This window comes from Hippocampus guttulatus, chromosome 12 (genome assembly GCF_054856545.1).
Source record: "Hippocampus guttulatus isolate MCC_2025c chromosome 12, RoL_Hgut_1.0, whole genome shotgun sequence".
NCBI lineage: Eukaryota > Metazoa > Chordata > Actinopteri > Syngnathiformes > Syngnathidae > Hippocampus > Hippocampus guttulatus.
The window spans coordinates 10,006,370-10,275,565 of record NC_141272.1 but is presented as its reverse complement, the minus strand read 5'-3'; the positions used below and the strand labels follow the sequence as shown (position 1 = coordinate 10,275,565).

At 42.0% G+C, this 269,196-nt stretch overlaps 5 protein-coding genes across 8 annotated transcripts; 3 read left to right on the top strand and 2 right to left on the bottom strand.

The window, feature by feature from the left end:
* Positions 1–100,374: 100,374 nt before the first annotated feature.
* On the bottom strand, positions 100,375–109,427 carry shox2 (shox homeobox 2). Its single transcript, XM_086126419.1, has 5 exons — positions 108,590–109,427; positions 107,284–107,495; positions 104,953–105,010; positions 103,111–103,199; positions 100,375–101,604 (listed from the first exon to the last, which is right to left on the bottom strand). The coding sequence occupies exons 1-5, from the start codon at positions 108,849–108,851 to the stop codon at positions 101,311–101,313; spliced, it is 915 nt and encodes a 304-aa protein (XP_085982545.1). The 5' UTR covers positions 108,852–109,427; the 3' UTR covers positions 100,375–101,310.
* Positions 109,428–111,914: 2,487 nt separating this feature from the next.
* On the top strand, positions 111,915–230,612 carry rsrc1 (arginine/serine-rich coiled-coil 1). The gene is made up of 10 exons (XM_086125226.1): positions 111,915–111,958; positions 112,344–112,538; positions 115,860–115,976; positions 133,317–133,502; positions 155,977–156,016; positions 170,077–170,128; positions 206,612–206,683; positions 225,847–225,953; positions 227,871–227,975; positions 229,301–230,612. Exons 2-10 carry the CDS (start codon positions 112,363–112,365, stop codon positions 229,391–229,393), a joined length of 948 nt encoding a protein of 315 aa, XP_085981352.1. The 5' UTR covers positions 111,915–111,958; positions 112,344–112,362; the 3' UTR covers positions 229,394–230,612.
* A 603-nt stretch (positions 230,613–231,215) lies between these two features.
* mlf1 (myeloid leukemia factor 1) lies at positions 231,216–242,931 on the top strand. Of its 4 annotated transcripts, XM_086125227.1 has the most exons (9): positions 231,216–231,364; positions 232,321–232,471; positions 235,641–235,736; positions 237,933–237,968; positions 240,103–240,186; positions 240,270–240,398; positions 240,609–240,768; positions 240,863–241,001; positions 242,070–242,931. In XM_086125227.1, the coding sequence occupies exons 1-9, from the start codon at positions 231,315–231,317 to the stop codon at positions 242,128–242,130; spliced, it is 906 nt and encodes a 301-aa protein (XP_085981353.1). In that variant the 5' UTR covers positions 231,216–231,314; the 3' UTR covers positions 242,131–242,931. The 4 variants fall into 4 exon arrangements, with proteins under 4 accessions (XP_085981353.1, XP_085981355.1, XP_085981354.1 ...); XM_086125229.1 differs by lacking the exon at positions 235,641–235,736; XM_086125228.1 differs by lacking the exon at positions 237,933–237,968.
* Positions 242,932–243,925: 994 nt separating this feature from the next.
* On the bottom strand, positions 243,926–245,389 carry med29 (mediator complex subunit 29). Its single transcript, XM_086125480.1, has 4 exons — positions 245,214–245,389; positions 245,056–245,114; positions 244,793–244,877; positions 243,926–244,717 (listed from the first exon to the last, which is right to left on the bottom strand). The coding sequence occupies exons 1-4, from the start codon at positions 245,373–245,375 to the stop codon at positions 244,490–244,492; spliced, it is 534 nt and encodes a 177-aa protein (XP_085981606.1). The 5' UTR covers positions 245,376–245,389; the 3' UTR covers positions 243,926–244,489.
* Positions 245,390–246,680: 1,291 nt separating this feature from the next.
* Positions 246,681–259,156, top strand: ppp2r1bb (protein phosphatase 2, regulatory subunit A, beta b). Its single transcript, XM_086125617.1, has 15 exons — positions 246,681–246,834; positions 248,510–248,600; positions 248,752–248,852; positions 249,881–250,113; positions 250,185–250,332; positions 251,103–251,258; positions 252,236–252,350; positions 253,053–253,123; positions 253,572–253,706; positions 254,656–254,829; positions 254,974–255,034; positions 256,514–256,668; positions 257,590–257,732; positions 257,816–257,907; positions 258,003–259,156. The coding sequence occupies exons 1-15, from the start codon at positions 246,757–246,759 to the stop codon at positions 258,020–258,022; spliced, it is 1,773 nt and encodes a 590-aa protein (XP_085981743.1). The 5' UTR covers positions 246,681–246,756; the 3' UTR covers positions 258,023–259,156.
* The last annotated feature ends 10,040 nt before the right edge of the window (positions 259,157–269,196 follow it).

Sequence of the window (269,196 nt, the reverse complement as noted above, 5' to 3'; positions counted from 1 at the left end):
ATTGGCTAAGAGATAAATAGATAGATATGCGTCTATGCAGCATCCTCGTCATTCGCCCCTTGGACCATGAGGCGATAGTTTTGTAAATGTAAATGTGAATCACCCAGAAAAAGTGGTCACCAATCCGGCGATCATTCACTATGCTGATGTTTTCCTTGGACATTTTCGAAGGATTGTTAAAAGCCGCCACAAGCGAAGTCCTTGGATCACTTCTTTCCAAAACCCCAGGCAAAAACCACTTCTGAGAGAGAATATGAACTAAAGAGGGCAAATAAACGAGGATGCAGTTAAACAACTCCCATTTACTGTGCAATAATCTAATTTTCACATGTATTTGTAACATATTTTGATGCATATTTATGCTTCATAAAACATTTATGTCTGAATTTTGATGGGCTTGGAACGGATTAGGGCATTTACATGGAATACGCGTCTCTACTTGCAAAATTTTCTAGTTAAGAAATTTCTTCCAGAACCAATTAATTTCGTAAGTGGAGCTACCACTGTACTTTAGCTTTGTCTTACCTTCAGGCGAGTTAATCCATTGAGTCCCTTTAGGGCAGGCATGTCCAGCTCCGGTCCTGGAGGGCCACTATCCTGCCTGTTTTCCATCTCTCCCGGCTGCAACACACCTGATTGAAATGATCAGCTCATCAGCCAGCTTTGAGACCGCATTAGAACAATTTGATTATTTAAATCAGGTGTGTTGCTCCTGGGAGGGCTGGAAAACCGGCAGGACAGCGGCTCTTGAGGACCGACTTTGGACACCCCTGCATTAGGATTTCGCGGAAAAGAAACCATTACACCTCAGGTCACCGAAAAGCAATTTCTACATAAGTATAATTTGGCGATGTGCATGCGTTATTTTCTGCAGACCTGTTATCAAGCGAAAGCGCTATATAAATCAGGATGTATTGTATTGTATTGTAAGCAACACGTGGCATATAGATGCACATACTGTCATGCTGTTCGTTCCTCACTGAGGTATCCATGGTGATCTTCTTAGGTCATAATTAGTCAAAATAGATGTGTGTCGAGTTGCCATTCGGCACCCCACCCACCACCCACGTGATACTCTCATTATTATAGTGCTTTACAAATCTATAGATAAACAGCAGAACACGAGTCCATTCAACCACATGGAGACAAAAGCAAACGGACTTAAAAACCATCACCGCCACAAAGCATTAATAGATGTTCTGTGAATGTGCATAAAATCAAAGTCGACCTCTGAATCAAAGAGCGGGGAATTTAATTTAGTGCAACAAAGAAATCAAAGAGACGCACCGTCGTCACTTTCCTGGCTTAAACTACATGCTTGCCAGCGGCCGCCTCCATCACCGGCCAAGCCGAGTTTGTCATCCATTTTGCAGAGCAATAATTTGCAGTTGGCTAAAAGTGTTGCCATCCATGTTTTTATATTGAGGTAGCTACAGAGCTGCTGTGGTTCCTACTTCACCATCCCGGAAGGTAAATGTAAAGTGTATCGCTGTTAGGATCAGACCACTTTTCCCCAATAGGAGTGCAATACAGACGTACAATAGCACCCCTATTTTTTTCACTTTATAATAGTTAAAGATAGTTAAAAACATTAAGAATTAAGTCTTAATGCAAGAGGACGTCTTTTGCAACTATATACAGTCGAACCTCTTTTCAACGTACCCCGTTTTTCAACGTTTCCACTCCATAACATTCACATTTCAAAGTCTCCATTTCACGTCATTGATTTTCCATTTGCCGATTTTGCTGACAACGAGCAGCTTTATAAGATAAACGTCATTGTAAGGACCAGACCTTTCCCACAAAATAGTGAAAAGGCCTTCATTTGACAACAAACTGTGGGAAGCGAACTGCTGCCGCGACCCTGCTTCTTAACAAAATGTACAGGGCGTGATTCCCCTCCGTTGCTCCATTGTACTTCCGAAAGCATGATCTTGAGCACATGGTCTGAAAACAAATCTCGATATCCGTGAAGGCCGAAATTGTCTCTCATTTTCCAAAGGCAGTCTCCCAGACGAAGCTCAGTCCAGACTACGAATTGGCAAAAGCGATGATTTCGACAATCATCTGTAATGTCAACAAACAGACTGAAAAATGATCGTAAACGGCTTCGGGGATCGGCATATACTGAACAGTAGAAGGCACATTTCATTTCAATTTTTTCAGAGATTGAAGTAGGAAGGCTAAAGCTGTTTGTTTCATGTCTTATAAAATCATATTTTCTTCATACTGTATACACATATTGGTAAATGGTGACAAGGAACTACAGCTGTAACGTACAGATTTTTTTCTGTCCCTCGAGGTACGATGTAACGAGGTTGGACTATTGCTTATTTGACAGTTAGGAGCTCCAAAATGCTACTTATTGTTATTCTTATTATGTTACCTGGTGCCTGTAGAACAGGGGTGTCAAACTCATTTTTGTCGCGGTCCACATTGTAGTTACGGTTTCCCCTGGAGGGCCGTTATGAATTTTGGGAAACAATATAAATGTTTAATCACCTCCGCATATTACATACACAGCGCACAACAAATTGATGGATAACTAGTTTTAAAATCAGAAGTAAAAAATAATGACTGTTATTGTGGATTACATATGACAATTTGAAATTTTGGTTTGGACTTCAGCAAGCGTCATGGAACTTCACATGCTTGATTTGCTTTCGCGGGCCACATAAAACGATGTGGCGGGCCAGATCCGGCCCCCGGGCCTCGACTTTAACACCTGTGCCGTACAGTGTATCAAGGTTTGGTAATGGCAACAGTTTGGCAACCTTGATTATTTTATCTGAGAAAAATGTATTCTAATTACAAATCAATCCCAGGCCACTATTCTCGATTTTGTTGGATTTGAAATGGGAAGATTTACTGTATTTACATAGCTGACAAAGTTATCATCATCCCGCCTACACACCCCGTGATGAAAACGCAAGCCAGAATCAGGTTTACTGTTCCAAACTGCGCTCTTCTTAGGTGAAATGAGCTGTACTGCATGGTGGGGAATACGGCTTTATAGTTTCCCAATACCAGACTCCCCCTTGGCCAGTTACTGTGGTGGGATATCAAATTTTGTTCATGTCCACTACGCGCTTGCTTTAATAAAACAGCATTCTGTAATCGGCCAGACAAGCGGTACACTTTGCAGCCGAGTGGTCCTCTGTGCGAGGAGGGACAGGATATGGTTCAGCCAATAATGATTAGTCTAAAGCGTGACTTCGAATCAAGGAATGAGGAAACGACTGAGGCTGCGGCGAACAATCATTTCGCTGACAGTTAAGAGGCGAAATGAAAACACTTGTTGGTTATGTTCCAATTTATCGAGCTATCAATGCACATTCACGTGCTTTTAAATGCACGCAAGAGACTTGAAACAGGAGTACTGGCGGTGACCAGGGTTGCAAATGCACAATGCCTGTATATCAAAATGAAAAGATGACATAATCGGGGCATACGGGGCGGAGTGCTGCCATCAATTTGTGGAGCTAATGTCTCCCAGCTGTGCTCTCCCTTCTGTCCCATGAAGACTACATGTGCGCCTGCGTTGTAATCACGCATGCGGTCCAGCTATTTACAAAAGAGATAAATCTGGGCCGTTTTGCTGGCTTCAAAAGAGAACCTATGTGGGCCTGATAAAACTCCTGGAGGCTGCCTCGTAAGCAGTTAGTTAGGCTATAGTTAGGTTCCCTGAAGAGCTGGCAGCGGACTAATGTGCTCCTTGATGTGGCGCAGAGCCCCGATGAGTTTCGGTGGGGGGAAAACATTTGATGGTTTCCATGGTGACCGACACAGGAAGAATGCTGTCACTTAAGGGCGCAAGGTCGCAGAGAAAGATGGGGTACACAAAGGTAAGCCTTTTAATGATGGTGCTCTCGTAATGTGTACACACAGGTGCAGAAATACAGACAAGCAATGTCTGATTTTAAAAAAATATTTCAAAGAGAACAGATGTGCAGAAAAATGTAAATAAGAGAGAAGAGTGATCAGCAACTACTTTATAGCGCATGCAGCACTACCTCAGAACGTAAAATTCGAAAAACGGATCCCATTTGTTGAGAAGAATAGGCTCTAAAGTGGCAAAAAAAGTATAGCTGCAGCTATCGAGTATTTTTAGAAGTGATTCGACCGATATCAATTGATTTTGCATTCTTAACTCATTCACTCCCAAAGACGTTTTTAAACGTCTTGTCAGACTTGGTCCAAAATTGGCTGGTACTGAATGTGAATAAAGTGGGAATTTCTCCATTATGAGACAAATAAAGGTGTTCTTAAAATACACTCATTTGCATGTGAGGCGCAGGTTTCATTTTTGTCCACTTGGGGTTGCCATACGAACGTTCTACTGTGGTATCTGGCATTGAGTGTGTATTGTTGGGCTTTGGAATGCGGGACACGGCATGGCGGTTGAAAGTGCATCCATTGTTGTGTTCATCTTTGACCACATGCGGGGGTATCGCAAGACGTTCTAACTAGCCATGGTAGACCAAATCAAATTAGCTTGATATGTTAACGTGTTTGGTGATCATAGACGTGCTGTTGGGGGTACACATTGCATGTCATCTTCCTTCTTTGCTTTGGACCTGGTTCGCTATCATTGCCGCAACTTACAAATCTTGCTTTTCGCGTAAATCCAATTATTTTAGTTATTCGATTTATGTATTTACCGCACTAAATTAGCATTGTACGAGATGTCACGGGAGACTGCAGTTGCTCACAAGACGTAGTTCACATTCCTGTTCAGGGTAATTGAGATGAGCTGTTCTCAGTAAAACCTCAGTGTGCACTACTGCACACCACCCGAGCACAAACAGGAAGGCTTCGTGTGTGCTGAACTGTTGCACGGGGCTACTTTCGAAATCATTCAAATGAAATCAATGAAATCATGGATCCATTGTTGTTTCATCCTATTATGTTTTAACGACCAAGATGTTTTATTTGTCCACGTGGTATGTAGCATGTCACAAATGATTAATGTACTGAGACTGCGTTTCACAATGTGAACAAAAATAAAATAAATAAATAAAAATAGGTCACGACACATTGGAAAATACAATGAGGTACACTGCGAAATGACTGTTTCCCTATATTCTCAAGGAAACTTTGCGTTTCCCTGTCACTGCTGGATTAAATATCCATTTGTGAACAGGATCATAGATCAAATCTCCCCGGCTTTATTAAATCATGTGCCGATGGAGAATTTGGAAGGGATCCAAGGAACACACCATCATTTTTAGATACCCCTCCCAAGCAGAGATCTGCACTCTACCGATTTGCCTTTTAGATTTCTTCCCACCTCACTGTCAATCACAAATCAAAAAAAGGCATATTCTTTGACTTTTTGATGTAATCGGGTGCTTGTCTGTCCACGATTCTGGCTTCTGAAGTTGAGGAGGCAACAGGAAGACGTAGGCTATCAATGCCATCTAGTGCTGTGAGCGAAACACAGCAGGCTGAGCAAGCGTACTCAACTCTCACCCATCTGCTGTTACTTGAAAGCACAATCTGCAGGAGGCGCTGAGAACCAGAGATACTATCTGCTTGGCTGGCTGCCTGTTGGTTTAGAAAAGGAAGCTATTCAAATGTCTTTAACCAAGACGTCAAATCCGGAGGAAGACTTGATGTTGGGCAAGAAGGGAGCAAGAGAGGGAGATGGTGAGGAACAACTGCTGGGAATGGGTATGTGAGGAAGTAGGGGGTGTATTGTTGTTAAATTGTCACCTCACAACGAGCACCAAACTGTCAGATATTGAACAATTCTCGGGGGAAAAAAAGGCTTCAAGCTATCTAATGTCACTCATACTTAAAGTTCACTGCCAAAGTCAACAAAACAAAGAGGATTGCCGGTTGTGTATTTTAAAACAACTACACTTTTCTTACGGAAAAGCCCCTTACCGGTAGCTTAATGCTAACACTAGCATCAGTGTCATGGAGACGGGGAATATGACGCTCCTCAATCCTGTTTTCTTTATCCTCGACATAAAATGACTTCAAACCACGGTAAACCGTTAAACCGGAAATTGGCCCATGCCGAGTACAAAATTATGAATGCTACTTTCCTTTTTTTAAAAAACACGTCAAAGGAGGCTGGAACAAATGAATGATGTTTCCAGACATTTCGACAGGGAAAGACGATGCAAGATAAAAGTGTTAATACAACATTCCGATTAATAGCGTTTTGTGGAATACGAGTAAAGCAGTTAAATCCACCCGCTTTTGTCCATCTCAGGGGGGGCGGCCATTTTGCCACTTCCTGTCGACTGAAAATGACATCACAGTTCCTCAGGGCTCAGGTGACAACCAATCATAACTCAGTTTCAGAAAACAGGTGATCTCATGTTCCAGAAAGATAATATTAATCAGAACGCCGTGTTTAGACGACCGGTAGTAGGGCTGCATAGAACATATTGTCAAGAAATATTTGGGGTTGACTTCCCCTTTAAGTCCTGTGTAAGCGTCTCGAGAAGAAAGCCATAAAATTCGGCACACAAGTGATTTTATTGAGCAAACATACATGCATGCATGCAGCGGCAGTAGCACCAGAGAGACACAGAACTACTGTCACATATAGTTGCAGCCTCATTAATTCACTCTCCCACATGGCATCGCTCCCTGCTGCTCCAGCCTTGCCCGGACCTTAGTTGTACTGTTCAAACATCTGAAAACAATGCATTGAATATTCGCAATGAAAGCCACCATTTTACAAGTAGGTGAGGCAGCTACATTTTCAGAGAGGGTTGTCTGGTATCACAGGTACACTGAATTTAAAAAACAAAACAAAAAAGAAACAAAGGCCATTTAAATGAGAAACAGGTTAATGCTCATACTCCGGGGATTGTAACAACAACAACAGCAGCAGGCAACAGAGCCGCTCTCTTACACTGGCTTTCATGAGACATTAATTAAAAGCAGGGAAAGCAATGAAAGCTTCACTTCACCTCGCTGTGCTGATATTAATCTGCTCATCAAAGCCTAAGATTGCAATCTAATAACATGAGACCACGATTCCTCTCCGAGTGCTGCCATCTGCCCACTGCGATCAAACTTGAGCCAGTTACACAGTTCTTGTTTCCGGACTGGGTAAAGGGATGGGGGGGCGGGGGGAGCATGCAACCACGATGAAACTTGACTGTATTTGAGCCAAATCCAACTCCGAAAAGCCACAATCCTTCCTCCAGTTCCACCACATGTCGAGGCCGCTGTCACTCGGAAATTATCCCCAATGATTACTGCTTCCTGTAACTCTGTCAGCTTGGAAAGTGCCCTCACCCTGAACCTTCTATATTAATCGCAAATCAAGTCAGAGACATATTACACTCCTAAACTCCGCCAGAAATATTCACACCAACCCTATGGATGCAATGAATGTGCCAAAAAATGAAAAAAGGGCTGGTACAAATAGTACAAACTGCTAAAGCAGATGCCAAGTACAAATTGAGTTGGTTTTCCTCCCTGGCTCTCGCTAAAATTTCATCGTGTAATTTCACCCACCAAATATTTGTCAGTGTAATTCTCAGCAGGATTATGTGAGAACATCTGAGCAACTGCCCATGAATAGGCCAAGAATGGAGCCATTACGCATATGGTGTGGGAAGTTGTTCAAGAAAATGGCTTGGAAGAGTAGTAGTAGTAGTCGTAGTAGAAGCATCATGAAAAGAAAAATACATGGAAAATCATACTGAAAAATGTTGTATCTGATCAGTTGTATTTTTAATTCTTGTGCTATTAAATGTTTTTTTTTTGTAACACAAACATGTTTTTTCTTTAGTGTATAATTCTTTATTAACAATAAACAGAGATGATGTGGATCAAACTGTGACACCAAAGTCCTTGCTCGCCAAACATGCTACTTTTTTTTTTGTTGCAGCTTTTGGACACCAGCCGTGTTGTTGACCTCTCGGTCCCGCAAAGCGCAATTGTCACACATTATAACAATGGAAAGGTGCGTCCAGAAATACTGAGGTCGCGTACTATCAGACTACCCTATTGGGCTTATAGGACCCCATTTCTCATGATTCTTAGACACGGAAAAAGGAAGCAGTTCTAATTCCGCTACAATAAAAACGGACGCCTATTCGCAATTAGATACGTAAATGTAATAGGAAGGAATTTGAATTAAAGACGACAAACTGTCAAGCCAAAATCCATACATTAGGTGAACTGGATTATAAGGTGCACTGATAATATGAGAGAAAATAAAAGGATTCTGCGGTTCAGTGATCCAGTGGTTAGCGTGTTGACCTCACAGTGCAGAGGTCGTGAGTTCGATCCCGGCCCCGGCCTTCCTGTGGTGAGTTTGCATGTTCTCCCCGGGCCTGCGTGGGTTTTCTCCGGGTACTCCGGTTATCTCCCACATTCCAAAAACATGCGTGGCAGGCTGATGGAACACTCGAAATTGTCCCTCGGTGTGAGTGTGAGCGCGGATGGTTGTTCGTCTCTGTGTGCCCTGCGATTGGCTGGCAACCGGATCGAGGAAGCAATAGTGAAAGCCCTCAATTGCAACGAGTTCATCGGTCATTCTGTGTATGACACCTACACAAACCCGACATGGGACCTCTGGCTAAATTTAAAACCAACAACAGACGCCCACTGAGCCCTGCTCTCTACCCTCGAGCAACCACGATAGAGCAAAGACGCCACTGCTGACGACTTTTCCACCTGTGTTTTCATTCATATAATCCTGCCCTATTCTTTCATCTCCCAAATTTTCCTCCCCCATTTCCTGGATTTTCAACGTCCCTCCCTGTCTAGTTTCCTTTGCAGTTCTACTTCAAGTATCAAGTATCAAGTACAACTTTATTGTCAAATGTGCTGTATGTGTATACAGCACAGATGAAATTTCTTCCCTCTTAAACAGACAACAAGAGGAGCTGCTACGGGTGCCCGCGCCGCCTTCCAGCTCACTTTTACATCGTAAGATAAAAGTACAGTTAAACTACATAAGATAAATCAGCACAGACACACAAAGCTAAAAAATTAATCCCATTTTTCTAAATTCAGCATACATTTTATGACTTGCTGCGACTCAGCATTTTGTAGCAAGGTTGCCTTTAAATTGCAGGACAGCGGGCCTTTTTTCGTGTCAGACGGAGACAATTCCAATAATCTATTTTCACTTGAGCATTTCGACAGAGCCTGAGCATTCTTTGTGACCAGCAATATTCCAGAAAAATTGATATGCATGGCAGCGAGCAGAGATAAGCATAATGGATATGTGTTATGTATTCTACAGCAAACCTTTATCTTTATGCATTCATATATTGCATTTGTGGGGAAAGTGCAATTAAGACGATAGCTTCTGATGCCACTCACTAGGCCACGCCCCTTTAAAGGCACACCTCCAACATTACAGTAAAAAAAAAAACAGTTTGTTTTATTATGTTTTTAATAACTACATGGGTAAATGGTAAATTTCACTTTTACAGTAATCCCTCGTATATCGCGGGGGGTTGCGTTCCAAAAAGAACCCGTGATAAGTAAAATCCATAAAGTAGTCATTGTTATTTTTTGGATTACGTATACAATACAATGCTGTATTGAATGGAAGCAAAGATGAAACCTTTTTTTTTTTCAGGCCCGAGAATTTAAGAATAATTTTTTTTAGAGAGAGAGAGAGAGAGAAACTTTTTCTTACAACCAAGTGACAATTTTTAGAAAAACTGTAGAGAACGTTTCGTCGACATTGTGGGTTTTGTTGTGGAGAGAATCTGGCAAGCTGAGCGATGATGCGCGGAGACTGTTAACGTTAGTCTACAATCCCTTAGCCAATCAGGATGCAGAACACAATGCACTGTAAAAAAAAATATATATATATATTAAACTGCAGTCGTGAAAGATGTACCGTGTTTTATGACAAACACCCTGCATTTGAACAAGGGTGTATATAAACATGTAGGTGCAGTGGAAAAGGGACATCCTAAGCCACTATACTGACAGAAAGCCGCACTCATGTCCGACTCAGATTTGCAGCCTAAAGGTTTGCAGCAAAGCATCCCAAAGCATGCATGAATGTGTGTGTGGATCCTCAAGAGCGATGGCAATGATGCAAAAGAAGGCGCTGAGGGGGCCGACAGTAATGGCGGTAGCATATTCAGGCCTCCTACTCTGGAATGCCGAGTGAGGCAAAGACACAACACTTCAATTCACACACAAGAGAGTCAGTTAACTATTCTTAGTGCAGTTATGTGGAGTGGACCCGACACCCCCCCCCCCCCTTCTTCACCCCGAGGCCCGTGAAGAGCGGCGATAGCCGAGCGAACGGTGGCATCCTTTCAGGTTGAGGCTGAGTGCGAGGCTTCCGAGACAATGAGGCAAAAAGTTAAGGTCGAGTCTGAACGGCGCCATTGGTGACTGACAGGAAACTCCACTGTGACCTCATTTTCTTCTCAATCTGTCAGCAGATGAAAATCGGTGAAGAAAAGGTTTAATATTTGTGATCGCATTCAGCCACGTTGTGCTTACAGGCACTGTGCAGCATCGTGTAGCAGTCAAAACAGTGGCCTGATTCATCAACAGACAGCACAAGCTTTCTTTTTGTTTCCTCTTGCTCTTGTCTTTGCTTTCATTTCTCTGTCCTTTCTCTTTCTCTTTCGCTGTGTGTCTGAATGAGTCATTGAGAAGAAGACACACCAAGTCCTGGCCGTGCACGGTCCCACTGTGATCAAGCTAGCGCGGTCCAGTCTGCAGTTCAGTCAAAACAAACGTCAAAGAACTATTCATCTTGTTTAATCCCGTTCTTAACTCTCTTGTCTACAAACGGGGGTGATGCAACAAGGCGTTCATGTGACAAAAATTAAAACCGGAGTACGAGACGATCCAGGCTGAAACCAGAGGTTGAGTTGAAAGAAAATATTACGAGAATAACATTTTCAGTGCAAAAAGTTGGGATGTAAAGGGAATTGTCATTGACTGCTGCCAACAAATCTTGTACGACGTTTTATTCTTTATTGCATTGTACCAACAATAACAACACAACAACTTTCTTTCATCCTGTCTGTAAAAATATTTTTTGATTTAAAAAAATCTTACAAAAATACAAGAAGAAAGGAGCAGAAATACTTTATTAAGAATTCACCCTTATACTTTAAAAAAAATTCTTTAAATTATGATTTTCCAAGTAATATTGCATTGCTCTCTCATCGCAAAATTTTACATGATTATTGAAACCCCCCTTCAATATTAGGTATTGTTTTATTTCCATTGCTTTATTAACCAGATACATTGACCTTTTTTTGAGTGGTCATCAAATTATTCTAGTTTTTCGATTGATCCTTGCAGCCCCAAGTCACTATTGTCTGAAAATTTGCTCGTGTTGTGTAGTTGATCTCAAGATATTGTGCATGTGTACCTAATGAAGTGACTGTTGCTGTGCCGTTCATTTAGCTAATTGGACAATAGCGATGGCGCACGCTCCCAAGAGACAATAAATCACACTGTTTGTACCCGTAAGAGTATGCACTTGAGCCGACAAAGTGGACGGCAGCTGCCAAGCGATGCTTCAATGTGACTCATGTCACATTGGCGTTTACAACACTGCGCCAATATGTGCACGACAAGTGTAGACCACCTAACACAATGTGATCTCAATATGTCCAGATGCATTGCAAACCCTCAGGATGCCCGTTTTTGCTAGCAGGCCTGTACTTCTGCAAGAATATGCAAGAGTAAAAAATGTCTTGTCTTGATTGTCCTCCCTTATTATATACTTACAGTGAAACCTTAATGATTGAAACACAAACCACTCAGATGCTGATAAAATTTTTAAAAAAGCAAAACATTTTTATGGGATTGGATTGGATTGGATTTGGATTGGATTGAGCATCCAGGACAGTTAGACCTGAACGACAAACTTCTATTTCCAGTTCTATGATCATCCATTTATCCATTTTCTATACAGTGAAACTCCTCTACAACGAAACCTACATAACACCTAGTGTAAAAAAATCTTCATGCATCAACACTATTCCCAGTTTCCTGCCCCTCATACAACGAAAAAAAACCCTGTTGCGTTGTACGAAATATTTTTCTCTGCTCTTGCCTCGCGATGAGATTCACTACAACGAAGTCTAATCCAACAGCGACCTCTACTGCTTCGTTCGAAATCGGCAACAGCAACCACCACATTGGTTTACACATGCGCAGTAGTCCAGGAAGTATTTGTTGTTGTTCGTTTCAGACGCAGCAAGAACGTTGCATTACTAAAATGGCCACAAAATGGACCTTTGGATGTCAAGCAGCTAAGACAAGAAGAGCTCTGACGCTGGAAGAGGGCAAAAGTGATCAAAATGAAAGATGGAGGAAGCAAAATAAAAGACATTATCCAAGAAATTGATGTAAGTGAAAGTGAATTCTGATCGTAAATTTCGCAATGTCTTTCCCTTTTTTTCTTTCTACACTGACGATATGAAGTGTATGATCATACTTATGCACTATTGGAATAAAAATAAAGAGTACAATTACGTTTGTGTGTGCGTGTACACATTCGTTTGTGTGTGTGTGTGTGTGTGTGTTTACATCTGAGATCAAATTTGCTACAGTGAAACCCCCCCTGTTGTGAAAAATGTCTTGCTGCAAACATGACTTTGTTGTAGAGGAGTTTGACTGTATTGCTTGTCCCCGTAAGGTGCACAGGAGCCTATCCCGCGGGTGAGAAGCATAATAAACCTGCACTCGTCACAAGTCCATTGCAGGGTAAATGGACCTCAGCACACGTTTCATCTTTGCCAACACTGGTACCCTTCTGAGGTGGCATCACAAAAGTGCAAAACAGAAAGCAAAAACACTTGAGTGAGATTGGCTGTCATTTTACGTATGCAACATAAAGATGCTTCGTCCTCATTTCTTTTTTTTCCCCAAAAGTCTTTGGCAAATTTCCATTTCTTACATCTTTTAAGTATTTGCACAAAGGCTAACAGAGATGCTAAAACGATGTGATGACTACACCCAGACAGTCTCTTATTTGTGAAACCAATTGAGTTGTTCCGTAACTTTGAAACAATCTGAATTCATTCTTCTTGTTGACTTGACTGGTTCAGTACAAGCACGAAACAAACTATGTTTTTATGAAAAGGATGCAATAAAATAACATGAAAATATGAACATAAAAGATGCAGTTATACAAAACGACAGCAAAACCAATGGAGTCGCAACGACTGACACGGGAGTACAGCGCACATACTGCACCAGACAAAGGAGAAGAGATATGCAAAGAGTGATAGGAGTGCTTCCTGTTAGAATTCCATCTTAATTGACCTTCCTCTGTTGCCGTGGTAACAGCGGCCCCGGCTACGCAAAAGGGTAGCTCGTTGTTAATATAAGCAGTTCCTCTCCTCAGGGGCAATTGATTTTCAGCAGTCATCAGTTTGTCGATTTCATAGGAATCGGTCTTATTCTGTGTTTTGGTGGTGGGAGTGCATATGTGCGCTGCTTTGTATAACTTGGCAGGTCGCAAGTCAAGCAAGATGCACCCCAGACAAATCGACATGTCATCAAGAGAGAATAGAGGCAAGTTGACAGCAAAGACCCCAGACGTCTATCCAAAATGCCCCCCCCCCCATCCCGCCCCCTCCGCATTGCTCACACCCTGTCTGACACACATTATAGCTCCAGACAGACAGAGACGCTCGGTAGTGTTGTTTCACTCCAAGAACAGTCCTATGATTACAGGGAGAGGCTATTACAAGAGGAAAAACACCCCAAGCAAGGAAGCCCCAACCTCCCCCCCCCCCAAAAAACACAACAACAACAACAACAACCCAAGGAGGAATGCCAAAGGAGTCCATTTGGGGGATCAGAGAACAGATGCTTGATAAATGGCATGTCTTTCTTTCTGGCAGGGAGTACAACAAGGGATTGGGCAAATCTTAAGAAAGAGTGTAGGGGGGGGGGGGGGGGTTAACGCACATGTTGTGCAGATGTGACCTTTCTCTTAGTCACACGCTTCAGGTCATTGATAAAAATCTGAAAATATGGGTTAGGAAAAGGTCACGAGCTTTAAGGGTGACGTTCACATTTTCACACCAAAACTCATCAGACGAACAGATTTGTCGGGTTTACCATGATTGACAGAGAATATTTGCAGTGGTCATTGACTCCATGAATGTTTGGGTGACTTGAGCTCCAGTCAAACCGCTGAGTGGTTGCTTAATCATCTCGGTGACTGTGGCCAGTAAGATAAAACAATAAGTGATAATATAAACATAAACATTGAAACCAAAGCCTTCATATTATCATGCTTTTGTGTGTAAAAAGATTGAAACATATTTTTGTTCATATTCTTCTGGAAGCTTTTTTGTTTTGTTGTTTTGCAGCCCAGATTTGGGCTGCAATAGTTTGTGTGAACTACTTCTAGCGTCCAATCTTTTCTGGACTGAGACAGCAGAAACTCAACACAACCTATTGGCAGTTTGAAGGTCCCCCCCCCCCCACCCCCCACACACACATTGAAAAGATAGGATGCATTCCTACTTGCTTCTAAGATTGGTCTCTTCAGAGGCACTCATTCACTGCCAACCGTTTTCTGAGCAGAGTTCAAAATATTGCCAGCCCATTTTAGCACATTTTGTGCTTATTTTTCAAGGTCTGCGGAATATTCTGTTCTGTGACAATCTAAGCACTGACCCATCCAAAAGAAAGAGTAGATTATCTTCTTTCACTACAAAAAAAAAAAAAATCTGTCTTGAGGTTTTTCATTTCTTTCGTAATCTGCAGCGGATATTGGTTTCTTATGGTCACACTAAAAACACAAAATCAAACTCTCAAATACCAGATTTGCATGCATACATAAAGCCAACTCTAATTTCCTCATGAACGCAACACACAATTCCCACTACCTACCGCAACACATTATTTTTATAACGTACATGTACAAATTATTTTCAAGTGTGGGGTGCTTAAAGCTGTCCGACTTGCAACATGTTGGCATTTCTCTTCCTCATAACCGATGTGACAAGTTGAGATTCACTGCCTAATCTTTATCTTCTACTCAAAATCTGTGTTTATCTCAAATCCAAAGTGATGCACAACGCCATCATGATATGTGTGCTGAACTGTTGCACGGGGCTACTTTCGAAATCATTCAAATGAAATCAATGAAATCATGGATCCATTGTTGTTTCATCTTATTATGTTTTAACGACCAAGATGTTTTATTTGTCCACGTGGTATGTAGCATGTCACAAATGATTAATGTACTGAGACTGCGTTTCACAATGTGAACAAAAATAAAATAAATAAATAAAAATAGGTCACGACACATTGGAAAATACAATGAGGTACACTGCGAAATGACTGTTTCCCTATATTCTCATCATGATATTGATTCCATTAATGAGGCATGGCTCATCTTGAACACCTCCCTTTGCCGTCTACGTTCAGTTTTTTTTTCCTAATGTCAACTTATTTGTCGAAACTTTCATCATTCCACAGAAAAGTCAACATTTGCCGTTTTAGTCATACTGTACTGACGTTTTTGATGATGCACGACTGCTACGTTACTATAAATTCCATTTCTTGTTCGATATTCTCTTTGCCATTAATGGTAGCCCACAAAGCAGCCAAAAGAGAAAGCGACCTATTTCAATTATGGTGAAGTTAATTTACAAGGCAGTTACAATATCATTCAAACAGTCCACTTGTGTTCAAATGTAAAGCTAGTTCGGACCATGAGGAGAGCAACAAACCTGTGGAGTGAGAGAAACCATGGCCATTTTGCTGCATCCATCCTATAACAGTGTCTCAATCGTGGCAACCCAAATGGATACAGGCTTATAGGATGGCCTGCAAGGGCGGGCATATGGTTCATGTGGTTAGTGTGGCTGGCATTCAACAAAACAACATGTCATGTGGTTGCTCCGAGCAGGCCGCACTGGCCACGAGGATGAAACGTGGGGATATACGCTGCGTTTTACTGGTGAGAGTCACAATAAACAAAGGCCGCAGAGGTTGACAAAAACGGGTGAGATTTATTGGCTAAATTCACGTGCTCCAGTGTTCATTTTTGAAGGGGCACTTGCATCGGATCTCATTAGACTATGCGGTTGGTTGGCTCGTGTCAATTGGGAGATTTGTACGGTAGATCAGACTGTAGCCAGAGAAAACCACAAAAGACCACCACGATGACTTGAAATATTACAAGGTGGGTGGTCCGCCAAGAAAGAGGAGTTACAAAGCATTCACTAACTTTGCAGATTTCCTCTTTTAGCGTTACTACAGTGAAAATACCGAAGGGCCAGAAAAGGGTCCGAAAATTAGCGAATGAGCAGAAATGAAAGCGAGAGAAGGGCTGGTCAATGAGAGTGAGAATGAGAGGCTCATGCTTCATTGAATGTTGCGCCAAAGGGCCTGATTCTGCTGACCTGGTTTCTTTCACCACCAAAAAAAAAAAAAAAAAAAAAGGCCATGCATTACCACACTGACAAAAACACCCATGCAAGCCCACACACAAGGTCCGTTGACATTTTACACGCCCGGTTAATCGGAGCTTTTGCTCAGCGGCAGTGTCGCACCAGCCCATTCAGACACATGTTTAACCCAGATTCCGTGAGCTACAGCTCTGAATACTCCTGACTACATGACTTCAAGTTCCATTTGGAAAACTGTCAAGATAACACTGGACCTGATTAAACCACCATATCATGTACTGAGAGGTTACAAAATTCATTGTAAAAAAAAATGTCAATATTTATAAACACTACCGGCATGTCACATTTTGATATACCCTAGGAATGTACTGTATGAAAGTTTTCCACTGTCACATCGGCCCAACTATACCCGGATTGTGATCCAAGTGTATTATATGTGGCTAAATTCCTCTTCAGCGTCGTCCGGCTGCTTACTTCAACATGCGGAAGCAGAGCCCAGAGTGTGGAAGAAAAGCATTTCGGCTTCTGGACGTTTACACACACACACACACACACAACACAAACGCTGCCTGCCTTGCCACGCGATTAGAAAATTCAATGTGCAGTCAAGTGCCGCTGATCAAAAGCAAACACACGTCTGTACTTTGACAAAAATCAACGCAGCTCTGCATATACTGTACATTGCTGGAGTCACTCCTGCTAATTACTGACACTGCTTCAAAGTGGTTCTATTGCCCTGGAACTTTGGTCAGGATACTGTAGCTGATCACGTCGCTGGCAGAGAAACTCTGTAAAGTGGTGGTGGTAATTATGCAAATCATCCCCACTGTTGCATAACAGTGGGGCACTAGTGCCAAACACATTGTTCACAGGCACATTTTCAGGAACATGCTGATAAAATCATTTGCTTGCTTGTTTAATTCCACATGTAATGGATAGACAGACATTATGGATACCCAACAATTTGTACACAAATATTTAAAAGTCAATTTTATATCATATTTCCCATTTAAGGCTTGAAGAACCAAGCAACCACAAAGCTCCTTTTTGATGCACTGCAGTACAAGCTTGTAATTTCGTATTGCAAATGACCCAACATGTGAATCCTTCACGTATACATCCAATACATAGAATTGAATACTATTCAGTGTCATGATCTAGATAAAATACATTCTTTTCTGATTTTTGAATGAGGAATACTTGTTTTTAGATATTATCTCCTGGGCGGCACCCTAACCTTAAAATATTCTGCAATTTCCACGCTGGAAAAAAACTGAATGTGCACTCTTGTATGGCAATCAATTGTGCACTCCGCTGAGCTGTGTCCTACTGACACACTGACACGACAGTGAGGAGAATGAAGAGTGGAGCAGCGTGGAGTGGAGTGACCTTTCTTTATGGAAATCTCAAGAACAGACACACTCATACCGAGAAAGCGAGGGGAAAATGAATTTGCCCTCCACGCAAATTGAAACACGACTTTGTATATTATATCGTGTTTCTTTTTTTTTTTTTATCAGATGAGATTACCCCTCCTCCCATCTATATGTCATGACAGGCTCCTTGCTATGAACCGTGACACACCCACTGGAGCCTACCTTCCTCATAAAATAGTCACATAATGGGGGAAAAAAGGTTGTAAATATAGCCTACTGGTTGCTCCGTGCTTTCCCTGCCTTGTCCCTTCCTCCATTTTCCAGATGTTACCCACTAACCTAAAACCAAGCCACAATTTACTTCATTCATCCTGAAGCACATCCTTGCCTCCATACTACGTGTTCGGTCACAAAACAATCAATCGCACAGGTTAATGTAGAAATAAAAGAAAGCAAGTGAAACATATTCATCATCAAAAGACAGTGGATAGCCCCCGCACTCCCCACCCGCACCCCCTGTGGAATCAATAAAGACGAAGCATTGCTGCACTGATGCCTGCACCGCATAGAAAGATGCCAGATGAATGTCAATGGCAGCTCCCGCACAGCTGGATGGAGGGCAGCGCTCTGCAGAGGATTTGAACTCATGACGTCCCCTCGAAATCACCTCCATTAAAAAGCTCCGGCCATTAGAATGGGTCCACAAGCGCTAATGTGATTTTATCTTTTTTTAATTTTATTTTACTAGCGTGTGACAATTCACACCGGCTCTGATTACTCACCGCCACTGCAGAGTGTCTGACAGCGTTGCATGCTGTCTGTCGTATCTCCGCCGCGCTCCCGGGCTTCAGCAGGTTCTTGGTGAATCTCCGGGTCGATTCGGACGCCATATCGTCATCCGAGCGGCCACGGCGTCCGTACAGTACGGTGAAACGTGCCACAATCCGACGTGCTCCCCCTCGCTGCCAACATGAGCAGATAGAGCCTTCTGTTTACGCACACACCGTAGTATGCACGCTGGGAAAATAGTTAGAACCCATGGAAAGAAGCACTTCTATATATTCTATATTTTAGTTTCAAAATAAAACAGGGCCCCGACAGTACGGTTACATTTCCATGCGAGGATTAATTTAACTCTTATTTTGTAGGTCCTACAGGATACGTAACTCATCCTTATTTTGAAACTTGGCGTAAAACGGAAAGGTAATTTTCACTATCACTTCTTCAAACAAATTGCATTTACCGCCGAAGTAAACGTTGATGAATCATTCTCACTGCGCACGCATTAAAGGCTTTTAAGACAGACCGATAAAATTTCATTTGAGAGTTCACTGGAGTCCATATTATCATAAATAGAAAATGTCAATCAGAAATCAAGTCACGATCAGATAATCGCGATTACAACACGAGTCCACAGCGACACGCGGTGGCAGCGAATGCTTAAATAACTTGCACTACGTAATTAAAAACAAGCAAATTAAACAGACCGGAGAGCATGTAGAGCACTATTAGTGACTATATTTTTTATATTCACGTTTGTCGTTAAGTGTGTGTTATCTCGTGTCTGAAAACAACAGAAGTGTTGTGCTTCCCCCTGGTGTACAATAGCTGCGCTGCAGTAGCACGATAGGTAATGCTCCCTTCAGTTCATTCATACGGCTCTACTTGACCTTTCAAATGTCACAATAAGGACTTAATTTGTCGCATTCGGTACGCCACCCTGCCTGATGAACAAACGTAACTGTAAAACAGTCAGCTCGTTAGCGGGCTCATGCTAATTTGAAGCAATATACATATACAGTATTGTAGAATATGATACAACATAGAAATGGCAAATTTGTGACGGATAAAATCTCACTGAGGCGAGGCAGTAGATATAAAATGTCCCATTAAAGATGGATTTAGATTGTTTGAATGCAAGTGCTTTCAATGTAAACCATCGAGAGTTAACTTTTGCGAAATCTGATGATGAGAACGTGAAAATTATTCGCCGGCATGGAAAATTTAACTTACTTTGAGTGGACATATAGCTCGCCAATGTTGTCATGAATATGACTTTAACATTATTGTAAAAGATGAACATTATGTAGGCCAATGTGATGTTGCAAAAGCAACTAGTCACTGTGAAAGTCCTGCTTATTAATCCGTTTGATGAGGCATGCTTCATTTAAATTAGCATTATTATCTTTTTTAACAGAGGATGCAATGGATGAAACCAAAGGCCCAATAGACATATCCAGCCGGCCCTCCATGTCATTGAATGTGGCTCTTGAAGGCTAGCCACAAATTTTCCTTGAAGTCTGTTTAAAACTTATAGAGGGCCCCAGGTGGCATAGTTTAAAAAGTGTATAATAATAATCAAATAAATAAAATCTGCCTTCTCTCGAAAAACATCCTGCAAAATGTTTGTGTGTGTTAATGTAGAAATCCCAATCCCGAAAAAGTTGCAGGCATCAAATTCTACATGATAGAATAATTGTAAAAAAATAAAAATAAAAATAACAACAACAAATAATGTTCATCATTTATCATCGTTTCAACATTAAATATCTTGTCTGTAGTATATTCACTTGAATATATTTTGAAAAAGATTTGGAAATCATTCTATTCTGTTTTTATTGACATTTTACACTACACCTCAACTTCTTTGGAATTGAGGTTTGGAATTATGGGTGAACTTTTCGGTTGACAAAATCCAAGCAAATATTGTAGAAAATAAAAGTTATGAAGTGTAAACTGGCAATTAATGTGAGAACTCGGGTGAATGTGTTTCAAGCGTTGCTGCAAATGGGAACGCAATATGTCTGACACAAGGATTTGCTTTTGCCACTGTTGGTCCTATCGAAGTGAGTTGAATCGACAACATTTCTGCATGTCATGAGGTAAGGGGCAAGAATTGCAATGTTCTCACGCTCAAACCAAATGCCTAGTCCTAGTCCTTACAAAAACAGAGCGACTCAACTTCTGGATAGCAGAAATCATGGCTTGCTATATGTGTGGGAGGAAAAAAAACCCAGTGGTCTTTTAAACGGCTTCTTTTCTGGAATCCATCCAAGTTACTGCCGTTCGGTGCAATTCATGTTTGCTCTTATAGTCCCTCAAGTCAACCAATCGTTTGGTTTTTGTATCATTATTATGATTTTTGCTGTTGTTATACCATATTTGATCTTTGGGTGGCAATATCTCACTGTGCAATGTTTGTAATGTTGGACTCCCGCCACAAACTCGATCACCGATCTGCTGCTAATGTTAATACTGTACTAGAGACATTTCAAGGGACTTGCACTCACTCTTTCATTGGTAACTTTACCCACGATGGGAAGTGTAACTTTTAAAATGCAAAATTTAGAATAATCTGCTGATTATAGGGCGGCCCGGTAGTCCAGTGGTTAGCATAGGGATAGGCTCCAGCACCCCCCGCGACCCTAGTGAGGATCAAGCGGTTCGGAAAATGAATGAATGAATGCTGATTATAGGCAATAAAATGTCTAATTTTCATGGTTTCAGTTTTGAAAAACAACCCTCCCAAAAAAAAAGAAAAATAGCAAGAAAACGTGCTAAAATAGGCACAATAACCGAACCGCAATGTGGCAAGAGAACACCATCATTGTTAGTTGCACCCATAGACCACTGAAATAAGTAAACTTTTCTTATTTTTCTTCATCCAGTTGCCTTCAATTGTGACCTTGATGACAAAAAAAGTATACACAGCCAGTTCTTATTAAACAAAGAATCATAATTTGTATTAAGGAATCGTTTGTTTTCTGCTCTCTGGCTACATTTACAGTTGTGACATATAACTGCTTTTAATCCACTTTGGCTAAGTAATTGACGACTAAATATGCAAAAAATAAGACTCGTATCTAATGTGATTTCTTCTCGGTGAACATAAAAACGATTAGTGTTTTTTTTTTTCCTCTATCTTTCTGTTCTGTAGCTTTTATTGTGTTAGAATTAGCTGACATTAACTCATTCAGTACCAGCCAATTCTGGACCAAGTCTGAAAAGACGTTTAAAAACGTCTTTGGGAGTGAATGAGTTAAGTATCCTACACATTTTTCCACCATTCAAACATCTGCCGGCTAATTATTCCCTTACTATAAAAAATGGCAAGCAAAATTCAGATTGATTTATTTTCTTTTTTTTGCGAACACTGAATAATTTTGGCAGCTATTCAGCAGGCTCATCTCAGCGAGACAGACTGAGGTAGCCAGATTAGTGGGCATACACAACACTGCACTGAAGAGCATACAAGAAGTCATCAAGTAGGCATGTAACTTGGTGTTGAACAATGATTTAAGAAGAAGGGAGATATGCGCTCACAGTATATCAAAAGTCGATGGTTGATAGGCACTGAGGACGTAAGTCCATAAAACATATGGAGAGCAGCAGCTTGGAACATACTGTATGTGCCACCAACTGTGTAGGACAAGTGAAAGTTGTGGGAATGTTCCGGCATTTGTTCTGAAGCACCTCGCCAAGAAAACAACACTTAGATTGAACAACACTGATTGTCATCAGGAAGCAGCTAAATAATTGACACACACAGTAAATAGTCCAAGAACAATGTTTTCCATTTGGATTTTTTTGGTATTTCCCCAAAATTCTTCCAACTCTTTTTCATACACTATTTGCATGAAACCTTTAAAGTTGCACACAATCCACAATCCGTCGTTGCCTTCTAAGTTGTTTCATTTCAAAACATTTGAATGAGTTTGGTTTCAGAGTGAAACTGTTGACATTGTAAAACCTTCATTGACTGTACAGGCAATGTATTGAATAGCATATTAACATTCCTGAATGATGGACAAGCATAAAGAGAAGTAACCTCCTCTTGCAGAAAAAAAACAAACAAACCCTAAAACTATTGTAACCCTTACGCACACACACACACACACACACACACACACACACACGCACGCACGCACGCACACACACACACTCTCACACACACACACACACACACACATAGATAACTGCATAGTGGATCGCACCACGTATAACTGTTGTCTTGGCCCGTGGGAAACGTACTGAACGGTACCCATCCCAAATCTCACGTGAAGTCAGGAACGATGTTGGTTTGACATCCAAGTTTTGTTTGGGGTTCGAGACATATCATTCCAGGACGTTTTGGATGAACTCCAAATTTGTCACTTTGGGGTCTTCAACTTTGGAGGTTGTGATGTATTGAAGTCTTCTTCCATGCCCTCCGCATGCCCTGCGGAGGGCATGGAATTGTAAAATGCCCTCCGTTGCATTTTACAATGGACGTCTTGATGTGCTTTTCTCAGTATCTGATAGAGGGCAGTGCTATTCAAAGTCATACAATTGTTTTGGAGCCTCCGGGTATACTTTGCTTGTCATCTGCTTTACACAGGAGCTTTCCAAAGTCACTTTCAATCCCCGCAATGGAAGAATGACTGTTTGTTCTCTACTTTTATTTGCAACACTCTTTGTGTTCTTTAGCAAATGAATCGTTGGTACGTCCTCTCACGCCCGTTTCTCATTTGCGCGCCGCGTGCCCGCGTGCGTATTAGAGACTAGTGTCTGGTGCCTGGGGTGAAATCAGTCAGATAAAAGGCGGCGATGAGGTGTGGATCGCCGGCATCCTGACAGCTGTAGATTAAATTAAAAAACTTCTGACAATTCAAACAGATTTCTCTCTGGTGCGCTCCCTCGGCCTCTCTCCATCTCCATCTGTCTCTCTCTCTCTCCTCACCCCGTGAGCCCTCATCAGGCAGGCGGGGTGCGCAACTTGAAACAAAATAGATTTCATCTTAAGTGCTTGGGCAGGCTTTGAAACCTCAACAGCTGCTGGGCCCGCGTGTCTCCGGCCTTTATTTCACATACTTCAACAAACTTGGGCCATATTGTGACAGATGAAGGTGGAACATCAGCACTTCAAACACTGACAGTAATTGAGAGATGAAACAGGCACATTTGCCAGGTTCTGAGCGACCCGCGCCGATCACAAAACATCAAAACCAGCCCGTTGAGGGAATAGTGCGGAGAGGTGCTCTGCGTCCGATGCAGATGCACTAAGTTAGTGATTTTTTTTTTGATGCACCATTGGCAGTTGAACCCGCTCTAATGTGAAAACCAAGTCAAATCTGCACGTTACGTAGAATCACACACACACACACACACACACACACACACACACACACACACACACACACACACACACACACACACACACAACATACGCACTCAGTGAGCCAATCAAAGGTCAACTTCCTTCATGATTCTTCCCCCTGTCCATCTCATGTGCATGCCAGTCCAATGCTACACAGGCTGATAAACGGAAATTCCAACTCAAACTGCCTCACAAGGGGAGTCACTGGCTGATTTTTTTTTCTTTAGTCTACATTTTGCACGAACTTCATTCTCATGTGAATTATACTTCGACTAATTGCTGAAGGTATCACATATTGAACAAAAATGAAGATGTACAACATCAGCTTAAAATGATTCCGTATAACAGGGGTGTCAAACTCAATTTGTCGCGGGCCACATTTTAGTTACCGTTTCCCTTGGAGGGCCGTTATGACTGAAACCATATAATAACGATTTATTCAACTATTCGAGGTTGAGTGAACGCTGGCGCGTCTGGCTGCCGCTGCTCAACCTGTCCTGTGTTTTATTGTTTTTGTTCCTGATTGTAAAGTGTCCTTGGGTGTCTTGAAAGGCGCTTATAAATAAAATGTATTATTATTATTATTATATTATTATTGTTTAAGTTTCTGTAACGAGGGGTTTGATCACAAGAAAATGGTTACAATATGTCTCTAATGTATTAAATATGAGAATTTTAAATTTTGGTAGAGATTTTAGCAAGCATCATGGAAGTGGACATGTTTGATTTGCTTTCGCGGGCCACATAAAATGATGTGGCGGGCCAGATCCGGCCCCCAGGCCTTGGGTTTGACACCTGCCGTGTAAGTTGAGGGGTTCGTTGTTTGTGAATGAATGGCTATATGTTACAAAACGGCAAAAGGAGAGACGGATTCTGTTTGAACGCAGATTCATTTAAAATGACACCTGCACTGCAGCATTACCGAGGACACACCCCTTTCCGCCACTGAAACACTTCCTGCTTTCCTTTTCTTCAGCCAATCAGACGCTATCAACATAAAAACATGTTTAAGCAATTATTAAACAGAATATAATTTAGGCAACCTTAACATGAAAGAATATGATGATGTATATGAACATAAAATGATAATAATTAATAATATAACATAAGCTTGCATGTATATGCTTTGAATCAAACCCTCCTCCAATGTTCAATGAATAAATAGATCGGCATTGAGCACTCAAGTAAGAAAAAACACGTTTTCAAAGATTTTTTTCACACTTGAACAGCTTCACTCCTATCATACAAAGATATTCATTTTTTAAAAAATCGTGACAGCTTACCAATTATGCAAAGAGAAAAATACCTCAGAATGATGATAGACTCGTTACTTTCGAGCCACAGTAGACGTCATCAAATTACAAAGTTCCCGCAGCTGACCTGCATGCAACCCCGCAGACTCACGATCAACAACAATGCGACAAAAGAATATTGCGTGCAACTTGTGTGAAAAGAAAAGTCTCGATCTGTTTTACGGATCGTTCATTCTCGACACGTAGCTCACTCGTTGGAGAACGGTTTTTTTTTTTTTTTTAATTGTAATTTACGGTGAACTCGTTGAACTTCCGATTCAATTGACCAAAGTTGTTCCAGTGGATGGAAAGATTAGTCAATCGCCAGAGGTACCTCAAGGACACTGAAAGAAACAATGTATAACGTAATTTTTATTTCGACCGGCGTATATTGTCACATAATGGGACAGCGTGGGACTCGTTGAAACGGTATTACGTTGCACTGACATTCTGACAGTTTATTGGTGACTGTTTTTGTGACTGGTGCATTTTAAGGGTACAAAGGGCTCTTAATGGCATCGATGTGTTGGCATTTCATGAACAACAAGTGGTCACGACGGCTATTTTTCACCGCTCAAAATACGTTCACACACAAAAAACAGGACGCATCTCAGTCAAGTGGTTTATTCTTATTCTTTTTTTTTCATCCCTGCAGGATATATCCGATATTGTAAGCAGTGACATCTCTTGATTGATTATGAAGTGGGAAAAATGTTGTCTTTCGAAGTGGATCAGCGTTTGATCGTCTGGCCGGACCATGCGTTCTAAGAACCACCCCGTTTGGTGAAAATCTCACGAGGACGACAAAAGAACTCAACACTCATGGGTAAGTTTCTGTTATCAAAACAAGTTAATTCCCCAAAATAATGCATTTCTTTATTATTTCAAATACGTAAAATGACCTTGAAAAAAGAGGGTTGGGAGGAACTCACAATTTGATTATGTTCCTAAATCATTCTGCCCGAGTGGATCGTAGGTTTACTTTTCTGCCATATTCTTGTGCTTTGCCGCAACATATTGAGGTCCAAACTCAATCAAGACAAAGAAATATGCAACAGAACAGCTTGAGACTTCCCGTCACTAGAGCGCAGTAGTGGGCAGCGGGTTGAATGGGAGATTCGTGAAAGGGGCGGCTTCAGCAGATGGTTCAACAGACTGAGCAGGGTTTGGGAGTCTGTATGATTGTATGCGTTCGTATCTGTGTATGTGTGGGAGAGAGAGCGAGAAGAGTGGTTTCAGAACACTGAGGCCTTCTCACCCGACTCCTCAAAACAACAGAATTAATAGGCTCATTTGCCAAGGAAAGCAACTCTAATCAGTGGGTTTCCTTTCATTAAAAGTTAATTAGTTTGACACGAGTTTCCTGGTGAAGAAAGTATTGGCCACTTACAACTCATTAGAGGCAAAGCAAAATATCACACGAAGAAAGGCTGCTGCTGCATGCAAGCAGACGACAGGGAGGGGAAAAAAAGGCTCCGTAGCAAAATGCGCTGTGCACGCTTGCATCAAGCATTATCCCAAAGTGCAAGAGACCCACTCGTGTTCATAACTTTGTATTGTCACCACGCACAAAATATACATTACACAAACAAGACACCAGTCTATTGCAGTTATGATTAAAAAAAAAAGTTTACACACCCAAGTATCAAATGCCAAGTTTTTGTGATATTAAAAAAATGAGTCGAGGAAAAAAAAAAGATTTTCCACCATTAAGCAGCTCAGCTTTATTTGGGTTAATCTGAAGCCCTTTAAATGGTGTGATGTATGTGCTGACTCACTAAGTACTTGATTTCTGAAATCAACCACATCCCCAATTATACATGTGTGTTCTCATTTGTGCAACTACATTATCTCAGTTCTTTATTTTTGCTTTCCGTCTCGAAAATCTTTTGAGTTGTACAGGTTATATGTCACATTAATGGTGGAAAAAGTTTTGAAAAGATTTATCTTGGTCTCTTTTTATCCCTCCCCCCATCCACCCCAAAAAATGTGTTTCAAATAATGTGTGTAGACTATACAAGTATATCCACTGAATTTACATATTCATTGTACTAAAACAAGCCATCAGTTCTGGCGCCACACTTTTAACAATTGAAATTAGAAACACACACACACACACACACACTAGCTCTTCCCACACACTTCTTCATTTCCTCCTTGGCTTCATCTCTCCTCGGCTCTCTTGCCTTGCTGATCTGTCTGCTCACATTTCCTCTTCTTAATGAATCATGAAGTTTGACTTTTAGGCCTAATAAGCAGCGTTTTGCGCAGTAAGCGTCTGGAATGCGCAGCGTTTGTTTTCGTTTAATTAGCTCGGCAGGTTCCCCGGGCGTGGGGCCGCCCCGAATGAGCGATCCTGAGCCCGCAGAGCGGCATCAGACGAGGAAATGCTGAGAGGCAGCCAGTGTTGCCAGGTGGCAATAAGACGAATGGAGCCTGGCACGGACTGAGACGGGGGCAGGAAACATGAAGGCATGGCGCTGTGAACTGAAGAACAATGATGGGAAACGTCCTGAAGAAAACAGACTGACCGATGCTCAGAGAAGGATGGAAAGAAGAAAGAAGAGAAGTGTGAGGGAAGACAAACGATGCAGAGTTGTATGAGAAGGAAAAGGATAGTTGATTTTTGAGCCCTGGTCCACAGCAAACGAGCGTAGTGATCGCTTGAAGAGGTGGTCTCGGCTTCTGGTCATTTCAGCTCAAGTATGAAGACGACCCGGACCAAAGACACAGACCAGTGTTAAAATGCAGCAAATCACAACTTCTCCTCAGCTGCCGGTTAACCTGGCCGATCTTCGACCTACTTTTCTCCAGATTGTCGCTACGTTTCTCCATTTTCTGTTATCTCTTCTATTATTTTCTTCTCTTTTCCTTCTTACTGCTATTTTTTATTTTTTTTTCTTCGTGCTACCGCTATCTTTATTTTTATTCTTCGGGGCAGGGGTTCCCTTTGGCCTGCGGAGTCAAGTTTTCAAGCATTCGCTTCATTGATATCTGGTGCCATCGAGCGTTGTGAATGGGTATAATGTCTAGACCCCGAATATAAGACGACCCCCACCTTTTCAGTCTTATTTCAATGCAAAAAACACCGTCTTATATTCGGGCCAATACGGTATTTTTCAGTAAAGAAAAGCATTGGCTTTTTATATTGCATGTGGAGCCTCAAAATCCAATGCAGGGTCGCGATTTTAGATTTGTGGAACACAACGGTCTGGTACGCTGCCAAGAGTCGCCAACGGTTCATTTTTTGGGGGGGCAGGGGGGCAAATGGGTACTTCAGTAGTGTTTCGTCACATCGCTCGTACACCGGGTCTTAAAATACAAACTGGAAAATATAGCTGTGTCTTTGCATCTATTTGTTTTTACAGTAGTTATTTTGGAAATTTAATTCCTACATGGAAGCCAAATCCACCAGTACACTCTTGGTGGATTTTGGCAGATGATCATTCACCGTGACAGCACAGTTAGATGGAGCGGCAGCTGCCCTTTGATCAATATTCATTGCCGGATGCTGTTTGAAGCATCGCAAAGGACAACAAGCGATTACGACGACAAACTACAATGGAACCCTATTCAACAGATGGAATCTATTCAATCTGTTGAAATGACGCAACAATCCAAGTCATGATGCCGTGACAGTGGTATTAATTGCAAATAAAGACATGGCAAGTTGAAACATGAAATACAGCCTGTAATTTAAATTGTTACAGCAAAGCGAAAATAATCGTTGCCTATTTCGACCACGGAGGTAATTTCTTCCTCTCAACTATTGCAAACAAGCAAAAGCCTGTAGGCGGCATTTTGATGGTGTAGCTGTTTACACACCCACAGAGTTGTGGGATCATCACAGGTGTTCGACTCTCATCAGTGAATTTCTGTAAAGTCAATACCAGAGGCTTCACCTCAGCGCTTTGACCTTTTTAGCCCTCTCTAAAATGCCTCCACACATCCACCTCGGTGCAAACCATCCACATGCACTCCAGCCCCACCCCCCTCCATCAATCTTCTGCAGGTCACCGCGACAGCAAAGCACAAAGCCAATCACATCAGCACGGCCACGGTGCTACACTCACCCACTGACAAAATGTCACCAGAGAAGGCCGGGCCAAGCGCCCCCTGGCCTGCTAAATACCTGCTGACTCTGTGTATGTGTGTTTGTGTAATGATATACCACTTGTTTGAGGACGTATAGTAATTGTTAGATTTTAGATCAAATTGGGGGGGGGGGGGGTGGCGGGGGGTGTTTAGGTTGGATCATTAACAGTTGACAACATGCAAAATTTTTATGCACATTTGTTTGTTAAGCCTCATCCATAAACACTCCCCTTGCCAAAAGATGGCATTTGGCATGTGATAAATTGCATAACATCGCTATTGAATGGAGTTCCAGCATATCCAAAACCTCTATTTTTCAAGGTAAAAAAAACAACAAAAAAACACCATCTTGCTCGAGCCGCAAAACACTACGTTGTTAAAGTTGGTATTATCCCTTGTATTGCTTCATATTCTGTTTTGCACCGACATCAACCCAACGCCTTTCTCTAATCATGTTCATAACTCAGCGTAAAATTTCTGTATTATATTTTATCTTCAGAAAAATTAACAGTAAATAAATGCAGAGTTCACACGGGCATGAAATGGTTGACGGCTGAGCAACTTTCCAATCTGTTGGAAACCAAAACAACAGCACCAACTGAGGCTCAAAAATAGTTCTTCAGTTGGACGATTAATAAATTCATCTTGTGCTCTATTGTGGAAATGGCGTCCTCCAGGAACTTCTGACGTCCCTCCGCACTTTTGTGTTTGACCACGTTCATAATATGGTGACAAGGCAGCTTATTAGTTCCGCCCATTCAGCATCATTTAAATTTTGTCATCAACTACACTTTGGTTTTCCATGAATTCTAATAAAATGGTGAAATTGTTTAAAATGATTGGGAAAATGCATTGTAAAACTAGAGGCCTCTGCCCTAGAAAAACACCCCACCCTGAATTGTCAAGTGTTGTTTGTTTCCCCTGAAGCAACAATGCTGAACACGCAGCAATGCTGAACACGCACTAATAAAACAATCAGGGTTGAGGCATTTTGGTTATAAGTTCAAAATAAAATCCCCAAAACAACTGTGGCAAATGCACACGCACGATGGAGCCTGGCCAACGCCGTGTACTGTACATTACTGGCTAACCCGGTGTTACAGTGTTGATATGTGAAGCGCAATGCCAAGATGGAGCTTCAGAGCCCATCTGAGCCTCCCACCCATCAGACAGCCAGCAGCAGTCTGCGTTCTCCTGCCAAGCTCACCTGGACTGCTTCACCTGCGCTCGTGACCCAGTGGTGCGGTGCAGCTTTGCGTGTAGCGCTGCTCTCCCAAATCAAAGAAAAGTCGAGCTGAACACTGCTTTTTGTAAGGAAGGGGTTAGTAAGGTGCAGGACATACACTACAGTCACAGTATGGGAGGTACGCAAGCATGCCAAAAGCGCTTTTGGTGTGAGATTGAGCGCCTGCTTGTGTATTGACAGGCGGTATAACATAACCGTAGCTACAATCCATATTGCTGTAACTGATCTAATTGAGGCTTTGCTGTTGGCATCTCAAGAAATCAATGACACAATGACATGATAGACGGGGATTGAATTATCCAATCAAACGCTGGATAGGAAGAAATAAGTTAAACGAGAACTCAGTGAGCGCAGGCCTCTGAAAAATTTGTCAGGTGGTGGGAAATTTGGTTTCATTCATTTTCGGGGTGGCGGGGGGGGTTCTTGAACTCGAGGGGCAAAATTGAAGACGAGCCCCAGTTTCAACCCTAATCAGATTTGCTTCATATTATAGACAAAGGTGTATCTTGAATTTGAAGTGCTGCCAGTCCAAAATAAGAAATAAAATAATTATGCTTTTCATTTTGTGCCCCCCGCAACCCCCCCCCCCCAACATTAACGTATGGGATTTTGATACAGTAAAACTCACAAACGATTAACTAGTGTGATTAACTAGCGTGATTAACTACCGCGATCAACAGTGAAAAAAGATGAAGACATAACCTCCAGCGTACGGATATAAAATTGAAAACCACCATATACGTGTGACTCGTGAGTAATGTATATATTTTTTTGTTAGATTAAAATGAAGAAAAGTGCATGTATGAATTCACCCATCCTCCATAAATCTCTAATAAAGCTAAGCAACAAAACATTTGTCTCGACAAACAAAGGAGCTCCCCACTATTGGTTCGGCTGAGAAGAGCTTGTGGGGTTTAGGGATCAATTCTTGCTGGCGGCTTCTGTGCTTTATAGACACTGAAAACATTTGCATTGTTTGATTGTGGGAAGTTCCTTCATGAGAAGATTAGCCCTGAGGATTATCGCCTGCTTTGTTTTTTGGAGCAGGCTATAGAGTTCGTTGTTTTGGGTTATATTTGGAAGAAATCGATCCAGCCATTTTACAGATTGAATTCTATTAAGCAAAATGCAAGGTGGAAGGGCTTCGCCAGGCATTAAGGGGCTAAGGGAGCGTCAGCGGTTGAACAACATCAACATAACCTCTGCTTTAACCCCACATTTGAGTACTATTGATTCATTCCCTTTGAAGAGGTCCTTGAAATTGTTTCAATGAGGAACTATCTGTTGGGGCATCCAAGGCATTGGTCCAAATGAGAATGTCTCCGAGCTGAAGACAGATAGGCGTACCAAGTCTCGGGGGCTGTGAGAAAAAGACGGGGCAAAAAAAAAAAAAAAAAGTCAAAGAAGAGTAAGTAAATGAAAAATAAAACAGAAGACTCCGAAACAATGACTTCCTCGCCGATGGGAAGCGATTTCTGAGCTGTTTCAATAGCATGTCTCTGACAGAACTCAGGGCGTATCAGGCTTATTGCATTACCAATGTGAGGGTTGGAGGGGGGGGGGGTAGAAATAATCAAAAATGCATCCGAAATAATGCACTTTTCAGACTCTATCCATCATTGTTTCGGCACCCTCGATCCTTTACGAGAAGTGAGCGAGTGGCGGCAGGAGGGCGAGGCGCTCTCTCCCGCTCCCACATTCAGGGAGGAGAATGGGTAATTAAATTGGGTGGCGCTCTCTCTAAGAACTAAAATGAATGAAATAGATGAATGCTACTGCGTGATGCCACAATCGTGACCCGCAGAAAACGAATGGCGGAATAATAGTTTGAGGTAGCCGTTCTATTCCCCTGACGCAGACAAGCACTTGAGTGAGTAATATGCAAGTGCATTTGAAGTCAAACGGTTTGTCCTCCACCTTGACTCTGTCATGTTTCGTCTGTTGTGTCTACAGCATGTTTCAACCTGTTGGCTGCTTTGTGTGCACCCTTTCAAGCTAACACACCTTCCTTTATATCTCCATACCTTCGACCATCCCAACGTGGCTGAAGCAGTGTGATTTTTTTCGGTTCTTTAGCACCTTTTTCGCCATTTTTCTGCGCTTCTCCACACCACTGCCCGAAGACGTCGGCCTTCCTTTGAAGTGTGTTGACTGCAAAAAGATCGGGAAATTGTCTTGAAATACGGAGCAAAAAGAGCTGTAAATAAAAGATCAAACCCCAACTGTGAGAAGAACCAGCGGCCCGGTAGTCAGTGCAATAACTCACGATGCGTCACCACTTATTAGCTTGACGAGTGCGGTGGGTTTAGCACGAGTTAGCCATGAGCTTTTTACAGCTCGTACAGTAACTGAAGAGAAAAGAACGTTCTTTTCTTTAATGACGCTATCATGAGATTCGAAATTCGCTGATGGTGTCGTGGTACACTCGCCTGACTTGTGTGCGGGCAATGTGGGATTGTTTCCCACCCAGTGACGGTGTGAGTGAGTTCGGATAGGCTCCAGCATTTCATATTTTGCTGGGTTGCATTGATACCGTGCCCAATAGCATACATCTGTACAGTGGATCCTCGATTTAATGGACTGATCTGGTGAAAGGGTTGTCTGTTAAAGTCGATTGTCCGTTACATCAAAATAATTTTTGGTAACCTAAAAAAAATGAGTTAATGTCCATCCATCCATCCATTTTCTGATCTGCATATCCTCACAAGGGTCGCGGGCGTGCCGGACCTTATCATCGCTGTCTGTGGGCGGGAGGCGGGGTACACCTGAACTGGTTGCCAGCCAATCACAGGGCGCACATAGACTAACAACAATCCGTGCTCACACTCACACCGAGGGATCCAGTAACCTGCCATGCATGTTTTCGGAATGTGGGAGGAAACCGGAGCACCCGGAGAAAACCCACGCAGGCACAGGGAGAACAAGCAAACTCCACACAGGAAGGCTGGAGCCAGAATAAACCACTGCACCTCTACACTGTGAGGCCAACGCACTAACCAGTCGACCACCGGGCCGCCCTAAGTCAATATAAAAATAAATAAATAAAAATAAAATGCTTGAAATTTAAAGTTTCAGGGGGTGGGGGAGGAATAAATTGCATGCATCTGAACATGTTCTTAAGCCACAATGTTAGCGCCTCTTTTTTTCACCTCTGAAGAAAAGTTTGTTTGGGTGATGTTGAACAATATTTGATTCATCTAAAATATTTTCAGCACAATAGAAAGTATTGGCGCTTAGTATAGTTGAGTACTGGAATGAAAGTACTTGTACTGATATTTGCTTTTGTGTTTTTGCTTCTGCGATGCTGATGCTCTGCTTTTATGCATCTTGGCTTTTTTTTCACACCAGTGCCCAGTCATGCTGCGACAGCAAATGACCCTCCCCATTGTTCTCAAGAAGTATAAAATCGTCTAAACTTTATGATTACAAAACATTCAGTCCAACATAAGAGACCTTGCCAAACCGCTGATTGATTATTGTAATCACAATGCAGGTTCTGTCAATACACTTTACCCTTTCTGTGTTCCAGCCGGCCAGAAGATGGCAGCACTCAGCTACACATTGGCTTTCACTCAGGCTCTCGACTGGTCTTTTCATTGATTTAATGCTTGGTCCAGTGGTGTATTGAGATGTTTCCTGGCTGCTACACAGTGTAGGTCACTACTTGGATGATTGAAGGCCAGGTCCTCACTGCTCCTTCCTACTTAAAAAATATTTTTTTAAAAATACACTATATACATATACACACACACACACACATATATATACACATATATATATATATATATATATATATATATATATATATATATGTGTGTGTGTGTGTATTCATATACACACACACACACACACACACACACTCAACCAGTTCAAATACTATATTCCCATATCAGTTCCACGATTCCACAGCTGATCAACCAAATCACTCATGACACATCCTGACCGAGATGCTAAATATAAGTCTACAAATAGCTGTCTGGGGAAATAAGTGTCTCAGAGTGCCTAAGCAGGGAGACACACACACACACACACATACATACATGCCTTTTAGCATGACTGCTCAGAGTTTGCAATAGCCTTGAAGTAAAAGTTCCTTTCCTATTGTTAGACATAGACTGCAGTGGTTTATTTCTGTTTGTATATGCTGGAGGGGATGGTAGCGCTGCTCCTGTCGGCCCTGTTATTTGATTTCCTCTCTTACAAAGGCCACAGTCAGAGCTCATGTCAAAGGAATGCCTGCAATAACAAAACAAGCTTGACTGATAAATACCCAGTTTTCACTGTGCGTGCGTCTGTTTGTGTGTTTTGAGCGTGTGCATGTGTCGCTTCAGGGCTACGCTGTGAGTGATCTTCCCGGAGCGAGTCTGACAGAAACAGCCTTCCATGCAAAACCCAAGTATCTTGAGATTCTATCCAACCCTCTCATGATGTCTAATGATACCTATCACTGATGGAATACACACACACACACACACACACTCCCTTAGACCCCTTTAGGCGGAACAGCACCTTGCCGACTGTCGAATTACAGACCAGCGATAATCAGGTCAGCCCGCAGGTCCTCAGGGATTGGAGGTGTTCATAAACATTCCTGCTGCTCTTTTGTGTTACTTCCTGCGGTAAAACAACAAGGCGCTCCCGTCGAGCTGACACAGGCTAGCTGGTGCGTCGGCTCGCCCGTGGGTCCACCCGGGTACCATCATCATCATCATCATCTCCGCGTGGAGCCCCGCGCGCACATAGACAGACACACACATCTTCTCTGGGATATTAAAACACACTTTGGCTTCATGTAGACATATCATCAGAATATTAATCGTCATATTAGCATAAAGAGCCCTCCTAGTCATCTGCATCCGATTTGACATTTGGCATTGAAATCAGTACCGCGTCTTAAAATAATAATCTAACGGCATTATATATTGCTTTTGAAGACAGAACAAAATGAGTGTGTGCGCGCGTGCGTGCATGCACGTGCACGTGTGTGTGTGTATGTGTAGGCTACTTGAGGTTGGTGCACTGTGCCAACTACCTCCTCCATGTATGAACCTTCTACAAACAAAGACCTAAAGAATACAAAGGCGTGGGTTCAGTGCAGGTCTTTTTTTTCCCAAAGATGTCAGTCTCTGCTTTTCAAAGATTTGACTCTTGCTCAGCAGTCAAACAAAACAAAACACACACACACAAAACAGCAACCCTTTGCTAAATTGATTAGGATCCCCAAACTTTTCAGGTTTTTGATGTAACTCCATGTGAATAGTGGAACACCGACTGGGGAAGTTCAAAAAGCTGAAGGTTCTTTGTTTCCCGTTCCTACCGTTAGTGACCCGCGGCCTTGTGAGCCCACTAGCGTAGGGCTGCTGTTGATGTATCCCACTGGGATAAGATGGATATTCTTGTGTGACAGCTCCATCAGTGTTCTTTATCCGAAATCAAACTTTCGGGAGTGTGTTGTTAAATCTCGCTCCAACTCTCTCCAATTTTTATGTCACAATCATAGATTCTTCGTTTTAACGCAGTCGGTCTTCCTTTGGCTACTTTTGCACTATGTTCCCAATGGTCGCAGCAACCTGAAATGTGGTGTGCCGTCAGATTTTAGCCGTTTTCTTTTTTTCATGCTAAGTTTTCTCACAGTCTATCGCAGGGTTGACGGGCGGTGGTGGGCATGAGGCAGCTGAGCCCCGGAGGCTCAAAAAGCACACTACATTCCGCCGTGTGGTTTCCCACTAATGCCAGTATGTTCCTGCTAGCCTGGAATGATGTTAACCCTTTTATGCACGACTTGTAACAACCTACATCGAGATTTTGGGGGGATTTGAGGAGGTGGGGGCGGGGGGGGGGGTTAATTCATGTAGCGCAGAGTAACTGTCCACTGTGGTGATCACCATCCCGGAAATGGGGGAATGGGGGTTCCTGATGTTTGTCACATTCTGTCAAGGCTGTGTATTGATGAAACATTAATGTCGGGTAACTTTGAAGCATGTGTGTGCCCCTGGGGGGCACTGGCGGAGTGGGAGGGGGAATGAACCGGTATGCCACAGCTGCCATTGTCGATAAATTAAACACACGGCTACGCTATCGAAGCGTTATCGGTGGTGAGTGTGAGATGCCGGTTCATACGTATGCTTCTCATCCCATTACGGACCGCCTCAAAGTTCCGTTGCACCCTATTCGGTACGGCCATGTTTAGTTTAATTCGTGCTAAGGCCGAATGGGTTTCTGAATTGTACCACGGCCACAGGAAACACACAGATTTAACAGAGCCGTACGTCCTGCACCTTCCAGTACCCGTGAATCCGTAAAACTGGTTATATGGGGTGGGTATGAACATTTCTGATGGCTGCATTGTTTATTTGTTTTCTGTATTATTATAAAGGAATAAAAGAAACTCACTGAATGGTTTGAACTCCTGTTTTGATGCCTTCGTTGTTGTGATCAGACAAACTGTGGTCAGAGTGGAGGTTGTTGTGTCCGCAGCTCAATTTCACATGGCTGATGTCATGGTTGGACCTCAACACTACCCTTGCTGACTTCAGTGAACTCCATTTTGCTTCAATTCCACCCTAACCGTGTAATCTATTAATTTTATCTGAGATATATAGAGCGCCAAATAGCCAGAGTAACAGCAAATCTCACTCCAAAATGAACTACAACACTCGCCGCTTACTCCCCTCTTTGTTTCAGCTCAGTCTAATTTTCTCTTTCCTTTATGCCCATCACACACACACACACACACACACACACACACACACACACACACACACACACACACACACACACACACACACACACACATACTCATTTCATTTCATTCCTGGTGTTGACTTGTCATTCCCAACAACGGGCAATAAGATCTAAATACTGTCCAGACCTTGAGAGCGGCTCCGCCATTCATCTCAGCCCTCCTCAATGTCAACATGTCTCCAGCGGTGTTCTGTAAACAGTTCAGCCACAGCACAGCGCAGAGTGCCTGATTGCCCCACAACAGTCCCCAATCAAATGGAAATATGAACTAAATGACAAGTGACAAGCTCAGCTTTGAGGCTTTGCTGTTGTGGCCAAAACCCGGAGCCTAGGTTAAATGCAACCAAATAAACAAAGCACTGTAGCTTCCTTGAAGTACAAGTAGAGCAGTGATTCTCAACAAATGTTCAGTGAGACATTATTAGGAGTGCTTTGACAAACTGTCCAATTTCACTTAATTTGTCAGAAAATCTTTATTTATTAGACGTAAATAATTCTGTGTTCATCTATCTATGCCAGTGATATAGAATGACAGGGAAAACAATTCAATGTTCTTTCATTAGTTCATTTGCGAGTAAATTCCTCGATCATCGACCCGTATTTGGTACCGGGCCGCAGAGATATATATACAAAAATATAATGAGCATATTCGTCACGCATGACCGGGAATGTCCGTCATCAACCACCCAACCCTTTCTTGATGATTCGTTTGCGATTGGGAAGATTTAACGTGACAGGTAATTCAGACTCACATTCAACGAACTACGGGTAACATAAACACACTCAAACGACAACGATTAACGAATGACCTTATAACGGAACAAGTTCAGCATTGCATGCCACAATGCATCCCGGAAACCGAAGCGCAGCTGGAAAGTGCAAAAGTAAACATCCAACATTTATTATTATTTTTACTGTCTTGAAACACATTCCGTACAATGGTGCGCTCTTTTCAAAGGTATTCATATAGCACTAACACTTGTTTGTGCCATGACAGTAAATGTAAACAAAAACATACAGACATGGTGGCTTTGCCAGTTTGGACAATTTATATTCCTTTAATAACCATAAACAGTCCTTATGTGTGCAAAGTACCCAAGGGTTCAATTGTGAACCCCTGGTACATGACTACAGGGTTTCAAGGTTTCCTTGGGTGTTTTTAGTTTTGGATTTTTCTTTTTTCCTTGCCCTCCTGCGGGGGTCCAAATCAGGGGATTATGTTGATATTTGTCAACTTGAGGCTTGTGAAGCACTTTGACACTCTTTTGTTACTAATTGCTTTATTCATTGAGTTGCGAACAAAGCTGGATCCCTACGTACCCTTTTTTTTTTAGTACAGACAAGCCAAGTTAACTCCAGAAATATCGCTATAACACCACTATGCGTCCGTATCGCTCTGCTGACACCCCCTCATTCCCTCTCTATTCTGTGTGTCATGTCAGTGGTGAGTAATGATACTTCATCGTAGTTGCTTTTAGTGCTTTACTTCATTTTCTAAATGTCTAATAGCAAGTAATGGTAAAACGCCACTTAGGCTGCTGCTTGAATTTTAGTCATGGTGACAGTTGAACAAATCACTTGAGCAACTGAAGCTCAACCAGCATCAAGGAACCCGATTGTGTTCCCCTTCAGAAGTTCTACTGTATTGAAATGTAGACAAAACATTATTGGCATATCAAGTTGAAAGCGGGAACATTCCAGGGACCCGTCAAGTAAATGTAATTCACTGAAATATTTTGGAGGACAGAAATATTTCCTGCTGTGCGTGACATTTACATTTAGTCAACGTCAAATCAACAGGATTAGGGCCCAAAGCTGATGTCGCCGACTGTGCGTGTGGGACTCGGGTAGCGGTTGTGGTGTGAACATGGCACTTTAAGTGTGATGGCTGTCTAATAGCATGTCATTAAACTGTTATGGTTACGCAGCTGAGTGGAACAGAACGGTGGGCGCTTAATTAACTTTGGATGAGGCTAAGCTCTTCGAGCATCAGACCAGTAACTATTCAAGGGGTGGAGGGACACGTTTAGATGTGTGTGTGTGTGTGTGTGTGTGTGTCTCATTACAACGCCCCATGTGATTTGTGTATTCAACCTTACAGTTCAAACAAGCACAGATGGCATGTGCCACTTTTCAAGCATTTGATCCAAATGCAATCTATCTTAGTTGAGTTAAGCGTGGCTCGGGTCCACCGCTTCAAGAAAATACACAGACAAATCATATTTCAGTGTCAACTCTTTACACGAAACACGAAAGCGTAAGGGAATTGGCACAAAGATCCCCCCCCCCCCTCCCACCCCTATTTTCCACAGCATTTTGAATTTTTTCGGGAGGTGTTTCCCTGCTGTAGTTGAATGTTAACCGCCGTGACTCCAACACCAACTCATCAAATGTCTTGATTTTATGGCGTGTTTGTAAAAGATGATCTGACAGGCCCCGTTCTCATCTTCATTTCAATGCGATTTCACCTCTCCCCTCAGTGCCAGCATCTTTTTAGCCTCACCACCAAACCCGTACAAAGAACGTCTAAATTGGTTTGACATGGAACAATATCTGCTCTGGCCAATATTGTTCAAGCCTTAAACTGCCCGTAAACACTAATGAAGGCAAGCAGAAATGCGACCTACTGCATGTGTGGGTTTATGCAGACCAGTAAAGGTTCGTTGGCTAGCAAGCTAACTGTGCTGTTGTCAGCCTGAACATCGGCTCTCTGATCTCTGCCTTTCCCTGACTCTCTTTCCTCTGCTAACAAGCCCTTTCATTTCACTGTTTGGGAAATCTGTTCTTCGTAATATCACCCACACACAATTGTAGTGGGAAAGTCGCCAAGGGAGTACATTTTAGAAACGTTTCCAGGACTCGTTTTGTATTTTTATTCTGTCTCGTTGTGTTTGTGTGTGGGGGGGTTTCAGCGATGATGACTGGTTGTTGTGTAGCGGTCAAAGGAGCAATTGAAGGTCCGCTAGCCGGCTGGTGATTTAGTGATGTTGAACAACAGGTAGAGACAAACCATAAAATGGACACCAACACAATTACAGCCTGAAACGCCGACACAAACTCACCAGCACCATGTTTGATGTTGTAAAACCACTTGGCTAGTTGTTTCTCCGTGTAGAGAAGTCTTCATTTGTTTTAATGTCACATGGGAGGAAGAGGATGAATGATCTTGATTTTGTTCAGATGCCGATCGGACTCCCGTAAAACAATGAGATCTTCTGTTGGGACAAATGCTGAATCGATTGACTGGCTTAATCCCACATCATACAGTTCAGTCAGATGCTGTAAGTGCTGATTAATGGGTTGATTTTCCCTGATTTCCATCATTTCACCTCACCAGATGCTTTAGGTCACAGGTGTCAAACTCAAGGCCCGGTGGCCAAATCTGGCCCGCCAGGTGACTTTACATGACCCGCGAAAGCAAATCATGTGTGTCAACTTGCTAGAATCTGTATATGCCGAAATGTCAAAAGGGGTGTTCACACGGCAAGATTTGGTCCGGTGCTATGCCGGGGCTGCCCCAGTAGAGCGTTCACCCGTGCAAATTAGCTCCGGCGTAGCCCCGGAAAACAGCTTACACCGGACCAAATTTGATCCACCTCAGGGAGGTGGTTTAAAAATTTGCTCCAGAGCAAATGCTCGTTAGCGAAGCAGCACCGGTGTAAATTTGCACGTGTGAACGCAACTGGGTTAAATTAGCTCCAGAGCAAATGCTTGTGAAGAGTTTACGTACGGCGAGAATGCGTTGCTTTCGTGCTCTGTCGGACTTCCGTCATGTGTTTGTTTAATAACGACACAAGACTTGGCTGGTAACATCTTTCCTTTTGTAGGAGACTGGACTGTCTCGGAGTTGTTTGTGTAGTTTGTTCCTTTGTTGTGTGTTCACAACCCCCCGCCCCCCATATAATTTATTTTGTGATTTCCTCTCTTGATTTTCTGTTTGGCGCATTACGTGTTTGCTTTTCTGAGTGTCATTGAAGTCATCGTTGATTTACGTTTTCGGGGGCGGTCACTCTCGAGCAGAAGGCACGGAGACCGAGAAGGAGAAGGACGTGCCTGTCCAGTAGTCACTTGAGTTGTGTATACGTTTTAAAAACAACCAACGCGACAGCTCATTTGTTTTCTGTCGTTTTGCTCCGCTGCAGAAACTGCCGTGTGAACGCAAGTGGGGCTGCACCGACGCTGTGCCAGTGCAGACACGCTCAGCGGCTTTGTACGTGTGAACGCTCCACACAATTTGCTGCGGTGCAAAATATATCGCAACAAAATACATCGGTGCAGTGCCGGAGCAAATGTGTGCCGTGTGAACACCCCTAAATTGTCATGTGTAATAAATCACATTGAGATTGTCGCAATAATTTAGTTGTCCTGCTGACACTCACTTGAACAATAATTGAACAAACTATTAGAATTGACTTAACTGTTTTCAAAACTAGTAATCTATTCATTTGTTGTCTACAAGTAATAATTTTGTGGTTTCACTGTCATAACGGCCATCCGAGGGAAGATGTAACTCCAAATTGGCTCGCGACAAAAATGAGTTTGACACCCCTGCTTTAGGCCCTCGTGTTTTGATGACTCATCAGCGTGAGTCTTTTTTCAGGGTATATAATTGCATTTAGATGTAGGTTAATACAACCATCACTGCGGCCCTTAAACATTGGGACACAAGGCTAGTGCTGTCATTTTACTGCTGAGGGCCAAGTCTGTTCTTCTTGTTCACAGTATGTGGTTGGCTGTCACTAATCTCTTCTCGTAAACCATGTGTTGGCTGCAGTCAAAGCCAAAAACACACAAAGAACAGATCAGCTTGGGGAAGAAGACTAGATTAATGATAAAAAATGAATGGCGTGCTGGGCGATGGCAAGAGGCAGCAGTAAGTCAACGCGGGGACCGGCATTCAGTTTGACCCTCACTGATCTCTGCTGTCTCTTGCACTCAGAGCCCAAGAAAGCGGATTCGCTTTCAAAAAAGGCATCACTTGTCAAAAGGAGCTGTCAGACGCTAAGGTAGGAAGGCACTTCAATTATCGCAAAGAAAGTCAGCGCTTATCCTGGATGTGACGCTTCTGTTGATCTGGCATTTTTACTGAGAAGAGGAGAGACATGGGATGTAGACCACTGAAAGGAAAAGAGTCGACCGGTAAGACAAAACAAGCAGAATGGCAACCGATAATGTATTTTTTTTTTTTATGACTTATGTCTTAGTCTTACCGACTTACGCAGACCATGGCACTACTCCTATTATTGAACCATAAAGTAACCGACCAAAACCAACAATAAGACACAAGCTCTTTGGGGCAACCAGTTATCTTTGCATGCTGCTGAGGACAACATAAAGCAAATCCATGTTACCCGTAATTCATTTTTCGCCTACGTTAGTCAAAATTCTGTAGAGCTCAGCATAAAACAAATCATTAAAATATATATGCTAAATAGATGCATGTTTAAATTTGGACTGCAGTCCCAGGATTTTTTTTATAAGGCTCCAACGATGACTTTTACATACTTACACATGAGCAGTGGTTCTCTAGCTTTTAGTACCAAGTACTACTTGAAAGAAAATACACTCCGAGTGCCACCGTCATTAAAATACTGCACTAAAGCAGGAGTAGTAAGCCACTGTAACGTAATGCACTGTATAAAATGAACACCGTGCTTAAATATAGGAAAGTATGATTTTATTAAATCGTACCCCAACTCAAAGCTGAACAGCTGTTGAACCCAAATAAAATTGGAATTAAAAACAAACAGTTCTACTACTTCAAAGTTAAAGAGAACAGAATTGTACTTGGACCGTGATTGATTTGCGTGCCACCGATATTCACTCTCTGAGAGCGTCTCTTGTATCCCATAACGGGTTAAGATTACGAGTCATATTTATATACCAGAAATGAAACCTAATATTTGTTTTCTTTTACATCATAAGCTATTATTCCTTGCCATTCTTGTCTTCCTTTGCAATTCCCCACGGAATAAACCTGTAAATGTAAGAAGTGTGTGTTAGATCGAAACCAACAAAGCTGTAATCATAAGGGCGGGGGGTATTTTTTGGGAAAATCAGTAATGAACATGGGATTAGTAGCAATTTGCAAATCCACTTCAATTCCCCCGCTGTTCATTAGTCAATTATGCGCAAGCATCATCCAAAAGGAGAGGGGGGGAACCAAGCAGAGGCTCTTCATCTCATCCCTTCGGTTTTTTTTCCCATCTTCTTTCATCTTCCCCATTTATATTTTCTTACTTCTTCCTGCCTTCATCCCTCTTCCTATCAGACGTTCTTCTCCCCTCACCCCTGTTCTCTCCTCTCCTCCCAGGAGTTCCACGTTGAAAGCACAACAGCAGAATTTGTTTTGCTGCCTCTCATCCGATTAGTGTTGATTTTTCTGCTGCCAAGCTGCAGTTCAGTGGAGTGGATGAACTTCTTTAGCTGTTTATCACAGGCTGCTCCGCTCAGTGGCCCCGCGGTTTGTTACCTGCCATTTACTATGAAATTAAAATCAATGGACGCCCAAATGCGATTATGGCTCACCATCATTGAAACCAGTGCGGGCTTCCTGCTTAGGCGGATATGGAAGGTCGGTCCCAGTGGTGCACCGTTTCAACAATACAAGTACACAGCAGTCTTCACAGCAGTCTTAAACGTTTATTTCTTTTTTTCAGCTGTCATTGTAGTGTTCTCGTTTGACCTTTCTCAATCCTTTTGAAGCCGGAATTCGAGCTGGATTAGCAGCAAATTCACATCCAGTCATTTTATCTGCAAGGGCTACCCGGCTGCCACTCAATAAACAGCAGAAGTTAAGACGAAGTCTCACCACTTGGCTTGAGTTGTGCACCAATGATGACACGCTGTCTTGTCAGAGCGGTAATGGCTGTGATTTGCGCTCTATTATTAGAGCTGGGGCCCCTATGAGCTGCCCTCAGAGACCCCTCATTCTCTCCTGCTGGTTCTGGATGAGCCAGCTAATGTAGTGAATCACCAGGCGCTGGATAACATGCTGATAAGCGGTGAAATGATTGTCTGTGCGTGTGTGTGTGTATGTGTGTGTTCATTCTCTCTGTCTTTACCAAGTATAACGTCAGATTACAAAATAGAGGTTTTAATCATTTCCGCATTATACTCTCTCCAAACAGATTCAGAATGACGGGGCACAAATAGCGGCAGGGCAGGTCACCCCGTCTTTTGATTTACCCCGTAAGATACTTGAACACACCTTCAAGAGCAGAACAAAAGTTAGGAGGTGTGGAGGAATCGGATTTATTCGTAAGCATGAAGTCCTCACTTTATTGACTCCATTTAACATATGACAGGCCGGAGCCTATCATAACATTAGTATTATTAATATTATTATGATTATTGTTATGATTTTTTTTTCAGTTGCTTTACTTCTCCTCCCCATTTTTTTCCAATTGCATGATAAAGGTTATAGGCCACATTAATGCTGGAAACAACTGAATTTTTTTCTCTTGGTTTCATTTTATTCCATCACAAAACAGAGGTGTGTGTCGACTTTTAATTTCTGTGTGTGATCACATTAGGAGCCCATTTCTGTTACAGCATCCATTACATTAGAATGACCGCAGAGTTCGACCAACTGATTTTTAAAAGAAAATTGGTCAGCCTTAAGACATTGAGTGATCTGTGAAATCCATGCGGGGGAGGGGGCTGCTGCAAAAGAGGGCCCAAAGTGAGTCAAAGAGGAAGACAGACGGAAGCGCCGAGCATGAGGAAAAAGTGTCCACTATCTCAGCAAGCGGGTTCAGAGCTCTCTGGCAATGTCACCATGTCATCGCCATGGGAACGCAGAGCCTGCAGACTCTTTTTGGACTAATAGGCAGTTGTCAAGGCAATGATAAGATAAATGTTGCGTTTGATGGAAACATGGAGCGATGGGCACCACACGAAGCCCAAACAATCAGTGAAGAGCTCGGAGGGGAGAACAAGAAGAGGTGTCGTAGGGAGGGGGGTGCGAGGCAGAGGGCGAAGAGAGACGTCGATGGAGTTCGGAGAAGGAATAAAGCGGCGCAACAGAGGATGGGCTCCCCAAGGACGTTAAACCTCTTTCCTGCCCTCTCTTTCCATCTTTGTGGCCTTTTGCCACCCACCCCCCTCCTTTTTTCTTGATTTTTGCTTTGTGACACTCGACTGTTGCAACCTCGCTTTGATGCGTGTGCTCGTGCGTCCGTATGTGTGTGTGTGTGTGTGTGTGTGTGTGTGATATGCTCCGAGTCACTTCCATGCATGTAGAGGGGAGGGCTGTGTGCTTATCCAATGTCGAGGATTGAATTCAGTTAGCCCCAGTGGGATTGGGTTAGGGTATGTCAGAAAGATAGATGGGCATCATGCTGCGACACCGCAGCACCCCAACACTGCTCCAATTGTTTTGCATGCAAGCTTGCGTGCGCGCATGCTGCGGAAGTACAAAATGTTTAAGACAGTGAAACCTTGTTTTACAAATGAGCCGGTCAAGTTAGTTTCCGAATGTTTTAATAAAACGATGGCCTGGCTTCACACACTGTTTTCGGTTCACGACTCGTTTTGATATGTCTGTGGACATATTTTTCTTGTACTGCATATAGTTTTGGCTTTGTGCATTACACACTGCAGGCATCTGTTTTATCGCTCAAAGTTATCCCGCGGTGTGGTTCCAAAGAAAGTGAAAACTGCTCGTGATGGTGTTATAAGAAGTTAAAAAATACTACTGGTGGGGTAAAAAAATTAAAGAAATAAGTTGTGAAACATAAGAATGGTTTTCGTGTTTGTGATTTTGCTCTGCTGTTTTTTGTTTGTTTAAACAAAAAATCTATTGTAGTTGTAGTAAGAACAATAAAAATAAATCATTCACATTTTTAACTGAGATTTTTCTCAACACCCAAAGATGTTTTACATCGATACGTACAAACATACCAGACAAGGAAATTAGTAAATAAATAAAAATCTTAAGTCTCAAAGAAAGTATGCAGTGGAGTGTGCAGCCATCTTAGCTCTGCGGAATGCAGTGCTTGTTACTTGGCTTTATACGATCAGGATTATGGATCTGATCACAGATCGGCGAGTTTAACAACAAACAACAAAAAATGCAATCAGAAATGTTTTTACTGTCGCGTCGACCCCCGCTATTTGCAGGGGGTTGTCACTACCCCGCCCCACCAATAGCCCAAATGTGCAGATAATTGATGCCCATTGAAATGCATTGGTCAGCACAGTGGTATGCTGGTTAGCACGTCCGCCTCACAGTGCAGGGTTGCGGGAATGCTGGAGCCAATCCCAACTGTCTTCACAAAGCTCATTAAGACTGCACGAACATACAAAAATGGACGCATGTCATTTAACTTCCATGCCTCCATTGTGTTGAAATGAACACATTGCAATTAGTCTGCCATAGGGTGCGACTCTTAACATACCGCACAAGCAAGGTGATTGTTTTGTCATCCTTGTACTGTAAGTGTTTTATTTTATTATTTATTTTTTATTTTTTTCATGAGTTTTCTATTTTTAACCATCCCTTATACAAGGACATTGTGTTGTTGTTGTTGTTTTTTTTTTTTCTATTCCCATTCTTGTCTTCCATGATTGATGCATCCTGGGACTCTCTTTGCTGTCGTGCCTGTCTCAGAGGTCCTGGACAAAAGTGACCATGCGCCCCCAAGGATATTCCCTTTTGATGAAAACATCCATCTGAAATCTAATGTTTGATCAAATTGTGACTCGATTCGGTAACAAAGCGAGACAACCCTGCGTTGCGGCATAAACGAGCAATACCTCGTGCCTTGGGCCTCCGACTGGGACGCCCTGTCAGTCTTGTGGTCATGTATTGATTTGTAGCCCGTTGTACAACAAAACAGATCCGCTCTTTCTTGCTTTTCCATCTTGTGTTTCATATGTTTACATACGAAACATACAGCAGGCAGAGACATTTAAACCCACAGCCAAACCTCAGACACCTAAAATCTTGCGTCCTTTACCTCGTGGACGTTGACTGCGTCTTTCTTTGTTGCAGAAATGCCCAAGCAGACAGACGGACAGATACACACACACTACCTATATGTGTCTGTATGGTCCGTATGATCTTTTCTCAAGAGAGTCTGATCGACTCGAATGCCCTGCAGTAATAGCGAACCATACCTGGCCATTGCTGCCTTCTCATGGCCTCAGGCAACTACTTAGCGATTCCGCTCTGAATACAATAGGCTACACACACACGCACACACACACACACACACGTGTGCGCACGCACACACACGCATGCGATAGTCCTTTTTCAAAGCTCCTGACCAGTAATGAATTTTCAGACCTTGGACGGCTCCTTGTGATACACTTCAAACAGCTACTAACGAAAGATGGTCTATCCTTTCACCTTTTGTCTGTCACTGTCTGCTTGACGATTGCCCCGATGAAAGCAAGCCCCCCCCCCAAAAGAAATCGTGTGTGTGTGTGTATACTGTGTATATATATATATATTTAAAATATATATATATATTTAATCTGGAGCAAATATATATATTTAATATATATATATTTAATAATCGTTGATTATTGCTATAATCAACGATTTAAATCCATTCCTAGTTTTATTTTGAATCTGCTTCTTCACTATCTATCCCTTTTGGATGCACATACAGTATATGTCCTGATATTTGTCATTTCACATGAAAGAGTTTCAGGATCAACCGAGTGCCGCATATGAGGATGTGCCAATCACAGAGAGGAGTGAGGACAAGGCGTTTTTACGACGTTTGAAAAGAGAATACATTTCTGTCACACTCACTTCCCGTCTGCAGCGTTGGCCTTTTTCTTTTTTTTTTTTTTTCTTTTTTAGGGAGTCTGACATTTGGTCTGGCGCTTACGAGGTGCCTCATGAAGATGTCGGGGGCCCTACTTCACCTGTCGTAAAGTGACACAACATTACATTACCAGACAAGACACATATGCAGGGTGGGATATGGGGAACCAGGGCGGCCAGTTCTTTGGAAGGGAGGACAGGGTGCGTGTAAATGTAAAACCCTGACTTCCTGCCGGGTCTTCCATTATGGCAGCTACTGAAACTTAATCTGGCTGAGCGGTGTAGGAGATCTGCCAATATATATATTTTTTTTGCCGCATTTCTTAGAAGTTTATTTGAAGAATGTCTGATTTCACGTATTCCGCTCCACATCTCTAATCCAATAAGCAAATTTAAACTTAGTCACACTGGAGCAAAAGAAAAAAAACCCCACATACAAATCTGAATCTCTTGAACCTTGAAGTATTAATAATATAGATGTGACGCCATTATTCACAAAAGGTGAGCACAATATCAAATATATACACTTTACTATAACCTCATACATGAATTGACATTGACAGAAGCACAGGACATGTTAAGACATCAGCGCAGTGGGTGTCAGCCATATTTATTGGGTGTGGTGAACATCTATGCGCTGATCCGAGCATTTATTTATTTTATTTTTTTACCTTGACCTTGCTCGTGGAGGGTATTTTCCAGTCAGCAGAACGCTTTATCTCTGAGAGCGACAATCAATAAGGATAATTAATGATGCCCGCCGCAATGATAGCCTCAGCAGTCATTACCAAGCATTAATCCGTGCAGTCAGAGGAGGGTCAAGGCCGGCCGCATAGCTCACCTAGAGGCGGGGCACAAATTAAAATAATCTACACGCTGCCTGCTCTGTCAGGCCTTTTCTGATGCATTCTCCTCCGTCGGGCCATAATTAAAGATGGCCCATTGCAAGGTGGAGGGGCGCCTGGGTGACAATCCATAGCGATGTCTCTTTAATATACAACACTTAGCCCGCATGATGACACTAACAGCAATCTGCAAGAACTCATCTCACCTGCAAGCGTGGGAGGGTGGATGTTTCCTTTTTTCGTGTCTAGATACGCCGGGACATAAATCAAGCGCACAACATGCAATTTTCTAATAACGCGGCACCGCGAGGAATGTGATTTAGCAGTAAATATAATTTGGTCTGGGTGGGAGACACATCAAGTGGATGTATTATCTTTGCCGTAATGCTCCGCTTAGAGGATGAAATATCACCGGTTTTAACAGTTGATCTTGGGATAACTCTGAACACTCTTATCATGTCTTAATATGAGATTTAACATCGGATACTGTGATCAATGGGGGCCCAACGGGGAATGTTCTTGTAAGAGATTCAACAATTTGGTGTGAAATTACAAAGTGTCTCTGACAATAAGTTAAAGTGAAGCGTTCTCATCAGCGCACGAAAAATATCAATCGGATGAAGCAACATTGCAGATAATGGTTACTGCAGATGACCTGTTTGGCTGCCATTTGTCAAGCCCGCTGAAAAACCCCAGAATGGCATTCTCCACTCGTCTCGTTTATCTCTTTTTGATTGGCTGTAGCGCCTCATCAGGGAGAAGGAGCAGCAAAACCTCCCGAGTGCCCCACCTTGCTGTCAAGGACGTTTACAGTTTCAAGTTCGCCAGAGAAATTCCGCTTGATTCCATAAGTCACGGGTGACATTTTCATTGTGCCGAAACTTAAGGCTAAAAATTGGAAATGTGAGATTAAATTTCATGTCATGTTTAAATTACTTTTTGCTTGGCCGGCGTCCAAAACGCGGGGAAGTGCCACAGGGCAAAGGGGAGATGTTTAAGCAGAGGTTGCGCTCTCTGCCAGCGTCGAGGTGGAGAGGATCTATAATAATGAAAAATGCATTTATCCCTCAGCTGCTGTTCCTTCTTTTTCCAAGCCTGGTTGAAAAAAAAAAGGTTGCAGTGAAAACGTGTGTGTGTGTGCGCGTGCGTGCGTGTAAGCGAGAATGGAATCAAGCCTATGTCTCATTCAACAAGCACAAGTCAAGTGAAAAATAACGACTGTACATCAACATCCTGTAACCTCAAGTGTGTCAAGTTGGACTGCTACTTCTCCTGAGCGATTAGGAAGAGTCAAGCGGCACGCATCAGCGAGGTTGCTTGATGATGATGGACACGCAGCGGTTATGTCGGACTCCCACGCACCATTACGCTGCATTCAGCCGTCCTCCAGTATCAAGTAGCTCCCCTCACCTTCAGCTCTGTTTGGGTAAAGTGAGGAGGCGTGCAGGCACGATGCGAGGTGGTTCTAATTGTTTTGCATATTTCCGAGCCAGTGGACTTCTATTTATTGTTGCCTTAAAACGGCATCCCATTTAATATATTAGTGGTCAGGAAATTAATGAGTTTGGACGTCGAAATCTTGACGCTGCAAACAAGCAAGTTCTTCTACGCGTGCCCAGCACGCTTTCCATGTTTTTATTGCAGTTTGATTGTTAATTGGCAGGATTACGCAAGGATAACAATCTATCGGAAGAATAAACCTTTGAGGGCTGGAGACACGAAAAACTGATGTTCTACATCCAGTACATATTGATGCAGATCTGGTCAAGGGTATGCAGAGTGACACAGTTAGGGCTGGGCAATATGGTTTAAAATTCATAGCAATGCTGAAAATGTATAATAAACGATTGTATTTCTTCAAAATTAAATAAAAACGTTTTAGTGAAGTTGATGTCACTGGCAGTTCTAGACAAATGGTGCGTCCAATTTGGACACTCAAAAAACCTCAAAATGGGGCGACTGAAAAAAATTCTAGGTTGCAGACGTACAAACAGCCGAAGTCTCCTCGACTCTAAAAAAGATATTTAAAAATATTTTATCTTGCGGACCTGCTCGATTCTATCATCGGGATTTGTTCATTTTAGATTTAAAAAGCGAAAGCTTGACTGCTGTTAAAAGTGTACGGTCCCACCTAAGCACATACTGTGATGTTAGCTTAGCGGTTAGCATGGCTTTTCTATTTCTCCTGTTTTACTTTTACTCCGTTTGTAGTTTGATGAGCTCCTCATCTTCCTCTAGTGAAAAATGAAACATTCAGACATGTATCTTATTCGCCGCCATGGAGGCAGGGATTAGTGACTAAGAGGAGCGGCTTCGTACCGTAGAAGGGCAGTGTTTAGCCACTCTCGCTATCCAGCCGCAGCTAGAAATAGGTGAGGCTCTATCAGCTTAGCTACAGTACCTTAGCATTCCCTCAGTAGTTACGGAGAGGTTGAGAAAGCAGGGAGATTGGGTGACTTTTTGACGCTGGTGTACTGTTTTTCACTGTTTTGTTTTTTTGGAGCCTTTGTGGTCTGATGTGCCGAAGCCACGGGAATTTCTATTGCCTACAGTATATGTAGCGCACCCCTAAACACAGGAAAATATGGTTTTTATATAACTATGAGAAATCCCCCATGCCGTGTGTTAATGGTGTTAGTACAGAACATGGAATTTTGTATTTTCGGGCCTGATGACAAAAGTCAGCCGTGGACAGTTGTACAATTTTATGCTTGTCTACATTATGATTACTTTGCCTTGTTGGAGTTATTTACTCAGCTGAGGCCCATTCTTATTGCCGAATCGAAAATGATTCCCCACAAATCTTGGGGAAATGGCAGTCAGGATGAATATTTACCAACGAGCAGTCTTTCATATTAATTTGTTACCTTGCACATGACATCACTAGGAATTCGGTCTAGCAAATTAAACACAAAAGATGTAAATCTCCCGCTTGCACGCTTGTGCTGAATTGAATCCGTTTTGCTTGTTTGATTGGTATAATTTTCACCCGCGCGCTCATGCCACAAATGAGTTGACCTGAGATGGGGAATCACGAAACACAGTATCGAGTTTTAATTTCTAATTGCTCATTATTGAACTTCACATTGTGAAAAATGAGTCCCAGTCGATTGTTCAGCCAATAGCCATTTTCCTCCTTGCGTTTTCAGTCCGGTAAAGTCATGGAGAATTACAGAGATTAGTGGTATGCATGTGAAGGACTGTCAATCATTTAAAATTAATTCTGTTACGCCTCTGATGACGTGATTGCGAGATGGCTGATCCTCAGACTATTAGCCGCCGTCAGACAGCACAATTGTATTGAGAAAATTGCTTTCTCTCTTGGCTGAAATTTCGGAATACAATGCTCTCTGCAGTCTGTTTATTTCCTCATCCATTTCCCGTCCAATTTGAAAATTGAACCGTAACGAGGTATGTCAGCACATGCGAATAGTTGGTACAAAATCTGTGAACTCCACTGAGGTGGGGGTTTTTTTTGTTTGTTTTTCGTTAGCTTGTTTTTTTTCCATAGGTAAATTACCGCATATAGTTTTATGAAAAAAATCAACCTACATTTTTGGGGGTTATTTTCATGTTTTGATACATGGTTTACGCAACTGATTTTGGTGAGGATTGTTTAATACATTTTGAATAAATTATTTTTAATAAATTCTTTCTCTCGACTGGAGGGAAATCTAACAATCTACTGTCCCGATAAAGATTAGAGTTTGGTTATAGCTCAACTTCCCCTAGCAGATGACATATTCTTTTTCGTTGAATTCAAAAGGCAGAACAACCTACAGTTTACAGTCATTCATGAGGAATCAATTATTACTCCTATCCCTGATTGATCACAGTGGTCCCTAGATTTTTATAAAACCAATGCTGTTCACTGTAATCCATTTTGAACTAAACATGTAGGGTGAGAATTGGATCTCGTTGTGACATTTGGCTGATATTTAACACTGAAAATACATTTTAGGTTGGTTAGGTTGTACTAGTTGGTTCTTTTTGTATTCCCTTAATTTACTCGACTCCAGACAGCTTATCATATGTGAAAATTCATTTCTATTACTGCACCCTCCCCCACGAAATAATGATGTGTTTGAATAATAGCAGTAGTCGGTGTAAGCACAAAATCTCAGGAAAACCTCCCAGAATACAACACAATTATTTTTGGTTCATCGGAGCACTTTAAATGGTGGCAGGTGTAAGCTGACATCCATTTAACATTAATTTCAGTGTGATTAATTTATTCTGAAGATAGTGACATCCCAGTTTGAAGAGGGTGTGCACATTTTCATAACCATTTTGCTCAGTTGTCTAACTTCCCCTCTCAAAGTTGTTGTTGTTGTTGTTTTTTAATTGAATTGGGTTGTGCAGGTTTTAGGTCAAATTAATGGGAAAAGTCACATCACGAAAACATGGCACTCATCTTGGCGATGTGTAGACTTTTGCAGTCATCCTATATTGACGTGCAGAATAACGCGGAATCTTTCTGGGTGTGAATGAGCTCACACATTGTCATAATGATTTTGCAGGAGGGTAATATTTAAGGACGGGTCAGTAAAACTGTTCCTTTGTATGTCTGACCTCTCATGATGTCATTTGAGTGTTTTCATGTGAACCCAGGCCTTGTGGCGAGGTTTGCCTTCAAGATTCCAGATTTCGTTAAAAGCGGCCAGCCGGTTAATGAGAGCTGGCATCCAGCCGCCCTGGCTTCATTTGACTATCTTCCGCCGAGCCACTTAGTCCGTAATTTCCTGCCTAAATTACGGGGGCTTTACTATCTCTCACCCAGGCAGAGTGGAAGTTTTCCTTTATTTCCTTCACGGAGCCCCCACCGCTGCGCCAATGCATGATGATTATAAGCTGAGGTTGTAAAGTGGAGGCACGGATAAGCTTCAAACCAAATAAGCATTGGCTAAAAGTTTGTCATCGTGTTTTAAAGGCAAGTTTATCTCATATAATGTGTGTGTGTGTTGGGAATGTTTTCAGACACGCTGTTGTCCAAAGTGTCACGCGGCCTTTTTACTTTTATAGTTTTCCCTCCATTAATTGGGAACATGACGGGGTGCTCTCAGGGCCTGATGGATGGAGCGGGAGAATTGAGAAAGCCATTAGCGTGACTGGAATCACAGCCTGTCAGGCAGTCAATACACACACAGCGCTTTATGTGTCTGCTAGCAAAGATGGCACAATTATCCCTTTTATGAGGCTCACATACACACTCTGCACGTAATGGCCTAGATAGCAATCATCTAAAATCAGCCATTCATTACTGTCAAGTACACCTGATTCCGAGTTATTAAAAACAGACATAATAGGAAGATTGAAAAACGTAATTAGTAAACAATTAGATCAGTAATCTCTCTAATTGACATGGTCTGCCTTGGACTTTCTGCCCAATGTATAGGATTTAGAGCTGTGGGACAAAATATAACTGGTGTCTACCGTACAGTTTTGATCCCTCAAATCTCAATATTATGGTCCACACAGATGAAACTGAGCTTGGTGTTTTTTCTGCATCCATCAAAAAAACAAACAAACAATGAAAACATGTTTTACTGCATCGTCATCGTACTGCAGTTATCTGTTGCTGTACTTGACTGCTTTCACTTAAAAGTAAAACATACCGTGATGAACGAAAGTATTTTTATTTGCATACCTGGTACTTTGTAAAAAAAGAAAATGAGGCCTAGGCCTGTCTTGCTGGAACCCCCCCATAAAAGCAGGGTACAAGTTTTCATGTTCAGTTGCTAGTAAAATTTTGTCTTAATGGTGGGAATTAACTTCACAACAAGCGGCACGTATTGAACAATTCTTCAAAAAAGTAGCGAGGCTCTTGCTTATTGCCTCTCCCAGTTAAAGTTAAATAAGTTAAATGATAAAACAAAGAGAATTTACATTTTGTATTGAAACAAACCACATACCGTAACTTACAAGTCTGCTAGCTTGATGCTAACACACAAAACCACGCGAAACCGTAAAGATGAGCTAGCAAAAGAAGCATTGAGGTTTTAGTGTTGTAACGCTTCAAGCAATTTGTATTGAAACAAACTACATGACTTACTAGTTTGCTAGCTTGATGCTAACACACGATGCAAAACCGTAAAGACGAGCTAGCAAAAGAACCATTGATGTTTCGGTGTTGTAAGATTTCAAGCAACAAATACTTGAAGACGAACGATGCAAAAACGCATGTACTCAGACAATATAGCGATACACACACATATGTTCTTTATGTGTTCCTGCGCGAGAAATGACTAACAGACTGGAACTGCAGCTTTAATAAATCAAATTGTGAAACTCTTCATTCACACCGCTGCCTAATAGGTTTTAATTTAAACACTTCTTAATAGTACATGTGTCAATCAAATAGATGCCTTAAATGTTACAATGAGTTTAAATGGTTATGGAAAAATACGTGTCAGAGCTGCGAATAGCACGCCCGGCCGGCTTCTAACTTGATCGCCGGGGCTCCAAACCTCATGTGGGGGGCATACCCAGCGGTGCTGTGCATGCAGAGGTCAGAGGTTCACGCCACCCGTGGTGACTTTAGTAATAGCAGCACACTGTGGGGTGTTTTTTGAAAGCACGGAGAGGGCCCGCAATCAATACAACAGATACAGGGGCCACGATGTAACAAGCAAAGAGAGTGAAGTTCTCTTGTCCAAATGTACGCAGTATAGAAAATACAGAGTCACATGAAAAGAAAAAGACAGCTTCAAGTGCAGACATCATATAATATGCGAACCATAATGCAGGCTTTGGTATAAAACAACATGGACTTGGACATATAGGCAGGAGCAACTTTGAGGGTGAAATCAACAGAAAAGAAGTGTGTGTGTGTGGGGGGGGGGCGGGGGGGTTCACTCTGCCATCGCTACTGTATATAAGCACTTTACATAAGATTTATTACATCCAAGCAGAAATAATATCTTCTGTCTGTGCCATTCATCATCTGGGCTGTGATGTGGGACGCTGTGAATGATGCCACCAAATTATGTAGATCAGCCATGTCTGAGGGGACGATTCAATTTGGTAACCTTGGTAACCCCAGGTACTCTTCAACGCCCCGGCTTCCCGACTTGTTGCTCTCTACTAGCTTGAAAACAAAACATTACAAGCAACTTTATATGTACAAAATGGATACAAACACAACAATGAACAACGACACTCGTATGACTTGAAAAAATTGAAATTAGGGTCACTCGTATCTCAAGGCACCACTGCATACGGTACTTCCTCTGTCTGGTATTCCTTCCTGTAGTCTTCGGATGCCTTTCCGGGTTGCATGCGGGTGCGCCTCTCAGCTCATCTGTGTCCACCCTCCCTTCTTCTTGATGTTGGCCAACCCCAGCTGAGTCTGCTCGAACGGCCCCATTGATGCGCTCCGTCTGCCGTCACTAAAGCACCATATAAAGGCCGGTTAGGCAGGCGACTGACCGTGTCTGAGTGTGATAGAGACCTTAGGAACTCATCAGGTATTGTAAACTTCAGTCATGCATGAAGAACCACCAGAATTTTGCATTTTAAAGCCAAAGATGAAATGTAAAATAAGACTCTGTGGCAGAAAAATATTATCAATCCAATTAAGTGTTGAATGAATGTCAATCATTCATAAGATCATGTTTTTTAATTGCATCTATTCGAAACACCTTTTAGATGCCCACAGAATATGTCTTTAAAAAAAAAAAAGTCATGACTCAATTTGAAGAAAATGGAATCTCAGGTTTGTGTTGGTTCTTCTTCCCTCTGTCCACCAACTACAGTCAATTGGAAAATGATAAAGTCGTTTTTGAGTAATCCACCTTAAACCAAGAAACGTGTCAAACAAATGCTAACCGGTATATGTAAACCGTTACGTTAATTCTTTGAGTCATTTTCAGTAATGGTTACTTTATTCTAATGTATGGACCTCGTCCAGTGCCATTACACCTCAGTAGTTTGCAATCATAGTTTGTTTCCCGGTTAAACCTATTCTAGTTTGAAAGAAACAACCTTTATTTATTTTATTTTATTTATTTATTCATGCATTCATACATTTTGGGACACAATTTCATGTGCGGTTTCAAATGTGGATAATGCACAATGTGACTATCAACCCCCCCCCCCCCACCCCATGTTTGAAATTATGTTGAGCCAACTTTCTCATTATTTTGTAACGTATATTTATTCATTCCAGTGTTAGTATGAAGCAATTAAGCAAAGTGAAACACAAAATTGATGAAATGATTCTAGTAATCATTTTCGTCCAGCCTTTTGTTTTCTGTAATGAGTGTATGCCACCAGTCATATCTTTCTGTCTTTGTCTCTCGACCTTTTTTGTTCTCACGGCCCGCATCCCCGTGTCAGTGCACAGGCCATTAATTGTGCCCGAACAGTGCCACATGCCTCAATGGAAATAAATTGCTTTTAATTTAGGCTTCCCTTTTTTTGCCACGGCCGGCATCACTTAATTTCATTAGCTGTGAACCTGCGGAGTTTTTTTTTCATTTTTTTTTCAAAAGGCATCATCTCATGGACGCACTTGAAAATGAAACCCAGTCTCTCTCTCTTTCTCTCCCCCCACACCTCCCCACCACGCTCCTCAATTAACAGAATCGTTTCCTTTCAACTAAAATGAATGTTATTGAAACCAATTAGCATGGACTGGAAAATCTTTCGTTAATGAGGGGAGTGTGGGTGAGTAAACAGGAATGAAAAGATAGAATTAGAGAAGAGGCTCTTCTTGTTGGCCTGGAATAATGACATGCTTAGTCGCCTAATTGTGTAGTGAAAGGCGCGGCTGCGATAGTAACAGATTGCGGTGTTCATTAGGCAGCAATGGGCCACCTGCTGCTGGGGCGGCGAGCCCGCGGTCCCCCGTACACGTGTTTATCCCAGGGGGCACGTTTTTTTTTTTTTTTGGGAGCCGACACTCGCCTATGAAAAGCAAATGAGCTTGCCAATATGCTGCAATGCTGTGTCCTTATTGCCAAGGCACAGAAGCATGATATGTCAAATCAAATGAAATAAATGAAACCAAATGCTGTGGAGCTTTTCTCTTTCCCTCCGCAAAAAAAGTTCAGTTTGCAAATGACCCACATGATCACAAGGGTTAGCCAAACTCTGCCATTTCATTTATAAATCCTAAAGATAAGTATGCTATTCATCATCTGTGTTATCATTGCTCATCACAGGGCTCTTTATTGCTGCTTTGGAGGCCCCGTTTGTTGGGAGCACGAGGCCCCGAGAAGGATAATGGGCCTCTAATTGCGGCGTGGATCAGGTTTGTGTGTGTGTGTGTGTGTGTGTGTGTGTGTGTGTGTGTGTGTGTGTGTGCGTGTGCGTGTGTGCGCGTGTGTGTGTGCGTGCGTGTGTGGCGCATGAAATATTTAATGGCTCGCCGGGAGAAACAAACTCTACACACATTCTCTAATTCATGACCTGCAGACAATCTTATACATTCGAACCTACATCGCTTCTTTGTCTCCCTCGCTCCGCATTTTCCCTCACTGCCCACTTCTTGCATGTTTAAAAGTAGCAGCTCCTTAGTGTCATGTTAATTAATTCATAATTAATTCCCACATTAGGACTAAGACATAGGCGCATATTCTTCAACTCAGTGGGTTCCGTTGGCGCTTTGAGGCAGAGCGACGAGTGTGGCTTATAGAGAGGCGCAACCCCGCCATGCTAAAAAAAAATAATTTAAATCACTCAACCCTCTTGTATGGGTCCGCTCTTTTGTGTACAAGTGATTCCAGCGCGTATTGATTGTGTACATATTTATGCGCATGCTGCACAGCCATTGCCCGGCATCAGAATGCTAATAAGTCTCATTGTTGTACTGGTCTACAGCTGTTGGCCATAATTAACTTGCAGATAACTTAAAGGGTGTCAATTAAAATGATTTTTTTTTTTTTTGGTCACCACTGTTCTCATCTTGTGTCCCCCGCCATGCCGCGAGTTAAGGTGAAAGGTCAGAGTGGAGGACGGAAGTGAGAGAGGGTTGGATTGTTCCAGGATGTTTCTGTAAAGCTCAATTGTTGTGAGTAATTTATTTTTGAAGTTACATTTCCACCCCCATGTTGATTCAACACAGGAGTGGGGGGATCCTTTTTCACATTATACAGAACAAGATACAGAGCCACCTTTCCATGGCTGAGTAATGATGGGGCTTCAGTACAATACAAACACTTCCTGCGGCTCATTGTTTTGTTGCATTTGCACAGCGGCCACAGAGTCCATGACACAGCAGAATTGCACAACATCTGCAATGTAGGTGGCGGGTGAAAAATAAAAGCCCAAACTACCCAAAAACAGTGACAGAAGGAAACTTACTTTCACGGCTCCTGCTGATTCTTAAAAAAAAGCCTTAAAAGGCATTGAATCCATGAATCGAAAAAGAAGGCCCAATGCCTGTCACTCACTGAGCAGCGAATGCTTTTGCATTGCTCTCAAACGTAGCATATGTTGGCTATTCATCATTGCTCAAACAAGATGTTCGCAAACCGTTTTTGACTTGCGGCAAGCAGTTTTTCTTGTGACAATGAATTTTTCTTTGAGCCAAGAGAAGCTTGAGAAATTTGCGACTGTCGCGACATTTTAGGAACCCAAATGAAAACTCAACATTCATTCATTCATTCATTTTCTGATCCGCTTTATCCTCACAAGGGTCGCGGGGGTGGTGCTGGAGCCTATCCCAGCTGTCTTCGGGTAGTAGGCGGGGGACACCCTGAACCGGTTGCCAGCCAATAGCAGGGCACACAGAGACCAACAACCACTTGCGATCACATTCACAGCTAGGGACAATTTAGAGCGTTCAATCAGCCTGCCACACATGTTTTTGGAATGTGGAAGGAAACCGGAGCACCCGGAGAAAACCCACACAGGCCCGGGGAGAACATGCAAACTCCACACAGGGAAGCCAGGGTGCTCCGGGATCGAACTCACGACCTCTGCACTGTGAGGTCGACATGCTAACCACTGGATCACCGGGCCGCCGAAAACCAAACATTTGCGAGCATTTGCAAGAATTCGCCACTCAGTGCCCCCCACCCGCCAAGCCTCCTTTCCTCGGTGTGCACAATAACCTCAAAGGCTGGATGTGTGTCTATTTATATTCATTTTCAAATATGAGTCATTTCATTGATTGAACAACAAAAACAGCCTATATGCACACGTTCCGTTGATCTGATTGACTCATCGAATTAGTGTTTCTCAACCTGAACTGCGATAAGGTGTCGGAAAAATCACATGGCACACCACCAAACAAAAATCTCACCAAGAGAAGACATTTTCAGTTCCTCACCTGTGCCCAACTCAATCCTAAAAATAGTCTTTATTTATTGAAGATGATGTCTGCGACCATCCGCTGATTAAACCTGATGATGCTCCGTGTTGGAATAAATGTTCATACGTTTTCTAACACTCCGCTTATCTCCAACTGCATCATCTTCAAAAGTATAAATCTGAGATATTTATGTGCGGCCACCATGACAACCAGACTCATTTGGGCTTTGTAATGGAAACCCGGATTACATTTTGAGTTATATTGTGTATTTTCAAGGTCCGCGGGGATTTGTGGGGAGGAAACAACACCCCCATACCTCCCCCGAGAGACTCCCCCTGCGTTTAATTGATTTACTTTGTGTGCAATGACGCGCCCATTCACACGTGAATCTGATGGTGTCGGGGGCACGCGCTGGGATCACTTCCTCTCAAATACGCGTTTAAACAGATGGTCATCAGCTGGGACATGACAGCATCAGTATGGAGGATTCACAAGTCACGATTACACTCGGGCCACCGGAGAGCAGGGACCTTCATCACCGGGCTTGACTCAGAATATCGAACATGTACAGTATGCTTCTATATGATTTGAATATAATAATAATAATAATACATTTTATTTATAAGCGCCTTCCAAGACACCCAAGGACACTTTACAATAACAAAAAACACAAAACAATACGGGTTGAGCAGCGGCAGCCAAAACGCACCAGCGTTCACTCAACCCGAAAGTCAGAAAGAAACCACAAGGGAAGGAGAGGGGGAGAAAAAACCCCATGCTCGAACTACCCTCATTTGAGGATAATTTGAGTGAGGCAAAAAAACTCCTGCACAAGCATATGACAGTTACAACAGGTCACAAGACATAAACAATGAAGACGGTGAAACAAGGGAATGTATGAGGGAGGGGGTGATAGTGGGGGACAAGCTTCCGTGCGTACTTTCATCAGGGGAAGGTCGAGATAGCAGATGTTGTTTTGGTAGCAGGCTGCCCAAGAATTTAAGACAGCCTTGAGTCCGTGGCTTATGTCTCTTGAGTGGCGTCGATCAGCCAAATCCGTGATTTCAGTCAATATTTGAGCACAGATTCCAGTTTCTCCAAGTTCTTGACCATCTTGCAGAGACGCTCCAAAACCACAACAGTTTGTGGTTGAGCACAGTCTGAGTCTGAGTGTTGGACATCCGCGTTATGCCATCCTTAGACCGGCAGCCTCTTCACTTCCAATAGAGCCACTCCCATCGGTTGAATTTTGCGATAGATCAGGAAACTGCTAACACCAAACAGCAGCATACCTGTTATCGGAAGGCCGGAAATGTAGATGTCATCCACATCCTCAACGGACAGTGTTGACAGGCACACCATTCTCCGCTTCCTCCAAGGATCTAGGGTGTACCCAGCAGCAAAAGTCCCCGAGGGGCAAGTAGGCTCCCCACTGCCTGCTCTTCTCATCGAGAAAATGTTGTCAACGGCATCGAGAGATTGATGTTTGTTTTCAGGATGAAAGTACGACAGGGGGCTAGGAAAAGTCAGACAAAGACAGCACATGGACTGAGTGGCGAGCAGGGAAGGGTGGGGGTGGGGGTGGGGGACAGGAGCAGAAAGCAAAAGCGTCCGCCTTCGTCGAGAGCCAAGCAAGAAGAATACGATTATTAAAGATATAACTGCTTCTTGACTTGTCATAAGTGTTTCCCGATATGTGATAAATAAACACATAATAGGAGATTAAATTAAGGCTTGTTTTGGATTTTTCAAATACCCACAGTATTTTGAAATGAAAAACGGTAGATGCCTCGTTCCTGTTCATTGGAGAAAGCAAAACTACCTCTGAGCAGACGGAGGAGGGACGGGCCTTTACACGTGAACGTTTGAAACGTGACTATCTTGAAAACTGCGTAACGTTTGTCTTAAAAATAAATGTGAAAAAAATGGTTAAAAAAAAAAGTTCCAAAAAAATATTGTAATGCATTTCAATGGTCATGAATTGTATGCAGATTTTCACTTTTGGTGGGCCAGCTCAGTCCTGGTCCCCCACAAACTGTCTCATGAACAATGTAGGGTTAAGAGTCCCAACGTCAGTGAGAAAGGCGCATGTATATGTGCGTTCCAAAGGTTTGCATACGCCAAAAGAGTTGCAAGTATTGATGAATGAATGAATAAGGAGCTATTGAGGCGGGCATTGATTGTATGTCAATTCAGGATTAATGCGTACCAATAGGTTGCCTCGGTTCTAGAATAGTGGATTAGGCTCAATAGATATCAATGTCTCAATGGTGAACTGAAGTCGACTCCGGGGGCTACAACAGGCAGTGCCATGTCTAACCGTTGCAGGCACAACTCCGTTGTTTTTTTATTGTTTGATGGACAACTGATATTTTCGACTCTATCATAGTGTTGAAACTTTCTCTTCCTCTGCGGGCTGATAATCGAACGCTTGCTTCCAAGTTTTATCATCTAACATTTCCTGTTTGGCTGTGTATTTCCTCCTACTCAAGCACGCAGAGAAAATAGTGGACTGTTGTACTGGACTTGATTAGAAGGAAGTGTGTCTTTATACACTCTCTGTTTGACCTCAGGGAGACATTTATTGTCTCGCTCCGGCCGCTGTTCTTGTTAAATGTAGTATTTGCTGCTGCACAGTTGGCATTACCGATCCTGTGTTGAGTGGATTGCCCATATTCATGCTCACTACCGTGCCAAACTGAAGCTTCTTATACACGGCTAGCACAAAGATGACAGTTAAGTCGATTTAGTGGTGCCTTGACTGAGAAGTTGACCGTAATTTACCAGGTATAATATATAACCCCCCCCCCCCCCCACACAAATAAAACACACCCTTAAAAAGCAGTTTTCCCTCTGCACTTGTAATTTGGGGTTTCCTCCCTCTTCCCCCCAATTTGCTTGTGTACATTATTATCATCTGATCGCATTTGCGCAAGTGCATTTTTTAGTGTTCTCACACAGTCTAATTATCCACCAAAAAGCAAGTTGGCTAAAGTTGACCTCTTTCAGACTGTTTTAGTCAATCTCCTCCACTTGCATGCTCTCCCGCTTTGAAGAGAGCGTTGCACATGATTATACTGTTTTAAACTAAAATATGTCATTTGATTATTTTCAAGAAAAAGAAGGGAAAATGACATAGTTTACCTTCTATCCATCTTTTATTTGAGCCGCTTATCCTCATGAGGTGTGTGGGCGTGCTGGAGCCTATCCCAGCAGAATTTGGGCTGTCGGCTGAGTTTACCACATTTTAATCATTTGCAACCCAAAATGAAGCATGGTACTTTTTTTTTTTTTTTTAATTGGCAGGCGCACAAAACGTTTTGTTGTATCAAGTTTTGTGTCAGTACGGTCGATGTATCTGTACAATAAAAATGTATTTGTAACATTAGACATTAAATGTCATGTTGGAATTAAAGCACTTTTTAAAAAAAAATTACAACCCATAGGTACTGGAAAATATCTACACATTGCGAAAAAAAATCTGAGAATCTTGTGCAATATTCCCCCTTGATTTTGGAAATATATTTTTTTTGGGGGGGGTCACACTTTATTCTCAGAAAATTACGGTAATTCATTCCGCGACCATGCCTGCTACTCAAAACAAGTGTATCTTAAATCATCTTTCCTCAGTGAAATTAATGGCATTTTCAGTGAAATGAATGGAAATGTCATTCATCCTTTCCACCATCCCAAAAAACAGCCACAAAAATGTATTTATGTCATTCCCTTTGTTCTATTTCTATCAATTCAATCACGATTGACAGTGGCAAGAAACAGCTTCAAGAATATTCATTTTTTTTTTTTCACTGTTGGCCACTCTCAACAGGTGTCCGAATACGTATTATTCCACTTTCCACTGTGTTTGCAGCCACAACAAGTCATTGATGTTTATCTGAGAACATTCAGCAGCCGAGCCATTTTCCTCTCTAAATACAGTCCATCTCCGCGAATTAAGTACAAGTAGGTGGAGAAACAACATTGTGATTAATGCATGCAAACTACATAATTGAACTTGTAATTAACAGGAACTTCCTGCCCCTCATTTGCTCAAGCGCCGGCGTTCATTAAATCCCACCAAAAGACAAAATATGTGATATAAGACGGGTATTAGCTTGCATTACTTTTTCATGTTAGTAATACAGCTTAAAGAGAAACATTTATTATTTATTGTCTCTTGTTTTCATGGGGACTGAGGCAATGAGCACAGCAGTAATCATTAAATGTATCTTTGAATCGAGCCTTCTGTGCAGCGGGAACGAAAAACTTCCTGACTCATGCGGAAATATACAATTTATTATACGCCGAAAGATGAGATCTTTCGCTTATTCCATCGAGGGAAGCCTCAGAGAGGATCACTTTGATACTGCAGATTTACTGAAAATGTGTAATTTTTTTTCAGCAAGCTTCACTAGAAAGAAATATTTCATCACAAGCTGCACAAAATCTTTAGATTTTAACCAACAGATGCATGACACCACACAAAACTTCAGCACAAGATTTTTGTACAGTGAGCACCAAAAGATGAACGATGGCATTCTGTCTTTGGCGTTTGTGGCTTTTTTGTTGCGACACTCATTCCTGAAAAGGGAGCCGCTTCAACACGACGTATTAAGCACTCAAGAGAAATTCTGAGAACAAAAAAAGTGTTAAAACCCCTGGAAAGTGAATTATAGTTTGGAAATACATAATACATGGTTCCAAAACTGATAACTACACAACATGGTATTGTTTGTGGGCATATAGCGTTAAACGTTTTTTCGGCGATTCACTTTTTGCGATTTGGGGGGGTCGGAAACAATACCGAATAACACACCCTTGCCCCACTATATAAGAATTTACGGTGCATTTGTGAATTCCTTAGTTCTTATTACTTATTATTAGCCTCATTTCTACCATCACAGCGTGCAGCAATCTAGCTACTGCTTGTTAGTTAGCTAGCTAGCTGCTAGCCCCACAGCATTCAAATTTGGTGAACAGCACTCAGATTATTTTTTCTAAATCATTCAGCCTGAGTGCTTATACCATTTTATACATTATACACATCAATTTTATTCATTCAAATATGGTGTTCCATGGATAGCATGTCGACCTCACAATGGAGAGGTACTGGGTTCGATTCCAGCTCCAGCCTTCCTGTGTGGAGTTTGCATGTTCGCCCCATGCCTTTGTGGGTTTTCTCCGGGTACTCCGGTTTCCTCCCACATACATGCATGGCAGGCTGATTGAATACTCTAAATTGTCCCTAAGTGTGAGTGTGAGCGTGGATGGTTGTTCGTCTCTGTGTGCCCTGCGATTGGCTGGCAACCGGTTCGGGGTGTCCCCCGTCTACTGCCCGAAGACAGCTGGGATAGGCTCCAGCACCACCCCCGCGACCCTTGTGAGGATAAAGCGGGTCAGAAAATGGATGGATGGAAATACGAGCACAGTGTTAGTTTGGACGGACTTTTGCTCATATTGAACACAGAAGGCTTGCCATATATTGTGTCACAAGCAGATGTGTGTAGGATCGTGGTGGCAGATTGACCGCGCACTAACTCACCAGTTGGACAAACGAGATGAAGAAACATCTGAACATATGGGACAGAAGGACAATGTTCTGGTTGGCAACTAACCTGTCTTACTCTGTCTGCCCACACTTACTCCAAATCACAATACCGGTACACTTTTCGTTGACATTAATTTGTATTTTCTCCTAGGCCGCCACAGATTGTCAATGTTATAAGTCTCTCTGTGTCACGTAATGCAAATGCATTACATTTGCTATGAAGCACAGAAATGCTGCAGTGAAATGTCTGAAGAATTTCACCACTAATTAGCAAGCCCTAACTTTTATTTTTTTTTTTGTTTGATAACACAGACTTCTTCCTGAACGGCACAAGCTCATAACACAAAAGCAGGCTCACTTCCTGCTGTCTTTTGTCACCTGCCGCAGCAAGACTAAATAGGACCCTGATTTGATGGCGAAAAAGGGAAATGGGTTATCGTCAGGCTAACATGGCACCGCAGTCCACTAATCACTAAAGGAAGCCGTGTGTATGCGGCGCTGAGAGAAAACATGCATGTGTGTGCATCGAACGTGAGGTGGAGGCGGCCCACTGCAGACTGGGGGCTAAGGGCCTTTCCGTGCGTGCCGTCGTCCCCGAGTGTGAGTCAGCTGTCTGTTAGAGGAGGGTAAATATTTTGGTCACGTCAAGGAAACAAGTATTTCCCCTCTCTCGCTGCAGAACAATAATTACCTCCTTCTCCTGCTCTCTGGGTCTACCTCTCAGAATAGCAAAAATTATCACACTTCCCTGCATTCATTTGAGCGTCTCATTGTCCTGAGCAGCCTGCTGGCAAAAGACAAGGACGACCCTTAAATAAGATTGCGAGTGTTAAGATGTTAGGAGTGTATCTCAAATAATCCGCCAAAGACGTACAACTGACATGGAATTTGAGTTCGGCTTTGCAAAGTGCAAAAATTATGTTTGATTTCTCCAACGAGCCATCGTGCAGCTTTATAAAGTAGAAAAACAAAAAAAGTCCATCTTTTTTCTGTCTTCCTGGCAGTGACTCTCCTCGAAGTTTATATATGCTTATATGCAGCGGCGGATGCTGGTCTGTCGAGGAGGGGAAGCTCAATTTCGGCCTACATCATAAAATGTGTCCGTTTTTTTATACGTGAATTCTACTCTCCATTCCTTTTCAAGAAAATGATCTGTGATGTGTGAACTACAATAAAACCCACCAGAAATAAAATAATAATAATTTGTCGCTCGTCGTTTTCAACAAAGAGAGTGTCGCTAAAATAATGAGAAGTCTCCAACTCTTGAAACACGTGGATCCCCTCAGATAAGTTTGAAATGCCGCTTTCTGAAACGAGCTCTGACTGGCTTTGTACGCTTTCTGTCGAGAGCCCCGTTGTTGTTGTCTTGAAGTGACGTCACACTTCCGGGATTGTCGCTCGTCGGCATCTCACTTCGGGAAAACGATGACTTTGTCAAATTAACGAAATAGAAATTCGTTTTTCATGCTTTATTTAATGTATTGATGAATGTATGAATTTTCTCAAATTAATTCACACTTGACATTTAAACTATTGAATTTTGAAATGTTTGTGAAAAAATATAAGTCAAAAGATCTCCGTCAGAGTCAAATAATCCATATTTGCATTTATACAGTAACTCACTTTTCGGAATGGAGCATCTGTGTTAATACTCCACACTCAAATATCCACAGACTATTGGGGAAAATGAAGTGGCAGCGATCCGTTGATGTTTTTTTCAATTCAAAAGGCACTTTGTAGAAGCCGAAACGCAATAGGCGCTTGTGATGAATACAAAATCGATAACAGCGCCAGCTTGTGAAGACTGAGAAAGTGTTCTGATTTGAATAAATAGCCCTCCCCTTCATAACAATCAGCACATTGATTAGAAAGCCAATACCATTCAGCTGGCAGACTAACTGGAAAAAAATGCGAACGCGGCCAATAATTGATGTGAATTGTAGACGCCTTGACGTCGCTGGACGGTCATCCGTTGTAAGACGGGACAGAGCGTAAGATGGTGACAGGGTCAGATCAAGTGCAAATTATACGCGCACGCGTGTGTTTGTGTGTGTGTGTGAGGGGCTGTCACTCAAAGCTGCACACACAATTATGAGTGTCTCAGAGATGCCTGATTCTGACATGCTGATGAATCACCATTTGAAAGCCATTCTGTTGCCTTGTTTCCACACACACACACACACACACACACACACACTCGGCAGGAAAATCTCATCTTATTTACAATAACCTGACTCTTCACTGCGGTGAGAAGGCTATGAGATTCTTGATGACAAATAAAGTGAGTGAGGACGAGAGGCAGAGAGTGACGGCAATGTCGGGAGGCGGCTTTATTTGGGGAGCTTCATTCCTAAGTATGCATGTTGATCCTGTTTGGCTGAAATGCAATAACAGACGCGTAGGTTCACTGCACAGGAGCAAAGACCCTCCCAAGTCTCTCCGACTACTATCTATTTATCATCCGCACATGGACTGTCGCTGGAAAGGAGATATTGCTTTAAAAAGTCGCCGCCGTAATAGCATTGATCCAATTTCCATACATTTTCATCGCAAATTTGATATTTTCTTCATCGGCGAACAACATAAACTATTTAAAGGAGATGGCCAACTTTTCTTCCCATCCCTAAATTTGCTTTGGGATATTTGGTGTTGATGGATCCTGCGGAAATAAAGCATAAGAGAGATTCACATATTGGGCAGCTTAAGCAGTGTAGACTCGGGCACACGCATGCACGCACACACACACACACACACACACACACACACACACACACACACACACACACACACACACACAGACAGACAGACAGACATACCTACATATAAAATGTAGGCCCTTGTATGTTTTGGGTGGAAAATTTACAAGAAAGTCGAGAACCTGAATGCGAGTGAGGAATCTTTGGCTCATGTGCCATACCCGAAAACGATAACAGAAGCACTTTCTAATAGTTTTTGTTTTTATATGTGCAGTGTATGTGGAGTGCACGATTAAAAAAAAAACAACTAAATATTGTGTAATAAAGTGATGTAAACTGCAATTCCCAAATGACTGTTCAACCCTGTTTTTTTCTGTTCTGTACAGCCGGATGAGAATACATCAACATAAATACTTTTAAAAATAAACAACGAAAGCTGGTGTATGAAATTTAAACCGACTAAAACAAAGGACATTGTTGCTTTAATGATGAGGATAAGAATAAGAAAACCTTTATTCGTCTCACAATGGAGAAATTCTCAATTTATAGCAGCATATTTATGAAGGGAAGAAAGTACCGGTAGTTTTAATTAGTTTTATAAACATAACATGCAGTTTCAGTTTTTTTAAAGCACTCTTGTTCATATTATTTCTTGTTATTTCTTTAGCTTTCAATAACTACAATAATCTTGGTTTCCGCCACATTTTGAATCAATTTATCTTTTGAAATGTAATCTGGCACTTCATGTCACCTAATTTTGCAACTGACACGACAAACATTCAATCTACGGAAGCAGGGAAGAAGGCAAGAATCATCTTTCGATTGTTTTACATTTTTTCTCCTTCACTCTGCTTTGGTCAAATGGGTTTTGTTTGCTCGTGGTGCAGTTGGAGCTCGTGCAACCTCGTACCACCCAGAAGTGTGATGTCATGTTGAGAAGGTTGTTCATAAACATTTGATGGATTTTATTGATGTGTATATTGGCCCCTAAAAGAGAAAAAAAAAGTTCAACATCATTCTTGTATGATCACTGTTCACATGTGCATCATACTGTATGTCTTATATTACACATTTGGGGGGGGGGGGGGGGGTCACATCCCCAAAGGAAAAGGATTTTATTTCTTTATTTAAGTCGAGTTTCATAAGAATCTGTTCATTTAACTCATCCAGTACCAGCCAATTCTAGACCAAGTCTGAAAAGACGTTTAAAAACGTCTTTGGGAGTGAATGAGTTTCAAAGAATGTCACATACTTGAGCAAATGAGATTTTCCGTCACTGGAATGACTTTCACCTGGCTTTTGCACCCATCTCGAAATTAGAGAGACTTTAAGTTCACACTTCGAGAGAAGTAGCAAGCTAGGCCTTCGGAGGTGATAGAAAGTTACATGACAGACAGGTCGGTGTGTGATGGATCAGACTGCGGGGGACACAGTTTGCGACCCAGCTGGGGGTCTTGTGGGGCGATGTGAAGGAAGGACATTAGGAGGGAATAAAGGTGAGGTTGGTCTGGGTGGGAGGGGTGGGATCCGGCCCTGGGTAAGTGAGCAACGCCGACGGGTAGGGGCGATTCATCTGTCCTGGGTTCAGACAGGGCCTCATTAGTGAGCAGTGAATTACACTCCAGACACGTCTTTATGTAGACTAATCATATTACAGCTAGCGTGCTCAGCTTCACCCCGGGGGAGACAGTGAGAAGGCAGGAAGGGGGAGGGCCGAGAGTGGAGCAGGTTGCAGAACTTTACAATCTGATTTGTTGGGGCCAACTCAATGTAATCTAGCACCTCTGACTGACAGCGTTTTATCTATCTGTCCATCGAGCTGGCGGTGTGAGTCACGTGACCCACTCCCCATCCCGCCGAGTCTTCTCCCATGCGCCCACCCCCCCCCCCCTCCTCCCACACTACACTGTCACTTCTGACAAGCTGCTTTAATGGGCGCTGTGGCGCGTGCCTCTGACCACTGAGCACAGTCATTAACCTTCACTGGCATAATTGAATTCAAGGTTGATTGCTTGTGACCCCCCCCCCCCCCTCCCCCCTACCGAGGTCTCTCTCAATGTACATATGCATTACAGGGCCCCGGCTCTAAATGGATTGCACAGGGAAAGCTGTAGCAATCACCCTGGCCGCTCGGCGGGGGCAGCGGCATGCCGCTCTGGGGGCCGCAAGGGGACCGGTGACGGCGCGCGGCGTGGAGGTGGGGGGGATAAAAAGGGGAGGGGGTACTAATTGCATGCTAGAGGAAGAGGATCAGATTATGAAAAGAGTGAGAGAATGAAGATGGATCTCTGTGACACTGTCAAATTAAGGGCAAGGCTTGTAACGTGGCGAGACACCCAAATGTACAGTGGAAACGGGGGAAGATGGCGGTGGTGGTGGAGGGCAGGAAGAAAGGCAGTGAGAAATGAATGATAGGGAGGGGGAGCGAAATGGGAGGGGGGGGTGATCGAGGCTAAGAGAGAATTGAATGTAGAAGAATGAAGTCATAGAGACACACACATACACAGAGGCTGCTTGGAGTGTGAGGGGAAGCATATATCATACCCCCCCCCCCCCCCCACACACACACATACAGACTCGCACAGCCAGCAGGTCCCTAACCCTACGCCCTCTAATAGCTGTCAGATTACTATCAGCTAAACAAGACATCCAGCCCCCCCCCCCACCCGCAGATGTCCTCCCTCCATCTTTCCCCTCCTCTCGCTTCCTCCCACCAGGCTGTCATCTTCCGCATGACTCTCCGTTCCTCCCCACACTCTCGCCCAGCATCCCTCTCGACGTCGCTCCAAATGTGTGGATCAAGGATATAAATAAACGGATAAACACATTGATCCAGTTGAACTAATTTCCATCGGCTGAGCCCCCGCATCAGTTTGTCGTGAAATGAGATGGGATGTTGTTTGATCCTCTAATTTGCGCCTCATCGTGGATTAGCTATGTCATGGCTCCATCTTCATGCCCGGCGTGCAGTGAGTGATATTGATCTCATCTAAAGGCATTTTCAAACCTGCACTTCATCATCTTGGAGCGGGGGGGGGGGGGGGGGGGGGGGTGTATGTTGACTCTAAAACTCTCCTGAAAAGAGGGAGAACTGCTCACCATTGTCTTCCATACAGGCTCTCTGTACTTGGGATGTTGAAAAGTAGGCTCCGGCCAATATCACTTTTTTGTCTTTTTTTTTTTTGTTTGTTTGTTTTTTGTTTAGTTTAGTTTTTTAGGCAGATGCTGACTTTAATTTTTAGCAAAAAAAAAAAAAAGATGATAAATGAGTAGCGGGATGATTATACCAAAAAGAATTATATATATATATATATATATATATATATATATATATATATATATATATATATACACACACACACAAACACACAAAACTTGTTTTTTGGTCCCCGAACGCTTACAACAATAAAGAAACGAATTACAGGCAGAACATTTTACTGTTTTACAATACCCTAACCTTTTAGGATTTGTTTAACTTTACAACTGAGAGAAAAATATGCAAAAATCCATTGACGTAATGAGTGGGAGCTTAGACCAAACATAGCTAATGTCATTCTGACAGTAATGATCTCCTAACTTAGCCATTTTCCAGAAGTGATTTTTCTCATGTGGATGATTTAAATGCTGTGTTATTTGTGAATGATTCATAAAGCCATTAGTTGTAACTCAACCTTGAGAAGGGATGCATTATTGAACCGCCATCTAATTTTTCGCCATCACCAACTTCCTCATTTGTCCTTTTCGTTGGCCACATGTTCAGCTACTGTCGTCTGGCCGGAAATCTCTCCGCCCTTACACATCAGCCACCAGCCCAGAGAGACTCATCCGACTGTCAGTGCTTCCACACTGTTCCCCTCTTGTGTATTTTTGCCAAGTGTGTGTGTGTGTGTGTGTGTGTGTGTGAGTCCTGCCTCTGTGGGTCCGTGCACTCGTCTTTTATTTCCCCTCATCATCACTAACAGGGTTTCCCAGGCTCCGGCCAGCAGAGTGTGGGTCACAGGGCAGGAATCAAACAGCAGGACAATGGAGAGGTTCCTCGACTTAACCTCCTAATGGGCTCTCAATGGCTCCCCTGGCTCCCCTGGCTCCCTCAAAAGTACCAGCCACTGGATTCACTTACCTCACCACACAAGCTATGGGTGTTTGTGCGGATGAATGAGCGAGTGGAAGCGCAAGTCTGAAAGCCAGACAACCGACTGAGAGACAGGATCACCAACTGTTTTTTTTTTTGTTGGTTTTTTTGATGACGGTGTGTTTTCATGGAATGGCATGCAGGTGACTCATTACGAGCTGTGTGAACCCAGTTGGCCCTGTTTTCAGGCGTCCGTTTGTTGACCTATAGAGAGTAGTACCTCAAAGTGATTTCGTCGATATTTAATTTAATTACCAAATTCCCACTAACATTTAGAATCATTGGCTCTGTTGTCACCAGCCTAAGAACTGTATAATCTGTACAGGCAGTTTTTAGAATTAATATTTCACTGGAATATTAGTGAACTATTCCGTAAGCATGTGACACTACGGTCGGTGATGAACTAGCTAGCGCCCGAAGCTAATGCAGCAATCGAAACGAAATGCTTTAGCTATTATTTCCTTCTTTTTCTCAACAGTTCTAAGATTCAGTTAATAATAAATAGTTTAAAAAAAGATGAAATATAGCAAATTAAAAAAAAAAATCTAAAGTAAGATTATTCCATGTACAGCACGTTGTGTGCCGCAATGGTTGTTTTAAAGTGCTAAATAAAGTTGAGCTGAGACTGTCCCCAACAGTCAATAGTGAGGGTTCACTGCACTTGTCAAAAGATGTTATGAGCATATGACTTGGTGTGGTGGCACTTGACTTTGCAAGTTGCACTTTAACAATAATTACTTGCACCGCATTCGCTGTCCCCCGAGCACCTTGCAGCCCTCAAACTCGTGCAGACAAGTGGCCTCATTTATTTCCACGGAGGGAAATAATTTAACAGTGTCAGCCGCTAACGAGCTCAAGCGCGGGGATTCCTAATTAGATTCACTTTGTTTGTGTCATTTTAATTACGTTGCGCTTTTCCCAACAGTCGTGCCGCCGAGTGATCCACGAGTCTCTCAGCACTGCTGCCATGCGTGGGTCCCAGCAGGGCCTCGCAAAATCCGACAAACTGACCCCTCCTAACTGTGGACCAAAGCTGCGGCAGGCCTGGTTTTATGTAAATTTGTCGATGCCGAGTATGTTTGGACGCCGCGCCTCTTTAATCTCGGCAAAAGCGCCGCAAAGGTCACCATCTTCTGATGCAAACAAATACACCCTCTAAACTTTTTTGGTGATGAATCATTATTTATTGTCATAAATGAAAGGCATGGGGGACAGCTTTGTGCTGCCTGTGTAGTCCTAAGCGGCGTGTTTATGTTCGCCATTTGAAGGAAGCGAACCACTTTGAGGTTCCTTTTGAAGGCTCCCCCGAGACGCAGTTTGCTAATTATTTGCTGTTTCATGATGAATTCTGCTGCACTTCATTAGACGCTTTTTAACTGATGTTGCCGTCTTAGATCCTGTTTCCTCAACTCGCACCGGCGCACCATTTAGGTAATTGAGTGATTAATTGATAGCTAATGATCAACACAGACCTTATGTTCTACTTTCATTTACTACTTGACTATGCTTTTATTGAGTTGTTACCTGCAATGTTTTCGCAAGTGCGGAAAGTTTTCATTTTTACCTCCAGAAACCACAAAGGAGAGACTGTTTGCCTTTCAGGAAAGTGGATAGAATAAACCCCAAACCCTTGAAGTGTTGGTGTATCCCCTCACTAGTGTCGTTAGTGAGGGTTTCATCATCATCAGTCTTCAGGGACCCACCACCACTGATGAGGTCAACCTCAGCTGTCAATCACACAACTGTTGGCCAGGGCCCATTTTGCAAGGATCACCTCAAGCAAAGGATATCAAACCCCTGACATCTTAGTTAATTTTTTTAGACGATGAAGATGATTTTGGCTGCACTGCATTATCTATCACAGAATTATACTCATAGCTGAGTTCCTGGAATCTGTAATCAGTACAGTTTCCCCCCCACAATATCGTGGGTTCATTCGTTGAGCACCTGGTCTATCATGGATTTTTGAAGCGATGGCTTTTTTTGAATGTGTTTGTGCAGTACAAAGTGGTGCCTTGAGATATGAATGGCTCCAGTTTTTCGAGATACGAACCAATCGTTCGGCCGATTTTTTAAATGTTATTTTGCTTTGGCTTGGCTTTAAGCAATGGAGAGCTAAAAACAAACAGTGCAGCAACACATTTAAACAGCAATAGAACAGTACTCCCAGGCATATATATATTTATGAGAATATATATAATATATAATATATATAAGAATTGGTTGAGAACCGAGACGTTCGAAAACCGAGGATTGACTGTGTATATATATATATATATATATATATATATATGGATGGATTAATTATGCTTTTACTATATGTTGTTTTAAAGTAAACACTGTAGAATGATATTTTCCTCATTTAAAAAAAACACTTAACCATTTATTGGTTGTCTTTTTGGGGGTTGCTGGAATGGATTAATGCTATGTCCATTCATTTCAGTAGCTCTGATTTCATTTCAATCTTGAATCTCAATACACCAGCGTACCGAGTGCAATGCCCTTACAAGTAGAAAAGGAGAGCTACCATCGTCGCTACACTTTTTAGCCATTTGTTGAATGCCAGGAGGACAGTAAAACACAAACACCAAGGGCACACTCACGAGGGATCTGCTGTCAGCCTCAACTCACACCCAGTCACTCACGCAGACTCAGCGAAGTCACACGCCATCCCAGGCTTTGCCTCTTAAACATAGATAGCACACAGACACTCAAATACCTATATACAGTATTTACAACACAATATTTCCAATATGGTGTCTTGAGAACCCAAATTTTCACCCACAACATTTTTCAAAACGATGTGTGGATGTGAACACTGTGCAAAACTAACAGAGATGATGTGCTGTATAAACATAGTGCTGATCCCAGATATCCTTTTTGTCGTTGAACAATATTGGACGCTTCAGGACAATGTCTGCGCAGCTGTGTGTACACTGTTTCCGCTGGGTCATTGCACATAGTTTACAGTAGTTCCCAAATTCTCTACAACAGGAAAACTCAAGCTTCACGGGAAATAGTAATGTTCCTACTGTTTGGGGGGAAGGGGGAGGGGGTTGAAACTATTTGGGCACACTTGCAGTTTTCTGTACACTTTCGATACGATTGCCTTGTTTCTGCTTTAATGGAGTGCTTGGTGTGAGAGGTATTGCTATGTTGTGTCTGTGAAGCTATCCCATTGCGAGGTCTAATTTTCCTGTGTATCGAACCCTTGATACCAGCCCCAGCTCACACTTATTCCCGCAAGTATGGAATGAAGCACTGTGTTCGATTAGTCTCTTATGCAAATTAGTCACACCACTGTAACATCAAACATAAAAATACACAAACAACAGTGTTTTTGTTTTCCACAAGAACCGTTGACAGTTCGTTTGAAATGCATCAGGAGTTGCTAAATTTGAGTCCTCCAAAAGCAGGGATACTATCAGTGCTTGTCTTAACAAATGCATATGGTGGCTTAATTGGACAACTGGCCGCTGTGGCGGATGCCGTTTTTATTTATTTATTTGGGGGGGGGGAGTGAGTTGATATTTTTTGAAAACGTGAACAAAATAAATGGAATATAAAAAAATGAAACCGTTCTTGCCACTTTTTTTTTTTTGCTTCAATTCAATGGGCGTTGGGCTGCTCCTTCTGGTGTGTGTTCGTTGGCCACCTAGGGGCAGTGTAGTACAGACAAACAGATACCGAACATACGGTACAATATGGTGTCAGCTCTTCAATACACGTTAGAATTTCAGTCATTCTTTGCAGAAGATAAACAATACTGTATACCACTGTGCGCATTGTTATATTATCAGTCTACTTGTGATATTCCACTGTTTGTGTACAGATATTGTTGCCTGAAGAGTTATAACGCCAACATTTTTGCTTGTAAATCGAAGCAAAAAATTTTCAGAAAAACTCAAAAAGCGGGTCAGTTGTACATCAATGTTCTACTGTATTAAATGTAGTGACTAAATGTACTGTATATGTGTAAAGAATTTGCCTCCTGAGTAGCAGATCTCAACCTGCAAAAGAAAGATCACATGAATGTAGATACACATACCTGTACGTTCTTGAGTAATTCACCTGCATGATCCAAATACATTTCTGTGAAAGTGGCATAGCCCAAAGTTTGAGGACACTGCTGATGATTTATAAGAGCTTGTCAAGGGCAGCTTGAAGATTTAATGTTCCTTTTAAATACAGTCCATCAATTTGAAAAATTATTGAATAAAATGTTTTATTGTTCTACTGAGTACATCAGGGCAATGTTATAAATCAGACACACTTGAAAATAAAACAAAGCTTTCAAAATGATTTTTATAGACAATCATCAGCGCTGTGTGTGTGTGTGTGTGTGCGCGCGCGCGCGCCTCAGTTTTAATCAAAACTTCACTAAGGCGAACCAGCAGTGGAAGAAAATCTGAAAAATCTGTCAGTGTTCTGACAACTGTGATATTTGTATAATTAAAAAGGAGAGGGCATCGTCTGCCACATATACAATATCAATCCTGCATTGATGAAATTATCTATCTTGAAATAAATTAATATGTTTATCAGGTACGGCGGACAATTTAATAACTCAGCTGTCAAAAGTAGCTGATTATGTCGGGGGAAAGTGGCAGCTGATAATTACCCGCAATGCACGGCGCGGCTTTGAGCCTTTGCAAAGACACAATTGATGAAACACAATCTAAATTAGGTACAGGAATCCATTCCCATGTTATGACGGGAAAAGGCCCACAAATGCAATCATTCACTTGGTTCCAGTTGCACTCCTCTGCCATGATGGAAGCATGTCTCATGTTCACAGCAACCTGGACGCAGACAAGCGGGTCACATGCTAAGTGCAGTCTCATGGTCTGAGCTTCCTCGTGCCGCCCCGCTATCAGTTTCACGCTGCCATGTCCCGCTCGAGCTCACTTAATGTGTTCTGTGGTCGTTTAGTAAGAAATTTATCGCAGTCGGGGCACTCTCCAACTGGCTCATATTTTCAAACAAGAGCATATGTGTGCCAGCCATGCAGTGATTAATGTGCTATGAAAAGTTAGTTAGGCACTGCATATACATTATATGAACAAAAAGTGTTGGGCACACCTCTTAATTGATTAATAGTCACTCAGGGGTTGGCCTAGACTACATAGTCCTCCGCTTGAATCTTCATTCCTCATTTTTCCAAGACATTTTGAACAAGTTTGGGAAGTCCCTTTTCTGTGCCACAAGCAAATTCCATAAATAGCATGATATATGATGTTCCAGATATATTAATAATAACTTTGTACATGGATTAGTCTTGCATGGCCAACTCACTTGCCCGATTCATTCTTTTTACTTCCTGATGATTAAGGCCTGACGGAATAATCGGCCGGCTTGTATCATCAACCGACATAACCTCTTTAAAAATTGGCAAAAATTGACCTTTCACATTGTGGGCCACATACGGCCTCGGTAGGTGTCAAGTGGGCCGGACCATTAAAATTAAACCATACTCTGCGATGAGTAACCAAAATAATATGTCTTTCCTTTGTTTTGGTCTAAAGAAGCACGAGAACATGAGGAAAATGTTGAAATTTTATGAACATATCTTTTACAAAACATTTCATGAAGCACCTTAGATTTCCTTAGACAAATGTGCAATTTACTTTTATCATTCACATATATGCATTGCAAGTGATCCCATGGATTGTACAAAGGCACAACATTTTAACAAGTAATTGGTATTGAAAAATATAGTAATGTATTTTAAGATTAAATGAGATTTATAAAGAAAGGAATTTTTAAACCATTTACACACGTGCATATAAAATTTAACTGCAATCCCTGCCTACACCTTACAAACTAAGGAGAGTGCTATTAAATGTGTCAAGAATAAAGTATTCACGTCCTTGATAGCGTCTGCTGTGTTGGATCTGTCTCAGTGACGGACTGAGACTGCTGTTGTCTTCTTCTCTGATCAAAACAATGTTGTCTTCTACTCTGATCAAAACAGTGTGTCCCCTAGCGGATACTCCACAAATTGCACCTTATTAAAAATATTCATTCCGTGTCTATTATGCATTTTCTCACTTTTAAATGATCCTGCGGGCCTGATCAAACCTCCTTAGGGGGCCGGTTCCGGCCAGCGGGCCGTATGTTTGACACCACTTATATAGAGGATAGCGGGAGGACTTTGAAGGACTTAGGAACGCATCTGTGTGCATCTCCTCTGCGTCATTAACCTCGCGCCCTGACAGCCTGCTCCCCAAGACTTTGACCTGCTTCACCTAATGAGCGACCAATTACAACAAATTAGGCAAGCGAGACGGAGAGGCCGCCGCTATCATCCGCTCGGATCTGGATGTTAAGCGCGATGCTCAGGTAGAATAAATAATGACGCGTGTGCTTAATGTACTTGGTGTTTGTGTGAGTGGGGATACTGTGTCTCAGTGCTTAGCCTGGCACCTTTTGTGAGTTTCAAAGATCATTTGGATTGCCACCTGCTCCCGCTGTGTGCGCGTGCATGTGTGTGTGTGTGTGTGTACGCCTACATAGTTGGTCTTTAACCCTGCCCACCTGGCAACTCTGCGAGACCAGCTTCTCTCTGGCCCGTCTCGATGTTTATTCATTTATTTATGGCAAGCCTGGAAATCATCGCCCTCGTCTCGGGTCTCTTGTGGCGCTGAGAGAGAAGGCAGCCCAAATTTATGCATGGCAGCAGAAAGTAATTAGGCATCAATTAACTCATGCTAATGTGTACGCATCCGATTTTTTTTCTTTTTAATAAGAGCCCGCCTGTTCGCTAATTTGTAAAAAGTGTTTCACACAAACGTCAGCGGTTGGGAACAGACAGTGCCTTGTATAGGCTAGAGGAATTTGAAATCAGAGTAGGATGCCTTGAGATGTTAATAAACAAAGCTGCATGGAGGAAGAGGGGAATTGTGGCTGGAATAGGTCACTTGTTAAGACTGGCCCCCAAGTTGCACCGATTCAAAGGAAGAAAATTGTCATACTCTTCTCCATAAATGCCACTGACACTCATTGGCGGGGGTCAGTGTAATACAAACAGACAATTTGGAATTTATCCACCTTTCTTCTCCACAGTAAAGCGGGACGGTAGAAAAATGTCTTTGCACTTATTAAATATATTCGAGATTGTGGCAAATTGGCGAACAGCCAAATGCCAACTTCCATATTGCCGTTTAAAGATGTGAATCTACACACTACACCAACAGTGACGATCAGAAGACTGCATAGAGTATTCTCAGTTGAACTGTTTAACGCATGCCAGAGTGATCGACATGCGTCTATGGAGCCTTTTTTTGCCAGATACGGAAGAAGGTCTGTCCTCTCCAAAATGACCCCTATTCTTGTACCGCCTGAGCCGCACCCACGTAGGGGCACAGCATAACCTAAACCATTGGTTATTAACATGGGTTCGATCGAACCCCAGGGGTTCAGTGAAACGGTGTCAGGGGTTCGACAGAGCCTCTGCCATGGAGGTTAAGACACACTCAACAGGTCAATTAGTTACGGCACGCCCGCTTGTCCATCGCTGGCTGCGGATGATCACATGACATCGCTTGTCCAATCAGTGCTGCGGGAAATTTAGTTCGCTCGGTGGTCAACGTGTGACTGTCGTGGTAGTACGTCGTAAATTTTAAAAAACTTATACTTATTTCTCGAAATTTTATTTACTTTTTTCTGTTTTTAATAAATGCGTTCTTTTATGTCTTGAATTTGTAAAAAGTCATATTTTTGTTTTTCACGAATGACGGGTTCGCTGAATGTGCATATGAAGTGGTTGGGTTCGGTACCTCTAACAAGGTGAACAACCACTGACCTAAACAATGGTATCTTCCCATGTGTTAAGACTCCACCGTCTTAACTGGTTCCATCTGCTAAGTGTGCCACGTTGCAGATAGATAGGAAGGCCAAGTAGAAGCAAGGAGAAAGGTCACAGTGACACTCGCCCCTACCTTAAATCACTTATCGTGTATGTGCCAAAGAGGCCCGAATCGAACAGGTAAAAGTAACCCAATCTGCTCAAACTCCTCAGATACCCAACGAGTGGGTTGTGAAAACAAGCTTGCATTTTGTATTGTGTACACAGTGGTGGCACTATCCCACTTAGCTGGGTTCTGCTGGCGAGGCAACAAACCCAAATGGTGCAGTGATGGTGTGTGTGTGTGTGTGTGTGTTTTCTGCCCACTCCTTGGCTTTGCTCGTTGGTCAGGTGTGCCATTCATGCACAAAGCAGCTGGCATGCAATGTTTATGGCGAAAGCTCCAAAAATCATGCATTTGTACACACTGTTCTGAATTTTTTGCAGTCATAATTTGGTTATCATCCTCAGAATAATACAGTGCAGTTCTACGCCAGTAGAATCATAAACATTGTTAAATGAATGTCTCTGATGCTATCTTGTATCTCATTAGAGTGTGCAGTTGCGAGTAAATTATTTTTGCATTTTAGTGTATATAGGCCACACTAAGTGTAGATGTAGAGGAAATGCAAATATATTCAGAATAAATCGTTCACACTGGACTATTTTCTAGCAACATTTTCTGTTGGCCTCATCTCACCTCTAACTGTTGCGCAAAATCAAATCTAGTACAGTGTCAGGAACATGCTTCGTGTCGTGTGACGTGCGATCTTATCTTGCTGTCTGGCTTTCTTCTGTTGAGCTTCTTGGCCCGTTTTCATTGAGGACTGCATAGTGGCCGAGGGGTGGCTTGATCAATAATAGGTCAGCATGCTGACAGCACTCCTTAGGGGGCCGGCGGAAAGGCCGAGGTTGAGCAAGTTCGTGGTTAGGGGTGATTGTGTTTCCAGCCCATGCCCCCACCACCCTACAAATATGCGCCAACAGATGAGGTGATGTTGCTTTGGTAAAAACAAGTATGCAAACCCAGCCTTAATAAATTAATGTAACAAAATAAAATTGACTATATATGTGGTTTGGCCGCTCGGAAGCAGATGCCCGGGGTTAAAAGTTTCCAACATGTTGATAAATGACTGCTTTTGGGTCGCGATTGCTCCTTTCTTAACAGACCCAAATCGATGCAAAAATGTTTTTGGCATGCTTCTGTCGGGCATTAGTTCCTTTTTATGGAAAGAGTGGTCAGAAAAGTTGCTCATTATAGCTACCAAATCGCAAACCTTGCGAGAGTGACTGCTTTTGTGAACTAGGTCCTTTCTGTTAGCAGCCATTCTATTGTTTAAGCGGTAAGCGAGTCAGGTCCGATGCACTTTGAGCTACAGATGCCTCTAAAATTTTAAAATAAAAAAAATTTAAAAGTCCTGAAAAAATTGATTAATCGGTAACATCTACAATCAATTAAATGCTCCTTAAAATATTTCCTTGACCGTTTATGATTCATGAACCTAATATTACAGTCGGGCCTTGACTCATGTTCCAAGAGACAATGACATGGAAACATGCAGCCTGCACTTCTTGTGCACTGAATTTATCTCAACATTATCATTAAATGCAGTACATTTATACCACCAAGTGAAATGAAGCAGCGATACCCCCCCCCCCCCCCACACACCTCAATTGCAGCCTTTGTGGTTTGAAATTTGCATTCTGCTACATTTCAATCTCGATTTATATTTGTTCAGCCCTACTCCTCACTGTCAAATAGCAGATGCCATCTGAACCCATTTCCATTTTTGGGATGGCTAAGCCTTAGCAGCAGGGCTACGCAACCCCGGCCTGTCTTTTCCTCTGCTCTCCTTATAGCCGTGATCTTGAGAAGGAGCTATAAATTGGAAATTATTACACATTAAACCCTCAGCGCGCAGGCCTCGATCGAAGTGGATCAATAACTTGCCCAGCACAATAAATCAGTCGCTTTCTCTCTCCTTCTCCCTTTCCTCCCCCCCGACATCATATCTCTTTCTCAGGTGGCCATAGGCCACTGTTGAACTGGAAGATATTTAAATTTTCTTGTAACAAATTAATTCCAACATTTTCTCTTGATTGAATTAGGGCAAAGCGCCGGTGCTGTCACAAGTGTTTGGGCTATTCCCGAGGAGAGACAAATTGCCAGGCCTGGACACGGGTAACAAGCGGCGGTGTTGAGTCGCTGATAATCTCCCCACTAATTCTCCATTACAGCAAAATGAGGCCATAAATCTTCCTGACAGCTGATCGATGTAAACATTGTTTCCCCCATGATTGCCAGCTCTCCCAGCGGAGCTACTGTCCGCTCACAATCCGCTGAAATTACTCCCGAGCCAGCCCCCCCCCCCTCCCTTCCTGCCCACCCTGGACCGTGTGTGTGTGTGTGTGTGTGTGTGTGTGTGAGTGTGTTGCACTGGTGGCCTGGCTGAGAAACCAAAGTCACTGCTGTCCTGCCGAGGGAAGAGGTGGCCATCTAATTTTAGCTCAAAGCTTGGTAAATAAATGGAAAATATTAATCAAAATGTCCCCGGCTTTCACCGCTGGCGCAAACCTTTTTCACCAGCATGTGATCGCACATTGCATGCATTGTTAAATCAACAGAAACATAGAAGAAATAAGGGAGGGAAAAGAGCATCAGTATTAAAAAAAAAAAAAGAAAGAAAGAAAAAAATCTAAATCTAACTGTTGCCCCTTGTCCCCCCCCACCACTCCCTCATCCCCCCCTCCCCCACACCCTCCCACGTGTGTGTGCAATAGCATTCGCGGACAAATGAAAGATTGACTTGTCAAACAGTGGAAGTGGCCTGGTGATCACTGTGTTTGCCGCCTGATGATATTCGACACTTTTATTAAAACCCAATATGCATGCCATTACAGCAACAGAGGTGCTGTTCAAACTTGACGGCAGGCTTTAATCACAAATGGTGCTGAGAAACAACTTGATGCAGAGCATATGGCGAGAATGCAAACTCTTATTCTCACGAGCCACAACGTGGGTACACGAATTACATTAGGCAGGTTCAGAATGAGAACAATTAATAAACCATGAAGAATTCTCTTGCCCGTGTGGCATTTTTTGTTATTATGTACTTCAGCAAATGTGACAAAAATAGCTTCACTCATTTACAGCTGTGTCCGGAGGTTGAGCTACAACCATGCAAAGCTCCCACCATGGCAATTTTTTAAATAGAAATCAATTAATCTCTGAGTGATTTTCCTCAAAGTAGATCTAGGAAACCTTGTCAAAAGTCCCTCCCTTCCGGGGACATTCATATTGGTATGTATTTTTCATTTTTCTTCCATTTTTGTGCTTTGGCTTAGATTTTTGGTCATTCAAAACACACTTGTTATTGCATCTTAATTATTTTGTGAAAAAACTATGGTATCGCGGCCCGGTGGTCGAAGTGCTAACCACTGGGTTAGCACTTCGACCACCGGGTTAGCACTTCGACTTCATAGTGCAGAGGTTTTAATTCCAGCTCCGGCCTCCCTGTGCGGAGTTTGCATGTTCCCTCCGGGCCTGTGTGGGTTTTCTCTGGGTACTCCGGTTTCCTCACACATTCCAAGAACATGCATGACAGGCTGATTGAGCACTCAAAATTGTCCTTAGGTGTGAGTGTGAGTGCAGATGGTTGCTTGTACAGGTATATGTGTGACCTGCGATTGGCTGGCAACCGGTTCAGGGTGTCCCCCGCCTACTGCCTGAAGACAGCTGGGATAGGCTCCAACACCCCCGCGACCCTTGTGAGGATAAAATGTGGAAAATGGATGAATGAATGAACTGATATGGTACTTGTACATCGAGTATACGAGAATCAAAAACAGTTCATGTACCTTCATGCAGTATATATCATTACTGTCAGGGTGAAACCTTGTCCAATATGTGATCAATATATGAACGATTTTGTGTGTGGGTGTGTGTGCGTGTGTGTGTGTGTTTGTGTGAGTGTGTGTGTGTTTTCACAAATCAATCCAAACAGTAAATTATTCACAAATCTGTGTTGAAAGTGTTGAAAATAGCTTAAGAGCAAATCTATTCATTCTTGGTGCCGTCAACTGTCTGAGAAGTGCTGGAATCGATGACATCGAGGCCCCATTTTAGATACGAGATCGGCACCGTTTGTGAGTCCTCTGGGTGATTAGACTGCATTTTGTCAAACGTACCTTTGTTCTACTCCTATTTATAAAAGAACGGCAAAAGGCAGAATCTAACTTTTTTTTCATGGTGAAAGGAAACTTTAAACACTTTAATTTGGTGGATTCGTTGTATGTATAATCATTGAACAACATATGGTGTGGACCTTGAAAAACACACTCAGAAATGGCTGGCGGTGAAGGTAGTAAAGGACAAATATCTTTCAAGTCCCAACTGGAGGAACTGGAGCCTATGAACAGGTCATTATGAAGAGTTCCAAATACCAAGTCTACGCACAAAAGTGGACAAGAACACCTGAACTTTTTTTCGGGTTATTTAGAGGTAATTTTACCTGTCGCAGGTGTTTGCTGACTCCCATTTATTATGAGTTTTAATGTGATGGTGATTGATAGGCGCATCCTTAGTTATACGGGGGGTGTACACTTTTGCAACCACATTGTTTCAGACTTATTTGTGGTTCACCTTTCAAAAAGATGTCGTTGTGCAGGTTATAGGTCACATTAAGGGTGTGAAAAGTTTTTAAAATGTTTTGAATATGATTCACAAAGAGTCTTGGTCTTATTTGTTTGGTTTTGTTTTGTTTTGGGTTTTTTTTTTTGGGGTGGGGGGTCATTTGAACATGGTTTTGTCGACTTTTTATATCTACTGGCCTCATTTGACCACAGGTGACTCTGGAGGCAAGTCATGGAACATGGAAATCGAAAGCAGGGGTGGACACTTTTCTGCATGTTTTAGATATTTTTCCCCTCCTGAGTCAGGTGCGTATGAGGAGGGAAACATCTAAAAGAAGCGAGTTGTCCACCCTTGCTCTCACAGCAGCACTCTATTGCACTGTGGTCCCTGTCTGACTGTGTCACTCGCATTATGACTTCATCATCAGCACCACCACCCGCCCCCCACAAAGCCGAAGAAAAACAGTTTGCACTCATCCGTCAATGTCCGTCTCAAATTGCAGCTCGACCAATCACCCACCGCGAGGATCAATAGGGGAAGGTCTGAAGTGGCGGCGGAGGCACGTGGAGAAGAATGGAGGCTCTGAAGATTCCCTGTGAAAGAGAGAGGAATAACTGATCAATATGGACGGTATGACGGGCGCTTAAAAAGGCCAATGTCACACGGCTGGTATCGGGAACTTTTCGGAGCCGATGACACCTGCGGCGAGCTGATTATATTTTCACTGGCCATCAATTTGCATAGCTGCAAAGGGCATCCTCAAACGACGGTCTGTCTTCATGTGCTTTTAATTGCAAAGCCACTTTGAACGATGCCTCCATTGAATGTACGCCACCAATGTGCGCTCGCCAGTGATTACCTCAATAAGGAAATCTCCTTTATCGAGAAGCCGGTTGGTCTTAATGGTTGTTTGATTGCGAGCCGCTGCTTATATTGACAAGTGAGAGGGCGCTGATGAATGAGAGCTTAAGCTAGTGGCGTTAACAGTCCTTCAGAGCGCTTATTTAACACTAAAATAGTGACTGATGTTCCGCCGCCGTTATGTCCTCTAAATCACGGCACACGCGAAGACCCGCCTATGCCGTCATGGGGCCGTTGATGCGCATCCCTGCAGGAGCATTTCAATCCATTTTAATACAAGCGCTCAAATGTACTCCTCACACTTGAAGCTAATTATGAGCACGTAATGAGATCCATGAAAAACTTGGCTATTCAATCTTAAGGTCAGAGTGGGGCTTAATTCAAATGGCTTACATAATAAGGGATATCTTTTTTTTTTTTTTCTCCCCCAAAGGCAACTGTGAGATTTCACACCAAACGAAATACGCTTTGAACGGGAAGTAATTACTTTCTCGCTGGTAATTAATAACCTTTCTGCTAACCCTGGGTCAAACATGTTTTTAATTTCATAAATTAGATTTAAAGCGTGGCTAGTAGCACAAATGCGAAGACGAGGGGCCCTACTGCATGACTTATGTATACTCGCTTATGCTAATCGTGTGACCTAAGCTGCGGAGTTGTGAAGTAGGGCCTGAGCGGTGGTTTTAGTCCAAAATAAAGTGCGCATGAATACGAAGCAGCAGTACTGTCTCCGTCACGAGGGTCAAAGGTGGCTTGTTCGGGGCTGGGATGAGGCTCTGATTTCAGTGGTGTGGATCAGAATAGCATAAATTGACACCGGGACCCATCTGCCCAGTGAATTAATCCTCCACTGTCTTCTATTTGGCTGTTTTGTCTTTCTTTATCAGGCCCATCCACTTCTTTATTCATTCACTTGACTTTTGAAAGGGGAGAGGTGACATGTCCCGGGGCGCGGCGCGTGTGTGTGTGTGTTTTATACAAATATTTTTGTTTGTTTTTTAAAACAGTGATTTCAAGTCAAAGATGCTCAGACTGAGGGGTCACCGGCAGTTGTGTTTTTCCCGGCTCACTCTTGCATCCCAGTGAAATCGATGGTTTCTTGGTAAGGAGCTCAAAACAGTCCGGTAAGAGAGATTCGTCGCTGCGTTGGCAACACCAGAGGAGTAGAAATGCTGGCGGGGGGAAAAGCAAAAAATGCTGGCGAAAGGGGAGAGAAGCTCTCCGCTTGTGCTCGCAGCCTGAGGTCCAAAGCGACGTGCAAGCCTAAATTCAGATCTAAACTAATGTAACAGGGTCAGTAAAAAAAAAAAAAAAAAACTTATACTTACTGTACTGCATTATAATTACACAAAATCTGTGAAATGATGTTTTTTTTTTTACTATATATTTTCATGTGTACATTTTAAACAGTGCATATTATTCTGCCCCTTAATGGCCAAGGTTTATATTTGCAGTCATGTTTTCCTTGAATTTGCCTTTGTACTTAAGAGGTGAAACAATTACTGGTAATCGATGAATCGTCAACTTTTCAATTATCAAATGAACAAATAATTATTCTTGAGAATCGGTTCTTTATTGGGAACCCTTTTTTAATTTAAAATTGTCCAAATCAATTGAATTTCAGCTTCTCAACAGTAAATATGCTCAGATTTATGTAGTCCATACACTGAAGAAAGAGGACTTGATTTTCGGTTGCACGCGATTAATTTGTATCAAACTAGCATTTATTATTGTGGGGGGGGGGGGGGTCAGGAAAACATGCGAAAATGACATCAGTTTACCACATTTGAATCATGTGCAATCGATGTACAAGTTTGAAGTAAGTAAATCCAAAGGAACTTTTTTTTTCATGGTATGAAAGCAGACGGATTATCTTAGTGGTGAACCAAAACAAAACATTTACAAGCATCTGCTTTTACTTTGGAAAACAATAATGACCATTTTTGCATTAATCTTATGGACTAATACAGTTGATGAAACACTTCTTGGTTAGGCACTTTCCGCAGTGTTGATTTGAAATACTGTTCAAATAATTTCCTGTCTTTGAATAAAAAGATGGAAATAAAAACATGACTTGAAATCCGATTCATCGATAAATCGTCAGATTCATCAATTATTGAAAAAAAAAAAGGTTTAGGTATTTGTTGTGGGGACGAAAGGGGGGTTATATGCTGTTGTGTTTCGTGATTTGCTGTTGTGTTTTGCACTTCAGGGCCACCGTGCCTTGGTGAGGAGAAGGGTCGCGAATTGAAGAAGATGACAGGTTGACATGCACGGCATCAACACATTTGTTTCGGCGAGAGCGGCTCGAGCGCAGAGCCGTCGTCCTCTCGCTCCTTCGAAGGCGCTGTGAGTGGCGAGCCGGCCCCACGGGGGTCAGCGGTGTAAGGAACATAAAAGGCCAATTTAATTTAGCGCGTCCGGCGCTGCAAAGTATTTTAATTTCGACAGCTGTGACTGAGGAGTTAATATTTGACTTGTCAGAAGTGGGGCCGGGGCCAGTGAATCATTGTAATTCTCATTAAGAGGCTCTCCCCCAGCAGCCACCTAATGCAGAATAATGAAAGTCAAGACGGAGTGAGTGTCTAATGCCAGTGGAGGCCTATCTTTTAATATTCCCCTCTTGATGGATTAGGGAAGCGAGAAATTCATCTTGGATCATAGGGCCTAATTTAATAAAGGATCATTCCAGGAGTATTGCATTTTATAATAATGTCATTTAAAGTGTCGTCTTCCATTTTTGCCGTCCCGTATGTATGCTTATATAATATAATATAATGGTGCCACGGGGATGTGTTTTTACACCGCTCCCATCTCCTCTCCGTGTCCACGGAGCACCCCAAACCGCACGACACGGCCGCTCTGCAGCCAGCAAGCCGGCTTCTCGTTTCATTTTTCTGTCCTGGAGGCAATTGAATGAGCCTTTATGAGAAGTTCTGGTTCTCCAGCATGTTGCTGTTATCTTCCCTTATACACACACGCACACACACAATTATTTCCAATTGTACTGAGTGAAAATCACTGTGGATGTAAGTGTCGGGATTGTAAATATCACCCAAAGGAAATCTTATAAAGATGTATTACATTTGCATCACCGCTTTCGTAGCACTCGGAGACCAGGGCGCGCAGTATTTATCCAGCCCACTTGAGAAAGAGAGATGGCTTTTGGGCAATAAAGTAAACAAACGTGATTAATATGAAAAAGTGTTGACGTTAGCAGCGGTGCGCGCCTTCAATTACACTCCGTAAAGTCGCATTTGAGTGCTAAAGGAGCTGTGAACGGAGTTGCGTTCTACTGTTCTTGCAGCACTCATAGCGGAGGTGGGTAGGAGGCAGAGGGTATTACGTTACCAATCACAATAGCCTCTCTGTATTGTCTTAAATTGGATTAAGTATTTTTAAGATAATTTTTCCAACAGTTTGGTAATACAGCTGAACCTCAATTTCAGGGATTGATTGGCCGAAGGGCTCGTCCGTTCGAGACTATTTTCCATTGAATTGAAATACTATTTTCATGGCCTACAGTTACCCAATAAAGCACTAAATTGTTGTAAAACATACACACAACTGTGTTGTGTCCCAAAAAGAACATGTTCTAGAGACGTGTACATGACTAGAACCTCAGTAAATGGCCATATGAATAGGTAAACACGATAGACTCCTTTGAGCTGCATGCTACTAGCGATACTAAGCTAGTGTTCATGTTTTCCATTTCCTTTTGTGGGATAGTCACCCATACGAACGTGGCCACAATATTGAGGCCTGTTTTCGCCTGCTCTAGTCTAATGTAGGTCTGTTTATCTTTGAGAAGAGCAGGGCAAACCAGAACCATGTAACCAGTCTTTAATGATGGCATCACAGCGCATTTTACTGGCCCTGTGGCGAAATGCGCCTAATTGTGGCACTTGCAGACTTAAATCGCTACTTTACTTTTTACACTCTTTTGGGGGGGCTGAACTGGACACTATTTTTGCAATCATCCATTCAATCTGTAGTTTGTTGGTTCTGGGTTCTTTAAATCTTTAAATATGTGGTTTATTGGATAATTTAACCGATAGAGATGTGCAGTTTTTTTAAGTTAGATTTTATTTGTCATTAAATTGGTTCTTGTTTACTCACAAAATAAGCACATTAATACTTTTCATTTTGTTCCCTTACTGTACAGAATCGAACAGTGACCTTAAAGCCACATTATGTTCTGAACGTTGATTTTTGAAGCATAGTTACAATTTACCACTTGCAGTGTGCATTTTCATTCTTTTATTATTTGCATTGATTTAGTGTATCTTTCGACCATATTGAATTGAGTGGCCAGGATAGACTACTTTGGACATCCCACTAATGGACTTCAATATTCCTGTATGTTTTTGTTTACTTTGCAATTCAGGTTCCTCTGTTGCACAACTAGTTCATATTGTTTTATCTGCACCTCAGTGTCCTGAAGAATGAAGAGACATTGAAGGTGTTTAACAAGAGGATTGATGACCTTGACTTTATGGCTAATATGTCACCAGCCCATCTTCCTCCAGGTAAATGTCAGATGCAGCCTTGTGCACTCACTCTCATCTTTCACCTGGTGTCAATCCAGGTCAATGCGAATGCTATGAACTTGTATTAGTGTCACGCGGGTCCGTCATTGTGCCATGAGCTCATTAAAATTAAACTAGCCGGTTATTTACAGTATCTTGTACCTTATTTAGATGTTCCGTACATTGCCCTCCCTCAAACTTATAGTACTTTATATACCTCAGGCTATCATGCACTGCATACAGCGGGATTCATGTGACCCTTTCAAAGGGTATGTCTGTCATCATTAAGATAAGAGTCTCTTCAACATGCTTTAGCACAACAAAGTGCTGGCTCTTTGACACACTCATCTCAGACAACTTGTCCAACATACCACACTCTCAGCTCATATCATCACTGGACTTCCAGGCTCCACTTTATCCTTGCCCCGCCGCCATTGAAGTCCAAAGTCAAGCTTATTGGGGCCCAGGCTTGAGCTTGATAGTATATTTTGGGATTCTTTCATTTGGGAGGTTTGTGAAGGTACATGCACACTGTACAAAAACAAAAACTTAGTCAGAGCTGTTTAGTATTTAGTGTGTCTGCCTCACAGTTCGAAATATGGGGTTCAAAACTTGGCTTGAGTCTTCCTGTGTGAGGTTGTATGTTCTCTCCGTGCTCAGAGTATTCCTTCCACCCTCCAAAAACGTTCATGTGAGGCCTATCGCTTAACTGGTGATTAGACCAAGCATGACTGAAATGGACAATTACAAACACATTTTGTTGATGTCTCACACTCGCACACCTGGCAATTGCCTCTGGCACACATTCCAACTCACTGGAAAACAATGTTTCGAGGCGCCACATATACTCACTGTATTAAACGTTTTGAGGCGCCACATATACTGACTGTATTATTTCTTATTGAGGTACAAACAACATGGCGTGATTATCAAGAAATGGATCACCCTTGTCCCTGTAGCGCGATTATAATGATACAAAGAGAGAAAAATTGTGAAAAATAAAGGACACATTGTGGATATTTCAGAGGCTGTTGGCAACGATTGCCCCACTTGTTTATTGTACTCATGCTTTTCGGCGAAAGAGACTCTCCACACTTTGCTTTGTAGCCCATAACATAAATCAAAACAAAATCGGTGAAATGGATGAATCTGCTTGTGCCGGAACTGCGAGAACGCGTGGGTCCACAGTATGACAGCATGTTTACTGTGCCATGTACATCATCTGGTGCAGTTCACAATCAATATTTATCTAAAAACATGACAAAAACAGAAAACAATAATTAAAATAAATCACGCTCACCAAAGATGTTGATTATTAAAATGGATTAATGTGTGCAGATCATCCATTCTCTAATCCGCATGTCCTCACGAGGGTCGCGGAAGTGCTGGAGCCTATCCCAGCTGTCTTCGGCAGTTGGCGGGGGACACCCTGAACCGGTTGCCAGACAGTCGCAGGGCATACATCGATGAATAACCATCCACGCTCACAATCACACCTTAGGACAATTTAGAGCGTTCCATTAACCTGCCATCCATGTTTTTGGAATGTGGGAGGAAACCGGAGTACCCGGAGAAAACCCACGCAGGCAAGGGAAAACATGCAAACTCCACACAGGAAGACCGGATCCGGAATCAAATCCTTCACCTCTGTACTGTGAGGCGGACGTGTTAACCAGCCGAGAATCGTGCTGCCCGTGTGGACATCATTACAATCTTAATCGACGTTTCCTGTAAAAAGTTTTGCTTTAACTAACCAGTCAGACATAAACTGCAGTAGCGGCGAGATTCCAAAGGAAAGGGCGGCTGATGTGATCTTGGCTAACATGTGAGATCCATTTTTACATCGCATTTTACAATGAAATACTGTCCTTCACACACACCCTCCCCTGCACTGTTGGAAGCTAATACAGGCCTATTTAATTAGATACTGGCAAATACCTGGGGCAACTGTGTAATCCAAGAGTAGGTGGCACCACTAAAGAGTATCCTGCCTCCTCCGCTGCCTCCTTGGCCCTGTAATGCAGCCCAGTCAGCTGTTCACAAATTCAACTGCCCTGCTCTCATCGCTCGTGACATCAATTTGCATCAGCCTGTAATTGGAAGGATGCATTCCTCCCCATCAATGACTCACCCAAACACATGCGAGCCCACCCCAGGTTCACCTCAGCATGTCCATCCCTCCCAACGTCTTACATTACCGCTTGATGGCTGCTCTTTATTAGCGTGGCCGCACAAGTGTGGTCGTATATATGTTTTGTTTCCTGACTGGGGACAATGCTGGCCCGAGGAATGAATTAGCGCAGCTACACCGCTGTCAATACTGCTGTATCAGCGAGGGGACACAAAAGGCAGGATCAATTAAATCCAAATTAGATACTCGGAAAACATGAGCACTTTCCGGCTTTAAAATTCTATTACATGGAAAGCTCTTGAACTCTTTACCATCTATTCCACCAGCTCACAGAACTATTGATATGCACTAGGAAAGCTTCTTAGATTATTTATTAGACACTGCATCCATCTGTTGATGGTACATCATCCATGCTTGTATGAGAAGATAATGACTACTAAAAATGTTCATAAAACGATGCTCATATGGAAAGATTATTAGGAGCAATTAGAATTAAGATCGCAGCTGTTCACAATGTCGGGAAGGGCTTGGCTTTGGTATGAGAGGGTGGCAGGTTCAAGAGTAGTTTAAATAAATAAATTCACACTCATGTAGGCAAGAAAGTACAAAATAGTTGAGAAACTACTCGAAATATCGAAATATTGCAAAAATGAAGTACCGTATTTTCCGTGTTATAAGCCGCACCCAAAAGCATTAAATTTCCTCAAAAGCCGACAGTTCACTTTATAATCCGATGTGCCTTATATATGGATCCATAATCCGATGTCTTGGACGTATATTAAATGATCTGTAAAGCACTTTGTTACAGCTGCAGCGGTTGTGAAAGTTTAGCGTAGCTCCATCTAGTGCAGTGGTCCCCAACCTTTTTTGCCTCATGGACCGGTTTAAGACAATATTTTCAGGGACCGGCCTTTAAGGTGTGACGGATAAGAATAAAACATCTGTCAGAGTCTGAAATAAATAAAATGTTTGACAAGTCAAGTCAAAATCTTGCAAGAATGAAGTTGTAAATGTTTTCAGAGTACAGCTACAAGAGTACAAGAGTAATATAACTGCCACAATAATCAAGTGGTAATGTTACAAAAGTAACCCAAATTGGATAAAATATCTCGCTAACCCAGCGCTGGGTCTGAAATGGACACAGCCAATGCTGGGCTATTTATACGCAGCGCATTGCGTTGAGAATTTGGCCCAGCACCTTGGGACAAGATTTTGATTCAAGAAGTTGTAAAAACTACCCATCCTGATGACTTAAAGCTACCAAGACATGGGTCACTAGGTTAACAGTCCAGCTATATTAATACAGTACTCATGTCATTACCAACATTTTCTTCGAAGAAGTAACATATCCTAGTCAGTGGTCGCCAAAGTGAGTCACTCACGTGATATGTTTGGCACAGAGACACAACCCATCCAGTTCTATCCAGGATTGGGACCAACAGTGGCTGGGAATCAACATATGACGTCAAGGATTTTGCTGAGGCACCCACCTGGATGTTACTGTGGGCCCTGACCAATCTCCGTATCCAAAGTCAGCGGTGTTACACACTGAACAATCTAACCGTCACCATTTTTTCTCCGAATGTGACATTAAATTTACTTCAACTTCAAAATTTACGACCATCTTCAGTTCCTCAAATCCAGTCTTCAACCCAATCTGCTGGGTCGAAATAATTAACCTTACCTTGGCTAAAAGTAATCCGCTTAAAATCCCCATCTACTCACAGAATGAATTAAGAAAGCAACACAGCATTTTTTTAGGGGGCGGGGGGCTGAAATTAAAATGGATCTTAAAATCTTGTCCCCAGTAGTAAGCATTGTTGGGGGGAGTATGTCTGTTCTTATTGAGGAGCAGATTGGTCAGACAGACTTTGGCAGCCAGGAAACAAGAAAAAAAAAATCAATAACAAATTCCAGCATGATCCGCATGTAACTGGACCCCATATAAACTCAAGTGGACACCGCAGAGCAGTTCACATGAAATGTGCCCACATATTTAGCTCAGCCCTTGAGGCTTCATTGCATACATTTATTTTACTTCATCATCATAATAAACTGGTGACACATGCCAATAGTTGTGGGTCCTTTCATTACTAAGTAGAGCCAATGTTTGGTCAACGTGCGTATTTAACGCTCATAAAATTCTGGCACTTGTCTGCAGTTAGAGAGCAAAAGACGGGAAAAAGTCGATTGCAACCATATATCAAGCGCAGTTATATGTTTTCGAACCGAAATAAGATGTATTGATTTTTCAATGGCACAAACATAAATTTACGGCGATGGGAAGACAAGAGGCGTTAGAGAAAAACATTTACAGTTCACAGGTGATTGATGGTCTTACTGAAAACGTAGACTTTATTTTCCATTACGACAAAACCCCAATGGTCCAGACCACATGTTCAGATACTCAAAACAATCATGTCTCAAATCATCTTTCCCCAGTGATATGAAGTCAAATGCCTTTCATCCATTACAGCCACGCATAAAACAACAACACAACTTTTTTTGTAAGAAATAGATCACAATGCACACATAAAAACACAGTGATAACATAATTAAATGGAATGTAAATAAATAAACAGCATGTGCATCATGAGTTCACACATTCATTGTGTGGCTCCTTCTGCTGTGTGCGTCTACTGTGTCTACACGAAGTACAGGGTCACGACTGCTCAGCAAGCTGTGGCAATATTTGTATATTTTCATAAGAAAAGAATATAAGCCTCTGAGTATTGTTCCATTCTCTGTCTACACGTGTTACTGCACTGTTTGTATTTAGATGTCTGTTGATTAAAGGGTTAAAACACCAGGACATCAATGAATTTTGCTCACCTATCAAAAACATTTTGTATTTTGTGTTAGCATTCACAAAGCAGACTTTTATTCGGTTTAGTTAAATGCAAAATGTGTAATTCTCTTTGTTTTATGTTTAGTTTGACAATTTTTAACTGGGAGTGGCAATAAACATTTTGAAGAAAGTATGTTACTTTTTTAGTTGGTCACATTAAGACTGGAAAGAACAAATTGAGATTCTAACCCTCAAAAATGTGAGGCAGATGTGTTAACCACTATTCCACAGTGCCGCCTGCATCTCTCCATAATAATCGTTTTCTCCCCCCCCCCCCTTTTTTTAAAGAAATACTTGTTTAAAAAGTGTTTCACTGTGCACAAAATGGTGCGCTACCTCCCTGCTTTCCCCGCCACATTAAAAAGATACCGGTACTTGATGGCTGTGATGCAAATATTTTCTGCTGTTTTGTTGTGATTTCAAAATAATGTGTTGCTGTAAACTTCACACGGCCTAAATTCGCACGCTGTGGTGCGTGTTCCAAATGGCTTTTTGTAACATAAGAGCCTGTGTACAAACGCAGTTCCGCTGTGGCACAGCGTATTGCTTCTTACCAGCTCGTGGGCCAAATGTTTCCTGTGCGCCCCTCATCGCTCTCTTTGTCTCATTTGGATCGCACTTTAAACCTCCACCGCATCCCCAGTAGAGAAGGCCAAATGGAAACAATACAACCCCCTCCAATCTGGAATGGGCGTGTGTTTCAACACATTCTCACTTTTTAATGTCTTCTCCTGAGGGCACGGAGTTAGTTATCAGGCTACAATATGTTATCTCAAGCCAGTCGCAACTGGAAGTGAAACGGTAGTAACAAAAATTGTGGCCAACGCATACAAATGTATAGATTTCCTCTTGGGCACCTTAAACAGGAAACAGTAAAACAATTAGACTTGTTGTTCAGTTCTGACCTCTGTTTTGTGCGACTGAGCGCAGGGAGCCAGAGATAACGACTGTTGTATTTTTCGCGTGTAATCAGCGCTGGAAAGCCTCTCGAGTCACAGTATATGTCAAAACTACGCAAACACCCACTTTTCATCCCACAGTAAAATCAAATACAGCATGGAACCGGCTCGTCATAGTCATCCGTCGACTGCTAACCCACACCGAGCGCTGCGGTCAGCCACCCGGGCCCGCCTGCATGTGATAACAGGCGGAGATGCGGCATCCTAATTGCTCGCCTGAGTGCAACAGGAGGCAGTTTCAGCACTTGAGATCTTTGAAGTCGATTTCTGTTGGCTGTCATCTCTGGTGCAGTACTGGACGTGCACTCGCTGGACACCTCTCTAAGTACACTTGTTTGGTCTAATGAGATAAATGGCACGTGTTATGGTCTAGCAAATGAAAAAAATTACTACAACATGCTCGAATTGATATGGAGCAGTATCAGGTTCTGATGGTTTTGTAACCGAGAGCACATGTATCAAACTCAAGGCCCGGGGGCCAGGTCCGGCCCGCCACATCATTTTATGTGGCGTGCGAAAGAAAAGCATGTGTGTCCACTTGTATCATCCTTGCTAAAATCTGTACCGAAATGTCAGATGCGTATTAAATCACGTTAAGATATCGCAATAAAGTTGTTACCCTGTTTACACTCACTTGAACAATAATTGAACAAACTATTACCGGTATAGTCGACGTCACTGATTTCAAAACTACTACCTAGTAATTCATTCATTTGTTGTGTACAAGTAATAATGCGATGAGACGATTCAACACTTTTGTGGTTTTACTGTCAAAACGGCCCTCCGAAGGGAAGACATAACTCCAAAATGGCCCGCGACAGAATTTGTTTGACACCCCTGACCAAGAGCAAAAAGTACAGTTTAAAAACGTATTACTTCCAAATTTCGTTTTAAAAAAAAATCTACATTTTCCCGTTCAACAAAATCTACTTTATTTTGACATGTAAAATATTTGGTACTATTGTACAGATTTCCCCAACCGTCAGTCTGCCGCATATTGTTAAAAAACAAAGTCACAATTTAGTTTTACTTTGTGTAATCTTTGTATATGTCACCGGTGTATCGAATGAAGTGGCTGTTGAGTGTGCATCCCCCTGCAAATTAATGCAACGCAGATAAATGCAGGATTTACAATCTGGTCCCTGCATTGGCTGTCAGTGCAAGCGGCTGCCTGAGAGTGTTTTGCATGCTTTAATTTGATTTTTTTTTTTTAAGCGCCCAGTGCAGGGAAACGAGAGCACATAGCGCATTTGTCTCAGGGGCCGTGTTGAGGTAAATATAGCAACAAGACGGCACCAGTTGATATGAAGGATTCCGCGGTGTGGAGAGCTGTTTGCGACTCACCATTAGTGTGTGTGCAATGGGTGTATGTACAATGTTGGATTTGATTTATTTTAAGAAGCAATTATTAGAGCAGTTGACTACTCATGTCTTCTCTGTGTACAAGGGAAGGCGATGAAGCGTGTATGTTGAAGAATGAAGGCGAAGGTGGTGATGTGGGGTGATAGTAAAGACAGCGAGAAGCCCGTGAGAGCCTGGCTGGCTCCCGTCTGACGGTGTGTGTGTGTGTGTGTGTGTGTGTGTGTGTGTGTGTGTGTGTGTGTGTGTGTGTGTGTGTGTGTGTGTGTGCGTGCGTGCGCTTGTATCTTAAGAGTGTGTTGAGAGGAGAGTGGGGTCGTCTGTGTGTTTAATCAGCAGGGTACTTGTGTGTCCCCGTCTCATTGTCTCCCCTCCATTCCTGCAGAACATCTTTGGACCGCCTGATAACGTCCCCACCGCGCTTCTCGGCAGAAGCCTTCCCACGGGTCAGGGCAGGTAAAGTCGAAACGATGTTCCAAACACTTTTTTGAATCATAGTCACTGCTGATCTGTACATCCATTTTGTACATTCATGGGAAGTCAGGAGCTCAGTCATTCAGGCACGATTTGGCAATCTATCGCCTGTGGGTCATATTTGGCCCAGGAAAATATTTGACACATTTCTAAAAAAAAAAAAAAAGTGTTAAAACCTCCAAGCATTCATCCCATAAAAATTATACAATGGTGCCCTGGGATACGTGTTTATCTTGTCAGATTTTTTGGAATGGATTATTCACAAAAACGGAGGTTCCGCTGTATATCACTTGGAGTACTAAGATAGACCCGGACTGGAAAAAGGTTCCCCAAACCTGCAAACTATAAGACCAAGGAAAGGTCTGTTTTCAAAATCTTACTTGACTAGAACCTGGTCTGCGTCCCAACCACCTTGTCTATGCCCTTGAGCAAGGCTATGTTTATTGTATTGGCCTTTGGTTGCTTTGGTCAGTTTTTGGCCTCTTGAAAGTGGAGTTTTGGCAAAATGGTTTCATCTGCGAGTGTGGGCTATTCCACTCATCCCATACGGGGCATGCAGATGGCTCTTTAAAGAAAAAAAAAAGCAAACAGGAAGCAATCTTTCTGTATTTTGAGAAAACTGTGGGAGGTAAATCTTTTATGAATCCAAATGTTGCAATGTTACTTTAAACCGATGATGAATACATTTTGCTTATTTCAAAAATCAGCAACACATCCCCCGCCCCGTACTGACGGTCTCTTCTTGATAATTGGAGTCTATTTCTCAAATTCGCTAACTGATGATAATCTCAGATTAATACGAAATATCTGTTTAGTGAGGCTTTGTGGAAAATACCTCTTACATTTGAACAAAAAGTCAGGAGTGTTGCATTGCATTGCATACTTGTGCCATCATGGTATCCTTACATTGCTTACCGACTCTCTGTACTGAAGTGGTACATCCTAAATGTTACTTTTGTTAATTCGTAGTTGCTTGTTGCTATTATACTATTGTGGCTCACAGTACCAGAGACAAATTCCTTGTGCGTTTTTCCACATACTTAGGCAATGAAGAGGATTCTGATCCTGTCAAACTGGTTGACATGTCACTGTCCAGACTTCCTTCCCTGAACTGATTGCAACCCAGTTGGTCTCACCATTGGGGACAGCTGCACGGTTTAATCTGGTCCAATACAAGAGACATGCCAAAAATGTTCATCTTTATAAAGATAATAGTTGGTATATATTGACACTGTTGTTGTGGTTTTAGTTGCGTTCACTGGGTGATACGCAGTATGGTTACAATACACTATTGTTCGATACACCACAATCATAAATGCTCCTTCTGTTTTGGATCTCATGAAACAGTATGTGTGCAGATGTGCCTAATGTTGTGGCCCACGAGTGGATCTTCCTGTGTGGGACAGTGCACGCTCCCACGATCAGTTCAGTTACCCAGTTCCGTCTCCTCCATTACTGGCCAGCCTAGCGATCGATAATTCAATAGATTTGGCGTCTGGATCCTGTCGCTGAATGCCAACACACACACGCGCACACAGACTCGGTGTGAGTCGGCTATTAATTAATAGCCCAGGACACTATTGTTATGTGCGGAAATTTGGGGATTGTAAAGCGATCTGCCTGCGTATGATCGTGTCATGTGTTTGTTCAATAAAACGCGATTAAGATGTCAGGAAATTAATTTGTGAGGGGCAGGCCTTAATGAAGCTTTCACACCCCCCCCCCCTCCATTTTGATTTGCAAGCTTTATCGTAAGGAAAATCACCCACGGGCCTTTTTGACCACCAGTGTTTCAACTATGGCCAATGTCAATTAACTATTAATCACTACTCTCAGCGGGTGTCTGGCAGCATAAACAAAACAAATTAAGTTTTGTAAAAAATAAAATAAAATAAAAAATCTAAATTATATATATATATATAAACATTCAAATGAACAAAGAATTGAGCGAAAAGGGGTGCCCAACTTGACTGCTCTTTATCTGTTATCTCCCTGTTGTGTTCTCTTGTATCATGAAAATGATCAGTCTGCCTCTCCAAATGTTCCATAACCAAAAAGCATGCATAATGCATGAATTTGGCAGGGGAACAAGTCATGTTCCTCACTTAACGGACCTGTCATTCGTGACGTTATCAAAAGACTTACGCCACCATCATGAATTATTTAAAAACGATTCTTTACCAATAATAATTTTCAAACAAAGGGCCCTACTGCTCCAATAAAAGTGTCAACTCGTTAGAGAACCTTTAGTTAATTTATTATCAGAACAAAACAAAAAAAACATTTTGGTTAGATGGATTCACGTTTCACATGTGATGGAAAAGGATTCATGAGTGCTATTTTTTCCTCCTTTTTTTTTTTGAAGAAACCCATGCCTCGGGTGCGTTCACTTTCACTGTCATGTATGTATATATATATATATATATATATATATATATATAGTTACATACAGGAAGCACATAGCTTACACCCAAATGAAGTCATATACCCCCGCAAAAGTGAGCCAAAAATAATACATGTTTCTCGTGTATAAACATATTTTACATGTGCCCGTACCGCTTTACAGTCCTTTTTTGTTATACATAAGCACCCCCTTTAAAAGGAGATGAAACACCACTGAGGAAAACGGAAGGAAAAAAAACATATATTATGCTCTCACATTTGTGGTGTCTGGCGTAAAAAAAAAAAAAAAAAAAAAACTAAAAAAGTTATATAGGTCAGCGTGTTGGCTCATGCAAACATTTTGGATAGGATCCCCTCCCTTCTCTTTTGGGCAAGGGGGTGTTGAACTATAACGAGGCCAGCCTCTGTAAGTCCCGATAATAACAATAATATTAATAATAATAATGAGATGTTAAAACAGACTGCAGAATGGTTCGCCTTGTTTGACAAAGTATCGACCGCCAGCTGCATCGTCCTCCTCCTCCTCCTCTTCCTGCCACAAGGGCCGTCCATGGTTGGTTGTTTTCTGGTGTTGTTGTCGTTTCTGGGAAGGTGGTAGAAAAATCCCCTCCCATCGGCTATTGAGCAGTCACTTTTCATAATCTTATAAATAGCCTTCATTCTTATCATTGTCCTGCATGGGGAAAAACATAAATAGTGTCCTCGTGTTTGCGGTGGCGTCTCCCCATGTGTGCACGTTCCCGAGCGACGTCGTCGTCGCGGTGGTCGTCACAGGCCTAGCGCGGCCGCGTGTTTCTTGGCCTTAAGTCTCAGGTCGGCGATGCTTGAGTTCTTGCTGGTGTTCTTGGCGGCGGCGGCAGCGGCCACCACGGATGCAGCTGACGCCGATTCGGCGGCCAGCGTGGCCAGCGGTAGGCCGAAGGGCGGCGCCGGAAACATCATGTAGGGCGCGTGCGCGGCCAGGTGCGAGTGCAGGTGGTGCTGCGCATGCGCCACGGCGCTGTCCAGCTGCAGCTGCGCCTGCACCTGAAAGGAGAAGGGCGGCACGTTGCAATGACTATCCTACAGGACGCACGCAGGAGGGGGTGAGAGAAGGGGGAAGGGAGGGGGAGAACATGTGTTAAGTGCGCAGTGGCTCATGGGACATTCACTTAAACTTCTCTTTTTTTTTTTGCTGTTTTTTATTGCAGGTTGGGGATCATCTAAAATTTCTAAAGTGGGCAACTATTGAGAGTATTTGATCCAAGTATACTAAACACATAAAACCTCAGCGGAAAACTTTATTTTAAAAAACAAAATAAATAAACATTTAACCCCCAATGCTCTTAATCAGTTAAAAACGAGGCAGAGGTTTTATTTGTATTTATTATTCTATTATATATACTTATATATATACACTATACTATACTTATATTCACTTATTTTCAGGGCGACCCCGCCTACTGCCCGAAGACAGCTGGGATAGGCTCCGACACTCACCGCCACCCTTGTGAGGATAAGCGGATCAGAAAATCGATGGATCGGTGAGTGGATGATTCTTGAAAATCGAACCTCATTATTGTATTTTGATTTTTAAAACAATTTTCTTGATACCTTACATATTCAGTAAAACCAAAACTATTCGTGGGTAAATTGACACACTTCTGTGGTTTAGATATCTCAAGAAATCTGTGGTGAGAGAGGATATAGATTCACGGGTGAGCTAAAGAACTATCACCTTTCCAAAGAACCAACAATGAACTACTTAAGATCCCAGTTTGTGTACAATGGTGCTATGGAACTTCTGAAGCACCTTCCTTCAACTAAACAGTCTTAAAATCTCAGGACGCACCACCAAACACAAATATAGTAAAAAGTAGATAAGAGGTTCAATATACCTTCTACCATCTAATAGAAAAGCATGTATTTTTTTTTCTGCCTGTCACTGCATTGTTGGCATGGATAGAAGAACAAAGATACATTATTTGTCGTAAGTAAATCATTTCCAGGCTAATTAAATGAAACTGGATCATCCTGCAACAATAACATCTTCAATAAGATTATCATAAATTAGACCCTTGCTGCACTGTATATAAACGGATCAACAGAAATTGCATTTGGCGATGAGGTTCCCCAGAAATCGGACACTGTCATGTAAATATCATGTTTTGATATACCTGTCAACACAAGTGGAAATTCTGTTGACACAAATATAAAACCTATTGATGCAAATTTTGGCTCACCTTGCACCACAACCTGTAATTTGGGGTTTTCTTTATAGAAGTCAAGAATGGAATACAGGTAGGTATATATATATCACCCCAATTCGACCTTTTTGGACTTGAGATCTTGAAAATGAAAATTCTATACCCTTAACACACTCTCCTCTGATTGTTCGCAATCACAACAATAGCCATACTGAACATGTCTTAAGTATTCCTGAAAGAGTAAAAGAAAAAAAATCTATCTCAATTCGAGGCCTTGCTGTGTTAGCACAGTGCTCTGCAATTAGGCTTTAAGTTGAATATTGCATTAGGCCTGAGCCAGTGCCAAGACAGCATTCCAGGACCCCTTCAACAAGACACTTGCCTGTTGGAATGGCATCCGTAAAGCCCCCACGTTGACATATGGCGCTACGCGACAAGCCTCAAACTGATTCGCTGCTCCGATCAGGACTCCTGGTAGAAAAGAATGCTGAGATGAGAGCCTTTTAGGAGACACACTCCACAAACAGTTGACGACCAAGTGGCAAATTGCATCCAAAATAAGCCCAAGAATAGAATACGGTCACATATTTGGCGCATATTTATGTTCGCCACCAAGCAAAAATGTCACAAAGAAAATGCAGATACATGTATCTTATGCCATCAGAGCAAAGATACATTCTTCCAATGTTTGAAAAGATGTGCCTTTGCATCTGTCAGATGTAATCAATGTAATTATCCCTTCACATCATTTTTGGTTTGCTTCAGTGCTAGGAAAAGAAAGCAAACCGTGTTCCTTCGCACTCTCTGGTGTTGTCTTATCACTTTGCTGTGGGAGGAAGCACAATGTATGTGCTTGGGGGTTGGGGGGGGGCGCCACTTGCATGAGACAGGTGATAACTGCTGGTTCTTGTGTACACAGCAGGGGTCAAGACCCCAAGGAACACATGAATAGCCAACGGCCCTGTTTACGTTGTGATTTTCTCGGAATGTTGTCAAAGTGATCATTTGAAAATGTGAACAATGCAAGAGATTTGTTGAAATAAAGTGCTGGTATTGGCATATGTTCCCTAATTATCGGGGGAAATAATCAACATGATCAGTACCTTCACATAAATCACTCTCGTTAATCAATAATAATAACTAGGGCTGTGACGAACAAATCTTTTTTTTTTTCGAATTGACTATTAATTCTCCTCCATTTCAAGGCAGAAATTTTTATTTCGACCAATTTTTGTGGTCGACTTCATGACTGATACCCTCCCCCTATCTTTAAAAATAACATAAACTAGGGTTAACATATTTTGAGTCAATTTGTTATTTCAGGAGTGTGTATCAAACTGGTAGGCCATCTTACATTCAGTCACAAAAAAGTAGCTTTCAGGTTCAAAAAGCTTGGTGACCCCTGATATCAAATTGAATCTTCCCAGGGAGAGATAACTGTAGATGCATTCTAGGAGATGCCATCAGGTTGTGTTTGAACTGTCTCCTTCCATGAAGGTTTTCATTCAGTTGTTGCTTGTGTTGCCACTGGGTACTAATCATGACTTAGCATTTTCCCCTTGTCATTAGTGTAAAGAAATAATTATTTTCCACCCAATTATGTGAATTTGGCCAGCATGATCTCTCATGGCACACTGGTATGGGCAAACCTATGGTGTCTCAAATGTAGGTTGTAACCCCAAATTAGGCCACAGCTACATTTCGGGGGGTTGGAGTAAAGTGGAGCAAGCCAGTAATTTGCCAAATGCAGTAGTATAAGAACAAATCGCTGTCTGAGTACAGTTCAGTTGTTTTAAACTGGAAGCTCAATACATTGTTAACATTTTTTGGGGGTGTCATTAACACTTTTTGGGGGTGTCATTATTCAGGTGCTTTTTCTCAGAGCTATATGTGCAATACATTGTGATTTAATCATCATTTATGTTGAATTTTTGTTCCCTTAATGAAGCAGAGTGTTGCATATAATTTCACAATGGCTTATGAGATGAAAGTTTTAGGAATATAATGATTTTTAGGAATATTTGTGGGTGATGGTACTTTGACAATTATTTTATTTTAAGGTTTGACAACTAAGCTATTTGTTTAAATGGTCACTGGTTAGATTTGACTCATTTGTGTAATGAATGCACATCTGTTGAGTTCGTTATCATTAATGAATTCAGAATATGTCGATGATAACATTCATTAAACTTCACATTTTTGATTGGTCTTAGTGTGCATATACCTTTATGTAACTGGTTCTCCTGCTTTCTGCATTTGGCTCTTCTGTTCTGGAACCAAACCTGCAGCAACACACATGAGTTTATGTTAATTTTGTCTGCATAGGCGTGAAGGCAGTGACAATAATAACCACAAAAAATATAATTATTTTTTTTAATCCTCAGAAGAGTAAAACATTCAAAGGCATTTAAATCATTAGCATGGGAGATCTTGCAGACAGATGTGGGAATGTGCACGAAAATGTGTATATATATATATATATATATATATATATATATATATATACACACTGTACTGTATATATCGATCGATTCCTTTATTCAGGCAAATTGTGGCGATGTTACAGGACGATTGGATTGTAATAAATAACCTTGTCAGCGCTGGTGTCATCTTTCTGTTCATGAGTGTCCCAGCAGACTTTGAATGGACTGTGTGCTATCGAGTAGCAGCCATGATGATGATGATGATGATGATGATGATGATGCTTTCCCTTCCTCTGTCATTGGACTGCTTTCCTCTCATTAACTGACCGCTACCATTAATTATTACGTGCCAGGCGCTTTGGAGGGGGGGGGGGTGATAAAAAAAACTAACAAAAAAAAAAAGACTTCAACACAAACTACACGGCGGAACAGCACATTTACTTAAATTAGCACAAATCCTCCGTGGCATGTATTGTGACAGAAAATATTATCGATTTGGCTGTCGTCGGGTTTCATTTATTGAGCATTTTGAGCGCGCTCCACTTCGGATTTATAGCGGTGATAAAAGCAAAATCATCGATTGAGGCAGGAAGAAATAGAAAATAAAGCTGTGAAAGTCCTCATATGTTTCATATATTTATTATATAGAGACAGTGCTGTAGAGAGTCTGCTGATAATAAACAGATTTAATGCATGAAAATCCCTCAACACAATTGGGGGGGGGGGGTATTCTGAAGTGGGGGGACAACCCCCAACCACCCCCAAAAAGTTTAACTTTTTCTGTTGGCCATTTACAATTATTTTTATTACATTTTTACAATTAGATAAATCTGTTCCAACACATGTTTGAACCCCCCCCCCCACCCCACCCCGCCTTCCATCTTTCCTTGGATGGCATACTGGGTTTCTGTCCAGATGGTCGTTTTGCTCGTGGGCCCTCACGACCAACATCATGTTCCATGCACGCACGCACGCACGCACACACACACACACGCACACACACACACACACACACACACACACGCACACTGCAATAGGATTCACTCTTGCTCGATGGAGACGGTGAAAAGCATGCATGTGCACTCTTGTGACGTCACCACAGGCACATGCAGCCCCCAAGTAAGATCGGTAACGGATTATTAGGCATTGCTGCTAGTCGAAGAATAGATCAAAAAGAAGGAAGAAATCAAGATATTTTTATTCGAACGGACAAATGTGGCTTTGTGTGGTAATTTATTTGGAATTGATTTGAACCACGTTTTTTCATGTTTTCGTTGAATGTGTGGTTAAGAAAGTGGGAAACAACATGAATTACTGATGCTTGTTAAGATGAATCTCTTTTTTCAGTGTACTTTTAGTCATTTAAACATTTGGGTGCCATCATTTCTTTTTTTTATTAACCACGGAAATTATTTTTAAAGCTAATTTTAACCAAACTATATTTGGATGTATCTTATATGTTTTTCTTTTTTTTTTTAATTGTTCGTAGTCAGCTGCAGTGCATTTATTCATTTGGATGCCTTATCCACAAAACAGAGTCAAATATTATTAATTGAAATATCTAACTCATGACTGATCCTGTTTTTAAAGATTGTTTTTCGTGTTATCACCATTCGTTTTTCGTTTCCCATCATTTATTTTACAAGCAATATATATATATATATATATATATATATATATATATATATATATATATATATATATATATTCTTACAAAGCATACATGTGCTTTTAGTTTGAAATTTCGTGGTTTAAATTTTTGTTGTTTAATTATCTGCTGTCCATTTATCTCACTTTGTTGCGTGATTACTATTATCATTATATTGCATTTGCATACAAAGAAATGCGACGACTTGTGTAGGATATGTTGATCGTTTAGAATATTTTTTTCATACCTTTAAAGATATTAAGACACTATTTTGAATATTTAATGCTTTCATATCTTTATTATTAGGAATTCTGCATGCCTGCTTTGCCTTATGTTGCTGCATGTGTTTTTATTTTTTTTATTGCGGAGACAACTGAAACGGTGGATGGATAATCAATGTATCTTTCTATTTGTCGATGTATTGTTTCAATTCTTTCCCGCCCTCCTTTTTCTTCCCATGTGAGCAAAGCCGGTGGATGCTGACCTGCACCCTGGCCTCGGACAGTCCCAGCCGCTGGCTCAGCTCCTCCCGCATGAAGGCGTCCGGGTAGTGCGTCTCGTCGAAGAGCCTCTCCAGCTCGTTGAGCTGCTCCAGCGTGAAGTTAGTCCGACTTCTCCTCTGCTTGATTTTGGTCTGCGCCTCGTCCTCCATGGACTTACTGGACTCCTCTTTCCTCTCCTTCACATCCGTGGTACCTTGAAAAAAACGGGGACAGGGAGCGGAGGCACATGACTTGCACGGTTTTTTTTTCACACGTTCTTCCACGAACGTCGCACGGCCTCAGTGGAGGCGAGAAATGAAAGCGATGGAAAGTGAAGCAGATACTTCCCATCCCCAACCCTCAAAAAGAGGATCACAGCTCGAATGTTTTGTCGAGCTACATAAAGGTCTTTAATTATTAAGTGCTTATAAATATGCAAGGCAACTGGGTGTGCGCCTCTACAGGGGCTTTGCTGTGCACGTGAGTGTGTGTGATCCACGCCGCGAAACACGCAGCCGGTAACGGCCACGAACAAGGCACGCCGTTTTTAAAAAGCATGTGTTGACACATTTGATCTGTTAAATAAGACACATTTTGATCTGCTTAAAAAAAAAAAATCATGACTGGCGTTAGATTTTTTTAAACATAAATGAAATGCAAATGCTAAATTATACTCACGGTGATTTATTACAAATGCAAATAATTACAATGAAAGAATTTTAAATATATATATATATATATATATATATATATATATTGTTATTATTGTAACGAGACTGTGTGAACACCCATTGCATCACATTTTTAATGTCAATTTAAACTCCGTTTTTTAAAATCGTGTTGCCACCCAGTTAACAAATAACTGTGTGCTACATAATGCGCGTATTAATAAATCACACAGAACTCACAAGCCAGCTTTATAGAAGATAGGGTCAGATCATCCATTTGTGCACCGAAAGCACAAGTGCATGCTGCAAAATCTGTATTTGATATTTAATGGAAAGCACTTTAAATTTGCATTATTTAAAAAAAAGCTAAAACCCATTCTTAATGCATTGTAAATGTTAACTATTAATTTTGCTATTCAGAGTGTTTCGGTTCAAACATTTCCACCAAACTGTGATCATTGATGATTAACTTTTAAAGTGTCTACAAGCAGATTTTAAACAATAGTTGCAACAACATTACGATTGATTTTCTCTCCTAAAATGTGACAACCATCCAAATAAAATAGTTGCAACTCAACTGAGCGCTTTTATGTAGCCTCTGTGGACTGACTATTCGTCCATATAAGTCTCACACTCTTACCGTCAATGAGTTTGGGGCTGCCGGCGTCCCTCGTCCTCTCCGGGCCGAGGATGTCCGTCTCCCTGCCCGGTGAGAGCGCCACGTTCCGGGCTACGACCGCCGCCTCCTCCCGACTCCCGGGTTCCGGGGCTAAGGACTCCCCGCCGCGGCCGGCCGCCCTTGCCGCGCCAGTCTCCAGCACCTCCCGATATGTGATCACCTCCTTCTTCTCCTTGACTTTGTGATCGAAAGACTTCGACACGAAGGCGGTGAGCTCTTCCATCACACACTCGTCTTTTTTTCCCTTTCAAAGAAGGAAAAAAAATCAGAAAGGCAGACTCGCCGTAGCCCCTCTCTCCCTTTGCTCCACGGCAGTTTAAGACATCAATGGTGCGGCCCCCTGAAAACGAGACGAGGTGATGCTGCCAACTCTCTGGGAAGGCGCCCGAATATGGGACATAAAGATGCGTCTTCCTCGGCCAATTTCTCCCTCCTTTGGTATAGCGGAGTTGGGGAACCTGCTGGTGATCCTCGATTGAAGTCACACTATTTATACTTTGCGGCGCCGTGCCCCCTTGATCCGTGCAAATTACCTCCCCTCAGGATGCCGGGATGAGACCCCCCCTCTTCCTCCTTTCCCTCTCTCTCTCTCTCTCGCTCTCTCTCTCTCTCTCTCCTTTCCCTTCCTTCATCCACCCTCACTAGTAAAAAAAAAAAAAGCAAAGAAAAAAAAACATTAAGCACCACCACCACAGCAGCTATTGGCCATTAATCCAAGCTTGACAAGAAGGACTAATTAATTTAATTAAGCGCTCATTTGCTGTTATTGTCCGGAGTTACTTTTTAAACACCCGAGAGAATGCGCTGAATCTCTCTCTCTCTCTCTCTCTCTCTCTCTCTGCCGGGGAGTGGCTTGCAAATATGTGAAAATGACGAGAGAGAGAGAGCATCTTCATCTCTTATCAATGCAGATAAAACAATAAAAGACTTACTCGGTGATTTTTTTTTACTTCCATTTTTTGCACGTATTGCCAATTGTGGAGTGGGGGGTAGTTTTATTTCGCACGTGTTCGGAAAAAAAGGTGAAGCAATTGCGAATAAATGAATTTATAATGAGTGTAATTCAAGACTTAGGGCCCAAAAAATGCGTTGCTATTTATCAGGAAAGTTAAAAAAAAAGAGTAATCATGTGGTGCTTGTCATAAATCTACGTCGTGAATTTCAAACAAAAATGCATGTTTTACAGTACTAAGTTTAGGTTTGTAAATGTGTGTGCGTACACACACACACACACACACACACACATATATATATATATATATATACACTGTATATATATAGGCTATCTGTTTATATAAATCCCACGTGTCTTACATTTATCATTTATACATCTTCTAATACATTAAGTTTCTGCAACATAATGTTTGCTTCAAATCAAGTGCGCAGTGAATGATTTTCCGCTATGGCTTCATAGGAATCCTCAGCGGGCCTTTTAAAGACATGCTTCTGGTGTTAAATAACAGCTAAACGTTCAATTAATGCGCCCCTCTCTCTGCTTGTATTATTGCCAATGGGCGCGTTAATTACCGCTGGAATTATTATGCCTATATCTGTAAATAAACAATGAGAGCAATTAAGAGGAAAAAAGCAAAGGATTTTTTTTAACGTGGTGCTAAATGAGGCGTATTTATTGATAATCTATATGTATCTCAATTTCCACGCCGCGATGATAATAATTCCCCTCAGATTAAATATTAACGACGTTTCAGTGTGAACCTTTCGGTATTAATTCCTGTTATTCCTGCCCAGAGCAGCATTGCATGCCTAATTGAGGTGATGCGCATCCTGTTTATCTTTTCAACCCCCCACCAATCCTCGAATTAATTTGTTGTTGGCAAATCGTGTTCTGGATTCATCTGTACTTGGTAGAGAAAACACTCTCACCCAATGATGACCTCGTGCATGCGCACGAGCTCAAGGCTGCAAACGCGCAGGTGCAGGGAAATTTGAGCACACACTACTGAACTCCTGCGTAAACAACAAACACATTTGACTTAACTGCGGATTTATGAGAAGGGCAGTACTGCTTCATGTTTTTAAGCAGGAAACATTGGGTTCATTAAAAAGCTCATTCTTAATGCAAATAACGAATAAAACATGTCCAACACGCACGGTATAACCACATTGTAAAGTGAAGCCTTTTAAATTCGTGATATTTGTATTTAATCTTTAAGAACTGTTGTTCAAAAACCAGAACATTTATTTTATATATAAAGTTTTTATTTAACTTTGATGTAAAATACATTCAAATTGAATAATATAGATTTTTTTTATGAAGGAAACATTGGATTAATGACAAAATCATTGACAGTGCAAAGAGTAACTAAAATGTTATTTATATATGCTGTTTGTGTTAACTGCAGTAAAATTCAGTGAATCTCAAGGTAGTGGTGTGCAGGTTTCAGGCTCCTTGAGAGGGGGATGTAAAAGAATCACTGGTTAATTACAGTTCTGGTGAATCAAGCGAGAAGCCAGAGATTTTGCAGTGAGTGGCCAGGGAGACACAACATCTCACTTTGTGGTGGTCATTCGCGTTTGTACGCATGCATGCGAGCGCACACTGAGATTGGCATGCTCGTGACCTCCTCTGTAAGTGAAAAGTCATTGTTTATCATACCATCCACAGTCAGGGTTTCATGAAATAAAGTACACACATATCTGGAACCATGATCAACGCACTCATAGCAATTAAGAATAAATCTATGTATAAAATAAAATTTTGATGAGCTTAATTTACCAGATAATACATTTTCTTCCCTCTTTCTTTGCTTTTGTGTACTGTGTGTACTAGCCGATTTTTAATGACTATTTTCTGACCAAGCTTGTGCTACATTGGACAGGCTAAACTCAATCCAATTATCAACAACTATTTTGGGACAAAATTTGGACCTCATTGGACGGGTAAAACACAACCCAGTTTTCAAGGACTATTTTTGGACACAATTTGAATGACCCAAACAAAGCATGATTTTCATTGACTATTTCTGGACTAAATCAAGTCTAAAACAGACCGACCAGATGTTGCCTGAAATCCAACATCCAAAAGATGTCTGGTGCTGGGTGGGATCATAGTCTACTTCTGTATCATACATCGATATACTAGGTAACAACGAGTCAGAGTGATCAGTTGTCACCGACGGCCAACCCTATTTTGGATACTATGATTGATGGCCTATTCAGTTAAATCATATTTTAAAATTAAAACGACACAAAAATCTCTTAATTTTGTCTTTCTGCTTTATTGTGCCTGCCTGGGATCGATCGACGCGCTCTGCCTTGACTTTTTTGGTCTGGCACTGCCTTGCATGTGTGTTTTGGAGCTCGGCAACGGTGAGAAGCGGGATTTACGATAAAGATAATGTCAACTGGACTTCGTTCCACTCGAGTTAAATTTTGCGTGACTTATACGTCACCCAAGACATTCGTACAGCCATTCGGGTACCAATCGAGTAAAGAATTTGAACATAACGTTGCAGCGTTAGCCTGGTTAGCTAGCTAGCTAGTCATAACCGGTACGTACTCTGCCGACCACTCGCGTGATAGACAACACGTTTTCAGCTCAAGTCCTTATTTAAGATGCGTTAGCTGTCTACGCGGTGTGCGTGTGAATTGGTGTTGAACATGACTTGTTGACCAAAGTGTTCGTTCGTCGTTGCTAATATGTCACGAGTAAACATTACCCTCTGAGCAACCATGTGTGTTTGCTTTATGACAGTGACAATAGTGAACCAGTTATGGGTCGACACTCATCGAGCAGTGAAGGTGAAAGCCGGAGCAGAAAGAAGAAAAAACAGCGTCGCCGTTCGTCTTCATCTTCCTCTTCGTCATCCTCGTCCTCCGGGAGCAGGGTGACAAGCAGTCGGAGCCACAGATCAAGCCGCCGGAGCCGCTCACGTTCACGGGACAGGAGGTGAGACTGCTATGTGCAACAACATTCCATGCATAACAACGCGACAGAAACAATTTTCCTTTTATCAGATGTAATTTGTGTCAATCATTATTATTAACCCGAGACACTGCTGTTTAAATATGACAGGCAAAATAATTCAATACTCTTCCATTAGATAGCACGTAAAATAAACCTTTGTATCCACCTGTTGCCATTCATACAACAGAATAGACCATGACTTCCAGGTTTGTGTTCATTGCCGACTCTAAACTCGTCATACAGTAGGTATGAATGTGAGTGTGATTGATTTGTTTATATCTCCCGTGATTTGGCTGTCCAGTAGCGACCAGTCTCCCCATGCAACATTTGCATGTTTTCATTCATGCTTGCATGATGATGAAAAAAAAAATCGTTTTAGTTGCCATCTTTGTTTTTGTCAAAACTATTGATTGAGACTACTGCACTTATTCAGAAGACACACCAGAAGTACTCGCCAGTAAACATTCGAAAATTGCTGGGAATAGAGACGTAGACCTCCTGTAAAAAGCGTAAAACACAAATAATTGATACCTCCTTGAAAAATGCTGACAAATGTCTAAATTAACAGCTTAAACTACAAATATATCATAAACTGTGACCCCAAAGCACTCTAAAATCATCCATACTCTTCTTAGAATATTATGCTTAAAAGGTAATGGCTTTGAGATGATTTGGTTTTGAACAAATGCACCAAAACACAAGCATGTGCAGTATTCTCTCTGCTCTGCGGGAACAACTATTAAAATGGTAAAATGTGGTATTGCTGCCCAGGATCTTGCTGCACAACATTGCGGCTTCTATCGTTCATACTGTAAAAATCAATAGAAGACGGTCACTTCTAAATCGGAACTGTGACAAAGGAGGGGTTTACTACATTGTCAAAGGTTTTAAAGGGTACCAAAATCACTGATCTGTCCGATCCCAGTTTTTTGGGCACCCTTCTTTTGGCTTGCTACCTAATGTGTACAGATATCATCAGTTAGAGGTCAACCAACTGCAACTGGTTTGACTTTTCCAAACTGTATCTCGGCAAAATGAACATTAGTCCATCTTCTGTGTTATTGATTTTAAAGCAGCTATGTACCTAAAAATATTCTGATGTAAAATTCACAATTTATCCTAAATATGCAAAGCCTACGACACATTCTTGGATATCTTAATGAATGACCCCAAGGTCAGTTGATGTTTAGATTAAATAAATATATAAATATTAGTGATTCAATGTCCACTTGCCTATTTATGGTATTTTGGACCACTTGGAGAACATTCATTCCACTAACAACATTCAGAATTGGAACAATTCAATCATAAACATGATACCTTGTTTTAGCAGCTGTTAATTAATCGTGGATGGAGGCAGGATTTTGCCATAATCGCATATCCTTACTCGCAGATGGAGCCGAGTCCCTCTGTCAAGCCTCCATCCATCCACAGCTTCCACTTGGCTGTGTAGGGGTTGCTCAGGCAAGGTAGATTGATGGTAATTATTTATGAGGCCTGGTCAAGGTCCATTACTGCTGATGGGAAGACATTGCCTCTCTACACAGGGCGGGGCGATAAAACCCCGGGAGCCCTCGTCCCTCATCTGCTCGCCAATACATTTTGATCAATTAACATACACATGTGGCAGCGTACGTCGTGAACACCCACAAGAATAAAACAAGCTTTTGGCTCTTGAAAGACTGATAACATCATTAAATAATACAGTGGAAGCTCTAGAATTGAAGAGATCACAACTGTACATGACTGATTTTCTTAGAAAACATTTCACCTCTCATCGGAAGAAGGTTTATTCGGTTTACGTTGCAAAGCGATTGCAGTCCTAAACGAGCATGAGAAACAAAACTTCCCTTGAGTTGGAACTGAATCCACTCTACCTGTGCCAGAGTCTAACGGATGTACCACTACACACCGTCTTTATATAAAGATGTATTGTATCACTGACCTCTGCTGGCTCCCGTTTACCAATTAGGTTGTTTGTGAGCAGCCACATCCCCAGTTATTAGAGGTTGTTCATTTTTTCTGAACCAGTCTAAAATATAGATTCCCCTTAACTGAGTTGTACAGGTTTTATGTCATATTAACGGTGAAAATAATTTTGAAATGATTTATGTCGGTCTTATTTTTATATCACAAAAAACAACTTGCATCTAAAATAGATTTGTGTCCACTGTAATGGATTGAGGGAGGATTCTGCACATGCTTGTTAGTCTTCAGTTTCCATTTCATTTTTTCTTTTCTGACTGATGTTGACATATTTCTTGCCTGAGGATGTACTCACACTTTGTACTTAGTGAATCAGAAGTTAAAAAAAAATACTCTGGTACATGTTCAAGTACTGATTCAACTCCTTCACGAGGTAAACGAGTGTAGATAAATACACAAGTAAAATTCAGATACTGAGAAATCAATTTAAGGAAACGGTATCAAAACATTTGTACTTTGTTACTTCCCTATACTGACCTTGTCTTCGAGTTGAAATAAAACATGCGCGAGAACAAGAAAAAGTGGTGTTCGTGTGGAAGGTGTATCGGCACATCTGCTTTTTTCATTTTTGGATGAGCTGACACACCACCTCCAGGAAAAGTGTGGAGTGTTGGCTTGTGAGTTAGTTCACAAGTCCTCACTCACGGGATCCGACCTTTTGGAATACTAAATCATCCTTCCTGCACCGCTTGAAGTACTACTACTTACTATTTGTCCTGCTTTCTCTTTTACTTGCCTCTCATCCATCTTTTTGAATCTCTCATAGGGCACATAAGTACCGGTTTGTGTTTTGTTTGAACTGAAATGGGGTATTTTTGGACTTTAGTGAAACAAAAGAAGAGAAAAAAAAAGTATGTTGCTCAGTCGGTTAGCACTGTTCATCCAGCCCCATAAATGAAGATAAAAGGTAGAAGATATCAATTGGAGTGCTGTGTTACATTTTGTTGGCAAACTGGATGCAACACCGTTGCTTTAAAGAACAGCAGCGCACCAAAAGGCCCCTGTGGAGGAACCGTAGGGCAACCCGAATGGCTGTGCTGCCCTGTGGCTATGTACACTGATGCAAAGTAGCTGACAGAACATCTGATTGAGAGCTTTTACACCAGGAGACTTTTAGGCGGCTTCCCTGAGCTGTAACATAATATACACGGCAAAATGAGTTTCAAAAATTATAACAGGAGTCTTGATGAACTGTAAATCAGCGGGTCAGATTAAAGAGCCATGCTTGATTTAATGTGTGGGTGTTTGTTTCGATCCTAATGACTGAGGTAAATGCCGTTTACATGTTTAAAGGGTCTGTTTGTTTCTCATTTTTAGACGAAAGAAGCGTTCGAGCAGCAGCTCATCCCGAAGTTCATCTCGCAAAAGGAGAAGTCGTAGTGGTGACAAGGGAAGGAGCCACCGCTCACACAGGACACGTAGCCGGGACAGAAGGTAAAATCAATAGCTTTAGTGGCCACGACTAGAGATTGACGATTATGGATAAACGAATAATCATCATTATTCTGATTGAGATTAAAATCACGATGATGAAAACAACTTCTCATTGACTGTTTTTCTACATTCGGCACTTTGACAAAAAATTTTGGACACCCCTGTTGTAAACACATCCCTCCGTTCTGCACATGAATCGCTTTTCTTTGATTATAACATTTTAAAGATCGAGAGAAGCCAAAATCGAAATCACAATTTCAATTTTGATTAATCATCCAGCCCTACTCTAAGATTTTATTTTGAAATGTAGAATGCAAATTTAAAAAGATCTGTTACTGAAAAAAATCTGGGTTACCCGACTGATATTGAATAGCGGATACATTCTCGACTCGTTTTTGTCTGGCCTTGCATTTTGCTCGCGTATGTTTATTCCTTTCAGTTTGCTGTAAATGTGACCCAAAAGTAGGCATCCTTGCATGTGCATCCTAAATCTCAACACTGTATTCACTCATTACTGTGATTAAAACATCATCATCCATATATTGATTTTGCTGAATTATTTGCTGACTATTACCGTGCTGTCCAATGGCGCTTATTTGCTTTTGTCTTTCAAAGGATTCACTTATTTATGCGTACACACACACACACACGTATTATCTTACGGTACGTATCCAGCAACATAAAGGTAAAATCCCCGTGTGTGGTGTTCCATGTCATTAGCAAAGCTAATCTGTTGCTAATGAACCAGTAAACTGTGCGGCCCCTCCACCCCCTTGCTTTAAAATCCCTCACACATACACACACAGACGTGCACAGAAGCACTCCCGAGGAAAATGTTTTCAAAATGTATGCAGCAAGTGGGGCATTTTGTTTATTTGCATATGGCTGAATGGTGAGCAGAGATCACCTTAATCACAAATAGGCGGGAAAACGTGTTTTAATATTCCCAGGTGTCGGCATGAAGGCCTGACTTGTGGTGAGACCTTTGACATGTTGGATGATGCTGCACCGTTTTTTTTTGTGGGGGAATAGTAGCAGCCATGCTTTTTGAGGATGGCTTCGACTTTAGTAGACAGTCAATCACTACAGCGGCACCGAGAACATCTGTCTGAAAATGGAGTCAGCGGAGTGGTGTGAGATGAAAGGTGCGGGGGATTTGGGAGATTTAGAACTACAGCCGATGACATTAGCGCATACAAACGCAGCGCTATGATTAGCAGAGTTGTGTAATCTTCTTAGTGAGGAGCAGGTGGGATGGGTCGCCGGAGGTGCCAGAGTGATTGAGCGCGACGGCAATTTTGCCAGAAATGCACAATGGCATTTTCATATGACAAACATTGGAGGGGTAACCACTACTTACAAAATAGAATGAGCTGTTTTCAGGCCTCCGATAGGGAACTTTTATGGCAGCTAAGTGGTCAGTAGCAGCACCTGACAAAATGGAAAATCAAACATGTCAACTTAGCACAGAGAGCACATTTGACAATAAAGTTGACTTGAACTTGATCTGTGTTTACATTTGCCCCGTCAGGCAGTGAGACACAGCAGAAGAAGAGCAGTGGTGTATGAGTCACTTAAATGTGATTCATAAAGAATATATACTTGTATGCACAATTTTATCGACATGGAAAAAGAAATGCGTTTGCTCGGTTACTTGTCACGAGGTAGATTTCCCGATGCCAGCCAAGCTCGAAAAATGTTGTGGCATTTTGGTATGAGCAAGCCATTCAAGACTATTTTCACTGACCCGTCAAGGTCCTCAGAATATTGTTTACTGGTTTACAGGTGTTCAGTTTTAATGATAAAAACCTGGCATTTGACCAAGATTGTGTAGACCTATTTATTTATTTGAAATCTACTATAGATGTTATATGAAGTGTTGTATCACCACAGTGGACTGACAGCAAGGCTGACTCAGACCATACAGGTGCTTCCAGTGCCATTAATCAGTCACATGGCGTGTGTATCTGAGGATGCTGGCTGATGGATCAGTTCAGGATTGAGTGGACAGGACCTCATGATGGATACGCAGATAGGATATAAACTGCCGCATGTAACCCGCCCCAACCCGGCCACGTCACCGTGACATCCCCGGCGGAATATGGACGAGAGGTGGGAGTGCAGCGACCCAAGAGAGGCAGCAGATGCAGGGGACGGGAAGTTTGGAGGGAGTGGGAAAAGTTGAGTACTTGAGTTGAATGCAGGAGAGTGGGCGGGAAATGAATACTAAAGACAAAATCGAGAACAGATCGAGTGGTGAGCGAAGAAATGGGAATAACAATGGGCGCAATGGAAGGCAAGATTAGACTATAGCGAGCCGGTTAAAGTGGAGAACACGATTACCTTCTTTCCAATGGCTCCTACATGAATAAGAATACAGAAATACATGAAATAAGAATAATAGTCGATCATTTGGTTACCATTAATCGTGGCTCCCTCCCTCTCTCTTCTCTTTCCTTTTTTTCTCCCTGCCCTCAATCAGGAGAACCTGGTCCCCCAGAGGCAGTCAATCTTGCCCTGAAATGTAAAACAGACAAGAGGAGCAGATTACCTATTTGCCATTAATGTTTATTCTCTTTGATCTGAACAGGCATACCGGGCCTCTCTCTCTGCGGCTCTGTGTGTGCGTGTGTGTGTGTGTGTGTGCGTGTGTGTGTGTGCGCGTGTGCGCGCACGCATGGGTCCTGCCAGCAAACGCAGTAGCAGCCGACAGAGCATGCACATGCAGATTTGCGCATCCACCGCACAGTGTAATAATTAGAGAGTGTGTGTGTGTGTGTATACAGCTCGGGTCCGACGACAGTGATGCAGCCTCTCATCACAGCCTAATCACAGGCTGCGCTCTGTCTACAGGCGCGACACCATGCTGTCACGTCCGACGGCCACCACGGTTAAACGTGTGGCTCAGTCAGTCATTCAGTCAGGTTGCCATCACACCTGATGGTGGCTACACAGGCATCGGTATTAAGTAATCTCCTGCAAAAAAAATTTCCTTTCCGAGGATAATAATGCTCCGTTGTGATGAGAAATGCCTGTCAGCGTTCTTATTGTTTAAAAAAAAACCCCCTCCACGTTCACAGTGTCTTCGTGATTTTTTATTTTTTTTTAAATTTGGGATTACTCAAAAATTATTCGTAAAACCAAAACCATTCTTGCCTCTCGTTTGTCCACTTCCATTTTGTGTCTTGTGTTTCCCGGTTGTTGCTCTGCTTCATCCTCCCTTGTTTTTGTTTGATCACGCTAGATTTCCGACTCGGAGGACTAGATTCTCATTGCGTAGTGGAACAGAATCTTTGTGTGCACTGCGCTGTGTTGACATTATTGGAGCACTTCATCCTAATCCATCTTCACAAAAAGCTCAGAAGAGCTCTTTAATCGTTTGAGAATCACCCTGGTTTAGACCTATAACATGTCCACTATATTCGACCGGCCAAACACAGAAACACTCCACTTTTGTAAGTGTGTGCATGTGTGTAAAGCTGAGTCGTGGCCTGGTAAGTATTTCACTCAGCAATTTCCCTCCCCTGTATGAGATGAAGTGTCGTACATCTGCTAGATAGGTTTTCCCGTCTTGCTTTGACACCGAGTGTGCAAGGTCAAGCCGAGGGAGGGTTGAAGACAAGAGGTGGGCTGGGCAAAATTTTTAACCAGACCACTTGGATCAGTAATTCCCCAAGTGTCAGATCTTGATGCACACTGTACTGTGCGTGCGTGCATGTGTAGGTGATGCTGCAGGTGGTTTTGGGTGTCACTTCCTTTTTTTTAAAGGGGAAATTTGAGTGAGTATGTTTGAGGACATGACAAGTGAAATTGACGCTTGAAATGAGTAGTATATAGTAAAATAAAACATATTTTAAAGATTTTGGTTATGTATTCTTAAGAATTAAACATAGATGCTGGATAAATAAATAAATGTATCCATAAATAAATCTAGGCGACAAAATTGAGCAGAGGTAAAAAAAAAAAAATGCAGCCTTTATATTTGGAAAATTACATTCTCCCAAGTGTGATGTCGATTTGAATTTGAGTATTTGCTCAGCCCAAGCGATCCCAGAGTAATTTCCTAATTCGTGTTCTGTTGATGTCGTCTTCTCTCACGGCATCACTTCTTCTTCCTTCTCCTCCTATTAGCGGATGGGCAAGGTGTTGATTTAAGCTGAAAGATGACCCGGTTTACTGCACAAACCTCAACATGCTCACCATTGCGAGATCTGACCGCAGTTTTTGATGCGGTGCTGCTTTTCATTCTTCACTCTTTCTCTGTGTTGTCTTTTTTATTTATCTGCTGTAAAGGCCAGTCAAACGCCGCTCGCCTTTGTTGTCAGAAACCTTTATTTACCAAAGGGAGGAATAAGTGACTGACATAGACAGCCGCTTTCATCCGCTCTTCGCCGCAAGCGCCGTTCCCCCCTCCGCACCTTCACCACCAGCCATCCTCCAATACCTGCCTCCACCACTCCAGCACACCTCTCCATCCTACAGCCTCAGAACACACCAGCTTACTCCCCGGGGTGGCAGGCTTGTCTGCACTGCATAACATGTACACTCCCCAGAAAACAACCCCCCCCCCCCAAAAAAAATCACCTCAAAACCAGCCATCATACCGTCTCATATTGGCAATCCTGTGAGGTCAGAAAGATGGTCCCAAATGAACACTGAGGGATTTCCTCCTTTTCATTCCATCAGTCATCCATGTGGCTATTATTTCAATCGTGCCATTTCACAGTGAGGCGCTTTTCGTGTGCTTTTGTTTTCGGACCACGCTCTTCTGGCGGCTAGTCAACTTTACGTAGGGTCTCTCCATTGTATGCATCCCAAACTCTCCAAAGTGGGGATGTTGCGGTTTGTATCCACCAGGTCACTGGTATTACTTACGAGAATTGTTTGTATTTCTAGGCCTCAAGAAAAATGATTCGACATGTTGTCTTGTGCCCAAGGAATTTTTGTCTCCGTCGAGCCTGAAAATAACAATTTTCACTTATCTTCAGCTACTTCAACATTTGTTACACACTTCACAAGGTTATCAAGGCGATTAGAATGAGTTGTTTTCATTGCATCAAAGCTGAGCCAATGCAAAAACCAAAACAGATCTGACATGTAACACCATTTTTTTTCAGTATGAACACTATGCAATTTCATAAAAAGAGATTTGCTGAGTTATAAAAATGGCTATTCTACTGTATAAATATGACGATAAAAAGAACATTAAATTTTGTACTAATATAATAATAATAATAATAATAATAATAATACATCACATTTGCAAGCGCCTTTCATAACTCTCAAGGACACTGTACAACCAAGAGCAATAGTAAAACACAGATAAAATAATAAACAAAGAAAGAAAGATTTAAGGCGGGTAGGCAAGTCTGAATAGGTGGGTTTTGAGCTGGGTTTTGAATATGGAAAGAGAGTCAATATTACGAATGTTGGGAGGAAGTGAGTTCCAGAGTTTGGGGGCAGAGCGACTGAAGGCTCTGCACCCCATTGTACTGAGACGGGCAGAGGGTAGAAATAGGTGGAGGGAGGATGAGGACCTGAGTGAGCGAGAGGGAATGGAGATTTGAAGAAGATCTGACAGATAGGGGGGCGCAAGGTTATGGATGGCTTTGAATGTATATACATTTTGGTTTGTTTTTTTGAAAAATAAACTTCAGTACAAGAGTTAAATCGCTACCTATCTATCTATCTATCTATACATACACACATACAGTACATACATACATACATACTGTACATATCCACTATCATTACTTCTTCCGAAGTACAGAGTACTCTAGCCACCTTTTTGTCATTTTGAGGTCGCAAGATGACCAGACAAATAATGAAAGTCGTAGGATACATGGTCAGACCTGCATCATGTCAAATCAAATGTTAAGCCTTCATTGTGTGGACTTGATGACAGTAAAAAGGCTCGTCCTTCTGGCCACACCAACAGAGAGGAGGAGTCAGACATGCTTTCAGCTCTGGCATTAGAAAATGAGCACCAACTGTATCGCTGTCTCTCTCGCTCGCCTTTGCTCCTTCTCTCAGTCTCATTCTCTCTCCCTCATTTAAGCTTCTTGAAGTTCTTCCAAATTGGGTTTTAAATGCCAATTAGGAGGTTGAATGTAGTAAAATAAAAGCAAATGCAGGCAGGATGGCCTCACCTTCTGGCTGCTTAGGCTTCACAGAGAGCCAAGCCGGACCTTTGGCTCCCAGCGAGGCTTTGAGAGAAATATCCTGCCTAATGAACACATTAATTAGAACCATAACTATTTATAAGATGATAATTAGAAACGAAGGGAGGTAAACTGGGCTTTTCCTGCAATTATTGGAGGATTAATTACGGGAGCTAATGAAGTGGATTTTTGAAACGCGTGGAGGTGAAGTACAGAGATGTGCAGCTCGCTTTGTGATCACTGGCATAATTATTTTCTGCAGCACCAAAGCGTTTGAGGCCGCGCTCCTCGCTGGCTCGGGCCGCTTAATAAGCATCATTGCATCGTTATATATTTACTTAAATAGACTTGCCACTGAAATGGCTGTCTAATTATTTCTAATTGGCAGGACTGGTGTGTTGTCATTGAGCTTTTTGGAGCTGCTTGGCGGCCTGCGGTCTTATAACACCCTGGGCTGTAAAGCAAAGAGTGAGAGAGCATGATGGACAGAGAGAGAGCAAAAGAGGTTCTACCAGTTGCTCGCAACCAGATCTGAATTAAACAAAGCTCACTGTTTATAGGGCAGTGGGTATGTGGATGGCGGTTGGTGCATGGTGGTCAGGTTGCTTTGCTATAGAGGCCGAATGGCAACGTTTGAATATGACAATCTGCTCCAAACTCTGGTAAAAAAAAAAAAAAAATCTGACAAAAAAAGAAATGTGCCATCTGTCCTTTTTTGACTTTTATTGGAAGCAGTCGTCACTGAGTTGGCTAACAAAGCAGCCTGTAAATTACCGTTCTGAAATCTGATTCCCTCAAGTCAACCATTCATTCCGTTCACTTGTGGGATTATAGACTCCTCTCTCCAACCAAACTCACTAATTGTTGTTGGTTGGTAGGGAAGTCTTCCCGTCTGAGGTTACAAAATCTTACAAACCTTGGTGGTAAACTGTGATGTGGTCCAATTAAAAGAAATGTTGCTTATCACCTATTAAAAACAACAACATACCTATTGTGAAGCGTAGTGGTGACAGCAACATGCTTTAAGGCTGAATTTCTTTAGGTGGAACTGGGGCCTGAGTCAAGGTGGCAGGAATTGTACAGAGTTCAAAATGGCAGTCAGTGTTTGCAACAAATAAAAATTAGGCCTCTTCTTGAAAAAAAGGCAGAAAACCCCAACTAAGAGAGCTGAAATTTCTTTGAGGATAATTATCGGCACTTTAAATTGTGTTCGGTGTGTGCTCACTCCCATTCTACACAAGTTTGAATGTGATTAGTTAATTCTAAACACAGCCATATACCAGTAAAAAGAGGGTGTGCACACTTGTGCAACCACCTCTCTCTTCTTTCCGTTTTTGGGTCAAGGCACACCCAATTATGTATTTCTATTAGCATTGTTTTTAGCACTAGTCCCTTGAGAGTATGAATGGTTGAGATGTAGCCTCTTTCTTCCCATTTAGTTGCGACAGTCAACCTCAGTCGCTAGTTTTGACTGTCTGTCAGAGACGACTTAAAAACAACTCCTCTGAAACTGCACTCTCCATCTTAAATTTGTGTACATGACAACAAATTGGGACTTAATTAATCATCTCCTAGCCATGCTTCCCACATACTAAGGGAAGGGCACGTACGTGTGTGTGTGCGTGTGTCAGGTGGCCAGGTTTTGAGCGGGCCCTTGGAGATGTGAGCTGAGAGATGCATGGACAAACCTCAGTCAGGCGTGTTTACCTTGAACTCTGGTTACGATCCGGCTCAAACCATATGGACATTTTCCTGCAAGTATGTCTTTATAATGTGCTGGCACAACGCTGACTTTTAGCTGACGTTCATCAACGCAGCCTGAAAGTAAGCGTGAGAACGTTTACTATGTAACAATATTTGAATGTGTTATCTTTTGATCTCTTGATTTGGTTGTGTAATCTTCACAAAGAGAGCGGTTGAATGATAGCCCGGAATTATTGATGTGTCAGTATGCACCTTAACTCATCATAAAGTGGAGACACGTGCGTTGTCTTGCCGTGCCAAAAAACAAAACAAAAAAATGAGTCCTCCGTCATAGCTCATCTCCTCCCCAAGTGGACAACTTGAGAGCAAATTACATGTAATGGACGAGCTGCCCGCACTTGTCAGTGGGATGTGGATGACGAGTACACAAACATCCACACACGTGGTTTCAATCACACAGCCACTCATGTAGTTGTGGCACACAAATGAAACAAGGATCATGTGTGGCCTGACTAAAACCTTGACAGTCTTTTTGAACGTAATGAAACACTTTCTCAATATTTTCTATTCGCTGTCCCCTCCGTCTGTTTGGGCTGACGATACGAGCAGGAAGTTAAAATAGACGGGTTGGCCAAAGGATACATGACTAACCTTTGTGTGATTGGGCACCACAAAATGCAGATCCCTTGTGTGACTCTTGAGTTTGGCTTAAAATCAAAATCGGGGGAACATTCAGTTACTTAAATGCAGTCAAGCAATTGAAGGTGACTAATGCCAAATGCCTCCTTCAACTCACAGCATGGGATATTAAAATAACAGAGTGATTTGTGGCATCGTTTAAATCTGGGCTTTGACATACTAATAAAAAATGCAAAAGAATATTAGTGCACTGGAAAAGGAATAAAAATGTGCAATTATGAAGAAAAAGAGTACTGATATCATGAAAAATATTTCTAGAATAAAGTATTTGATCAGAAATAGTCTGTAATAGTAAGCCTAAAGTTATAATTACAATGAGAGAATGGGCATGTTGTAAAAATGTCATAGTAGTGCTCCAAGAATAAGGTTGGAATATTGTACGGACAAAGTCGTAATTCTAAGAATAAAATAAAGCTTTGCGAATTTCAGAATGGCAAAGTTGTAGCATGTCGTAATGTATAAGAACAAAGTCAGATTATTAAAATATGAACTGAAAAGCACAGAACAAGAAATGTCACTATGAAAAGGAACAAAATCAGACTAAAGTCAAAATATGACTAAAAAAAGCACAATGTAATTTAATATAGTAGAGAATAAAATTGGAATGTTCCCAAAAAAAGTTCCTTGATGAAAATTGTACTATTACAATAATAGTTATGATATGAAGCAAAATAAAATAAAACAGTATGAGAAAAAGTCACATTGCACAAGAGCAAGTTTGCATGATAAGAATGATGTCCAACTATTACTAGACTGAAGTTCAAAAATTGTTTGGGGGAAAAGGAACTTTATAGTCAAATTCCAATGATGGTAGTTTTCTTTAAAGGCATCAGACTGAAAGATATTTGATCATTTTGCTCCTCCATTATGATACAAAGTATAATAATCACACACATTTCTTAAATCAATAGTATGTTTTTTTTAATATGACATACCTGCATCTCCAAGTGATGGAATCGTATTTGATTTGTAAAGATAACACGTGTAGACTGATCAATAGGATGGATTTGTGAAAACATGTGAAATGTATCAAAAAGTGACATGGGAGGTTTTGGCCCAATGCCAGCGATTAAATAAGAATACTGTACCTGAAGTTCGAGCGACCAAGAGTTTGTCTGACTACATTTAGCAATTTGAGGTCTCCTTCAATATTGTCCGAGTATAGTTTAGTTTCTGTAAAACCATAATAAAACAACAGGATCCTCCTTTTTTGGGTGTCTTCCAGTGAGGATTAGTTCTAGAAATAAAATATGTTTTATGTGGTCATATGTAAGAAAGTGTTTTCTTTTCACTTTCTGTTAATTTCCTGATGGTCCGCTTGCTGTTGGCTCTTGTTCATCGTGACATGAGTTTATGAACAAAAAAAGGTCTGTCAAAAGGCAACTTTGTTGGAAACTGATAGTGCTGTATTTTTTTTTTAACAGTCCTTTCCCAAGTTGTTTCTTGGGTGTTTAATTAAGTGTAGTTTCCCTTTAGTAGTGGAATGCACGTCTGCTTTTTGTCGGCCCTTTCCTTGGTGCCTGTTACAGTCCGCCCACATGGTTTTCCTCAGCCTTTATGATTTTTCTTATACCGCACTTGTGAGCGTGTTCCTAAATCACTTAAGCACACGGGGCCCAACCGTCCACATTTAAGCAATAAAAGGCTGTTATGCTAAGGGCCCTTAGATCTCGTGCCACTTCATAAATACGCAATGTGTACAAGAGGCAGAAATCTACATCTTCTCCGAGTGGAGAAGGAGCACATCTGCTAATTACAGCCAGCTTTCTTTCTATTTCCCTTTCCCTATATTTCATTCATCATGAACTTGACTGTGTTTAAAACCAATTTTTTTTTCCTCGTAACAAAATTCTGACTTCCATACTCTACCTGCATAAAGTACCTCAGTACTGACAGTCATTTAGTCATTCCAAAATCTTAAAATTGCCAATTCTAACTTCACTTATCAGTGGAGCATGTCACGGCTATGCCATCGCTGTAATACAAAATCTGGACACCAGGTTTAAACATGACACCAACAGTTCAGTTCCCACAGAGTGTAGTTTGTGTCTATTTGGCTGATAGAAAAGAAATAGGCTTTGATGTATCGTGAAGCTAATGGGTTTGTTATCATTCACTCCCAAAGAAGTTTTTAAACGTCTTTTCAGACTTGGTCCAGAATTGGCTGGTACTGAATGAGTTAACCGCAACTAAAATGTTAAGCAAACTTTTTGTTGTTTTTTTTCCTCATGATACCGGCATTTAGGGACCTATTTATTTATAGACATTTGACCATTGGAAGTAGTTGAAATCTAATTTGAGATCAACCATTTGGACTGTTGTTTACGTTTGGTCACTGACATTTGAGGATGTGTAATGTTGTGACATGTACATGAAAGTAAACCAAAACCAGTGTGCTTGAGTTAACAAAATGTTATTCAAAAGTTTCAGCCTTTGAGGTTAGGAACGGTGCGCAAAGATCTAGTTTGCTGTCTCAATCACAGTCCAATGCACCATCTTGTTCAGCCTCTTTTCGACGGACACTTTGGCAACCGATTACATCTGTCTCCTAGCCAGCCATAACTAATTGCTTGAGGGCTGTGATTGATTGGCAGGAGCAAGATGGGCAAGGCGAGCGTGGAACAAGCTGGCCTCAGTCTGCATGAGTGACTGTGAGCGAGTTGGCAAGTTAGCACCTATTCTAAGCGTGACCTTCACTTGACCTCGTAGCTGAGGCCTCCACATCTCCAGCTGCTAATGGGTGTCATGTCATGCTGTGGCTGTGTGCGGGCCAAAGGTGCCAGGCGCTCACCAGACGACCGAGTTTAGGATTGCGGCGGCCCGGCTGATTGACGCTCGGCACATGCGCCGATGAAGACGCCGGCGAATCAACGCACACACTCAAGGCGTCTTTTTGCACATATTCGTCTTTGCCCTCATCGTTGCTTGCCCGGCGTAGGTTCATATAGATCTAAGGGCTCTTTGAACTCTGCTGAATGACTTGACCTTGTGGCTTGTGCCTGTAACTGTGTGTGTGTATGGGTGGGTGGTCCACACGCCCGCCGTCTCATTTCTGCTTCACAGCAAGGCGAGGCATTGCAGACGTTTGTGTTGACGCCTGCTTAAATTGAAAGCAAACAGCAGATTATGACAAATCTAAACATTGCATTTATGGCGTGGTGGGAGGACTGAGAGTGGGGGAAAAAAAACAAAAAAACCTCATCTCTGTGGATCTTTCATGCTCTGCCTTTGCTGTCTTAATTGTCTTCACAATCACCTACTTTGCAGCGATTCCTTGTGCGTTTAGTGTGTGTACGTGCTTGTGTGCGTGCGCTGTGAACTGAGGGAACAGATAATGTGACTGTTTGGAAGGAGGAAGCAGCTTGGGAAATGATTTCAACAGCTCCCATAATTAGAGGAATATCATAAATTAAACTTGTGTCTGCCGTGGCGTTTGAAGAGCACTCAAAAGTAATAAATTCTAGATGGTTAACATATTTGCATTCCGTTCAGCTGGCAGCGTCAGGCGGGAACAGCTGTTTTCCACGTCTTTTGGCAGTAGCAAATACACACTGCTCACTCAAGGTGCTTTTTAGACACACTGAAATGCCAGAAAAAAGAGAAAAGTGACTTTTAAGTGGGGCTACTTAGCTGCTGCTGTGTGCACCGTGAGTGGAAATAACTCGACAGGGAACAGCACATTAATGAAGTTCTTCAAATGTGTTCCGTTTCTTTTTCAGCCTGTCTTGGTAATATTGCTGCCAAGCAAGCGTTTTCAGAAGCTATAGTTCCATAGATTGTGTGTGGGTGGAGGGGTGCTTTGTTTACATAAATCTAAGAGGAGATTGTGGTTGATCAAGGTGCATTGGACATGTCGGAGATAAGCATACCAAAACTTTGGATCTCAAGATGTCCAATCAGAAGTTCAGTTTGTCTCTGTAAAGTGCAAATAACCCCGCCTAAATTATACGATTAAAAAAAAAAGGCCCATTATATAAAATGACGCTTTGAAAACCATGAAAAATCAAGCTATTCTCTCCACTTTCAAACCCTGTGAGCTCAGTTCAAACTTTTGTACTCTCCCAAAATGACACAGTTCTTCATGTGAAATTAGTCCTGATGATGCTATGATATCATTAGTGCCCCTCCTTCCCTTGTCACGGGCTTTCTGCTGGTGAAAGATTCATCCCGGTCAGACACGGGTCGCTATCGCTGGCATCTCCTGAAATATGATAGCATTAGGGTCACAAGACTGTTGATCTTCGCTCGTAGGGGCTTAATGGACAGAGACTCTCTCTCCAAGGCGGTTGTAAGAACACCACTGGATTTGTTGTTCCTCCAATTATGTCAGCATATCTGGACAAAACTTAGAGTTTGTTTTGTACTCCTAGCATTCGATGGGGGATGGACAAAGGACGGGAAAAAAATCAATTCTGCAAAAATGGCTTGAAGATAAGGTTTCATCTGTGCCTATGTTGATGCTCAGCACCCGTCCTCACATGCTGCGGTATAAATAATGACTCAGCCGGGGTCAGATGCCAGCGGAGGCGTTCACCTGAACGGTATCTGACACGCATTGTATCGCGTCGCTGCTATTAATGTCCAATTTTCAATAAAATGCAGAAATAGAATACTGACTGATAAGGGTAACACACCATCCAGCTTCATACCCAGCCACATAATTACCCCAATGGGCTGTGGTGAGGGATCATATCCTCGCGCACACCAGGGGGTCAGCGGTGATAAGCGTTAGCCCAGCTCCCAACATGCCGTATAATTACTCTATTGATAATTCACCAGGAAAATGGTCCCAGCCAATTGCAAAGCTGGGATTTTAATGGACTGGATGGCGAAACGAGCGAGGGATGGCGAAACAAGCCAGTGATTGGGGACAGCGTGTGTATCGGGGGCTCATATGTGGGGCAAACAGCAAGGGCCTTTTATTAGAAATGAAAATATGTTTCGGCCGTAGGGACATCTATTTTCCCTGGAGATAATAAGGCCGATGAAATGTAAAGCAGAGGGAAGACTTGGCCTGGGGTCCAGCCACAACTGTTTATCTGTGTGTGTCCTGCATTAGCCCATTTATCCCCAGCCTCAAATGAGCTAATCCTTCTCCAAGGGGAAGGACTTGGTCAGGAAATTGACATTTAGCAGCGCAGGCTCACTCTATTAGCTACAGTAAATTTAATTTGCATCACACCCCAGAAGTGGGCTGTTTCTTCACAGGGGAAAGAGAAAGGAGGGAGACAAAAACACAGACCGAGATTTGTGTCGAATGCATCTGCGGCTTCTGGTCGCAGTCTGCTTGGCGGGAAATGTAAGACGAATGCTTGGAACACTGCAATTCTGTCCTATTTTTCCCTCATGTACTGTTGATTACAAACATGCGCAGGCATTGTCAGCACACAGAGTCATTCATTCCAAAGTCTCTTTGTGCGATTGATGAATTATCTCGCCTAGAGACTCCGAACCTCCAAAATGCCAATGTTTTTCTTTCCCTTTTCCCATTAGCTCTGATTCTCTGTGCAGCTTAATGGCTGCTCTGGTACACACTGATAAACACCCAAAATCAAATTTACTGTGTTTAATGAATACTTTTACCTCTGGATCAGATGTTTGATTAAAATTGATGCTCACGCTTGGGGTTCTGCTCAGCTGCATCTTAGCAGTGCAGTAGACAAAAGGTTCAGGGAAAGTAATTGTGCGGAAAGTAGGATACATTAAATGACAGGAGCAATTCAAAGTTCAAGAAATTAATTACTCCCTAAAAAGCTCATCGAAATCACCCGTTCTTGCCGTTTTCCGTTTGGAGGTTCCTCCCAAGCTTTCCAGTTTATTGGAAAGCTTTCCAGTTTATAACTCAGGTTTGAAAAAGTAAAAGCTAATATGACTTGTGTTTTTAGTCATCAATAACTTTCAGTGGATGTAAAAAGTCTACACATCCCTGCTCAAATGCCATGTTTTTGTTGTTCAAAAAATGTCAAAACTTTTCCCCACATTCATTTGTCCTTTGCCTCGTCAATAAATCTATTTTGGGGGTGGGGGCGGGCGGGGGGGGGGTCTGGAAAAGCCTGTTTGAACATCTGAACTTCATTGGGGGTTTATCAGAGGCACTTTAAACGACGCTCATTTAACATGAATTTGATATACCAACGGAAAACTGCCAAAAAGTAGTCACATGTGTCCATAATGTAACTTAACCTTTGACGATTGCTTGTCAAATGGACATTTATTCATGCAAGGACAAAAAACTAGTCAAGCCAATGTTTGCAACGTTTTATCACCCCAAAAAAATAAAGCCCAACTGCAACCCCCATCTCCAACGGAGGCGACTTGAAATAGAGCCGCTCCTCTCCAGCCATTGCGATGGTCTCCCCTGCTCCTAATTGATTGCAACAGTTGTCAGACTGTTGTCTGTTTGTACGGTGACAGGTGTCTGAAGAAAATGATTAGTTTCCAGTCGGCAGAGAGACAGCTGTGGATGTCCCAAACTGCAAACTAATAAAGGAGGGGGTGAAAGCAATAAAGCTTGTGGACAGCAGGTTTGACTTTTTTTTTTTTTAATAGACAAATCAATAAAATGATAGATGTTGGAAAATAACGTTATCTCAGCAGCTGATTTCTTCTGGGGTTTCCAATCATTGGTGGTCGCTTTTCCACAAATCCAGTAGTATGTACACCCTGACAAAATCACACACGTGTTATTACTACCAAACGTTTCTATATGGCTTCAGTTGGTTAATGCTTGTCATATCTGTTGCTCCCTCCATGCATACGTGTGTGTGTGTGTGTGTGAGTGAATACAATTATACAGTCACGCTTGTGTGTGTTAACTAAGAGAGTAAATCTTCCCACTGTAAATCTTTTGGAGACCAGGGGGTCAGCAGTGGGATCAATACCGATGACTGGTCCTCCTCTGAGCCAACCTCTAATTGGCTATATCTCCGCAGCGTGTGTGTGTGTGTGTGTGTGTGTGTGTGTGTGTGTGTGTGTGTGTGTGTGTGTGTGTGTGTGTGTGTGTGTGTGTGTGTGTGTGTGTGTGTGTGTGTGTGCGTGTGTGTGTATGTGTGTGTGTGCGTGTGTGTTTGATTTAATGTAACCGGCATTACACCCACACAGGGAAAGATGAACGCAGAGCACTTTAAAGGAAGCCTTTTGGTGACAGTCACAAGAATTACATTGCCTCTATCTCTTCTAACGACTCCATGAAGAGAGGTGGCCTGTCATCTGCAGTCGATTTAATCTACTTTTCCAGCGTTTTGAAGTCATGTAATCTATTATTTTATTATATTGTCTATATGTTATTGTCAAAACTATAGACAGAAACCACAGAGACTGTAAGAGAGAACTCGGAGCACCCTGTATAGATTTATGAGCGATGTGCATTGAAAATCTACACTGTCTCTAGCTCACTTTATAAGTTCGACTACAATCCATTCAGTGTCTATTTCGATCTGATTGTCTCAAACAAAAAAACAAAACAAAACAAAAATCAGGGATCAATTATCCATCCGTCCCGCAGTACAATGGACTAGTGGTTAGCACATCTGCCTCACAGACCATCAGTCCCAAGTTGAAGCTGGTGTCTGGTCTTCCTGTATAGAGTTTGCATGTTTTTGCTCAGTTTGCATGTTTTTGGCTTTTCCGGGTTCTCATTCTGCCTCCAAAAACATGCATGCTTGATTAATTGTAGACCAAAGTGTACATATGTGTCAATGACAGTGGAAGATTGTTTATCTATATGTCTATAGGTAATAATATCCATCAGTTTTTCAATACTGCTTATCGTCATTTGGGTGGTAACTGGAGCCTATCCTTGCTGACTACAGATGAGAGGCGGAGTACACGTAGCTGGACTGGTTGCCAGCCAAACACGTGGCACATGCAGACAGACAAACATTCAAACTCATATTCACACCTATGGATAATTTAGAGTCTTAACCAACAGGCCCCTTTTTATATGAACATTTGAACAGTATTTATTGTCACACGTTCAAGCAAAAGTGAAGCATTCAACCAACTATAAACACTCCTAATTGCTGTCGCTGATGTACCTCGCATAGCTCAACACGGTTTATCATTTGCCGCTATCGTGACAGCGAAACATTTAACGGCAGACTAGAGCGCTCGGTCACCGCCAATCTGATGGACATTTTGCCTTCTCTTACCACTTTCAACTATTCAAAAAACAGCGGCACACAAATTCCAGGAAAAAGCAAGTTACAGCGGATATAAATAGACAACACACCCCTGTTCAAATGCTAGGATTTGTGATTACAAAACAAAAAATGAGACCCAGGTAAATGGCACGTCCATCGCTCATGATAAACATCACAGTAAATGGCAAAAAGGAAAAAGGAAAACAAGGCCAAACCAGACGAGATACAGCAGTACACAAATATAATACAGCTAACATAACAACACCACAAACATAACCAAGAGGTGGTTGTGGCATTCTATTTAAATAGACAATATCATCAAACCTTACAAGGACAGTTTGGCCAGACAATATACACAGTAAATATAGTACAGCACAAATCATTGGCAACATCAGCAGCATCACTGCTTTCGACAGATTCATAATATACGTTTCCATATATACAGGTATCTTGACACGAGGTGTGAGACGATTTTAGGAACGGTACATTTTAAAACGTAACATGTTGATTCGCTTCGGTTGAATGACCAAAACCGGTCAAAATCAAAAATTTTCATTTCAAATCGATTTTCGTTCCACCCCAAGTCCACACTTTTGTTCATTTCCCGTCGTCTAAACATCCCCTCCATCTCCTAGGTCTCATTCTCGCCACCGACGATCTCGCAGCAGGAGCGGCAGCCGCAGTCGCCGAGGAAGCCACGGGCGCCGAAGGAGTCGCAGCAGAGACCGGGCCCGGGGCAGACATAAAGGCCGAGATAAAGACAAGGGACGGGATCGGGACAGGGACAGAGAGAAGACCAAGGACAAGGTGGAGAAAAAGGGGTAAGTGATGAATAACCCCTCACATTCAACTGTATGTGCACCAGTAGATTCACATGCTGAGCGGCTCTCATATCAGTCCTAAATTCCACTCCACAGAGGACACACAGAGTATAATAGAGGCCAAATATGAAGCTTTGCCTTCATCATCCTTCCATCCGTCTGTCACTCAATCCTTTTACCCATCGCTCTTTTCTCCTTCAATTTCCTTCTGCAATCAAGCATCTCCCTGCACCCTTCTGATAATCTGATCCAGTTCCCTCTTGTAAGAGACGATGCCATGGTGATAGAGCAGTCGAAGGTTATTCCATTTTTAGCGACTTTGTTGAAGTTTGATACCTTTAACTCAACTTTTGCCACTCGTGGTCCATCTGCAATAAGCCTTGCTGCATAACAAGATTCGATGCATCTCCAATGCCTTTAGTGCTTCTGTCATGGGATCCAAGCTAGTCAATTTCAACCTTTCACCGAGGTCTGGAACTGTCGCGAATTGCATTGGTGACTTAACATGTTGTCTTTTAAAGGTGGAGGGAGGTTTTGCTTCAGGGCAAATTACCTTACAGGTCTCCACCAGAATAACATCCTAAGTCCTTCTTCAATGTCACATGCCTCTATTTTTTTATTTTATTTTATTTTTGTATCAAGTCATAAAATGATATGTTACTCTTTGAATGAAATTGTTGAAAAGAAAAGCAGTTAGGGACTCAATTGGAGTTGTTAATTATTTAGGGAAGATGCATTTTTATAGTAACCACATACAATGGGACCTTGACTTACTTCTTATTATTTTTATTAGTAGTAATATTTGTTTTGCTTATGGCACATTAAGTCAAATATTCAAACGAGGCCGCAAGCTGTTAATTGTAACTCCCAGTTGAAGTTTATGGTCAAATGTGTGTTGAAAAAAAGCCATCAGCACAATGCAAAATGCCTTCGATGGGCAAACAAAGAGCATTAGTGGCACAATGTTATAAGCCTAGAAGCAACTGATATTTGAACAACAACAATCACATTTAGACAGACAATAAATAAGATAAGAAAACCTTTATTTGTCTCACAATGGAGAAATACTCACATGCCAATACACTCGTGGAGAAAAACTGTTGTTACCCCTCTGTTACTGAGAGGAAAACCCACTGTGGTCACCGAAATAATTTAAAAGTAATATTAAATTCTTAAAAATTATGAAAATTAACCAATGAAAATCAGACATCGCTTTTGAATTGTGGTTCAGCAGAAAAAAAAACAGGCAAACTCATGAAACAGGCTGATGATACACCTAGAAAATATTGAAAATAACTTGACCATAGGGACATGCTCAACCAAGGTGTGTCCTCTAATTAGCATTATATTTTTGCGAAGTGGTTGTGGGGCTATTGATCATTTTCCAACTACTTGGGTAGTCATAGAGCCTTCGTAATGCTCATATTGCTGAACTATAGCCTTGTTAAAAAAAAAATACACTCTGCCCCCCCCCCCCCCCCCCCCCCACAGAATGAGTTTCGCCATTTCACGTCAGATTGAATGTTGATTTTGTGTGTGTGTGTGTGTGCGCGCGCGCGCGCGTGTCTGCATGCGTGCGTGTGTAAAAGTATACTTAAGTGGATTTCATCAAGTGATGCACACCATCTGCTCAGCCTCACATCAGTGTGGGAGGACTGAACTCACAAGTTAAAATCAATCCGAAGTGGGTGGTCTATGGAAATTTTGACTGTCTCGCCAATCTCAGTTTATTAGCAAACCTCAATAAAATGTATCTCATTTGATGGATGGATAGATGGATGGGTGCAATACAGTTACAAATGCACAGTAACTGAGCTTTTCCAACCAGACTTACTGTTACAGTCACTATGTTGGCATCGATTTTGTGTGATTAACTGAACATGACATTTTTCATGACATATATCAAGGTGCGGAAAGGGTGGAAAAATGGTTTTTTATCTTCTTTTTTCCCCTCCACACTTTGTATTGCGAGCAAAAATTTTAGTTATAGTCCCAGCGAGCTTTGAGTGAAGTGGGAAAAAAATGGAGCAATTGAGATACTGGAATGCCCTTGCGTGTGGGCATGGAGAGCCATGCATTTTTGCATGATTGACAAAATTGTTCATATTTATGGTTTAAATATGACACCTTTCCTATAAGCTACTCGCAATTCCGCTCCCAGGAGAAAAAATTCAACATGTTGTCATGGGACCTATTTCTGCATTCAGTTTGTGTTGACAAAGGCAATTTTCTGACCGCTTGGAGGAGTCGCTCAAGTGTCCACAGAAGCCAGCGCGTTTTTGGAGTGGACGTGGCTCCTTCTGGCATTTAGGATTGGGTGAATGTATTGAATGTAGGTGGAACTTCATCTCGCAAAACCGTGTGTGGACCGCTATTTTGACATGATTACACTGATATTAACCATTTATTGCGTAAAGAGATGCTTTAATTCAAGAAATACAATAGTGTTTAGTATTTTCCTCATGAAGATCAAGTGCTTTTTAGACTTTTTATTTTGTCATTTCTGAGTGGACGATTGAGAATGTGGAGGCGGAAGTTCTGCCCAAATATGCAATAGTTTTGCGCCTTCCACTGTTGAGGCATACAACTATAACTTTGAGTTTACAGCAAAATATTCTGCACATTGTTAGTGATGGTAATGCAAATGCAGCACAATAAGAAGCACAGCATAGATGCATTCGCTAGTCCATGCCAAGATTGTTTGTATGAGTACACACATAGGGGTCATTTTTCTATGAAAAGTTTTTGTGTAACTCGAATTGATCGTAAACAGTGACATTTGGAACTGGAGGTTCCACTGTACTGGAAAAAGGTGTGTGTGTCCTGTAGAAGACTCATCTGCGGTGAGTGTTCATCATGGGCTGGCTTGTCTAGTGGAATAATTAATAGTCAAATGTTAACACTGACCAGCTCAGCCTGAGATACCTTTTGACACAGAAGAAATCCCACAGTCTTTCAAATATGAAGCACGGTGCCAACTCCTTGTGCTGCGTGTTTAATGAGCACTGTCGGGGCTCAGGAGAGCCACTACTTTGTCTTGCCCCCTTCCATGATGTGTCCATTTAACAGACTGAATTAATATCGGCAAAATGTGAGACGACTCTTTGTGTTCTTTTTGGACAGCAGTGGTTTTTGCCTGGGAACTCAACCATGGATGCCATTTTTGGCCTTATGCTAGTAGTGAACGCTGACCTGACCTGAGGCCAGCGAGGTCTTGTTGCCTAAATCTGCAATTGATGCCCGTTTATATTTTAACCATTTAAAGTTCAAATGGATCACTAATTGTATTTTTGCTGGAAAACATATCTTCAATAATGCAAAACATTTTGGGATTAATGCCCGGGACAATCACTAAAAAAAAATCAAAGAGAAAACGATTCAGATTTTTTCCACACTCTCAATGTAATTTAGAGTGTGTATTCTTTTCTCGAAACACCCCGGTAAACTGCTCCTTCTTTTGAAATGAGAGGCACAAAAAACAAATGGAAAAGCAAAAATGTGCACGTTTAGTCTTGTGAGGATTGTTGAGGGGTGGTCTTAAGCGGTTTTCAAGATTCAAAATTCATTTTGCGAACGAATGCAATTTCTTATAAACGAATACCGGTCCATATATTTGCTGCCATTAAATATTGTTTTTCTTGGATCGCTATCAGGAAAACAAATAAAGGTATCTAAGAAAATGTTAAGCCTGACTACCATATATATTTTCTTATTAAGGCTTCAATATCCTTCAGCAGTGATAGCAATCTCCTTTTTTATCTCTGACCCCGCTTTAGCCTGTCTTCATTTGAACGCACATATGAACTTCCATTCGTGTTTGTGTGCGTGTGCCTGTGTGTGTTGTGTTTGCATCTGTGTGTGTGCGCGTGTGTGCATGTGTCTGTGTGTGTCCCCACATGCATCCACCTGTAGTAGGCTTTGATAGGGTTCAAACTGCCTTTCCTGCCAGGTGATCTGACACCATTGACTTCGACTGGTGAAACTATGACAGTGAAATGATTGCTGGTAACAATTTACATATTGGACTGGTTTCCTTCCAGACCAATACACTCACCACTTTCATGATAGATTCCGGACTGTATTATACAGAGCCATGGGTGTATGCCGTTGCACATTATTGTAACTTGTAGAGGCAGCTTATCACTGTTTTTGTAGCACCTAAACCAAACACAAGTCGGCCCCCTTCACCCCACCTCAACAACTTCACAGAGGAATCAAGTATGTGTCCCTATCCCGAAGCTAACATTGCTCGCAAACGTTAATTTTTGTATGCACCAAAACGTAGTTTTATTCTTCTTGCTTTTTGGCTTTGACATGATCGGAAGGAGCGATACACTCGGGCAATGTGAGCATTATAATGCCAATGCAGTGCACCGCTTGAAAGTGGCTCTGAATCTTTGCCCAACCTAGGTTAATTTGCCTTTATTTTAGCCTAACCTATAAGACCAAAACGGATGTTGTTTATTGTAATACGGATTAATTTGTTGCTTATGTTCGTTGAAAACGAATACATAGGAAGAGGACCTTGAAAAAGTCATTGTATATTGGGGGAGGGGTCGATTGCAGTTAGATGATTTCTCAAAATAGTTTAGCTTCAGTAGATACATACATTCAAATGACTCCGAATCTTGCTAGCAGTTTTTAAACGTCAAACTCCTCTCTCAAAAACTGGATTGTAAACTTTTTGGAGTCCCTTCCAAGTGAAGCTGTTCGATCTTTGGGCCTTGTCATGTCGTTATCGGCAACCTAAACCAGGACGACGTGGCTGTTCCTCACATGCTTCCACAGGAGATGAGGAGGATGACAAATGCTCCTTTAGCCGAAGAAAGACAGCTGACAGATGTGAAATGTTTGAGGAATATTTTAAGCCAAGCATTGCAACTGTGCATCCTGTCGGCGTCTGCCATCTTGTCTTCTCCCTCATTTCCTCTCGTCTTCGTCTAATGGTGATGTTGGGAGGCGGGGGGGGGGGGGGGGTCTTCTTTTAAACCGCCACGATCTTTATCACTTACTCACAAACACACGCACACACTGTAGTACTCCAAGCTCATTTACATCCAGGTTTCCTTGCTGGGTGGGAGGAAAGGAGTGCGGCAGTGCCATGTTGATGGCAGGGGGATCAGGAGCTTTTTAGTGAGTCTGTCAGGATGAAAGAGGGCGGGGGCCTCAGAGCGGCACCCTGACAACCCACACTGTTGTGCACGCGCTGTTGTCGTCATTAAACATTTAGCACTCCTCTAGTATGACAGCAGGCAACTTGGTGCTCCGGCGGCATGTTTTCATGCAAAATTCATTGAAAACGACGAGCTCTTGTTAAGAGATCTTGTTGCTTTTCACCAGTGGCAAAGGGTTAAGTGGGTGATTGTAGGTGTGCTTGCACGTGTGAGCGAGAGTGTGTGTGTATTTAGCAGATGATTGTGCAGGGTCAGGACGCCGGCTGTGTTTTTTGTTGTTGTATTTGTTGATGCTGTAGAAATTGCTTGTTTCCACATGACTTTCATTGATGGATTTTTGACAAAAATCATGCCCGAACTGTTTCTTAATTGAGTCGGCCAAGTTGATCACCAATCGGATGGCATTTCCATAATAACAAGCCCCTTTTCACACTGCCCTGTTGACATATGGGCGCATCCGAGGTCTAATGCTCGCGCTGGCATTTAGTTGCCGATGGACCTTTTCAACATGACATCACACACTTCTGGAGCGATTGCCAATGGCACCATGAGTAAACAAACCGTTGATTACCTTTCACCCAGGGTAAGTGGCTTAAATGATGATTTTAACCTTTCATCTTCAAACATGTGATGTACACAGTAAAAAACAAAACAGCAAGTAAATCAACATAGCCAATAATAAAACAAATGTTCAAAACAAACCAAAAAAATAACAACATACCTACTCAACATGTTTGAAAAGGAAAAGTGAGAACCATAAACCTTTTGAATCTTCACCCTTCTCACATAGTTGATTCGAATAGAAATGTCCGATTGTCAATGTTTCCATTTTTATTGGGCTGGAGCAATGTGCTAAAATACACGCATCGGTACAGTCATACTCTTTAATTTACCAGCCTGTATTAAACAAGTGTTCACCTTCACCGAAGCACACAGCTGATGGAAGCGTTCATCACCTATTGTTGTGATCCATTTCCCAACTGGAAATAGCAAGCATCAAGTGGAGACTCAAGTTAACAGATGGCCGTTTGTTGACACAAAAGGAGGGGAAACTTTAAAAGGGGCTACTATCAATAAATGCCGCACTGGTGTCGACGTTCATCCTTTGAAGAGGAGTGTGTTCTTCAGGTTAGAATTGTAACAATTCCATGAAATGTTGCATTTTAGTTGGCTATTTTAGCCTCATCCGGGTCTTGTTTCCACTGTGGGTTGTATAGATGGGGGAGGCAATACCGACATTTGTAACATCATGCAACACGGCCACAGGAAACCCAACAATGAGTGCAACAAAAATTGGGATCAGGGACCCCAAAACAAAGGACAACAATGGAGCATATCCAGCATTTGGATGTTTTGCTTGCATTTGTCAAATATAAAAAGGCAATCGGATGACAGACCAAGGAATGCGTCTTGATGCACCCTTTGGGTATTGTGCCACTGCTGAACATTTCCAATAATCGGCACGAATGGACCATTACTGTTGTTGATACAGCTGTTGTTGTGCCCGTTCTCGCCTCTGTTCCTCTCTTCCGTCTCCCCATCTCAAACCAACCAGCAGAGGCAGACGGTTACCCCACAGAGCCTGGGTTCGAGGTTTCTTCTTTAGAGAGAGGTTTTTTTCCCACCCCCTTGCCTCCCTTGCGTTGTGCTTTCTGATTCGGTGCTCAGTTGGTTTTCTTATATACATATATATATATATAATGTATGATGCGCATGGTTCCTGCTGATGTGAAGGTTTAAGCTTTGTTTCAGCTTGCATTGGCAAGATGCCTTTTCAGAAGGGTTTGCATCGCTACGGTCGTATCCAGACTTGATGGTCTTATTTTTGGTGTAATATTTCCACACGCTAGCACCACATTGCTGCTAGTTTGCTGCACTGACCCACCAACTGGTTGCTTTTGGCGAGGCACCTGTGTTGTTGTTGACAAAAACACATGATTAGCGGCTGGTCGACATCAAGCTATCAACATTATGGCGGAGTAGTCGATAAATCGACTAGTCTGTACAAGCCGTAGTAGGGACCATCGCAGAGAAAAGGCTTAGTCATTTGGGAAGTGCAGCTTGAGCAGAATCAAACTTTAATGCTTGTTGAAAGTTCAGTTTAGTTTTTCTTGCCCTGCCATTGACACATACTGTAAGTACATCTTTTATCATCCAAGCTTTATGTCCGCCATAGGTTGCTTCTGATTGCTCAATTGTTATTCGGTGTCGACCCTTTGGTTTCCTCTTTAGGATCGCTGAGGTGGTGTAAGAATGTGGCCTGCCTTCCTGGCGTCACATCCTCAATCATGAGGTCTTCCCAATTAAGCTGAATTTAAAGTCTTATGCCAGGTCCACCCGTCTCCATCTCGTGTCATTTGGTGTGCGACGTGGGCAAAGGCTGAGTGGGTCAGCCACCGAGATGAGCAGAGAAAGACGTCTTCTCCCCGTGTGTAGAAAAGTAAAGTTGCTGTAATGAGCTCCGGGTTGAAGATGCCAACTGGCAGTCCACATTTCATTAAAGCGTCTTCTGATGTCTTTGTGAAGCTCTTCAGTGTTTCGCGTAATCCACATTTCTAAAGCTTTCAAATACAAATGATTCGCCATTCATCCCTGTTTGATTTCATCCAGTGATTCCTCTCATTATTGCATTTTTCCTCGACAAAGCTGAGCAGTACCCATCCTCGCCAATGGGGTCTCAGCAAGAGCCGCAGGCCTCTGCTTGGCTAGCGCTGCTCCATCTCTCAGACTTAACCTCTGTCAGACGCATTGCTGTGAGGCACAGAGAAAACAAAATAACAACCTAGGTACACACACACAACTGTTGGTTTTTACTCCCTCCTGGCTTCACACTAAGGAAATGATCGCCTGGTTCTTTGCCTCTGTTCAACATCTATCAGCTCATTAATGTCGGTAATCCACAGTAAGTGTACAGAGTAAGTGCGTTTTTGTGTGTATGTGAGAAGGTAGCCAAAAAAGCCTGCGGCATCCTCTCAGCCTATCGGGAGTATGTTCATGGGTGGTATGGATGTGACCGCTGCTTTGTGTGTTGTGCGTGCGTGTGTGTCCGTGTTGTGTTGTGTGGAGAACTCTAGGCTGTGCAAGTGGGGCTTTTGCAGGTAAAAGACTTCAAGCAGCGTCCTCAGAAGGTTTGGTTGCTCTCACATTGTCTCAAATCAGTGAGTTGTTGTATTTGTTTGCTTATTAAAGGGGGATTAGTAGTGTGCTTCCTCAATATACTGTACAAACACACTACAGTGGTGTAGGGGTTGTTGCCTCTTGGCCCATGACTGTTTTCTTTGGTGTCCTTTCATCATGAAGATACTAATGAGCAAATGTTGCTTCTCATTTTCTTTCATGCAGGACAGGCAGTGTCTGACTCAACCTCTATCTAACTCATTCACTCCCAAAGACGTTTTTAAACGTCTTTTCAGACTTGGTCCAGAATTGGCTGGTACTGAATGAGTTAAGGTTGACACAACCATGTTTGGATTGTTTTAACTGCTTGAGACAAGCAGTTCAAAAAAGGCAGAAATATAGAATTCTGATGGATGTATTAAAAGCATTGGTGCTCACCAGTCCTCCCTCAAATGGCTTCAATTGGCTCAAAATACAGCTGCCCGGCTCCAAAGTGGAACACATAAAAGGAAGCACATTGCTCGTCCTCCGGCTTCCCTCCACTGGCTTCCTGTGCACGTTAGGGTTCATTTTAGGCTAATCTTCTTTGTTTTTTAATCTCTAAATCACAGGTGTCAAAGTCAAGGCCCAGGGGCAAGATCTGCCCCGCAATGTCATCTTATGAGGCCCGCGAAAGCAAATCATCCGTGTCAACTTCCGTGATGCTTGCTTAAATTGCAAATTATCAAACATCATAAATAACGGTGACATTTTGCAATCATTTTGTTGCCCTGTTTTTACTCATTTGAGCAATAATTGAACAAATACCTGACTGATTTCAAAACTAGTGAGCCATCATTGTTTTTTTTGTGTACAAGTAATAATACAATGTGTTGATTAAACATTTATTCGGTCACACTGTCTTTATGGCACTCTGAGGGAAGATGTAACTCCCAAGTGGCACGCGACAAAAATGAGTTTGACACCTCTGCTCTAAATAGTGTCACCCTGCCTCAGCTGTCAAAGCTGCAACATCCCTACACTCATGGCCGGTGCCTCAGTTCAGCTGACCCGCTGCGCCTGGAAGTACCGAAGTCCAAGCGAAGCTCAGAGTGGAAAGGCCCCTTTATCTATTGCTGGTTCCAAACTATGGAATGACTTCCCAGCACACATTAGATAAGCACCCTCACCATCCATGTTCTAAAACACGTCATAGTTGATGTTAACTTTTCAACTACAATTAATACACGCAGATTATTTGCATGAGCATTATTTCTTATAAATATAATGAATGGATGGATTTACAAGCCAATTGGAAGTCAGGATGAATTAGGGCTTCGTGTGCATTTTGCTGCTGTACAATGTTTGAAACATAACATTTGATCCGGATAAAATGGTACCAGGGATATTACACTTGTTTTTGTTGTCTTTGGAGTGACTTTTTTTTACCACAAAGCGCTGTGAATGACCTGTCCAAATGTGTACATGTGCCTGGGTGTGTGAGAGGGGGGAATCTGGCCACTTTTAATCACAAGAGAGACACCCCCAGTGAGCGATAGCGAGCTGTGACAATCCACTTAGTGCGCTCTGTAATCTGCTGAACCATTTAGCGAGTTGTTTAAGGAGTATGCAAATACTTGCATGGGGGGGGGGTGACACACACAAACATACGCGTGCGCATACACAAGACAAATCTGGCTCATGGACTGATGGCGATTTGTAGCACTAACACATTTAGCGTTGTGAGTGTGAGTCCGAGTGTGTTGATGTGTTTGAGACCTGCTGCAGGCACGGAGAGAAGCCAGGCCTGGAGCGTGATGACAGAGACCAGATCCGGCCAAATAGAAGTCCCCCCCCCCCCCGCTCTTCCTACATGCGGCACACACAAATGCACGCTCACACACATGCTTCCCCAATCAAATTACCCCCTTCCCCTCTTTTATTCTCTGCTGTCCTCTTTGCATCCGTGTGTACCTTCATCTCTTCTATTTTTTTGACTTTCATTGAACACAGTACGAGCCAAGTGTTAAAGATCTCATCTTAGCTCACCGGCGTAGTCTTTTACGGCTGAGAAGTCAGGATTGTATACGGCTGGTTACGAGCCGGAAACATGACAGGCCAGCTCTGATTTAGAGCATTATGTAAATGCACTTGTCGGCAAAAATGTTTTTCTCTTGCAAGAAAAAAAGGGTGGTGGGTTTGTTTGGTCTGGCTTTACAAAGAACGTTGTTGTGGCTTGAAGAGACACACTGTTAACGTTTTATTTTCTTTCCACTTCAAGAGCTCATTCATCTGCCCTTCACTCAAGTCTTTTTCGGAAAAAAAATATTTTTCCACCCAGAAAAACAAATTACACATTAGTGACTTTACAGTTGATAAAATCTTACTCTTTTATTATGCATTTGACTTCATCTATCTTAGGATAGTTACTGATATGCAGTTTAAGAACTGTGAAGGTAAATGCTCCCTGAGAGGGGAGCAGAAACATGTTAGCATTTCCATTACATTATGTTTCATATACTAATACAGTGACTGTTGTTTGTGTTCCACTCCGGAGTTCTCATTCAATTCACAATTTGGATCCCACAATGTTGTCTGTAACAGAGATTGAATCTTAACATTTGCCCAAATGTGTACTTTTGTTTTTAATGTGGATTACCAGTTTCCAGCGGATCTGATTATTGGGGGGAGGGGGGGGGATACATTATGATTCCTTGTTCAATTTTTTGAACAATTTTTTATAATTAAAAAAAATATATATATGTTAATTGGTCGCTACTTCGCGGATTTTTGTTTATCGCGGGTGGTTTTGGTCCCCATTAACCGCGATAAACGAGGGATTTTGATACCTGGGCCTCAGGTGGGAACTTGCCTGACTTAGGGTCTGATTTATTAAGATCCCAAGTAGCAGGCACAAAATTGGGTTTTCGTGATTCTAGCGGATTGTGCAACAGGTGTAGAAGTGATGGAGACAACCATATTGCGAACAAACATTACTGAGGCACAGAAAATGAAGTGATGGCTTTTATAATTTGGGAGGAGCCAGCAGCTGGACGAAAGTTAGGTTTTGTTTAACTTGATCCAAATGTGTGGCAATTTGATGTAGAGTATGTACTCATCCTGTGTAAAATTGCATTAAAATATGGAACAGGACATCCGGAAAACTGCTTTGGCGGAGGCCAGCACCAATTGTCACCATGTGCTGAAATGACCCAGATGCACAAAATGCTTGGCATGACTCCTTGGATTATTCTGAAGTTCCAAAATTGCCTTGCTCAAAAGACGTCAAATCACGAAAAAAAACAAACAAACCTAACAGCATGCAGCTGTGCCGTATTTCCTAATCTGGAGCAGGTCAGAATCTATTTTAATACATCATAATAAACACAGATGCTTATTCATTATAAAATGTATTGTGTGCAAATCTCTACAGAATTGTTTTGCAACTCAAACTTGGCTAGAGCAAGTTTTGCGAAAAAACAAAACAAAAAATCTTACATTGTCAAATAAATGCCATAAATGATTGCCTCAATAGCAACTACATTTCAGTTTTGGGGGTCTATCAGTGCCAACTGAAGCAAGTTGGCCATCTTGTGCACTGAAACAGCCGCTATGTCTTAACTTCTCTTTGTGCTGCGCTTCCTTGAAGTCTGCAGGACGCACAAGGGTACACGTCGGCGCTCTTCTGACGTCTCTCCCTGCAGGCCAGGCCGCAGAGCGCTCGGGGCCATGTTGCTTTGTGTTCTGACGGACAGGCAGACAGAAAGCAAGAATTACCCCGGGCTAGCGATTACGTCGACGTGACAGCACAGGAGTAGTGGCCATAGAAGAGATGTGCAAAAGGCACGGCGTGCAGATGAAATGAATAACAATGAATGCAACGTGTCCCCCTCAGACCCCCAATAACCTGCACGCCAGAGCCGAGTCGGTGTGACAGGCTGGGCTTTGGCGACGCTTTATCCTGGCTGTACACTTGTAAGGTAGAGCTGGGATAATCGCACCTAATCTAATTAGACCTAAAGAGGGCCATGACTGCGGCTGGCCAGAGGCTGACCGCGCACACGCACACACGCACGCACGCACACACGCACGCACGCACGCGCACACACACACACACACACACACACACACACACACACACACACACACACACACACACACACACACACACACACCAGTAAACAGCTCAGCAACAAAATCCTGTTTGCATTAGAAAAATAAGGTTGTCATATTGATTATGCAGATGAGGTGCTAACTGGGACTAACTGCCTCTCAGGCCAGCCGGTTACAGCTGACACAAGCTAAAGAGAGGAGGAAAGGATTAGGACAGGTTTAGCTTCACGGTTTCTTTTGCCACCGTTTTGCATGTCCTGCTTTTCAATTCACTGCAGGCTGATCCTCACTGCTGCTTTGCCATTTTGTCATGCAGAGTGACTATATCACCTGTAACAGTCCTTTCATATTAAAAATGGAAATATCTTTGAAACGTTGGCAGGGGGGGGGGGGGGTGTTGCCTTTCAACTGAAGAAAGAGAAAAAAGTCCTAATCTATGACAACACACAAATGTCAAAGATTCACCGTTGCTTCCATATTAATCAGGTATATAAATCAACCCAACCTGACAGTATACTTTTATGCTCCGAATTCTCACATTTATTCTTATACAAATGTTCATACTCTTATTATGTCTTCTCATAGTCTTTGACTGACTTGTTTCTTGTAGTTTTTTTTCCCTTCATGAAATCTATATACGTATTTATATCTGTGTGTGTGTGTGTGTGTGCGCGTGTGTGTATATGTGAGTAAATTGAGTTACAAGCTTGATCACGTAACAAGTGAATCTTGTATGTCAAGGTACCACCTCAGTATATGTGTTGTTCTGTTTTTGGCAAAGTTCTCTAGTACTTCCAGCTGGAGATGCTTAGTCGTCCTGTTGTATTGAATGTATAAAACGTGTGCCAATATATAATGTGTATTGCCTCGGCGCACACGGTTGTCATGAGGTGTGCAGCCAGATTTCCATCCCGTCCTCGAGAAGGTCTGGGCTCTTCTCGGGCTGAGGGTATGATGTCCAATTGAAGGGCGGGATTGAAAGTGATTACCTTGTTAACTCCTGGCACCCGCTGCTACCTTGATATAGAGCTGAGCACCAGGGCCTGATTTGCAAATGAATAACCTCTCGCCCGTCTTTCCCTCGTCTCCCCCCCCCCCCCCTCCATATTCCTCCCTCTCCTTTTTTTTTTTTTTGTCCATTTGATGCCAAGATCATCTTTTTATATTGTGCCATGACAGATGCTGCGCGGGGCTGCCATTGTTCCCCATCAGTTTTCGGGCGAGCCAAAAGATATCCACATGTGATTTTAACACTGACAAAATCCCACCCCTCCATAGCAGCCCAATGCTTTCGTCTTTGTCTGTCCGCGCAGCAATCTCCAGACTTCCCGAGCAGAATGTTGGGTGGTGTCATTGTCTGCTTTTCAATAATGGAGAGGTAGCGCTCTGATTACGGAAGCCTCTAATTGGGAGATATGAAAGGCGCCGCCAGCTATTGAAGAAACTGCAGGAAAATTGATTGCTCTCTGACATTTCCCTTTTGCTCCTCGTTATGTGTCCTATTACTTTCACTCTATGAAGCTTGGAAAAAAAAAGAATTCAGTTTTCTTTGCCTCGGCACAGATTTTCTCTGAATGTGTTTGCGCTGTAGTCGCAATGGTAAAGTCTTAATTACAGTCAATGCATTTCTTAAAAACACTTGAAGGCCATAAAAATCAAACGCTCTAATGGAAGGAAAAAATGTAATTACGCCGCTAACTGAATGTGCTCTTTTGTTCCGCGTGACGATGTAATTTATATCACTGCACAGACTAGATAATTGTGCGCCATTTGTAACCTCGAAACAGCACATGTCGGGACTAGGGCCAGACCAATTAAACACACATTAAAAAAATGACTGAATTCTGCCAATTTTTCTCTCTGTTGTAAAGTTAAATAAATTGTAAAGGACAGAGAATTGTGAAGTGGTCGAATGTTCTGCCTGTAATTCTTATCTTTCCACAAAATACACAAAATGTTATGTTATTACTTCAATTTTTTTTAATTAATCGGCTGAGAAATCGGTCATCTGTATTTTATTCTACCAAACATCAGAATCAACATTGTCCTCAAAAAAGCCAGAATGTCCGGGCCCAAGTCAGGACAGCTGTGTACCGAGGACGCCGGTAAAACACCTCAAGTTGAGTTTGTGACTTCTTTGCATCTTTATTACCGATTTGTTTTACTGTTTATTGTATATGTATTGCTCCATGTACAGCACTTTGTATGCAGCGATGGCTGTTTGAAAGTGCTCTATAAATACAGTTGACTTGAGTTGACTTGAATTTGACAGTGTGGGCTAAAAAGTATTCAGTCCTACCTGAGCCTGGCCTTGTTCCCCCCTTTATCGGTTTTCTCTTACTAACCAAAGCGATGCATACAGAAATACAAGACAATTGAAATCAATTAAAGCCTGCATTTCACTGAGCGGCGAAGCTTTGTGCACGTGGCCAAGGTTGGCTTTTCGTCAGGGTTCGTTAAAGGTTGCAGAAATGTTCATTCGATGTTCGCAAACATTTTTAAAGGTCATACACAGTTTCTCTTGTGGTCCCCAAATTTTGAACATGTTTCAAAAAGTCTTTGCAGCAAGTCAACCAAGTGTATGCGAACATCTTTACAACCTTTTATACGAACCCCGACGAAAAGCCAAAATTTGCTACGCTTGTGAGCATTCGCTCTCGGTGAGGTACCAACTTTAAGGTAGTTATTTCCTATTTCCTTGAGTGCACTGAAGTTGTTGAATGCGGCGACTCCTTCTCAAGCCAAAAACATTGCCGACTAAGCTGTACTACTCCCAGTTTGAATTTGAGTATGACATTTTGTCGGTCTCTAAATGCGCTCTGCAATTCACTTGTGACCAGTCGAGGGAGAGGTCCACCTTTTGCCCCAATTTACCTGCCATTAAGTTGATAGTATCGACTTGAAGTGCTTCAGCGTGACAAGTCTTCGTCGCACAATTTGCACACAACCACGCTGTCCTCCACAATTCCGTCAGGCACAAAAACTAAGCACGCCATATTTCTCTTGGCTGTTTCACGGTGGATTGACAGGCCCCCGATGAACCCCACTGACATTTGCCCAGCTTGTTAGCGCTCGCGTGTCCCGTCCCTTCTATTTGCGACATAAACCCCGAGTGGTTGCCCTGATAGAGCCCACATAAGAATGCAGTTTCAATTTCAATCGACAGCCATGTTGAAAAGGAGCTGTGGCGATAGCAATCAGGCCTGAGGGGGGATGCCAGGCTTCTTGTATTGTGTCTCTTGACTGCTTCATCTCAAGCATTTGCCTTGTGTAAGGAAAAAGGCACATGTCATTGATGGGAAATGGTTATTACAGCATGCTTTCTTATATTTGAATGTGTGCGCGTTTGTGTCAGCGCGCTTGTGCGTGCGCGTCATGCTCAGCCCCTATCCTATTGACTTTCTAATAAATATGTCGTTAGATCAGCAGTCAAACAACATATGAATTCTCAGTGACACGCTTGACAAGTCCTACGTTTGTGGCAAATGGGGGTGGCTGCCCCGCGCGCACGCGCACCCACGTACACACACATACACAAAGGATGTCTCTTTCAGTCGTTTCTGTGTCCTGCTTTCTTTGGCTGATATTTTCTCTTCCCCTTATCACAATATGTGACTGCAGCTATCAGTACAAATGCAGAAACCTGTCGAAAGGTAGATGTATTTCATCTAGCTCACAGGTTTGGAGGGGTGGAAAAAAAAGACGGTGTATCCTTTTAAGAAAGATTTAGTGTGATAGTTTCATTAGTTCTTTCTTTGTCATTTCATTTCTTGGCCCATCACCACGTCATTCAAGATGTCTTCCAAATTTGGAATATCAGACCACTTCCACATGGCAATGACAGGAACAATGACATCAGTTGGGATCAATCCCCGGCTCCCCCGCACTCTCAAAAGATGCTTTGCAAACTCAAATAAAAAGATTAGAGTGTTCTGTGTTTTAGACCACATGTTTTCAAATGAACAAAGATATTGAGATAACTCAAGTGATTCATGAATTGTTGCTTGTCGGCACCAGTAGTCTCTCTCACACAGTGATCGCACAAAATAGCCGCAACTGAGACGGAACACAACAGTTGGCAGGGTTTTTTTCCGCTTTCGGGACAATACAAGTTGAACAACTTTGAAATAGGGAAGCTAAAAATAACAATAAGCTTGTGTGCAGTTTCATCAGGTACTCCCACTTCTTCCCACTTTCCCGAAATGCATGTATGGTTCATTGAACACTCTAAATATTCCCAATGCGTGAATGTTAGTGTGAATCGTTCTTTGACTGCATGCCCTTGGATTGACCTTGCCTCGCGCCCGTGTAAGGTGGCTTGAGCACACCCTAAAAAGGACAGCGTCTCGAGGAAATGGATGGATAATGAAACAAATACTTTTGCATTGCGGCTCGAATCAATTATGCTTCAGCGAAAGGGTTGGAGTCTTTACATATACTCATACACGACAAACAGGAGCATATAATAATGGCTCATAAGTGCCCGGGTAATGGGCAAGTCTTGTTAGCTGGAACTCAAATGACTCCTCCTGCATTCAAGGCTCTCTTTCGTCTCCCATCAGCTGACTAAAGGCGTTCGTCTTTGGTTATGTCTTAGGCTCAGGGCGGTCTATTAAGGGAAAGATGGCCAGACTCGGGGTGGGCTTCTATGAGAGACCTCATGCAGTTATTAGAAACTTGATCACAAATGACAACTGGGCTCCCATGTGATTAATTATCTGCTGGTTAAAGGCAAGTGTTTTTTCGGGGGTTTAAGACGAGACACAACCACAAATGTGATGCAATTGAATTTTTATTATTCTTTTGCTCCCAAGTGTATTTGGCATTTTCACCATGGCAGTTTAAATCGGTACTATACAGAATTATTCATTGTTGTTTGCTTCCATGTTGACACGGCCCGGCGTTGACGCTTGTGGAGTTCATTGTGTGCAATATGGGCATCCATGCAGTCAGTCAGAGTAAACACAGTCATATTAGATATTTGGCACCTAAAATGTGCAATGAAATTGACATTAGAGAAGCTTTGCATCAGAATTGGACGCTTCAGTCTCAATCCAGCCTAAAAGAACCCCAACAATGGGCAATCGCGGGGAGGTGCCGACACTGATGGATCGAGCCACCATGTTAAATTGGTCAGTATTGACCTCCTTAGCTTTGCTTTGTTTGTTTGTCCAGCTTCACTTCATTGACCATCGTAATTAACATCAGCACTCTCACTCTGTCACTTGCTTTTCTCTGAAAAATAAACTGCTTTGTTTCCATTTACCTGTTATCAAGTCACCAAGTGGTGGTTTAGCATGAACCACACCACACACACACACACGGGTGTCATGTTGAGCAGAGTAATGATTGGAGCTCAACTTCCCAGAGATGATGTCATGTTGGACTTCTTAAGACAGCAAACTAGTTGGGATCCATCAACAGCGCATCTGTTGTTTGTCGTCATTTTGCTTCAATTTCTTTCAGACATCAGCAGTCAATTAATCACAATTGATCGAAATTTTGATCATTTAATCCACTGGTATCAAAAGTCATGGGCCCGCCAAAGCAAATTATGTCGACTTCATCTTTCTTTCTGAAATGCCAACATTTCAATTAGTTTCACTTAAAAAAAAAAAACACACGTGGAAATCGTGTCCGTTTTTTAAATCTCTTGAACTGTAAAATATTAAATGCTTTTCTGTTTATCACAGGGGACATGTTCCAAACCCAACTGCTGTATGTGGTAATCTGATAGTGAGGACCATTTAAAAAAAAAAGTTATTTTCTATGGTTTTACCCCTCTCATATTCAAAAACACTTTTTAAACACACTGTAAACTCATTTGAACTCAAAAAAAATGCAAGCTTAACTATCATAGAAACTACTGTATGTTGTGTAATATCTGTGTGTTCGTTATGTACCTTCAAGAAGCACAACCGAGTGGGTTGAAGTCAAGTTGGCTCAAGCCTGCGTGTGAGTATCTGATGATTTGCTTTCCAAATATGTTTTACTGTTTGGTCAAGTGGGTAGTTGTAATACTCTGTGTTTTTTAAACGCAAGAGTTTTTGGTAGTTTAAAGCAGATTAAATGGTGCACATTTTACTCATGACATTTCTGAAATGGATTTTAAATGCACAACTGAACTTCTTGAATGTTTAATTTGTATAAAGATTTGCGATTTTTACACACATTCTCATTGTGTCAAGTTTATCGCAGTGAAGGATATAACACTCCTCAGCCTCCCAATTCCCGTCATTTATTCTCTTCCATTTCTACTGCGGCGGTATGCCAGCTGTGTAATGTTCCATGATGGTTGTAGCGAGCAGGGCCGCCACGTCTCCCAGGCCTTGTGTTACACCGACCATTACTATCTGGCCTGCCTCCGCTACAAATTGGATGAACTGGCACTGACACATTTTCAATATTATTACATTAAACCAAGTGGATTTTGATTGATAACCTAATATGGGCCTAATGCAAAACATCAATCACGGCAAGTATATTAATTATTTAATATTGCGGCGTAATTCAGAAATCAATGCCGCTGCTGCGTGGAAGGCACAGAGGAGGAAGGAGGGTGAGGACAGCGAAAGGAGGAGCAGAAATGGAGAGCTCGCTCCCTTTAGACCTCATCAGATGACATGATGTTTTGAATACACGGAGAAGCATGGTGTGCCCGATTAACTCATTCAGTACCAGCCAATTATGGACCAAGTCTGAAAAGACGTTTAAAAACGTCTTTGGGAGTGAATGAGTTAAATGCCATTAAAAATTTGATTTCGAATCATGAAGGTATATGTTGCCAAAAGCAAAAGGAGAGAAGAAAGTGAAAGGATGCTGGTGGAGGAGGAGGAAGAGGAAGGAGGCAGAGGGAGAATGGGAGCGTGTCTGTGTCTCCCCTATGTTAGATTGTTTCCCCACTAATTGCGCTTCATTAGCGGATTACACACACTGTCACCACGGAAACAAATGTCTCGCTGACTGCCCGCCGCGCGGTGTTTGTCACAATGTAATGTAATTACAATCCAGAGGAAGTTGGCCTTAAGTGGTCGACATTGTGCTGCCAAGAAGACGGAATAAACAACAAACGGGCTTTCATGGCCACCTTTTGACCCTCTACTTTCATTGCAGCTTCATATTTTCTTAATTTCCCTCAAGGGAATTTATTTATCCATTGATCTGTCTATCTTGAACAAATAAACACCTACCTCAAATAGATGTCTCCGTTTTGCCCCTTGAGGCAAAAAGTATAGTTATAGTAATTATTGGACATTACACTGGGGAACCTTTTTCTTAAAAAAAAATTATTCTTTTTATTTATTGATTATTTTCTGCCTTTTTCTTTACTTACTTTTAGCAGCTGAAAATTTGTTGAAAACAGCTGTCAGACCTAACTCATAAAAAATGGTTTTCCTCATGGTTATGGACGTTATTCTTCACGAACGAACACCGGTGATCCGTTTTGAACAATGTTGCGCATCTAAACATCAGCACCTACGGAAGCCTGAGCACTTCTAATGCCGACATCACACTACATGAATGTAGCCTGATTTTGAGCTGACAGACGTGTTGCAGACAAATGTGGTGTGTTGATAGCCAATTTTGTGTTGTCTTAGCCCGTGTAGCGTGACACACATTTGATTGGTCATGAGGCGTTTGGGACGCTTCACGCTCACACAATATGCCCCCGTTGACATGACTTTGACAGCTGCCTGTCCTGCCTCTCCGATGAACCTGCGCCGATGGACTGAATGATCAGATGGAAGCGTGCAACGATTGTGCAGGGTCTGGTCGGTGACGGACTTGTAGTGTGACATCTCGCCCGGTCCAAGACTCAGATCGATATTTACCTGGTAGTCTGACAGCGCGACCGTTGTGAACGACAAAAAATGTTCTTTGAAAAGCCCAAGTAGTAGTTTGACAAGGCCATAAAATACAGTATTAACGATGTGCTTTCGATATGAGACACCATCTATCTAGCGAGCTACCAGTCTTTCTAATCATAATTACTCAAATAGTGGCTCCTACTTGAATCATTGCCATGTCACAGTTACAAAGTAGTTTCTTGGCGTATCATCCACTTGAACATATGAACGCCTCTCAACAAATACCCCCCCCCCCCCCCCCCCCCAAGGAAAAGGTTAAAGCCAGTCTTAATCTCGTCCGCCTGACTGTGTCACACAGCTTGGTTGGCCACTTGAAACATTAGTGTAAATTGCGGAGCCCATTTGAACTCACCAAAACGGCAGCGCCTGCTAATGCACATAAATAGTCGGAGATGAGTTAAATCGACCCACTGCATGTTGTGAACATTTCATTTGACGTTATTTCAGACATGGTGTTTTTCTGATGATTAACGTTGCATTACACCGTGCAGTGCGTTGGCTGTTTCTCTGCAGTTCTTCATCATAGTCTTCTTTTTTTTTTTCTTATATCAATTTTGATATCTTCATATCATTCCATCAGACCTTATTTTAAATTAATGATGTGGGGATGACCACATTTATGAAGCCCGGTGTGATAGGTGGATAGTGGGATGGATTTTTGGGAGGGAAGGGGAAGGGCAGGTGGAGGGGGGGGGGTGTTAGACAGTATGTAATTTTAGAGATGGTATAGATTTACACTATGATGCTGCTGGCTGCATTAGCAACTGACGCCTGTCGATAAGCCTTCCCTTCTCTACACGCACGCACGCACACACACACACACACACACACACACACACACACACACACACACACACACACACACACACACACACACACACACACACACAGAGTTGTCAGTAATGGGGACCAGAGTTGGTTGTGGGTGCTGGGATCGGAGGCTGTTTGTATTCTCTTGATCTTTTGATTTCCACTGCTGCAAATTTGAAATATGCCAAAATTGCATCTATTATTTACTGCCAATTTGCCTGTCCCTTCCTCAGCCTCACATGCACACACTCGCACGCACGCTTTCTGACTTGACATTCTACCGATTCTTTTAATTTTTATGAATAAACTTGATTATAGTCTTGCTCTTTCTGTGGTTTTGGCCAGACTGAAAAAAAATAGACAACAAAGCAAGACATCTTTTGATAATCTTCATGCTTTTGTTACTTGCATTTTATCTGCTCTCTTCAAAATCTTACTCATCATGACTCCTGTCACTGGTCAAAGTAGGGCTAAAAACATTGAAATAGTTAACAATTAACTGGTGTTGATTTAATCAAACCTTGAAGAACATTTTGTCTTATATACACCTTGAAGTTAATTGGAAATGTAAAATGACAATCTTCTGGTATTTACGCTCATTTAACTGGTGAGAGGCATTTTGTAATTCATCAATGCCGCTGTAATGGCGGAACGAACCAAAGAGTTCAGAAACTAGTTTTTCAAGTGTGCTTGAACGTTGTCACGTTGTGTATTTTTTGTGTGCATACTTATATGTATTGGATATAAAGTCTGCACACCCTTATTCAAATGCCTTTTTTTTTTGTGTGATTAAATCAAGATAAATCCTTTTTCTACCATGACCTTTAACTTGTACAACTCAATTTTGAAAGGAATCTTTTCAAGAAAGGAAGTAAAAATAACAATTGAGAATCAGAGACACTGTCGCTGCTCAAGTGAGCACACCGTCTTATAACTTGTGGTTATATATGGAATGTGGTTGCTCAAAATTTAACCGTCACATTCAAACTCATGTTAAATTAGAATGTGCACTCACCTGTCCCCATTTAAACTGCCTCGGATCAATCCCAAATAAATGTCTGCTGTTTTAGTCGGCTTTTCCCGACTGCTGTGTCCTCGATGAACAATTTGTTTTGGGATGTGCCGAATAATCACTTACAGTAAATAATTTACCTACTGGAATTCGTGAATAATTGCGTCTTGAATCAATTGAGGCAAAATGGATTTCACTACTTGTTAATTCTGTCGAATCTGGCTTGCTCTGGAAAGAACAACAACAGGATGTAAACTATGGGAAGTTATGCTACATCCACACGGCAGCAATATTCTGCTCAAGACTCTGGCATAGAGTCATTGAAATAATTCATGGAAAAGGTGATCATTTCGTGTGAGTGAACTTTACTTATAGTTTGTAAATGTCCCTTTGTGTTGCAGGGATGCTGCTGTAAGCATGAAAGCAGGATTGGAGCATCTGGTAAGTCCTGTTTGATAACACACACACACACACACACACACACACACACACACACACACACACACACACACACACACACACACACACACACACACACACACCTGCTTAATTAAAATGAAGTTGTCTCCTGACAGACAGTGAGAGAGCAATCTTAACTTGAAATGAAGATACCGTATTTTCACGACTATAAGGCGCCATTAAAAGTCTAAAATTTTCTCCAAAATGGACAGGACGCCTTATGATGCGGAGCGTCTTGTCTATGCGCTGAGTTCCAAAACCTGACTGACAGCCGACACGCTGTTTATATAGAGAAAAGGCGGAAGTGACTGTGGACAGGCATGCGGCAAAGAAGTCGGCCAATCAGTGAAGGGTGGGCGTGTATATATACATGTCCTGTTTTTATATAATATCTCGTTTACTAATTTTTACATTGTATTTTCTTATTGTCTGTACAGTGTCCTTGGGTGGCATGAAAGGCGCTTTTAAATAAAATGCATTATTATTATTATTATTATATATGGAGAGAAAGAGAGAGAAAAGGCAGACGTGAGTGACAGGCATGCGGGGAAGCAGGCCGCCAATGAGTGAAGGGTGGGCGTGTAAGTGGACGCTAAAGCGACGCTACAAGCAGGTACCAACACCTGTATAGAGTATGGCTATGTGCATTGTTGCAAAACAACTTCGGTTTTGGTTTCTAAGAACCCCCGAAAATAAATTCTACAAAGAGACACGCCTACGAAGCTCAGTTCAAACTTCAAGCCATCGGTTATGCTTTTGGCATGCGTGCCCATCTCACAGCAGCGGTGAAAAACCAAGTCAAGCAAATGAACTCTGAGCTTGCCGTTATTCCCGGAGGCTTGACTAAAGAACTCCAACCGCTGGACATCGGCATCAACCGGGCGTTCAAAGTAAAGTTGCGAGCGGCATGGGAACAATGAATGATCGATGGCAAACACAACTTTACAAAGAGTGAGAGGCAGCGCCGGGCGAGTTACGCCACAATTTGCGAATGGATTGTGGCTGCTTGGACGAACGTGTCTGCTTGCACTGTTGTTCGAGTTTTTGGCAAAGCCGGCATCATTTCTGTGGAGCCACATGGCAATGAGAGTGACTGACAACGAGAGGGAACACGGCGTTTTTGATGGATTACCGGTACTTGCACAATTGTTCAATTCTGATACAGAGGATGAGGACTTTGATGGATTTCTGGGTGATGATTGATCGAAAAACGTGAGTACATTGTACGATGGCTAAATAAAATACAACGGAACTCCGTTTTGCTTCGTTGCCTTTTTAAAAACGTGTTTTTAGCTTGTATCTGTATGTCTTGGCATGCTACCGTATGCTACAAGCTAACGTGTTTTTAGCGTGCGCGCATGCATGCCGTATGTTTAAGCTGCCGTATGTTTTACCACTTTAAAATCGCGCCCAATAATACAGTGCGTTTTGTCTATGTGGCAAATACAGAAATAGCACCCATTAATGAGACTGCGCCCAACCATACGGTGCGTCGAATGGTCGTGAAAATACGGTAATTGGAATGATCGTACCAATCAAATGATCCTCAAGTCCCCTGAAACACACGCGGGCACGCTTGGGCTTCACACGCACCAATGAATGTGAGCGCACGCCCCAAAACTCTCTCATGGGACAAAACCTTAACATTTAATGTCCATTTCTTGACTTTCTTTCTTGCTTGCTTTAATATGAGGTCACAGTGCCATGCAACGAAGTGAAAAGGTTCTCGCTCCTCTTTTTGGGTGAGAAAGAACCAAAGCTTTCCTTTCGGCCCCTTATTCCACAGGATGAATTATAGACGGGGGTCAGCGAGGGTCCTGGTTCTCGGCGGATGACGCACGCCCTGGCCCCCTGCATACTAAACGACGCACTCACACACGCGTGCAAGCATGCACACACGCGCGCTGACCGCACGACGCAAATGACCCTGAATCTGGCAAAATGAGATCCGACCTCCACATTAACAGTGTTCTAGCTGCAATGCAGCGAATGGCTGATCTGAAGAATGAACCTCAGTCTTGTTGTGCCATCATCACTTTCTGCCACAAATGTTCATTCATTTGTGTTCTTATGTAATATTTCCTCGATTTCTTACTGGTTTGAGATTCAGCAATGATGCGGGAAGTGCTTTGGGTAGAAGAAATGACCTGCCTTATGCTCCCGGAGTGCAGAATAACCTGTTACCTGTACAGGCATTTTATTCAGTGCAGTGCAATGCAAGTGGGACTAATGATTAACCATTGTCAACAATGTTGATGTACCTGGTTTTAAAATCCAGACAGAAATAATGAATCTTGAGGTCCGTCTGCATCCTTGCACTTCCACCTGGATTTGGATTCCTTCTTGATACTGAAACCTATGTGTATGACATGAAGCTATGAGCAGAATTTCTCTATCAAGCATCATGTTTATTATCTTACTCAGAAGAAATTTCAAATGATAAGACGGTTGGACATCCAAAGCAAATTACAGAGCGCAGATCTGAACAAGTACAGCAGATGGGAATGTAGATATCCAATAATGCAGGGCTCCATAAAAGGCAATATAAATAATTCAAAAGAGGGTTACATGCATTAACAATATTAATCACTTTCTGTATAGCAATAGTAAGTGAGCCTTCAGCACACAAGATGCACTCAGCGTAAATGACTACGGTATGTTAAAGCAATTATACCATAGCTTGCAGTTACAAAGAGTAGTCTAAAGGGTATGTACACAGGTTAAGGGTATGTACACTTATAATATCGTCATTATCACTGACATATAAAATATGTTCTTGCTTTCCATGTTGGTTCATTCAGATCGTTTGAATCTTGATCCCCATCGCTCTAATTTTTATATTTATTCACATATTTGTTTTATTTATATTTCATTCAGAGCAGTAATTCTCAATTGTTTTGACCATGGGACCTACATTTTCCTTAAACTGCAAAGTTGTTTTTTTAAATCGCCAAAAAGGTTTTGTTTAAAAATGGCCTCTGTTACACGTGTACAATATGTTATATTTTCAAAAGCCGTTTCAAATTCGCTTGATGAACCACAAAGCATATTTTTCGCTATGACGTGTGCTAGTCTCACGTTAAGTGGCACTGTATTTATTTTTTTTTACAGAGTAAACTAGTGGCTGAAGCTCATCTACACTTCCCATCGTTCACCAAATAGGTTCGATGCTCTTGTAATGTTTACAGAGCTCAATATGCCATGTTGCACACCACACACAGAACCAAATCAAGTAATTCAGTCAGGGTAGTTCTCAGAAATAAGGTCCAGGAGCATGATATGAGAGCTCCAAAATGAACTCGTTCAAAATTATATATGCTTCAAGTCAAACCTTCCTGCGGTGTGCTATGAATAAATACAGATACTTCACCCATCCCTTTGTTCGCAAGAGACCATTGAATGTTGTGGTATTACATTGTTTCATTTGGAGCGCTTGGTACCAGACCACCAAACACCTAGCACTCAAGTAAAAAGATAGTTTGAAATGTACTATTTTTCACTTCATACAAAGGTATTCAGTCAAAAAACTGGTGCAAATTACCTCTGAATCGTGAACAACGGTTGTCATGTTTCGTATTGTTGCAGTCCACGATCACATGGACACTACAACTTATTAGCTATTTGCTTCACAAAATACGAAATGCCTGCAGCTGAACCGTGCGCCTTTCAAATCCCACTGACTTACACGTGAATACACTGAAGAAATTGTGCATGCAACAAGTGTGGCGAAAATATACGGAACTATTTTATTTATACGAGTGTTACCAATAAAACTGGACACCATGCTCGATGCATAGTTTACTCAGTCATCATAGAATAAACAAGACATTCAAAAAATAGGTTTACATCCTGTTATACATTGAACCCAAATGATATTCTGTTTCAACTTATTAAAGTCGTTCCGGTGGAAGTATACAGTACCGGTACATGACAGTAGTTAATCGTTGGAGGTACCTTGTGGACTTAACATGTAACGACCGTAATCTTATTTTTTCTGTCAATGTATTATCAAATTATAGACAGCGTGGGACTTGATTAGACTGTATTGCGTTGCATTGGCATTCTGCCACCTTATTGGTGACAACTGTTTTTGACAGTTATGCAATTTAAGGGTGTAAAGGGCTGGTAATTACATGGGCGTGTTGGCATGTCACAAATAGGAATCCCACTTCCAGGATGACCAGGCTATGATGGATGCTGATGTGGGCAACATTTAACACATAATATGATTTGATACAATGTTAGTTGAAATAGTGTAAAAGTCCATTACGTCAGATAAAGCTCTGCAGGAAGATGCCTTGGAGGATGTGCGTGCTGGCCCAGATGGTCAATGCAGAAATCTCCATAGGAGCGACTCAGAGGAGAGAGGCAACCTCCAATCTTCGACTCGTCCGCGACAGCGACTTCCGTCTTCTAACTATCTTCTCTCCATGATTTTGTGACAAGGATGTGAAAACATTAAATCAGAAATTGATGATGCAAATGTGGATCTGATTGGCGCTTAGACAGGCAGACAGAACTATTAATCCTGGAATGGAATTGAGACAAATACAAAGGACTGGAATTAGACATTGCATCAATTAGAGCAGAGGCTGCTATTTGTGCAAATAAGGTAATGCTTCTTTGACTGTGGCAGTCACAAGTGATCGTTATTAATTTTGTGAAGGTTGAATTTTGGATCGAGATCGTATCAGATTTTATGTAGATTTTTAGTGTGTCTAATCGGATTTTTAACAACTAATGCGCCACTGCAGCAGCAGCAACCGAGCCATCATCACTTCCTTGCAGGCGTTGGGTTTGATGCACCGGAGTATATTTTTAACATTACATTGCATTTTAACTTTACATACACAGTGATAAAAGCACACACCCGTTGCTTTATCGCTGTGTATTTTAGAGCAAAACGTCTCGAGGAATTCAACCCCCGCAACTGCGGCGGCGCGTTTGAATTTACGGGTGTGTTTATGCTTATAGGGAGATTGCACCCTGGCACTCAGCTGCCTGGGGAGCTCAGCGCTCTTGATTATGACTCGGGGCCGGGAACAGTAAATAATGTAAAGCATGTTTTCCCCCCTGAGGAATACTTGTAGAAGTGTTCAAAATGTTGTTCCCTCTCAGTCGCTCACATAAACATCCCAGCAGATTTCCAAACAGGCATTTATGACTCTCTGCTGATGTACTGCTCTCCAGATGAGCGCGTCAACCCCACCAAGACTGAGACATATTATTCTTTTAGATCCCTGTCTTGAAACGGTCGGAGTAAAACCATCACTCTCTTTTATTAATCAATCGGTATTGTTTGAGGTTTCTTCTTAAGAGCAGTCATATGATAGGAAAGCGTTTCCAAAATGTGCAGGGATTTGAACGCTGTCCAAAATGTTTGAATAGTTCAGCGTGTCTTGGTTTTGATCAGATGCTCCTCCTCCCTCTTTGCTCTTATGAAGGTTTTTTAGTAATGAATTGTGCAGTGGTCTCAATGAGGAGTGAGTTGTTGGAGCCAAGGTTTCATTAACATTTTAACGTCCCTGTCTTAGGAGCTCTAAGAGAAGTTAATCTGCTGTCTAATAAAACAAAAGAAAGAACTCCTGAGGCGCATAATGGAGAGTAATGACCCTTGATGGCAAGCTTCTCATGTTCATCATTGTGATTGCAGCAAGATGTCATTTTATATTAGCATTGATTTTGGTCAAATTAATTTTTTTATTCAATTGATTGTTTAATTAATTGCACTGTTGTGGTTGAATTTGTATTATTTTTTTGTGGCCAACCACAATGTGATGAATAGTTGGAATGTTTTTATTCAACATCAGGAATTAGAATTGTGATGAGTTAGAACGAAAGATAGATAGTACTGTATCTCTAATTCAATTTTATCAGTGAAAAACTCCAGATATCTGCAACGTCATCTCACCGTGGACAAATGATGCCACTTTTGCCATTCATGTGTATGAGGCTTCTCATTACAGATGTCACCTATTCAGCTGCCAATATCTGCTAATGAATTATGGGTGTCTGTAGCTGAATTATTTATCTATTACACCAGTTTGAGATACCTACAACACTATTTTGACTACCAGTAGTCATAATTGTTGAGTTAATCCCTAATCCTGTTTTACATGAATTCCCCGTCACGATTTGCCTGCCTCACATGCCCACTCGCAAAGCTTTTCTCAATAAACGTGTGATTGGCTGGGTCGTGCCACGTGGTGAGTGCAAACGTTTACTTACATACTGTAAATACGAACCATTTATCAAAATGATTGAAAATGCGGAGTGGAGCCTCTTGAGAACGACTGCTCGTATAGAGTGGGCCTATATCAAAGCTGACTTGATATTACAATTGCTGTACTTTGGCGCTTTATGAATATGATTGTATTCCACCAAAAATAGTCAATATATGGTGCCGTTGAGTGAGCAATTATAATTTGCATGCCAAAGACATTTCTTGTATTGTGTGTTTTGTTGTCATATCTCGGCAGACCGCGTGAACGTGAGAGAACAAAGAGTAAAAAGAGTGAAAATAATTGATCCCAGTGCATCACGTTTAGCTGTGTGCTTTTATACATAAGCAGTGAGGCAAGAGCACTTGAGTATGACTCCAATGATGCTTTGCTCTGCCCAGAAGAAGAAAAATCCTCGCGAAAGAGGTAGCCCCGCAGCTGCTAATCAGTTCATGCGGTTGATAGAATGAAGCAGCATGAAGAAAAAGCATGCCCCTTTATCGATACGTTACGACTCGGCCTCGTCATGATCGCAAGTTCACTTTGCAGCTCTGCTTCAGCATTCTGCTAGGCACAGTGCCAGGGGACACGTAGAAGTACAAGCGTAAGGAGACAGTGGAGGGGGTGGGTATGGGATATGGAAGATTTCTTGGTAGGAAGTATTCTGAAACGAGCACAGTCCGCCTCCAAGGTTAAAACATTTTACACCTACAAAAGAAATACAAAAAAAATGAAAATAAAAACACCAACAGGCGAACTGAAACGGGAACAAAAAGTGATACAATTCTACACAAGGACAGTAAATTATAACTGACGTGTTTCATGTTTTTTTTTTTTTTAAATCACATCATAGATTTTCACTCGGGCTGTAACAAACTATTAGAGTGGAACCTGAAACATTCATATATCTAGTATGATTCAGAAATCGCCCATGTTTTTTCTGTTGTGTCTAATAATAGTGTTGAATAATATCAGAATATATTTCCTTTTGAGGCGTTTCGTAACTTGAAAATTTCGTATGAAGAGACGTTCGTAAGTAGAGGTACTGATAGAGAAATCTATGAACAAAATTGTATCATGTTTAAAGTTTCGGTTATTTTGGGCATGTCTGGACATGCTCAGCGCAGAGGTGTCGGCCGTTTGGGCGGAGGGCCTTTTCTTGAGTAATCACGTCAAAGCAAGGGGGGCGAAGGCTAGATTCAATCACAGAGTGGGAATAAACAAATTGGGAACAAAGAGTTGTTGAATACCAAAAGACAGTTTGGGAACAGCTGACGCGCCCAGGTGGACATTTGTCATCAGCAAAGTCTGTGACTTGTGTATTCGGGTAGATCAGATCACTACAGAGGGGCCGGACCGGGGGGCACGGTATCCAAATCTCTGGGGCAGTGTCTTGTATTTTGCAATAAAAGTTCGAACCGGCGGAGAGGGAGCCGAGTGTGTATCATCGGAGCAACTAACCGTCGTTCGCTCTCAGAGATCCGCTCCCGCCGATATTGAAGACAATTTTCCTGTGTGCCGAGTCATTTCTTTAACTTTGTCCGAGAAAATCTCTGACAGGTACCAATCTATCCAAAAACAGGACATTATATTACATTACATTACATAAGACATAGAAGCATGTTTTGCATATCCTTTGTCTACCAAGCCATGGCACCGAAACAAAAAGCTGGTAACCGGTCCATACCTATTTGTTGCAGGAAGTTAAAAATTACTTTGGTAATTATTCTATTACGCGAACATAATGTGAAACCTTTTATACCTTCTCGAACAAAACACAGCTCAATGCGTTGAAAGGTTTTATACAAAGTTGGTGTCAGGACACAGGCTTGTGGTGCTTCTCACACCCAGCTGACTTGAGGCATCCTTGATGGTGTCCCTTGGTGAGTTGAAGAGTTTACTGAGACCGGTGGCCCGGTTGTCCTAATGACAGACAGCGACAAGCAGCTGCAGAAGGCGCAGACTCCCTGAAGGGAATCCAACCTGGCAACACACTGAGGGTGCAAGAAATTTGGGACAATTCAGGGTTTTTCCAAAACTAACATGTTGCACTGCCCCCCGCCCCCTTCTCTGCGAATATCATCCCAGAGGATAAAGAAGCAAAGACAGTTCTAGAGAGATAACAGAGATCAGAGAGGGTAGGAGGGGACTGGCTGTTGATAATCAGTAAACGCATTTCCATGCTTATTACACAAATGATTTCATGATATTTGATGTGGTGTTGGCGGGGTGTAGAGCGTGAGGTGGCGGCGGGGTTTTCTCATCTGAACGTCGCAGCTAAATGATGGAGTAATTTCGGTGATCCCCGCCCCCCCCTGCCCCAAGTCGGGGCAGGCCTGCTTGTAAATTGCATGTCATTCTGGCACACAAGCAAGGAGAAGTGCGATTCATACACATACACATACACACACACACACACACGGACGCGCGCAAAGTGTTCCTCCTTTGCATGTACGCACCCACGACTGTCTTGATCTTCATCATCTATAGTGCCCATGCCAAAAAAGAAAAAATATCTCTAAACAAAAGAACCATTACATTCATTTCCAAATGATGACATTACATTTGGCGTGGCGGTGTCATATATCAAAGTGTTGAGAACTACTCCCTTACTGTATGTGCTTCATCTTAATGCTATCGCTGCATGTCAAGGGCATGGAGGAAATTAAATCGGAAAGTGCAGATAGACCAAAGAAGATATTATCTCTGGATGATTGCAGTTTTGATAGGTATTGCCGTGAATTTCATTTTCTCTGGATGGAGAGGAGATGAGTTAGCCTGCAGATTTGCTCATTTTTCTTCTCCATGATTTATGTGAGTTGAGTGTAAGCCCTCCCCCTGCGCACCCCCCCCCCCCTCGCCCCACCGCCACCTTTGTCAAGAGCATCTACATGCATGTGCACACACTCCTTTGAGTTGCATCTTGTTTGCAGCGGTTTACAAGCGCGTATATTCGTACTTTTCGTGGAGCTGTATGTTAGTAAACCGTAGTATGTTGCCGTTGTGTGTTAACACGTGTGCTAGTGTGTGTGTGTGGTGAGATAGCAACAGAGCGATCAGAGGAGGGAACCATTCCGGGGCAGACGGGCGGGAGAGTGTCATTACTCAGACCTGTTTACATTCTAAATACGTAATGAAATCTTCTTGGTCATAATGACGGGAATAAAAGTTTGGGAAATTGTAAAAGTGGTGAAGTTTGAGAAATGAGGCCCGACCCGTGAAATAGCATTTGGGGGCAGAAAACGACATTATTATGCACTGCTCCTGCCTGCCTGAGACATGAAGATGAACTGCTAGTGGGCCATAAAATGCTGTTAGCCCAGGCCTGAAGTATGGCACATTGTAAAAGAGCCCCGATGCCATATTGACAATATATATAAAAGTATAGCCATACACAACATTATTTTTCATATACGATGAGCTCCGAAACAGAAGCCTCGCCCCCGTCCAACGCATACACTGATAGGCAGTTTTTTTCCCCCCCTCCCTATAAAATATCTAAATAAACATATTGTCATGGAACCCATCTCTGCCCTGATCATATAGACCTTGATATTAAAAACAGAAATATTACATTTTCTTGGAGCTCTATTTTCTCCTGTCCTCTTTTGGCTGTGGCGTAGATCTGTTTGTCGGGGCGGAGGAAGACGAGGCATAGGAAGGCCTTGCAATATTATGCCATATAATGAGATGACTATTGAGAATCAGCTCCACTATAAAGAGATGTAGTATACGGGACCATTATTTTCTGTCAATAAGCAGTTGCAATATAGAAGTAATGGTAAAAGCAGTGGAGCATTAAGATTGATGTTAAAGTCGATGGCAAGATGAGCATTCTTTCCATCAAACTTATGTAATGAGCATACAGTTATACAACCGTAATCCGACCCGCTTGACTTTTAAAATATAATTTCTCATTATTAGGAAATGCATTGCTCCCCCCCCCCCTTTTTTTTTTTAAATTAGCATTTGTCCTCTGTCCCAGCAGACTACGAGAGAGAGGCAGTGTACACCCTTAACTACGGCAGGGCATGCCCATTCGGATTTTTCTAATATTAAAGTATTTTTTTGTCTTCGGCAGACCCTCCACGCATAAAACGAAATCAGGCATTTAACTGTTTTGGGCATGCTGTGTGTGTGTGGGGGGGGGGGGGGGGTCAGGGGCACATAAAGATTCTCTTCCACCACCAATCAAGAATCCAATCTTTTAAGACAATCGTCATAAGATAACTCAGAAGATGGCCCGGCGTTTGACATCTTTGGTTGGAAAGGAGCAAAACCGGAGAAAACCAGCTCCATTGTGTTTCTGTGTGGACCCTTCCTACGTCGACAGTCAATCACTAGGCACTTATAGAAAAACAACAATTAACGTTCACATTCACATTAATGGGCTACATAAGTCTTCAATGACCCTGACATGGAAAATGAAGACTTTCAAAGCCTGATCTCTCTCTTTTCACATTTTGAGAGTGAAGTTGTCAAGCAGACTTTTGCTGAAGGACATGGATGCTGCGGTATTTATTTATCTATGTATTTATTTTGTGAGTGTCCTCACTGCTTGGCCATCCCACCATTATATCGAACAATGAGGCCCTTTCCATTTCCATAAAAGTGTGAAGGAGCAGCAGCGTTCAAAAAGTTGATGGATGCCCCAGCCCTGTTAATACCAGCATCACCACTCAGGCTCCATTTCAATTATTCATGCATGACTCAGGGTCCGAGCTCTTGCCCCGCACAAAGGAGGAGGAAGTCCGGTCGACTCGCGCTTGCCGACCTTACCGCAGCGTTGACGGACTTATTTTGTTGAGCCTAAGTGCCTGGCGTCTGTCCTATTAGTCGAAAATAAACACAAGCCATTAGCCAAATAAATAAGCATCACTCGGCTGGGTAAAAACAATGCCACACTGTGCATAACGTAGCAAGGCACACAGGAAACGTCATCTATTTATAATGGAGAGCTGCTCCAAGAGACTATTATTGTTATTATTAGGCCTAAGGCTGACCAGACAAAGCAAGGCATGCTGGGTCGGCAAATGGACAAAAGCGGCAAAGAGCAGACACAGAGAAACAGAAATGGATTTACTAAGCTGTCTTCCTAACACATTTGTGAGGCCCTCTGCCAAGGCCAATCATTGCGTATCTATTTATTTATTTGACTTGCTCTTGTCCATCAAACTTAGATGAAATGCATGTCAATTATACGGGGCCACAAGATTAGGTACTCCTCTACAAGCTCAGGAAAACTTTGCTGCGGAGGTCATCGAAGGACTACTTTTTTGCTTTTTTAAGAATAAAAGTACATCTTTGAGTATTTGATGCAACATTGCAATGGTATTTGATTTTAATTTTACCAGACAGTGCTGTTATCAAGGTCCTGTTTAAGGGGATCCTGTTAAATTGTAATTTGTAAGATGACAGCATGGATTACATATATAGTTATTAATAGAATGTCCAAGATACAACGTTCAACTTAATCAATTATTTTATTTCATACCCAGGATGTCTTAGTTCTGCTGCTGTAAAGTTGCTCGTATGAGGCAACCCCCCCCAAACATCTTGGGAATTGATGGATTGAATTGTGCCATCACATGCGGATGTTTGTGTGTGCGTGTGTGTGCGCGTGTGGTTAAAAAATCCAAGCCTTCCTTTTCCCAGGCATAATAGCAATTGGAAATTTCAGCTGTCAAGCACCGCCCGTCAATGTGGATTGTGATGCGTAATGTCACCTGCTACAGGGGATGCACTCGCACACACACGCACACGCACACGCATACACGCACATACCACATTAAGTGTCCCTTAATGTGGGCTGCGTCTCGGATGCTGCAGCCTGACATCGCTGCATTAAAGCGGGTCATTATATTTCCCTGCCACCGGGAAGTGACGTTTTTACAAAGTGACAAGTTTACAGTTTGATAAATCTGATTACTATTTTTTTCTCTGTGGGTGAGGAGGTGTGTGGTGCCGGAAGGGAACGTAGTGGGAAGATGAGCTTGGTTGTCTATGTAGTAGGAGGAGGAGGAAGGGAAAATGGGAGGTGGGGGTGTTGGGAGGGGGCTGCCTGTCAGCGACACCCCGACCCCGCCGTCTAAATGATGCTCCCAGGCAGCGGTTTCAGATCCCATGCCCATTAGCATTTAATTTCTCTCTAATCCTACACACAGTTTCTGCCGCTGCATGGTAACAAGGGTCGCTGTGCCATTGCACAAAAAAGCCTCCGAGTGCAATCCTCCGTGCCCCCCCCTCCTTTTTTTTTAATGGCTCCGCTCACAATCCTTACCATCATTCTTCCTTGACAATTAAGATCCTCAAATCAAATAGTGCAGATATTGCTATTACAGCTAGGGTGAAGGTAGGGCGGTGGGGACTGTGTCTCCCAACACAACTGGCTAGGCACAAATATCCTCTTCCCTGGTTGACTTATTCCTGCTAACATACGGAGGGCCAATAGAAAGTGTGGAGCGGCTGTGATCTTCAAATGCGCTCTGTGCCCTGTCATCCCATTCTCACAAGACTTGTTGCAATACCTTTTGTTTTCTCTCTCAAAATTCCCCTTCATCTCTTCGTTATTGATCCTCCCTGGTGTGTCCAGGAGGCACCTTTTTATTTTTTCCACGGGTAGGATTGCTTTTCCACTCCGGCAGGCCGCCACTACCAACAGGGCAGAAGTTGTCCCCTGGTAGTCGGCGAGGACAGTTTCACGGAGCGTTCCCGCTAATGGTCGCGGTTAAAGATGGTCTTGGGTAAAATTTAGCACTGCCAAGGGGGAGCGAGCATCTTTCCAAGTAGATTACATCGATAAAAGTTGTGTCCGCCTGGGGCTTGTCTGTGCTGTCATGAACGGGCCTTTGTGACATGTCTCTGAACTCTTGGTGGATTATTGTCAAGGAGAGTGATGTACACAGTAAGGCTTGAACAACTCGAGATTTTTTTTTCTACTCCACTATAACCCAGGACTGGGGGAAAAAAGCCGACTAAGTTGGATAAGTCAACCACAAAAACAGGTTGACACGACATTTTGGCCCCGAAGCTTTGCCGACATCTTGTTGCAGCATCCACACACAATAATTTCCTGTCTACATACAACTTGATAGACAATTGATTCTGAAAAAGATGTGACCCGACTACAATGTGATCCAAGATGAGTCAAAATTGATTAATTGATGTCATTAAAAACATTTTTTAACACAGTACAGCAGTCCCCAACCTAACCATATTTGTGCCAAGGAGCCATTTCAGCTGAAGACAGACCAGTGTAGAAAAAAAGAGAGCAAATTATTTTGAACATATTAAAACAGATTATTTAAAAAAATATACATTTGTAAGTGTTAAAACACAGTGTTGTAAAGCAACACAAGTGATAGGTAATAAGTTCTCAATATCACACAGTTGTCGCTCACACATGATTGGACTCACAGTTTTTGCGGACGAGGGCGGAGCTTCACCTTACGCTGCTGCCCTTGTTCCTCCAAATGATTGCCATACTCTCAGTATGTACAATATGAAGATCCTGTCATTTTTTTCTTGTTTGTTTTTTTGTCATGGGCACAAAGGAGTGGCCAGAGTGCCACAACGTCTCACTGACAATTTACTGGTTCTAAGAAAACTGCATCCATCTGAAAATGGCTGCAAAGTCACAGGTATCAAAAGCTTCCGATATATGTGAGCGTTGCCATAGCCATCCCTGACCACCACGTAGTTCTGGCCTTGCTTGAGCAAGTCGGAAGACCTCTGAAAATGTACTCATTCACTCATTGACTAATCGGTTCACGCCTTATTGTACTTTTGAGTCATTTACATTTTTTTTCCCCTCACCTACAGACACCAGCGGAGCAGGCTAAGGTTCGAATGCAGCTGGTCCTGCAGGCTGCAGGTAAGGTCCTGATTTGCTTTTCACTCGTTTCTGGCCCTGAATGTTTCAAAGACACAACCAATATACCCTTGGATGATATGTTTTGTTGGAGAAATGCCAAACCAGCTTAATGTATGCAGCGCTGGAAGGTACACAGTCTTCAAATTGTAGGTTTGTGAGGTGGTTAGCTGTGTGAGGTTCTGGGTTTAAAACTTCCCTGAGGCATTTCTGAGTTAGCGTGTTCTCTTTGTCCTTGCATGTTTTTTCTTCGGGTTCTCTAGTTTCCACCCATGTTCTGAAAACATGTTCGGTGTATTGAAAACTTTGAAGGTGTAAATGTGAGCGTGGATATTTGTTTATATATGCCTCACCAAAGTCTCTAAAATTTATCAGTGGTTGAAACTACCGTATTTTCATGACCATACAGCGCATGGCATTCAGAAGTGCGGTGTCAGTTATGGGTGATTTTCTGTATTTACCACATACATATCACGCACATATGGTAAAACGTACGCTAGTTTAAAGAACACGGTTGCATGCATGCTATGTTTTTAAAACGGCAGCAGGAGCAAAACTGAGTTTGCTGGTACATTACTGAAGTATGTAACGCTGTACTCACATTATTTTTGGATCACTCCTCATCCACAAATCCATCAAAGTCCTCATCTGTATCTGAAATGAGAACACCTGAGAAAGTTCTCCACCGATTGCAGTTTCGTTGCCGCGCGGCTCCTCAGAAATTGTGTCGACTTTTTCAGGCGCGTTATTCCAAGCATCCACAATCCATTCACCAATTGTGGTGTAACATGCCGGCACTTCCTTCCAGTCTTTGTCAAGCTGTGTTCGCCCTCTGTCATGCATCGCTCCCACGCCGCTCGCAACTACACTTTGAACGCTCTGTTGACACCGATGTCCAGCGGTTGGAGTTTCTCTTTCTCTTAAAAATCACAGTAGGTGGCCGTTTCTGTCCATTGCCATGGCAACCAAGCACAACAGTAAAAGCGAGACTTCTCTTAAAAACCTTGACCATTGTCAATTCAACCACTGGGACTGTTCTTAATAGTAGATGTAGTAACTATATCTTATTCATATTCACTGAATAATGGTGTAGCAGCCCACATGTTCCAGTGGTTAGCGCGTCGACCTCACAATACAGAGGTACCGGGTTCAATTCCAGCTCCGGCCTCCCTTGTGGAGTTTGCATTGTCTCCTCGGGCCTGCGTGGGTTTTCTCCGGGTACTTCGGTTTCCTCCCACATTCCAAAAACATGCATGGCAGGTTGATTGAACGCTCTAAATTGTCTCTAGGTGTGAGTGTGAGCGTGGATGATTGTTCGTCTGTGTTTGCCCTGCGATTGGCTGGCAACTGGTTCAGGGTGTCCCCCGCATACTGCCCGAAAACAGCTGGGATAGGCTCCAGCACCCCTCGCGACCCTTGTGAGGATAAGCGGATCGGAAAATGGATGGATGGATGGATGAATAATGGTCAAACAGATTGAATGTACCACTAGGATATGATTGAAGCATTTGCCTTGCTTTTGTTTGAACAAATTAACTCTTGGTCCTGATCAGTGCACACACACACACACACACACACACACACACACACACACACACACACACACACGCACACTCTTGCAGGCTACAGTTTTCTCGGGCCGATATTTACAACAGCTTAATTTCAAACACCTTGTAGGACATAATTCACAGATGTCACCGTTCGAGCCCAGTGTATATTTCGATGTGTACGCCAGGGTTGGATTTTTGCAAGCAGCATGCGACAGGCAGAGATTGACTGTGTAGAAAGATGTCTTCATGTTTACAGTCAGGCACCCACACACAGCGTAGTCCTGCTCTAATTTCACCCCGGGAAATATATGAAAGAGGTAGGCGCCCATACATCATATACGAATCACACGTACATTCACACGCATATACTGAAGACCAGACCTTAAGCCTAACTGGAGGTTGCTGAGCAACAGTTGCCTCCATCCGCACCTTTTGGGTGCTTTTGACCATCTGACAAATACAGCACATTTTCACGTGATGCTACATAATGTGTTCAGGTTTTCAGGGTCTAATGTGCAAGTGTGGAAAGTAGACATTGAGCAACACAACTGAATTGAATTTACAGTATGTGAATCCTAAAAAGGACTCACATTTGCTTTTTTCTTGAAGACCCAAAGTATTCTTCAGAATGACACTTAATCCGTAACTCTGTCATTCAGAGGGCTTGAAACATTAAGGCAACAAAGGCCTGAAAAGACCACCGCAGCAGAAAACTTTTTTTTAATCTTGTTAACCTTTCCAGTTCCTAAGATATGAGTTTTTGTAAAGTAGCATCTTATGAAATAACATGTATTCATTTTGCTACAGTTTGTTCAACCAAGTCATTGAAAGTGCAGTGGTGGCTGTGCTTCTCCTGTACCACAAGTGGTAGATTACAGTGAGTTGTTGGTTGTGAAGGTAGGCTATATTCGATAAACGTGTTGGCGATCACAGACATGCAGTTTTGAGATGGTTGTTCTGCTTTGCGGGAGACAAATTGAACTTTATCAAGTGTGAAACGATCCCCACCATTGGACATTGTCTGTTTTTGACATATACTTTCCTCCTGCCTCACCACCGTCGCGCTAATTTCTCCACGGAATGGTGCATGAGTTTAAAATTTGAGGCAGAAATTTTGCGCTGACTTTCTCAGGGGGAGGCGGTTCCTCGAATTATTCGAGTTACTCGATTAATCGTTCCTGCCCTAGTTGAGCCACAATTTCAAAAGGTATGCTGCAAAAACAACACTGCACATTACCTCAATGAAAAGGCCCCAAAGTTGGGTGATCTGTGTGGTCCAAACTGAAACTGAGCCACCTTGCTGTGACAAAAGAGGCTTCAATAATGATCTGAGTCTGGGTGTATCAGACCTGCTGTAAAACCACATCTCGTCAATTACAGCTTGTTCAGTAACTTTATTCAGTCCCCCCTTACCTCCCTGTCTTTGTTGCAGTCCTGGGCAGACATTGAAACAGGGAGGGATGGAGGGTGAGCAGGAGGCAGCAGATGTTGGGAGGTTGTGTGAATGTTAATATCCTGACGTAGCCGTGGAGCTTAAGCCGCCTCCTCCTTCCCTCCATTCCTCTGTGAGCGCCCGCCAGGCTTTCTCTCCCGGGGTCTCCTGACATCCTTGAAGCCCGCGGCTCTCCTCATCTCTCCTCCGACTTGCCCCCCCCCCACACACACACACACACACACTCACACACACACACACACACACCGTTCCCCTCCCGCCTTTTGTCCGTCTATGGACTCTCTCTAGTCAGTATAGAGCAGATCATCCCATGGCTAAAGCGGATAAGGCCTTTGTGTCGGGGGGCTTTGCGGACCTGTAATGAGCCCCCTCGGCTGGCCCGCTGGCCTGCTTAGGGCTCTCACTGGGGGCTTTAAGTGTGTGTGTGTGTGTGTGTGTGTGTGTGTGTGTGTGTGTGTGTGTGTGTGTGTGTGTGTGTGTGTGTGTGTGTGTGTGTGTGTGTTACGGAGTGTATGTGGATTATGAGGAGGGCATCGCTGGCTCCCAATGAAAGAGCTGGTCGGATATGCTTATGGGTCATTTTCTGCGTGGCCTACATATCAAATACACATATGTGCATACCAACTCATCCACACGTGACACATTCTTAATTAACTTACTTAGTTCAATAACTTGATAACTTGAGATTGTTCTTCATCTGTCTGTCCATCCCTCTATTCATCCATTTTTAGTCAGCCATTTATTCATCTTCATTATTTTTATTAACCTTGCAGGTTGCTCAGAATAACTTAATTTGTTCTGAATACCACAAACAAAGCCATGTTTCTTATCTAATGCTAATGTGCTCCCTTGCAAATGCACACGCACGCGGCAGCCTTGCTTGCACACGTTATTGTGCTGTTTTCTTTTCAGCCTCTCGCTCAATTCTCGCCTCTTTTGAGAGCGCTGTCCGTTTCCACTCAAATGAGCGCGAGCGCCGTACGAGGGGAGCAGCCGTAGAGGGCCTCTCCTTATCCACACGTCAATGGAGAGTGTTTGCAGAACACCCACTGTGGGCCCAAGGGCCAGGGGGTCATCAAAACCTGCGTCCTCTCTCCATTTGAACCTTTGACAGCAACAAAAACAAACAGTCCTTAAGCTCTCATCAGAGGCTTGAACTTGGCAGGGGCTCACTGGTCTGAATTAACTTTCTTGCTGGTTTGTCTACTCTTGACACCTGTCTGAAGTTGTTAAGGAGAAAGTGCAATTTGGACTACTTGTTTTTGTAGCCCTTAAATAACACTAAGCTCTTTTGACGAAAATGACTTCATGGCGTTGAATTGCCTGCCAAATGTCATTATGGTGTGTTAAAGTGGAATGTTGGCATCAAGTGTTTTCCCATAATGTCACTACGGAACGTAGGAGTTTACATAATCATTTACAAGACAGTTCAATTAGCGGCAATTATACGCTCACAAGCCCCTTTTTTGGTACACCCTCACTCTTCAAAGTAAGAAGCAGCATGGGAAAATATGGCTCTCCTTGTGAAACAGTGCTCTTTAGCACTATGTCAAATCTCAAACCATAATAGGAATATGGTTCAATAATTACTTCTAACAGTGTCAATCAAAACAGACCTTTATTTTCTGTCATTATGTTCTTTGTTGATACGGGTTCTGCATTGGATATTACATTAGCTGTGGTTGTGCTAATGTTGTGGTCGATGTCCATGTATTACATAAACATACTGTCAAAACTGGCCATGGTAATTTATTTACAAATATGGTTTGGTAAATGTTAGTTTTATTTGTTTTTGTTTTTGTGGTGTAGAAATTCGATCGATTATCTATTTCATCTGTAATTCTTTTTGATAATTGATTAAACCTTTATAGATCTTGCTCAATTTAAAATCATCCACATCTGTGGAATTTCGGCCTCTCAGCAGTAAATGATTTCAGTGATCCTCCATGAAACAGACGGATTGTTTGTTTTTTTTCAAAATAAGATATTTGCAAATATTTATCTGCTTTTACTTTGGAAAACAATACACAGTACATCAATATTATCCCGATTCATCCCTGTACTTGAAGTGCCACTACAGTGTCACTGACTATGCAGATTATTATAATTGATTAATCTGTAAAAAATTTTGTTGTTGGCATTTTGTATGTGATGAATCCCTGTTCACTGTTTGGTTAAGTGGCACCCATATAGATGCAAAGGCGTATCAGCAACCAGGCCTTTTAGGATCATCATATAGTCACAGTAATTCATCCATCCATCCATTTTCCGAACCGCTTGATCCTCACTAGGGTCGCTGGGGGTGCTGGAGCCTATCCCAGCCATCTCCGGGCAGTAGGCGGGGGACACCCTGAATCAGTTGCCAGCCAATCGCAGGGCACACAGAGACGAACAACCATCCACGCCCACACTCACACCTAGGGACAATTTAGAGCGTCCAATCAGCCTGACATGCATGTTTTTGGAATGTGGGAGGAAACCGGAGCACCCGGAGAAAACCCACGCAGGCCCGGGGAGAACATGCAAACTCCACACAGGGAGTAATTCATTCACAGCAAATACTTCTCAGTCCCAGAAGGGCTTCCTGAACACACACACACACACACACACACACACACACACACACACACACACACACACACACACACACACACACACACACACGCACACACACACTTTCAATCTCCCCACTGCTGTGCTTCACTCTTCAGTTAGTGCAGTCTCTCTCTCTCTCACCAACTCAATCCACCCCCTTAGGCCCTGACAGATGTATGGTGAACAGACCACATACATGGAAGGGTGTCACCTTACCCCCTCTGGAACTTGAGGGCTAATGCGGCACATTTAGGAGGCTGCCGTCCTTTGTTCTGCCAGGATAAGATGTAATAGGGATACTGAGACAGTGTCCTTTTTCTTTAAAATTGAATTTCTTCAGCCTCTTTTTACACTTGTTCTGCCTTCACTCTTCATGTCTGTTTCTATTGTAATTGTCACCAAACTCTCATACTGTATTGCACAACCGTTGCTGGAATGCTGCAGTGTATTTGTTTGGATAATAACAGTCATCAGCCATTTTGGACATCTTAATTTGTCTGCCATGCTGGTCACAGCAGCACTTGTTTGTGTCACTCATGACTAATTTAACCACTAGCCTATGTTGACCTCTCAAAGGGGATTTCATCTGCTCGCAACACACACATACACACACACACACACACACACACACACACACACACACACACACACACACACACACACACACACCATTATAGAGTAATACTTTGTACATCCAGATGGCCTGTTGTGGTTTGACTCACTGCACACTGATTGCTGGTTTGTACAAATACCGTTGCTGTGATTATGATTTCCGTTTTGTCGTCATAATATCGTGAGCAAGGATGTAGTTTTAAGATTTACCTTTGCTATTATTCTCTTTTCCATTGATTCTTGAAGCATTGGATGAGTACAACTTGTACTACAAAGTGCTCCGTCTCCTGGTACACTAAAGAATCACTGAATTAATTGCTCAGCAGTGATTTTTTAATTTTTTTTAAAATCCAGAACAGTACATTTGCTGTTTTAAAAGTGCTATATAAATCTGGATGTATTGTATTGTATTGTATTAAGGCTGGGTGGCCAGATTTGTCTCGCCACTTCATTTTATATGGCCTGTGAAGGCAAATCCTATGCATCAAATTGCTTTCTTGTTAAAATTCCAAAATTGCAAATTCTCTTACTTTTAATAACATTAAAAAATTTCAAGCATTTTTTATTACTAATCGTCCTTCTAAAAGTAATTTAAAAAAATAATTGAGCATTTTTCCCTGTTTGATGTCCAAATCAAGAGATGAACAGAACCAGACATAAAGGCTGAATGAACAATCCTAATATGGATCAGTTCCAAATTGTCAATAGATAGGCATGGATTAAGATGATCAAATTTTCACAGAAAACTGAATGACAATGTAAAACATATCCCGTTTATTTTTAAATCCATGATCTTTTTTCGTACCAACATTTTAAAAAAAAACAAGACCCTTGATAGTTTAGTAGAAAAAGGTACATTTTTTAATTGTATTTTTGTAATAAAAAAAAATCACTTTATTCATGAATCTTAGTCGTGTATCTTCAACAAATTCCCACCTGCATTTCCATCTTGTTTTGGATTCAGTCTACATTATGTCTTGTTGCACAACAAAAACAGAAATCCCCTTTACGCTGTTGATGCATGTATCCGTGTCCTCTTGTCCTTTGAGAGGATAATGGCATGGGAGGGTGTCCTGTAATTTAGCCTCTGTAACCATTGATCAGCTGGATTTATATGCCATTACCTCATTGTTCCAGTCAGCAGTCGTAATTATGGCTCACACACACACACACACACACACACACACACACACAGACAGATAGGGCGAGACCTCCAGTTACAGAGGCCCCAAATACCTTAATAAGCGTTAACCAATTGACTCTGGTGGAGGAGCGCCTGACCTGGACATGAGAGGGCTTGATGGCTGGACGGAAGGACAGTTGTCTTCTCTCAAATAAGGAGTATGCCTTCCAGTCCAACAGTGAGTCTATCAATGACAGGGTGCACTGGCCTAGATCAAAGGTTAATGTCCAATTGTTTTTGGGGTGTTTGTTTTATGGCTATAATAAACCAACATCCCTTTGCACCAGGGTGATGACACGCTGCACCATTTAGGCCTTTTTAATCAGGCCATAGTATGTTCTAATTGCTCTAATTGTATACCTGTATTCATAGTAATACACACATACACACACACACACACACACACACACACACACACACACACACACACACTCAGTATAGGCCCTCCTTGGTGAGCGCCATAGGCGCACTGTACCAAAGAGATCATGTCAGCCATCGAGTGTCAATTTTCTGCTTGTGTGGCTGCGCTGCGTGTCTCCGAACGCGTCTTTGTTTTTTCGTCCGTGGGCAGATTTCAAACAGCATCTGGTGAGCTCTTGAAACGTACCACTCCGAGTGTACAAACTGAATTATTTCTGCAACCCCCCTTGTTGTCAGTGTTTGGAGACGCATGGTGGCATCTCTTCCTCCTAATCTTCCTCCCTCTTTCCTCGCCTGTCTCTCAACATGTAGATATTTCCATAACAGAAAAAGATTTATAATTTTGCAACATATGGTATAAACGATTTTGATGCAAATGTACGCGCTAATTATTTGCAGACGAGCCTAAAACGGGCCCAGCACTGAAGTGGAATGAAAGCAAATTTGCAACCACCTTAAATTTTTGCTAAGCGTCTACTGTTAAGTAAACTTTGCTAAGTAATTTAATTAGCATGGACCGCTGGCAGGCGCTCAGGGAGAGAGAAGCGGGGTGCACACTGTGAGAGATGAGAAGGGACGGAGTTTATAATGTTAACAACATATGGCAAGGCGCATTTATTTATTCAGCATTATATCATGGGCGGGGCTAGCAAGAGCGATGTGCTATGTTTGAAATATCACCACATAGATTCCATTGAAAGTACATCTTGGCAAGAACTAGGACCCATGTACATCTTTCCGCCAGCTGTCTTTTTACATTGGAGCATCTGTCATTTCTATGTGCGAGTGTGTCAACATGAATTGATTTTAGCCACATAAGCACCTGTGAATCCCTGTTGCCATATTGCGGTGATTCTCAAAGAATCACTGCCTGAGTGAAGATCAGCGATATTGAACCTTTTAGTGCAATACCGAATGATTTCTTATTAAACTGTTATGTAGGTATATATTTTTTCTTTCTCTGTATGCAATGCATTTTATTTGAAATATTATTTCATTTTTATCCATTTCCGTGTAGATAAGCATGGTGTTCATGTTCAAAATATGAGTGATGTAACTTTTGGGAATAAGACATGTCTTGTATTGGTGAGTCCTCAGGCCGACTACTCTCAGTACTTTTTGAGGTTGTATTGATATGTTAACATTTTGAGAACCATTTCTATAATATGTGACACCTCCGATGCAGGGATTCCCAAATGGTGTTTTATGTGCACCTTCAGGGTATAAAGCATTTGAGGAAAATAATTACACTATTACATTGCGCTTCCCCAACCAAAATATTAATGGAAGTCGTATTCCTCATTGGTGCGAATGTTTTCTGTGCCTGTCAAGTTTGTGCTCCCTGTGAATGCTGGGAAAGGCCTCAGCCACTCTTGCGACCCTGAAACCAAATAGGTATGCATGGAAAATGGATGCACAGTTAAATAGATGGTTAGTGCCGTTGTTATAAATGGGCCAGGAAGTTCCAACAGCGACCTTGGCCTTTATTAGACACAAGGGTGTGTTGATGGCTCTTTGACTAATTGAGTTGATTACTCGTATTTTTTTTTTCAAAAGATATTTTGATACCACTTATCCACTATTTCATTGTGGATAAATAATTGAAACACACTCATGTACTAATTCTTTTCATTTTTGCAGTCTTTGCTTCATCATATTTCAGACTTGTGGGACATTTGTAAGCATACTTTGTAGCAACCTTTAAATTTGAGTGGGAAACAGATGTGATGATGAATAATGACGGAGACATGCATTCATAATTGTGGTGTGTGCCCCAGTTGAGACTTTGAAATTCTACTGTAATTAAGTTAGCAAGTACATTTTATTTATATTGGTGATTACTACTGATTTCCTTCCTTATCCGCTATTGAGTAAACTTCTAGCCCAGGGGTGTCAAACTCATTTTTGTCGCGGCCCACTTTGGAGTTACGTCTTCCCTCAGAGGGGCGTTAAGACAATGTAACCTAATAAATGTTTAATCCACCCATCGTATTATTACTTGTACACAAAAAAATGATGGATCACTAGTTTTGAAATCAGTCAGGGATTTGTTCAATTATTGCTCAAATGAGTATAAACAGGGTAACAAAATTATTGCAAAATGTCACCGTTATTTATTATGTATGACAATTTGAGATTTCGGTGCAGGTTTAAGCAAGGATCATGGAAGTTGACACAGATGATTTGCTTTCGCGGGCCACATAAAATGACGCGGCGGGCCAGATCTGGCCCCCGGGCCTTGACTTTGACACATGTGTTCTTACCGGTGAGAATTTGAACAACTCGAACAGCAAAAGTTCTTCGAGCCACTTCAAGTTCCCTTTGTACCTGTGGCGCATGTGTGTATGTCAAGTCAACATTTTCAGTCTCATCAGTCTCCGTCACACAGTTGGTCTCCGTCACGCAGTTCGTCTTCTTCTGTTTACAGCAATGGCAGCGAGTGATGCACACAAACAGCAAGACAAGGACTCAGATGCAAGTGAAGTAATAAAACCCCCTTTGTTTTAGTTTGTATTGGCCCATTCATCATCACATTATTTAATCGCGGGGCTGTAATTGTGCCATCCCCGACCATAGCTAATAGCGCTGTTCAGCCTTGTGTTTGCTTTGTTGGTGGAAATGAATGAAATTAGGATAAACAACCGCAGAGTCGCCTGTAATCAAGCTCTGATTAATGCGCCAGCTCTTTCAGCGCCGTTCCTCATTCCACAACACCTGATATTGCTCTCATAAACAAATTGTGTTTGTCCAAATGGAGAAATTAAATGACGCATTTGATGAGTTTATGATTGACCCGCGCCGTTTTTTTGTGGCCCATTACTGCGTGTCTGTCAGGGCCGAGAGGTGTGTGACTAATGCGCCGTCACTTCCCGTGTGAGGATTTAGCACCACCGCTGATTAATGGCAGCCAACAACATTTTAATAATTTTATGATTGTGGCTTCTGCCAGCCACAGAGAGAGATCAAGGGAGGAAGACGGAGGAATGGGGGAAGGGGGTGGGGGCGTTTAGTGGGTCCAAAGACAGAAAGCGTTCCTTCCAGATGAAATGTTTTATGCCATAGCGAGATGAGCAGATGGAAGCATGATTATGCACCGTGTGAACATCCCCATGAATCTTGCTCTTGAGAACTATTTTATTTATACAAGTTTAATGAATTTCCCCCCTCGTTATTTCATTGAGTTTATACACCGCAATGCATCAAATTGGCAACAAATCTGTGGAAAACGTCACACATTCCACCTTGGCAGGTGACGGAGGGGGTTCCAGGGTAAGGCTGGGGGTGAAGCAAGGAAGACGCAGAGTCATTTGTTCCTGGTTTTTTGGTGAATGAATCCCCGTTTATTTTCATATCCTGCGTCAATCTACGGTTGGGCTCAAAATCCTGCAACATAAATCTGCTTTTCATGGGGATTAGGACCGTCCTGGCCCTTGAAAAAACAAAATTCACATATAAACGAGATTGTGTCTCGTGTAATGTTATTTTGGGCTCCGTTCAGTGATGTCACTGACTGACTGGCAAATGGCGACTACAACCGATCACGAGTTTTACATGAAGTGCAAATTATCTGTTCATCAAATCAAGCCAATGAGATCTGCGTTCAGTCTTTTTTATTTTATTTTATTTATTTTTTGCTTTTTAGCAGAAGTCTGAAGATTTTGCGCTAACACTGATTGCTCTTTGGAGCTCTTCATAATTTTTCATAATTTCCTCCTCCTTGACTAAACTTCTTGCTCTAACTGTTGGAAAAACAAAAAAACCCTAAAAAAACAACAAACAAAAAAGGATGCTGCTATTTCAATTGGTGTTTAGCGCAAACACAACACTGCTCATCACCTCCCAAAACAATATAAAATGACAACCACGCGAACAAACATGTAATGAATGATACCTTTCTGATACCTTCAGAATGGATTGATGAACTTTTAATTCAGCTCTGAGGTCTTGCTGGTGTACCTAATGAATAGCCCGAGGAGTGTAGCTAGGATTTTAAGCGTGTTTGTCATTTCAAAGATCTTTATCCTCATGTTGGAAGAGTTTTCCCCTTAAAGTTAGACCATGTTGATGTTTCCCACAGAGCCCGTGACGGATGAGCGAAGTAATACTTTTTGAAAACATCATTGCACAACAAACCACAGCACTTAATAGTCAAATGGTTCATCTCAAGAACATCTAATCATATTGTTTATGCCTCTGGAAATGTCGTTCTTGTTCCATGTGGACAAATAGCCCATGGAGAATAACCTCTTGTGCATATGTGTCATCATCATTTTCAGTTTCAGCGTTACGGACATATTGCCAGCATGTTGTAATCTGGTCCGCGAAGCCTTGCGTGGCTCTTCACACGCTTGCGTTGCATTCGTTCTCACAGGGCAGAAGCGTTTCAACTGTTGGCTGCCAAGGCACACACTGTGTTTGTGCCGCCTCCTAAAGTGAAGCTTTGTTTGAATTAAATTAGTATGGGGCCACTTTTTTGTTTTTTTTTCTTTCCAGCTCAAAGACACAGCTCCTAATAAACATTTAGACACCTGTCGTCTCCAGTATCATGTTCCAGGCCTCGGGAACAGATGGAGGTGAATTGTTTCACACTTCCAACGCGAGGCTTAATTTTTCACAGATTGCACTCTTACACCTCCTGAACTGAACCCACACACTGGGCACACTGTTCTTTTCTTCTACCCCTTGTTCATGTTTGTGTGCCTTCCGTCTCCTTCGTTCTTCGCCTGCATGCACCTTTCAGTCCTTACACAACAATCACTTGTTTAACAACACAAGCTTATCTCCAAGGCATCCTGTTGGATATTCCAATTTCTTGTCAATTCCTGAGCCGAGAATAAAATATTTGCAAAGCCAAGCGTCTCAAACGCTTTAATTTGGAAATTCGGACAGTGATAAAATTGGATTGTGAAATTGATGCACTCCTTATTATCTATCTATCTATCTATTGGCTTTTTGTTTAAAACCTCGTGCAGTCTTTATTTTTTTTTTTTGCACAACCGCTTTAAAACTGTAATCCCTGCCTTCATCACGTCTCAACTGAATAACTGCAGTGCGCTTGCTTTTGGAGTCAGCCAGTCCTCACTCAAATTCCCCCAGTTGGCTCAAATAGCTGCCGCTCGCCTTGTAACTGAAACGCAAATTCTGCTCTATTAGTGAAGCAAGTATTCGGCCTCGAACTGGGCACCCCGTCACCCCAACTAGAACGCCATTCACAATGTTTCGGCCAGGAAGTATAAATATGAGAGTGCATGGCCGCTCTTTCATCTTTGTGCCACGACAGGTGGTATGCTGCCGTAGAATTAATGTTCATTTAATTTCCCTTCTTTCTCCTGCTCATATATTTGCATTATTCAGGTACTCTCCTCTTTCTCTCTCTTATATATACTCACACTGTGTCTGAACTGGGCCGTTTTTCAGAGCGACGACATCTGCAGCACACATGTTTCCAGTTGTACAATATTGTGCCTGTTTACTAGAAGTCTTCCACTGGTGTTTCTCCTTATCCTGGACACTAGTACCAAAGACAGTTATTACAGTTTTTCTTTCATTAACACATTCAAATCTTACCCAGATACACAGTTTAACTCTATCATTTCACTTGATATCAAAACACATTTGCCCCCTCTTTTATGTAGAGGTGGTCCTGCAAAAGGTGCGCATATGGCTGCAGCTGTAACAAAGCACTTTACAGAACACATGAGATGAAACATTAACAATAATATAAACATGACAAACCAACGGAATCTTTTTCTGCATTCACAGGAGGTCTAGGATATGCCCATGAAAAGGTCTTCAAATGAAATGGCTTCATTTCCTTGCATACCCCTCTCAGTTGTTCGGATAATCTTTGGAAAGCCAAAATGTTTCATGCAACGTTGGTGTTGCAGCTCAGCACATAAATGTGCAGGTTTTGCTAATGTTATGACTTGTCTCCTGTTAAGTGACTCGACCTGACGGACAGATAGCAAAATGGATGGATGGATGGTTGGATAATATTCGATTATATTCATCCCGTGACTCCTGACCTCACAAACCTTCCGCGTGTGTTCCTGTGTCCGTACGTGTGACAGTCTCCCGTGTGTCCAATGTCCAGGTGTGAGTTTAGTGGATCTGCAGCTGCGTAACAGATGCAATCTGACATATCTTCAAATCCCCATTATGTGCTAAAACTGACCAGGGTTTTTCCGCATCCAGTCAGGTATGAACTCTGACCCTGCCTTGATAAAGTCTCACTGTCACCGATGCAAGGATGCTGGGTGCTGACGAACTGCGCAGGAGTCTGTCTCCGCATCGCGACTTGATCAGTAAGATCAACTGCAGTGAATATAGACTGTTGTCATTATTTTCAGTTGGCCGGGATGTGTGGTTTTGTGATAGCTAACGACAGTTTAAATCCCTCAGCCAGCATTGTCGGGCCTCCTATATAGCACACATAGCAGTACGAGAACAGGAATGAGCATTGATGATAAACATTTAATCCCTCCCCCATACACACACACACACACACACACACACACACACACACACACACACACACACACACACACACACACAGACCATTAAACCCAATGGATTACAGTTTGGGGAATTACAGCAGGGATTTCTGTTGTCTTCCTGTTTTCCTTCCTCCCTCTGCTCTTCTTTTTCCCGGCCTCGTTGTTGTCAACAGCCACTCTTGGCTGCCAATCCCGAGCTTTGATGAGGCAGTGTCAGCTATTTGTTTGGCCCGCAACAAACGCATCTCCCCGTAGAAACAATGTACGAGACGGAGAAAAGCACAAGCGCGAGAATGGTCGTCCCGGCGTGTGATAATCTGCCACCTTCCTAACCGCTTTACTGTTGTCTCTCTCAGGTCTCATCCTCTCCGTTCTTAACTCGTGTCGCTCGCCCTTTATCTCATTGAGGCAGACTGTGCCAGCGTCGGCTTGCAGCTGATTACCGGTGTAATCACTCACATTTTAGATGATCTGATAGGAGAAAGGGCCCACAAATCATCTTAACACCCTTTCCATTCCCGCCAAACTCCTACTCGAGATGGAGGCCAACTACTTTTTTTTTCGTCTTTCTTGAAACAATCTGAGGCCGGAAAAATTCCCTCAGAAAAGCCCATTCTGCCAATATCTGCTGCTTATTTCAGTGTAATGTAAGCCTTGGATTTGCCTGTGTAAGTAGATTGAGCCACAATGTGGAGTTGATGTCGGGAACTTTAAGTGGATATAGGGTGTGTCTTTTTGTGACTGTCACAGCATCCGCTATCAACTAGCTGAATTAAGTTCACTGCCATGTGCCCTCTTTTGATGATATAGTTGAAAACGTCCAATCAGCGCACCCCTACAAAGTTAGCAGTTAATGGGCTAAAGAGTTATTGTCTATCCATCTATCCATCCATCCATCCATCCTCATTGAAGCGAAGGTGATGATATACTAATTGATGTTAAAAGATACCCGTGCAACTGTTTGCCTCCCCCCTCCAAAGTTACATCAGCACACTTGCCGCCATCCCCAATTGCCCCAGGGTCTCTACTTGCCGTCATGAATTACCGATCCAGCAGTTGTGTCACTTGGATTTCTGTTGTAATTCTGAAAGTTGCAACTGCGCTTGCGGGTATAAAGTTGTCTGAGTGTGATTTGTGACGGGATAAGTGAGGATTTTGGCTGTTGTCAGTTAGTGTGCCCTTTTAGATCGTCGTGCAGAGCATTGCGCCTGCATCATATTTGAGGATAGACTTGCATATTTTGTAAGTGATAGCGCGACCAGTCTCTTTTTGAGTTAAATACACTTGAAGCACAGTGGCTGGCATTCTGCAAAGCATCTGTGTTTATAAGATTGGCGTTTTGCAGACTGCAAGCTCCTACTGCATTGTGCAGTGCGTAGTCGATGAGCAACCAGTCGGTTAAGCCCCAACTTGCATCTAGGCTGCGTTATCTGAGAACTCTGTCAAAGTGTTTTTGAAACGATGCACTTTCCATTTCCTGTGTCAATGATAGTTTGGGAGGATTTAATTTTTTTTAACTTTGTTAGCCTTGCCATATAAAGCGAGGAAATTTTGTCAAACACCTTGTGGTATGAATACCATTTGAGCAGTGTAGAAGAACAGCTGTTTCAGTAGACAAAATTTTATGTATTTTGTGGGATTATTCCCAAAAATTGAATAACAATTTACATTTTTAAATGATGAGTAATATCTAAGTCTAAAAATGTCAAGATGCTCATCTAATGAATTACGACACCGTGTAAGTAATGACCAGGGGAAGCTTTGTTTCTTGAATTGCTTAAAATTACGATGGGAAATTTGCTGTCATTTAAAGAAAAAAACCCCCCACTTGATTTATTTATTTTCTTCACTGTTGTATGTTTGCATCGTCTCGGGAGCTGGTAATTAGACACAAAGAAGGCCCCCAGCAGAAGGCTGGGGGGTTTGAGGGGCCCACTGGTGAGGCTGGTAGGATGGAGCAGGGGGACCAGATTACGATGGTCTCAGGGCACCAATAGATGAACCACATGAACCAGCCGGGGCCCCGTTGCTTTATTCATTCCCCCAGTGGACCCCATCTACAGGTCCTGAACAAGAAGTCATTTTATGATGTATATTTGGATTTGAAATACGTTTTTTTTCTTTTTACCAATAACTGTCTTTTTTAAAAATATTTTACTAGTGTTTTAAGAACTTAACCCGATATGGTCATGTATATTATGCTGTGTGTGTGTGTGTGTGTGTGTGTGTGTGTGTGTGTGTGTGTGTGTGTGTGTGTGTGTGTGTGTGTGTGTGTGTGTGTGTGTGTGTCAAGGGATGATAATCTCTTCCCTCCCCAGCGATACCCTGCATTGTCCCTTCGTTCACTTTGCTCCAGTTTTGCAGGGCTGTCTAATTTCCCATCATGCTCTTGATCAATGGCTTCCTTTCAGCACTGACTCAATTAGCAGTTTTAAGCCTCTTTCTCGTTCCCTTTTTAGTTGGGCCCCTATTTATGTTTAGAGAGCTTCAAATACAGATCGATAATGACAATATGTTGTTTCAGTTTGATGCACGATAACTATTGAACTGATAATTATCGGACTGATATTAGAGGGGGAAAAAAAGCCCGCCTCAAGTACACCAACGTTGGTGTGGTTACTGTCAAGCAGCAGGCCTCTGTTGCATGGGAGATAATACATCACCGCTGCGCGTGGCTACCTATTTATTTATTCATTCATTCATTCATTCATTCATTGTTCACTAAACTTAATCGCTGCGCGTGACTTCCGAAGTAACCGTGTTCCTCGGATGCCACCTTCCTATAACCAGAAGAGGACACAGTAACAGTGAGCCATTTGTTGGCTTTAGTCTTTCCAGATGGGTTTATTGGAACCGCTTTTGTTTCCCGAAATATCACAAGCGCCCCTGGTATTTGAAAATGTCTAGCACACCTTGGGAACTTGTTACGCTCTTGGTGGAACTAGAAGAACATGATGAACTATTATGCACCCCTAGTTGTAATTGAAATATCATTGAGAAAGATACTTGAAACCTCAATTTCGATCCACCTCCATGATTTAGTAAACTGATATTAGCTACTTGTCATGTTATATGAAGTGTGCTCATTTTCAGGCACACACGGACAGGGCTGCTGCAGCACTTTAAAGCCATTGTGTGTCCTAAACGTCTTGACCAGAGTGAATTATAGAGCCGTCTGCGCCAGGAGACGAGTACCAGAGCCTCTTCCCCACACCTGTCATTTGATGGCTCGGCCTGCCTCAACATCCTCTTCAATTTGCAATCGGGACGACTGGCTCAACTGTCAGTATTTTATTTTATTTTTTTAATAAGTGCATATGACAGCTGAATATTTGAAGTTGAGGTCTTAACTTGGGATTAATTCCGTGGAGTTGAGCTGTTGATTCAGCCTCAACTAATGTCCACAGAGCAAGAAGTACATCATGACTTTTCATTTTTATGACATTTATTGAAGTCAAGATGGCGCCTGAGTAGGCAGCCGTCGGCAAGTGCTCTCATGAGCCTTGCTTTTTTTTTTGTTTTTTGGTTTGTGGACTTTTTTCAGCATTTTTTTGGCCACGACATTCATCAAGGAGGAAACTCTGTGCTTGGTGGTTGCGCCTTCTCGGCAGCATGGGTATACCAGCACTGTGTTTGACTGAGAGGAATGTCGGCGCCATCTGACTGTCGTTGCTGGACAGTCCCGGGGCGCTTGTGTCTTGCGCCTGTTATGGGCAGCATTTTTCACAGCCCCACTTTGTTCAGCGGAGAGATCGGTGCTGTTGAACGGTCTGCGGCTGGATGGATGTAAGGCTTGAGGAGCTGATGATGCTCCTCCGCCGATGCGGATGTGGAACTGGGAGTCGCGGCTTGGAATTGAAGTGGATTTACATGGGACAGGAGATGTGAGCCAATCTCTTTTTCGACAATGGACGCTACAGCTTCGTGTTTGCTTTCAAAACTTAGCTTGTAGCAGACGTGTGCACATTTTCAGCATGACGTCTCTGATCCACTGGTGAAAGGACACTTTGATCCTCTCCTCTTTCATCTATAACTGCTTCAGACAACCAAGTGTATGCAGAAAAGTGGTGAAGATTGCACGACTGTCTGTGTCCTATGTGTTGTGTTGTGTTATTTTTATTATTTTGACTTCAAAATGGCGCCGCGTGAGTGGCTGCCTTTCCAGCAGCTCCCATATTTTGTTGTTCTACTTCTTCCTTTCATAACTTTGCTGCTGTGAATCGGGAATTTCTCCATTGCGAGACTAATAAAGGTTTTCTTATCTTTTCTTATCTTTATTACCATTAAGACTAATGTTGAATTTATGAAATTGGCAGTTGAGCACAGTGACAGTTCACCGTAACAGTCAGCATGTCAACAAGGGCTGCAGCTAAAGATTATTTTAACAACTGATTACTCTGTTGCTTTTTTTTTCTGATTAATCGATCAGTCAGATAAGGAAAACATTTTAATAATTACATTTCAAATAACAGTGAAAATGCATAGATTGATTACAATTCAGTGACCAGTTTTGTCTGTTACATGTGAGAAAATCTACCAAAATGTTCATCATTGTTTTCCCAAAGTAATAGCAAACGTTTTCAAATGTCTTATTTTGATGAAACACACAGATTTTCAGTCTGCTTTCATTGAGGACTGCGACAATCTGAGAATACTGTATTTACTGTTGAGAAGCTGAAATTCGGAAGATTTGAACAATTTGAAATGAAACTAGTCTCAAAAGGATTAATTGACCAACATGACACTTGGCGATTAATTTGATTCAGGTCGATTAATCGATGCATTTTGGAACCTCTAATGCTTACAGGGGCTTTGCCTACTTTTTCTTGGCGTGGAAAAGCCCTATGATGACCATGTGGGAAGATATTCCAGTCACCGGAGGCTTTAAATAGATATCCGGTTAAGAGCAGTGTATTTGATTGACAGTTGAGTGGGGCATTGCTTCAGTACATTTAGCTGACACACCCCACAGTATTTGAGACTGGAGAGAACCATACAATTTTGAAGCCTCATTTCATGTATTTGGAGGGTTTTTTTTAATCATTGAAATTTGGCTGAGCATTCTTTTCTGTGGTTTCTCAAGTTGTCTTTTAATTTTTTACTTTACGGGACTTTGAAAAACATTTTTTTTCTCTTGGTCAAATCTCTCATCTTGGTACTAATTTGATTACGTTGTAAACAATACATAACATATGCTATTAGCACAGCTTTGGCGGTGCAAATTGGGGCATTGATTGGTTTGTTGGTTAATTATTTAGTTGTTGGTAGTTGATTAGCCAGATGGTTGGTTGGTTCTTTAACTGGATGTTTGTTTGTTTGTTTGTTTGTTTGTTTTTTGCGATCCCTTGGTTGATTGGTTGCATTTTCCACTTGGTCTTAAACACGAGTTTCAACAAGCCTGATCCTTTTAAAGAATGTAGATGAGTCATTACTCAACTCAGGAAATTAACACCTCAACCATTAGTGCCCTTGTGGTCATTACCAGCCGTTGTCTCTCATTTACTTTACTCTCCTTTGAAATGAGACCCTTCCTGCATGGTGCAGGCGGGCACGCTTGCACAGAAGTCCAGAGTCTGAAATTACCACCGGATGCTCTTGGACAGCTTGGCGAGTTAGTCATTACCCCAAAAGTGGCTTCCCAGTTTTTGACCCTCTTTAAGTATGTCCGTACTTTGTCAGGTAATATTGGAAGTGCTCTTTATTATTTGTCAACCGCTCTAGCCTCAAGCATGTCTATGTGTAGTATCGTATTTCAATTTGGATGAAGTTGCTCACCGGTATTATCGTGGCTTAAGGATGAAGCATGGCACTGAGCCCTTTCAAATGGAACCAACCTAAGCCTATATGTAAACAAAACCTGGAGAATTAGGGGGAGTGGAGCTGGCTAGCTCACAGTAACTCCTCAGAACCACAGAAGGAGAAAGAGCCAGTGGCCAAAAAAAAATAAGCTAGGAAAGACAGAGCGAATAAAGCAGAGTTCTGATGAAGGGCCCGTTTCTTTTTAATTGCGTGGAACAAAACAACAGGGACTTGGTAATGGGGTTTTAAATGGAAGCACATTTGGATAGATTGTGTAACGCCCTGTGTGGGTGTGAGCAAGGAAGCGAGGGAGCGAGGGAGAACGACACCGCGGCCGAGTGGGCGGCATTGTGTGGCAAGAACAAAAGGCGAAAGTTGGCAAATGGGGGCACTCGGCGAAAAGCTTGGAACCAAACTGGCCGACTAATTACTGCTGCACATTGTCAAGGCGGAGTAAACGCAACAAAACCAGGATAAAGATGAATTTTATAGCTCATCCTCCTCGCTGTCACACTCACACAAACAAATCCTGCAAATTGAAAAAGAAAATACGACGACGCGAGCAAAACGAGGTAGAAGGGATCAAGGGGGATTAAACTCTGATATTATATGACTAAGGCGTCCTTTATTCTAACAATCCCTCCTCACAGCACGTTGCAATCTCATTGTCCCCTTTTCTGCTGTACGGAAGAAACGTGGGATACATTCATAGTTTTAGGTCAGTTGTAAGGGGGAAAAAAGTTACTGAGATAGACGGAATATTAATTTAATTGTAATTACATCCGTGAGATTGTTCAATTCAGAGGGAAAAAAAATCCGTCTGGTTTCAAAATCATGCTAACAGCGATTCGTTTTTCACTTTTTTACTTGAAATTCAAATTCGAGATCTCCCGATCACAAAGCTTTGTGCTTCCGAGTCCGAGTTGAGTCACTTAGTTTTGAACTTGTCGAACAACTGATACAGAGTTTGATCCGACACCTCTGCAATTCATTGAGAATTGCCCTGTCAAAAGCAAACAATGGGGCACGAGTTTGCTTGCAACAAAATAACTGCAGTATAATCAAATATAATAAGACTTTATTTTGAAGGTACGTCTTTGTCTCTTTCCACTCTTTATCGATGCCATTCTGCGAGCTGTTTGGCCATTCTGTTCCCTCCTGAGAAGTTTTTTTTCCCGTTCATTTCTTGTCCTTGACTGTCTACCCTGTAAACTTGTTTCCACATCTCACTCCGTGCCTCTTTTTGCAAAAAAAAAAAATCTACAAACGAGCTAATGCTTGTGGTCGTTTTGAAGAAAAGCTTTGGGGACAAAGGCACTGTCCACTATCGAGTACTCTGGCACCGGATGCTGAACTTTTTCAGCTGCCATGGGTCAGTCGAAATTGATCGACAACTGAACTTAAAATGCTGGGTGACAGTTTCACAATGGAAATGAGATGAGAGAAAAAAAAACTGGAGTTGAACCAACATCCCGAAACTACCTCAGGGTCTCCGCAGTATTTCATGGAATGAATGTTGGGGTTATGCGACTTAATGGAGAGATCAACCATCTCCTGGCATATTCCCTCTGCATCCATCTCCCCTCTTCCACGTTTGACCTTTCTTTTGCCTTTCTTTGTTCAGTTTTGACAAATGTTTTTGCTGCACTCCCCTTTTCCTTAATTCCAGAGCATACGCGGGCGTGTGCCAGCGATAGAGATAAAAGGGAGGCCGTCATCGCCATTCCTGCCCTGCCACTGAGCTCCTCAAACTGCCTGACAAAGCTGCCAGATCGCATTTGGGATCCCACAGCCACAGTAAACTTGCTCTGCCCATTTACAATCAGTGAGAGGCAGCTCAAAGTCCTGCTGCAGCCTTGTCAGAAGCCTCCAAGTGTTCCTCTTTTTAGAGGCAATGAAAGTTGATTCCTTTTCTCTTTTGGGTCCACCCCTATTTCTTGTGTTCTTATCTGCCTTTCTTTCATCGGCTCACTTTAATTGAGCGTCAAGCTTGCTTTTCGGCTTCATGGCATGCAATGCCCGGTCAAAATGGAGACACCACCTAGGTTAAACGAAGCAGAGAGATAACGGGGTTATCGTTAACACCAAATGACACAAAAAGTAGCCTTTTCTCATTTCCAATGTAGTCATTAGCCAGTCATTCTTGGTTAGAAGCAGATGTTTTTTGGTGAAGCCAACATGTTCTACTGCTGATAACTTAAGAATTGAAACAGGGAGAAGCGAACTTTTTGTTTTTTTTAATCGATGTTCTCAAACAGCAATTAGGACTGGCAGCAAATGAGTGACACATCGATGAAACCTGGTATGCGTGGAACCTATTTTAAATTTGAGGTTACACGAATTTGGATTTAGCACACAAGGCCAGATTGAATTTGAAGGAGCATTCCACCAAGCAGATCATAGATATGACCTGATAAAGTCAGTGCATTATCTATATATGTATTGCTAGACAAGATTTTAATTTTTTTCCATGAATGATTGCTTGAATTCATGTGGCTCCAATAGTGAAAGAGGGGTTCTGGAAATATGACAGGACCCACCAAAACCCATTGAGAGTCTTTGGGATATGTTGGAGACTATATAAGGTTGTCCCCACGCACCCATTATCTGTCCAAAATCTTGGCAAACGGTGACTCGATAGTGCATGAAATTCTTTTGTCAGTAAAAACTTTGCTTTTGGTTCAAATATTAGGTCAAAGGATGTGGGACAAACACCTCTTACCTTCCAGAGGTAAAGGCTGTGTTGTGGTGTTTTAACCACATTTCTCTTGGAGGCTTGGCACAGATACAAAAGCACCACTGGGCAAGAGCATATCTCGTCAACATGAGGGAGGGGCGAGGATGCTCTGGCTGGACTCCAGTTGTGTTCCTCGCGGTGTGAAAGAGGAATAGACTCCCATTATCTGCCAGCATTTTCATGTGGAGAGACACATGGGACAAAATGAAAGGCCCATAGACGCAGGTGAAGGGGGTGTAATGGGACTTTAGCGGGGAACATTTTTGGCTCTCGCCACAGGTTGAGCATTCATTTTTGAAGTCTTATGTAAGCAAAAGGTGGGAATCGACCCTCAACATTTGAATGAGCTCCACCCCATAAAAAAAGTCATAATTTCACTTGTATAGCAATATCCATCCATCCATGCATCCATCCATTTTCTGATCCACTTATCCTCACAAGGGTCGCGGGGCGTGCTGGAGCCTTTCCGAGCCGTCTTCGGGCAGTAGGCGGGGGACACCCTGAACCGGTTGCCAGACAATCGCAGAGCACATAGAGACGAACAACCATCCGCGCTCACACTCACACCTAGGGACAATATAGAGTCTCCCATTAACCTGCCATGCATGTTCTTGGAATCTGAGAGGAAACCAGAGTACCCGGAGAAAACCCACGCAGGCACGGGGAGAAAAATTCAAACTCCATACAGGAAGGCAGGGGCCAGAATCGAACCCTGCACCTCTGCACTGTGAGGCTGATGCGTTAACCAATCGACCACCGGGCCGCCCATATATAACAATGTAGTTCAACAAATTCATTATTGTGTAGTTACTGCTTCGGTTCTTAACATGTTGGAAGACAAAAGTGTTGAGAGTTGTTTTCCAAATTAAAAGCAAATGTATTTTGAGTCACCAGAAAGATAATCAGTATGCCATCAGAGAGGACAACAGAAATCTGAGAATATTGATAATTCCGATGGCATGGAGAATTTTTAATAAAAAGGGATCCAAACGATCAATTGACTAACATAACAGTTGGCGGTTAATTTGATAATTGACTTGGAGAATTTTGAAAAAAATGTGTCTGAATGATGAATCAATTTTATGAGAAATGATCAATTTATCTGTGCCACAGTTAGTTACTGATTAATTCTTGCACCTGTAAGATTGACAGTCGACACACAAACACACTGTATCGTATTGTTTCAGGGATTTTTGCTTGTGCGGGTGGATCTGGAAACTTTTGCCTCCATGTTAAACGGGACTTGACTACAGGGCTTCTTTTTCGAATCAATTATCAAAAAATCAAGTACTGATATAGATTAAAGACCCCCTTGCTATTTTCCGATTCCCAGCCACTATTGGTGCCCCACTTGGGTAAAAATGGATTGGTTGCATCAGAAAGAGCATCCGCTGTAAATACAGTGAGGAACATATCATTGCCGACAGGGAAAAAAGCTGACTGACTTATTTCATTGCTTGACTGCAGTATCAACTTTCCACCAATAGAGAGTGCTAACAGACTGTGAAACTGTCATGCGGCCATGTTTCCCGTCTGCGGGAAATGCCTGAGCGTTTTTTGGAACATGGAGAGACGCTTCCGGGCAAATGATTTTTGTGGTTGAATTATCCAACTTAGTCAACTTTCTGACCGTACAGAGGTGGTTGTACGTAATTTTAATGAGAGAATTGTGGGCCTAACCTCTCGAAGCCAGCTCAGCCTGGACCATCAGTGGCGGCTACTCTCTGTGTCAAAGCCGTGCTCGCAAGGAAACGTTCCGTAATCGCCGCGCCGGCATGTTAATTTTCTAGTCTAAAGAGGGCAGCTCCCTTTTCATCATGGCGAAAGCTGCCGAATATTCAACGCGCTGCAGATGTTCATGAATAATGTCTGTGGCCAAAGCCCTGGCTGAGAGAGGATGAGGAGGAGGAGGGAAGGGGGGGGGGGACTGAGCGAGGCCAGATGAATTACACGTAGGGTGGATCTGACAGGCGGCGTGGAGCTTTGTGATCATTCCAAAGTTCTAATAATCTCTCTCACCTTCTCCATCTCGCCGGTAATGAAAGAGAATAGGTGATTGCACCTCAGGCTATGTTCGGCACGTAATGACTCCTCCAAAGGTTCAGAGCCGCCGAGGAAAAAGATGAACTTTGAATGAGCGGCCAATTGGCCCTGACAGAGTGATAGCGTGCGACAGCCATCCTTGTAGCAAAACAGACGTACTGCTAATTGATGATCAATATTTTAAGCAAAGCGGTGAAAATAAGTATTAAGAGACGAGAAAGGAAAGGGGGCCAAGGGAGAGGCATGGGGTGTCGTCTTTTCGAAGGGGTTGCTGTCACTTGTCCGCTCTCTCTCTCTCTCTCTCTCTCTCTCTCTCTCTCTCTCTCTCTCTCTCTCTCTCTCTCTCTCTCTCTCTCTCTCTCTCTCTCTCTCTCTCTCTCTCTCCCTCTGTCCAAATTGTCCAACACTGTTTCCCTCTCCCTCCCTCATGTGTTTCCCCCAATATGTTAATAAACGTCTATTACTGTCGTCACACGATTGGTTTGCCCCACCAAGGAAGTCATGTTTTCTTTAATTTGTTTTTTTACGTCATGGCTTGGTATTATTATCAGCATTTAAATCATGGCATATGAACACCATTGCTAACTAAAACAGCTGCACTTACCAAGGGACCCAACAGGTATGTAGCCTTATTTCACGTTTTAAACTAGTGAACTGCTCAGTATATAAGGTGATCTTGGTGATGAGTGTTCCAGTCGACTGACGTTTTCACTGTGCGCTGTCATGTTAATGAAATTGGCAACTTAATAGCCCAGCCTGCTTAGACCTTTATGATATTCCTGCACTTCTCGATAATAGTCTTTTATGTAACTTTAAAGCTTTAGGCGTTATAATCAGGATTTTAAAAAACAACAACAAAACAAAACCAAAAAAACTATTACCCTGAACATTTTACCGTGGCAATTAAAAATAGACCCCAAGACCTGCTGACTCCCAAGCCTAAATTCACTGTTCACGATTAGATTTCCAAGCCTTGTTGGAGGTCTTAATTTTTATCTTTTAATAGTGTTTTTCATGTTTTTTTTCTTCCACCCCCTGTTCCCCCCCAAAAAAGGAGTACAATGCATGCACGTTGAGCCTTCCAAGATGTCCACACCAAAAAGAGCAGCCAGGCCTTGGCGGAGACCACCAAGCCTGTGGCTCTGTTGTGGCACTGTGTGTTTGTTCCTATAATGTGGTCAGTTGAGCTGAGTCCCATTGACACAGCCAGAGCCTCTCCTCGCCTTTCTCTTCTTCTAAGTGGCCGCCCCTTTCGCAGCCTCCTTGTGTCATTATGGCGATTAGCCGCTCCAGTTTACCTTTCATGTGTGGGGGTTTTGATGGTCTTAGCTGCACCTCCCCAGCCCCACCCCACAACCCTACTAGCGCCGCACACACAAGACACATGCTGAGCGCTGTGCCGTCACAATGGAATCCAACAGGCTTTCAGCAGGGGGATCTGAGTTTAGTCTCCACCATTCAACAGCGTGTTCAAGTGCGTTCACCCTAGAATAAGTGGACACACACACACACAGGCTCACACACATGCATCTTTTTGCACTAAAATTACTGTGACTACACTACAATGTCAGTTTCTTGATCAAGGTTCTTGATCTACAGTCTCTGTGGGCATGATTCACTGAGATTCCAAATAACGGATGCTAAATTGCATTTCACGCTTACAGATTGCGCGCGCTTTTGGCGGGCGTTTGGGCAAGAGGTTTTGGGTTCCAATATGAGCTCAGGCTCTCCTTTGTGAAGGTTGCCTGTTGTGCCCATGCTCACCAGCACATGTTTCCTCCCACATTTCCAAAAGCATACATGTTAGGCTCATTGAAGATTTGAAATTGTGCATAGTTGTGAATTTGAATAGGCCTTTGTATGCGCCTGGTGACCTGTCCCGGGTGTATCCTGCGAGTCACCCGAAATCAGATGGCATAGGCTCCCACTCACCCGTGACCGAGCACGATCCTGCTCAACTTAAAGTATTTGTTGATTGAGCTGTATTGCATTACATTTGTGAATGTAATGTATATGTCCGAGCATCAACCTGGCTGGTGACAAAGCAAGTGTAACATTCCCCGCCCTTTTTACACAACGGTTGCTCTCGGCAGACGGAATGTGAAGAAACATCAGAGCGGAGCAACAGCTGGCTTTGAGAGCTTAGGCCGATGTGGTGTAGCACACGCCATTTGAGTGGTGCATGTGTGACTGCGTGTGTCCCGCCTTCAGTTCCCATCAGCTATGTAAGTTTAGCTCTTTGGTCAGCTAAAATGAGGACAAAAGCTCTGTTTCGAAATCGAAATGGGATTTTTGGGGGGGGGGGTGCTGCATATTTTTCCGTTGTTTAAAGCCATTCAGCCATATATGATCAAATAAAGCTTTTCATGAATAGTGAACATATTGCATGCCGTGACACCTTCACCTCAATATTGTCAGTCAAAATTGAGCTTTATTTTATGAGTCATTGCAATAAAAATAAAAAAATACAGATCTTGTATTCTGACTTTTTTGTAATCTTGTTGATGGCCACTGCGTACTGGGTTACTCTTAAAAATAAAAGAAAGGTAGAACCTGTAGGTTTGAAGACAAGTCTTTTGGGACACTTGTAAACATTGGGGGTTTAGTGCCGATGGATTATTTATTTATTTATTTTTTGGGGTAGCTGACCTTAAGGAGATGATAGTCGAGTCAGCGTCAACTACCGGTAATTGATTACACCACTGATATTTTTTCGGGTGTCAACGATATTGAAGGTTTATTTTGGAAGCTTTTTTCTTCCTTTCTCTTGTTTTTAAACGCCTCGGCTCGCAGCTTATGCTCATAGATGATCAGATCATCATGAACAAGCACCTTTCACCCTAAAAATTATGCAAATTGACCAGCACGTTAGCAGCATGGAAACAAGCCAAACCCTCCATGTTTGTTTCTTTGAACCATTCAAACAGGTAGCCCGGCCTAGCATGATTAGCCAAATGTCTTCCGTGTACCTTTTCATATCCTCCTACAGGTTTCCCATCCAGTGCAAAGGGTGGAAGATTAAAAAGCCGAGTCCACCAGATGCCAAGAATTAAGAGGTGGTTTGAAGAGAAAAGAGAAGATTTGAAGGACACGACTGAGATGAGAGGGAGAGAAAAAAAATCTGAGGCATTACAAAGAGGAAGTAGCGTGCGGAAACATGACGGGGTTGAAGTCTAGGGTGAGATGTCATTCGAAGTCCGCGGGATGCTTTAATATTTCACAGAGTGATCCCTGCATTATGGATTTGCTCTGATTGCCCTCTCAAGACCTACGATGCGCACTTACTCTCTCATCTCCGACAAAGTTCTCCTCGCAGAACTTCAGCCCGTGTCTGAAAGGCATACACACCCTCCCCGCCAAGCCAATTAGAAGACACACAACACATTCTTAACGCTAATGTAATGTTTTAATATCCATGCAGAATCCTACAAAGGCAAATGAAATTTACAGGATATTTCCATACTGAGACTTTGAGGTTGAACTTTGCCCTGGTGGCTATATTATGGACGCTTTGTTGGGAGCTTTCCACCCTTTAGACTGCTGCATGTGATGTTTGGATGCGTGTGCAGGCGTCCATGTTGTTTGCGTGCGTGCATCCCGTGGTGCTGCGCAATCCTCCTGAGTGAGCCCCTTCTCTGATCTCTCTCTGAGCGCTGGAGGCCTCTTCTCCCAACCCCACTTTGCCCTCCGCCTAGCCTCATCGGCCCAGCATTGCTCTCAGCGCAGAGGTTTATGGGCTACTGCTCTGGTCCAAAGGGCAGGTGGAAGTCCTGGACCTGAAACACCCACCCACATGCGTCCTCAAGACCTCGCCGCTAAATTTGCTGATCTCATGATACCTACTCACAACCCTACACATCCTTAAGGTTGAGGTTGCACCTGAAGGGAGGGAAGGGTCTTGAAATAATTGTTGTGTTCTCATGAGACCTTAGTTGCAAATCATACAAAAAAACTGAAATCTGACATCCTGTGCCTTCACTCTGGGGGAGGTTCATAGAGGGCGATAATACAAGTGTTGTGTTCTTGTGAGAGTTTAGTCGCGAATCGTGCAAAATATTGAGCTCGTTTTTCAAACTTTCTTCTCGGTCTGAAACAATTAATTGAGTAACGCAAATAATTACCGGGTAAGTCGAAGCTAATTTCTCACAAGGATAATTTGTCCTCATGTACAAATGTCACTGCAGACCAAGACATGTCTTGGTGTAGAAACAGGTTGGTGCGATGGTGGCAATTCCGAAAGAATGGGCAAGACAGAATGTCCAAAACTTGTGAATTTCACACTTAAAAAAAAGAACAAAGTGTAATGTGTCGACGGCAAAGCAGCTAATATAGCACAGCACGTCTACAAATACCAACGCAGGTATTGATGTTAGCTAATTTAATATAGCTTCCCCCTGTGAGTTAGATTGTATTGTAATGCTCTGAAAAATGGTCACGGATAAACCGCTGCACTACCAAGAGCTTTATTCAACAAACTGTCCCAAAATGAACACTTAAGAAACACTTTGATCCACGACGAGCTTCTATAGCTACAACCGACACCTCAGCACTCAACCACTGAAAAATGAAGATGTGTGCGATGTTAAATGTGAATCTCATTCAACTACCACAATCATAAAATAGTTTTCAATTTGCTCATTTCACTCTATTGTTTTTTTTTTTTTTAAATAATACAGTGCCACAGTACAGTGCAATGTAATATTAATTTTATTATTTTTAGGTACAACACAGAAACTATTTTTTTGGTTCGTTTGCCCACAAGCATAGTTAGCTAAGTAATATTTGAACGTTTTCAGAAAACAAGGATTTTTATTTATTTGTTTTTGTGACCAATTCAACAAACAAGACAAGGTCAGTTACTGTATTTCACTTCAACCTTTGGGCATCACCATGACCTAGATGACGAAAACCCCCCGACAAAAAGCAGAAACAAATTTGAACAAGCACAGTGATATTTTGTTATTGGCGTTGTGACAACAAGTTAAAAGTGATTCAGGAGGTTATGCCATTAAATGAATGAGAAACAAAATAAATTTGTTACTGATGTGCACACACTTTTAAGTCATTCCTAATACACTTGCCTACTTTTATGAAACATAACATTGGACAAACGGAACATCAGTTCATCGTAAATATATCGGTTACATCATAATTACTTCAATGAAAGAGTTAAAAATGTGCTTTTAAAATGTTACTCCAAAGCTCTTGGCTTTCAGATGTTGGCAAGTTTGGTGTGGAGGTCAGCGTGCCTGCCTGGTTTTTCGCCTTTGCTCCATTGGCTCTAGCACTAGCAGCAGCTCTAAGTGATCTCTTTATCGTGAGAGCTGTTCAGTCTGGACTCGTGTGTGTGACATATCCTGTGGAGTGTTGTCTTCTTACAGCCACATGCTGAACACATGCTAACACCAGTTTGAGAGAAAAGGCCTTGACTGAAATCTCCCGCACTCCGAGTGGCTGTGTGCTGTGCCACCCGGTGGCTGCGTTGGGTAGCACTTCTCCCTGAGGTCAACTGGTGCTGCTGGTGGACCTGCTGGACATGATGTAATGCAGATGCTCAAAAACCTATTGTGAGCATCTGGAGATGATCGGTATTAGAATCCCCTCTTAGGGTCTGATTTACAAAAGATTTGGACAGGCAAGATCAGGCACAAACCTGATTGCTCAACCAAACAAATGTGGGAAGTTGATCCACTAATCTAGCACACCCAGGATTGAGTCTACCAAACGGGCCAAAATTGCCACAATTTTACATTAGATTAACTTGTCAGGTGCAGTGCGATTTATCAAACCTGAGACATATTTGGGTGGCTCGTATTGCATCTTTTAGTCACGCGAGGAGAGGAGGCGGCACAGGCAAAATGAGCAGACAGGGAGGATTGATTTTTTTTTTTTAAATTCCGCTCCCGCTTGTGGAAACATTTTGAAATGCCACAATCAAAATTGATAGTTTCAACACTGCATTTCTTTGCATCCAGGTCATTCAGTGGACTGTGACAGTTGGTACGAGCCTCTCCTGAGGCAATGTTTTTCTACAGTGTTACGCAGAATGAGCCAATACATGTGGGTTCCACGCTCTTGAGATGAGTTAAAACAAACAAAACATAGCTTTTATATAGCATCCTCAAAATTTGAAGTGATTTACTTTCTTTAACTCAGTAATGTTTGTTTGTCTCTTTCAATTACACTTCTAAATCCAACATTTCAAACCTGATTTTGAGCTTCCCCTCAGAAATGCTCCATGGTGATAAATGAGGTCGGGCACGACCAACCTGGAGGCCAATAACAATTATGATATTTGGCACAGTAAAATTCCGATAATCGGCCTATTCATTATGAATAAAATAATTTACATATTGATAAGATATGAATTACATGCAGAACATTTGACAGTTTTACCTTACTTTGTCCTTTGGTATTTGTTTAACTTTATAAAGGGGAGAAAGATTGGCAAAAATTGGCCAGTTTTGTTTTTGAGGGGGCGGGGGTTGCCTTTTTTAATTCAATTTCATTATGTTTGTCTTATGTTGAAATGTCTTGTGCCAATTATTTGGTCGGACACCAGTAAAAACGACGAGAGCTCTGAGGTGCAAAGCCCTCTTTTAAATGTGGCAGTCTCCATTATTTTATTTTATTTTTTACACATGTTGCGGACAGCGCACACAGTCTGTCAGTAGTGAGGGGACACACAGTTTAGGGCTCGCCATTTTGGATCTTAGTAAATCAGGCTCTTAATCTTATCACACAGAAGTGTTTTTCATTCCTAAGTTTTCTGTAATTATTGACTTTGCGTTAGTGTAGATAATTGCCCGACGATGCCGCGTTTTGACTTTCTTCCAATTCATTATGTTGCCACCATAGGAACATAACTCAATGCAAACCAATATTCTTTGAAATTGTAACGATCTTAACAAATTCCTGCCATTTCTGTTGTGTGCCTGCCTTTTGTCAATCCATTGATTTCTTACCTCCTCTTTCTTGTATGCGGGCTTGTGTGCCGAGCCAGCCTGATTGGAAGGGACATATTTCCAATGGTGGCGCGCGGTCTCTAATATTAAGTTTGTCATTGGCCAAGAGGTTGATTTATCTCGCCCTTGTTTTGATTGGTGGCCCTGGCCAATGACGCCCACCGACCAACCACACGCTCGCAGTCAAACTGGAAGTGTTGTGCATGTCCGCCAACACGTGCCCTCTTCCAATCACACACACACACACACACACACACACACACACACACACACACACACACACACACACACACACACACACACACACAAGCTAAGTGAATAACAGTTGCGCTGACCTCAGCCGGCTGCTTTTTTTACATGTGGTATTGACTTGCTGCAAAACGTGGGCTGGATGCTGCTCTTTCAAACTCTATAATATGATATCCATTCTCACATGTATTACACGATGTATGTACAGCACCTTGCCTAAGGCCCATGCAAGAACCACACTCCCTCTTCCTATCCGCCCTTAATAACTGTATAATTCACCTCAGCCTTAGATTTAATTGTCTATCTGTGCATAAACGCATTAACCCTCTGCTGTGTCTGTTTTGCTGTGGTTCTACCCCCCACCCCCACCCCACCCATCTCACGCACACACACACACACACACTCCAACAAGCCCCCGCGATTGCCGCGCCACACGTCCAATGAATAGTCCCTCAACGTGTGGTAATAGGGAATCAGCATCGGAGCAGCGAACATTGGCGGCGTGTAAAGAGATAAATCAGATTGTGGCTCTTGCTTTGCCAGTTTATTGAATCTAAATTGTGTGCGCGCGCGCGTGGCCCCCGCCGGCCCTACACGGCCCATCCATCTCCTGACTGATAATGGCCCCTTTCCACCTGGTGGGAGCATTATTACATTTCCCCCCTCTAACGAGACCCCGCTAATCCTGCCAAGAGGAGAGTGGAAGAAAAATAAGCGATAGAAGAGGAGCTTCTGAAGGGAGGAAGTAAAAAAAAAAAAGGCAACCTGGCTCTCCCACCCTTCCTTTCTTCCTCTTTCGTCATGCTCAAAACATCTTCTGGCAGCTATCAGGGATTCCTCTGAGCTGTAATTACACTTATAATAAGGACATGCTCCGCCCCTTTCACATGTCCAAGGTGGAAAGCAGACTAAATGAAGTGAAAGATCGCTGATTACCAGCTTTAATAAAAGTTCATCACTTAGAAAGATGTGTCCTTTGCTACAGTACAAATTTACTTTGCATGCATTTTGCTATCATATACACTTCATGGACACATCTGCACACCTCTTTGTGACACCTGTTAAATTACTGATATGAGTGAAAAAAAAACCTATATAATTTCATCCTCTGAAAAAACGATGCTATTTTGGAACAATACGACTTTAATATTTTTCACTTCAGAACAAATGGGTCACAACTCAGCAAGGATAGGAAAACACATGCCCCAGGGTGACAATTGGGCCTTTGCTGACTCTGATTGCAAGTGGGGCTCAAATCCTCCAACAGATTATTGGTATGTGTGTACTCCACTCAAAAGGTCGAGCCCAACCTCTATTTGATGGGTTAATCAAGTCAGAGGTGTGTCCCAATACTTTTGTTCCTGTATGTTTTGCAGATCATCTTTTAAACAAGCGCTCACATCGATGTAATTAAATGATATCCCTGGCTCTGTGGTCGGCCCTGCTTCCTTTGTTTTGAGGGGGCCGGGGGCCCCGCGAGGCCAGTGCGCTGATGAGTGATGGATAAACAGTTTGATTTGCTGCTTTCGCCCCAAGGCTCAGTGTACTGGAGAGACCAGCAAGAGACGGTGCAAACGCAGGGAGGGGTGGGTCGAGGGCAAAAACAGAAGGAGAAGAGGATAAGAAACGCTTTTGGCGAAGGGATGAAGGGATAGAGGTGGAGGATAAACCACGCTAAAGAGGCGTCAAATCGCCCCAACGTTGTTCGCGGGCCTGGTCTCTCGCTTGTTTGGTTGTCCCTCTCCCTCTTCCCCCCTCAAGCTGTCAGTTCTTCCTTTCTCCTACATGGCTGCCATCTATCCTCTTGCGTCTCTGTACCCTTTTCCCTCCTTTCTCTTCCACCTCTAATACCGCGCCATCTCTTTCCTGCCTCCCCGTAGCCCCGAGCAAAGCAACGCACACCCACCTACGTTACACACAGGTGTCCTCACACAAACATACAACTGTGCATGGTAAATACATTCTTGGCTTCAACGAGAGCACATAGAGGAGAACAGAGCAAGTAGCGGCACATCATGTCCTCCGAGCGAAGCTGCTAGTTGGTGTGTAATATCATATATTACATCAATGTCTCGCTCACTTTTTACACCAAGTACCACTGGGAAAAAATACTTAGCTCTCCAAGTGTATTCCATATGTGATCCGCTGTAATCGTATGCACAGTGTGAACATTAGTACTGCGTTTAAATAGAGGAGCAAAAATGTATTCATGAATGAATGATTCAATTAAAATTTATTGCACATTAAAGTTAGATAAAACATTTGACTTAAATAAATGTTTGAAAACAGGTTTTGTGCCAGTGTAGTGTTTAAAATGGAAAATGCAACTCAACTGTACTATTGGACTGAAGAAGAAAATGACTCTTCTGAAGTTACATAAAGCCTCAGAATCCTGCTCATGCGATACCTAAGTTCTGAACATTGAGGGACTTTGTTTTGCTTTTTTTTTATTAGCTTTATGTGACCCCCCCCCCCCCCCCAACCCCCAAAATCTGATCATCATTAAGATCCATTTTTTTTCCCGGGGTGGCGGTTCTATGGAAATAGCACAGTCAAATTCATATCTAAATACAAATGATGCAGCATCACATGTTGAGAGGCAAGGTAATAATAGTCACAGGCATACATTCTTTGTCCTCTGCAAGTAAACGACTAATATAATTAATGGCTGACCAATATGGATTTTTCAGGCTGATTCCGGTATTTGGCAGACTAAAATTCCAAATTACTTTTGCTCCTTAATGTGAAACTCTTTATCATAAAGCTATTATACTGCCCTCTGGTGGCCAATGTGTCCAAACCAGAAGTTGCACGCCAATGGGCATTGAAGTATAAAATCATGATGCAAAAACTGTTTAATTCTCTACATTCGCTTTATGTTATTGCTGTGTTTTTAAGAAGAGTTCTATTTTGCATGGAAAAAACAGTTTGAGGTGTTTATTTATTTTCCGGGGCTAGTTTGAATTACTAAGAATGCTTTTTTAAAATTAATTTTTATTTATGTAAAATGAAAAATTTAACTTGTAGCACCACTCTGTTTCCCATTGATTTTTAATATTTTTTTTAAACCAAACTTTTCACCAAATCGGGCGAAATAATGTCGTGCGCTCATGGTTGACTATAGAGGTTCCACTGTAATCATAAAGAGACAAGTCGCTGAATGACCTGGTTTGCTTTTTGACCCAAACCTTTGGCTTCTTATATTGGGACTTTGTTAGCATCGAGTTAAACTGAACCAATATCAAACATGCGATGTTACACGCACACATGCTGAGGGAGGTAGACGAGGGTTCACTCATCCCTGTCGAGTCATTGTTCGTAAAGATGCGTAACCTCCAGACTTAAGCAGCCGTAACCGCAGTGTGACGGCTTCTTTGTCTACGCCAATTAGTGAACAAAACCAGAAGCGTAGTCGAGCTAACCCTCTGGCCTCACATGCACAAACACACACATTGTATACACTGTGTATGTATTTTATGTAACATGTTTGCTTGGCAGCTAAACAGCCAGTCACTTCCAATGAGACATTTCAAACAAAGCACACACCGCACCAATCTGCAGTCAAATTCCCACAGTTGGGGACAAACACACACACACACACACACACACACACACACACACACACACACACACACACACACACACACACACACACACACACACACTCCCTGTGCTCTCCACCCACTCTTATATTGCGTTAACCCCACCTTAAAAAAAAAATAAACACCACAGCACACTTTTTTCCTTGCTGAAGTTTCAACTCGTTAGGTGTAATGATATTGGAGACTCAATTTTACATAACTCACTCATCAAGTGGCGAGATCGCAATAAAGGCGAATGGCTCCGTCGAGGCCTCGCCACACGCAAAATAAATGATGCGGCGCACCGCAGAAATGTAATTAATTTACCGGCTGTATTGATAGTCCTGCCACAAAACACTGTGTGTGTGTGTGTGTGATATATATATATATATATATATACACAGTATATATATATATACTTTTTTTTTTAATGTGGCTTAACATCTTGATTATTTTGTCGGTTGAGTGGGGCATGTGAAAAGAGATGCTTTTATTGCTAACGAGTGTTTACCCCTGCCGCTTGGCTTATTTTTAAGCATTTCATTATGCCAACACGATAAAGAGCTGCGAGGGAGAGAGAGACAGCGTGGCTGTCCTTGACTTTTTCACAGAGGAAACTACTTCCTGCCTGCGAGAAAACAAGATTCTGTTTTTATTGTATGCTCATTTACTGCTTCCTCTGTGATGACTGGCACTGTTTTCAGCACACCTTGCTGGAACTTAGACGAAATGTGTCACTTTTTTTGCACTACAAATTATACACATATCACAGTTATTAACTATGTTTTGTTTTCCTTTTTAGCTAAAACGGATGAAGTCCTGAAGGCCAAAATAGCCAAGCAAGAGCAGGAGACCCGAAAAAAGCGGGATATAGGTGAGTTTGTGTGTGCGTGAGCAGCATTCATCATTTTATGTCAACACAAAAAGCACATATTATTTTAAGTTAATTTAATTTGAAACATAAAGAACCCATGCCTCATATTCAACGATTTTAATTTATTATTATCGTCACATTCATTTCTTCCTTCTGGTTTGACATGAGACACGCGCACAGTGTTTGGTGGCAATGAACTCAGTTCACTTCACCTCAAGCAGCAGTTTGGCAGATTGTGAGCGGTTCTTCAAAATAAAATGAAATAAAAACAGCTGTTTATGGCCACTACCAGTTGGAGTTCATTTCCAAACTGAACATAAAATGGGGGAAAAAATACACTGAGTATTTCAAACAACCACATAGCTTTGCTTTAGATAAGACTGTTTAGCTTGATGCTAACAATGTAAAATGCCAGTCGAAATAGCAGTGGTGTATCAGTGTTATAAGTGCTTAAGCAATGGAACTTTGCGCAAAAACGATGGCGCGTCACACGGAGACAGAAATGACAGTACCCATAGTCATATTCTCTATCCTCGGCAAAGAACAACTAATATTGCTATGGGTTACTGAACAGTGACCATTTCTATGTACATCCATATGTTTGTATTATACTGCCACCAGATGGCTAAGGCGTACAGAGCAGGAGAAGCAACACGATGTTCATCAAACTGAAGCAATAAAATGGGTTAAAAAAAAAAGAAGTAAATGGCTCACATTCTATTTTAGTTGTCATTATTTGTCATATTAAAAAAAACACATAGCATTCTTGGAGGGGGGTCTGGAATGGTTTATTGCTGTTTCCGTTCATTTAAATGGAGAAAGATGATTAGATATACAAGTTTTGAGTGACGAGCATGGTCACGGAACGACTTCAGCTCGCATAACAAGTCAATGATCTATTAAATGTTTTTATATTGACATGTTTAGCTTGGAACTGAAATCAGTGTCAATGTATTTATTCAATGTGTTTGCTATGAATTCATAGATCCTCTTTTCTGTTTACTCTTGACACAGCATCAACTCAAATGAACTTACATATGACCCTCGATATTAGGACTTGCTTCATTTGCGTTAAATGCATTGGAAATATGCATTCTTTGCACTGGTGCCAGTGAATGTATTTGCTGCCAGGATGAAGCTCCCCAATGACCGCATGCACGCACACACACACACACACACACACACACACACACACACACATCCACCTCGATAGACATTCAAATAAAGCCAAGAGTCATTTCCACTGGATATGCTGGTGATAATAAAAGTCCTGATATAGAATAATGAGGCTGGTCCTTGTTCTGACCAGGACATCATATAAATGAGAATGTGTCTGTCGGCGTGTGTGTTTAGCAGCAGAATAATTTGTTCTAGTGTGGGTGTTTTGTGTTTTTTTTTTTTTTTCGATTGCTGGACTTGCTCTTGTAGCTTTGTGTATTTTGTGTGCGCCTGTATGTGTGAGCTTCCATGGAGGAGGAATGGCAATGTGACCTTTAAGTTAGCTGCCCTTTTGGCCGAATGAAAGTGCACCCATCAGAAAGTAATTAGCCTTGCACTCTTGCTTTGGTCCCCAGCGCTAGATACTATGTATTCTCCTGTCCTCTTCCTCCTCGCTTTCGCACCCTGCTGCTGTTATTTGTCTCATTTTCTTTATGCCTGCCGTACGATGCTACACTATCTCAATTTTTTTGTCTCGCCTTCTATGTCTCTATTTGTCCTCCTCTCTGCTGCCTCGTTTTGCTACTCATTGTGGACTTATTGCCCATAACGACAAGGAAGGGACATGTGTACAACTCAAAATGAAATACAGTATGGTTTTCTTGTCTTCAAGTTGTGTAACATTTCATGCTTGGGTTGGGGGTTGTGAAATTTATGCACATTGTAAAGAAAAGCAAACTATTCATCATCTGCCTAATACCATAATTGAGTACCAAAAATAAGCCAGTGGTGGATGAGAATCGCGGTTAGCCAATTAGCTTTGGCTATTCCGATCACCACGACGCTGAACATATTCATATCAACGTGACCACAGGACTGGCGATTAGGAATGAGGGCAACGGCGTAAAGTGTAGCACCTGCTTTGTTGCCAAAAGACAAACATGCGTACACTAATTACAACTTTTATTTAGTGCAACAGCGAGTTGTATTTTTATTCATCTTCTTTTGTTCAGATTTGTTTCTTTATCAGTACATCGAGATACGTCTTTACACGAAAACAGTTTGTAGCGCTAAAAACGTTGGAAGCCACTGAACTCCAAAAATATCACTGACATCATAGATTAATTGACTTTGACTCGACTTTCATCAGATTATAGTCACCTACAAAAATATCGCTTAACCCCTACCACACAATATGTCCATTTATGCCAATTTAACGGAAATGCAGTGTGATAAGGGCTTTTGCCTCACCAAAATGTGAACTTTTAATGTTGTGGAGTGGCCTTCTCACACAAGGGCAGACACACACCCAAGTAGAGGCAGCCAGCTCTATCCTCCGCTCCCCTTCCTCCCAACACAAGCGGGATGGAAGAGGTGGGCCACTGCTGCAGTTTAGCAGTGGATCACCAGGGCTCTCTGCATTCCCCGCAGGGTCTCTGAGGTCAACACCACAAGAAAGTTTCAACTTGAACCGCTAAAGTCGAGCGAAATGAGGAAACCTTTTAAGAGTGGAAGGGGAAGAGCGAGGAACACTACCTCCTACACGCTTCGTTCATAAATAGATCCGAGACTGGCAAAGCGTCCACGTTAGCGTGGCGCTAATCGAAACCACCCGGATCTGATTCATGTGAACGCTGTTATGTACGAGATATCATTGTTGGTGAAGCCCTGCGAGAAGATGATGGGAGGGAGGGGGAGCTTATCATCAGGGCTTTTGTGAGAGAAAGGAGAGGGATCAATAACTGGCCCCGTGGCCATCAGTTAACAAAGTAGTCTCCACTTAAAAGAAATGTTTGCCTCGCTGGTTAAGGGCATCCAGATGATGCTAGGGCTTGAAAAAGGAAACTTGTGAAATGAAAGACGTTGAGAATGAGAAGGTAAGATAGTTCCTTTGTTTGCTGCATGCCTTCAAGTCAAGAGATTGCACTTTGTGTGCCCACGAGGCGCACTTGACATGCAGTGCAGCACACAATAGATGTACGCTTCTTTGTGTGTGTGTGTGCGTGTGTGCAGACTGTATTAATGACAAGCAGTCATGAAGTAGCCAAAGTTTCAGGGCAATCTACAAGCCACATCAATAGGTACGCCTGCACAATCCACTAAATTCCGATATAAGTTGGAGCTAGCGGAGGAGGGAGGAGAAACACCGAAAACGATCATGATTTTGGATGCTTCTAAAAAAAAAAAAATTAAATTAAATTTAGAACAAATCAATACATCATTGCTTTTAAATAGAAGAAAGGGTTATTAATCACTTTTCATGATATGTAGCGGGGCCCTGGAAATCTTGGTCACTTGGACAATGACCACATTTTCCAAAGGGTAATTCCACTCCTCACTACAACTACAACTAGTAGTAGTACTAGTCCAACCTCTAGTACTACTACTATTACTACTGCCACCACCACCACTACTACGACGACTAATGATCTTTCTTTCGTATCTTATTTGTATTTTTCTGCATCTATTGCACCATGGCGCCTCATGCAGGTCAGCTATGGTTCTATGACGATATTTTTCCTCATCATGTGTGAGGGTCTTTTACATTTGAAAAATCTGTAAAAAAAAAAATTGGAACGTGTCAGGCAGGCATAAGTGGAAAGAACACACAGTGACTAATTGGATGGCCACTCTTAGAGGAAATAAACATCAATATTTTCATGATGGAAATGGTTAGCTAACACTTGGCATTCGTTCACGAAGACATTGTAACCCCAACGTTTTTTTTTTTTGTTTAATTTTTTTAAAGCATTGATACATACCTATCTAGTCCTGTGAATTTGTTTATTTGTCAATTACTTCAGCATGTTTTTTGTGCAGTCACCTCATCGTGCTATGGAGATATGTAGGTGACAGCAGGCCTAACAAGGATGATGTTTTAGCCCCCTCTCTTGCCCATTACCTCAAACTAGCAGCAGATTGGGAGATCATATATTTTAATGAGACGTATAATAGCTCTTTAACCCACATCATTAGGGGAATATATACCTACCATTTGCTCTTTGGGCAGCTAAACGAAAGGACTGTTTCCCTAATTACTTAGTGTGTAGGACAGGTCACGGGGTGGGTGTGCACCTGTGTGTGTGTGTGTGTGTGTGTGTGTGTGTGTGTGTGTGTGTGTGTGTGTGTGTGTGTGTGTGTGTGTGTGTGTTGAGGAATTATATGTACATTAAATATTCAGCTGCCCCCCCCCACACTTGCTCGACCCAGCATCCATTAGGGCATCGTCGCTGTCTAACTAGCTCTGTTGTCAATCACTTTTCACACTTTTTGATGGCCATTTGTCCAATTTGGAAGAACCAGACTGTAAGCGTACACATTATCAGCAACTAAGGCATGACGAGCGTCGTTGACTCTCAGTAGATGCTTCATTTAGAAGACATGCCCAGTATTTCTCCATTTTAATTGTCATAAAAGTATTCATTTTATCTCACGTGAAATATATTGCCCATCATATACAATAGTGATGTAAATAACCATCCATCCATTTTCTCTTAGACTTGCCTGTCCTGGCTGACTGGTCGCCAGCCAACTGCAGGCAAAATGCAGTGCAGTTTACGGCAGTCCCGTCGTACGACGTCCAGTAAACCAGTTTGCGCAACAGCATAAGAATATGTACATTAGGCGCACAGAAAGAAGAAAGCACACTCAATTACCGCTCTACTATTTGTAAGAATGTGTGTGTGTGTGTGTGTGTGTGTGTGTGTGTGTGTGTGTGTGTGTGTGTGTGTGTGTGTGTGTGTGTGTGTGTGTGTGTGTGTGTGTGTGTGTGTGTATAGTGCTATGGACTATCTAACTTGTACTAATGCAGTCAGAAGGTTATACATCACAGTAAATATTTGTATGAAAAACAGTTGTTCAGATGACGGATGGATAAACCCCATCCATCCATTCTTTGAACCACTTTGTCTTCACAAGGGTCGCGGGCATGCTGGAGCCCATCCCAGCTGACTTTGGGCAGTAGGCGAGGACATCCTAAACTGGTTGCTAGCCAATTGCTAGCACAGATGAACAACCATGCGCGCTCACAATCACACTTTGGGGCAATTTAGAGTGTTCCGTTTCCCTGCCATGCATGTTTTTAGAATGCGGGAGGAAGCCGGAGTACCCGGAGAAAACCCAGGCAGGCACGGGGAGAACATACAAACTCCACACAGGAAGACTAGAGCCGGAATCGAACCCTGTTACTATGCACTGGATGTGTGAACCAATTGATCACTGTGCCACTCATTAGAGGTTCCATTGTAATAATAATTCGTTAGCCACGATTACGCACGCCATTAAACAATTTGTCAATCTAAAAATTTCCGTTCCACTTGCATCCAGTGCCGGTGTGTCCTTTTTATAAGAAACGCTGTGATGCCTTTTCTAATTGAAAATAATAAGTAATCTCGTGGACAAGATTTTCTTGTGTGATCCAAAACTGTTTATCTCTTCAGTTTGAGCCGCAATAAAAGACAGGAAATGAGAGGCATGTGAGAGTGTCTGCTTGGACATTGATGCTTAATGTAATCTGCCTTGAAATCAAATTATTTGACCTGGAAAGCCTAACAATACAAAACTCATGCCGGGCTGCTGTTAAATATTTAGCATGTGCCTGTCATGAATACAAATGCCGCACAAATTAGAATCTACAGGCGCGTGACCCCCATATCACACCCGGTAAGCGCGAAGGTGGAGGGGGGGGGGGGGGGCTGGCTGTGCTTTAAATGTTTTAATTACCAAGGCCACGCTGGGGTGCGCCAAAGGACAAGCGACCAAATTCATCCGCTAGTAAACATGGGATTTTTTTTCCCCATCAAATTAATAACAACATAAAGCATTCAACAATGATGTCATTTGTATTGGTTATAATACGTTACCTGCGCAAGAATTATGACTGTGCAGATCCCATCAGGGATTTTGGTGTAAGAAAATCCTGTTTGTATTGATTTGCTAACGATCGCCAGCGTGAGCACTATCTCCTGTCCTGACTTGTGAAGAATGGCCTTATTTGTTGTGTTATAATGTTCAGCACAATCACGTCAGCAACAGTCAGGCAAATATTGAACCTGCACTTCACCACCTCCCATTTGTTCCAGGAATTAAAGCTCGCTTTTTGGCCCATAATGCACTACAGGAGTCATTTAAAACAATGAGAGCAGACTGGCAATTAATTACACTTTTGCTTCCAAGGTCCGTTTTAAAACAGTCTGCTTGCAACTTACATAAAACCATCCTTTCGATTTATGCATCGGCGGGATAATGATTGATTGGAGATGAAAAGTGCCACGGGCTCTTTATTTGCTCCTCTCTCCTCCCGATTCATTCAGGTGTGTGCCGAACCCCACCCTACCCCAGGCCGAGACCATTAGTTATGCAAGGCTGCTAAGCATTGAATCACAGTCACGCTCCCCGGGGAAATAAATTTGGCAGAAAATCAGTGTGAGAAGATTTAATTATCACGAGAAGACCTTTTTTTTTCTCCCCCCCTAACAGAAGCCCAAACTCAGTCAGCTCCACATGCTGCAATCCAAAAAAAATTAATAAATATAAAATAAAACCATTGGGGATGCCAGCTCTCTCCTTACCTTCCGTCTCCTCTCAATTTGTTTCATTATAAGGAAATAAGCCAAGCAATTACGGATTTATTGATTTTTTTTTTCATTAATGCAGATTTCCTCCTTACCCCACCCATCCTATATCATTTCCCTCCCCGATGTTCTCTCATAGAAGTTGAGGGTGTGAATGATTGGGTGACTGCTAGCTATGTGAATGAGAACCCAATCCCACTCACCCCATGTGATCTTATATGCATGTGCTCCACTCACGCCTCCGCACACATACACATCAGGGGTTGACCGGACTCATGTGCAATGAATTGTAGTTTGAAATTGACTACATGTCGATCACATGAGCAACACAGGTGGCCTCTCGGTAAACGAGCAGTGGTGCCACAAGTATGAGGAAATATTTTATTGAAAATGACAGCACTATCATGGTTGCTTGAAGAATATGGAAGTCTATCCTGTGTGTGTGTGTGTGTGTGTGTGTGTGTGTGTGTGTGTGTGTGTGTGTGTGTGTGTGTGTGTGTGTGTGTGTGTGTGTGTGTGTGTGTGTGTGTGTGTGTGTGTGTGTGTGTGTGTGTGTGTCCATAGATATAGATTATACACACAGACACATGGGCGGCCCGGCAGTCGAGTGGTTAGTGCGTCGACCGAGCAGAGGTCATGGGTTCGATCCCGGCTCCAGCCTTCCTGTGTGGAGTTTGCATGTTCTCCCCTGCGTGGGTTTTCTCCAGTTTCCTCCCACATTCCAAAAACATGCATGGCAGGCTGATTGAACACTCTAAATTGTCCTTAGATGTCAGTGTGAGCGCGGATGGTTGTTCGTCTCTGTGTGCCCTGCGATTAGCTGGCAACCGGTTCAGGGTGTCCCCACCACCTTCTGCCTGAAGATGGCCGGGATAGGCTCCAGCACATCCCCGTGACGATAAAGCAGATCGGAACATTGATGGATGGATAGACACACACACACACACACACACACACACACAATTAATTAATGCGAGCCCTCATCCCATGGTCACTCAGGTCTGGTGTGATTGACAGCCCCCTTTTAACCTTCTGTGATTGGTAATTGTTTCCCGGGTCACCCTTGTCAATGAACCCGTTGCCAGTAGCCCAATGTATATTCAACAAACTTTCCACGAGACACTGGCAGGCTTTTTTGGGAAGGATTTTCCTCCGTTATTCCTTGCAGTTTCAGGATAGTTAAGATTTGTGTTCAGGGAATAAGGATAAGCACTGATAATTGTTGAATTAATCAGGGGTTAGGCTGCTCATTTGCCCCTGAATCTTAATTCTTTATTTTACCCAGGCATTTTGGATAATTGTGGTTTTCCCTACACATACCGATAAGTGGGGCACCTTTCAGTCTTGTTCCTCTCTTCAAGATCAAAGTCAGCAAAGGCACGATTGTCAGATATTCCTAAAAAATTATCCCGCGCGGTTATCCAGTGGTCTTGTATGATTGCACCGATACCGGTGCTGATACTGCATCTATCAGCATGCCTATTCCTTTTGGGTAGGAGCCACGTCAGCCATATGGTCGACATTTATGACACTTTGAGCCGATTGCAGGATGTTCAACCAGCATCGAGCGTCTCGAATTCCTTGATGAAGTTCTTTTTTTCTGCTCCCCTGTGAACAAAGCGAGTCTCTAAAGTAAAAGTTATTCTTGCCGCAACTCAAAATTTCCTGGTGTGCCAATACTTGTCTATAACTACTGGAGAAGGATTTGAATTCTCTAAAACTGGAAACATTTTCCCGAGTACCCACCACATCACCCTCCTGCCCCCCGTCTGTAAAAGCGGAACACATTTACGTCTGGATATGATCACACACAGGGCAGCGCAGTTGGCGCTCAGTGCGGTTTACGCGGGTGACCAGACTGCACTGTTTAGACACACCCGCAGACCGTTGCAGGTCAAAGGGTCGTCATCCTCCTGGGTGGCGCTGGCCGCCGGCGACCCCACCTACCCCCTCCAACTCCTTGAAAGGTAGACATCAGAGGTCACATAAAAGCGACTATGTCGCTTTTCGTGACGTAAGCTCAAGGCCGATGTCCAATGAAAAACTTCTACAGTGGGACCTCTGTAGTCGAACTAAAATGGTTTCTGGTGGGAAATACAGTGGAACCCTGAGTCCCGAACTTAATTGGTGCCATGCCCCTGTTTATAACTTGCCTACCTTTCGTTGGATAAATCTTGGTTCAAGAGCTCAGATCTAACCGCTCATCGATGACAAGAGCTTCCTAACACTCCCTTTGGCAATTTCTTTTTCGGAGCCATTCTGACTGTTAACTCATGCAGTACCAGCCAATTTTGGACCAAGTCTGAAAAGACGTTTAAAAACGTCTTTGGGAGTGAATGAGTAAAGCGCTTTGTTTACTTGTTTAGCAAATGTTTAGCGTAACCAGAGACATTTCCCTAATTAATTGTTACTCAGAATCACACGCACTTGACCGTGACCTTTACTCATATATTTTGTAGCGGACCACACACATGCGCAAACGCACACATACATAAATCCTGTCAGCCAGTCCAATGAAAGAGAGAATTAATTAGGATGTGAGTGAGTTTCTTGATGGCGGACATGTCAAGAAGACTGTTGTGTGTGCATGTTTTTGTGTTCGCTGAGCCCGTTTCCTGGATTCTGATTACATTTACATTTTATAGAGCTGTCTCCAATTAAGGAATTAGCGCTTTGGTGTTTCTCTGCTCATGTACTTGTTCATATTTAAAAAAAAAAAAAAAAAAGCTGCTGACACACACACTCTTGGACAGCCTCGTTAAGTGGAAAGTAAATCTCTCCAAATGCTTATTCTTTCTGGTAAAGGGCAAGACTTGATATTCTCACAACACTAAAATGGAACTGAGCTAAATAAAGAGCTGCATTGGGCCCACTGACACAAGTGTTGCAGTCTGCTATTGCTTCACGTCTTTTTTTTCCTCACATGGTCACAGCATTTCTTCATGCAAAAGAATACAAGTAAATAAAACAATCATGGGTTTTCAGCTGCTCTTTTTTTTTTTTTTTTTTTTTTTTGACTGCGAATAGAGAAAGTGGCTGCGACTTTTAAGATCTCACCACTAAGCCTGTTTAATGAGTGGTTGATGCTAACCAGGCATTGGAAATCCACTTCTCGCACACACGAACAGACACACACGCACACACGCACACACACACACACACACACGCACACACACGCACACACACTTGGTTTCGGTTATCCATCGATGTTGCCACTGAACAGAATTCAAGTCTGACTGTGCCAACAGGTCTTTGTAGAAACCTGACACAAATTATTGCCATTATATTTGATGATGAGCCATGACACAATATATCTAGTCCAGAGTGTAACATCTCTTCAACAATGTATTTGTGAGCGATCGGTACAAGGTCATCAGCAACATTAAATATCTAAACCTGGATAAACAACTTTCTAACATCGATTTTAGTCAGCAATTTTCTAGCCCAGTTGTTTTCAGGGAGGGGTCGCAGAACTTAAGGGGTGATGGAGCAGCTTCAGAAAAATTAAGAAAGAGAAAAAGTGGTTTAATTTGTTCCAGTACCGCGCTTGAAACTTGAAACATTTGTATCTTAAATTGTCTTCCCCTCTTAAAATGAATGGAATTGTCATTAATCCGTTCTTTTCCTCTGTGACTGAAATGCTACAAGTATTAATTTAGTCAAAACGAGCGTAAACTGAGGGGAGGAAGTCGCAAGGTCAGAAGTGGTGACTTGACAGTGAGTGACGGAAGCGACGAGTCGGGCACAATGAGCGCATATGTGGAAGGGGATAGCAGAGGCACGGCGGCGCGTGACTGCCGTGTCATCCTTTCATTAGTAGCTTGTTTACCTCTTTAATTCATCATTCCGTCCCTTTTATTGACTGGAGAGTGGGAGATCACTATCTCAAGGGTGTGCGGGCACGGGGGGTTGTCACATGAGCGACGTTCAGTCACCAGCTACATTTCATTTCCTGATGCCAGATAGATAGCATATAAAGTATCGCATCAACTTATCGCATCAACATATCGTATGATCTTCTCAAAGTCAATTAAAGCTCACGGGTACTGGGATGATGTCACCCAAAAATGTGTGATGGCTCACATCAGCTGTTTCATTCGGGAACAGAATCGAGGTGGACAAATTATTAGCTTTAGACATATTGACAATTTTTGCATTATAAGAATCGCCCAAAAACGAAAAAGTTTTTCTTTCCCACTCAAGTCAGTTAGGTGAGGTACATTTTACATTTTTGTGCTGTCATCAAACATATATTTTCTGCAAATTTAAAGGCCTATTCTACCTGATAATTTAACAGAAGGCATGTGTAAAATAGAGTCATCCGCAATCATGGATTCCTACCTGTTTCCCACAAGGCACACCCTGGACATAACTAGATTCATAGTCTTCCGCCGTCCGCTGGGTCACGCAGGTCGGTTTTATTTGGACATCTTTAGTTTTTATTGATATCTGAACATGAGATCTTTATTTTTTTTATGTTTGTTTTATGATCAAGTGGACATTTTTATGTTTCAACTGATATTTTAACCTGATTGTTTTGTTGGGGTAGGGGGTAGTGTGCAGTGGTTTTGAACTACTCTGTATGATACCGAGATTAATCGAACAAACACAATAATAACCCGTATTGTTCGCTTCATGTGTGATTTTGTCCGTTTTTAGAGCTTAATAAAATCTGTGCAGGCCATTTGGGCTTTAAACAGCATTGTAAGTGTACCTAATGATGTGATCTGTGAGCACAGTGGATTATAACAGATTTTGCAAAGAGGGATTCGGGGGGACGGTTCTATGTCGGGTTATATGGCTGTGCCCATGGCGTGTGTGTGTATGTGTGTGTGTGCATAGGCTTGTGGGAACACACAAACTGGCTTAGCCACCTGCTCTGTCATTGTACATCTCTCTCTTACACACACACACACACACACACACACACACACACGCACGCACAGTGGCGCACAATTGGAAAAGCATACATATATACGTGCATACGGTCCTCTGGGACACACTTGAGACATCTGGCTCCGTCTGTCTCTCTTTTCCTTCATTCTGTTGACCCCAGCCAAACACAAGCAACAGCAGCAGATCATGTCACTGTTGCAAAGTCCTCAACGCTTCTCTGCCTCACATACACAGATGGAGAGGAAATCTATTGAGAATGTTTTAGAGCTTTCTTGATAATATCCTTCGACTCTGCTTTTCTCTCTGCCGTTGTTTCGGTTCGAGTCAATGTTTAAAGCTGCTGGCTATTAGCTATGCAAATATTGACATGCAGCTTTGGCCTGCCAGCTATCAATTGAAATCAGCAAATCGATGGCACTAATAGCTGCTCATTAGCCACTTGATGCATTTGCAGGGCTAAACATCAGGAGCTGTCAGCGGCCCCGTAATCAATACACTCTAAAAGTATTAGCCTAGCAAGCCCTGCACTGGACACCTTTTTAATGAATCAACTTGTCTGTGCACAGTCGGTGGAGCACTTCTGACTTCTTGAGGTACTGTTCTGAACAGACAGACTTTTGTTGTTGTTGGTTGTTTGCATCTACTCAAAATAACAGCTATTTTTAAAAAGTTGGAGTGAGGGGGGGCAACTCAACTTATGAATTGGTTTTATATACGGTCGACCTGGGGAGAGCTGTTTGTCCCTGTTTTTTCAAACTTGCTGTCAAACTGAAAATGACAACTCAGTGCCGAGAAAACAGGTGAGCCCTTACGGTCGTTACCTCAGCCATTAGGCACTGAGATATCCTTTTCAGTCGACAGCAAGTGGTGTTGCAACGCAAAATGGCAGCCCCCAGGGATGGATAAAAACAAGTGGATTTTTCTCCTTAGTTCATATTCCACCAACACATTATTAATCAGCATGCCGTGTTTAGACAAGGGGAGGTACATAGAACATATTATTGTACGTAAAGTAAATCCTCAACTTGACATCCCCTTTAAAGAGAACACGGGAAACAATTGCACGCCGGCGTTTTCATGTAAACCTCTTCCAAATACAAAACAATAGCGATGTGTTCCATGTGACCACAGCAACTGTGAACAACAACATATGTTGCTTCAAGAAATGCTCTCAAAAATGGAAACATAAATACATAAAGTGAATGTGTACATTTTTGTCATTACATTTGTAATCTAAGTCAATTGTACTTTTCTCTACTTGGAGGCCCACCCGATCCAATGTTGTTGTCGTGACGATGTGGTCGCGGGCACCTACCCCAAATGAGTTATTAAATTGGGCCTTTGCTCACTTACGGTAAATCGGAGGGAGGTGTGCAATTCTGATACGATTATCAGTGTGTTTACCCCGCTGGGAACTGTTTCAATTTGTTAATAAACATTGTGGTAATGTCTCTTAAATAAGTAGTGGTGGTCCTGACGCTTGCATTGGAGCAGCCTGTTGTTTCAATCTTCAGAATGGGCCTGCACACATTATTCCTACGTCCAGGGTGCTCCTGTGGAGTAAAGGACATCTCTTCCGCCCCCATCTCATCACCCTGCTCAGCTTAACCGAGCAATTTGATGCCAAATATTGCGAGAGGTGCACGCGTGTGTGTATGTACGTGTGAGCTTGAGGGTTACACAAACAGCAGGCGCTCGCCTACAGGTAAGGCCCATTGGAGACTAGTGGAGAGAGAATGAAGAGCCGAGGTCTTTTTAAAGCGAGATTCCCCAGGCGTTGTCGCTGTCATATTCGCTAATGAAGCGCTAGCTGGAAAATGACTAAAGGAGATGGTAAACAACTAGTCGTCGTCATGTGTCGGTGTCTCATGCATCTGGGCTGCGAGATGGGGAGCGTGTGGGCGTATGCTGGGGGGATTCTCGCAGGTGGAGGCTGGCAGCCGGGGCAGTTGGCCGGTGGTGCAGCGAGAGAGAGCGAGGAAGAGGAGGAGGACGAGGGGGGGTACAGCAGAGATAAATCATTGGAGAGCAGGTTATTGGAAATGCAGAGAGATAAAAGAGTAAAGCAGCCAGTAATTGCCTTAAAGATCAGACTACAAAGCATTACTTTGGATTTCACAAGGCCAACCAGCAACAAAAGAGTGGTAATTTATGAGCTCGCTGGAAAAGAATAGCATAATTACATTAAAAATTAATGCTAATGAGGGCTAAAATGGCGAAGGTGCCGATTATGAAAGTTTGTATTCATCTTCCTTCGGCTGAGTGATGGCTAGTGGCTTGATTAATGGTTTAATTTCTGTCAATTAGCACTCCCCCCGCCCCTCAAAAAAATCTCTACTGAGACGAACCTAAATTGAGTGGTGAATTACATCTTTACAGCTGCACAGGGAGGCACTTAATTGAACCTTTGGATTTTGCTCCGTGAGCATGTGTTTCAATGCCTGGGTGTGGGTTAAGTCAAAATCAGCATTTATGTCAAGACATTGTTATCACTGCCAAGTAACTGGCAGTCGTCAAATTAAAATGTACAATCTAATGAGATCCAGTACAACACTCCTGCCTTTAAAATTTCAGCTATTTGTTTCAAAATACAATGTATTCAAACATTTGCCAGGAAGAGAAGTATCTTTAAAATGTTCATTCATGTTAAATGATTTATTTTTGTTTTTGAATTTCATGAGATGAATGTGATTTAGGCCTGCCCCACACAATCCTTTGCTCACTAAATTTGTTGGTAATATGGGGTTAAATGATAAAACAGATTATTTGATAAAACAACTTAATTTGTTGTTCTACTTCTTCCTTTCATAACTTTGCTGCTGTGAATCTGGAATTCTCCATTGCGAGACTAATAAAGGTTTTCATATCTTATCTTATCTTAATCATATTATATGAAACATGTTGCATATATCCCTGACGTTTCTGTCCACCCTGTCATTAACTGCCCTAAATATTCCTAAATACTGTTGATATTTCAATAACAAAACTAATCTGCTGGGGTAGCAATAGATTTTTAATATTTCGTCCTACTCCTTTTCAAATGCGGGTAATCCAGTAAATTAATACATAGCACGTTGTATATACATTGAATATTTCTGCTTTGCTCTTTAGTACTTCTTTCTTTTTTATCTGTTGATGGGCTTAATCTTGCTGTTTTTTGTTTTGTTGTTTTTACTGTTTTATGGTATATTGGACTCTTATTTTCATAGATGTTGGAAATAAATCCGTCCGCCCCAAAAACAATTTTTATTCTCTCTCTGACCACTTTGAATTGTTGATGCAGCTCTTGTTTTAAGTGTCATTAGATCTGATGTAATTGAATATATACTACACTCTCATGCAGTGAATTTGAAACGCTACCTCTAAAATGAATACAATATCAAATCAAGATTTACTGCAGTTTTTGGGCCCCGCAATAAAGCATGCAGTTATTTTTTCAGCTCCACTCAAGCACAACAAGTACTGCAGTAATTCAATTATTGGGGGGGGGGGGCACAACAAGTACTGCAGTAATTCAATTATTTGGGGGGGGGGGGGGGATTAGCACTAATGGTAAATTAAGTCGCTCCGTGCTTCGAAAAGTCAAGTGTTCTGCAGGCCCTCTGAGCATCTGACATGTGCTGTTGAACAGCGCCCTCTTGCGGCGACACACTGTCAACTGTTTTTTTCCAAGGCTTTGAAGGTTCCAAATCAAGCCGCCCATTGGCTTGTTTGATTTTCTCGGCTGCTCTTGCACTCCTAATCAATGAGGCGGACAAACAGCTATTTAGAGCGAACAATAGCATATTGATCCACTTGTCAACGTGGCTGTCTGTCCGACTCATCTCACTAATGATTCCCACTTTTATTTGGAGGTAACTGGAAGAGCACATTCTCACACCCTTCACTTTTTCTACCACTGGTTGAACTTTTGGATTGCAATTTCCCATTGTTATCAATTACATTTCGAGTGATTTACTGATTAGGCTCCAGCTCGCAGCAAAGACAAAACAAGTGCTGTACAAAATGGATGGATGGTTAATTCGTTCCAAAGTGGCCATCATGAAACCTTTATTACCTGTACAGAAGTGACGCTTTATCGTCATACAAGCACCGTATATTTCTATCTTCAGCGTGCTGAGCCGACATAGCGGTTAGCGTTTTGGTTGTTTACTGACCCCAAACCACTGGATCCATGCAGTGATGAGTTGACAACACAAATGATTGAATATCGGGGGATTGTAGCGATGATCCACTCAGCTGTTGTTTCTGGTTCCCCTGTTTTTTATGCTGTGTTTAATCCTAGTTTGATGAAACTGTCATAAGCAAAAGCAACATGGGCGCCGCTATTAGAGTGCAGCGCTCCTGCTGACTGACAGTCACAAATGAAACACAACTATTACTACTCACGTAGTCACACAATCTGGCGTACTGCGTGCCAGATGTTTTCCAGTGTTTATTAGGGTAATATAGAAAATATTTACTGCACCAGGGGAATTCACATGTCAAGGTAGTACAGTACTGTTGTTTAGTGTATCGAATCCTCTCTGCTGTATTTCTACCCACTGTAATGTCTTGAACAGTGAGACACACAAAATCTCTCTCTCCCTCTCACGTTCCTCTCCTCACTGTCACACAGAATAGCCTAATGCGCCGACAGTTAAAATCATTTGTCATATAATGTGTCAATATTAAATATCAACTTTGACCTCACCGAGCCGCCGAGTGCGCTCCACCCCCCTCCCCCCCTGCTCTGCTATTGATTTTTCCAGTCCGCCTCCGAGCTTACCGGCCTGCGCTCTCAAGTCCATTGTGTGTGATTTTGTTCATGAAATACATATCTGGGCTCCTGACATCTGACAAACAGAATGTGAGAGTCATCTTATCTACCCATAATGTGTTCCCCCCCCCAAAATCGGAGGTCCTAATGGATGGAATTTCTGCCAAGTGAATGAGCATGTGTCTATGGGTTTGACATTGATATTGCGTTGAGGCGACGCAGTGTGCTAGTGGTTAGGGCATCGGCCTTGCAGTTGAGAGGTCCTGGGTTCAAATTTCAGCCGAGGTTGCCTGGGATTTTGGACTCCCACATTCCCAAAATATGCACTTTAGGTTAATTGAAGGCTCCAAATTGTCCATCGGTGTGAATGTGAGTGTTTTTGTTTGTGCCCTGCGATTGGCGAGCAAGCAGCTCAGAAGGGGGACCCTGCCACTCACCCAAAGTCAGCTGGGATAGGCTCCAGCTCACCGGCAACCTAAATGAGGAAAAATGATGGATAGTTTGGTCACCCTTTTAGAATACAAGGGAAGGATTACATGAAAAGGAAATGAATAGTCTTCATGTACTGTACATCCATGTTGACTCGGTGGCGGTGTCGTGACTTCATCAAGCAATCCAGTTGCCGGAATGACTCTCATGGCAAGCTGAATCGTCACTCACGTGCCCGCACAGCTTCAAATCAAACCCGTTTTGTTTGAGCGCCATTACGAACCGTGTTATGATGTGTGTGCGTGTATGTGAGCGGGTCAGTGAAAAACTCAGACAAATATTCATGTATTCATTAAACACCCTGGCATCATGATGATATACTGCGACACCCATCCTGTTACAGATAATGGATTGAATTAATTCCTGCTATTTAGCTCTTGTATGGCATGCGTGTGTGAGTGAGCTACAATATGTACAAGTATGACCTCTCAAGTTGAACACAATCTCTTCACAATCTATGACAAATCCCCCATAGGAAATAATGGTCGGAGTTCCTGAGTCAAACTGCAACCATCATAATACTTAGTGTAAATGTGTTAAGTAACTATTAATATTCTTAGCGGTCATGTCAGTGTTTAACCAAAGCACCTTGCTGTAATATTACATTCAAACGACGGAACAAGCATACATAACGTCAAAAACTATCAGATAATGTGAGCGGATTACACCCACGCAGGGATGTTTTTCCTGCGGGAAGCTAGCTACCAAGTGGAAAAACACTTGTGGGATTCATAGGCAGATTTCCATTACCTAAGTGTGCATATTTAGCACCTTGCCAGCTGTCACTGTTACCAGTGAATGGTAACTGTCAATGTCTCTTGACACATTTTCAGAAATGGGCAGATAACTAAGAATTGTCTTGTTTAATTTTATACTTGATGGCCGGGTAGGCCATATATATACAGTGATCCCTCGCTACTTCGCGGTTCGTTTATCGCGGCTTCAATGCAACGCGGATTTTTTCAAACATATTTTTTTTTAAAAAACTTTTTTATTTTTTAAATATACATGGAGTACAGTACTGTATATGTTGCTCTATGTGACTCGCTGTTGTTTTGCAGCTTCTTGCGGACTTAAAAAATATATATAGTGTATGTATATATATATATATATAGTTTTTTTTAATGTATATATAATTTTTTTTTACCTGTATATGTTAATTGGTTGCTACCTCGCGGATTTTCGTTTATCGCGGGTGGTTTTGGTGCCCATTAACCCCGATGAACGAGGGATTACTGTATATATTAAACATACATTTTTATCTACACATACAATTGAGAATTCACTTTTCCATCACGTATTACTCAAAATACTGCTCTGTCAATGTCACCTTTAATGCATTGATAGAAAGATTTTCAGAAATGTTATGTGGTGTCCTAGATAGGCATTTAAGATTGTGACCAACTTGATTGTGTTTCCCCACATTTATGGTCACATTTCAAATTTTCCAGCGTTTATATATTTGAAGCATCAGAACGATACTAACCCCCCCCCCCCTCTCTTGAGAGTGTGGGCGTACTTTCACGTCGCTTGCCCAACAATTGAGTGCTTATTTTGATGACACCGCCCAAATAGTTGCGCACATGCGAGATTGACAGATGGAGAGATGGGCGAGTGCAGGGGAGGACGGATGGATGTGGAAACGAGGGATGTATTTTGACTGACTGGTTTCAAGATTGACAGCAACACAATAACGGTGCTGTTCATTTTTTATTTTTCTTCTTTCCAATTGCAAACTTTCCTTTTTGGCAATTCCTCTTACGCTTGTAAAAGCTGCGCTTTTTCAACAATGTACTGTATGATATGCACAGTCCGGATGTGTTTATATGCAGGAGTCATTGACTGAAAGACCTTCCCTGTCTTTGTGCATGATTGGACTAACCGCAACAACAATAGTCTGTGATCCACGAAAACGCTATGAAACCTAATCCCATTTTGTCTTCCTAATGAAATTCCACTGCAGCCAGTTTGTGTTCATATTTGTGATTATTTTACAATGCATTATTCCCGGTGTAATTTACTCTCATCTTGTTAGCATTTATTTACCGTCTTCGAGGGGCTGCTGCCATGCCCTTGGTGGCGCACCAGTGCTCTCCCTTAAAGATTAAAATAACATCCCATATGTCACATTACACATCAGGGAGCGTTATGCAGACAGATCATATGTAATCAAGTGGTCTCGCTCCGAACGGATTCTGCCGCCACCGTTTGGAACATGGTGAGGGGCCGGTGACCCCGTACAGGTGCTTTTTCTTCACACACCTCCTCCCCTGCTTTTTTTTTCTTAGAGGGAACTTCTCTCGAGGACCAAGTGCGAAGGATAAAGGACATCGAGGCTATCGAGAGCGACTCCTTTGTTCCACAGGCTTTCAAATCATCCCGGGACGACGTCAAGGTGCAGTTTTTGCTCCCTCATTCAATTCTCCTCTGACAAATCAAACGTTCCCATTCAGACAAAATGGTATGTCCTACATCTGTCACCCTCTCAGATGGAAACCAAACACATAAGTCGTTATTGAAATGTTCCCCCGATTTGATTTGTCGGAGATCTTTTGAGAAGACGAGCAACATCATGTGACACAGACTTTGTGTCCACTTTGGAGGACGCTGGCCAAGGTCGAGACCCACAACAATAGTGACCCCCACCTCAGGACCATGTCAAATTAAAAAAGAAAAAAGTAAATTAAAACTGTCCATTCTTTTTGTGAGTAAACAGTAAAATAATTCAATTTGCTTTTATACTTTATTTTGCAACCAACATTTCCCCACATCGTGTTTCTGTGATGATTTCAATTTCCTTAAAGACTAATTTGAGTAGGCCTTCAAAGTCTTTAATCACTTTAATACATACATTATCCTCAACTCTAGTCTAAAGGTTTAAGAACTACAGTATGTAGTCCAAAAAAAAAAAACAAATACAATGCGCTGGCTAGGCTGTGATAGGGGAATAAATTAACCTTCACTTAGGAACTTCCTTCTGCATTGAAGCAGCTATCAAGTTTCAGTAAAACAGGCCTTCTCAAATGGATCTAACCCAACTAGTTGCAATCATTGTTGTTTGTTGAAGACATCTCTGATTTGTGGCTTTCAATCTTGCGCAGACATAATGTGAAGCTCCCGCGGAGTGGGGAAGTGTTTAAGTGTCCGATAATTGCTTTCAAGTTATTTTTGACACTTTTTATAAGTTAACAATGTATTAAAATACAATACAATACAAAAATAATAATAACATTAATAACAGACCACCAAGAAGCTGACCACAATCAGTGGAAAAAAACATGAAATTGACCCAACGACCTTGTTCAAAGGTTTCTGCCTGACAGCGTTGGTATCGTTTACTGTACATTCAGTTTACTTTTACTAATTTTGGAAACTTTCCATGAGATGTGTGGGAATATTTATGATATTAATATTATTGTATTATTTTACATTCAGGCGTAAACCTTTTTGATTAAGGTGATGCGTGTGTGATCCTGTTATTGTGGCCGTATCTGATATTTTTACAAGTTGTTCAAACAGCCTCATGCATGCAACAGCCTTCCACTGCCACCTGGTGGACAAAAGTTGGCATGTCATTGCAACCGTCCAGGTTGTTTGTTTACTCCATCGTATTTTTGTTTCGATGTGAGTCAGATGCTTGACAAGCCCCTGCCCCCCGCAAAAAAACCCCTTTTTTTTTTTAAAGAAAATCAGGAAAACTGAAATGCATTTAAAAAAGACATAATCTGATCAAGCAAATACTACACAGTTCACACTCGTCCTTGCAGGTTCACAGCAAGTATCTTGTCTAACTTATAGACAAACTTCAAAACCTCAAAATTCCCACCATAATACTAACCCACCGTTGAAGGAAAGTGAGTCGCAAACATGACAACTAAAGAGGCGAAGCCACCACAAGAAACGCAAAGAGTAGATGAAACCATGCTACAATTAAAGATATGTTGACTGGTTGTGAAAGGTTCCATGCACATGGTTCTTGCACCTTATTAGACTGTAAAGAAGAGTGTGTTGATGTCATATTCTCTTATCATCATCCACTGTGCTTGTCCCACCCTCTTTCCCTATGTCTTAATAAACAATGTAACATTATTGTTAATCGGTTATCCTCTACAAAGCTATGCTAAATCAAGTTTAGAGTTTCTGGCTCCCTTACAGTCTCCAACCCATGTCATAATTTCATTGAATTAAAATGAGAACATGCATATTTATTCCAATCATTTTTATGCTCAGTATTATTGCAAGGTGTTTTTGATATATAATTATTTATTTTTCTATTTTTTTCTGCCTCAACCATTTCCGTTTTTCATGTCAGACTGACCCTGTGGTGAAGCAAGAGTCGGACAGGATGGATGACGCCGACCTCGATTTTCCCCTGTCCATTGTTTACAACGACAGCGACACTTTGGCTCATCCCGCTGTGAGTGGTCACCGTGACAGCCCCTCACGACACATTCCGTCCCAATCTGGCGCTCCGAACTCCTTTGTCCCCACGTTTCATTGCCAGCCAGTAAAATACTGCAAGTAGCATGAACACCGCCACCTGTGCAGTGTCACCGTGCATCGCATAGCAAGATCCTTACCACGTCTGTGCGCGCGTGCATGCTGCATATCCTTCTCCAATCACCTCCTCCTCTGCAGGGCAATGATGAAAAACGAGAAGGAAAACTTTCAACTGCACTAATGCTCCCCAGGGCTTCCCACTCATCTATCTCCAGTGGGCAAACTGAGTTATGACCTGACGTATGCAGATAACCCCCTCACACATATACGCATACAGCATATATAGACACATCACGGCCCTGCGACAGGCTGATGTATGGTACCAATATGCCCCAGGCGGGCCCTGGCCTCAGCTCCGCTCCCAATTAGAACAGATGAGTCACATTAGCCCGACCCACATCGTATCAACACACACACGCACACACACACACACACACACACACACTTTGCACTACGACACTAGCCCAGGGCCGACTGACAAGTGCTCACCGGTGTCGAACAAAATTACAGTAAAAAAAAAGCAGCGTCAGATTGGGAGTGAAGGAGTGACATGTTGCTCTCTGATATGCATGATAACACACACACACACACACACGCACGTGCAAGTGTGATAACACAACAAAATATCAACACACAATCCTTCAGTTTCATGGTGTTACTTCCTAATAAGCACTTCATCAGTGTGCAGCAGTGTGTTCTTATTAGGGCAGAGCAGTCAACAATCGACTTCAAATTGACATCACAATGTAGTAGAATTCCATTTTGAAATCACAAGGGCTGCAATTATGGGGGGGGGGCCTAATTTCTGTTTCTGTATTTAATTTCCCACAGAGTATTATTAAAGGTATTGATACTGTCCATTCGGCATTCAACTATAATGGGATGGAAGTCAAGTCCATTGCGAGTCGAATAACCGATGACATCACTGATATTTGGATTGTATTTACAGTATTGAGTTCCTCTCAGAACCATGCTCCTCACATTTAACCAAATTGAAGCCCACGGACAAGAATCAGGCAACAGAGGCAAGGAAAAACTCCCTCAAAGGAAAACCTCAGACACTCAGTATGGGCGGCTGTCTGCTTTGACTGGTTGGGTTGGTCGAAAAAAATGAGAGATGAGTGTTCATAATTACAGCGAGAGAAATGAGAACTGAAAAAAAAATGTCGCAAGTGTCAACGTCACCATACATGGCACCGCGAAGAATCAAAATGTGTCCTCTGTGCCTTCTGTCCTTCACAGCTGTTCATGGACAAAGAAAAGGCTGAGGAGATGTGGCTCAACAGGCTTATTTCACTGCGTCAGGAGAGGCTAATGGGAAGTCCTGTGTCCTAACCAAGGAACGCCAGGATAGCCGTCCGCTTCTAAGGATACCTTTGTTTGGGGACATTCATCACGGTTCGACAGAATTGTCGCTTCATTTTCGTCCGTCTGTTCTCTTGGGAATTTAAGCATATTGAAACCACGATGTGAATTTGGTTTGACTGCTGTGTTAGTATGCGCTTGTCAGTTAAAGAAAACCCTCCCAGTTAAAATGACAGCTTTGACTTTAACATCTTAGTACAGTGGAATTTTTTTTAAAAAGTCTACACACTCATGTTCAAATGCTACATTTTTGTAATGCAGTATAACTAATAGAGAGGTGAAGTTAAGATAAACACGTGTGCACACGCTCTTCTAACTGGGATAGTTCAAATTTCACATCCAAACTCATTCAAACTGTTAAATGGTAGTTAGCAGACCACCAAGTCCCCCTGATTAGCCCCAAATAATGTTTCGATGTTCTAGCAGTCTTTTCCTGCCCCAAATCATGATGCTTCCACCACCCTGCTTCATTTTTGGTGATGAGTAGTGTTTGCACCAAACATACTTTTTGGAATTATGGATTTCATTAGACCAAAACACATTTCCCCACATGACACTTTTGGCTTTTTCAAATACCTTTTTTTGTTTGTTTGTTTGGTTTTTCCTTGCAAACTACCATCTTGCTTCCACGAATGAGATGGGGGATTGTTATCACGTATTGGCAGAAATTTCTGTAGCTCATCCAATGTTGTCTGTCGTGTTCATTAGCCTCCCAGGACAGCTTTCTGGTCTTTTCAGCAATTCTGAAGCGATATCCAGTTCTTGGTAATTTCTCCACTTGATGACTGCTGTCTTTGCTGTGTTCCACGTTGTATTCATGCCATTTAAAGTCTACTGCACCCCTCCCCTGACTGATCCCTTTGAGTGAGACCCCACTGATGTTGTGGAAGCTGCCTGCAGATAATGGCTTGTTTTGCAGCATGTGACTTGAAAAATGTGAGGAAAAGCCTACAAGAATAGCTGACCTTTATTTGGAATTAAGATCACTTTTTTCAATTTAGTTCTGCAGGTTGAAGGTTCCTTTTCATAGTGGCAAAAGTATTTTTAATGATTTACATTTGTCTCTTTTTCTTATATAACCGGAGAAAGTGGCTTTTGAACCAGGGATGTGTGGCCTTTTTATATCCAGCGAATCCACGAATTGTCCTAGGTCAACAACTTAATTAATAAAAGAGCTGCTGTAAAGTTATCTCTTTTCCTTTTTAACTCTGTGACCTTGTTGGCTGTGCTTGATGCTGTTGAATAACGGGTTCATTCACGTCTGGATTTTAATTATCAGTGACAATATAAAGCAGTGTAAAGAACCAGAGCCGTGCCTATTTATGGAGCGTTCCAGATGGTAAATCTATACCCGGTGTGGGACACTTTGTCACTCCGACATCGCCTCCAAATAGCCAGTGTGGTAATGAAGTCCTACATACAAGCATGTTCGAAAGTAAGATCGACCACTCCTTAACCACAGCGTTAACATTGGTTCTTCACGTTATTCGATCCTAACACGCCGTCCCGATACTATGAATGGTAAATGCCATTTTGTAAGAAGGTATGTAAGTTACTCTGTAACAGTTACTTAACGTTGACGAGTATAAAAGAGTGTGAAATGTTGGACTTTTTACAAGAAGCTTCGAGAGTACCGTCGTCATAGCAACCCTCAGCGACACAACAGCCTCGTGGACACAAGTAGTCTTAATCGGCCAATCAGAGGACGGGATCACGTCACATGGTTGAATGTCCCCGGTGTCCGAAATCATCTAACCCCGCCTCCATGGTACAGTACTGTATTTACAATTGAGCCCGCCGCACCTGTGGCGCACACGGACTATTATGGTGATTTAAACCGTTAGTTTGATCATTTCATTATTTTCTTTTTGTTCACGGCATTTTCATCGAGATGTTCAGAAGCGGCAATTTTGGGGACTTTGATGAGGACCCCTTCTTCTCGTAAGTTGTTGGCCTCAAAATGTTAAGCTAGCTTGTTTAGCACTCCTGGAACGGGGTCCGATGTAAAATAATTTTAAAATAGAATGTTGGAAGAATTTTTTTTTCGGGACAAACCTGTAAAAATGGTACATGCATCTATATTTAATTATTTGCGTGTGTGTGTGTGAGAAATGTATTTTAATTTATTTAACTTGAAATGTTTGTAAAGGTTTCATCACTGAACTAACATGAATTTGCTTTTAAGTGTGTGTGTGTGTGTGTGTGTGAGAAAAAATTCGCTTTCTGCTTCGTGTCAAGTTCCAATTTTGTAATTAGATTACGTTAATGATCCTCAAATAATACTTTAAAGATTGACAGTTACTCTTATTTCTGTTCTAAATGTAGAAATGTGCTAGTGCTCAGTGCAGGGCTTATCTTTCTCGTGGAATACAGGGCCAAATCCACTTCTACTCCCTGTGGTGTTATGCTATCACTGAATTAAAGTTTCAAAAGTGCAGTCCATTTATTAAGCACAATTCAGTTGTATTTGTCTTTTTATTACAATAGGTTTCCTTTTCAAACGTTTATTTATGTACAGGTGAAGTGTTAATGCTCAAATTGTGCATTATGTTCAAAAATAAAAAATGACTGGGTCGACAATTTGTCTTGTCACATTTAATAGCAAGGTATGATACAGGTTTCAAAGTTTAATCTATGAACAACACAATTGTTTGAGGGCTAAGTATTAGTGGGTTTAATCAATTAAATATAAAGCATCTCAGCCCTCCATTTTTCTGAATGCTGCCTTTGGACGACATTTAGACACCCCTACTTTAAAAGAATGTTAGGAATTACAGTGGATGCTCTAAACTCACAGGAAGTAATGGGGGGAAAAAACTGAATAATCTGAGAAACAACACCTTTTTAACCATGCAGGCAAATGTTTTAAGCAACATTCTTAATCATCTCCTGTGTAGAGATCCATTCCGAGCACACCGGGATCACATGCGCCAGATGATGCGGAGCTTCTCTGAGCCATTTGGCGGACGCTTCATGCCCAGCATCATGGACGGAACAAGCCGCGACCATGACGCAGCAGAGCCTCCGGCATTGAGGGGCGAACACAGGGTGAGAACATGAGATGTATACGATCCGATCAACTGCACATCCAACTAATCCACACGTGCCCATCTCATTAGTGTAGTTTTACAGCAAGCAAACTATGAAGGCTTAAGTGGAGCAACACTTGCAAATGTTAGTGTTTGGTTTCGAAGAAGGTCAACACCCTTGGCCTCTCCAACCGTATCTGTCACCCACAGCAGTACTATTTATAGGCCATTGTTCACTGACACACTACAGTTATTTTGCAGGTAGAGTGTGGAATTTGTTCCAAATGTACTCTACAACAAAGCTAAAATAAAGAATAATTACTCCTGTTAGACATGAAAAAAAAATCAGAAGTTGAACTTGAAAGAAGCAGAGCCATCGGTTGAACTTCGGTTTTCGCAATTACTCTGTAAAAAGCAGGATTCAAACGAAATCTTGTGAAAACTGATACAATACCATAGTTTAACATCGGGCTGCACTATCAAATATTATTTTGGTGTATTCCACTGATTATCTATTAAGCGAGAAATCGGATAATTTATTTCGTATTCATAAAGAAAACAACATGAGCATGTGAGGTGCAGGCATTGTTTTTGTCCACTTGGGACCGCCACCCTTGCGTTCTACTGTAGTGTCTGTGACTTTGCATGTGTATGGCTTTCAGAGACCTGGCCTGATAAGTCACATGGGCATCAGCAAATGTGATTGGAGAGTTGGCTGTAGCCCATTAGCCAGCCCATAGCTGATTTTACATGGAGCCTTGTATTCCGATAAGAATGAAATCGAATGCTCAAATGAATGAAAATGTTACGTATAAAAACATGCAAGCATAATCGGACTAGTTTTCATTCGGCTTCACAAGGGTGATCTCTCTAAAGCTTCAAGGGAGCAATTTTCATCAACCTTATTTTGTAATTGAATTAAGAGAGTGTCAGAGATTTTCTCGGACAAAGTTAAAGAAATGACTCGGCACACAGGAAAATTGTCTTCAATATCGGCGGAAGCGGATCTCTGAGAGCGAACGACGGTTAGTTGCTCCGCGATCACACTCTCAGTCCCGCCACCGCGAGTTCGACATTTTATTGTAACATATGCAAAATACAAGAAAAACACTGCCCCCGATGTTTGCATGCCGCACCCCGGTCCGGCTCCTCGGTAGTGATTGGTTACCTGTTTTTCCAACTTGAACCACCAGTACATTGGCGCCTTTTCTGGCTGGTCTACATCGAATTAGCATGTTGTAGACTTTGCGGATGGTCAATGTCGTCTGGGCGCGACGGGTGTTCTCAACTCGTCTTTTGTTGCTCAACCGCTGTTCCCGAATTATTCATTCCCCTTTTGTGACCGAGTGTCGCCTTCTCCCCTGTGGTTGTCCACCTGTATTGACGTGCTAATTGTGGACTTCAACAGTCCCCCGGCCAGATGGCCGGCGCCTTTGTGTGCAGGCATTTGGGGGTGCTGGATACGCACCCAAACGCTTCGATGTGCCCAAATTAAATGAAACTTTAAACATGATACAATTTTGCTCATAGATTCCTCTAACAGAGAGTTATTCAATTCATCGCTGCGCTAACCTCAACTTTTTGGGGTTGGTCCTCTACAAAGGTTGATTTCAGTGCTTGTTATTTTTGCAAAACCATCCGTGATCAAACTAATATTGTCTTGGCCGCGAGTCAGAGGCAGTAGGCTAATGGAGACCAACCACCATTTTGTGTTCTCTCAAGTTTTCTCTCCCACACCATTTTCATTGTCCTGAGAAGTGGCGATTATTTCCCAAACAATTGACCGTCGTGTGTCTTGTGCCAGCAGTCCTCTCACCTTTAGAAATTGAAAAAAAATTGTACTGTACCAAACCAAATTGAACGGGGTTCCTTGGGAAAAAGGGGGACTCAAATTCTGTACCCGTTAACCTTCCCTCGAATCAGGACAGGAATGTGAATGGGTTGAATCCCTCCATGTCATGGAGGCCCATATATTTATCTTTGATAATGACTTTCACCACAAGCTTGCCCTCAATAAGCAGCAACTCGATGCCTCTTAATTACTCTGCAGCCTGCTGCCATTAACTACATAATGCGTCCTTGCTAATGACCTCAATGACTGAACCCCAGCTATCCAAACACATAATTTGATCCTTTTGGTTTGCATGGGGGACAGATATGCACAAAGGATTTTGCTGCCTGATATAATCTAATCAAATAGTCCAAATACCAGTGGTCAATGGTCTCTGAAAAATGGATGATGAACCCCGCTCACCCTTTCAGTTGCTGCTTCGGGCTGTCCGGCAAGAGAAAGGAACCTTTGGTGTGATAAACTTTCACTTCAGTTATCTTGTCACAGTTACATTTTAAAACTTGTGGTTTTCTCAAGAAGCAATCTTTTTCCGGACAAAGAGGCAGCGCGGCATCCGTAATCCAATTTGTAGATCTGCCAGACCATTTTTGTGCTTCTTCATCTCTTATTTCTCCTTGGACTCATATGTACTGTAGCCTATATACTCATTATACGTTGGGCCCCTGAGTTTTCAGATAGTATAGCTAAAATGTGACCCGTCTTAGCAAAATGAGTCGGAACGCACTCAGATAGATTCAGAGAAATGAGGCAGTCATGGTTCAAAAGTAACTTCTACCTCATTCATTGATTAACAGTTCCATTTTCATTGTGAAATATGTTATGTAAAATAAATTATGTAAAATACACTCATCAAATAAGTCACTCATTACCAATTGATCATGACCTCGCCATTGTAGATAGTCATGCTGGGAATCTCCAAGATATCAGTATCGATATAAAGGTGACGAGTCCTTTTTTTTGCTCAGGGGCGACTTGTGCATCGGCGTTGAAAATGAGTGCAAACGATACATGTCCAATAAAAAAAAAAGATTTTCACCTATGAATGATTTACTCAGAGTTCCCTTATGCCGTTGTTCCCAACTGTGTATGTACTGACATCCTTGGCCTTTTTCTTTTCTTGCCATCGACACATATGGAATTCGTTGACCGTCCTAGTTTAACATCGCTGTAGGCACGCAGCTCAAGGAGAGCGTGTCATAGCTACCTGTTCCTATAATGATGCAATGATTAACACTGACTACTGCAGCGTCTTATTGAGACCAGTTACTGACACCTATTTACACCAAAGGTTAAAGTGTTTAGTGAACCTAACGTGCATGTTTTTGGATTGTGCCAGAGTACCCGGAGAAAAGCCAGGCAAGCCCGAGGAGAACACGTAAACTCCACACAGGAAGGCTGCAGTCAAGCGATTCCAACTCCAAGCTTCAGAACTGTGAGGCAAACGTGTTGCCCCCCTTAAAACAATAAAACCTCAAAATCCAATGTCACTGAAAATACACTTTGGGAATTCAACCACAAAAAAAAATGTGTGTCACCTCAAAGCTTAAAAGGCCCTATCGTGTAGTCATAAAATCAAAGCAAAGGCACTGTTTTTGTTTACGTTGGTATGACAAGAGTCAACCAAAGTTAAGCATGTACGCGTCTGGCTTGTTCAAATCTGACTAAAAACATTCCTAATAGAGTTAACTCATTTACTACCAGCTCTTTTCAAAGCAGTTCCACAGATTGCCAGCTGTTTTAGAGCATTTTGGCTGATCTTTTACCACCAAACCCTCCCCCCAAAAAAGTTCTTTTTCCCCACTTTGCATTATATTTCAATCAGCGGTTGACCCAAACGCAAAAGCTATTATGTTCAGCAGAACATTGACTTTGACACTCGTGGGGGGTTTTTTGGAGGGGGGGGGGGTTGTTTTGTTTTGTTTTCTGCTTTTGTGACACCTGAAACAATAAAACAAGGCTAAGAAAGGCCTTTTGATGACAAAATAATTATTTAATCACAGCATAGCTCAAGTTAAATGCCAGTGGCGTTTTTACATCGTGTTCATCATTCACTCCATGAACTGCACAAAAACTCAAAATATTTGGGGTAAAAAGTAAGAATTTGTTCGTGTCATTGTATTCATTAATGATATTTGTACTTGCGCAGTGGGTGTAAGGTGCGTGGTGGCCCGACACGGCGCCATTGGGTTCCAGATTCTGTAACATAATCTTTTAGTTGTTATAGTAGTTGACAAACTTGAATTTCATCGACAAGCTGGGCGCGACCCTCGTCCAGGTTTGTCTGCTGAGAAACATACTTGAAATGTGGATTGTATACTCGTATAAAAGACAGTTGGATTTCACTTGACGAATATAAAAGTTCAAGGCAGTGAATGAGTTAAGATATTGTTCTATGGTACCTCTCAAAACTGAGCCTCACTGTTGTTTCATCAAGATTGGTGCAACTTTGCTTCAGTGTCACAATTTTTTGTTACCGGTAATCGTGGTTGGGGTAAAATTACAACTTTTTTTTTTAAATTCTGAAAATTAGACGTAATTGTCCTCGTATTCAACCATGTTCTCGTCGAAAAGTAGAAAAGCAAATCGTGCTTCAACACATTGGCTTCTTGAGGATGTGTCTGTTTTTAATTTTGTTATCTGGTTTGCGACGCATTCAATTCCCCATGGGAAAGGTAGTTCCTTCCATTTACCTTTCATGGAGTTAATGGAGCAAAGAGTGCTCACATTTCCCTGCTGTCTCCTGAGGGTAGCCATTCACTGCTTCGTATCACCTTTCCTCCTCTGGCCACACTTGTTTATAAATGTACCATCACACGGTGGTTTTTGAGTCTGAAAAGAATTCATTTTTTTATTTGTTAGAAATATTTCTTACCGTATTGTTGTTTAGATTCGATTAGAACTGGACTGTAGCATACTGAAAGGTGTTTCTGATCATGCGAACAGCCAAAATATGAGAGCCAAACTGTCAGTATGATGCAGTGACCAGTGGGCCCTTCACTACAGGTTCCTTATCTTGTACCCTCATTCTCTTCTGTTCAACAGCAGTCATGTCTAAACATAAGCAGGTCACAAATGGAAGTGGCATTTATTTGTCCACAGATGCCACCGTGGGATCAAATTGGCTTGCGAGATAGTGAGCAGGAGTGTTTTATTTACATCAGCTTGACCTTTTGGGGAAAGAGCTGAGTGAGCAGAGCAGAGCAGCCTTGGACTCTGCAGCCCCTGCGTAGTCTTCCCAGAATGAAGCTCAGTTTCAGTGTTAAAGCCCACGCTAATCTCTGGCAATGCGACCCAATTACACATGGAACACAAGTCATTCAACACCACGCTGATTGTACATAACACTGCACATAACACACACATACATAGATAGCAATAGATGCCAAGATGCTAAAGCGGGGGCTGCGGATTCATAAACACCGGCAGTTTTGTTCTCGATAAAAAGCCTCGTCTTCCTGTCCTCGACACTCAAAGCTTCAATATCCATCATTTTAAACTTTCACGTATCGTAAGTTTCAAAGGCAAACCAAACGATCTCTGGCACTTTTTGTGCTCTAACATTTTCTGTGCCTTTCCTGGACCTAAAAGTCAATGCTTATTTTTCTTATGATATTGTTTCAACCTCCAGGACCTCAGTCGCTCACTGTTGCCCTTTGACAGCACGGTGAGTATATTGTTCTTCAAGTAATGTTCAACTGTTAATCAATTTATTGTCAAATGCATCCTCTAACGCTTCCTCTATGACCCATCAAAGTCGCCCAACCTTGTACCAATCGTGTACCAAAAGTCACGATAACTTCTTTTCTTTTCATTCGGACAGAAGCAAAATGAACAGCTTCAGCTTTGCTGTTTTTGTAAGCCTATCGATCATTTCCGTGCCATCTGCGCTCTGCAAAATTGCCGCCACACAAGAAGATTTTTTTTTCTCTCCTCGACTGCAGTTCAGTGCCAGTTTTAGAAGCTTTATGGCCGTTACACTGCTCTAACATGTAATACAATTTAGACTATTTGTGATGAACAGCATCAGGACGGCTCCTACTACCACAATGGTTGAAAACACCTGACTCCTAGAGCAGACGTTTGCACAAAGCCAGGGAAAAAGTCTATCCAGATGGCTGTACTCAAACTCGGCATCTACAAAAGCTTGATCCAGCGGATGCCTCCCGAGTTCCAGCGCAGCCGTCTGGATAGACTTTCCCTGGCTCTGTGCGAATGCCTGCTCTCGGAGTTTGGCGTTTTCATCCATAGGGTTAGTAGCAGCATGCCACTCTACTCTCCGCTACAAAACAAGTGGCTGTCTTTCAGCTTTTCATATCCACTCTCTCCCCTCCCAAGTTCCCGGTGAATCTTTTCCACTGCCCTATGATAAGCACATATCCTGTCGCTTGGAACTTGCCATGATAGCGTAAATTGCACAACACATTGGCGCAGTGTTATTGGCAAACAGCCTCTAAAACTGGCTCTGATTTGCATTCAGGGAGAAAAAACGTCTTGCAACACTGCTTCAATGTCACTTTACGAGGTACACGCTTGAAAAAACCTGCAAAGCCTAAACTGTCAAAATGATGATGGCCTCACGTCGATTCATATCTGTCCAAATGATACCAGAAATGAAATCCAAAAGAAGTTTTTATTTTCAAGCGCCCTTTTTGATATTCAATTCGTCCATGTATTTGCATAACCAAACAAATTGCTCGATTTGCACAACCAAACTCGATTCAAAATGGTTATTGAAGAATTCCTGTATATTTCATATTTTTTGTTTTTTCTACTACCTCATTTAAATAAAAATGGTGGTGTTGTCCATCGACATTAAAATGAAAAGAGTGTTTGTTGCAGTGTTTCCGTGCCTATCAATTAGATTTTCTTTAGTTTTCCAGCAAACTAAAGTGCATGTTTTTGGCATGTGGGAGGCCAAAGTACCTGCAGAAAACCCAAACAAGCATAAGGAAAACATGCAAACTCTGCGCATGAAGGCCTGACCTTCAGATTGGAACTCCAAACCTCAGAACTGATGCAGACGCGCTAACCATTAGTCCACAGTGCTTGCATGTCAAATGTGAAACACTGTAGCCTGGCAAAAGGTACTACGCAGGCGGCGAGGGACTTGAGACGCATGACAATTTTTATGACTTGCGACTTGCTCAGCTAAAGCCTATGAAATATTTATACTCTCTCCTAGTTCATGTTCATATAACTTTAATCGGTGTGAATAAACTTTTGTGTATGATCAATGAAAAAAAAAACAATCATGCCAATATACGTTGGGACTGTTGCAACCAACCCACGCGATAACTCAGTTCGACTTGTTTAAAATCGAGCGAGGACTTGACTTGCTTGAAACGTGAAGGTAAAGACTGGACGCAAGACGTTATATCGTTTTTTGTTTTTTAACCAGGAGCCAGGGATGAGCGGGTGTGTACACAAACAGAACTCGACTGCATCACGTCTTAAAATAATAATGAGCTGACAATTTTACTGCAAAGTATGTCTAATTACTCTTCACAATTCAATCCTAACCGGTGTCCAAGTCATGAAATAATAATTGTTTGTATGTGGGTTACTGTCACGTTGCCTAGGTTTATGTCAATGTAAGTAGGTCCCAGTGTGGTGAATGTCCCATTTAGTTGATGTAACAGACATGACGCATATAGCACGCCGATCCCGACGCATGTTTTGTTTGTACATGCACGAATATAGAGTTGTTTATGAGCTGATAATGCCTCGAGAGCAGGTGGCATCCAAGCATAACCGTCCGACTGCTACGACTATTTTTTCTACCTTGTGTGTTTGCGCAGGACCCCCCGACGAACCCTTTTGGCATGTTTGACAGCATCATGACCAACATGAGGAGCAGGGTGGACGGGATGTACAAAAACTTTGTGAGTTCATGCCAAAAAACGTTTTCATGTCTCTTATGTTTGCATTGCAAGTAAAATGGCGTTGATTTACGTTTGTGTGTCAGGACAACATGTCCACAGATGCAAACACCCATTCGTTCAGCTCCTCGTCCGTCATGACGTATTCCAAGGTTGGAAACGACCCTCCTAAAGTCTTCCAGGCCTCGTCGTCGACACGCCGGGCCCCAGGAGGTGTAAGTGCATCAACAGAGGGATATGTTGACCAAACTGTTAACTCAACTTTATTTAGACAGCCGAAATCAGTAAAGCTATTGATGGCTCTCTGACAGTAGTAGTAAAAGTTGATTTTTTGATGTAGTCTCAGACTGAAGCTGTACTTTTTTTTTTTTATGGTGAATGAGTTGAATGATTTTCTCCCTATCGATATGCTTGTTCATGTGCAGGTGAAGGAGACAGTGAGAGCCTTGAAAGACTCTGAAAGTGGTCTGGAGAAGATGGCCATCGGTCACCACATCCAAGACAGAGGACACGTCGTTGAGAAGAAAATGAACAAGAAAACGGGAGATAAGGAGCTCATACAAGACTTCCAGAATATGGATGAATGTGGGTTAAGGAGTTTCATCAGTGTCATCAATTGCATTGCATTCATTTTGCTTGTCCTGCCCTTCACCTTCACATTCTGACTTTGCTCTCTTAGCTGAAGCACAGTCCTTTGACGAGGAGTGGCAGAAGGAGTTGTCCAAGTTTAGGCCGTCTGGCTCCCCGGCTCAGCTGGAGCCGTCCCGACGTCGCAGAGGTCAGCAGGCATCTCTAGCTGGTCCTGAGAGGACCCACAGGTTAGTAATATCATAGGTTAATACAATGGTACCTCCGTTTATGAGACCCAATTTGTTGTGGGTTTTTTTTCAAGAGATTAGTTGCCACAAGAGCCATTGCTCAAAAAAAAATGTTTCCAGTGCTCAATGGTGGAAGCAAACTTTACAACAATGCGCAATATTTTGACAGATCGGGAACAATTCTTAAAAAGGCACTTCAAGCTGTTTATTGCCACTCCGAGTTGAAGTTTACTTAAATAACAAACATTTCTTCGATGGAAGTCAGGTATCTTAAGGTTAACGCAATGCAAAAGGCTCTAGACAGGCTCACAAATCCACTATCAATGTTGAAGTAATTTTAACATTTATACAACTTATTCACAGGCATTTTTTTATCTTCGGCAAAAACAAACGACTTATTACACTTTAATTTATTATTGCCGTATATCAGTCAACATTTGAAGTTCAATCAAAATTGTCTGGGGGAAAAAATGCCTTCAACGGTGCAGGAAAAATGTCAACCTTGTCATGAGTGATGTTTTTTTTTTTAACATTTATTTTGTGCATGCAAATACTTCATGTTTTCTTTTTCTACTTTCTTGCCTCCAATTTTGCTGCTGTAGATTGCGAATTCCTCCATTGTGAGACAAATAAAGGTTTACTTATCTTATGTCACAAACAACTCAGAAAACAGCTGAAAGATAGCGTTTACTTTGTCTATTTTTTGTGACGACACCACAGAGGCTTACCAAGGATGACAAAGAGAACATATTTTCTCTTGCACTTGTCTTCATTAGAGTCACACTTGGCTTTGGGCAAGAGGCTGGGTATACCCTGGACTGGTTGCCAGTTAATCGCGGGGTACACACATTCACATTTATAGACAATTAAGAGAATTAATAAACCGATCATGCATGTTTTTGGAAAGTAGGAGGAAGTGGAGGAAATCCCACGCTAGCCCAGGGAGAGCATGCAAAGTTGACAGTCAAACCCTGAATTTCTTGTGTTTGATTTGGAGGTTCTGCTATAACCAACAATAGAGAAAACATAAAACAATGGCTTTGTTTAATGTTTTGTTGTCTTCCACAGAGAACAACCCAAGTCCAAACCTAAAAGTATCCTCAAAGCTTCCAACTCGACAAAGCAGTAAAATCATCAACATCCTCGCAAGTCTCAATTGCTCACAATACACACATTATGGTATCATCCCCACGACTAAATCAGATGGAGCTGACCCATTAATTGAAACGTGACACATTTTTGACGCTGTTGTACTGGTCACTGCTTCTCAAGGTTTGTTAGTGTTGCGCAGTTTATGCGCAGCAACTTGGCGGTTAGTATTATTGCCGTCAGAGATTGCGTATTTTCAATAGCAGTCACGTCTACCGTTTTGGTGGCAGTGGCACAAAGCATTGAGGAAGTCAGGAAGTGAAGTGTTGCAACTAACAGGATAAGAGTTAGCTGGATTCTAAATGAGTGGACCAATTGGTGTCCTCCAAAGAGATAGGTGAGAGATGGACAGTAAGTGGCAGCTACGCAACGCCTGAAGAAATAAGCGTGGATGCTACCACAGGTGGTTTTAACAGGCAGACAACGCAGCCGTTTATTTTATTTTATTTATTTTTTTTTCAGTTTTAACCCATGAGACACTAGCTGTTGACCTACATGATGAATGCTGAAAAAGGAATTCGACTTAAAACTGTCACCATAGGGACGTAACAACTTCAGTTACTGACTTAGGAATCACTATTGCACTTAAAATAGGTCAAAAGTATCTTGCCCCGAGTACCTGAAATGTCTTGTATCTGCTGTAATCTTCGTACAAAGGAACATTTCTTTCCCTTTTTTGTATTGTTCATTTTTCATCCAAGCTCAGTAACGCCATTTGCAACTGTTCTTGTATATTTTGAATATACATTTAGCATAAAAAAATAAAATGTCTCCACCAAAATGTGTCGACAGCTATTTTGGGTCCAAGCAGTTGAAATCAACACTTTACAATGAAAGCATAAGTTGGTAAGTACACATTTGGCACCACCTACTGGACAAAATGAAGCACAACCTTTTAAGCCCGCTTTGGAATTTGTTACTCCTGAGTCCTGACCACCCTTTACGAAAGGATGTTGACCCTAATTTATTTACGACAGTAACATTCAAAGCAACAGCACACCGACGTAGTTAACTACGATCAATACTTTAAAAAATTAAAAACGTAATAAAACGTTTGCTTATTGGCACAAGTGGAGAGTCAATGGGGCCAAAAAAATGAACGTTCAAAGCAAAGGAAATTTCTTGGACAATGGGCAAATCCAAAATGAATGAAAACATCAGAGATTCTTGGACAAAAAGTATTTGTAAGAATGGGCAAATCAAAAACATCAGAGATTCTTGCACAAAAAAAGTATTTATCTTTTTTATTTTAATATTACGTTTGGATTTAAAGTCCGCATGGAATAGACCTACGATAGCAATACGATGACGTCAGTTAGCAAAAGCAGAGTCTAATTCCTTTGAAACTTTGCCGTTTTGGGAAAGAAGCACCTTTTCATCTCCTTATCATGATGATGTAATCCTACAAAGGTGCCGGAAAGGTGGTATAAAGGTTAGGAGATGGGACTTTCTGAAGAGGCCCCAAGTAAATGGAAGTATTATTGCCATCAGAGATTGAGTTCAAATTTCTAGCACAGACACAACAGTCTTTGTCTTTTAAAAATGCTTGGAAACAACGATCAAAAGATATGCTGTATGTACCATCATTGTAGGATTTCAAACTTCTAACACATTTTTGTTTTGTTTACAACAGTATGCCAGCAATGAATTTTTTACCTTCAATTTTCAAAAATGAAGTTTGGACACAACTAAGTAAGTATATTTTTGACATCAGTTTGAATTTGATTGTGTAACACAACAGAGAAATTCTTTCAAAAATTACGTTTGTACACAAGTATTTATAATGTTTTATTTGGAATTCTTTTTAACCATCAAATTGCCAACACTGAGATTTTAATCAATGCAATTCCATCCAAAATTAAGTTTTCGATTCTAGTGTAAAAATAAAAAAAAAATCGGACAAAAACTCACATGCAGCCAACCAGGGAAAAGCAATCAAAGCTTTCTCATGTCAATCAGCCTCCAGCATCCTGACATGACACTGAGTAAGAAAATTCCTCAATATGTGACTGTTGTGTGCACAGCAATTGTTGCAATTTCTTTAATGCATGACAGCAGACATCTAATTATTTGCTTACGGGAGGCGACATTAAAATGCATAAAATTGCAACAATAAGCTTTGCTCTGTTCTTTGGCATAGCCAGGAGACGACAGCAAAATTGTAATTCCTTCACCCTGCCCAAAGTTCAGAGGAAACAAGTTAGTTTTTTTTTAATGTCTCATCTTGTACAAACACATAAAAAAAGACAACGCGTTACTCCTCTGGTGGAGGTGGTACAAAACAGCAATAAACCCAACAATACATAATATTTCAAGAAAATAAGTCCCAGTGAGAAGATCTACATGATACCCGGAGGCTGTCCCTTTCCCGCTATCTTTTTGGAACACTCCAACAGAGCGTTGTGGATGTCCTTGGCACACGAGATCTGGGACTTGATCATACCAAGGTACTGGGCGTAGGACATGGACTCCGTCTGCACCGTGTCCGGTTTGGTCGCGGTGGGAACCAGGTTGGGTGAATGCTTGGCGCTGTCGATACTCTGCGAGAGGCACTCGTACGCCAACCTCTGCACCGGAGGACACAAGTGAATGGAAGATACCACAACTACAGAAAAAAAAACAATGTATTCAAGGTGTCCCACCAAACACAGCTCCAGCTGATCGCAGAGGGCGTAGAACTCCTCTAAGCTTTTGTCAAAGCGCTGAACAGCGGCATCATTACTTGTGCTAAGGTACAAAGAAAACACAACCTGAAGACTTCAATAGTTGGCATGGTTACAACCTCACGGTAAACGCTAACTTTTTCACACAAATTTCTTGTAAAACTTCATACATAACTTCAAAAAGTACCCGTCGTAAACCGATGACCCTCTGTACATAACGTTAAGAAAAGAATAGTACGTACACTCCGTTGTCTATGATCGTGTTGTGGGTAAGGTTAAGCGACGCGATCTTCATTAGGTTCTGTGAGGATAAATACAAAGTCGTCACTTCAGTCGTCTTTCAACAACTTGAAGACGCGCTTGAAGGCACATCCTACAAGAGGGTTGTATGTTTTGTGACCTGAAGACTTTCTTTCAACTGCGGAATGAGCATTTTAAATCGATGCACCGGGTCGAAGTCTTGCTGTTGATTCAACTGCTGCTGCTGCTGCTGCTGTTGTTGCAGAGAAGCGGCTTGTTGTTGTAAACTTGGACCACCAGGTTGCTGCTGTTGAGACGCCATCTTGGTTAGTTCAGATTTGGCGAACACTCTAACACCGGAAATAGAAGATACATTTCCGGTTGAGCTGAACACGGGTGGTGCTATTTTTTTCTTGAAATAAAACAAAAACATGTTTAATAGGAAAAGAATAATTTAAATGACTATCTAATACATTTGTCGCCCAGGCTTCTAGGAGGAGGGAAAGGGTGGCAATATTTCTTATTTTGTTTAAAATGTAAATAGAAATAATGAAATAAAATAATTATACAAATTTAGATTTTTATTAAACATATTTCACAATTATATTTTTAATAGATATTTTATCAACTAAAACATGTTTTATGTTTAAAATAGATGGAACAGATAGAAGGAGCACTGAGATCTCAGGAGGTTCATACCCAAATACAGTTACAGTATACTGTAGCAGGTTGCTGATGGTGTAGTGGTCCACTAGCCTGACTTGTGTGCGGGCTCGAATCTGGCCCTGGCCTTCCTGTTTGCAGTGTTTTCATGTTCTCCCCGTGTCCGCCTGGGTTTTGTCCAGGTGCTCCAGTTAACTCCCACATTCCAAAACCATGCACTTTAGATTAATTGATCACTAAATTGTGTAAGGGGGCCCGCAGGGCCAGTGATTAGCGAGTCGACCTCGCAGAGGTCGTGGGTTCAATTCCGGCTCCGGCCTTCCTGTGTGGAGTTTGCATGTTCTCTCTGGGTACTCCGGTTTCCTCCCACATTCCAAAGACATGCATGGCAGGCAGACTGACTGATCATTCGAAATTGTCCTGAGGTGTGAGTGTGTGCACGGATGGCTGCTCGTCTCCGTGTGCCCTGCGATTGGCCAGCAACCTATTCAGGGTGTCCCCTGCCTACTGCCCGAAAAAAGCTGGGGTAGGCTCTAGCACGCCCGGCGATCCTTGTGAGGATAAGCAGAATGGAAAATGCATGGATGGATGGATAAATTGTGTAAATGGTTGGTTGCTATGTGTGCCCTGACATTGTCTGGCAACCAGTTCAGGTTGGTTGGAGGGATGGATAGATAGATAATGCCAATAAGAAACAAAAAATTTATTACATTTTAAAATATATTAATGAATAAAATTGGACCAAATTTTTGGGGCGCCAGGTATTGACGTATGGATAAGGATCTATTTATTCTAATGCAGTATAATGATTGCCGTTTTTTAAAAAAAATATCAAAATGCAATATTGAGTTTTTTTATGATTATAAATAAACGGAGACTGCTTTTGTTTGCATTCTAAATTCACTATGCTACCTTTGAACGTCATCGGTTTGAATGAGTAACAAACGACTGTGAAGGCGAATCAGCTCCCTCATAAGTGGGCCGGAAACCCCGTAGTTGGCCCCAGCAGCTCAATTCGCTTCATCGTTGCACAATCCGAAATGGCAGGAGCCGATGGAGACGATTCTCTTTACCCTATCGCCGTTCTCATTGACGAACTGCGAAATGAGGACGTTCAGGTGGGTGGCGAGCGCTTTCTTTGATCTTGCTGTTGATACTGCGCTGGAAACGGGAGCCCGTTGTGTGACATTTTCTTCACCACTGGCTAGCTGGCTAGCATCGCTAACTAGCAAATATGCTAGTGGGGCCTATCCTCCTTTCTCAACCAGGGGCGCACCCTTGTCGAAGCAGCAACTCGTATTTATGATCGCTACTGTGCCTAATAGAAATATTACGTCCAAATAGAATGTGCAGTATTCACTATCGCTTGTTGTTCGGCTGTGACAATGATTCACTAGAATGAATCGGGCGCTCTCCAGTCATTGGACAAGCCTCTGACGTCTTCCAGTATCGATGGTTTGTCATGACAAAAGTGTTTCGTTTTTACAGCAATGGCTTTATAGTTTGCCATTATGTTGTGTTCATTCATAGTAAATGAAGAATTTTAACCAAGGTGCAATTTGTGTCGTTGTTTTGTGCTAGTCATCACCAGGAGGTTTATGACACAATAACAACACGACCTGTGCTCTGCTGTCGTCCAAATTCCGTCAGTTAACCCTCGATATTCTCGGAGCTTTGAGACGCAAGTCCTGCCGCGGAGCCTTGACACCGTCAAAACCGTTCTCAATTTTTATTGTTAATAGTTCACGACAGTGAATTACATCTGTCGATTTGCATGGAGCCACAGTTTTTTGTAATCGTCAAATGTCAACAAAGATTCAGTTCCAAGGCTAATGTATAAACTAATTTAGCTCTGGCCCGCCACATCATTGTACGTGGCCCACAAAAGCAAATCAAACATGGCAACTTCCATGATTGATGCTTTCTAAACTCTTGTACAATTTCAAATTCTCATATGTAATAAATAGCAGATATTGTAAGCATTTTCTTGTTACCAAACCTTTCATTACAGTCACTTAAACACTACGTGGATAAATCATTAATCTTGACTTCTTCATATGGTTTGACAGTCATAACGGCCCTCCAAGGGGAACAATGACTACAGTGTGGCCCGCGACAAAAATGAGTTTGACACCCCTGGTTTAGGCTGTACAAAGTAGTTCTCTCAGATAAAATTGGAAAACTTGTTAATCATCTTCCAGCACTACGAATAATTACCCCTGCTTGGAAAAGTGTGTTAGTAGCACTTAAACAAGCTGATGAACATGTGGTAAAAGTTAGTACAAAGTGAATTTCACCCTATTGTTGATTCCTAATCTAGCCTCGGATATTGGATGAAAAAACAACATATTTGCTGTTTTGTGCTTTTTATCAAAACGCTCTAAGATGTGACAATATGTCACCAGACTGTTCCAATCTAAACGTCTTGGTGTGTCAGGGAGTAGCTAAATTTAGCCTGGATTCACTTGCTTTCCAGTCCTGACCTATTAGTTGGGAATAGCACCTCAAAACGCTATCACTTCAAAGCCATCTTACAAAGTTATCCGTTTAAAATAAATTGCTGTGACCTAAGCACAACAAGATACTCCAACAAGTCTCAAACGTAAGACGCAAACAAATATTACCGCTAACTAATCAGAAATTCAGATGCATATTTTGGTGCCATTATTAGCAGCTGTTTGGGCAGCCTCGTTTATTCGGGTAATTTGGTGTAGTGAAAAATGTTTTAGTAGGTAAGGTCCTGTCTGATCATGTTGAATATGGCGTCAAGATTCTCTCTCTGTTGCTCTACAGTTGCGACTGAACAGCATCAAGAAGCTGTCCACTATTGCACTGGCTCTTGGTGTGGAGCGGACTCGCACGGAACTGCTTCCTTTCCTCACAGGTAAGCAATGACTTCAATCCAGCCAATAAAAATATATTATGACTTGGCAGCCACATTTTAACAATATTGTCACATGTTAAGGTGATATCAAGAATGGTATCACATTTTCAATTGTGTATACTGATGTCTGTCGGAACGTTGTCTGTGTTAGACACCATCTACGATGAAGATGAGGTGCTCTTGGCCTTGGCTGAGCAGCTTGGCAATTTCACCATGTTGGTGGGAGGCCCAGAGTATGTCCACTGTCTCCTGGTACGTTCCAGACCCTCTATAGTATCATTTAAACTACACTCAAATACTCCATTTTAGGCCTCTGTCTTTCATTAAGGCAGGATTTACACTGCAGGATAGCAGTGCAGAGCGGAGGAGGCATTTCTATGGGTGTGAGGGTGTCACAAATTGCATCGCTACTTAAAAGAGAGAGAGGGGGTTCCCCGGTAAAACTAAGCTACTGCTGTTCTATTTGGCAAGATAGTGGCACATTTGGATTTTGTAGCTTTGTGACCTTTAAATGTTAAAAAAAAAAAAAATTCACACAATACGTGCTCAGCTAAAAATCACCTCGATTTACGATCACGTGATTGGCTCAGGACATCCTTAATATTGTATATTATTATTTATATAGTCTCTAAATAAATTCGGTGCTTAAGACTGAATGTAATTGTTTTGTGGAACATGAAAAGTTGATGTGATAAAGCCACAGATTAAATTGCTTTATTGCTGTCATCTAGATTTTGACCATCTGCCTGAACATTTATGCCACACTTAAAAATTTTGTGAAGTCATAGTGCAGGGGTAGGGAACTTCGGTTCCTCAAGAGCCATCTTCGACATGTTTTAGATCTCTCTCGACTTCAGATTCAGAAAACTTTATTTATCCCCGTGGGGCAATTAGGACCCAACCTGACTCATATGATCAAGTTCTATGAAAGCATGAAATGTTCATGAGCAATTGAATCAGGTGTGTTGGAGTCGGAAGAGCTCTAAAACAGGCAGGATATAGCTCTCGATTTGGTTAGCCCTGTCATAGTAAATGCTTGACTGCAGGTCAAAGTGTTTGTTTGGCAAGGTAATGACGCCCAAATTAATGAAAGCAATGCCACAAGAGTCAACGCTGGTCAGTGGCAATACAGCAGAGACAATAGCGCAACAATCATACAAATACACAAGTGTTCAGTTGGATTCTTGGCATCAAAGTGTTAATGCTTGAACCATGCAGTGTAAATCCAGTCTGAGAAACTATACCAACTCACCCACTGTCCTCCTCTCCCCAACTCTCAGCCTCCTCTGGAGAGCCTAGCAACAGTGGAGGAGACTGTCGTTCGAGACAAAGCTGTAGAGTCCCTGCGCAAAATCTCTCAGGAGCATTCTCCAGTTGACCTGGAAGTCCATTTTGAGCCCTTGGTCAAGCGGCTGTCCTGTGGTGACTGGTTCACTTCTCGCACGTCGGCCTGCGGTCTCTTCAGTGTCTGTTATCCACGTGTTTCTAGCACCGTCAAGGCGGAGATTCGCCAGTAAGTGGAGTGTTTTCACCCAATCACGAATTGAATTGGACTTGCTAAAATGTGTTTGTGGTCACTTTCAGGCATTTCCGCACCCTGTGTTCAGACGACACTCCAATGGTCCGTCGTGCTGCCGCTTCAAAACTGGGCGAGTTTGCCCGAGTGTTGGAGTTGGATTATGTTCGAAGTGATATCATCTCCCTCTTCACGGCTCTGGCCTCTGATGAGCAGGTATTGGCCTAATTACAGAAGGAGAAAGGAGAATCAAAACGCTCATTTAACAACAAGGTGAATGAGGAGGAATAGCAAACGTCACATTGTTGATGGACCTCACGTAATTTTATCTTTAAAAAAAAAAAAATTTAACAAGCGTATCTCAGTGATAACTTGAAATAAACCAATCAGGTAATATAAAACATTAAAAGGTAACAACAGTGCAAGTTTATGGCACTCTGGCTAACGAGAGAAGCTAACCTAGTGGGTTACATCTTCACTCAATGCTCCCTCTTTTCAAACTTCTCAAACAGATGGACTAAAATGCACAAAGCCCGCCATGGAAGCTGCGCCGCATATTTTATTGCTTAGTAATGCAAAAAAATTTAAAAATCCTAATTCATTGTTTGAAATGGCTTCAGAATTATTGGATAGCTGCCACCCAAATCATAACATTTAAACACTCGCTAACTTTGGCCTAACGTACTTTTGAAATCGCCGGAGACGGCTTTAAACATGTTTGCTCTCATCACAGTGACTTTTTGCGGATGTGTTTATTCTGTTGATTTGGGGGAAGTGTAAATCACAATGCTGCCTGAAATGAAGTCTAGTGAGATGCACTGACAGCTTTGCATGATGTGATGACTGCAGTCGATACCACAAATAAAGGCGTATTTATTTTATTTTATGAGCTTTAACATTTTCCTCAGAACTTGCACTGTACTCTTAAATGGAGTGCCTATTCTTCCAGCAGTGGCCACATTTGTGCCTTCTCTGTGCTCCCTCAGGACTCAGTGCGGCTGCTGGCAGTGGAGGCTTGCGTCAGTATCGCCACTCTGTTGCCTCAGGAGGACCTGGAGACCCTGGTGATGCCCACCCTGCGGCAGGCCGCCGAGGACAAGTCCTGGAGGGTCCGCTACATGGTGGCTGACAAGTTCTCGGAGGTAATCTTGACACGAACCACAGAATTGCACACGAATGGAATAATGACCCGCAATGCTGCAGTTCATCTTGAAGTAGAATTCAGCTGTGCTGTTGAGACGACACTCTTGCTGTGAATCTAAATGAGGTAGACCTTGTTGAATTGCAGAATAAGCCCTTTTCCTGCTGACATTGATTGCAACTGTACTTAAGTGCATGGTATGACATTTCGCTTTGTCAGTGCCCTTATGATGAAAGTTTACTGGGATCTCATCTGGGTAGATTTCAGATTCGTTACCGGTTTTCTTAGTTCCTCATCAATGTCAGTCGTTTCAGAAAAACATCTAATCCATTAACAGCTATTGCTGGGAATTCAAATGAATAGCATAACATATTTGTTGACCTCTATCTGTAGTTCTGGTGGTTTGCACGCCAGATAAAAGTACTTCCGTAGTCAAAAGACCAAATTCCTTGTGGATTGAGCATGTGGAGAAAACCAACAAATGTTCCGTTGAATGGAATTATTCTGATGTGTGGTTAATAGGACCAAATATTTTGGTTAGAAAATGAGGAACCCAGGAGTCTTGTGTTGTTGTTTTTTTGTTTGTTTGTTTGTTTTTAAACCTGACTCAAAGCATATTTGAATTTCGGACGGTGTTTATTTAATTGGCCGAGCACAACCATAATATTGCTAAAATTCCGTTTTTTAAGGCGTTATCGACTGCATGTAAACGTAGTCGTTCTGGTGAATGTTCAGGGTCCCAAAAAGTTATTTTATACTGTGTGTATATTTTGGAATTAATTTTATTTGGAAACTGTATCCGTCTCCCTCCAAAAGTAATATTTTATATATACTGTATATATATATATATCTACACACACATATTGGTTCGGCCCTTCTTGACTTCAAAGTAACATTGTGTCATTGTCTGTGATGGTTGAAATTTATAGTCATGTTAATCGGTTATTTCCATATTGAAAAGTTGTTTTTCCCTTTCAGCTTCAAAAGGCAGTGGGTCCAGAAATCACAAAGAATGACCTGGTCCCAGCATTCCAGAACCTTCTCAAGGACTGCGAAGCTGAGGTCCGTGCCGCTGCCGCTAACAAAGTCAAAGGTCAGTCCATGAATGTTCCGTATTTTCTCAACCATTAAGTGCACTTAAATCCTAAATCTTCTCCAAAACGGTCTTGTGTATGCACATCGTTCCAAAATCAGTGAATGGCGTTGTGTGACTTCGATCTGCGCTTGACTGACTGATGTTGTGCCGACACGCTGCTTATGGAAAGGAAAAGCGGACGGAATGTGAACGTTAAAGTGGGGAAAGGTGTGTGTGTGTGTGTGTGTGTGAAAGAGGATACTAAAGACACACCCCCAGTATGTGTAAAATGCGCCGGGATGTGCATTGTGTTAAAACCACATTAGTTTGTCTCAGAACCCCTGAAAATGGCACCAACAAAGACAGCCTTACGAAGCAGTTTAAGCTGCAAGCTCTCAGTTACGTGGAGCACCATGGGACACCAGCAGACGCAAGAGAATTTTAAGATCACCTCATGCTTGGTGCTTTTGATCAATAAAACGGTGCCACCTATCCATTTGGGCGGCAAGGACAACCGTGGCAGAGCAACATCCGGCAGATTGCATGGAAAAGCTGGTCATCTTCCGCTCCTCCTCTAGTAAAAAGTGTCATGTTTTGCTTTGCATTAAATAAATGCTTTCTTCGAGATGTTAATCCTTTATTCTGTTGGTCGTGAAAACATGGTATGCTATATCAATGCTTAATAACTTAAATATTTTACTGGGTGTTCTTCTTTGTTAGAATTCTGTGAGAACCTCCCAGAGGACAATCGTGAGCAGATCATCATGACTCACATCCTACCGTGCGTCAAGGTAAGAAAAAAAATAAAATTCCAGGTGAACTTCAAACTCCATTTGTCATAAAGTGAGTGTGAAACGGTGTGTCTGTTTACAGCCGCTCAACTTTTTACAAGCTTTGCTGACACTTTGAGAAGAAAACTTGTATGTGGTGCTCGTTATTTCCTGCTTTTTTTTCTACAGCTTTCAAACAGCAGGGGGCACTATGTATTACATCACATCTTAAACTAGTGTGTGACGCTATATGTCTGCTCATTATGTTTGTCTTTGTTTGCCCTACGATTGGCAGCCCAGCACACCCGCAACCCTTCGATGATAAGCGGATTAGAAAATGGATGTTTTTGTATAATTTAGTAATTCAAATGTTCATATGCATTTTAATTTTTTAAGATTCTTATTCTGCTGTATTACCATCTACCAACTAATATTATTGTTTTTTTGTTTTTTTTTGGCCTGTGCACAGGAACTGGTTTCAGACACCAACCAGCATGTTAAGTCAGCTCTGGCCTTGGTCATTATGGGCCTCTCTGCTATCCTGGGCAAGGATAACACAATAGAGCATTTACTGCCTCTCTTCCTGGCTCAGCTCAAGGACGAGGTAAAGGAAATGCACTATTCATGTTTTCTATTTCTTCATTCAACTACACAGCCTACAGTCACTTTGTTACATCACATGATTTTTTTTAATTATTTTTTTTTTCCAGCCACACTTTGCTTGAACATTGTATTATTTTTTTTTTCAATCAAGAAAAACAGAACGGAGTGTCGGTATCTGTAGGACTCTTCTGTAGCTTTGTCCAAAGACTTAGGCAGGTGATCCTCCAAATGTTTTGGATGGATTGAAACTGTCATCTGTGCCTCTGTCTCGGCCCACTGTCTTGCCGATGCAAAACAAGACCAAGTCAGTCTAATTAGATTTCTCCCCAAACATTGACAGGTTTGACATGCAGAATTTTAAATGAAGCTCACGTGGGGCTTTTTGGAGATGAGTGTTTTAGTCATTCTTGCCTCGCGGCTCAGATCCTTAATTTGTTTTTGTTGTTTTTTTTTTTTTTTGGTCATGAAATTTAACATTAAATGTTTAATCATTTGTATTTAAAACAAACATAATAGTTTGGCTTTCCTTGTATGTAAACATTTGTGCAAGGAGGAGGAAAGGTTTGGAAAGAGTGTCCTCAGTTTATGAAATGTGTCCAATGAATGAGTTTGTACAGCAGTGTAAGAATCCCATGGTGCCCAGTTACTCTCAAAGTGTTTATCATACAATTACTGACTGTCATTATGATGTACTACAGTGTGATTAGATTTGTCTAATAATTTGAGCAGCATCCTTATTTGTTCACAAGTGTAACAGTAATGTCCACATTGAACAGAATACAGGCATCAGTTGCTTATTCGCATGCAATTGTTTTATGGTTAGGCAAACTTGTTCATGCATGAAGACCACAAATTATATTCTAGCATATCAAATGATTAGATTTGTTCAAGTGAGTTATATAGCTATACAAACAACAAAACCAAGCTTTTCAACTACTGTGTGTCACCAGTGTCCCGAGGTGCGTCTCAACATTATCTCCAACCTGGACTGTGTCAACGAGGTGATCGGCATCCGTCAGCTCTCCCAGTCGCTCCTGCCAGCCATTGTGGAACTGGCCGAGGACGCCAAGTGGAGGGTCCGCCTGGCCATCATCGAGTACATGCCCCTGCTGGCGGGTCAGCTGGTGAGTCGCACCACTGAGGGGGACGGCTGAAATCGCCGCCCAAAAATGTTCTGCCGCTCCCTTTGACTTTGATTTCATTGAAGTGTAAAATTCATAATTAACCACATTTGATTTTTTTTTTATTTATTGTTTGTCTGCTTTTAGGGGGTGGAATTCTTCGATGAGAAGCTCAACACTCTTTGTATGGCCTGGCTTATTGACCACGGTAAGGTGCTTGCTGCGCTTCTTGGTACATTGCATGCATTTTCAGAGAGCGCTCGCGCGCGTTGGTGCAGTGGAACACAATCGTTTCCACGACATCCGCATTTCAAAACAAAATGTTCCCATAGAAAATGTTGGAAAGGTGTAACTAAATGGTTGAATTCATTTTAGCAACCAATTTAGAATTTTGTCTCATTTTTAGTCTACTTTCAATAGCACTTCTTAGTTTTCAGTCAACCCCATCCGGTTTTATTTAATCAAGTTTTAGTCGACTATAAATCAAGCATTTTAGTTTCTGGTTTTGTTCAAGAAATCAGTTTTTTATTTGTCGACTTTTAGTCAATAAAAACTGTCAATGTTTGAGTCTAGTTTAAGTCTGAACAATCATTTGATCTTTTTACATTTCTTGTTTCAGATATTGAACATTTCCATCAGATTTAAAATTATTTCAATTAAATGCAAAAACGTGTACAGTACTTCATATTTGTGGTGAGTCACCGAAGCCCGTTCGCTGACGCCAACGTCATTTGCCAGGACCGGTCTTTTTAAGCTTACACTCACACTCGTGGTCACAGAACAGGACAACATAAGGGACAGCAGCAACTGGTATTCTGAGCTGAGTGAACTAGACATTGGCAACTCCAGGATACACGTTGGAATGGGCCGCAGTGCCTGAACAAGCTGCACTACATGTCCTACTTCGCACTGCACGCGAGAACCTTGTCTTTTGTGTTATGTGTTGAGGCTTTCTTTTCTCTCCGCTTGGCCCCAATTAGAAATGTGTGATTGCGAGCAAAAGGGCCAGCTGCATTACATCATTGGAATGTTGTGTGAGTGTCTGGGGGAGTTGGGGAAAGGGCCCGGCCATACTGTTACATAAGAGGACTCGCGCGTGCGCGCGCACACACCACAATGCTTTCATTGCTGCTCTCATGCGACCATATTAGCACCGTCGCCATTTTGGGGTGCATTTTTGCGACGTTACCTTGCTCAAGTCGGACCTCTTCTGTACTGCAGTAGTACGTAAATTCATGTTTAAAAAATGACATGAATCATTTGTCTTTTTCCTCCCGGTAGGCTTCACATGTTTGGCTTTTTCTTTCACTCGCTCTGCCCCCCGTCATATTTTCAGTCATAGCAGGCAACTGTTTATAGTGCAAAGCATGCAGTCGGCTGGGTGTTAAGTATCGAGCAGCCCACTGGACACCGATTTCCTCGGGTCAGTGACGAGATCAAATCCGAGAACAAAAAGACAAGCTTGCGTTGGAGCACAGCAAATTTAGAAGAATGGAACTGGCGGTTTTGTCATTGGCTGACCCTATTTCCTCAAAGTGGAGGCCGTTTGTTGTGTTTTTAGACTTTATTTTTTTGGGCAGGGGATTTATATTAAAGTGTTTCACCTGTTAATGAATATAGTGAAAGTGTCTCCCTTGGTTCGTCAGCACATGTGACCTAATATCAATGTTGTGGTGTGGTCGTGCAGTGTATGCCATCCGCGAGGCCGCCACCTGTAACCTGATGAAGTTGGTGGAGAGGTTTGGAGCCGAATGGGCGCAGAACACCATCGTGCCAAAGGTTCTGGGCATGGCCAACGACCCCAATTACCTCCACAGGATGACTACACTCTTCTGCATCAACGTGAGACACACACACACACACACACACACACACGCTTGGCTTGATAATCTGTGATGTCAAATCTGTTTTGCTGACTATTTAAAAAAAAAAAAAAGTTCATTTGACATGTCATTGACAAGTGACAAAATGGCTGCCCGCTGAGATGGAAATAATAGCTGGGTTTTACTGCTCGTTTTCCCCGAACGTAATCCAGGTGTAAGTCTACTTACGAACGTCTCTTCATATGAAATTTTCAAGTTACGAAACGACTCAACAGGAAAATATTGCCTCTTGATACGAAAGGTAAAAATAGTCGCAGCTCCGAGTTTCCTAAACGCAACATACTTATAGGCGCTCTATGATGTAATGATCTAATTGTAACAAAAACATTTTTTGTCTGAATTTGGGGGGGGGGGGGGCTTGGAACGAATTTGGGCATTTCCATGGAAAATGTGTCTGGACTTACAAAATTGTCTAGTTAAGAAATTTCTTCCAGAACCAATTAATTTCAGAAATGGAGGTACCACTGTATTAATCAGATTGATGTGTTTAGACTAGTGGGGCAACATAGAACATATTGCAAAGACAATTTTTAGGGTCCACTTCTCTTTTAAAACCACGAGTTGGCGGCAGAAGATGATCCATGCACGACGCTGCATCTTAATGGCCGTATGTGAAGAGGAAGGATGCAAGTGACGCAGAATAACACATTTTTGCCAGCCATGCTTCTTAACTTCCTCCTCATTGCTGCTGTAAAACGTTTACTGTTTCATGGGGAAGTAAGATTATATCTGCGTTCAAGAGGCAAAACTGGATGATTATTCATTTGGGGGGGGGGGGGGGGGGAGTCATCCTTTTGAGCAGCCGTGTGCCTGTTCAAAGGCTGTTTGGTTTCTCTCATGTCGAGGTCTTCATGCCGTGCGTGACTAATATTTCTTTCAGGCTCTGTCGGAGGCGTGCGGTCAGGACATCACCACCAAGCAGATGCTTCCCGTGGTCCTCAAGATGTCCAACGACCAGGTGGCCAACGTGCGCTTCAACGTAGCCAAATCTCTGCAGAAGATCGGACCCATCCTGGATGGCAGGTAAATTTGTTCTTCCCCGCCGCTCTGAACGAAACTGCGCGTGGCCGTTGCTCGCGTGACCCGCCGCAATTTTGTGTCCTCAGCACATTGCGGGATGAAGTCAAGCCGGTGCTGGAGAAGTTGGCCACTGACACAGACATGGATGTCAAGTACTTTGCCCAGGAGGCCATCAGTGGTAAGCACATCAAACTAAATCTGTGGTCATTTTCTTTAATTCCCAATGATGAGGACAATACGAGTACTCATCGCTTTTATTTCCTCTTCCTGCAGTCTTGCCCTGGCATAAGTGAAGCAACGCGTCTCAACCCTTTTACAAGATATTTATTGATGTTCAAGATCAATGGCTAACGGTATTGACCAGTCCGATAACTTTAATTTTTCCTCTCCATTTCGCTCCTTCAAGCCCCTTTGCTGTAAACAGATGCTTCACCGTCAAGTGTCAATCAAGTGGTGCATGCTGACCAATAGTGTTAAAAGCTAGCTAGGCATCACTGAGCCCCACGACCCCTCTCACATTCCTCCTTTTTACTTTTTTTTCCTGCATTGTCTTTAGCAACATCAAAATGTTGCATTCTATGACAAGTGGTTCCAAAGGCGACAATTTCTTATCTTCACAAGCGAAGTAGCCTCGCTTGTCTCGGTTGCTACCCAAATCCTCTCACAAGAAGGCAAAACGAGTGGATTTGTGTGAATAAGACACGGCGGTATTTTGAACTCCTTTAACTGGACACCAGGGATGGGCAAATTGTAGCATTTGTAATTCGAAAAAAACAAATCAAACCTCAAACGTGGGCCCTCATCGGACTTGATAAAATGCTTCCACACCCCTGCTGTTCATCCACTTTGATTCGTAATGAGATGGTAGAAAACATCTATGGATTGTAGCGATGAGGTCATGTTGCTTCTGGAACTCCCAATTGACTCGAATCCAGCCTTCTACTGGCATATTATTGACATGAACGGAAGAAATAAACCACAATGAGAATCCATCAAGCTCTTTGCCCAGAAAATAGCTTGCAGTGTTTTATTCATACAATTGGTCACCCAATTTAAAAAAAAAAAAAAGGCCCAGAATGCATTTTGTCTCCCAAGTGTGCTTCTGTCACAAAACCACTTTCCAAAATGGAAGTGCTCTACAAGCCTTGATGAGGGGACCAATTAGAATGTTTTAATTAAGGGTCAAGCTGATCTTGAATTATAATTTGGCCCGAAGTTCATTAGAATGTGACTCAAAATGCCTCCTTGGTGTTTGAGTGAGGCTTCCAAAAGACTTGGTTTGTCTTTTTTTTCCTTTTTTTAATTGGGAGGGGCAAGACTGTTTGTGCACCATTTAATGACCAGTTTGGGTTTTATTGTTCTTTTCAGTGCTTCACATATTTGATGCTGTTCTACTGTAGCTTCATCTGAATAAAGTAACAAGTACACACGTGTCACACCTTCTTTGACTGGTTAACAGGAGCGGGAGGATGTTGACCAAAATTACATTAAACTTAAAATTTGCAACTGTTAAGACCTACCCATCTGTCTCTTAAAAATCTCAGTGGCCCTTGAGCCCCAAAAAATTTTCCCGCCACCTTTGCATTACTCGGCAGCGTACGCGCACAACATAATGAGTGCACATTCTACCTACTCTGACCTCAACGGTGCAATTGAAAGCTACGGTCCAGTGGGAAATCCATCAGAACAAAGCAACGAGTACAGCTGACAGCTGCTTTTCGTTTGTTTGGCATCCGTTTTGGCTTCTGTCTTGGGGAGCAGGCTAACACCAAGGCCTCCATTTTGATGCTTGCCTTCATGTTGACTTCCTTTGTACTTTCACAACTTCCTTAGTTTCCTGACACATGCGTGCTGGGTCAGTTGAAGGCGAAGTTGCCCGTAGAAAAAAGGAAAAATGTCCATGCAAGATGGACTCTTGTTTTTGCGAACATAAGAATCAACAGGAGTTACTGTAAATAGAAATTAAATGATCGAAAATAGCCTACAAACAATGAGCCAGTGAAAAGCTGATGTCTGACTTTCAGATTTAAAATTTAAAAATCCAAATTTGAAGGCAGGCAAATAACATGCGTTGTGTCAAATATTATTTTTGTCTGTCCAGCGAGCCGCTAAAAATTGAATGGTAGTTTCTCCTACAGGTCACCAAATAAGTCAAATTTGAATGGGTGTAGTTTGGACACCCCGGAAAAAAATGAAATTTGGAGTGGTTGAAATTCAATTGATGCCCAAACATATATTATGTTTTGTTCTTGCTCATTTATACCCCTGGTTGTGACTCCTCTATTTCCAATAAATACTATGCTGTAATGCACCATACTGATATTTAATACGCCCATTGGCAGTGCAAATGGGTGAAAAGATATGTATGTGTGTATATATATATATATATATACAGTATATAAAATGCATGCCTCAAAAATCCATATTGATTTGGCCCTATATATATTTTTTCTCCTCCTCACCCAAAAAAACCTTCCATAAGTCAGCCAGTGGGTGCTTGCATTCTCTTCTCCTTCTGTTGCTGCTGCAATGTGATGTGCTTGTCTGGTGCACATCAGCACATTCTGCCAGTGTGAGAGCACCTTAGGGAATTGCCTGGAGGCATGAGGATGTACTTCTGAAGACAAAGAAGAGTGAAGGTGAATGACACATCTGAGACTTGATCATCTTTCCTCACGCGTGCGGAAGAAGCTTTTCTAACATCATAGTCCTAATGTTCATTAAAAGGAGATTACTTGGAAGGGAAATAAAGCGAATCCGCTGGAGGATGTCGTCCGCTTGCTTTCATTTGCCGTTATTTTCAGCATGCGTGGCAGCAGACAGTCGTGAGAGGTCCTGACGTCAATGAAGCTGCCTCCCAGGACTGTGGCAATTCTTTCCAGGAGAACTAGTCGAGTGAAACCCACCCCTCCCCAACCCCCGCCCAAACACACACACAACCAAAACATTAATGCGGATGCTCACTAGGTGGAAAATGATGAGCATCAGTCAAGGAAAAATGGCGAAGAAGGCTCCTCACATTTTGCTTTCAGTGACCTTGAATGGGATACTGAGTGCAGTGGATGAGATAAATCATCTTTTGAGACACTACCAACCCCTCCTCCCCTAAAAAAAAAGGGAATTTTAAGGTGCTGGGTGGTATCATTCATGGTTGTATTTTAAGATGCCGGCTGAATTTGTCACTCAAAACATTCGGCTCTCAAATCACCTTTCCCGTTGGAAACGAATGGCAGTGATTTCAGGCTGTTTCAGTGAACCGCAAAAACATCAAATATTTTGTAGTGTTTTTTTTAAAAATACAATATAATTAAATCGGAACATATTTTGTATCATGATTAATTTACTGCAGCATCTTCTGGTGTTTGCAACGTGGTCACGAGGTGGAAGCATCGTACAATCATAGATTTGAAGTTTCTTTGTTTATGATCAGGGGTGTCTAATACGTCGGACTGGTCCCAAATCTATCGCGAGGTGTGCAGAAGAAAAAAAACAATCCAAAACATTTGTGTGTCTATGTCCGTGTTATTAATATGATATATTTTTGTGTTAATACACACTGCACTCTTAGTATCTGATCAGTCTCACTTTCACAAAAGTATTTAAAAACTAAAATAAAAAAGCAGGTCACCCTTAACCTTCGGTGGCACGTGACCTGAATCACCGGAAGTCGTTCGCAATCATCAGTCTGCAATTGCATCTTGCAATCAGAGCAGTTGCGCGACATCTTTTATTGTTATTATTATTCTCATTCAGTTTGCTTCATGTACAATTCACTGAGGGCACTGGCAAAGAATGGCAATTTCAAGTGCCAGGAGAAAAATTTTAAAACTATACACGTGAGGTACGATTGTTGACACGTGGCCAAAATGCGTCCCATGCCTCTCCATCAGGTCTCGAAAAAAGGTAGGCAGTGACTTTCTCTTCACAAACTCTCGTGTCGATTTTATTTTTCTGTTCATCTTTGGGGCCGTTTTGGCTGTTGCTCATCGTGGCATGCGTATGTAAGTGCGTGCATATACGCCCGTGTCCGGTTGATTGAAAAGTAGATCCTCAGTCAAAAAAGGTTGGACACCCTAGTACATAGGTGTCAAACTCAGGTCCTGGAGGGCCGCTGTCCTGCATGTTTTCTCAGTCTCCCTGTTGCAACACACCTGATTCAAATGAACAGGTTCAATGTCAGGCTTGCGCAGAGCTTGCTGATGATCTGATCATTTGAATCAGGTGTGTTGCAACAGGGAGACTTGGAAAACATGCAGGGCAGCGGCCCTCCAGGACCTGAGTTTGACACCTATGCCCTAGTATATACAGGATATGTGTGTGTGTTTTATTTTATTCTTTTTATATATTTTTTGTTCAATGCTGGCACCGGTCTCTGGTGTAAAGTGACTGTATCCATCTGCTGGTCTCCGTGTTTGCTTGCTTTTGAGAAGCTTGTGTGCGTGCGCGCGGACACATTCTGGCATGTGGTGCGATCTTCCATAGCGAGGCGATTTCATGGAAGGTCTCCACACCAAGGGGCAATCTTTGTTCAACTGATAATCCTCATTATGGTGTACGTCACATCCGGTAAAGTATAAAGCAGAAGTGCGCCGAGTTCATTTCACCATGCGTGTTAATCTCCAGAAGATAGAACCTTATTAATGTTGTTTTTTGTTTTTTTTAATGAACTGCACAGCTCTAATCGGATTCTCTTCCTCCCCCCCCCCCCATCTTCTTGCATGTTGGATGTTGTCATGACTCCTCCCACTCCCCCACCCTGTTGTCGTGGCAACCGCTGATGTCACCACACCATCATTTGACTTGATGTGTGATCGTGTGTGTTTTTCAGTGGTCTGGAGGGGCAGACACATGCTGTTTGAGTTCTGCCTTCATCGGCTTTCCACTCACAGCAAGCAACACTTAAACTGCAAATATGCACCATGGCATCACAAGCCATGAACTGTATCAGAAAGTCAGTTTTGAAACACAAAATGAAAGGTCTGTTTTATTTTTTATTGTGATGTGGCCAATGATTAGACGTGATGCAATGGAAAAAAAAACCTGATAAAATTCAGCGGAATTTGACGCACTATATAGTAAGGCGTTTTTCGACGAAAAAGGCGACCAGTTATAATAAGTAAGGCGTTTTTAGCCCAAAAAACAACCATGTATAGTCAGGCGTTTTTAACTGAAAAAAACGACCAAAAATAGTAAGGCGCTTTTAGCCGAAAAAAACGACCATGTATAATAAGATGTTTTTAGCCCAAAAAACGAACATGGATAGGAAGGCGTTTTTAGTCGAATAAAACGACTATGTACAGTGAGGAGTTTTTAGCCGAAAAAAACGACCATGTAGGGAAGGCGTTTTTAGCCGAAAAAACGACCATGAAGAGTAAGGCGTTTTTTTAGCCGAAAAAAAGGACCATGTATAATAAGGCGTTTTTTAGCTGAAAAAAACAACCATGTTATATAGTAAGAGGTTTTTAGCCGAAAAAACCAACCATGTTATAGTAAGGCGTTTTAAGCCGAAAAAACGACCATGTATAGTAAGGCGTTTTTAGCCGAAAAAAATGACCATGTATAGTAAGGCGTTTTAAGCCAAATAAAACGACTATGGACAGTGAGGCGTTTTTAGCCGAAAAAAAACGACCATGTATAGTAGGACGGTTTTAGCTGAAAAAAACCAACCATGTTTAATAAGGTGTTTTTAGCCGAAAAAAACGACCATGTTAAAGAAAGGCGTTTTAAGCCAAATAAAACGACTATAGACAGTGAGGCGTTTTTAACCGAAAAAAACAACCATTTAGAGTCAGTCGTTTTTTTAGCCGAAAAAAAACGACCATGTATATAATAAGGCGTTTTTTAGCTGAAAAAAACGACCATGTTATAGTAAGGCGTTTGAAGCCGAAAAAAACGACCATGTATAGTAAGGCGTTTTTAGCCGAAAAAAAACAACCATATTACAGTAAGGCGTTTTAAGCCGAAAAAAACGACCATGTTAAAGAAAGGCGTTTTAAGCCAAATAAAACGACTATAGACAGTGAGGCGTTTTTAACCGAAAAAAACAACCATGTAGAGTCAGTCGTTTTTCACACAAAAAAAAACGACCATGTATAGTAAGGCGTTTTTAGCCAGAAAAAACGACCATGTATAGTAAGGCGTTTTTAGCTGGAAAATAAATTGACTATGTATAGTAAGGCGTTTTTAGCTGAAAAAAACGACCATGTATAGCAAGGCGTTTTTAACCGAAAAAAACGACCATGTTTAGAAAGGTCTTTTTAGCCGGAAAAAAAATGACTATGTATAGTAAGGCGTTTTTAGCTGAAAAAAAATGACCATGTTTAGTAAGAAGTTTTTCACACAAAAGAAAACGACCATGTGTAGTAAGGCGTTTTTAGCCGAAAAAACGACCATGTATATGAAGGCGTTTTTAGCTGAAAAAAAATGTCCATGTATAGTAAGGCGTTTTTAACCCCCCCAAAAAAGACCATGTATAGTAAGGCGTTTTTAGCCGAAAAAACGACCATGTATAGAAAGGCGTTTTTAACACAAAAAAACAACCATGTATAATACTAAGGCGCTTTTAGCCGAAAAAAATGACCATGTATATGAAGGCGTTTTTAACCGGAAAAAACGACCATGTATAGGAAGGCGTTTTTAGCCGGAAAAAAAACGACCATGTATAGTAAGGCGTTTTTAGCCGAAAAAACGACCATGTATAGAAAGGCGTTTTTTGACATACAAAAAGACAATGTATAGTAAGGCGCTTTTAACCGAAAAAAACAACCATGTATAATACTAAGGCGCTTTTAGCCGAAAAAAACGACCATGTATATGAAGGCGTTTTTAACCGGAAAAAACGACCATGTATAGGAAGGCGTTTTTAGCCGGAAAAAAAACGACCATGTATAGTAAGGCGTTTTTAGCCGAAAAAACGACCATGTATAGAAAGGCGTTTTTTGACATACAAAAAGACAATGTATAGTAAGGCGCTTTTAGCCGAAAAAAACGACCATATTTAGTAAGGCGTTTTTTGACATACAAAAAGACAATGTATAGTAAGGCGTTTTTAGCCGAAAAAAACGACCATGTATAGTAAGGCATGTACCCTCGTAAGTGCAGGTCAAATAAGCCTATAGTGCAGGGCAAGTCTCAGTCAGGGGTAGTGTAGAGGTATACATGCCGGTGTTCGGTCCGGTTCAAACCCAGCTCAGTTATGTGTGAAAATACAACACTTAGTTGCTTTTTCCTGGAAACCCTCAAAAATGCATGTCAAATACGCCTTTTGTGGAGCACAAGTCACAGTCACTGGTAGTGTCGAGGTATACACACCGGTGTTCGGTCCAGCCAACCCCGGTTCATACCCAGCTTGTTTATGTGTGAAAATACAACATTTAGTTACTTTTTCCTTGATACTCTCGAAAGTGCATGTCACATACGCCTAGAGTGCAGGACATGTCAAAGTCGCTGGTAGTGTAGAGGTACACACGCTGGCGTGTGGTCCAGGCAACCCCAGTTCAAGCCCCGCTCATTTATGTGTGAAAATACAACTTTTCATTACTTTCCTGGAAAACCTCGAAAATGCATGTCAAATACACCTATAGTGCAGTAGAAGTCACAGCCACTGGTAGTGTAGAGGTAAACACGCCGGCTTTCTGCCCACGCAGTGCGGGTTCAAACCCCGTCCAGTGAATGCATAAATGTCAGTTCCAATGGCCTAAGTGGTCATTTTTTTCGTCAAAAATCTCCTTACGATACATGGTCGTTTTTTTCGGCTAAAAACGCCTTTCTAAACATGGTCAAATTTTTCGGTTAAAAACACCTTCCTATACATGGACGTTTTTTTTGTCAAAAAACTCCTTACTATACATGGTCATTTTTTTCGGCTAAAACCGCCTTACTATACATGGTCTTTTATTTTTGTTAAAAACGCCTTATACATGGTCGTTTTTTTCGGCTAAAAACGGCTCTATATACATGGTCGTTGTTTTCGGCTAAAAACGGCTTTCTAAACGGTCAGTTTTTTCGGTTAAAAACGCCATACTATACATGGTCGTTTTTTTGGGCTAAAAACGCCTTACTATACATGGTCGTTTTTTTTTTAAAAATTAAAAACGCCTTAATATACATGGTCGTTTTTTCGGCTAAAAACGCCTTACTATACATGGTCTTTTTTTATGTGAAAAAACGCCTTACTATACATGGACGTTTTTTTGTCAAAAATCTCCTTACTATACATGGTCATTTTTTGGGGCTAAAAACGCCTTACTATACATGGACAGTTTTTTTGCCAAAAAACGCCTTACTATACATGGTCTTTTTTTTTTTGCCTAAAAACGCCTTACTATACATGGTCTTTTATTTTTGTTAAAAACGCCTTACTATACATGGTCTTTTTTTAATGTCAAAAAACGCCTTACTATACATGGTCGTTTTTTTTTGGCTAAAAGCGCCTTACTATACATTGTCTTTTTGTATGTCAAAAAACACCTTACAATATATGGTCGTTTTTTTCGGCTAAAAACGCCTTACTATACATGGTCTTTTTTTTGTCAAAAAACGCCTTACTATACATGGAGGTTTTTTTGGTCAAAAAACGCCTTACTATATATGGTCGTTTTTCTGGGCTAAAAACGCCCTACTATACATGGTCGTTTTTTCGGCTAAAAACGCCCTACTATACGTGGTCGTTTTTTTCGGCTAAAAACGCCTTACTATACACGGTCATTTTATTTTGGAGTTAAAAACGCCTTACCATACATGGTCGTTTTTTTGGGGCAAAAAACGCCTCTATATACATGGTCGTTTTTTCGGCTAAAAACGCCTTCCTATACATGGTCGTTTTTTCCGGTTAAAAACGCCTTCATATACATGATTGTTTTTTTCGGCTAAAAGCGCCTTACAATACATGGTTGTTTTTTTCGGCTCAAAACGCCTTCCTATACATGGTCGTTTTTTTTCCGCCAAAAACGCCTTAGTATACATGGTTTGTTTTTTTCTGCAAAAAACACCTTAGTATACATGGTGGTTTTTTTCGGCTAAAAGCGCCTTAGTATACATGGTTGTTTTTTTCGGCTAAAAACGCCTTCCTATACATGGTCGTTTTTTTCGGCTAAAAACGCCTTCCTATAAATGGTCTTTTTTTTCGGCAAAAAAAGCCTTATTATACATGGTCGTTTTTTGGGCAAAAAAAACGCCTTAGTATACATGGTCGTAATTTTGGGCTAAAAATGTGCCCTTTTTTGGGCTAAAAACGCCGTACTATACATGGTTAATTTTTTTTTCGGCTAAAAACGCCTCAATATACATGGTTGTTTTTTTGGGCTAAAACGCCTTACGATACATGGTTTATTTTATGAACCATGTATCGTAATGGTCGTTATTTTGGGCTAAAAATGTGCGCTTTTTTGGGCTAAAAACGCCTTAATACAATGTCGTTTTTTTTCGGCAAAAAAAACCTTCCTATACATGGTCGTTTTTTTTCGGCAAAAAACACCTTAGTATACATGGTCGTTTTTTTGGCAAAAAACACCTTCATATACATGGTCGTTTCTTTGGCAAAAAACACCTTACTATACATGGTTGTTTCTTTGGGCTAAAAACGTGCGGGGTTTTTTGGGCTAAAAACGCCTTATTATACATGGTTCATTTTTTCCTTTTAAAATCGCCTTACTATACATGGTCGTGTTTTTCTTTCGGCAAAAAACACCTTAGTATACATGGTTTGATTTTTTCAGCTAAAAACGCCTTTGTATACATGGTCGTTTTTTTGGGCAAAAAACACCGTCGTATACATGGTCGTTTCTTTGGCAAAAAACACCTTACTATACATGGTTGTTTGTTTGGGCTAAAAACGTGCGTTTTTTTTTGGGGTAAAAACGCCTTATTAAACATGGTTCATTTTTTCCGGCTAAAAACGCCTGATTGTACATGGTCGTTTTGACCATGTACTGTATACTAAGGCGTTTTTAGCCGAAAAAAACGACCATGTATAGTAAAGTTTTTTGCGGAAAAAAACGACCATGTATAGTTTGGCTATTTTTGCGGAAAAAAGCAAACCATGTCTACTAAGGCGTTTTTTGCCGAATAAAACGGCCATGTATAATCAGCGTTTTTTTGCTGAGAACGACCACGTATAGTCACGCATTTTTTGCCGAAAAAAAACGACCCTGTGTCGTAAGGCTTTTTTTGCCGAAAAAAACCCGGCCATGTATAGTAAGGCTTTTTTTCCCGAAAAAAATTACCATGTATAGTAAGGCTTTTTTTACCGAAAAAAATGACCATGTATAGTAAGGCTTTTTTTACGGAAAAAAACAACCATGTATATAATAAGGTGTTTTTCACTGAAAAAAATGACCATGTATCACAGTGGTTCTTAACCTGGTTCGAGGTACCCACACCCAACCAGTTCATATCCACATTCACGGAACCCTTCATTTGTGAAAAATAAAAATATGATTCAAGATGTGTTCCTTCAGTCCATTCCAAGCCCCCTAAAATTCAGCCATAAATGTTTATTGAAGCATAAAAATACGGACCAAATACATGTTACAAATTAGATTATTGCACAATAAGTGAGAGTTTTGCATATGGCAAAAATCTAAGAATAAAAATCACTTAACTTTTAACCGCGTCCTCATCGTTTTTTGCCCTCTTCATGTTCTCTCTCAGAAGTGGTTTTTACCTGGCGATTTGTGAAGAACTGAGCAAAGGACGTCTGCTTTTGTTGGATTTTAACAGTCCTTCGAAAATGTCTAAGGCAATCATCAAGCAGTGAGCAATCGCCCGACCGGTGAACACTTTTTCTAGGGATTCACATTTATGTAAACCTATCGGAACATCTCATGACCTGAGAGGCGAATGACGAGGACGCTGCATAAACACACATCAATCTATCGACACAGACACAAACCGTCGAGGTCCCTCTGAGCCAATGGGATGCCAGGATGATTATCAGGAATAGTGAATTGCAGATGCACGTACTGTATATGTTGTATGGCAGTCTAAGTGTGTTGCGTTCAGGAAACTGCCGCAACTAGCAACCCATAGTGTTTTTTGTTTTACCTTTCGTATCTTGAAATTTCTTTCATAACTAGAGGCAATATTTCCTGTTGAAGCATTTCATAACTTGAAAACTTAGTATGATGAGACGTTCGTAAGTAGAGGTACCACTGTACTACTGCATGTAGTGTCATGGATTAAGTTTTCTTGGCCAAATAAAACCAGAGCACAATGTCACCTTCGCTCCACATTGGGTGGATTAACACTTACTGTCCTAATATAAATTGCTCAATAAATCCTTTCTCATCAAATTAAGTTATATTTGATTTGAAAACAAATGTCATTTTAGCATTACGCTAATTACAGTAACAGCGTTGCTTATCAATGCTCAAGTTCCTGTTGCCCATATTAGCTTTATCAAAAACAAACAGAGCGACAGTAGATGTAAAAAGTCATGTAAATGAAGAGTGCGGAACAAGAGAAAAAT

What these genes read in the sequence shown, in the direction of transcription:
- shox2 (XM_086126419.1), bottom strand. Translation starts at nt 108,851, where the DNA reads ATGGAAGAGCTCACCGCCTTCGTGTCGAAGTCTTTCGATCACAAAGTC. An exon ending in CAGCCCCAAACTCATTGACG is followed by an intron (nt 107,496 to 108,589) that starts GTAAGAGTGTGA and finishes GTTTTTTTCAAG; the next exon opens with GTACCACGGATGTGAAGGAG. An exon ending in GGAGAACCAGTTACATAAAG is followed by an intron (nt 103,200 to 104,952) that starts GTATATGCACAC and finishes CTTTTCTACCAG; the next exon opens with GAGTCCTGATCGGAGCAGCG.
- rsrc1 (XM_086125226.1), top strand. Translation starts at nt 112,363, where the DNA reads ATGGGTCGACACTCATCGAGCAGTGAAGGTGAAAGCCGGAGCAGAAAG. An exon ending in GCTGGTCCTGCAGGCTGCAG is followed by an intron (nt 170,129 to 206,611) that starts GTAAGGTCCTGA and finishes TTTCCTTTTTAG; the next exon opens with CTAAAACGGATGAAGTCCTG. An exon ending in CCGAAAAAAGCGGGATATAG is followed by an intron (nt 206,684 to 225,846) that starts GTGAGTTTGTGT and finishes TTTTTTTCTTAG; the next exon opens with AGGGAACTTCTCTCGAGGAC.
- mlf1 (XM_086125227.1), top strand. Translation starts at nt 231,315, where the DNA reads ATGTTCAGAAGCGGCAATTTTGGGGACTTTGATGAGGACCCCTTCTTC. An exon ending in CATTGAGGGGCGAACACAGG is followed by an intron (nt 232,472 to 235,640) that starts GTGAGAACATGA and finishes GGATTGTGCCAG; the next exon opens with AGTACCCGGAGAAAAGCCAG. An exon ending in TGTTGCCCTTTGACAGCACG is followed by an intron (nt 237,969 to 240,102) that starts GTGAGTATATTG and finishes GTGTTTGCGCAG; the next exon opens with GACCCCCCGACGAACCCTTT.
- med29 (XM_086125480.1), bottom strand. Translation starts at nt 245,375, where the DNA reads ATGGCGTCTCAACAGCAGCAACCTGGTGGTCCAAGTTTACAACAACAA. An exon ending in AGTTGAAAGAAAGTCTTCAG is followed by an intron (nt 245,115 to 245,213) that starts GTCACAAAACAT and finishes TTATCCTCACAG; the next exon opens with AACCTAATGAAGATCGCGTC. An exon ending in ACGATCATAGACAACGGAGT is followed by an intron (nt 244,878 to 245,055) that starts GTACGTACTATT and finishes TTTGTACCTTAG; the next exon opens with CACAAGTAATGATGCCGCTG.
- ppp2r1bb (XM_086125617.1), top strand. Translation starts at nt 246,757, where the DNA reads ATGGCAGGAGCCGATGGAGACGATTCTCTTTACCCTATCGCCGTTCTC. An exon ending in GGCCTGGCTTATTGACCACG is followed by an intron (nt 255,035 to 256,513) that starts GTAAGGTGCTTG and finishes GTGGTCGTGCAG; the next exon opens with TGTATGCCATCCGCGAGGCC. An exon ending in GGACCCATCCTGGATGGCAG is followed by an intron (nt 257,733 to 257,815) that starts GTAAATTTGTTC and finishes TTGTGTCCTCAG; the next exon opens with CACATTGCGGGATGAAGTCA.